The sequence below is a fragment of the Lagenorhynchus albirostris genome, chromosome 20 (assembly GCF_949774975.1).
Source record: "Lagenorhynchus albirostris chromosome 20, mLagAlb1.1, whole genome shotgun sequence".
NCBI lineage: Eukaryota > Metazoa > Chordata > Mammalia > Artiodactyla > Delphinidae > Lagenorhynchus > Lagenorhynchus albirostris.
In genome coordinates this window covers 38,192,925-38,461,345 of record NC_083114.1, presented here as the reverse complement: position 1 = coordinate 38,461,345, position 268,421 = coordinate 38,192,925, and the positions used below count along the sequence as shown (strand labels likewise).

Below are 268,421 nucleotides of genomic sequence, written 5' to 3'. Positions count from 1 at the left end.
GCTCCTTGGAGGTCAGAAAGGGAGTGATGTCAACCCACCCATAGGCCTCTTCACTAGAATCCATCTTGGCTAAGAGGTGCACGCACACATGGGAGGACCCTAAGATAAACCCAATACGGACTCAGAACCAGGCAAAGCAAGGTGATTGGCCGAAGGAAACCCAGAAGAAATGCCCCATACAAATGATTCAAACTACCATGCTGGTGTGCCTCTCTCTGAGTCAGCCCGTGTGTCTGTCTACACGTACTCTTTTTCCTCCTAATAAACACTTTACTTGTTTCACTAATTTTGGTCTTTGTGGGAATTCATTTCTACAAAGTTGAAGGGCCAGGGGCCTTGTCATTGGCCACTGGTCCCCGGTGGTCGAGTGGCTAGGATTCAGCACTCTCACTGCCGTGGCCTGGCTTCAATCTCTGGCCGGGAACCGAGATCAGCCCCATCTCCCTTTTCCTGCCCAGATGTTTGTCCATGTGCAAACCCTGTTCCAAACACCTTTGGGGAAGGAGCAGTGAGGCTGAGAATTCTCACCTTTAGGGCTCTCCCTCATAACCTCGCTCCTGCGGGCTCCCAGGAAAAGGTGAGCAGGATGCGTGGAGTGAGAAGGGCAAGGTGGGTGGCAAGGTAACAATCTGCTGTCCCAATCCCTCAAACAAGCCAGCAGCCCCCTCCCAATCAAGTGCAGTGCCAGAGATACAGGGGAGAAAGGCCAGAGGGAAGTCACTCGTTGAGGAATGAGAGTGGGAGCAGGGTGGCACCTGAGGCATCTCAGGTGGAGACAGCTGACACATTGCTTGTGCCCAGGCACCACGCCAGTTTCCAGAAGCAATTCTGGTCTCTCGGCTGAAGAAATAATACCTGTGTTTCCCTCGCCCTGATCAGAGGAGATGACTTCCTCAGCCTCCTCCCTACACCAGAAGCTTGGCTTTTGAGATCAGGTAGCGGGTGGGTGGGAGGGAGCGAGGCACCTATCTTCCCTGGGACATGGGGCAGAGGATCGAGTGGGGTCAGTGAGGGTGGCTGGTGTCAGGCCATCTGCCCTCTGGCTCAACTTGGGCCTCAGGAGAGGGCCCCAAGCTTCCTGTTCAGGAGCTGTATCCCTTGTCACCCCTCCACGGACCCATGGAGGCCGCTGTCCTGCTTTGAGGAGAGGAGGGGGTCAAGTGAGCTCATAGCTATGAAGATGATCAGAAATGCTTACGCTATGTCTCTAACAAGTGAACTACACAAATAAAAAATGTTACCTGAATCTGATTTAATCTTCTAACTATGGGGGGGGGCATTCATGATGCAGGAGGTCACTGATGTCATATTTGGAATTATTCCCAGTCTCTGGGGGCTAAGTCACAGAGCCTCCCTCCCCAAGTCCCCGAGCCTGTGGCTTCTTGGCATCTAGCGTAAAGGCCAGAAAAACCTCCATGTGACAGGACAAGCATCTTTCCAGCCATCATCCAGGATAATGCCCAGCTCCCTAACCCCGATATTAACTGTGTCTTTACCCTCTTTCTTTACTTTCTGGTCATGAGATGTGTATCAGAGTTAGGCCCCTGCCTCTGGCAGCCCACAGGGTTAGGAGATGGTGGTGGTGATAGAAAAAGAGGCTGGGAGCCTTGGAATCAGGCAAGTCTGGGTTTGAATTTCACCTTTGCTATTCTTAGATTGGGCAAGTGGCTATGCCTCTCTGAGCCTCAACTCCTTTCTCTCTGAAACGGGGCTGAAAACAGCCACTTCCGCAGGGTTGTTGAGAGGATTAAATTAGAGAATATGGGTAAAGCACACGCTGACGCCCTTCCACTTAGGTGGGCACAATGTGGGGAAGGGAGGAGAACTTGTCTCATGGCAGGGGACCTGAGGGGGAGGGGAGGGGCAGCATCCTGCGTGGTTGAGCTGTGGGCCTGGATGGAGGACCAGCAGCGAGAGTCCCCAGCCTCTGGGCTCTGAGAGGCTTGGGAACTGGTGTCCATGCAGCTGAGGGGAAGCCACCCGCCCCCTTGCCGACCCCTCCCCTACACAGGGCCTGCTGCCTCCCATGCCCATCCTGGGCAGGCAGCCAAGCAGGGAGCTGGATGAGTGCCCACAGCACACTCAGAGGCCACAAGATGGGCACCATCCAGTTGGCAGAGGGAGAGGCAGCTGGCCCAGGAGGGAAGAAGTCAGGGTGCCGACTGCTGGGGTCGTGTGCCCAGACGGTGTGTCCAGGACACGGCTCTTGGCTGCCCTCCTTAGCTGTCCGGCTGGAGCTGGGAAGGGCCCCTCCTCTCCTTACCCTGGCCCAGTCACCTAAGTTACTGCAACTGGAGATTAATCTCTAAGGGGCATCAGACTTGCCCCGAGCCAGGCATGTGGCTGGCTCAGGGCAGGCCAGGGGTGGGGGGTGGGGGGGTGGGAAGGAAGGTGGGAGAGCTTGGATTAAGGCTGCAACTGGGTAGACCAGGAAGTGGGGAAACCGGTTTGTCATTTGGGCCACTTGGGGTGGGGTCTCCTCTCCTGCCCCTATGCTTGCCTGCCATTCTACCTAGTGGCCTATAGCGAAGAGATGTGCTGTGCCCCTTTCTTGCCCATCTAAGCTGGCTTTGGGAATGCCGGGAGTAAATAAAAGGGGCAGGGGACCTTCCCTTCTCCAAGAGAAGCTTGGGAGAGAAGGGACAGGACAGAGAACCGGAGAGAGAGAGAGCAAGCAACCAGGACAGGAGGAGGAGGGGACAGAGCGACCCAGAGAAGTCTGTGGAGCCAACAGGTAGGCCAAGGTGGGACAGGGACGGGGTGGGAGTGAGGCAGGGGTGGGGCAGCGCTGGCGCTCTGCAGGCTTCGGTGGAGGTGGCAATGGCGTCGCCAGGTGAGGTGTGAGAAGGGGCAGGAGCTGGAGCACCCTCCTTTGTAGTCCTGCTTAGCCGATTGGCCGACTCCCCTCACTCACAGCACGGGCCGCTGCAGTTCCAGCAGAAGCCTCCAGGAGGGGCCGCCACCCGAGCTGGGGGCAAGGAGACAGCCCAGCAGGGGGCGCCGTGGGACTGGGTCCCCTTGGCTAAGCCGGGTCTAAGGAGACAGCTAGGGGGACGTCCCGGCACAGGCAGAGGAGGGTCCAGACTCTCCCTGCATAGGACGCCTGTGGCTTCCGGAGGTCACCTTGGCTGAAGAGTAGTCCCCCAGTCCCTCCCTGCCCCGTCCGTCCCCGAATGCTTCTCCATCCTAAGGCGCGCACGGACTAGGAGACCGAGAAGTTTCCGCACCCTCGAGGTGCACCCCCTCCTCCGATGCCGGCCCCCACTTTAGGCATTAGTCCCTGTCATGGCTTGAGGATTGCTCTGGGGGGAAGAAGCAGGTGCAGCGGGGAGGGGAGCGTGAGAGCTCCCCGCACCCCAAGCCCGGCCGCGCGCTGCGGGGTCCCGCAGTGCAGCTGGAGGGCGCGAGGCGCCGGCCCCCTCCCGTCCCTGCTCCCCGCCACCCCGGCGGCCCTTTGTACGTTCAGGCCACACGCGCGTGCTCGCGCCGCGCGCGCTCCAGCCCGCAGAGACACACCCGCGCCGGCGCGCGCGCACACACACACACACACACACACACACACACACACACACTCGCTCTCGCACACTCGGTGACACGCCCGCGCGCGCGCGCACCCACACGCCCGGCCGCCGGCGCCCTCCCAGCTGGTCCACCCCGGCGGGGCCCGCGCCCCCGGCCCGCCCGCCTGGCACCGCGCCCCGGGGCTGGGGCCCAGCGAGGAGCCCGCGAGGCGGCGAGAGGGCGAGCGCCAGGCAGGCCGGCCCGGGGCCCCCGCCCCCCGCGCCCCCGCCCGATGGGGAACGCTCCGTCCCAAGGCATGTCCCTGTCTCTCTCCTTCCTAATGTGCCTCCATGCTTAAGTGGAAGGTATTTCTGTTTTCTTTGTGTGTTTTCCCCTCGGCCGGGGGCGGGGGCGGCGGCCGGGCCGGGGAGGCGGCGGCCGACGGGGCGAGGGATGCTCGGGGCGCAGGTGTGTGGGGGGCAGGGGACCGCGGCGCTCCGGGCTTGGGAGAAGGACCGGGGCGAGAGGAGTGCTGGGACCAGAGAGGGGGTCCTGCATTGGCGAGGCTGGAGACCGGGTGGGGAGGGCCTCGTGAGGCCCGGGGAAGGGGGCCCGAAGGGTTAAAATTTAAAGGGGTTTATGTGGAGGGGGGAGGGAGGGAGAAAAGAGGAAGGGGGATGGATGGTGAGGAGAGCGGAGGAGGGGAGTGGTCCATCCGAGGTGGAGGAAGAGGAGGATGCAGGGGGAGGCGAAGGGGATGGAGAAGTGGTGGGAGCATTAAAGGCCTCTTTCCCCCAGGTCCCAGAATGGGGTGCACGCCCTTGGATGGTGGCGCTTTGCGCCCGCCCCCCAGGGAAGGAAGAGGATTAGTGTATTCTGGGGTTGGTTGTGTTGCCAGGATACAAGCCTGTATTCCCCGCACCCCCCTCCCCAGTCACCTCGAGGCCCTAGCCCTGGAGACCTGGGAGCCTAAGCAGCAGTTGCAGGACTGGGGACCCGCTCCCCGCTAGGCTGGCGGGAGGGGGAGGGGCTGGGGAGGGGCCATTTGATCTTAAGCCCTCCCCTTGCAGAGGCCAGAGGGCAGGGGAGGGCGCCCCCAGCTGGGGAGAGCATCTCGGGTGAATGAGGAAGTAGGGACTGCCGGAGGCTGAGCGGCAGAGGGCGGGGCTGGGGAGGGGCCGCGCTAAACCCCCCCCCTCCCACGCACCCCTTTGCTACGTCAGAAGCTCCCTGGCCAGCTCCGAGTCCTGTCGGTGGGGGCAGCAGGATGCTGGTGGAAGCAGAGGGGGCCGGCCGGGTGCCTCCGCAGCTCGGCTGGCAGGGCCCGGCGGGGTGTGTGCAGCTGCTGGTGCGAGCCCCTCCGCCCCACCCCTACCCATGCAGCCCTGGCAGTGCCTCCGGCGCTTTGCCCTGGCCTGGTGGGAGAGGACAGCGGAGGGCAGCGCCCGATCTTCCAGGGAGGAGGCTGGACCGAGGGACCCCGGGGGCCGAGGGGAGCCAGGTGAGCAAGGACAGGGAGTGTGCAAGGAGGAGATCCTGGACTGCCAGTCCCTCTTCCCAAATACGAGGGAACCAGGAGGTCCTTGCAGCCCCCAACTTTAGGAGAAGTGGGTTCCTGACTGGAGCTTTGCAGAAGATGTTGGAGCTACTGTTGTTTGGGGGAGGGGGAAACAGATAAGGGCTGGGAGTCTGGGGCAGATGACCAGACTTCCAGGCTTGTGGGTCTGAATATTCCTTGGTGTTGGGTTTGAGCACTTTGGGGTGGGGATAGGATGCCTTCTTTCCAACTGTGGATATCTTGGTCTGGGTGACCTTGAGCCAACTGCTTTGCTGTCTAACTCTGTGCCTCAGTTTCTCTCGTTCCCTTCCCCATCCTTCTTGCTGGTCTTAAAGAATTGGTGATGCTTTTGATGGAGACTGTCACTGTGAAAACGTGGGGCTTTGTCATCATTGGTGGCAGCTGTGATGGTGGTGGTTTCTGGCGTGGTTGCGCGTGTGTACATATGTGGGGGGCAGTTATGGTTTCCGTGTGAGGTCTTTTGCTGGTTTTAGTTGATGTTGGGCCCACTGTGGGCAAGTGTCAGGGTCCGGCATTCATACAGGAAGGAGGGCTCCAGGCAAGCTGGGAGTTGTTGGGGCAGAGACTTAGCTGGTGGCCTAGCATAGAAGCAAGGGATGGAGCATAACAGGAGGGGGTTCCAAGAATAAGATTCCCCCCTCCACCCAGACTGCCGGGCACCCAGGCACCATTGGCAGCAAGTGCAAAGGCTTTGCCCTGGCTTCCTGCCACTGCGCCTTGGGGACAAGAGGGTCTTTGTCCAGTGCTCCCCCCACCCCTGCTCCTTCCGCCCTTACCATGTTGGCCAGTTCTCTGTGATGACCCTCAGGGCCGGGATGGAGATGCAGGTCCCCCATGTGCTCTGGAGATCTGGAAGAAGCAACTGTGGTCTCAGGCACTGCTGAGTGGAGACGGGGAGCTCTTCTAGGGGAAGGGTCCCTGGGAATGAGCCATTGGGAGGTTTGATCCACCGCATGCTTTCCGCTTGCCTCCTTGCCTAACGCGGAGGGGATGGGGTCTGGGGTCTTCATGGCCTGATTCCTTCTGGGAATCCAGGGTTCCATGTTTCTTACATATGTACAGGGCAGAGTTGGGTGCTGTGATGCAGAGCCCCAGATGATCTCTCTCTTTCTCTCTCTCAGGCTAGGGACCCACCCTGGAGAAAAGGTTTAATTAGAACCATTGATTCCTTCTTTGGCTGTGAGCATCGATCTCACCGGTGTGGTCAGAGCTGGGGGTGATGGTGGCGCGGCTGCCGTCTGCCCAGTTCGAACCTTGGCTTTCTCTGACAAAACCCAAGCTTAGGAGGGAGGGGGCTAGGCTCTTTGAAGTACCAGATCTGTTTTAGCCCCATCTCCACCCCAGGTTAGGTCTTGGGGAAAGAAGGGAGACGAGGTTGAGGGTTTGACCTGAGGGAGCTGTGTTTGGGGTTTGAGGGTCCTGAGTAGTGGGCCTGGGGCTCGGGGATGGAGGGGCGGCTTGGTTGGAAGGGAGATGGGAGGCCACTGGGTGGGCAGGCAGAGATTTCAGGGGAAGGATCTGGAGCTTGCCATTAAAGCTTTGCTTTCGAGGAATCCCAAGCACTTATCTCCTCCAAGCCCTGGCAAGGAGATCCGATTTCTTCCTTAGTTTGTGTCTTCGAGGCCCAGAGAGGGACAGAGACGGTCTCAGAGGCCCAGTGGGCCTGGGTCTAGCCTTTGAGCCTGGCTGCCTGACCGAGCGGCCCCTGCCTAGGCACAGAGAACGAAGGGTGAGGCTCCAGGCAGCCTCCGATCTGGTCTCTGGGTTTGGTGGGAGGTGGGGGACAGATTGTGCCCCCGCCCCAAGCCCCAGCTGCCCATCGTGGGTGGGCTGGTGCAGGTGCAGGCTTCAATGAGCCACTCAGATGCTCTTTGAAGAATCCCTTGTTGGCTTCCTAGGGCCCATTCGAGCAAAGATAATAAAAATCTGGCCGTCAGCGGGTTTGAGGGCTGAACTTGCTTCCCCTTCTTTCATTCCCAGCTCTGAAAAGCAGAGATGAAGGCTTTGGATTTGGCTGGGAAGCAGCGCTTGCCTGGCCCGAGGGAGGGAGGGAAGGAGAGCAGGGAGGGAGGCAGAAGAGGGAGGACTGATTTCCCGGCAGCCGGGGTGTTTGCTGGGGAGGTGGGCAGAGGGTCAGGGACCTGGTCCCCTACTCTTGCCAGGCAGCCTCAGGCCTCGATGGGGCTCCTATGCCCCTCGCCCAGGCTCCAGCCTTGTCCTTCAGTTCCAGAGGCTGGGAGCCCCCCCTTCGGCTCCACTGCTCCCACATTCTCCCCTCTGCTCCTCAGATCCCCCCACTTTCTCCCCCCTGGTGCCCCCCATCCCTGCCCCTCCATTTTTCTCCCTCTGCCCTTCCCGCTGTCTCTCCTCTTTGTCTCCCCCTTCTGCTCCTTAGTCTCCCCTTTTCTGTCTGTCTGCCCCCTCATACCTGTCTCTCTTCTTTCCTTAGCATCTGTCCTGCTTTCTAGGACTGTCTGGAAGGTTAAGAAGCCAAGCTGGTTGGAGGGAGGGAAGGAGCTGCAGCCATGGAAGGGACCAGCCTGAGTTGACTATTATGGTCTGTCAGGAGTCATAGTCATCAGAGTCCAGGCGGAAGGGGGCCTCTGAGCGCTTAGAGATGTGTGTGTAGTGAGGGTGCCACCCCCTCCCCCGCACACAGCGGGCACCTTGCCCTGACATTGGGCTTCAGACACTCAAGTTCTCCTGCCGCCTTCTACTGCTTGGCTGCCGGAAACCAATGCCTCCGGCCTCTGGCCCCTCCACACCTCTGGTCGCCCACTGTCCAGGCATCATCGCCGCCCTTGCCCATGGTTCCCCCACATCCACTACTCAGGCTCACAGGAGGAAGGGAAGGGTCCAAGGGAACCCCTACAGGCCCTGTGACCCCTTCACCATCTTGTAGGCCCCCCCACATGGAAGACAGGACTGTCATGGAAAGAGCACTGGACTGAGTAAAGAGACCTCGTTAGGATCCTGCCTCAGCGCCCAAATGTCCGAGTGACCTTGAGCAAGTCCCTTCCTGGCAAGGGCCTCTTTCCTCACCTGTGAAATGAGGGGGCACAGGCTGGCTCCTCTCCAAGGTCTCTTCTGACATTCCATCGTTGTTGTGTCTCTCTTCTGGGTGATTTGCATATGCTTTGCATATATCAATGATGCCTGCTTGAAGGGGGAGGGTGCCGCCCACGGGGACCAGAGCCCCACCCACCACTCCAATTCCCCTTGCCCATTGGCCCAGGCTCTCACTGCTGGAATCTCCCAGAGGGATGGAAGCCGGGTGAGGCCTGAGAATTCCCTGGGGAGGTGGCTCCTGTGCTCCAGCCGTCCTAGAGGCAGGATGGGGGGATAGCCCTAGTGGAGGGGACCCCTACCCTCATCACTCCGGCTCTAGAAAGTCCAAACAGTGAAACCAAGTGGGTGTGAATTCACTACGGTTGCCTGTGGCTACCACAGGGTGTGTGAAACCCCACTGAGCCTGGCAGAGGGGTCAGGGCCTGAGCACCTCTAGACGCCAGGAGCTTAGCTAGGTGTAAGAGGTGTAAGAGTCCCTCCTCTGGCTTCAGCTGCCAGACAGGCAGCTTCACAGTCCAGGACAAGTCCGGCCGTCTTTTGCCCTGCCCACTTCTGCTCAGGCCCCTGGGCTCTGGATATGTGTGGGTTGGAACTTGGACCTGAGAGGTGGTCACTGAGAACAGGATCATGGCATATCTGGGCCCTGCCTGCCCAGTGCACCACAGGTGAGGCGTGGTGCTCCCTGCAAGGGTCACAGGGAGGGAGAAACTGCTGCTCTCAGTTCTGCACCCACCTCCGTCTACCCCGACTGATCTCACAGGCCTTCTCCCCTGCCACCTGGTATGTGCTCTGTGTCTGGCATGGGGCAGTGCGCTGCATCCCAGCCCCCAACCTGCCTCATTTCCTTTCACCCCCATAATACTCATCACATGGGGCAAGTCTGGGGTAAAGGTTGGCAGCCAGGAGAAGATAAGGTGGGCCACTGAGTAAGGTGAGGAATTCTGAAGACAGGAGCAAAAATCCCCTCCACCGCCATGGTGGGCGGGGCCAGAGGAAACACAGCAAGAGGGATCAAGGTTAGATTTAGTCTCAGGGAGGAACTGACCCGGGGGGCAGTTTAGTTTCTGACCACGGAATTGTTGTGAAACTTAAATAATAGGTGAAAATGTCCAGCACAGTGCCTGACACATGATAAACAGTCAATAAATGGTATGGGGAGGGAATGGATGTCTCTGAACCCAGAGGAGGCCCTCCCCTAACCCTGAGATGCAGGATTTTGCAGGAGATGAAGAGTCAGAAGGACAATTCCCAGAAGAGCTGTTTCTCCCACACAGGCGGCTGCTTCCCCACCGCAGCCCTCGTGCCCCACACACGCACCGGGCTCCCTGGGATACCCTGCCCTCATCCTCTCTGCTGCAGGAGGGCAGACAGGAGGGTTTGGAGGCGGGGAATCCTGTTCTCCCGCTCCCCCTGTTTTTGCACAGGACAGCTTGAGAGGAAACAGGCCCACGCTGCAGCAGGAGGAATCGAGGTTAGATGGGAGGGAAACCCCCAGGTGCACGAAGGGTGGCTGCTCTGAGGCGGTGTTTTTGCATCTCTTACCTCAGTGATAGGTGTCTGTGAGCGCAGGTAAGTCAGTGTTGTACCTAGGGGCAGGGGACTGGTTGGCATGACCTTTGAGATGACCTTTGGGCTATCGGAAGGAACTTGGTAGATCCAGTTTCATCTCTTGTGGCTGTGATGGTTGGCCAGAGTGCAGGGGGCCGTGATGAAGAGGAGTTCAGAGCTGCTGGGGAGGAGGAGGTTACAGCGAAGTCAGTCTTTGATCCCCCAGGGCAGAGAAGTCAAGTGCGGGGTGAAGAGCAAGCCTTGGACTGGTGTCAGGTTGCCTGCCTCCCCTACTGCTGTGTGACATTAGGCAAGTTAGTTGCCCCCTCTGGTTTTCAGTGTCCTCGGTGTGAGAAAAGGGTGGAACTAGAGAATCTCTAAAGTCCCTTCCAACTGTCAGAGGTTCTACCCACCTCCTCTCTCCTGAGATAATACATGCCTCGCCACACAGACGGTGGGAATAATACTTCCCAGCTCCAGCTAAACCAGGAAAAATGGAGATTTGGCCCAAGAGAACACTGGTGCTTTTGTGCGCCTGCATACGCCTTGCAAACAGTCCCTCCTGCTCTGAAGGCACATCTTGCCTAAATCTGTCCTCTCAGCCCAGAAGATGGATAAGCGAGAGGCTATAGGATTCAGCTACCGTCTTGTTTTCCTCCCACCCCAGAAAAAAAAGGCTTTGCAGCACTCCGTTCCAACCAGGGACTATAATCCAGTCCATCTTTTCTTCTGCGGAGGCACTGCCAGCTGGTGGCTCCTCTCCCCCACAACCTTTTCCTGGTTCCTGGTAGCCTCAGCCACCTGGCCCGGTTGCCTGCATATCCCGGAGTGGAGTAGCACTGAGACTGGGAAGGAGCTGGGTTTTCACACGGCCTGCCTTTCTCACTTCTGCCAACCTCCTCATCCCAGCACCCTGCTCTCTGTCCCACCCCAGTCACAGAGCGTGCTGGAGACCCCAGACCCAGGGACCCACAGGGGGCCCCCCAGATCCAGAGACCCCCACAGAGTGGCCCTAAGCTGGAGATGTTTGTGCAGAGCCTAGGAGGCAGAGAGGGTGTGTGTCCTGCTGGCTCCTTCCACCCCAGGGAGGCTGATAATTGCAGACACAGCAGGCATCTGCGGCGTCACCCCAGGCACCAGCAGCTGCCTCATTGAGGAAGAATTAACGATCCCAGTTCATTGGGAAGGCATTCCACGGCTCACTGAAGCCCTTGCAGATACACCCGGGCCTCTATGCCTCCTCTCCGGGGCTGTCCCCTGCCTCGTCCATCCCCTCCCAGTGGCCAGGCTGGCCTGCTGAGTCCCCATTCTTGTCCCAGCCTTCTTCTAAGTTGAAAGTTGGGACTCTGAGGGAAAGCCAGGGCTGTCTGGACTGACAACGACTCTCGCTTTGCTGCCCCTGACTTTTTAGGCCCCCTCTCCCTAGCGTGGGTGCTTGCGGGGGGATTTCTGGATGTTAAAACAAGAAGAGACGTTTGAGGGGCTTCCTGGAGCCTCTTCTGTGACGGAGGCGGGAGAGTAGGAAAGGGACTCCCGGAGAGGCAGAAGTGACTTAAAGATGAAGCTGGGGAGGAGCCAATTCTCCTGAAGCCAGCAGCTCATCCCCCACCCCTGATCCCTGGTCCATTTGCAGCCTACGGTTAGAATTATCTGCTTCCCACTCCTAGGATGAGGCAGAAAGAAACTGAAGTGAGGCCTTCTGCTCCACTCATTGTCCGTAAAAAATAGTTTATGCTGGAGCATGGGATGGAAAGAGGTTAGACTTCAGGCAGAACTTCCCAGCGGGCACTGAATGGGAGCCCGCCAAAGGCTGGGGAGGATGGATGGGAAGCAGTTCAGCTCAGGGGCCAAGCGCTCAGGCTCTGGAGTCGGACAGATCCGGGCTGGCATCCCAGCCCTGTGGCTCACTCGCTGTGTGGTGTGGGGCAAGTCACTTCACGTCTCTGAAGCTCAGTTTCCTCATCTGTAAATTGGGGCTGGTATCCGTGGTTCCCTCACAAGGTGGGTACCAGGATTAAATGAGGCAATTTAGGCGGAGCTCCTGGCACATGGTGAGCTTTCAGTAAACAGTAATGTCTTTGTCTTCATCCTCGTCCTCACTGTCCAGTTGAATGAACGAATGGGTGGCTCTTCTCCCAGGAAAAAGAGACATACATGAGAAAGCCTCTTACCTAAAACCCAGATTCTCACCCCAGCCGGCCTGGGGCTGGGCCCCTGGAGCTGCCACTTAAGGCCAGGGGTGAGCGGGGAGCTAGGCCTCTTGAGTCTTCATGCCCCCACCTGGTGCCCCTCTGTCCACCTGCCCCTTCTGTGCCCCACCCCCACCCCACTGCTTTGTCCAGGAAGCCCTCTGGGGCTACATATGTCAGTGAACATTCTTGATTTCTTCCCCCAGTCAATGTCCCAACATCTGGGTACAGCAGCTGCTTCTCCCCAGGACGCCTGTGTCTTGGGTAATCGGTGGGAAAATTGGAAACATCAGATTGGCAGGGGGCTCTGAGGATGCTTGTAGCCAGACGTGATGTGCGTGTGGATGGGTCCGAGACAGCCAGTGAGGGCTGGGCCCGAGAGGGTGCCCGGCCCACAGTGTCTCCGTGCAGGAAGGGTCCTAACGCCGCGCCCCAGGATGAAAGGCAGCAGACAGGCATTGGGGCATGAGGGAGGTAGAGTACAGTTAGAAGGACTTCCTGCAGAGTGAGAGCGAGGCAGCATGACGGACACCTGAGGGGGGCCCTGCCCTGGGAGTTTGAGGATTGGGGGCGCGTGGGGGTCAGGAGCTGGGCACAGGGCTTCCGGCAAGCCCCTATCACAGCAGGAGTGTGTGCGCGCATGTCGTGTGTGAAGTACCCCTGTTTCCTCTGTTGTGGGCAGAGAAGGGGGGCCTTCCTCAGGGTTAGGGGGTGAGTGGAGCAGATGGGGGTCTCTTGGGCTGGGAGGGGGTGGTCAGCAGAGCAATGAAGGCAGGCCCCTCTGACTCTGAACCCACCCGCCTTCCAGAATGAGGTGACCTTGGCTGGGGGAGGCAGATGGGGGTCTTGTGTGGACCCCAGTAAAGAGCCTGCCCCCGTTTCTGGGAGGAGAACCAGGCCTGGCTTGCTGGCTGTCTATCCTGGGGACCCCACTCTGGGGACCCCCTTGTTTTCTGTGTTGTCCTGCTGTCTGTCCTCCTGTCTGTCTCCCACCCGTGTCTCTGCCCCTTCAGCCCCTGCTCTTCCTCCGACACCCAGTGTCTGTCCTGCCTGCCACCCAACCCTCAGTGACCCCCCAAAGGGACACCTCCTAATGCTCTGCTTTGCTCTGTCCCCGTCCCCTCCTCCCCCAAGGCCCAAGGCCCCTGCAGGGCCCATCCCACTTTGGGAGCCCTGCCCCAGCCCCTTCCTCTCTTCAGCTCCTCTCCTCCAGCTCTGGGCATTCATTCACGACTTTCCTCCTTTCCTGTCCCTCACCCAGGGCTCCAGCGTGCAGCAGGAGGGAAGCCTCCAGGACTCTGTTCCCTCTGTTTAAAGTCTCCAGGTTGGTAAGCCAGGAGGGGGGCCTCTCCCCACCATCCTGCCACCCACTGCTCCCTAGCTGGTGCCTCTCCCCAGCTTCGGGGGCCAGAAACGGGGGAGGGGGCTATCCCTGGGGGGCCCAGGCCTTTGCCAGGGGAGGGGGCAGCAGAGACCTGACTCTGGGGAGGGCACCTTGCCTGGCCGAGAATGTGTCCGTGTGTGCACGTGTGTGCATGTGAGTCAGTGTGCGCGAACAAACACGTGTGCATGTATATGTGTGTGCTGGCTGCAAAGCTCCATGTAGTGGGGCTGGGGAGGGAGGAGGAGGCGGGAGCCCTCTGTCGAGGGGAGAGATGGCCTGGGGAGAGGGGGTCAGGAGCAAGGGGCCCTTCTTATCAGGGGCAGCCCATGTTCTAGCGTTGGCCAGAGGGGGGGGCGATGGGAGAAGATGGGACCACATCGACCTCAGTACAGCTTTGTTTAGTTTATAGGCACTTGAAACCCTGTGATCGCATTTCATTTATTGAATCGTTCATTCATTCTTCCATCCACTCCTTCCTTCTTTCATTCAATACAGATTTATTGAACACCTTCTCTGTGCCAGGCACTGGTCTAGGCTCAGAGGCCAACAATGACCAAGACAGCGAAGTTTCTTTCGTTGCTTATGTGGTGAGCAGATAGAGGTTAAGGGGTTGGCTGAATTCACTGGCTGTGGGGCCTGGGGCTGTGGCCTGGCTGGCTGTCTGGAAAGGGCTGTGACCCTCCGTCCACTGATGCCCCATCCGCCCCTGCTCCCCCTGCTGGCAGCTGCTCTGCACTTCATGTCCCTGCAGAGTGTCCCCTGACCCAATGGCACTCCTCTCCTATAATGTGTCCCTGCCAAGCAGGCAGTGACTGAGGTCCCAAGTGCCCGTGACCCTGGGCCCTGTGGGCAGGGCCAGAGCTGGGGCCACTTCAAGAGGGCCTCTGGGAACCCCCATCTCACTTCCATGCCCAGGACCAGCAGCCTGGAGCACTGGACTTGAGACTCAGTCTGATTTGGGTTCCAAGGCTCACATAAACCATGTCCTAGCTGTGTGGCCTTGGACAAGCCACTCTCCCTCTCTGAGCCTCAGCGTCCTTGCCCGTAAGATGGCAGGCTTGTTGAGAAGAATACGGGAAAAGCAGCAGCAGCTGGACCGGAGCCCAGCCCACAGCAGGGGATGCCCAATTGCTGGCTTCCTTTCTGCGCCTCCCCCAGCCCCTCCCTGGGGCTGGGCAGGCTGTGCCCTGGGTACTGTCTGTGTGCTGCCACTGACCGCCCTTGGGAGAGGGGCTGCAGAGTCCCTGCCTTGGCTGTTCGCAGGCTCCACATCCTCCAGCCCTTCTCCAGCTCTCTGGAGGATGCTTCGGCCCCAATCTCCATCCTCTCTGGAGGATGCTTCGGCCCCAATCCGGGCGGGCGGATGGGGGAGGCAGCCCTCCTCGCCACTGTGGCTGCCGATGCCTTGATGGCCTTTTAATAACTGCTCGGAGACAATCTGTAGAGTGCTCGTTTGTCTGCCTCTTAATTAAAATTACCATTTTCCTAAAAGAGCAACGATGCCGCTCTCCTCCCCCGCCCCCCTCAGTGGCTGCTGCCAGGAGAAGGCAGGAGTGACTGGAAACTGCAGACTTTCCCCTCACCCCGCGTCCTGGTCACACAGGCCACCCCCCCTTCCCCACACAAATGGCAGAGGGGCCGAGGCTCAGGGGCAGGGAACCAGGGAGGGGGCCTGACTGCCCTCCTCTTTCGCTTAACCCTCTTCTGGAATACTCCCAGAGGCGGGGAGCTCAGTCCTTTCCCAGACTTACTTTTTACATCTGTAAAGAGCCAGAGTGGGGCTGTGTTGCTCTCCATGGGGTCAGGGAAGTGACTCAGTGACTTAGTCGGGACAGCAGATGCTGCTTGTGAGGCAAGGGAACGTGGTCTTACATCGTAGCTCCACCAACAAGAACCACCTAGGAAATGTTCTGGAGGAGAGGGAGGCGCTGCAGCCTGGGGCCCGGAGATGCAGCACTAGGAAGGACCCCTTGAGATGCCTCTGTCTCCATCAGCTCCCAGTGGCCCTCCCCTTTCCCTCTGTGACCCTCTGCTTCTGTACCTCCTCTTCCAGGAACACCCTGCCTTTGTCACCTCCCACTTCTGCTTCTCCCTGAAGTGCCCCTCCCTGACCACCTCCGGGCTCGCCCCCTGAGCTCCCAAGGCTCTGTCAAATGTCTCGTGGCATCGGTTCTGGACATAACTGAGCCTACTACTTCATGTTTGCTTTTGGGGCAGCAAACTCAGTGCTTTCAGGGGCTGGAAACGAGTGAAGCAGTGGATGAGGACGATAGGGAATGGTGAGGACTGCGCTGAGTAGAGTACCTGTGTTCCTTAAAGGCATTAAAATTCAAAGACACAAAACAAAGCACCACCAGCTAAACAAAATGCCTGTGCCCCAGTATGGCCCCAGCGTGGTCTTTGCTAAACTGCAATTCATTTATCTTGGCATCCTCATATTGCCCAGTGCATAGTAGGTGTGTACTCATTGTTTGTTGAGTGAATACGTGATCATCCATATGTCAGGCACTGTGCTAGATACTTTACATATTTATTTCTTCCCCTCTTCCCAAGGTAAGCACTATTTTTCCCATTTTGCCATTAGAGAAACTGACATCCAGAAAAGTAAAACGACTTGTTCAAAGTCACACTTATGGGAAGGGGCAATTTTTGATTTGAGCCTTGGCGTGCTGTGTCCTTCTTGCTCTGTGTGGTCACGGGCATGCCTGTGCGTGACACGGGGCGTATGCATTCAGTACCTGGCCTGGCTAACAGGGAGCACTGGTGTGGCTAGTGGCCACCTTGTTGACATGCGTCGTGCACCTGTGGGGAGGTAGGGTTGAAGGAAGTGAGGGCTGCAGAGGCGGGGAGGGAGCAGACGCCCCTCACCCCAGCACACCCCTCCTCCATCAGCTTCCGGTCCCATCCCAGCCGCCTGGGGATGGCGGCGTGGTGACAGGTGCCGAGCTGCCGAGATGACAGCACTGCTGATTCCCCCATAATTACTGTCTGATGAGATGCCAGAATTAGCCACCATGCGAGCATGGGATGCAGATACGGGGCAGAGTGCTGGGAAGCAGCTGTGGGGAAGGGAGCCTCTCCGTCCAGTCCTGGGGCCCTCTGGCAGTAGGGCAGAGTTTGGTGAGGAGGAAGTAGGTTAACAAAGAGGAAGCACTGTGTGGTTAACATGCATCAGATGTTATCGTGTGGGCTGTGGTTTTCCAGTCCTCAGAGTGGCTGGACACACCCCTGAGATGGCTGGCTTCCAGACAGGGTATCAAGGGCCTCAGGCCACTAAGTAGAGAATTATGGGCAGAGCAGGCTGCCCACTCAGACTCCTGGGCAAACGCTTTGGAGCTTGTAGCTGGGATGTGCCTGGCTGGGGCTAGGGCATAGTTGCTAGGAAGGGGCTAAGACCCAGAGCAGACTCCTGGAATCACATTAGCATAGCCAGGCAGCAGAGGGCAGAAGGAAGTGCCTAGAAGGAGCCGGCAGGTTGAGCTAACCTTGCCAGGAGAGTCGTCCATCCCAGGCAGGAGGAGACAAGTTGGCCCTGAGGCCCGAGGTCAGGGGAGGCCTGAGAGTTGAGAGCAGGAGATAAGGAAGGTACGTTCTGGTCCCAGAGCAGGGCTGAGTATGCCCTGGCATTTGTTTCCCCTGGCACACATGCTGGGGGCAGGAGGAGGGCTGGCGAGAGCAGAAGCAGAGAGGGGTCATCTGGGCTGCTCAGACCTTATCTGGACCATTGGAGCAGTTTTGAAGGCCACCAGCTAAAAGCGGTGGTGACAACATGGGGCCGACCCAACAGAGGGCAGTGCACATGGCCCGGGGCTGAAGCCAGGCCACAGAAGGAAGGACTTGAGGTGTTGGGCTCAGGAGAGAAGATACTGGTTCAGGAGCCTTCATTCTGCCCTGAAGGGAGAAGTAATTGTGCCCTGCCCCTGGACCCCTCTGAGGGCCATGGGCACAGACTCTGGCTCTTTTTAAGGAAGGAGGAGTTCCACAAGGTAACTGGTGCCTTAGATGTAATGAGCTGTCTGTTTCTGGAGGAATCCAAGTCCTGGCTGGATGGCGTTCCTGAAATAGGACTTGCAGTTCTGTGTCAGCACAGCCTGTGGCAGGGGTTGGGAGGACTCAGTACCAAACTAAGGTATGAGTGGAGGGCTGTGGAAAGGCAGGACCCCCTTCCCAGCCTGGGCTTCTGTGGCCCTGGGGCAGCTCTGCTCCCTGCCCCTCCTTCTCTCTCAGCCACGCCCTGGGGAAGGGTCCCCACTCTTCCGGTGTGAGGTCTCCCCAAAAAGGATGGGGTTGAGGGTCTCTGCGCTTCTCTGGGGAGGGGCCTGTTCGAGTGTTCCCTTCTTAGGGAGTTGGACAGACTGAGGGGACGTAAGGGGCTCTGGCCCAGTGGCTCAGACGAAGACTCAGGGATGCCTTGGTGGCAGAATCAGCGTCTTCCTCAGGGGTAGCAGGGTGTAAAGGAGAGAAAGGGGATCCGGGCTGAGAACCCCACAGTCGAGACCAGGCTTCTCCACTTGGCAACTCTGACCACGGACAAGTCACCCCTTCTTGAGCCTCTGCTTTCTCACCTGTAAAATGGGGGGAGAGCAACGTCACGAGGTGACTCTGAGAACTGAATGAATAGAGGCTATCAGAGCCCCTTGTGGGCTGTCATGAGAGTGTGCTTGGTTGAGGGCTGGGTATCAAGAGTGCTGTCATTCACGGCTGGTCCGTTTTCCCCACGGCATCCAGCAAGCCTGCTGCTGGGTTTAAACCTCATCACTCCAGATGGATGGATGGATTTAACTGAGACGAGAAGGTTGGAGGCTTCAAGTCTTTTCCAGAGGGAAGGGGAGACTGTTTATTTCTCCCCTGCCTTCCAGCTCGTGCTCCACCTTCCTGGATCCTGCTCTGGTGGGACGGTTCAGGTTAGGCAACAGGGAGAACTGAAAGATGCCCCTGGAATCTGATCAGGCTTCCCAGGTCAGTCTGGACGCAGCAGTCAGGCAGGAAACTCTGAGTCTCCTCCTCCCTTCTCCGGGTTCCCCCATCTTCCATCCTCCAGAGTCTCTCCTGGTGCTAACCTTAGCATCCCTAAGGAGGGAACATACTGGGATGCAGATTTGGCCGTTTGTACCCGGTTGGCTTGCAGGGCAGTAGAGTAATTGACCTGTGAGGTGAGGGCTGAAACTTGCAGCCCAGAAGCCCTGTCCTTCACCCTCCGGCAGCAGGTGGAAGGGTGTCCAGGGCCCGCCGGCCCCTTGTCCTGGTGCGGGAGGCTGAGCACCTGTAGAGGGAGACAAGGGCTGGGGGTGCGAGGTCCAGGAGGGGCATCTCAGTCCTTGGCATCACCTGGTTGGGTAAACATTGGTGAGAGTGGAGTGGCCTGTATTTGTAGACAAAATGTCAATGCTTTTGCAAGGGGACTCTGAACTTGACAAAGCAGGAGAGGAGCCAAGAAGCTGCCTCTCTGAGAAGGGGTAGCTGGACTCAGCATGGGCACGTGGGGTCCCCAGTGTCTTTCGCTCCAAGCTGGAGATGCCTCGAGCTGGCACTTGAGGGAGCCCCCAGATGCACTGCGATCTGTGGAGAGGTTGTAAATGTATATGCTGTGTGCGTGGGCACAGCACCCTGTCTGTCCACGTAGCACCCAAGGTGGCATCTCTGCAGTGACCCAGTCGCAGCTGGGCCCACGTTGATGTCTGTGGTGGGTGCAGGGGAGGCCTTCGTGACTGGGCACACGTTCGTGAGCCTGTGCTGGGCGTGTGGGCATGTGCCATGGGGGCACAGGCGTGACGATAGAAGTGTGAGGAGCAGAAGCGCGGTGACCTGTGCTTGGAGTGTGGAGGCACCAGGGCCCCGATCATCCTGGTGTCTGAGGGAGCTGTCTGGGTGCTGGGTTGTGGGCCTGGGAAGAGCCTCCTCGAGACAGCCTGATCCCATGAAGGGCAGTGTCTCAGCGGAGGATGTGGAGGGGGACAGCAGGGCTGAGGCTCCTGCCCAACATTTGTGAGGCCCTCAATGAATCCTGGGTGCTGACAACACTTCCCTGTGGGGAGGTGGGGTGATGGGTGGGGCTTCCACCCCTCACCTCCGAGAGATTGGGGTCCCTCCCCCTGGGAACACGATGCCTCCCTCGGGGCTTGCTTTCAGCCTGAGGCAGCTATAGGGGCGTGGTGAAGGTCCCTTTGCCCACACCTGCTGCCCTGGCCTTGGCACCCTGAGGCTCGAGTGCCCCCGAGGAGAGGAGGCTCACTGACAGCCGCCCCTGAGCAGTGGCAGAGCTGGGAGGACAGGCATCAGCCTCCCTCCCTTTCCACCGTCTACTTCCCTTCCTCCCAGCCTGTGTTCCTCTCTGCTGCCTCTCCAAGGAGATGTGGGACTGACAGGACACCTTCCCTGGGCACGTGACGGTGGAGACGCCAGGCGGAAGTTAGCTTGTTAGTGAGGGCTGTGTGGGCACACGCCAGGGCTGTTCCCAGCTTTTCCAGCGACAGCTTCAGACTGGGGGTGATGTGCTCCCCTCTGCATCCCTGCCCCTGCCCTTCCTGGGGAAGCCAATTAGCCAGATCTTCATTAGTGGCTAAAAATCCAAACCCTACCGTCCTGGGTTTGAGAAAACTCTGACTGTGGAGTGAAAGGGAATCAGGCGATTGGGCAGATCAGGAAGGAGCTGTCCCCCACCTGTTCCCTAGGCCGGTGCCTTCCTGCAGTGTACAACCCACACGCCTGTTATTAGTTTAAAAAAAACAAATGAAAGGACTGAATCTCAGAGACGCTGCTGACCTGCTCAAGGTTACACAACTAGATAGCAGCAGAGCTGGGGCTGAACAGAGCTTTCTCACCTCCAAGTTGAGTGAGTTTTGGTAATGCCATAGCTTTGCCGGCAGTTGGGGGAGGGTTGCAGGGAGAAGAGGGAGGGTCCTGTATCTGAAATTCTGGGCAAGAGGCTGGCTTGTTGGCCCTTTCGCAGGAGAGGTGGATCTTTGAGGAGTATGGTCCGGACCCCACGTGGGGACCCTGGTTTCTGTGTGGCAAGCAGCCACTGGGCTGGGGCGGGCGCCTGGGGGTACAGCTGGACTGTGATCCACAGCTCTTCTCTCTCTGGGGCCGAGGGTGCTGCAACATCTTCCACCTCTCTGCTGATTCCTCCTAAGGAGATTGTTAGTCTCTGCCTGCCTGGGGCCTGGAGAGGGGCTCCCCTGGTAATTGCTTTCGGGGAAGTGGCAGACAGGTGTGGACAAGTCCTTGTCCCTGGGGGCCAGGGGGCCAGGGTTCCATTTCTGGCTCTGCTTCTAGCTCCCGAATGAATCGGTTCGCTCTCTGGGCCTCCGTTTCCTTCCCCGTTAAAGGCATTTGACTGGAGGGAAAACAGACGCAGGCAAGGCTTAGCTGAACAGTCTTGAGACATCACTCCTCTTTGCCTAAGAGCGAAGAACCGAAGGGAGGGAGGCCTCACCTCGCCGGGGTAGAGGGCTGCTGTGCCCTGTGCCCCGTGGACGTGGGGAGTCGGGGGGGAGAGGGCAGCAGGTAGAAGGAAGCGAGGACTCCAGGGCCACGCAGAGCCAGGGCAGCTGGCAGAGATGGCACTGAGACCAAGCCTGGCATCTTTGACTGTCCCCGGGCCCCCATCCCACTCCTGAGATGGCAAGACCACCCAGTGTGGGCGGAGTGGTATCTCTGCCATCAAGGAGGCCCCAGTCTGAGGGAGGAGACAAGAGCCTTGCCCAGAGGGAGCGTCTGATCCAAAGAGGTAAACAGGGGCCCGCCCCTAGTGCCCCTCAGAGAGGAGGCACAGGTCCTGCCCAGTCTGAGGGGGAGACAAAGTTCTGTCCTAGGCGAACCCCTAGTCTGATAGGGGAAACCGGGGCCCTGCTCTGGGGTGTCCCTAGTCTAAGGGGGGAGACAAAGGCTCCCAATCGGAGGGAGGAGACCTGGGCCCTGCCCTGTGATGTGCCCAGATTCGGGGAAGAGGCCCTGCCCTGCCGGGGCTCCCAGTCTGAGCAAGTGGACAGAAGGTGCAGGACAGAGTCAGCCTGTGGACGGGTGAGAAGCGAGAGCTGGCAGAGGAAGCATCTGGCTGGGGCAGTGCCCGCCCTATCCCCCGGGAGCCCAACACCCTCTCTCTCTCTCAAATTCCCTCTCCCTGGGGAAAGCCCCAGAGGCTCTGCTGGGAGCAGTCAAAACCCAGGCAGGTGAGCTCTCCCTCCCCAGCCCTGCTGAGGTCCTTTAATTGATTCCGACTCGGTTTACCAAGTGGCCTTTGGTGGGTTTTAAATCTGCGCAAATTGGTTCATGTGTCTCTGCCTGCGTGAAGCTGAGGCTGGCAGTGCCCTGCACCCTCCCCTGCCTCCCGGCTCCCTCCGGGTCTCTGTCGTCTCCGTCCCGCTCCCCAGCCGGGTCTAGACGCCCAGCTTCCCTGGGGGCTGGGGGGTAGCAGGGTTCCCTGGACGTGGGGGTAGAGGAGTCCAGGGGGTCACAGGCCACAGTCCTCTTCCCCCTCTTCCCCCCCAGCCCGGGGAAGGGAGTCCACACAGTGACTTGTTAACTCCCTCAGCCTCCCTGAGCCTCAGTTTCCCCGCTGTACTGCCAGGAGAATCGACCCACCCCAGGCTGTCCTCCACCGTGGCTCTGTAGATCAGTGCTGGGGGGTGGGGAGGGGGCCTCGGTGTCACCAGCCAAGGACTATCCTGCCTCTGGCGCCCTCTCGCCTTGCCCACCTTCCCCCACCACTGCGCCGCCCGGGTAGTGGTCCGTCGTGGGATGCGCTCCACCTGGCCTCTCCCCACTTGTGTGTCCTCCCTCTCACACCTCAGGGACAGAGGGAGCTGCCTTCCCCGGGGACTCAGTGATGACTGGCCTTGCCCCTGTGCTCCCAGGTTCCAGGGAGTCACCTTTCTTGACTAACCATCACCCCCATGATTACAAGTCATTTCCCTTTCCTCCCAGGCCTCCCTTCCATGGGATCCCCTCCCCCTTCTTCTCTGTCATCCCTCCCGGACCAGACAGGCTCTCCTGAGGGGGCCTGACCTTCAGGACAGTGGAGCTGGGCTGGGGGGATGGGGAAACACGGGGGCAGGTTTGGAGGCTCGTGCCAGGAGCTGGACTTGAAGCCCTGCCCTTAATCCTCGGTGTGGCCACCTCCTCCCCTCCAGTGCCCCTTCCTCCCACTGCCCACCTCCACCTCTGAGGCTCCGGTTGGAGTGACAGGGAGACTCAACGGGGTGCTGGGCATTAGCAGTTTGGGGGGATACTACACAGCAATGTTTACAGAAAGGCGATTGCCTGGAAAATGATTTCGGTTGCTGTGGTATGGGGCGGAAAAGATGGCTTTACAAAACCGACACAGACGGGCTTCTGCTCCAAGGACCCACGGACAGACAGCGGACTGAGGGCCCCCAGAGCCAGGGGCGCCCAAAGGCCGAGGGGCCAGCTACTTCACGGGGGGAGGCGGGGGTGAAGGGGTGATCCCAAGCTTGACCTTTGTCCTCTGGCCTCTGACCTCCCAGCACAGTGCACTTCCTGACTGCAGCAGCTGCCCAGCAGGATGGACCTGTCAGGCACAGTCAATGGTGGCAGTCGCCTTGGGGCTCCCCCTGGGTGACCTGGGCTCCTCTTGCTTCGGCTGCAGACGGTGGGACTGGGGGAGCCTTGCACCACATGTGTTCAAGTGTGTGTGTGTGTGTATCTGTGGGCAAGGCACTTTGGGTATGAACCAGGCCCTCCACTTTTCCAGCAATCTCCAGGCATCCCTCCCCTTGCCCTGCCTGCGGACCTCACTGCGATCTAGCCCCAAGGTCCTCTGTACTCCCTGAGTTGGTGCTCAGCCACCACCTCTGCCCAGGCAATGGATGGGGGCGCACCTGTGAGGTCTCTCAGGTCCCCAGGGGAGGAGCCTTGTCCAGCCTCCCCGTCTCTGGGGAAAGGGAGCCAGGTCCTGATCTCGGGGTCCTCACAGCAGGCACCCCCGTGAGAGCCCTCTCTTCTCTGTAGCTCGTAGCTCTGTTCTCCCCTCTACTTCCTCCCCTTCCTCTCTCTTCTTCCCTCTCCCTCCCCCTCTCCTCTTCTCCACTCTCTCTTCCTCTGAAGATGATGTCATGGGTGGATGTTGCCCAGTGACAGCCTGAGGGCTGGTGACATCTGGGGTAAAGACGCCAGGTGGGGAGGGTCTGGGTGGCTTATGAGAGAGTGTCACTGAATCCTTGGGATCTTAATTCTCATCTTGAGTTACAATGATCTCATGTAAAAGAATGCAGTGAGGATAAAAATAAATTGGGCTCCTAAATAAACGTGGAATTTGGAGTTGGTGGAACAAATAACAATGTCGCTTTCTTTCCCAAGCACCTGCGCCTTTATCCGCAGCCGGCCACTGGGGGGCGCCCACTGCTCCCTGGTCATCCCAGCCTCTGGCGGGTTCACTTACTGGTTGCCCAGGCCAAAAAGGTTGAGCTGAGGGTGACCCGAGGCCCCCTTTTCCCACTTTCCTTTTCCCTCATTCTGAGCTGGATTTCATCAGTCCTGGGCATCTTCCCTGCAGCTTGAATCTCTGACTCGAAAATTATAGCTGGCCTTGCACACTGAGGATACTTGGGGAGTTGGCAAACCCTCCAGGCCCAAATTATGTCTCTCTGAATCCCCCAAGCCCCCATCCCTCAGGGACCTTCAGTCCCAGTGCCCCTTCCAGCAGCGTACCCCCGCTCTGCTTTCCCCTCCAGGGTCTCCCCACTTTTCCCCTGCCCTCAGAGCCCCCTGCCTCTGCCTCTCCACCACAGAGACAAGACCCCCACCCCCCACCAGCCCCTTACTGGTAAACGGCAAGGATCGATCTGCTCAGAACCACTGCTACCCAGAGCCTACTGCTTGCTAGGTTGGAATGGACCTCCTGGCCTTCTCACTGGGCTGCTCAGTCTGGGGAGGGTCAGGGTCACTCAAGATCTCAGTGGTGGCTGGAGCGGGAACAGGAGTAACGGGAAGGCTGTCCTGCTGTCTCGACAGCCCATGTGCCAGGCGTATCTCTAATTCAAAGCAGGGTGCTTTCTCCTCGTTATCTTGCCGGCTTCTCACCCAGTGCCCAGAAGTGGGGTTTAGAGGTGGACGTCCCCATTTTACAGATTAGTACTGTCAGGCTCCAAGGGGGAAGAGGCTTGTTGATCGAATGGCTAACCCGGGGCCCCTCAGGGAAGGAGCTGACTCTAAACCCAGGGTGTCTCTGGCCTGTGTTTATTTTCTCCCAATGTTCTGACTTCAAGCGCCCAGGGCTGGCTCAGATAAATCCATGCCTGAGCCCTCAGAGCCCCCAAGGGCCTCTTTCTCCCAAGGGCAACAGGATGGGCCCCGCAACCCAGAATCCCAGGCCAGTTGTCCCGGTGCACTGGGGCCCCAGAGTGGAGGGACATCTGCACAGAGCAGGGAGCTAGGACTCATGGGTTACGCAGGCACCTCGCCTCTTTCCGTGAGCCTAGTTTCTCTGTTAAACAAAGCCAAAGATCTTGAAGGTTCTTAAACAGGTTCTAAAGCTTTTCAAATCAAAGCCCCACCTCCCCTTAGAGGTAGCAGGTTGTCTCTCCTACCCCCTCCTGCCTCTCTGCCACCCCCTAGAATCCAGCTCCTGCCTCACCCATGACCCCGGCCTCTGCCGGTGCCCAGGCACCTGAGGGGTGAGCCCTGACTTGGAGGAGGCAGGGAGGAGTTGGTCCTTGCTCCACTCTGTTCGGGCCTGCTCAGCAGCTCTCTCCCCACCGCTGCTGCCCACCTTTGTGAGATTCATGGGGCTGTAGTGATCCACTGTCCGGAGCCTCCGCCTCCCCGCTGCCCGCTCTAGCAGCTGGGACCCCTCCCTGCCAGACCTGCCTCGCCCCTTTAATCCACCTGGGAGAGCCTGGGTGACCCCAGACCTCCCCACAGTGCCTGCTTCTCTCAGGCTCGCATACTGCTTGCCCCACTCCGGATGCACTGAGGCTCCGCCGCACCCCGCCCCAGGAGCCAGGGGAGGAAGTGCTGGCATGGAGGGTGCGAGTCCAGGAGGGTGGAAGGGCAGGAGGGCAGATGTGAATTGGAGACCTTTCCCCGTGCACCTATATGCGTCCAGAGCCCTAGGAGGCACGGCGAGCCTGGCTGGCTGGCACTGGGGCGGGCCCTCTGGCTCAGGCAGGGCTCATGCTGGGCTCTAGAGCTGGGCTTCCAGCAGCCAGGCCTTGGGCAGAGTCTGCCCCAGCCTAGGCAAAGGGAGGACTACGGAGTGTCCAGGGCTCTTGGCCAGCGAGGGTCTCCTCCTGCTTAGTTGTGCCCCATGAGGTTGCAGACCTCCAGCAGGTGGTGAGGGTGAGTGGAAGAGAGAGTTTAAGGGTCATGGGAGGCAGCCCCCTGACTCCGGTTGGGGCTATTTCTCCTGTGCCCAGAGCAACCCCTATTCCAGCTCTTCTTCTTCTAGATGATGATCAGGTCACTCCCTTTCGGCCATATTCACTGGCCACTGTGGGTTACCACCAGCTCCTCAAGGGCAAGGACTGGGTCCCCGCCGAGATGGCCCCAGGGTGCCCAGCCTCAGTCGGGGGCCAGCTTCAGGAATTCCTTCCCTACCAGGGAACCTTCTCACCATCTTAACTCAATATGTTAACTCACTTTGAACTTAATAAATTTACTTTAAAGGAAACCTTATCTCACTACCATCCCAAGGAACAGTACCCATGAAATCAGTGGTTGGGCCTTCTTGTTTTTTTCTTTTTAATCCTTGAAAATAAAGGTATAACTATTAAGCTGTGAAACGATATTCCTCCCCCAGTCATCTCTTGGGTATCTGGACCTCACTTCGGGGAGCATGACAGAGGGTTGTGACTGTGGTGAGAGGGACAGTTGCCTGCGGGAGGGAGGAGGTAAGGACCCCAGACTCAGCGCCAGGGTGAGGAGACAGCAGGCAAACAAGGAGGTGGTACCATTTTTCCATCAATGAACAATTGTCGTCTGGCCAGGAAGGTGTGGTGGGAGGGGGTGAGGCAAACCTAATAAATGTTGGGGTCCAATCTGGCCTCTACCACCGACTGTGGCTTTGGGTGTGTCACTGGCCTTCTCTGAAATAGGGCCACAGGAATACGCCCCCCCCCCCGCCATACACACACACACACACACACAGGAGGTTTGAAGGCTGTGGTAACGGCAATCAGTCAGGACCTTGGAAGCTTTGGAGCTCTGTGTCCACGGAAGCCATTCCCTTGGCTTTGGTGGGCGGTGCTGGGTCATCGAGGGGTCAGTCCCCAAGATCTACATGCCTCTGCCGTAGCCCAGGGAGGAGTGTGCGAGTGTGTTGGGCGAGGGGTGGCTTTTCCTAGAACGTGGCTGAAACTCCTCTTTCCTCCTGTGGCGGACGGGAGGCGACGGAGGCCCGGCAGTGGGCCTGATGAACACTGGATGTGTGGAGGGAGGGGGCTGACGGGGGCTGGGCTGGATGGAACGTGGCTGGGTCACAGAATCCTCAGCGCCTCCTCTTTTGCCCCGGTCGGCCCTGTGAGTTAGCCCCGCATCGGGGTGCCTGTGTCTGCTACGGTGCTTGAGTCCCCCCAGAGCTAGGCTACACCTCGGGGTGCTGCTTTGAGGCTAGTGGATTGTGAGGCTGGGGGTATGCTGGGGAGACCAAGTTTGTCTCTCAAGGGGGGTGACTTCTGGAGATGAGGGAGAGCAAATCTGTTTTACGACCAGGAAGATGACTCAGGTAAGCCCCAGCAATGCCTCCCACCCCTGGTGTGGGTGACACTGTGGAACCACTGTCCCTGCTGGGCTTTGGGAAGGTCAGCGTTGAGGCTGGAGGGTAGGACACAGCAGAGCTGGGCCTAGGGAGGCCAAGGGCTCAAGGCTGATGGGTATGTGGGGATGGGCTTCAGGGTTCTGCATGGAGACCTCAACCCCCGGCCTCTCCTTTTTTGGCTTCTGTACTGTACTTTGTCCCCTGTGCGTCCCTTACAGGTCTTGAACTTGTGTGTGTTTTGGGAAGGCAGCCTGAAGAAAGGGAGGGGGGAGGGGAGGGTCCCGGCAAGAAAGCTTGAGCTGTTCTCTGCTTTCTTTGAGTTTGTCCCCAGTCCATCTCTCACTGTCCTTTCTGTGCCCAGCCTCTCCTGTCTGTCTGTCTGTCTGTCTGTCTCTGGGGAGGGAAGGGAAAGGGGCTCCCATGTCCCAGGCCCTGATCTTTGGCCTCATTTCCCCCCTGTTTCCTAGTCCTGACCCTTTTCCAAGCCAACCCCCAGCCTAAAGACAAGTGTGTCCTGGACATGCTAGTCTGAGGGAGGAAGCTAGCCCCTGCCCCACTCCTTAGAAGATGCTCTTGAGAGAAAGACAGTGCAGGCTCCTTTCCACAGCTTTTAGGAAGCGTCTAAAAGGAAACTCCCCTTCCCTCCCCTGTTCAGCCCAGCGTAAGGAAGGAGGAAGGGGATGTGTGGCTAGAGGGGTGTCCAGGACCCCTGCTTCCAAGCCCTCCTTGGCCTCGAAGGACAGCACCTCAGCCACAGTCATTATCCTTCAAACCACCGGCAGAGGGCAGGAAGCTGGACACTGCCCTTGCTCACCACCCTCCCTGGAGCCACCCCTTCTGCCTCTTCTGTTCCTAGTGGGGGGCAGGCAGCCCCTGCCTCACCCCAGGTGCCTCGTGCCGCCCCCCCTTAGGCCAACCCCTCCTCACAGTGGTCCCAGTGGGAGATGGGCAGTCCCAGGCCCGGCACACGGTGACCCTGCCGTCCCCCCTCTCCCCCCTTGCAGATCCGGAGCGGAGCAGCCCCCCCATGCTCTCTGCAGATGATGCCGAGTACCCTCGGGAGTACCGGACCCTGGGGGGCGGGGGCGGAGGCGGGGGCAGCGGGGGCCGGCGCTTCTCCAACGTGGGGCTGGTGCACACGTCGGAGCGGCGGCACACGGTGATCGCGGCCCAGAGCCTGGAGGCGCTCAGCGGGCTCCAGAAGGCCGATGCTGACCGCAAGCGCGATGCCTTCATGGACCACCTGAAGAGCAAGTACCCCCAGCACGCCCTAGCCCTGCGGAGTCAGCAAGACAGGATGCGGGAGCAGGTGAGTGGGGCCGGGCTCGTCCTGATGCCGAGAGGCGTCTGAGGCAGAGGGGGAAAGCGGATGCCCCGTTGCCGTGCTTGGCCTTTTCTGGAGCCTGGGGAGGAAGGGGGTGGGGGGTCAGCACCCAGACCTCTGCCTGCAGCCCTGGAATTTGGAGCATGGGACTGGACAGAGGGAGCCCAGCCTCTAATCAGGCTGTTGGACTGAGCAGAGGACGGCTGTCTTGGAGAGACAAGAGCGTGGTGGGGAGGGAGAGGGACAGCCTCGTCGTGGACTGAGTGTTCTGAGTCTGAGGGTCCGTCCAGCGGTGGAGTTGAGACCTTGGGGTCGGCACCTCTGTGATATGGCCCCTAAGGGAAGCTTCAGAAGGCTGGGTCTCCTGGGCCCCGGCCCTGCAAGAACAGAGCCCAGAATTCTGGGGTCTTTTACCTCCCCCCCTCCCCCACCCCGTTCCTTCCCCCCAAGACTCGCTGTGTGACTTTGAGCTAGAGGACTCCTCTCTCTGTGCCTTGGTTTCTCTCCTGTCATCAGTAGGGCGTAGACGGGAGTCAGGGCTCCTGCCTCTGGTCCAGGACCTGTCTCCTTCTTTGTGGGGTGCGGAGCTTCCTTTGTAAAGCTCTCCCAGGTCCTTGGGTTCCTGGATCTCTGCATCCACGTATGCCCTTCTTGTTCGTAGGAAAATTCTTTCTTGGGATTGGCCTTCTACTTCCAGTCCCACCTTGGTAGGAGCCTTGACAGCTGCAGCACGTTGGCCGTTGAGACCCAGGCATTGTCCACTCTGGGAGAAAGGGCTGAGGGGAGGGTGGTTAATCCCATCAGCATCCTTTCATTCAAGCCTTGCGGGGGCATCCGTCCCTGCTCTCACACCTGTCTGGCTCTGTCCCCCTTTCCAAGTACTGCTGGGTATGGCTGGGGAGGGGGGAGAGTGTGCCCATCCCCATCCTCACTGTAGGGAACAAGGACACATTGGTGCATTTCTGGTACCTTATCTGCCCCTGATGTCACCTCCAGTTCTGTCCAGCCTTTACCTTTTCTCAGCTCCGGAGTCCTCCCGGGAGCAGAGTTCCAAGTAAAATAAGGGAGAGTTGCAGAAGGAGATCTGGCCCTCCCCTTCAGGGGTCCCTCTCAGTGGATTCCTTCTGTGTGCTCTGGCTTAGGGGGAGGGGACAGGGACCTTTGTGATCTAGATGGGGTGAAAGGATGGTTAAACTTAAGTATAAGGGGCACAGTCAGTTGGAAGAGGGTTTGGAGTAGAGGAGATCAGGTGGACCGGCCTGGTCAGGGAAGGCTTCCTGGAGGAGGAGGTACCTAAACTAGGCTTAGAAGGATGAAGAGGGTCTGAATAGTCATAGAGGAGGAGAACGCTGTTTTAGGAGGTAGGGAGATGGGAGGTGAGCATAGGTCTGTGCTGGTTTGAGGACTGGCATAGAGGTCCAAATGGCTGATGCAGAGGGCTCGGGGTGGGAGGCAGTGAGAGGTGTGGGGGCCAGATGGTGGTGACTAGGGGGGCCGTGGCTGTTTTTGGATGGTGAATAGGAGGGGACAAGAGGGAGTGGCTGGAGGCAGGGAAAGGAGAGGAGGAAGAGAGTGTGTCAGGGAGGATGAAGGGAAATGGATGGGGTGGGAGTGGGGTTGGAGGGAAGATGAACAAGCCTTGTTTGCTGCCTGGATCCAGGAGGCAAAGACAGAAAAACCTGGGTGACAGGGACATGTTGGTGCCTTGGGGGGAAATAAGAGGGATGGGAGGGAAACGTTTGGGGGAGTGGGGGACAGGAATAGGGGAGATGAGTTTGAGGAGGGGGTAGGGGTTTCCCGCAGAAGTCTGTTAAGCACTGAATATACAACTCAAGACTCTGAAGGGACCACGGCTTCAGAAGGGAGGTTGAGCACGATGTGGGCAGAAATGGAAGTGGGACCCAGGGTAAGCCTGGTCACCAAGGCAGAATGGAGTCTCAGAAGGGAGAAGGCCCATGACAGATGGGGAGGGGGAACCAGAAATGTCCTGCATCCCTGAGGAAGAGGACAAAGGCCCAGCAGGAGGGCCCCCTGCACTTCTGAGGTCTGGAGGGATGGGAGAGAGAAACAGCCATTGGGACCGGCCAGGATCTGTGGGTCTGGAGGGTATCAAGAGCTCCTTTCTCGTGCTGTGGTGAGGTAACGTCCAGTGTCAGGGGTCGAGGAGGTTGGAGGTGGTGAGGGAACAGGACCCCAGGGCTGCAGATCCGTCTGGGGAGGTTTGGCCAGAAAAATATGAAGACAGCTGGCGTGGCGGCCTCAAGGGGCGGCAGGCCTGTAAGAGGGCACGTGGGCATGTCTGAGGGCCTCAAGGGGCGGCAGGCCTGTAAGAGGGCACGTGGGCATGTCTGAGGGCCTCAAGGGGCGGCAGGCCTGTAAGAGGGCACGTGGGCATGTCTGAGGGCCTCAAGGGGCGGCAGGCACATTCACTGGCACAGAGTAGGCGCTCAGTCAGTGAGTCAAAGCACGGCCACTCACTCGCAAATCCATTCCTTTATTCATTCACTCATTCATTCCCTGCCTTGGGGAGTCAGCGTGTAGGATCCACGGCTGTTTCACTTACATCGAACGCTCGGTGCCTAAGCCTGGCTCAGTACGTTAGTGGGGTGACCTAATGAGAGACGGATGACTTCGAGGATGCTGAGGTCCCGGAGGAATCAGGAGGGGATGGGTTTCAAGCCTTAGGTGTGGTGTGGGAGAAGAAAGTCACCTCCGCGAGATGGCGGGGAGGAAAGCGGTGCTGTCAGGACAGAGGCGCACTGGGCTGAGGCCCCCTGCGGAATGGTTCCCGACAGCTTCAACGAGGGGGGGCAGTGAAGAGCTGGAAGAAGGGACAGGCGAGGGGCAGCCCCCTTGCAGAGTGTCCAGAGAGGCAGTGAAGAATTGAAGACAAGGACTTCAGCAGTATCCGCTGGGGAAGGCCTTGCCCTGGGCTCAAAGAGCCCCCAGCCTGACTGGAGAGAAAGACGCGGCAACAGGCCCAGGGCCCCCGCATAGAGACCCAGCCTCGTAGGGGACTAGCCAGTGCCGCAGGGTCCCCCTGCGGGGTGAGCTCTGTGCCAGACTTGCCCCAGGAATGCCCTCCCCACCCCGTCACAGTCCCCCAGCGGCTCCTGCCCGCTCCCCCTAATGGGGTGTCCCCCGCTTCGCACACACAGGTCGGCGGCTGGACCGTGGACCCCGTGTGCCTCCTCAGCTCCCTCTGCTCCCACCTCCATGGCGACTCCGCCCCCTCCGGGGCTGGCCAGCCGGCCCAGGTGAGTCACCCGCCTCCACCCCACCCCCCAAACCCATGGCAGACTTGGGCTTTGGGGAGGATAGTTTTTGGAGGGGGGATATCCAGGATTTTAATTTTGCATCCCTCTCTCTTACGTAGGAGCCCGCATTTTCAGGAGACTCCTATGCCCCGTACTCTCCCCGTGATAGTCTAATTCCTACCGCTACCTCCCCAAACCTGTGCCAAAGTTTGGCTTTGGGGAGGGAATTTTTTTGAGGGGGAATAGTCAGGTTAAAAAACCTTTTTTTAAAAAAATCCTTCTCTCCTTAAACAGGGGTACCTCTCCCCTCACCCCACTGGTTTTCAGGAACCTCTTGTGCCCTGCACCCAGTTCCCACCCCCACTGTGGACCATCTCGTTCCTCTATCCCCACCCTATCCTCCATCTCTGAGCAGACCCAACCTTCCCCTGATGTCTCACCAGCAGGCAGTTCTTCATGATATCTCTCTCCCACACTTCTTGCTATGTCCACTGCTTAGTTTCAAAATGTGAAGAGGACCTTGGTCTCTAGCCATTTGTTCTGAACTGATTTCCTGATTCTTCATATGCCTCAGTTTCCCTGATGGGAAGATGGACAGGGGCACCCTGGGACAGGATCCTAAGGGCTCAGGCTCCCAGCTCAGGCCTGGACATTGCTGTGGGAGAAAAACAGTTATCTGAAGCCCCAGAGGGGAGGAGGGGCCAGGGAGTCAGACTTACAGCAGGTCAGGGGCAGCCCTGAGGGGGCCGTGACTTGAGGGTGACAGAGGAGTTGTAGTGGCAGAGACTCCAGTGGGTCGCATGGGCGCCATCTTCTCTCCCTTGCGTACCCTGCTCCCCCTGGAGAGGGGCAGCAAGCCTTGACTTTTTCAAGAAGAATTAGGAGAAGGAAAAACGTGACAGCCTAGGAAAAAACAAGGCTCCGGAGCACGGTACTTTTAGCTGTGTGTAACTCAAGTCTAGCAAGAGATTGGCATGCTTGGCCTCACTCACAGGGCACCCAGCCCACTTCCTTTCCCAGCTCTTGGCCCTGTACTGACCGAACTTAGGGAGCAGAGATGTGTCTGCGCCCAAGGCTAGATGGCAAGTGGGATGGACTCCTCTTGAGTGGCCGCATGTGTGGTGGAGGTCAAAGTGGGGCTAGGACGGGGATGGCGATGAGGCAGAGGACGCGGGCGCTCCCTGGATAGATCAGATGGAGCAACTCGAATTGAGGTGATGGAGGGAAGTGAGGCTGGACTTGGTGAGCTCTGATGTCCCAGGTTATGGGGTCCCAGGCCTGTCCACATCTGGAATCTACTCTGATGGAGGAAAGAGTCGAGAGCTTGAAGGAACCTTCACCCCAGGGCTTTGAAGTACAGAGAAAAGTGGCTGTGCCCAGGATCTTGTCATCACTTTATACTTAGTGCTTATCACACTTCCCGTTCCCCATGGCTGGGTACGAGGCTCCTTTTTGTAAAGTGCAGGACCAGAGACGTTCAGCAAATGCCAGAGTCACACAGCAGAGCAGGATCAGAGGCCACGGAGGAAATTTAGGCATCCTAGGCCTCCCAGACTTGGCTGGGAATTGAGTCACGGGAGAGCTAGAACGGAAACGGTGCACAGCCGAGACTCCGGTAGGGAGAGACTGTAAGCTCAGAGAGTGGCCGGTCGGGAGGTAGGCCACTCTCCTTCCCCACCGCCCACACACACCCTAGGCCAGACCGTTGGGGGCTGGGGCCTGAAGAAGACCCTGAGAGGGGACCGGAGGCCAGACTCCAAGCCACAGCCCTTCCCCCGCTTCCACTAGGCTGTCTAACCTCCCTCCCTCCTGCTGCAACCCGAGTCCCGGGCGGCGGGCCGGCGTATCGGGTGACCGCGGCGACGCAGCCACCAGCCACCGCCGTTCCTTGGCGGGGCTGCGCCGGCGGGGCCGCGCCAGGGAGGGGGCCAGAGAGAGGATGTGCACGGCGGCGCGCCGTGCCGCGCCAGGTGGAGTCGCGGTTACCGGGGCGACCGGGGCCCGGGCCCTCTCGGCGGCGGCGGCGGCGCCTCTCTCATTGCAGCAAAGGGCACCGGCGGCTGGGGCTGCGGAGGCGGCCGGGGGGAGGGGAGAGCCCGGACGGGTGGGAGTAGGGGGCTGCCCTCCCTCCCCCGCCCGACGCGCGACCTGGGGCTGAGAACCCCGCGTATACACCTGTGGCCGCAGGTAAGGGGGAGCGGCTGCGGGGGCCGGGGTAGCCACCTCGGGTTCCGCGGGGCGGGGGCACGGAGATGGGGGCCCTTCCCACGACTCCGAGAACGGTCTGGGGGTGGGGGGCTCGCAGGCCGTTGCGGTTCCGGATCCCTGAGAAACGCCCCCTCCCCTCCCCCATCTCGTTCTCAGCCTTCCGCAGGGGACCGGCCCCCACCCCGAAATATGGCTGGCGTCCCCTCCCCCAGCCTCAGAAAGTCATGACCTTTCCGGGGTGCGCCCTTGCCCCGCCGCAACCCCCCCTCCCCAACACACACACACTGCATTGGGAAGGGGTAGGAGGTGACCGTGTCGACGGGCACACGGGGGAGAGGGCCGGAGTAGTGCACGTGCGTCGCGGTGGGAGGCTGGCGCCCTCGGGGGCCGTTAAGGAGCCCCAGTCTGGCGGGGGCAAGGGAGGGGGGAGGCGAATGTTTACGTGGACGCGTGTTCACAAGAGTTGAAAGGTGGGTGTGTGCGCCGGTGCACGGAGAGCCAGGGGACTAGAGCGAGGGTGCGACCCATAGGTTGCCCTCCCTCTCCGAAGGATGCATCGTCTTCGGGGCTCGAGGTCAGGAAGGGGTCACGCACTCACCTAACCTACAGAGGACGTCTCCCCAGGGGAGGGGAGAGACCTCAGCTGGCTGGGCTAAGGCTCCCAGGGGACACGGCCCCGCCCTCCCAGCGCACTGCGTGGGGGAGAAAGGACCAGCTGCAGGGGGGAGGGAAGAACCCCACCAAGGGCGCCTAGGGTGGAGGAGGGAAGGAGTTAACTCCTTAGCCCCCAGAGGGAAGAAGCTGTTTCCTCTTCTCAGCAGGGAGTTTGAGGAGCCCCTGGCGCTGCTTCCTTGGGTCTCCAGGAAGCTCCCCTTCTCGCATTTCTGAAAGCCTGGTCCCTACAGAGTGGATGGGTTGGCTTCCATCTTATCCTCCTAGAACTCCTCTCATTTTGCCCCAGCTCCTGTAAGACTCTTCCCTACAAGTGATGACCTGGAAGGGCCTCTCCTACTCAGCCCTTTCTTTTTTTCACTGTCTCACTGTCTTCTGGGAAGGTGAGACACCCCTCTCTGAGAATGGGGGAGGGAGACAGCTTTGCCCTAATACTGGAGGTTTTCACTTGGGTTGGCGAGCCAGACCTCTCTTGGGCCCTTCCTGCCCTCTGCCCTCCTTCCGGGGGTTTCTGGTGCTGGGAAATTCCCAGGGAAAAGACATGGAAGGCTGAGCTGTACTCAGTGCCAGGAGATGGAAAGTGGTACCAGACTCTGCAGAGACACCCCCTTCCACCTGTGGCTGGTCCTGTTTTCTTGACACTCATTCATGGCCAAGTAGTTGTTGAGAGCCTTCTCTATACTAGGCACTGTGTGGGGCAGGACGGGAGGAACAGACAACCAGGAAGAGGGTGAGGAGTAAAGGGTGCTGGAGATTGGAGGAGGAGAGTCCTACCTTAGCAAACAGAGGAGCCCTCCGCTCTTAGGCACCCAAGGCTGTCCCATGGGTTTAACACCCTGGAAAGAGACAGAGACGTGGGATAGACGGCATCCCCAAGGACCTCTCCCTACTATGGTTTTTCCCCTCCAAGGACACTGAGTTGCCAGGACACTGTGCCTCACTGCTGGTGGGGCCAGCGTGAAGGGGGAGGTGACGGAGGGGCGGGATTCTGTGCACTCGACCAGCTTGTGGGAGTGTGTGTGAACAGGTCAGTGTCCTGGGCGGGCCGGGGGTGCATGTTTTGTATGAATGGGGTTGGTCCACGTTTGAATAGCTCTGTCTCTGAGTTTCTGTTTCTGGGGTTGTTTCTGACCATGGAGGGCTTTTCTCCAAGTGTTTGTGTCCCTTTGTGGGCGTGTCTTTGTTGCTCTGGGTGTGTTTGTGGCGATGTCATTACTGGAGGATGTCTGCGCGTCTGTACGCAGCTCTCCGTGTGGGGCCTGTCATTGCAGGACGCTGTGGGTGGCCTGTGTGTACACGGTGTGATGGTGGTGGTGGATGAGGGGGTGTGATGGTGGTGGTGGATGAGGGACGGTGGCCTTCTCTGCAGAGCCGTCCGTCACCACTGGGGCTGCAGACATGACTCTCATCGTAAACCTTCCCCTGCCCTCTGCCTGGCTCTGCCTGCCCTGCCCCCCACCCCCTGCCATCACATGCCCACTCGCTCTGCTCTCCTTCCCCTCCCCAAGGCCACAGGCAGCTGTGGCTACAGCCTGGTACTCCAGTCCCCCCCCCTCCCCTCAGCACCTGTGGGCACCCCCTGACACCCAGACTTTGCTGTCCCCTTCCTCTGCCTCTCTTGGAGCAAATGCTGGGGGGAGAGGTGGGGACGGTGGCCCAGAGGGGATGGTCCTGGTGAGTAAACCTCTTCATCCTAGCCCTAGCCTGGCATCACCCCCACCCTAACGATCCGAAGCCTCCAGCCCAGCAGGGCCCCTCCCCACCTCCTTTCTGCCACTAAAGTATTCAGGCGGCACAGGACACCCCGCCGTGGTGTCCTCCCCCCATCAGGGACCCTTGGTGTCAGTCTCCTCTTCCAGTGGCTCTGAGGCCTAGGGAATCTTGTCTGTTGGTGCCAGGCGCCCCAGGGCCAGGCCATCTGCTGCCTCTGTCTTCCTGCTGAGGCTGGCACCGGTCAGCAGGGTGCCCTCGGCTTTGCCAAGAACCAGTCCGGCCTCCGGGCCACTCCTCCCTTGTCCTTAGCCATCTGGAGGGGCCTTCTGGTCTCCAGGGAACGCAGGGTGGCTGTAGGTTATTGTGAATGAGGAGGAACCTGAGGCCCCCGTTCTAGGGGAGCAAGGAGCCCTCCCCTCTCATCTGTTCAACCACAGAACATTGCCGACACTCCCTTGCTGTCCATGGCTCCCCATCCATTGCCCAGTGCTGTGGGGTGATGGGCATCTGTCCACTTTCCCTATAACCCAGGTCCATCGTGTTACACAGGCTTCCCTGCCCTGGGCTTGGCCCCCTGCCTCCCTCTTCCACTCCCTGCCCCATCAGCCCTCCTGGGGTCCAGTCCCATCCCACTCAGTTTCACGCAAATACTTTCTGCTTGTCCAGCCAGTTAAGTCTCAATTCTTTCGCTTGGCATTTAAGGGCGCTCCTCCGGCCCGAGGCCCTTCTTCGCAGCCTAACCTGCTACTTTCCCAGGCCCTGCGCCCCAGCCAAACTGAACTGTTCCCTCAACACCCCCTGCACATGCCTCCCCAGGCCCTCTGCTCAGCAGGCTCTTCCTCCCAACCTCCAGCTGCTCACTTTTTAAAGACCCACCAAAAATGTTCATTTTTTAAAGACTCACCAAAAACGCCACCTCTTCCGGGAAGTTTTCCCTGGCCAGCCACAACCAGATGCCATTTCTCTGACCCTGCAGCTCCAATTCAGCTCTGCCAGTGTCTCACGTGTTCCCTGTATCATGGTCATCTGCGTCTTTTCCTGCCTGTAACTCTCCGAGGACAGTTACTGTGACTAGGTTACGTGGCTTATAAACGTCTGGAATGATGGTTCTCCCCTCCCCCAGCAGCAGGCCTGGAGCCCGCTCAGGGCCATCCCGGGCCTCGGTAGAGAATGGGATGTACCAGGCATGGCTTCCTTCCTGTTCCTGGGAGGGTGGAGGGCCCATGTCCCAGGGCTGAGTCCTGAGCGCCAAGGGTCTCTAACCTGCCCCTGGCCCTACTCTCTCCTCCCAGCGCCCCCGCATAACCATCTCTTCTCTTATTTCCATCAGCAGCCAAACTACTGGAGTTTCAAGGTCAGTGTGTGGTGCTTCTGCGTCCGTGACAACCGCATGTGCTCTCCCGCCCCTGCCCCTCCCTGCACATGCTTTGCACAACGTTGTGCATCTGCAAGGGACCGTCTGGTGTGGGTGGTGGGTGTGGGACTGCAGGCTGGGTCTGCTGCTTTGAGAGAGCCTGGGTTCGCCTGCCAGGGGCTTGTGGATCCAGTGTGGGAGTTTGTGCCACCCGTGCTGGGGATCTGGGCTGGGGACGCTCAGGCTTCCCCAGGACGTAAAGAGCATTTGGGAATGAGAGAGGCATTTTCCCCAGCCTGGAGGGACTGCTGGCTCCAGGGGACGGAAGTGGACCCCGTGATCTTATTGAGGGCCTTGTTCTCTGAACTCAGACTTCATCTTCCAGGGAGGCCCCGTGACTATAATGGGCCCCTCATCCCTTTCTTACTTTCCACTGTGGGGAAGCTGGTCAGTGCCAGGCAAGAGACGCACAGACTTACACCCCCAAACCCATTGCCCAAGTGGAGGGCTGGGCTCAGGGACGGTGTCTTCCTGCCTCCTCTGGAGAGTTTGGACCATCCACAGCTGGAGAGATGTCTGTCCCCTCCAAGGGCATCCTGCTGACCCCCAAGGGAGCACGCTCCTGGACCTCCTCTTCTCTGGCACCAGGCTCAGAACTGAACTGAGTTAGACTGCTGCTTGCGTCCTGGAGTCTCTGGTCCCTCAAATTCTGGGCATCATGACAGGGGGTGGCAGGTATACATTCCAGACTCCCCCAGTGTCATCTTTTTTTTTTTTTTGCGGTACGCGGGCCTCTCACTGTTGTGGCCTCTCCCGTTGCGGAGCACAGGCTCCGGACGCGCAGGCTCAGCGGCCATGGCTCACGGGCCCAGCCGCTCCGCGGCATGTGGGATCTTCCCGGACCGGGGCACGAACCCGTGTCCCCTGCATTGGCAGGCGGACTCTCAACCAGTGTGCCACCATGGAAGCCCACCCCCCAGTGTCTTCTTGCTCCAAGCATCTTGTTTGCATGCATCCTCCCAGAGAAAAGTTCTTGAATCAGAGAATCACGGAATTGTAGAGTCGTGGCATCAGGCGTATAGCCTTTCTGGAGGAAGCAGTAGAGCTGCTGTAGGGGTTCAATGCACGGGGCCAAGGGCCAGGCTGCCTGGTGGTGAATTCCAGTCTGCTACTAACTAGCTGGGTGACCTGGGGCAAGTTACATAATTCTCTGAGCCTTGGTTTCTCCTCCATAAAATGGAACAGTATCTACATCATAGAGTTGTTGTAAAGGTAGAAGAAACACGAGACTGCCTGTCTTGAGCACAGTGCCTGGCTCATGGTGAGCCTTACCTCATTAGCTATTAGCATCCTGGAATCACCTTGGGAACTTGTCAAAAACCTTGAACCCCAGGCTCCAAGCCCCAGAGATTCAGAGTTAGTGAATGTGGGGCACTGGAAAGAGTGTTTTTAAAAGCTCCCAAGTGATTCTGTCCTAGCCTGCGGACAGCTTTTGGGAATCTCAGATCCTAGTCTGACTGCCCCACTCAAGGTTCCGTCTGCCTGATCTCTGACCAGGAGTCATCGGTTCCTCACTGGAGCATCTCCAGGGACCGGTGCTCACTGCGTCCGATCTTTGGGAAGCCCTTTCCTATCTTTGGAGAGCTCCGTTTAAATTACTGTTTTGTTCTCTTGCCATCTCCCTCTAGTCAGGAAGTCCTTCTGGATGTCTCACTGTTTTTCTGCTCTGTTGTCCCAGACCAGGGCTGGAGAGACATGCTAATGGGCTTTCTCTCTTCTCAAGAGGGTTTTCTACAAAGGCTGTGAGAATGGAAAGGCGCCCAGGAGGCCAGGATGGAGACAGGAACCGGTGGGGCAGGGAATGTGGGCATCTCTTCTCGCAGGGTTCCCTGGGCAGCCTTCTCAGTCCCTAGGATCCCTGCCCCTCCTTCATTCTGGCCCTTGTTCCATCTTCTTATTGGCAACTCACTTGTGCCCCCCAGGCACCGTGGCCACCTCCTACTCTTCATCCCTGCTAGCTGCCTCATTTTGCCTGAATTCTGTAGCCCTTCATCCATACTAGCCTGGCAACCACTGACCTTCCAGTTGCCTGGCAACCTCATGACCACCAGACCAGGCCTGGTTCCCCACACTGGGAAGAGAGAAGGGCGTAGGCCAGCACTGGTGATTAGCCTAGAACTGAGCTGCAGGGTCCAAAGTCTGGGCACAGGCATTCCTCCAGTGGGTCCAGTTGCTACGCTGCCTCCCTCCTCCCCAGAACCATGCCCACCCGCTGGTCAAGGCATTGTGCTTGAGGCTGGATGCCCGCTAATGTCCCCAAATCTGACCTGCTATATCTCCAAGCCCTTGAGGACACTTTGGGGACAGCTGGGCACACTGTCCATCAGAGGAAGATGTTCTCTCTTTTCGAGAGTGCTAATCCGACTGGAACATTAAATGGAGTTAATATGAAGATGGAGATTAATTAGGGTTTAATCAGGACTTGGGGATGGAGGGAGCTGAGGAGGAGAATAAATACTTCCTTTTTAGAGACACTTTTACTGTTTTTAAAAAAATTATAAAAATTATACATTCTGCTTGTGCAAAGTTCACCCAGCAGAGAAATGTATAAAGTAGAAAGGGAATGCTCTGTCTCAACCCCAAGATAACCAGTGTTAATGGTTTTGAATGATTTGTTGCTGTTGAAGATAGGCAATGTATTTTATAGAAAAATACAATTGGGCAACATGATTTTTTTCTTGATAACATGTATATGTGTGATACATCTAATATATATATAACATTACATAACAGGGAATGATGTAGGTCTGATTCAGTATCTTTCTCCCTTAAATAGATGGGTTTCTGACAGCAGCCAGGTTTGAGGGGAGGGGCTGGAGCAGACTGGCAGGAGCTGTGGCCCTGAGTGACAGCCCCAGCTTTCGGCCAGAAGTAGGCTCTTGAAGTGCGATTGAAATCAGGGTGTCCCCTCTCCCAAGGAGAGAGTAATCGAGCTGTCCCTGGGGCAGGGAGTGGTCACTGGGTGACAGCCTTCCCTGGCCCCAGCCAGGTATCACCCTCAGCTGTGGCTTCGGGGCAAGGGGCTGCTACGTTGGTACTGGAGGAGGCTTTTCTGGGAGGCTAGCCAGGCAGGTTGGCTATGTGGCAGCGTGTGCCATGCAGGGAGGGGCTGAGGCCTGGCACTTATGCCATGTGCTCGTGTGGGCTGAGCATGTGCACTGCATGTACTAGGCAGGTAGTCTGTGCGAAACTGGGGTCCACCTGGCTTTGGCAGGTTTGGGGTGGTCCTCCCAGTCACTCTAAGTCCAGGACATTGTTCCCAGCTCTGTGAGGGCGCATACCTCCCAGAGCTGGGCTCCTGGGGTCCCTAGCTCTCTGCTTTCTCCCTGCTTCCCGCCCCCACCCCAACCCTCTGAACTCCACGAAGGATAAGTTGTTCATCGCTCGCGAATCCGCCGCTTAATTAATGTCTGGAACTAATGCCCCAATTTGCTCAACGATTCTGCGGCTCACCTCGGTGACACATTTGTGTTCTTGTTGTCCTTTGGAATCTTAAAATAGCAGGTGTGCCCATGGCTCCCGCTCAGGTGGTTTCTTGTCTGGCTTCCCAGGGTGCCTGAGTCCTTTGCCCACTCCTTACCTGCTGGGTGTCCCAGGGAGGCCAAGGCCCCAAGAGGCTGGGGAACTCTCCTGCAGCCACACAGCGAGTCTGGAATCCAGGAGACCCTCCGGGGTGTGTGTGTGTGTGTGTGTGTGTGTCTCACTGGCTGGTTGGCTGGGGCTCCCTGGGCCTGGATGGGGGCAATGGGCAGAGTGAAGGGGTCATTCCTGGTTCCTCTTGCCCCGCCCTGCCCCTGCAGACCCGCAGCTCGCGCCACACTCAGGGAGCCCAGCCTGGGCTGGCAGACCAGGCGGCCAAGCTGTCGTACGCCTCCGCTGAGTCACTGGAGACCATGTCGGAGGCGGAGCTGCCCCTGGGCTTCAGTAGGATGAACCGCTTCCGACAGAGCCTGCCCCTCTCCCGCTCAACCAGCCAGACCAAGCTGCGCTCTCCAGGTACTGCCTGTCCATCTTCCCTCCAGGCTACTGGCTCCTCCCTCTTCTCTGCTCACCCTGGAACCCTCTCCAGCCCCTTTATCACTCCCTCTCTCCTCAACCATCTTTCTAGTAAGCCTCTGGCTCCCTTCCCCCATACCCATCTTCCCCCCTCCCCCCAGCAATCTCCTCCCCACAAGGCCTCTCCCTCCTCTGTGGCTCCCTTTCCAACTTTCCTCCACTTCTCTCTTCCCTCACTTCTCTCTCCCTCAGCACCTCCTGCCCTGTCCCTCTCTCTCCAAGCCTCCTCTCTCCCTTAGGCTTCTCTCTCACCCCCTTCAGCAGCCCCCCTTTCCTTCATCTCCTCCCTTCTCACCTCTCTCCTCCAAAGCAACCACTCACTCTCAGTTTCTGCCCCACCTGCTCCTGCCCCCAATCCCATTTCCTCGTCCAGACTCCAACCTGCCTGGGGTCGAGGAGGTGCCTTAAGGGGCCGGCAGCATGAGGAGTGCCTGGGTGCACCTGCACTCCGGGGCGGCATCCGGCCTCAGACCCTGCCTCTGCGGGACCAGCGCGGCTCCCCAAGGCTCCCCGGGCCGCCGGCGTGGCGGTGATAGCGGCCCTGACAGCGAGGGCGGCGTCTCCTTCGCAGGGGTGCTGTTCCTGCAGTTCGGGGAGGAGACTCGGCGCGTGCACATCACGCACGAGGTCAGCAGCCTGGACACGCTGCACGCACTCATCGCGCACATGTTCCCGCAGAAGCTCACCATGGGCATGCTGAAGTCGCCCAACACAGCCATCCTCATCAAGGACGAGGCTCGCAACGTCTTCTACGAGTTGGAGGACGTCCGGTGGGCGTGGCCCCGGGGGGGGGAATGGGGTGGGCCTCCCCATACTCCTCCTCTGAGGGGGGGTTCGACGCCGCAGGTCATTCCCCAGCCCGCTCCTGACCCAACCTCAGCCGTAACCCCTCTCCTCCCGGAGCCCTACCGCCCCGCCCCCTTCTTCGGTCATCCCGGCCCCACCCCCTCCCTTTAAATCATCCACCCCTGCTGATTGGCCTTGGCTTGAGCTAACCTGAAAATGGCTCGTGAGGCCGAGGAGGTGTACGGGGTGGAAGCTGCTGAGTGTGTGTGTGTTGGTGGCAGGCAGCCCGAGGCACGAGATCCACTGAGCAGGGAGTTAGGAAGGGGTTGGGGCTCGCGGCCCTTCTTGGCCACCCCTCTTCCGTCTGCCTGGAGTAGCTTCCTCTCCTCGTCACAGGGCTGGGGGATGGTGACCCTCTGCACCCCTCCCGCCCCCAGGGACATCCAGGACCGCAGTATTATCAAGATCTATAGGAAGGAGCCACTCTACGCCGCTTTCCCTGGCTCACACCTCACCAACGGGGACCTCCGGGTATGGCTGGGGAGGCCCCGGGCATTGGGGAGGCTGGGCAGATGGGGTCCAGGAGCACAGAGTCTAGTCACTTGTCACCAGGGACAGCTTTGGTGAAGGGAATGTGGAGGCTGAAGCGGAGGGTGGCCTCCATTAATTGTGGAGTCATGGAGGAGTCCTTCCCCTCATCTGCCACTTTCCCCTCTTGTCCGATCAGATTTCTCGAACCCGCCTCTAAATATTCTAGGAGACCTCTCTCAGGAGCCACCCCTTACCTTTTCGCTTCCCATCCCCCACCATAGGGTGGGCTGGGGGTCGCTCCTCTGGTGCCTCTCCCTCCACCACTTCTTCCTCCGTGCTGAGAGCCCTGAAGGGAAAGGGGCCCAAGATGCAGCAGGAGGGTGGGAAGGCAGAGAACAGAAGGGACTTCCTAAGCGTCAGGGGGGAGCTGCTGGCTCAAGTAAGAAGCAAGGGATCCCCCTTTGTGACCAGCCCTGTCCGGTTCGGGGGCTGTGTTCTGCACAGAGAGAGATGGTGTATGCGTCGCGGGAGTCGTCGCCCACGCGGCGCCTCAACAACCTGTCGCCCGCGCCGCACCTGGCCTCCAGTTCGCCGCCGCCGGGGCTACCGTCGGGGCTGCCGTCGGGCTCGCCGTCGCGCTCGCGCCTATCGTACGCCGGGGGGCGCCCGCCCTCCTACGCCGGCAGCCCCGTGCACCACGCGGCCGAGCGGCTGGGAAGCGCCCCCGCCGCCCCGGGCGTTAGCCCGAGCCCCAGCGCCATCCTGGAGCGGCGCGATGTGAAGCCGGATGAGGACCTGGCGGGCAAGGCGGGCGGCATGGTGCTGGTGAAGGGCGAGGGCCTCTACGCCGACCCCTACGGGCTGCTCCACGAGGGCCGCCTGAGCCTGGCCGCGGCCGCCGGCGACCCATTCGCCTACCCGGGCGCCGGTGGCCTGTACAAGCGCGGCTCGGTGCGCTCACTCAGCACTTACTCGGCCGCTGCGCTGCAGTCCGACCTGGAGGACTCACTGTACAAGGCGGCGGCCGGAGGCGGCCCGCTCTACGGCGACGGCTACGGCTTCCGCCTGCCGCCCTCGTCGCCGCAGAAGCTGGCCGACGTGGCTGCGCCCCCCGGGGGCCCCCCACCGCCGCACAGCCCCTACTCGGGGCCGCCCAGCCGCGGCTCGCCGGTGCGCCAGTCCTTCCGCAAGGACTCAGGCTCCTCGTCTGTCTTCGCCGAGAGCCCCGGAGGCAAGACCCGCAGCACCGGGGGCTCCTCGACGGCTGGAGTCCCCCCTCCCGAGCTCTTCCCCGGGCCTGGGGAGCGCCCGCTCGTGGGGTTCGGGCCGCCTGTGCCAGCCAAGGACACGGAGACCAGGTGAGGGACGCTGGCGAGGCCCGGGGCTGCGCGGGTGGGGTGGGGAGAGGGGACACGGCAGAGTCCGTGGCAGGTTGTGTCCTGGACTCTCAGACCCGGGAATCCTTGTAGACCCGGAGTAGCCTTGAGGGGTCGCCAGAGTAACTTGGCCGTGGCAGGGAAGGCACTGGAAAGACGTTTCATCTGCAAAGCCTGAGAGCTGGATGAGAGGGCCCCAGACAAGGACCCTGGAAACCTGGGTTTGCATCCGGTCCCTGAGCCTCAGTTTCCCCAACTGATATTGAGGCTGAAGTAGAACTCTTTATTTAGTGCCTTTCCTGCTCAGACACAGAATGTGCCGCCATGAGAGCTGTCCAGCACAGGGCCGGCTGAAGTCCACTGGGGAGGGGGTGCTGGTAAGAAGTGGGGATGGGGAGAGAGGCACATTTCTTTAAGTAGCCTCCGAGCTGGGGAACTCTTGCCCATCATTCAGCTCCCTGCTAAGGGTGCAAGGCTGGAGGAGGTAACCAGGGCACTGAGCTGCCCCCCTCTGCCCTCAAGCAGCACTGCTAAGAGGTGAGAAGAAACGATTCATTCACACAGCTTTCTTGTGGCCTGTGTGCCAGGCACTGCACTGGCCACTGTCTATGCCAAGCTGAGCAAACACGGTTCCTGCCCTGCCTAGTGAGGGAGACACAGCAAAAAATACTTGTTCTTCCCTTGGGAGGGTGTACTCCTCAAGGCTGTTGGGGACTCTGCGATGGCTTCAGAGGAGAGGGTAGGGAGGAAGGCATGCTGGCAGGGGGAATACATGTGCAGAGACCCAGAGTGACCTGGGTGGGGCCCATTAGGGAGCCAGTGATGAGAGATGAGTCTGGAGAGGGAGGGGGTGACTGTCAGAGAGGGAAGGGCCTTTCCAATGTTGGGGGTGGGCTGTGGACCCTTAGGCAGTGGGACCCTTTGAACTGTCTGTGCGCTGGTGGCTGGGGAGGGAATGGTATTTCCTCTAATTATCCATCTTAGGAATGGGGCGCTGGGCAGGAGGGACCCCATGCCCAGAGATGGGGTTGCTCAAAGCCACCGTCTTCCCCAGGGAGCGCATGGAGGCCATGGAGAAGCAAATTGCTAGCCTCACTGGCCTGGTGCAGAGTGCCCTACTGCGAGGCTCGGAGCCAGAGACCCCCAGGTGAGGTGTTTCTCCCAGCACCACTGCCCAGGCATGTGGGTGGGCAAGAGGGAGGGAAGGCGAGCAGCAGGAGCCCTGGGCTCAGCTCAGCCAAGGTCTCATCATTTTGCCCTGGGTGAATCGCCTCCCTTCTCTGGGACTCCATCCTGAGATCAGGGGGCTGGAGGAGTTTATGTTAAGGTCTCACCCAGCTTTGACAGTCTGGGGCCTGGACCCCCTGATGGCCATCTTTTCCCTGTGCCACAGTGAGAAGATTGAAGGCTCCAATGGAGCAGCCACCCCCTCAGCACGTGAGTGACCCTTCTCCCCTCCCCCACAGGTTCTTGCCCTCTCTGAGCCTCCGATTCCTAATCTGTAAAGTGGCTACATCACCAGGCTTCAGTGGATAAATGAGTAGTCACCTTAGACCAAGATGCCTTCGCTCCGGCGCTTTGCTCCTCGCAGAGGGCTGACCACTAGTTGGGGCAGGGAGCCAGAGCCACGTCTCTCTGTGGCTGCTGTGTGGGGTCAGGAGTGGGGAGGACTTTACCCCAGGCTCACGATTTATTCCCTTTCTCCCGTCCTCGTGGTCCCTGTCTGCAGCCTGCGGGTCAGGCAGCCGGAGCAGCGGGGCCACCCCAGTGTCCGGCCCTCCCCCGCCCTCGGCCAGCAGCACGCCTGCGGGGCAGCCCACTGCCATCAACCGTTTGCAGATGCAGCTACACCTGCGTGGCCTGCAGAACAGCACCAATGACCTGCGCAGCCAGCTTCAGCAATTGCGGAAGCTCCAGGTACCACCCTCTCCGGGGCCTCGCCCTGTATCCCGCTTCCTCAAACCCCGCCCCCTCAAACCCCGCCCCGCCAGAACCCGCCCACGAAACTCCTTCCTGCGAGTCTGCCCCATCCCGAGGACCTCCGCCGCTCACTGGGTTGCTCTCCGAAACCCTCCTCGAACTCTCGCCACCTCGCTGAGTCTCTACTCCCTCACCAAGCCCCCATCCCTCGCCCGGGTCCCCCTCACTGAGCCCTCTTGCCCCTTTCCTTAATCCTCACCGCTCTCCTGAAGCCCCAATGCACCTCACTGAGCCCCCTTCTCCGGTCAGTATCCCTCAGGGCAGTCCCTGTCCCTTCCTGCCCCGCATTCTCTACCCCCTCCCCTCCCTTGGGCGGAAGCCCTTCCCCCAGATCCCCTCAGCTCTCCCTTCCTCAGCCCACACAGTCTTCCCGGGCCCGCCCCGCCTGGCAGATGGTCCCACCAGTCAGGAGCCTGGCATCGCTGTGCCCGCTCCTCGAGAGTATCCCAGGGCCCGTCAGGTGAGAATAATGAGTAGAGACAGGCTGGAGAGGAGGCAGAGAGTTGCCATCTGGGCAATGGGTAAGATCTCGCCCACCCCGACCTTTGCCCCAACTCGGCCTTAGAACTCGGTTTTCCCGGCGCAGCCACGGAAGCTCTATCAAACCCCAGTGCTTGAGTCCTTCATCGAAGCCATAGCCATGCAGCCGCAAGGTGGGCAGGGCCCTACGTAGGGCCACCCCTTGCCCCCCAAATATCCGCTATCCCGTTCTCCTGCCTCAATATTTACCCAGAACGAAACATTTTCCTCCGCCCCCCACCATCTTACCCCCTCGCTGCAGCTAACCGCCACAGCCATGCAGCTGCACCTTCTGCAGGGCCCAACTTGGCACTCCTCCCTCCACTATCCCAGGCCGTTCTCCTCCTGCCTCTATTCTTCCCCAGAACTAAGCCCTCGGCCTGTGCCCCCCCCCCCGCCATCCCACCCTTTCACTGCTGCTCACGGCCACAGCCGAGCATTGGTATCTTCCATGGAGCTTGCCCCGCGTCGGGCTCTCCTCTGCCTGCCTCCTCCTAGCCCTCTCCCGGCTGCGCGCCTCCGTTCCCTCCCACCCGCGTCCATCGGTCCATCTGCGTCCCGCAGCTACAGAACCTGGAGTCTTTGCGCGCGCTGCTGAAGGGCACGGAGGCGGAGCTGAGCATGCGCGTGTCGGAGGCGGCGCGGCGGCAGGAGGACCCGCTGCAGCGGCAGCGCACCCTAGTGGAAGAGGAGCGGCTGCGCTACCTCAACGACGAGGAGCTCATTACCCAGCAGCTCAAGTGAGGCGGGGCCCAGCTTTGGAGGGAGGGCTGGGGGTGCGGCCTGGGTGGCCGGCAACCTGGTTTCACGGGGAGGCGAAGCTCCCTTCCTTCTGAATCACAGGTGACGTTCTGAAGCCTGATTTCCTTCTCCTCTGTGGCCTGATTTCTCTGTGACCCACAAACCTTTGACCATCTGGCACAATTCCTGTTTTCTTTTTTTCTGGCTTGATGCCTGCTTTTGCTAGTCTTGCTTCCTAACGGTCCACAGTCTGGCTTCCCCGTGGCCTGCAGCCTTACCCTCATGCGTCCAGCTGCCCGATGTCACTCTGCCCTCTGCCTGCTTTCATTCTGGCCTGTGACCCGTGCAAACTGACCCTCGAGTATTCAGGTGGAGCTTTCAGGTGTGGCCAGCTTGGCGCTGACCAGTCACGGTCGCCACCACTCCAATTCTCTGATCTCTGAGACCAGGTATAGCCAAGGAGAACCCTCCTCCCGTCCTAGTGCAGCTGAAACAGGGCTCCAGGAATAGAGAACACCCCACCCCCAAATGCTTAGACATGGAAGGGTTAACAGAAGACAGTCCTCTGCTCCAAATTTAACAAATGGCTGTCTGGCCAAGATTCGATTGTCTGGCACCATTGAAGGGAGAAGCTGCCTGCCGCTGTCCATCCACTGAGTGAGCGGCCCCAGCCCACTGCAGCCTTCCCTGGTCAGTCCCTGGGGTCTGAGATAGAGGCCCTGCTCCTCCATCTGGTCTCCCTCTAGGTGGTTCAGGGCACAAGGGGCCTGAGGTCCAGCTCCAACACTGAGAGGCTGTCTGATCACGATAGTTTTTGCCCTTCTCTGCACTTCAGCTTCTTCACCTGTGCCCCATATTAAGATTTTCGCAGTTCTTCCCAGAGAGGACTTGGATTCTACTGGCCAACGACTCGGAGCCAGGGAGGCTGCTCAGAGGAGCCCAGCTTTCTCACCAAGCTCATAAGTGGCTGTATCACTTGCAAGGGGCTACTTGAAAAGGGTCCCTGCTCCTCAGTCTTGGGCGCACAGCCTATAAGTACATGTGCTTCTCAGTGATGCACAGGGCAAAGATTCTCATGACCCCTTGTGGCTGAGATGAAATAAGGGGCCATCCCACTTGGAAATAAGCTGGTGGCAGCCACTGCATCACCCCTAGTGTGACAGCGGAGTGTCAACTCTTGTCAGATCTCCAAGTAGACTGATGGCTGCCAACCCCCTTACCCAGGGAATTCCATTTACTCAACGTTCCTGTCCCCTTTTTGCCCCTTTTTATTCAGCACAGAGGAGCGGGGTTGGAATTTTCAAAAGGAACTTTACTGAGACATTAAAGGAAAATAAAAGGAAATATAAAAGTACAGAGGCAGAAGGGATGAAAGGATGTATTTATGCTCCTGTCATATGAGCGTCTGGTCCTCAGCTTCCTGGGGGCCTCAGTTCTCCAGGAGTACACAGACGCCCTACCCGCTGCCCTGTTATCAAACCCATTGCTCAGACTGCTCACCTGAGAGAGCTTGGGGGCTGATACATGCTTCCGGCAGGATTCTCCATCTGCTTCGAAAGGAGTTCCTGCCCTTTTTTGGGTGGGGCTTGGGCTGCACACCAGCACTGCAGTGGCTTCGGCCTGGCCAGGGGGATGTCCCTGCCCAGCTCCCATAGCCCCCTGGCATTAAGTCAGCCAGCAGGCCCCCTGCTGTGGCTGCAGCCCCTGGACACTCACTCTTGCTCGGCTTCCCTCTGCCCCTTCCTTTTGCCCCCTGGCATCTTGCTGGGAGTAAAGGCTGATTCGGTGCTTACTCCGCTTGGCTCACTCACTTGACCTTCTAGCCAAGCACTTGAGCGCTGTCTGGACGTTGCCCTTAGGGAAAGCCTCTGCTGACTGAGACTTTTTGGCCTCTGGAGCATAATGTGACCCAACCCAGGACCAGCTCTGTAAGCATGTGACCTGTGTAATCGCACAGGGCCCCATGCTTGGGAAGGCCCATGCTTGGTTTAATGCTCTGCTGTCACTGTCTTGAAATTCTTAATTTTTAAACTAGGGGCAAAATCTTCATTTCGCTTTGGGACCCCCAAATTATATAGCTGGCTCTGTCCTGACCCTTACCTCTCAACTCCTCTAGAACTAAACCTGGGTCTGGAAACCCCACTACGTTCTGATCCCAGTGCCTAGACTTGGGCTGGTCTGGACTCACTTGCAGAGCCTGCCCAGGTTATGGGCCCCCAAACTTTGGCAGATGGTAATGATCAGAAGATCGAGGTGCTAATTGAGCCTAAGGCAGGCCTTGTCCCTTCTGCCTGAGAGTTGCAGTGTTATTTCCTCCTGAAGGCTTACCTGAGTGCCCTTCCTCTGCAGAGTGATGTTTGAGAGTGACCATTTTACAAAACTGGCCCACCCTGAGCCAGTCAGGTTATCACACACATCAAAAGAGAGTTGTTCTTTCGCGTGTGGCGGAGGGAAGGCTGGGTGGGACAGTGGGTGGGTGTGGGGTGATGTTAGTCCAGTGTGGGAGGGAGATGCAGCAGAACCCAATGGCTGAAGTCAGACAGGAGTAGATCCTGCTTTGCCACAAAATAGTTGTGTGACCTTGGACAGGTTAGTTAATCTCTCTGAGCCTTTTTTTTTTTTTTAATGCCAAAGCCCATTGTTAGGGTAGCTTAGGGTAGCTAATTAATTAGTTAGGTTAGCTGCTATAACAAGTTGTATAATGGTTCAAAAGTAATCAATATACCTTTCTTTCTCATGGAACAGTATTGGTGGGTTAGCGGAATGGCTTTTCTCCACGCAGTCATTCAGGGACCCAGGCTAATGGAGCTTTTGCCATCTTCAGTATGTGTCTTCCAAGATTATCCACAGGGTCATTGTCTTTCAACCAACAGGAAGGGGAAATGAGCATGGAGGAGCTTACATGGGAGGTTTTTAGGTGCCAGGTCTGGAAGCAGCATGTAACCCTTCCACTCATATTCCATTCACTAGACCTCAGTCGAATGGCCACTTCTACCTGCAAGGGAGGCTGGGAAATGTAGTCTAGTGCCTAAGCTACTGTTTGTCTGTGTGTAAACTGGAGGTAATAATGGTTCCCACTCACAGGATTTGTTGTGAGGATTAAATAAGGTAAAGAAAGTGAAGAGATGAATGTGCGCCTGGCAGGCCATAAGCACTTAGTACAAGATAGCTCTTTAACTGGTACTGCTGACTCACAGGATTTTGTCTTTGGCTCCAGTGTGATCTGTCTTTTCACCCGCTAGTTGGATGAAGATGTATAAAGCATGCTGATAAGATTTGCTGATGACACAGAGCTCTGAGGGGGAGCAAATCTGTTGGATGGTAGAACTGAGATTCAAAAGTTGTTCCTGCATGGATGGTTGAGCTGAAATCCAACAGATGCGATTTGACAGGAATGTATTTAGAATCCCGCATGTGGGTCAGGGACATCAGTGACTCAAGTACAGAACTGAGATGACCTACCTGGGCAGAGTTCCTTCTTTCATTTATTCATTCCTTCCATAATTATTTACCAGGCATTTATCCTGCTCCGGGCACCATGCCAGGTACTGGAAATCAGAGATGAATCAGAAAGACATGGTGTCTGCCTGCCTAGAGTTGCTTAGCCCAGGAAACAGGAGCTCCAGGGAGGAAGCAGACCCCCAACCCCAAGTGTAGGGAAGGGGGGAGAGGTTCCCACTGGAACCTGAGGATGAGTGGGAGTTAGTCACACATGTGCATGCGTGCGTGTGGCGGGGGGATGCTAAACGGAGTGTTCTAGGCAGAGGAGATGGCATTATAGAGGCCCAGGGAGAGCAGCACATACGAGGACCTCAGCAATTCTGGATGGTTCTAAACAGAAGCAAGCCAGACGAGGAGGACAGTGGATGTAGCTGGAGGGAAAAGAAGAGCAGCTCCCAGGGACTGACCCCTTGCATTAGCTCATTTAATCCTCACAGTGGCCCCAGGAGGGAGGAACTCTTACCATCCCCATTTTTTTGGGTGAGGAAGTTGAGACCTGGAGACAGTCAGCAGCTGGGCCCGTGAGCCACGGCCGCTGAGCCTGCGCGTCCGGGGCCTGTGCTCCGCAGCAGGAGAGGCCACAGCGGTGAGAGGCCCGCGTACCGCAAAAAAAAAAAAAAAAAAAAAAAAAATGTTGGGACCCATTTCCTGTTCAAAACAGGGGGTGGTGACTTGGTGGTCTGATTTACATTTTAGAAATATGGAGGGTTTTAAAACGACACAAGGGCTTCCCTGGTGGTGCAGTGGTTAAGAATCCACCTGCCAATGCAGGGGACACAGGTTCCAGCCCCGGTCCGGGAAGATCCCACATGCTGCGGAGCAACTAAGCCCATGTGCCACAACTACTGAACCTGCGCTCTAGAGCCCGTGAGCCGCAACTACTGAGCCCGTGCACCACCACTACTGAAGCCTGCGCACCTAGAGCCTGTGCTCCGCAACAAGAGAGGCCACCTCAGTGAGAAGCCCGTGCACCGCCACTAAGAGTAGCCCCCGCTCGCCGCAACTAGAGAAAGCCTGAGCGCACCAACGAAGACCCAATGCAGCCAAATATAAATAAATAAATACATTTTTTAAAAAAGAAAAAAAACCCCACAAGCTCAGCATAAACCATCTGAAAATTGAAGGCAGCTTTGTCATTGAGGAAAGAGGCTGAGTGTCTGGATCACTTGAGCGAAGGTAGTTGGACGTGGCAGTGCCACCCTGAAAAACAAGAGACTCTTTAGGGGCACATGCAACTGCCTCCAGTTCTCTGAAAAGCTGCCAGTTCCTCTGCTGTGTCCTTGGCATAATGAGAATCATAGGATGCAAATTATCGGGAGGGAGATTTGGATTGATGTTAAGAAAGACCAGAACTTCAAAGAGGGGACCCAGGGCACCTGTTAGGGAGTGCTTCTAAGTCTCATCTCTGAAGTTTGGCTTTCTGATTTCACTTGGGCTTGTGGTCTGGTGAATGGCTTTTAATTTTGATCTGATTGGTGGCCTGATTTCTTTCCAGCTGCCCAATTTCAGGGGGCTGGGCTGGGGCCAGAGGGGCTGAAAGGGTCTTTCTGTGTGGCTGCAGTGACCTGGAGAAGTCGGTGGAGAAGATCCAGAGGGACGTGTCCCACAACCACCGACTGGTGCCTGGGCCCGAGCTGGAAGAGAAGGCGCTGGTGCTGAAGCAGCTCGGGGAGACGCTGACTGAACTCAAGGGTGAGCCTGGGGGCACCCCTACCCCCACCCCACTGCCTGTCCTCCCAATCCTCAGAGCTGCTCCCTCCCCAGCTCACTCCTTCCCTTCCCCTCAGCTCACTTCCCAGGCCTGCAGAGCAAGATGCGGGTAGTGCTGCGTGTGGAGGTGGAGGCAGTGAAGTTCCTGAAAGAGGAGCCACAGCGCCTGGATGGGCTACTCAAGCGCTGCCGTGGGGTCACAGACACGCTGGCCCAGATCCGAAGGTCATACTATCCCTGAGTTCTTACCTCTGACCTCCAGTTTCCCAGTGAGGTCACATACTGAGCTAGATCGATAGGTCAACCTGACCCCTTATCCCAGTTCCCACAAAGCTCACTGGATCTGCACCTCAGCTCTGATCTGTGGCCCCGTGCATGTTGTAGGCTTGGCCCTCCCATTTGCCGGATGCAGTCACTCCTCCCCAGGCCCTTCCACTTGTCCTGCAAGATCCCAGAGCCCTCCTCAAACCCCACCTCCCCCAGGCCAGGCTTCCCTCCCATGGGGCCACCATCCTGCAGGCCTCACAGCTGCTCCCAACTCTCCCACCCCCAGGCAAGTGGACGAAGGTGCGTGGCCACCCCCCAGCAACCTCCTGAATCAGTCCCCCAAGAAGGTTACAGCCGAGACTGACTTCAACAAGAGCTTGGACTTTGAAATGCCACCCCCCAGCCCTCCACTGAAGCTCCACGAGATGAGCGGGCAAACCGAGGGGGCCCCTCCGACCCCGAAGGCGGGCAACCCCACCAAAGGCCTGGACACTCCTGGCAAGAGAAGCGTGGACAAGGCTGTGTCTGTTGAGGTGCTGGGCCCGGCATGGGGGGGCCAGAACTAGGCTCACACGTTCTCACCACCGTCCTAGATTGGCAGGTGCCAACACGTGGGGACTTGTTCCTGGGGGACGAGGAAGTCTGAGAAGCATACTGAGGGTGACATTAGTCCTGCTAGACAGAAAAGCATATTATAAACCTATGATAATCAAGGCAGCGTGGTGTTAGCATAAGAGTAGATTATGTGCTCAGTGAGACAGAATAGAATGTCTAAAAGCAGGTCTAAGTTTATCCCAAGAGTAGTTTGTAATGAAGGTGGTATTCCAGGCTCACAGGGGAAGCATGTAATACTCAAGGAGAAGCCCGAGGCTCGGACCAAATGGGAGGCTTCCTTTCCATTCCCTGCATGTGTGGCCGAGGCCCCAAAGGTCCAGGAGCAGGGCAGCCACTTCAGTCCTGACTGTCGACCCCTCCTCTCAAGGCTGCCGAGCGGGACTGGGAGGAAAAGCGGGCAGCCCTGACCCAGTACAGCGCCAAGGACATCAACCGGCTTCTGGAGGAGACACAGGCAGAGCTGCTGAAGGCCATCCCTGACCTGGACTGTGGGAGCAAGGCCCACCCAGGCCCAGCCCCCACCCCTGACCACAAGCCCCCCAAGCTGCCCCACGGTCAGAAGGCAACCCCCCGAACGGAGCCCAGTGGAAGGAGAGGCTCAGGTATGGGGGCAGGTAGGGGGCTGGCGAAGAGCCCAGAGGAGGGGAGCCCCAGCCTCGGGAGCTCTCAGGTTGATGGGGGAGGCGCTTGGGAGTGAGAATCTTTGTGGTCAGGCTGCCAGAGGAGGGAGGGGCTGGCCTGCCCCTCGTCCACGAAGGGAGACCCAGAAGGACGGGATAGCACTGGACTCCATCCAGGGATTTTTCCCACTGCTCTGACTTCTGCTGAGAGGGCCATGCAGGGAGGATGAGCAAGCCCAGGCAGGGGGTCGTCCCCCTGCACGTTCTGACCCAGTGTGCGTGCCAGAAGCGAGGCTGTGGTGAGACGGGGTGCGGGCGCAGTGCTGAGCCACGCGGACAGGGTTCCTGTGCTCCCTGAGCCTGTGAGAAAGCCGAACCAGAAATGGCAATTGTAATTCACGCGTTTATTCATTCCTGCCGCACGTATTTGTTAAGCACCCACTATCTGCTAGGTGCTGGGGATAAGGAGATAAGGCTGCTTTCAAAGAGCTTCAAATTTCGTGGGAGAGTAATACTAACATCTGTGTTTATCAAGCACTTACTACGCGGCAAGAACTGCTCCAAATGCTTTTCTACGTATCAATCCTTATAATTTTGCAACAATCCCAGGAGGCAGATACAGTCATTATTTCCATTTTACAGATGAGGACACTAAGGCTCAGTGTGGTTAAGTAATCTGTCCCAGGCCATACCTTGTGTGTAAACCGGAAATAGGATTCAGGTGCTAAATGCTGTCCTAGAGGAGGCCCTGGAAGGGCAGGAAGGGCTTCCCATGGAAGGGGACTTTCCATTGGAGCCTTGCGTTTCCCTGGCCAGTGAGAGAGGGCATTCCAGGGAGAAACAGCACATACAAATGCCTGGAGGTCTGTGTTTGGTGTTGCCCTGCTGGGTCCAGACCAAGGATTAGTAAGCAGAGCTGAAGCTGAAAGGTTGGCAGGCTCAGAGGGTGCTGGGCCAAGAAACTTGAACGTGGTTTGAGGTCATGGGGAATCGCTGGGGGATCAAAGGCGGAGGAATGTCAGGCTTGAGGGACTTTTCTGCAGGTTGCCCAGGAAGCAGCCCCCACCCCGGGAAGAACTGGGGGAAAGGAGAGCCTGGTGGGTGGGGTCAGACTCTCAGAATAGTACTCTCTCTTGATGGAGAAAGGATGAAGGTCTGTGCAGGGCAGGGCTGAGGGGTGGGCAGGAAAGGGATGGATTAGAGCAGTGATTCTCAAACTTGAACGTGCACGTGAAATCACCCGGGGATCTGCTAGAACGTGGATTCTGATTCAGCAGCTCTGGGTGGGGCCTGTGCTTCTGCATTTCTAAGAAGCTCCCAGGTGCTGCCAATGCTGTTGTCCCACGGGCCACACTTTGAGTAGCAAGGGATGAGAGTGCTGTAAGGGGAGGAGCAGCAGGGCTTGGGATCGGATTGCACGGGGAGGTAGGAGAGAAGGAGGAGGGAGCCTGTGTCCTTTCCCCTGTGCGTTCCTCTCCCTTCCTCGCTGGAGGAGGAAGCCAGGTTTATCCTAACCCTGGAGTCAGATGTGGTGCACAGACTCCAGGGTTACGAGTCCCCTGACCCCCAGTCCCTTGGCCTCCCACAGATGAGCTGACAGTGCCCCGATACCGCACGGAGAAGCCCTCCAAGTCGCCCCCGCCGCCCCCTCCCCGCCGGAGCTTCCCCTCCTCCCATGGCCTGACCACCACGCGCACTGGAGAGGTCGTGGTCACCAGCAAGAAGGACTCGGCCTTCATCAAGGTACCGCCACCGCTTGGGTAGGGGTCAGGGGGTCGAGTTGGGGGGATGCCTGAGATGACCTCTGGAGACTCTCTGGGGTGGTCCCCTCTCTCAGAGGAAGTGAAAGGAAAGAAAGGAGGCTGGCCAGTGGTGACTCTGCTTCTGGCTTGGGCTTCCTCCATGGCAAGGGGCCATCCTGGCCGTTGAGGAGCTGGGGCAGGTGGGAGATGGTCTGGAAGTGCTAGGGCCTAGGAGGCGAGCGGGAGGTGCCCAGAGCCTGGTCTCCATGGGGACCGGGCCCTTGCAGAAGGCCGAGTCTGAGGAGCTGGAGGTGCAGAAGCCCCAGGTAAAGCTGCGCCGAGCCGTGTCCGAGGTGGTCCGCCCGTCCTCCACGCCCCCCATCATGGCCTCTGCCGTCAAGGATGAGGACGACGAGGACCGCATCATCGCAGAGCTGGAGGTGGGTCAGGGGCGCACCTGGCCCCCCGAGTCATCAGCCAGGCCCCCTCCCTTTGCCTGTCAAGCTGACCCCAGGGTGAGGTGCCCGGACTAGGACAGGGGACTGGATTCTCGGATCCCCACTGAGGCTGCTTCAGGAGCCTCTCCTCCTTGCCTCAGTTTCTTCTCCACTGTAAAATGGGGGAGGGGGTCTGAGGTCCCTCCCCACATGTTTGAGTTTTTTACTGTAGTGTCTGAGACACCCCGCAACTGCCCTGACACCTCCTGTGCTCTGAGACCCCGATCCCCTAGTGTTCTGAGAACAGAAGCTCTCACAGACTCGCCCATATACCTTGACCCCCTCCCAGTGCTGTAAGTCACCCAGACTCGAGTGTTCTCGGCACCCCTCCCCAGAGGCTGAAGACCTGGACCACCAGGGCCTCTGGTGGCCAGTGGCCATGGTGAGGGGCCAAGGAGGGCCAGCCCAGGCCACCCCCTCCCCATGAGTGCCTGGGTCAGAGCCCAGCACCCCCATCCTCCCTGTACCCCCTCCTCCAAACCTGCCCCCACCTTCTGCTCCCCAGGTGTTTGAGAGAAGCTCAGTGTCTCCCCTCCCCCCCACGCCCTGCCGCCAGCCGATCCCCACCTTGCTGTTCCCCCAGGACCCGGGGCCTCCTGGGGGCTCAGCCCCGGGCCCCACGTGGAAGGTAACGGGCTGCCCCCCACCTCTCACGGCGCTCTCTCTGCCTGTGCCTCCACGCTTCCTCTCCTCACTTCTCACACTAACCCGCTAGAACACCCGCTAGAACCTGCCAGTCACGCTAGAACCTGCCAGTCACGTCCCTGAGTCCCGCCACTGCCAGGGCCTCACCCCCTCCCCCGCCCCAAAGACGGATGCATCACCCTTCCTTCCCTCTCCAGACTCCAGCAGCCTGGTACCTGGTGGCCCCCTTGGGGCCTTTCCTTACAGGCCTGATTCCGGGTCTGGCCTGTGGTGGGTGTTTTGTTCGTATCTGCAGCCAGAGTTTAGGTCTGGCCCGAAGCCCACGTTTTGTCTTTGGTCCAAGATTGGAGTTTGGATCGTGCTTGTTACATGACTTTAGGCCCAACTCAAAGTCTGACACTGTCCTGAGCCCTCGCCTGGTCCCTGCCCCCATCTCCCCTACTCCGCTGCCTGTGCCAGGTGGGGGCTCTTTCTCCCACTAGAATCTATGCCTTGCGCTGGGCACCAGGATGCCCAGGAGGAAGGCTCATTTACAGCCTCTCTCCGTCCCATGGCCCCATCTGGGCAGAGAGCTTGGGATGGAAGAAACCCATGCCCTTCCTTGGCTGCCGGTTCTGTCTTTCGGTGTTGGGCATTTCAACTTCAGTCCTTGCTGCTGTCCTGCTGCACTTATTTCCTCTTTATTTTTTCTTGGGAATTTGAGGGTGACCTGCTGTCTGCACCCCAGGGGGCTGTGCTTGGTTGGGGAGGGGGAATTGCGGGGCGGTGGTCTGGGAATCTCTCCCTCTGCCCAGTTAGGTTGTAGCAGGAGGGCCTCTGCTCTGCAGAGGGGAGCCTCCCGTGCACTCACGTGTTCACCTTCCTCATCTGGTTCTCTCGGCCCACAGTGGGTTCTGTGCTGGCCGCCACCTGATTTTTAGCCTGGCTTGAGACCTGGTGGTGCTTTGGCTCCCTGGCGGGGGGAGCAGACAGGCACCAAACAGGTAGACAGTGCTGTCTGCTGGGCAGAGGATGGGCACAGAGCAGTCCAAGGAGCCGTCTGGGGGTGTGGCAGGGCTGCCCCAGGCTGGCTGTGCCTCGGCATCTTGGCCCGCTGCACCCAGCCACTGCACCTTTCTGGCCCTGGAAGCCAGTCCTGGTGGGGTCCAGTGGGCAGAGCCCCTCCACTGGCCCTTTGGGCTGGCTGCCCCTCTGCATCCTGAGGCGCCATTGGGCAGTGGAGCCGGGCGGGCATGGGTCGCCCTCTCTGCCTTCCCAGTCTGCACCTCCCACATCCAGGTAAGCAGGTGGCAGGGCTGGGTGGGTTGCCTGGGGCGGGGGGGTCTGGGGGTCCCTGCTGCCCCCCACGCATCTCCCCATGGCTCCTTTTAGTGGAAAGAGCACTGGACTTGGAGTCAGACTGCCTGGGTTCAAATCCTGGCTCTGCCACTAGCTAGCTGTGGGTAAGTGACCTTGGGTAAATTATATGACACCCCCCACCTCAGTTTCCTCATCTGTAAAGTGATGAGAGCAGTAGCCATTTCACGGGCAACAGAAAGGCTTAAAGATGAAGGCGTTTATGGCAGTTCCTGGTATAAGACTCTGCTCAGAATTAGACCAGAATTCACTCAAGTGGGGTAGGGGTGACTGGGGACCCCTCTCTGTGCCCCCACCAAAGCCAGAGCCCGGGACGCTCACACAGAGGCAGATGCTCTAGCTTTGCCCAAGCCTGTGCAGCAGAGGGACTTAGCTGAGCCCCTCCCGTTGTGACTGTGAAGCCCTCAGAGAAAGCTCCGGAAGTAAGGGGTAGGGACCAGGAATCTCTGGCCTGAGATGAGGATGGCAGACCCACCCTCCGAGGCCAGAGGCCAACACCTGGTCTCCACCCACACGGGGCTGCGGGTCTCGGACATTCAGTTTGAGTCAACAAATAGCTGATACCTATCGAGCACTTACACCGTGCCAGGCCTTGTTCCAAGCACGTGCCCACTTTTGCTCACTTCATCCTCCACCAGCCTCACGTTATTGTTACTCCATCGCACAGATGGGTAAACTCCTGGCAGTAACCATGAGAGCTGCTCTCAGAGTTTAACATGGGTGATGAGATGTAAACATGTGTCTGTGCTTCTAGGTAAACTGGCATCTTTGCCAGAAAGTGGGAGACCGTAGGGTGTGGTGGAAAAAGGCCTGAGTTCTAGTCCCAACTTTGCCTCTAACTTGCTGGGTAAACTCAGTCAGGACCCTCCCCTGCCTCGGTTTCCCTATCTGTGAAAGGAAGGGGCTGGGCTCACCCACATGCGACCCCCCCATCCCAGCTCAGGGCGCTTTGGTTGCAGGGACCACACTCTCCCTCATCTCTCCTCTCTCCGCAGGCTGCCGCAGGCCGCAGGCCCTTCTGCGTCCCCCGGATCATCTTGACAGAGTGTGCCCCCAAACCTCCTTCTCCACCAGAGGCCAGGCTTGAGGAACCCGGCCTCAGGACAACCCCTACCCCACGACCCCGGACCCTGGCTGGCAGCGGGAGGGGCTGGGGTAATCCACGGGTCCCGCCAGGGCTAATGGCTGAGGTTTCCCAGCCCGGGAACAGCTCGATGCTGGAGAAGGAAGGGCCGGCTCTGAAGAGACTGGGGACAGGGAGCTACAGCCCAGAAAAGGGAGGAGCTGGGGTCCCCTGTTCTCGGGGACCTGCCCCAGACAGGACCCAGGAGCCCTCCGCTGCCGAGACCTACCCAGAGGAGACCCTCAAGGACTCTGGACACGACGCCCAACCCTGCAGCGGGGATTGCAGGGGTCAGCGTGCTGCTGGCCTGGGCTGCACGGGGCACGGTGCCACCACCCAGCGGATGGACAGCCTGGAGGAGACGCTCCGGGAGCTGGAAGCCACCCTGAGCCAGATGGGCATGGCCCCTGCCGCGGGATCCCCTGGCAGCCCCCCACCCCCGCCCCCTGGTCCCCAGGTGGCTGCCTCCTGCCCCGTCCTCTCCTCTTATCTTCCTGCTCCAGTCTTCAGAGCTGGAGGGAGTGGGAGGCTGCAGGAGCACCACGCCAGCCCCCTCCTCCCACTGGCCTTCTCTCAGCCCCGCCCCCCTCCTGGGAGCCCGGTGCCAGGCTGGGTTTGCAGGCAGAGCCCCTGGCAGGCTGGGAAGCTGGCCTGCCCAGGGATCAGCCCAACCAGCCATGGTGGGGACCAGGGCCTCTCCCTCTGCTCTGTATCTGTAAACCGACAAATAAAGTTCTTTCCCCCTTCTGCATCCCCACGCTCCCCTCCTCCTCTCCTGTCTGACTCTCTCTGTCTCTGCTGTTTCTCTGCCTGCGCCGCCCTTCTGGGCAGGCCTGGTCCTTGGGGTGGTTCAAGGGGGCTGGACTTGTCCATCTCTAGGGAGACTTCGCCCCCATCCTCCCATTCAGAGGAAGATGTGGGCCTGGGGCTGCCAGTCCTACTTTGTCTGCCATTATAAAGACCCCTCCCCCCAGATCTCAGGCACGTTCTCTCAGGCCAGGAGTGGTGGTGGTGATGCCAGGGACCTTCACCTTAAAAATGGCTCCCCCAGAAGGGCACCAGCTGCCCCCGGGCTACTCAAGGAAGCCACCAGGGTTCTCACCCAGGAGCTGTTGGGAACCTAGCCGGGGGCCCCATCCCCTCTCCTGCAGGGAGGCCTTAAACCTGGCCTGAGAGTGGGCCTGATTCCTGGGGTGGGGAGATGTGGAGCCAGGGAGAGCTCTCCAGGTCTCAGAGGGCCCACTGTGCCTGGGCTGCCTGTGTGACCTCACCTCCAGTCCTGACCCTGTTCCTCTTCCTGCAGAGTGGCGGTGGCAGTGTGCCACCCATGAAGGTGGTGACTCTGGGCACCTCTCGGCTGAAGGCGGCCCAGGGCCAGGCAGGCAGCCCCGACAAAGGCAAGCATGGCAAGCAGAGGGCCGAGTACATGAGGATCCAGGCCCAGCAGCAGGTAAGCCTGGGTACCACGGGGGCGGGGCCTGGCCCCCATCCAGACGCCCTCCCCCTCCCCCTCCCCACTGGCAGTGCTGTGTGCTCTTGCTGCGTACTGGCCATCTCCTGCCAGTATTCCTGTGACCACCTTCCTGCCGGCTGCCCAGAGAGGTCCTCCCCGCCAGGACTGCCCCACCGGTCCCTTAAGCCATCTTCTCCTTCCTCTCTCCAGTCCCAGGGCTCAGGATCTGGTTCTCAGCCAGACGGCTCCTCTCTCAGAAGGCCCCTCACACAGGACCAGAGAGGGCTGTCTCCTCAGCCGCTCCTGGACAAGACCCTGCTAAGGCTGGTGACCCCGGGGTGTGGAAGGGGCCTTTATGCCTGTCTTCCTGCCACTCCACTCCCCTCCTCTGCTTCCTTCCCTCTGCTCTCAAGTCCCACCTGCTCTTTGGGGTCCCCACTCTCATCTCAGCCTCCCTCTTAGGCCACCTCCCAACTAAGGGAGAAACCAATTTTGCATCTGTTTTTCAGTCTCGTGTTTGGGTTGCAGTGTGGTTAATGGGGAGGGGGAGGAAGGGGAGAAGTACTTCGGCCCCCCCGTTGGGTGCTGTAATAGTGGTGGAGGCGCTGCACCCTCTTTCAGATTTAATTAGTGGGCCTGGGACAGTATATAGAGTTGACAGCCTCACCCATGGATGTTTCTGCCCTGTGGCTCACCTGTGGCCCGGTCGGAAGATGCAAATGGTCCTCAGGCCTAGATGTTTAGAGAGACCTTTAGTGCGCTCATTTGGTTCAGTAAATATTTCCGAGCAGTTCCTGTATGCCAGGTCCATTCTGAGTGCTGGCTGGGAGTGGGGGTCATGAAATGTCCAGATGCTGTGACTTGAAGAAGGTTCTAGGCTCAGAAGCAGGAGGTGAGAGATGGGCAAGTCTAGCCACCTCCTTTACAGATGAGGGGACAGCTCAGAGAAGGAAAGGGACTTCCCACGGGCCCACAGCAAGGTGGCATCAAAGCCAGGACTGGGAGCCAGGGATCCCAAAGCCCTTCCCACCACATGGCTCTGCCCAGCCCTGGGCACACAGGCCTGCCTGCTGGTCCTCTGGGGCGTCCAGTGGAGACACCCCTCAGTGGACGTCCAGTGGAGACGCTCCCTGCTGGCCAATCGTCTTCCTCATGGGTCCCCAGACACATCCTGCCAGTCCCACCCCCAGCTCTCTTTCCTGCCACTACCAAGGATGAGTTCCCCTCCTCCTGTCCAGGCTGGTCTCTCTGCGGTGTCTAGAATGGCCGCCGACATTCCTGGGGTATTCACTTGTGCCGGACACACAGATTAATTCATTGCACACTCACTGCTCTGAGGATGGGCCTTATTATCCCCATTTGACAGATGGGGAAACTGAGGCTTTACCCGAGGTCACAGGGCCGGCAAGTGCTGGAGCAGGGTTCAAATCCAGACCGACACCCAGGCCCCCACCCCGCACAGAGTTGCTTCTGCCTCTTCAGCGGGCGCCTCCCTCCTCCGGAATTATGCTCCCCGCCTCTCACCGTGACTCCCAACTCCCCCGGCACCCAGCTCCTCTGCCTATTGCCCTCTCTCCTGCCCCTCCAGTCACCTCCATCGCCTCCACGCCCTCTCCTCCATTCATCCCTCAACCCACCCCCTCCTCCTGCTTCCTTCCAGCCTCACCCCTGGGCTTGGCTAGGTCTCCAGTGGCCTCCAAATGGCCTCTTTGCACCGTGCTCTACCCACCTCTCTGCAGCATGTTGGGCACATACGCTGCCCCCCCACGTGCATTGGGGGGCCGTGGGACCCTCCGCTCCTTGGCATCCTCTCCTCCCTTGTCGGCCCTCACTGACCCTCCTGGGCACCTCCCCTCTGCCCACCTCTTCACTCCCCTGCGTCCATCTTCTTCCACAGCCTCTTTGCTGCTCACACCACGTGCTCCTCTCCTTGGGCACCGGTGCCATCTGTCCCTGCCCAGGTCTCTGTTCTGAGCTCAAGCCTGCCCCTGTTGCTCGCTGCTCGCCACTTGGGAGAGTCACCGGCCCCAGGCATCCACCTACGCTGAGGGGTCCCCTGAGCTCCCCGCCTCCCTCACCTTCCCCAGCTACATGGTGCTTCTCTCTTCCCACATGACTGGTGTGGCTGTATCTCACTTTCACTTTTCTAGAAACCTTTCTTTAAAAAAGCATCTTCTAATGAAGTATTACACGTTCTTTGCAGAAATGTTTTAAAGTAAAGAAATGTTATAAAGCAGCAGGGGAAAAAATTATCCTGTGCCTCGGTACCCCAGTGCGTGCCCTTCTAAAGTTTCCCTGTGACCCCTAACCTATCTTCCCAGACCTGCGGGGTGGGGAGGATTGTTTGTAAAATGCGGATTTGATTTTATCACTCCCCTAGCATACCACCTGTGCCCTCCAGCCCCGGCTGGGTAAGAAAATCAAAACTCCCTCACTGGCCGCCCTGGCTCTTCATGACCAACCTCGGCTCCCTCAGCCCAGTTCTCCCTGCCCGCCCCCCCACCCCAGTCCGTCCATTTGCTCCAGTCACCCGTATCACCTGGCCCTCCATCCTGAGGCCAGGGCACCGTTCCATCCCAGCTCAGTCTGTGACCCTGGTCAAAGTCCTCTGCCTTCTGCAGGCTCTTTCCTCATCTGTACAATGAGGGCAAGAACCCAGAGGCCGGCTTCTGAGTTCATGTAATATAATACCGTGTGTGGGAAAGAACTTCGAAAGCCACAGAGCGCTCTCCAAAGGGACGGAGTCACCACCATGCTTGGCTGCACTGTACCTTTGTCAGGGCCAAGGGCTGGACAGAGGCCTCTCCTTCATCTCGTGGTTCTGACACTAGGAGCTCGAAGCGGCCTTGACAATGATGAGGGGGAGGGGAATAGAAGTGGCAGGACCAGACAGAGAAGTCGGGGTGGAGGAGTGGAGAAAGTTCCTAGAGGGGGCGCAACTGTGCCTGATACCGCAGAGAAATCAGAGGAAATGATTGAGGAAAAGCTCTTGGATGTGCTCAAGATTCAGGGATGGGATGAGAGCCAGATTCCCAGGCGACAAGGATCGAGGGCTTGGCGCGGGCATGATACTGTGGACACCCCCTCTTCTACTAGGGCTAAGCAACTGTTGGACACCTAGTGTATGTCCTCCATTGGTTCCGGTGAAGAGACTGTAATGAAGGGACCAGTGAGAGCAGGAAGCTGGACCTCCCTGGGGAGAGGGGTCTGGGGACCTAGGGTGTAGGGAGTCCTGTGAGAGCTGGACAGTAGGTGCTATAGTTCTGGAGGGCACAGCATGCCAGCGACGTGGCACCACGTGGGGAGGGAGTAAGGAAGAAACTTTACCCCCTCTCTCTTTCCGCCCTGTCATAATCCCCAGTGGGCAAACCCAGCCAAGCCAGCCGGCCACGGCATGGCGGGGTCAGCCAGCCAGGGTGCAGAGCAGGGCAGAAATCAGAGCTGGGGATGGAGAGGCAAACAGAAAATAGCACCCCTCTTCTGTACCAATTTTAAGCATCTTATTTAATCCTCGTAACAACTTTATATCTTTAAAAATCTGTGCATTAATCCCTTTGTCACTGCTACATCCCTACAGCACCTAGAACAGTACTTGGCACACACAGGCACTCAATAAATATTTGTTGGTTAGGTGAACGCATGGATGAATGAATGAATGAATGAATTTGCCACTGATCAGGCCCAATCCCGATGGAACTAGACAATGCAGACTTGAAATGTTAATATACTAATGATGTAATAATAATAATAATAATAGCTACCATTTATTGCCTGCATCCTGAGTGCAGGCACTGGGCCTCGTGCTCTGTGTGCATCGTCTCATGTGATTCTGGTGCTGTAGGTGCTGTTATCCCTGCTTTGCGAGTAACGACATGAAGACCCAGAGAGATACCTGCCTAAGGTCACACGGTTAGGAAGTGGCAGAGCTGGGACTTAAACCCAGGTCTGCCAGTTACAAATTCTGCTTGTCCTAACGCTGGATTCTACTGCTTTGCTGGGAAGCATAACTTCGTGGGTGCCGCCAACCCTTGGGGAGACGGCACTCGTGACGGGAACACTGTTGACAAGAACATTAGGGGAACAATGGTGGGCTCACATGTAGCGGTCTAAGCGGTTTTAGCTGCACATAACAGAAACTCCAAAATGGCTTAAATGACAAGGAAAGGTATTAGCTAACGAAACAAGAAGCAGGGAGGTTCCAGGGATGGGGAATTCAGCAGCTCAAGGACATCAAGACCTGGGCTCCTTCCATAGTTCTGTTCAGGTGGCCCATCATCCCACCCCACCCGAACACATCTGCCTTCATTCCAGGGCTCCTAGGCACACAGATCATTGTAGGAGCAGGAGAACCTTCCCCAGAGGCCCCCAGCTGACCTCCCCTCTCTCCTCATTGCCTGTCTCTAGATCAGTCACTAGCTAGGAGAAGGGAACGGCTTGAATTGCCATAGGTTTTATCGGGACGCATTCCCCTTGGGCTGGGGGAAGCCCCACCTCTTCTGCCAGCCCAGTGCCTGATTCAGGCAAACAGCTAGGAAGAAGGGCGTGTGGGCAGGAGGAGGTGGCCCTGGGAGTGGCCCTGGAGGAGGCGCCAACAGGGTTGGCAGCATCAAGATGACCTACGCTTGTGTGGAAATCTATGCCTCGTAGCCCAGAGGGACAGGTCAGTAGGCTCGGGGCGCAGAGAGGGGGCTAGACTCTGGCCCACAGGAAGAGGAGGGGTGTGGGGTTCAGCCCTTTGGGTGTGGCTAACGGTTCCAGTCTCCCCCGGCTAAAGCTGACCATCTATGAGGTTTCTGCCTGTCACAAAGGTGACAAAGCTCTGTTTCTCTGGACATAATTAAGAACAACAGGGGGAGGGATTGCTGTGCACGTGTGGAAGAAGAAATGTGACCAGCAACCTCAAGGGCGGGTTCACTGTTGGCCAGTCAGGTACATACGGTCTCCTTGGTTCCCTTCCAGGCTGCGGGAGGCACCGTCTGGGTTTCCCCTGCGAAGCATCTGATAGAGGCTGCCCAGCAGCTGGGTGATAATGTAGGTCGGGGAGAAAGGGCATGACCGTGCCCAGACCTGGCCCGCAGGAGGTCTCTGTCAGTGCGCCACAGCAGTCTGCCTCTAGTCCTCATGCCTTGTCTTTTTTCATCAGGATGGGTCGGTAGCTAAGTCAGGCCAGGAGGGACAGTGGCTACAACTACAGAGAGAAAACCTGGTCCATGTTGCCCTAATCGAGGGATCTCAGAGTTCTGTGCAGCAGGATCACGTGGGGCGCCTGGCTAAAATGCAGATTCCTGAGCTCCTGCTAGAGATGGACCCTGGGGTGGGGCCCTGGAGTCTGCATTTGTGACAGGCCATCTCCTCCAGGACCAGTGTAAATGCAAGGGGTCTGCTGGAGGTGAGGAGGGGGCACGGCCGTTTCTGTCAGAGGTGACCTGTGAGTGCCGGACACGTCACGAGGGGGTGACCTCCCATTACCCACAAGGCACAGCTCAGAGCTAGAGGAACACTTGCGGGGCAGGAGGCGGCGGGGGGAGGGTCTTTAAAGAAGCGCCCCCCAGGAGGACAAGCTCATTCCTCAGTTGCCCCTGTGAGACCTGCTGAGGCTGGAAGGGGCCCTGACTGGGCTGCCGGCTGGCTGGGCCCCCCTCCCAGCCTGGGCTGCGCCCCTCCCGCCTCCCCTTTGGCAGCTAACGTTTCCCCTCTTCCTCCCTTCTCCTGCCCTCTCCCTGCTCCCCACCCGCTCTGCTCCTGGTGCCTGTCCTGGCCCTGGGCTGCCCTCCCTTGTGCTTCTCTGGTCTCTCTCTCCCGCCTTCTCTCTTTCCTATCAGTAACCGTGGGCCTACCCTCCCGCCCCAGGCCCTCTGTTCCAACCCCGCGCCCCCTTTCTGCCCCTGCTGTGCCCCCCACCCCGCTCCTCCCCTGTCTCAGGGGACCAGTCACTCTCTCCAGATCCTCCTCTGATTTCTACTGTTTGCAGTTAATTTTCTCTTGGATTTGTGGAGATTTTTCATTTTTTAAAACTGTAACTGGGGCTTCCCTGGTGGTGCAGTGGTTGAGAGTCCGCCTGCCGATGCAGGGGACATGGGTTCGTGCCCCGGTCCGGGAAGATCCCACATGCCGCGGAGCGGCTGGGCCCGTGAGCCATGGCCGCTGGGCCTGCGCGTCCAGAGCCTGTGCTCCGCAACGGGAGAGGCCACAGCAGTGAGAGGCCCGCGTACCGCAAAAAAAAAACCAACAAACTGTAACTGGGGGCCAGCACAAAGGTTCCCCTTCCTCTCTCTGACCCATGACCTCTGTTTTTTGTTCCAGGCCACTAAACCGTCTAAAGAGATGAGCGGGTCGAGTGAGACCTCAAGCCCAGTCTCAGAAAAGCCCTCGGCTTCCAGAACCTCCATCCCCGTATTGACTTCCTTTGGGGCGAGGAATTCTTCCATCTCCTTCTAGAAACTCCCTTACCCCCCACCCCCGCCTGCCCCCTCCCTTATCCCTGCCATTTCTCTCCTCGGCTTCCCTTCATCTCCACCCCACCCTGACACCATTCTCTAGATCCCCTGAAGGTGGCCTGTCCTCAGCTCTCTCTGCCCATCCCCTGTTGGTGTTTTTGGTTTTTTTAATGATTCACTTTTAATTATCTTTTTTTTAAAAAAAAAAAAAAAAAGAAAGAAAGAAAAAGCAAACCAGTAAAACTAAAAACCAAACCGTGACACCTTCCCTTGATTTCCTGTTCCAGAATGGCACACTTCCTGTCATCATGCCTCCTTTTCTCTTTCCCCACTTTCCCTCCCAAGTCCATCCTGAAGTTCCTACCCCCCTGCCCCACCTCCTCGTCTCCCACACACTCCTCCCAAGAGCACTCCAAACAAACGCTACGTGTGGAGACTTGGAGCAGCCAGACACCCCCTCTCCCCTTCCTCGGAAGCCTTCCTGGAGGAAAACCTGGACATTGGACCAATCCCAAAATCAGGCTGGAAAATGGGACGTCGGGAGACTTTGGCCCTGGAGGTGCCGCACCTGTCCAACCTCGGGATGTGACCCAACGCCGCTGCTTCTCTGCTCCCGTCCACTCATGCCTGGGTGGGCCTGGAGTCGAGACAGAGGGGCTGGAGAGGGAGGCCAGAGGTGGAGGGGCCTCAGGGTGGTGTGAGCCCGTGGAATCTGCGTGTCCTTGGAGAGGAGCTGGCTTCCCGGGACCACCTTCCTGTGGTGAGGAGCTGCCTGGCTGGCGCTGATCGGAGGAGGGGGCACCTTTGGACTGCTGGTTATGGATGGTGGGTTGAGCAGACAGCCTGACACTGGGGACACTGCCCTGGGAGAGGGCAGCCCCGAGGAGGGGTATTTGGTACTTTTAGTTTCCTAATTTAGCACTTTAAGTGACATTAACTTATTTAACGGGGGTGGGGTGGGCAAGAATGAAGGGCCTATAGCAAATTAGGTTTTGAGGCCTGGAGGGTGGGGAGGGTCTGGTTGTGAGGGAAGTGGGGGGAATAGAGAGGGGTTTCATGGGGGGCAGTGAGGACAGCTCTGACCCCACAGGTGGGGTGACTTGACCTTCAACCATCCTCTTTGAGATTTGAGGGTTTTCAGGGTAGGGCTGGGGACCCCTGGTGAGATCCTCGAGGGTCCCTGAAGCCTGACCAGCCAGCCAGCACCCCCGAACCTGTGGGCGCCAGCTTTGCAGAGGCTGTGGGCAGTGAGGCTTTCTTTTAGTGGGGTCCTGAGAAGGAGCTGGAGAGACCAGTTTTGGTTCTTAGCCCCGCTCCCCCCAGGGCACAGTGAGGGGCCAGCAGGGAGAGTATGTGGATGGGGGAGGAGGGGGAAGATGGAGTGGGGTCCCCAGGGAGCAGGATTCCTATTTGGAGCACAAAGTGGGGTAAGCACAGGGGTTGGGGGGCGTTGGGATTAGTCTCCCCGAGTAAGCACAGAAAGAAGGAGCCATCGCAGGGGCAGAACCTCCTAGACCTTGGAGCCTGGCGTTTGGGGAGAGCCAGGGGGAGCTGTTGAGGGTTGGGGCGGGAGGGGGAATTGGGTTGTGTTCCTTCATTTCTTTCTTTTTCTGTTGTTGTTTTTGTTGGCTCATCCTTGTTTTCTAGCTTTGGATCATTTTTGTACAAAGGCAAGCAAGCCTTTTTGAAAAATAACAAAAGAAGAGGTTAAAAAAAAAATCCGTCCTGAAAAAAAAATACCCTGGAAAATAGAAAAAAAAAAAAAAAGGACCTCATAAATGATGCAATTACTTTTAATTGCAGGCAACTCTTTACATTTAAGTGAAGTGTCTTAACATTTTATATTGTTTTAAAAATATATTTACATATTATATATATATATAATATACGTAATATAAATATATATAAATATTTAAAAAAGAAAAAAAAAAGAAAACCACGGCACTCTCTCCCTGGCCGCTGTTTTGGCAGGGGAGGGGGCTAGAGGGTGGGTACATTGGCCTGGCTTCTGTGGTCCAGTGAGACGGTTTGGTTTGATTCGGCTGTACAGAGACACCCTGACTTGGGAGGGAGGGGGGGAGTGGTGCCCCCTCCTCCCTCCACTCCATTACTCTCTGCTTGCTACTTTTCCCTTGCCGCACCTCCCACCCTCAACCCTGTGCCCTGAACGTTTGCCCCACCGTCATTGTCCTGAGTTGAATGTCTCTTGGGGGGGGGGAGAGAAGGGCGTGTCCATCCACAAGGGAGCAAATGGAGGGAGTCCTGTGCCCCACCCCATCCACTCACGTGGAGCCCAGTGGAATTTGCATCTTTCATTTTGGTGCCTGCATATTTACAGGAGGAGTTATGCGCAGCCTGTGTGTGTGTGTGTGTGTGTGTGTGTGTGTGTGTGTGTGTCCACTGGCACAAGTCCATTCACCAGTGTGCGGAGGGAAGGAAGCATGAGCGTGCACAGGCATGACCTCCCACACGTGTGCAGGGAGGCGGGCACACAGCGGTGCATGTAACTGGCCTGGGCATTGGCATGTGCCCACCTGCACGTTGACGTGGAGGACCTTGGCATGTGAGAGCACGTGTAATGTGTGACCTGTGTGTGTGTGGACAGAAGGGTGTACGTGGAGGGGTGTGTGAGCTGCGCATGCACGTGCACATGCGTGCAGACCCCGCGTGTGGGAGCGCCCGTGTGTACGGTCCTTGGCCTTGCTCCACTCGCTCTGGCTCCCCTCCCAAGCCTCCAGCCCCTGGGCCCTCCCAAAGCCCCCAGCACGTCAAGGCCCCCCCCAGCTGCATGCGCCTCGCTGCTCTGTCCATCAGTGTGTGCTTGACCAAGAGAAAACCAAGACGTCTGGGGGGACCCCTGTAGCTGGTCTCCCCAGCCCCTGCCCACTGTGCTGTGTTACTCGCATGGGGGTTTCTCTCCCGCCCCTTCCACAATATGCTGTTTCCCCAGGAGCCTCAGGCCCGCGGCTCTGAGCGGGGTCCCGGGTGGGACCCCCAGGGCGAGCCCGGCTCCGCAGCCCGCCCTGTCCACCCTGTGGGGCCCGTGTTGGTGTCGCAGTGATGGCTTCTGTGGATATTCTGTGACCTCTGTCAGTGTAACTTGACAATTTCTAAATGGAAAAGGGTTGCTGTGTTTTCTCTGTCTCTCTTTTTTAATGTCCCTTTTCTTCTCCCACTTTCCTGCTCTCTTTCCTTTTTGGATTTTCTAGCCGAGTGTTTGGGGCTTAAATAAAACTTGTTTCTTTTTCCTCTCCTGAATCTCCTTCCTGGAGGCTGCTGTCTCATTATTTCTCATCTTCATCCTAGAAGGTGCTGGGGTGGGTGGGATGGAGGATGGGGAATCCCTGGCAGCCCCTGCCTCTCAGCTGAGCTGGCAGAGCGCGAAGAGGGAGGGGCCGAAACAGGGGCCCTGGGGCTGCTGCTGCCTGCAAGAGCCCGTGAGAACCGACCTCATCCAGATGCTGGAGAAGAGGACCGCTAACTCACGGGGCGCCAGCTCTCCACCATCAGCGAGGAAGCCACTGGCGTCACTTACACCTGCAAGTGACAAAGCCAGAGGCATTAGACGTCTTGCCCAGAGTCACACAACTAGTTGGGTGCAGAGTCAGGATTGGAGTCCAGCTCTGGCCGACTCCAAACCCAATGCTTTGCCCCAAAGCCGAGTCGGGTCTGCTTACCTCCAGCCGTCCCCTGGATCGGATCTTGGCCTCCTGCCCTTTGGGCGGGATGGCCCTTAATGGTATCCACCCATCCTATCAAGAACATCAGCTTTCAAACCTTGTTAAAACTGTAACTCACAGTAAGAAATCCATTTTAGGGACTTCCCTGTAGGGCCCGTGCTGGTGTAGCAGTCCCTGGTGGTCCAGTAGTTAAGACTCCACACTTCTACTGCAGGGGGCGTGGGTTCGATCCTTGGTCGGGGAACTAATATCCTGCATACCATGTGGCACAGCCAAAAAAAAAGAAGAAATCCATTTTACGTCTCAATGATTTAGATGTGTCCACACACAAACACCCACGTATTTAGTGAAACAGCACCTACTACATACAATGTACTCTGCTATTTTCTGTTATAGTCTAAACATTTGGTGACAACCCACTGAATTGGGTTCAATCATGAATCATGATTTCATGACCCTTCAATGGGTCAGAACCTACGGTTTGAAAAATACTCGCCTGAAGATTTAGCCCCAATCATGCTGCATCTCTGCTTTGTCTTCCGCAAAGGCCTACTGGCTCCACTTACTCCGTGGTCGCCTATGAAATTAGAAGATCCCTGAGAGGAGATTTACCCTTGATTCTGGTTGGGTGGGAGCCTTGGACCCTGGCCCTGTAGCCAGTGAGCTGCCCGGCCCCTTCCAAGGCTACCACATCAGAGTCTAGCCTGCCCCGCCATCGAGTGGGCCAGATGTCCTGCTTGGGTTTTTCAGGTTTGCCTGGAATTCTGAAGGCTGTGCCACTGTCCCAGCATGTTCTAAGGGTCCTTGAGGCTGCCCTTCCAGGCATTCTCCAGCTGGGCTGAGACCTGGGCTATTATTGGGTCTCCTCTACCCCCGCCTCCCGCAAACCATCCCTTCCATCCCATGAGATAACGTCAGTGGCCTACGCCACCCTCTTGCAGGCCTCACTGGAGGCCGGGGGTGAGGATGTGCTCGCTGTCTGCAGGCAATGCCCCACTCCATGGGTCACCCACTTATCAAGCAGCCCTTCAGACTCTCAGCCAGACCTCATCCCTTTTGTCCCTTTGAAATGTCAGCAGATCTTGCCTTCTCTCTCCCACTCTATTCCCAGAAAGCTGGGCCAGTAGCCAAAGACCCCTCATCTTCTAGAACCACCTCAGTCACTGACAGGTCAAGATCAAGTAATAAATGGCACCATCGGTGCATGGCAAGAATTATTCCAGGCACTTCATTCGTCCTTCAAATGCCTCCCGACTGTCTCCTCCTTGCCAGCGCTGCTCGTTGACTCACTGGGACTACGGCTGAGCGCCCAGGAGGGGACTCAGCCAGAACACAAATACCTGAGCAAAATCGAGGCAGACGGTGAGCTGTGCCCAGGCGTGCAACGGCTGTGGCCTTGAGTAATGGGGACCGCTTCAGAGAGTGCGACCAGGCCCTGAGGTCACATTTGAGGGCAGATCTTCAGAATGGACAGCGTGGCTGTATGGGAGCTGGTGGCTGAGTGTCCCACACAGAAGGCCCTGAGGTGGGAAGTCATCTGTGGGTTCTAGAAAATGAATGAAACCCAAGGAAGTTGAGAAGGGGAAAGGGGGCACGACATGACATGGGAGTGTGAGCACAGCCCATCACAGGGGGTCTTGGATGAATGTGGTGAGGAAGGTGGATTTCTTCTCAGAGCCGTTGAACCAATAGGAGGGTTTTAAGTCAGAAAGTGACGTGATTTGATGCTGTTTCAGAAGTTGCCTGTGGCTGTGGCGTGATGAGGTGGGGCGAGGGCAGGGCAGGAGGGAGAGCAGAGCTGTTATTTAGGGGCAGGTACAGATGACGGCTGCCTGGACTCACTCAGAGCAAACAATCTGAGGGCTGAGGGAAGGAAACTGAATCTCAGAGACTTTGTAGCTACAAAGTGATGGAGCTAAGACTTAAACCCACGACTTCTCTCTCCCAATAGCCACGCTTTCTTAGTGCTTTATAATACTCATCACGACACTTATTAAGTGTTCGTTTAATCTTCATCACGTGGGCTCTGGGTATTATTGCCTCCAGTCTACTGATGCGGAGAGTGACTGAGCAAAGGATTTGAGTGACCTCAGGTTAGCCTCAGAGCCGGATCCTAATTCATAGGAGAAAAGGGACTGCTTTACAAATAGAAACCTGGGAAACCCACATCTTTTCTCCCTCACTGCACATCTCTGAGTCCTCTGGGTGTGTTCTTCCTCTTTGACCTCTGAGTGGCTTAAGCGATCCTGGAGCTCACAGGGTAGCTGAGCGCCATCCCCAGTGCTGGGGCCCTGGGCACGAGGCCACCATGCCCATTAGCTGACACAGGCTCCCTTGACACTCCCTGATGCCGAATGATTGACAGCATTCATAATGACACCTGGCAGGGAGCTCCATCCCATACGCCTGGCCACAGTGCCAGAAATTGCACTCAAAATCCATAGACTCTCTGCTTCAGCTCAGGCCTCCATCATGCCCACGTCAGGGAAAAATCCTTATTCCTCTTAGTTCAACCCAAAAAGATTTGGAGTTTTCCAAAGAAATGTTTCCTGTGAAATATATGTCTATCCTTATGCCAGTACCACATGTCTCGATTGGTAGTAAGTTTTGAAACTGGGAACTTTCAACTTTGTTTTCTTTTTCAAGATTGTTCTGGCTGTTCTGGGTCCCTTGCATTTCCATAGGAATTTTAGGATCAGCTTGTCAATGTCTGCCAAAAAGACAAAAAGATGGGATTTTAATGGGGATTGTGCTGAATCTACCATCTTAACAACCCAAGGTCTTCTGAAACATGGAATGTCTTTACATTTATTTAGATCTTTTAAAATTTCTTTCAACAATGTTTTAGTTTTCTTTTTTCTTTCTTTTTTTTTTTTTTTGCGGTACGCAGGCCTCGCACTGCTGCGGCCTCTCCCGTTGCGGAGCACAGGCTCCGGACGCTCAGGCTCAGCGGCCATGGCTCACGGGCCCAGCCGCTTCGCGGCATGTGGGATCTTCCTGGACCAGGACACGAACCCGGGTCCCCTGCATCGGCAGGCGGACTCTCAACCACTGTGCCACCAGGGAAGCCCTTAATTCCATTTTTAAATTGTTCATTGCTTACAGAAATAAAATGGTAGGAGCAATAAAGTTTTTTTCTTGAGGTACAATTGACATACAACATTATATTAGTTTCAGGCATACAACATGATGATTGAGTATTTGTATGTATTGTGAAATGCTCACCACAATGTCTAGTTAACATCTGTCACCATCCCTAGTTACAGAAAAAATTTTCTTGTGATGCGAACTTTTTTTTTTTTAATTTTTATTTATTTATATTTGGCTGTGTTGGTTCTTTGTTGCTGCACATGGTCTTTCTCTAGTTGGGATGAGCAGAGGCTACTCTGTTGGGGTGCACAGGCTTCTCATTGCGGTGGCTTCTCTTGTTGTGGAGCACAGGCTCTAGGAGCGTGGGCTTCAGTAGTTGTGGCTTGCAGGCTCAGTAGTTGTGGCGCATGGGCTTAGTTGCTCCACGGCTTGTGGGATCTTTCCAGACCACGGATCGAACCCGTGTGCTCTGCATTGGCAGGCTGATTCTTATCCACTGCGCCACCCGGGAAGTCCCGTGATGCGAACTTTTAATATTTACTCTCAAGGGGATTCCCTGGTGGCGCAAGTGGTTGAGAGTCCGCCTGCCGATGCAGGGGATACGGGTTCATGCCCTGGTCCGGGAAGATCTCACATGCCGCGGAGCGGCTGGGCCCGTGAGCCATGGCCGCTGAGCCTGCGTGTCCGGAGCCAAAAAAAAAAAAAAATTGATCTTTATACATTATAAGCCTGTCAACACAGTCTTATAATTATCATTTTATGCAATTGTCTTTTAAAGACAAAGAGTTAAAGACAAAAAAAGATTTACAAACAAAAATGTTTATACTGTCTTTTATAATGCCTATGTGTTTCCCTTACTGGTGTTATTTCTTTGTGTGGAGTCAAGTTACCATCTAGCGCAGTGGTCCGCAACATTTTCGGCACCAGGGACCGGTTTCATGGAAGACAATTTTTCCACGGACTGGGGCGGGGTTGGGGGGTGGGGGCGGGGAATGGTTGAGGGTTCAGGCAGTTAACGCGAGCAATGGTTCGGGTGGTCACGTGAGCGATGCTGAGCAGCAGGTGAAACTTCACTTGCTTGCCTGCCGCTCACCTCCTGCTGTGCGGCCTGGTTCCTAACAGGCCACGGACCTGTACCGGGGACTGGGGACCCCAGATCTAATGTATTTCACTTCAGCTTGCAGGACTCCCTTCAGTATTTCTTATACGGCACGTCTGCTAATGACATATTCTGTTTTTCTTTACTGGAGATGTCTTCATTTCTCTTTGTTTTTGAAGAACACAAGGTTTTGATCCATTCTCATCCAAAACCTACTACAGCTTGAAGGTGGCCCAGTTGGCAGTAACCCTGTCTTTATGTCTTTTCTCAGGGCTTAGATTTAGCCTGGCTTCACCACTTAACTAGCTGTGTGACCTTGGACAAGTACGTCACCTCTCCGTGCCTTAGTTTCCTCATATATAAAATGGAGATAACAGCGTTGTCGCCAGAGCCCCAAAGAGTGTTGGAGGATTAGCTTAGGACATAGAAAGCCCTTGGGGCTGGTGTGGGCCCACAATAACACTGGCTCTAGCTCATTTGCCAAACAAAAACAAGCTATGGGGCAGAGGTGGAGGAAGGAAGGGGATTCAGTGAGCCACTAAGCTCTTCCCAGTTCCAGGGCTCTTCCCTAGGTTCTCTGACAACTGTCATCTGTTTTTCCTACCGGTGGCTACTAGGCTCATCACAGGCAGCCTGGAAGCTGGCAGGGGCAACTATAGAGACATGACATGGAAGGAAGCCCATCCCAGGTTGTAAGGCCTACACATGTGAATAAGACGAAGGGCAAAAACCATACTGTCCTCTTGGGATATCGCCTGGATCTGGAGTGCCTATGAGGACGGCTGGCCGGGATGAACCCCATCAGTGGCCTGGGCCTTGCCCGAGCCTCCTCTCTGCTCGGCAGCACCTCTGGACCATTCTGAAGTTCCAGACAGACCTGAGAAGGAAGGTGCCTGTGCACCTTCCTGGTCTCTACAGGAAAAGACAGAACAGGTGCATGAAAATCTCCTGCAGCAATGAGGGTCAGTGCCCTTCCATCTTGCTTCTGTGCCCAAGTCATTGCTCAGGCCAGTCTCCCAGGACACCTATAAGCCACCAGGAAGCAAAGGTTTGTCTCCATTCTGCCACCACCTGGTCCAGCCCCACTGCCCTCCTTCCGTGGGCCACAGGTACTTCACTCTTCCCCCATCCTAGCCCCGTTCTTGCCCTCTCCTCCCTCCCAAACAAGTGAGACAGCTGACTCATGCCTCGAGGAAGGCCATTTATTTCCAAGATATAGACTATACTTTTCAGACAGGACTTTTCAGAAGCAGGAAATCTTAGTTGTCGCCTAGAGAGGTGTGTCGAGGACACAGTGAAAGGAGACATGCGGACGTGGAGCAGAGGCTTATCCAACACTGTTACAGCACTTTTTTAAATGAGCAAAACATCTTTAAAAATCCTTATAAATTCTTTATAATATGTTACACATTTAGAGACAATATTTACAATAAAGGATGAGGGAGGGAGGAGCGAGAAATCTACTTTACAGCAAATCTTTGCATAAAACAAGAGGACTGATAGACGTGGCAGTGGGCTCACAACCCCACCTGGGCTTCCCTGGAATGAGTGAGGGCGTGTGTGGGGAGGCCTGTGATCTGAGGTCTATTTACAACTTGTGGGGAGAAGAGGGGGCTGGGAAGAGGGGCTGGGTCCCACCCACCCTTCCAAAAGGAGCAGCCCGGCTGAGAGCTCATCAATCAGTGTGTCCGCATGCGCGCGCGCGTGCGTGTGTGTTGAGTGGGGGGAGAGAGAGAGAGACAGAGACAGAGACAGAGACAGAGACAGAGACACCAGGGATGTTTTCTACGCCCCCTCCTAAAGGGAAGAAGGTTCGGGCCTGTGTGCCTCAGCTATGGAAGGAGCAGGCACAGCTGGAAGAACAAATAGAGGGGCAAGAGGTCTAGCAGGGGTGACCGTGGACCCTCCCCAAACCGTCTGGGGAACAGGCAGATTCCCGTGGTCAAACCACTTGGGGAGTGTGATTTAGAGATTGGAAAAAGGTGGTGGTGGGGGAATAACCCTGGTGAGTCTCAGTCCTGCCTCTTGAGAAGGTTGAGAAGTCCCAACCCCCTTCTCTGGCGCCGACAAGCAGCAGGGGGGCAGGAGCCCTGTGTGCACCGAAGGCAGGGAGCCCTGGTGGGAGCTGGGTTTGAAGGGGGCAGGAGTGGCAGAAGTTGCTACTGGGAACACTTTGGGACAGTAACTACACACACTCGCACACACCACGCCCCTCCCCCCATGGACACCACCACCCTGCACCTCCTCTCCCCAGACATACATACACAACCGCCCTCCCTTAGCTGGCAGCTAGGAGCTAATTGCGGGGAGGTGGGCAGAGGAAAGGAGTGAAGAGCCAGCATCACCCAGTGTCTTTTCTTTAGTCTGAGGCTTGGGGGGTCCCTATCCACACCCCATGGCCGACAAGGGTCCCTAAGTGCGACACAAAGGCCCAGAAGGGCACACTCTGTCACTTATCCAAGGGACAGAGAACCGCCCCAGGAGCCCTGCCCAGAGCCTCAGCAGCCTAGCCCCTCTCCGTCTCCTCAGCCCCGGAGCCCCCCTCCCTCCCACTCACACTCTGCGTCCAGTCCCGTCTTCTCTGCCCGCCCCCTAGCAATTCCAGCGCACAAACCGGAGACACGGCCTCAGCGCCTCCCACTTGCACCCGGATGCTCCCAGGGGCAACAAGGCGGGGCGGAGGTGCAAGCAGAGGCGATTCCTGGGAAACCAAGGGGCTCCGGGTGGGCCAAAGTGGCGCTCGGCGCGGAGGTGGAGGGAGGGGCGGTCACAGACACTGATGGAGGCGGGAGGCAGCCGAGCGGCGCGGGGGCTGGCTCTGCAGGGCCCCCGGCTCCCCGGGCGCGGGCGGCAACGAGGCGGCGGTCGACGGAACCCGCGCCTTGGTGGACTCCAGGCTGCTGAGGCCCGAGTCCTTGTTGTCACTGTGCGCCCGCGGGCCCACGGGCTCCGGGGGGCCCCCTCCGCCCAGCTCCTTCCACTCGTTGAAGTTGAGGTCGGTCAGCGGGCTCTGCACCACCACCGTGTGGCGGCGCCAGCTGCTCCGGCGCCGCCGCGTCTCGGGAGACAGCGGCCGCCTAAGCCGCACCGGCAGCATGTCGTCCGCGGTGCCGCGGAGGCGCAGCCGCAGCGCCTCGAGGCGCGAGGGCCGCGAGCCCAGCGCCGCCGCCGCCAGGGCCGCAGGGGGACGCAGCGACTCCTGGCTGCTGGACGAGGCGGAGCCCGGCAGCCCGACGGCCGCGCCCGCGCCCTCGCCGTCCGCTCGGCTCCGGGCCAGGCGGCGCCGCGCCAGGGTGTCGCCGGGCATCAGGTGGTGCGAGCTGAACGAGGGCTGGCGCTCCGGGAGCCCCCTGGGCCCTGCGCCGCCCTCCGTGTCCGTCTCCACGTGGCTAAGCTCGCTGCGCTCGTCGTCCGCCTCGTCCCCCGCGCCCGCTCGCCGGCCCCCGGCGCCCGAGCACACGCTGCGGTCCATGGTGGACAGAGTGGAGTAGCCCGAGACGATGGAGCGCGTGTCCGCGGCCGGCCGCTCCTCCAGCGCCGCCGGGGGGCTGAGGCGCCCGGGGGCCTCGGGGGCGGCGGCGCCCGGCCGCTGCCCCTCCGGCCTGTCCTGGGCCCCCGGCGCCGGCGTCCCCGCCCCCGCCTCGGGCTTGTGCGCCTCCTGCTCCGAGTCGTCGTCTGTGCTGCTGCCCAGCCCCCGCGCCTCCCGCCGCTTCTTCCTCTTGCGGTTGACCGCCGAGATGAAGGAGATCGCCAGCATCTCCCGGGAGTACGGCTCCTTCTTGGGGGCCCACGAGCCCTGTGCGGGAGACAGGTCAGTGTGCTGGGGGCGCCCGGAGAGCCTCAGCGCCCTCCAACGTCCCACCCCTACACCCCAACACCACAGCACCCAATCTCAACAGGTCCAAGCCCAGCACTCGCACGTCCGCTGTTCCTCCTGGACGGCTGTCCCAACTGGAGTGTCACTATGCACTCTAGAGACTACTCCTCTGCGCCCCCCTCAATCCTGAAGCCTCCTCGGCACCTCCTCCGGTCTTAATCCAGGCTCTCAGCTCTTTCCTGCGAGCTGGGGGCTGGTTTCTCACCTCGCCCCAACTTTCAATCCATTCTCTACATCCAGTGCTGCATAAATCCTTTTAGACACAGCTCTCCTAATAATAGACTCGCAACAGCGAATGACACTCGACAGTTTGAACCCATTTCACATATACTATTCTGGGTTATAATACCAGAGCCTGCAGGGACCTTTCTCGGACCACAGCTCCTCCCTCCCTCCCTCGCCTGCCACTCACTCACCTGGGAAACCTGACTTTCCACCTACTCAGTAGGTACAGGCCCCTCCAGGGCAACCCGCCCAAGCTCATTTCCTTTCCCACCGCACCCCATGCCATTTCCACCGTCCCATCAGCGCCCCACCCTGACAATCCCCAACCCCAGATCAATCCAACCACCAGCTCTGTTGCCAAAAGTGGCTTAAAAATCCCGCACAATCCGATGATTTGGATTGAAGCCGCTCCCAAACTGTGATTCACAGCCCCACGGTGGGCAACTTTCAGCCACTGCTCATTGCTGAGCCCCGTGGGTGTTTATTGGTCCTGGCCTTCCATGATCCCCCAGCAGAGCCCAAGCTGCCCATCACTGCCTCCTCCGACCTGGTTTTTAATCCTCCCTTTCTGGCCTCTCCTCTCTTGGGAGGCTCTTCTTCCTCCTCTTACTCTTAAGAAGCCGTGTTCCCAGGGCTCTGTTCTCAGCCTCTGTCCTCTCTCCCTGGGGACATCCTGGTCCCGAGGTCTCCCTTGGCCAACACCAAACTCTGTCTCTTGAGCTCCAGAACTCTTCTTCCAACTGAATCTGTCGCTACCAAGGTGTCTGCCAGCACCTGAAACTCACCTATCTGGAAACACATTATGCTCCCTACCCCAAACTACCTCCATTCATGTCCCCAGCTCAGGGTGATTTCTCTGCCTCCTCCCTCTTCCCTCCTCATCATCCTCTGTTCAGACCCTCACTCTGCATTTTCTGGGCCCTTCTGCCCTCTCCTAATAGAACTCCCTGCCTCCACCCTAGCCTCACTCCAGCCCTTCCTCCTCAGGAGCCCTTAGTCCTTCTAAGGCAAGGCAGGAATCTAATCGCCTCCAGACTCTGCAGGACCCCACCCCCACCAGGATAAAGCACAGACACAGGGCCCTTCACAACCTGCCTAGTGCCCCCCCTGCCCCAACACAGCCTTCACTCTGGCGATGCTGCCCTCCGACCCCTCCCTCGATAGGACTAGCATTGGCAGCCCTTAGTCCCACCACCCCCCCCACCCTATTTATGGGATGAGCTCTTACTCCCTCTACGAGGCCCAGCTCAAACACGGCATTCTCTATACAGCAACCTCCCACCCAGCTCTCCCTTTGGCTGATCTGGGAAATCTCTTCTTCTCGTCTCATAGGCCTTTGAAACTACACATACACCAGCTCTTCTCATGTCAGAATAGCTTTGTTTCCATATCATCTATTATCAAACCCTGAGTTCTCTGAGGGCAAGGTCAGTGGCTTATTTGTGTTTGCATCCATGACTCCTAGTACAGTGCCTGTCACATAACAGGCACTTGAGAAATGTTAAGTGAATGGGGTGAATGGGGTCCCCTGAACATAAAAAGCCCTGTGGAAACGGATGCTGGGACTGGTCCCCAGCTGGGCTGAAATGACCTGCCCTTGCATCCCTTCTCACAGGTCACCTCCTGATTCAGCTGCAGCGTAACAGGCACACCTCGGAGATACTGTAGGCTCAGTTCCAGACTACAGGAATAAGGCAAATACTGCAGTAAAGCGAGTCACATGAATTTTTTTGTTTCCCGGAGCATATAAAAGTTATGCGTACACTGTAGTCTGTTCAGCGTGTGCTAGCATTATGGCTAAAAAAAAGTACAGCCTTTAATTTAAAAATACCTTATTGCTGGGCTTCCCTGGTGGTACAGTGGTTGGGAGTCCGCCTGCCAAGGCAGGGGACACGGGTTCAAGCCCTGGTCCAGGAGGATTCCCCCATGCCACGGAGCGACTATGCCTGTGTGCCACAACTACTGAGCCTGCGAGCCACAACTACTGAAGACCACGTGCCTAGAGCCCGTGCTCCACAACAAGAGAAGCCACCGCAATGAGAAGCCCGTGCACAGCAATGAAGAGTAGCCCCTGCTCGCTGCAACTAGAGAAAAGCCAGCACGCGGCATCGAAGATCCAACGCAGCCAAAAATAAAATAAAATAAATTTATAAAAAAAATACTTTATTGCTACAGAATGCCATTATCTGAGCCTTCAGGGAGTCGTAATTTTTTGCAATAGTAACATCAAAGTTCACTCATCACAGATCACCGTAACGAATATAATTATCATGAAAAGGTTGAAATATCGCAAGAATTATCAAAAACGTGACACAGACATGAAGTGAGCAAATACTGTTGGAAAAATGGTGCCAAGAGACTTGCTCAACATAGGGTGGCCACAAACCTTCAATTTGTTTAAAAAAAAATGCGGTATCTGTGAAGCACGATAAAGGAAAGCGCAAGAAAACGCAGTGTGTTTGTAGTGGATGGAGACATAGAGCTGCCTCCCGTGGCCACGGCACTCTCTCACATCAGTTAGTTTTGAGAAAGCCGGAGCCTGTCAGCGATTCAGGATTCACAGGCGTGCAGCTCCTGGGCTGTGTCTGCCCACACAGCACGACTCCAGAAGGCACCACCTGCAGCACTGCTATGACCAGCGTGAGGCACATGGTGGCCAGCACCGCTTTCTGCCTCTGCTCTCTGAGAGACCTGAGAGGCCGCTGGGATCATCTGATCAAATTACCCTCTCATCCTGGCTAGTTACAGAAGCAATGAGGTCAGAATGGTCACTTTCAGGGAATGCAGAGGTCAGCAGGTTCACATAAAGGTTGAGGGGGTCAGTCCAGGAGAGGCTACAGGAAACCAGGGGTCTAGCACGAGCAAGGGGTGGAGGTGATCAGGAGCTAGATTCAGGTCACTATAATGAACTTGCTCCCCACCACAGCAGTCTTGTGATGGAGTGAGCTCCCCATCACCAGAGGTGTGCAGGCAGAGGCTCTATGGAGAGGTTACAGGGGTCCTCTGCACCAGACTAGAGCAGCCTTCTTTCTGTCCAGTGCTTTCATCTGACACATAATGAGCTAATGAGCACCTGCTTGGTGTCAGGCACACTGATCTCACTGGGACTCAGCCAGTGCTTAGAGATCCAGAGAGAAATGAGCCCAGTTTGACCAGCCAACATTTAGTTGACTCCACTACTACGGACAGAACTGTTCCCCCATCAAATTCATATGACGAAGCCCTAACCCCCAATGTGATAGTATTTGGGGTCTTTGGGAGGTTTAGATGAGGTCATGAGGGTGGGGCCCTTATGGTGGAATTAGTGCCCTTACAAGAAGAGACACCAGAGAGCTTGCTGTTTCTCTCGCATGCATGCTCGGTTTCTGCTTGCCATGTGAAGACACAGTGAGAAGGCAGCCGTCTACAAGCCAGGAAGAGTGCTTCCACCAGAAACTGACCATGCTAACATCTTGATCTTGGACTTCTAGCCTCCAGAACTGTGAGAAAATAAATTTCTGTTGTTTTAAGCCACCCAGTCTATAGTATTTTGTTATGGCAGCCTGAGCTGATTAAGACACACTCCTGGCCTTTGGGCTGCCTGGGGCAGGCATCCTGGCCTTACTGGTTCTGTCTCACAGGGCAGGCTCTGGAGCAGGCAACTCACTGCCTGTGAGACCTGGTTCAAAGAACCGGCTTGGGTTTCATTGTTTTCAATTTCATTGATTTCTGTTCTTATCTTTATTATTTCCTTCCTTCTGTTGGCTTTGGGCTCTGCAAAGACCTTAAAAAATAATTATTATATCAGACATATTTGTTGTTAACCCCACATTTGAGGATAACTCTTATCCCCATAAATAGTATGAGCAAGCTGAGGATCAGAAAGAGGTTAAGTAACTTGCCCAATGTCCCAAAGCTACTAAGTAGTGGAGCCAGGGCTCAGGCCCAGGACTGTCTGTGCTTCTAACTGCTGAGCAACACTGCCTCCAGGCCACCTAACTCCCAAGCCGGATCCTCTACTACAGCAGTTACCTCCCCAAGCACTGCCAAGGTGAGCGACTTCTCAGCTTACCTTGGACACTCGGTATTTCCCACCTTCCTTCCCAGTGACTATCAATCTTCTTCAAGGCTCCAATCACAATTCTCCCAACTCCCTTGACCAAAAAGCAAAGTGGGCTGGCTCGTACAGGGATATGACTTTCAGAATTGCCGTGGCACTTACCTTGGACTTGGCTGAACTACAGGTGGTAGAATCTGTTGTTGAGAAAGGAAAGAAAAATGAAAGTTGGATTGAGCAACAGAAGACTGAGTCTTGTAAACACAATTCCCTCTCCTCAGAGGCTTCAGAAACCAGGGAGTTTGGAAACCTGAGCTCTCCCCAGATCCTGGGAGTGTGATGGGCCTCTGATGTCACTTCCTATGGGATAAGGATGGAGCAGAGAAGGATGTCAGTAACCACTTCCTTTTGAGGCAGAAAGTGACATCAGGCTGCCAGCCACTGGACCCTCATTTGCTCAGGGTTAAGAGCAAGGGGGACTTTTCTTTGGCCTAGTTCCTCTCCCCTCCCCTCCTATCCCTGTTACTCTGAAGCACTGGAGAGAAAATGCCAAATATCAGATGCAGTTCACGGAAACCACAACAATGAAACACATCAAATCACAGATGCTCTGGAGAAATGGAGACCACACGGTGCACAGAGAGGTGGATGCCCTAGATCCACCCTCCCCCCAGCCCCACTTCCAGGCATGAGAGGGCAGAGGGACCGTGTGAATGATGCAGGACAGGGCAGACAGGAAGTGGGCGGGGCAGGAAGTAGAGAGGGCTGGTGATTACAGCCTGGAGAGGTTCCACCTCCAGACCTGAGGTCAGTCTGCCCTCGTGGGGCACGGCTGCTGTTAATAATCAGTTATGAAGGGATGCGGGTCCCACTCCCCTAATATCACTGGGGTGGAGAAGGAACCAGAAACAAGTCCTGGCAGTGCTGTCTCCAGGACCAGGGAGGGAGCAGGCCGATCCCAGGATCTCCCGGGGTCCCAGGGGGCAGTGGGCAGGTGCGGTTAATCCACACTCTCCGGCAAGCAAGTTAGATGCCTCCTCCCCAGCCCTCCCCTGCACACAGTGAGAAGAGCAGACGGGCCAACCACACGGCGACACACACGGGGCAGGAGAGTGGCAGCAGGTGATTAGAAGAGACCGGGGGGGGGTCCTCTCTGCCATCCCCACCCCCATGTCCTCTGACCCCCTCCCCAGCCTGCCTCTTGCAACTAGGGGTGCTGTGGTATGCCTCTGTCAGAGACAGACGCAGTCAAAATACTAAGGGCGGGTCACCCACAGGTGGTAGGAGTTAGTGGCTCGAGCCAAGAAGGGACTGGCCGTTCCTTTGGCCCTGGACTTCTCCGCTATGATAAGGCCAGAGGCCTGGAAGCAGGACTTAGGGGCTGAGTAGCCAGGGGCTCTGATTTCGGAAGCAGGAAGAGCCAGCCCTTGGAGGCGGCTGAGGCAGGAGCTATAGATATACAGAGGCTTCCAGGGTAGCATCCCTGGTGTCCGGAGACGCTGGGTCCCACTACCAGCAAGCCTCGCCCACCCAGATAACCAGAAGTGGCCGAACTCGGCAGAGAGAAAGCCACAGAGCGTGGGGGACTGCAGGAGGGCAGCCATGCAGTGCCCAGACTTCCTGGCACGAGGGACCAGACGTGGCTCCAACAAGGGCCTCCTTCCTCCTGAGAAGGGGCTTCTGGATGGGACGTGGGTGGGGGTAAGTTGTTAACAACTGTGGGTAACTGGCATGTCAGGGTGAGGTCCTCATGGCCCCGGACCGTCCTGCCTGCCCCTCGTGCCTGCCCAGCCTTCTTATAATCACCCGCCACTGTTAGTGACCGAGGCCGCGATGCCACACTGTACCCGTTAAATCTCCAACAGGTCCGCTGGAGGAGGGAAGGGGAGGAGGAGAGAAGGGGCAGGATCCAGGGGATAGGGGGAGAGCACAGGGAGAAGAGGGAGGAGGGGTGGAGGGGTGCAAGGAGAAAAGGAAGAAAAATTAAAAAGAGGAACGTGCCCAGGACACAGCCCATGAGAAACAAAAAGCTCAGGAAAGCAATCAGTGAAAACAAAGCCCCTACCCAGCCCGGCGTGGGCACGGCTGAGTCGCGGAGGAGGCAGCACACGGGCAGGCTGGGCCTCCCCAGAGAGGCAGAAGGCCCCACCACAGCCCAGTCCAGCGGCGCGGGCAGGAGCAGGGAAGCTGGGCCCCTGGCCAGCCATCTGGGACCCTCGGGAATGCAGATCCCACCCCCTCTCCACCCCTTCCCAGGCCCCTGCTCTCACCTGAGCCTGGCTCACCAGGGGGCACTGTCCTGCCAATGTTAGGCAGGAGGTACTCGATGTTTGGCACTGACTGAGGCTCCCTGTCGTCCACAGGGGTCTGCAAACAGAAGGAGGGTCAGCCAGCACAGCCTCAGTTGTCTGACTGCAGACCCGACGGAACGGGGAACCCTGAGGACAGGGCGCAGGTCTCCTCCGTCAGACCGGGGCTCACCCGTGCAGGGAACATCTCCTTCATCAGCCAGGCGCTCAAGTGCAGGTCCTACGTGTCCCCCATTAGACTGTTTCGTGCCTCCCCCCCACACCTTGGCTGGACCCTAAAAGCCGGAGCTGTGACTCCCTCATCAGACTGGACCTTCCTAAGCCCTCTATCCTCCTCGTAAGATTGGAGGACAGGGTCTGCCTTTGCTACGGGACTAAGTTCCCTTAGGGCAAGGCCTCTATCTCCCCCTCAGACTGGGGCTCATGAAGGTGAGGAATGTCGTCTCCCATCAGATTGGAGGCTCCGGAGGAGAGGGCTTATGTTCCTTCCATCAGACTGGGATGTCCCAAGGGCAGGGACCTTCCCCTGCTTCAGTCTTGCTGCCCACCCCTCCCACCTGGGACGAGGGCCCACCATCGACCAGACCCCACCCCACGGGCCCTCTGCACCACTCACTCTCTCTCCCTTGTCCTCGTTGTCGCTGAAGAACCAGTCTGACTGCAGAGGAGACAAAAGGAAGTGATGGAATCAGCGTGGGAAGGAGCTGAGGGAAGACAGGGAGACACGGGCTCCCAACCTGCTCAGTTCAGAGGACCCACTCAGACACACCTGATGGAAAAGTCTGGACCCCAGTGTGGAAAGGAAATGCAGCCTGGAGTGGGAGAAGGCCTGAGCACAGATGGATGGCTGGCTCAGGGAGAGCTTCTCTTTGCCTGTTTTTCACTAAACACAGTCTCCTGCACGTCACCTGAAGCGAGGGGGCAGCAGCGCCATCTAGTGCCAGCCAGGTCCACTGCGGGTACAAGGCCAGCCGCGGTGGCTGTAGCTGCATGTACCCGACACCAGCCTAGGCTCCACACTGACAACAGGGGTGGAACCCCCCTACCCCCCCGGAAAAGGCAAGTGCCTAGAGGGAGGTGTTAGGAGGTTCCCTGAGGGGCAGGCAGGCAAGGTTTTCTCCTAAATGCCAAACAGAATAGAAAATAAAGTAATAATCCCACTCAAATATATTTTGTGAAATTTGAGAATCTTGAAGATAAAACTCTAAAAGTTGGGCTTCCCTGGTGGCGCAGTGGTTGAGAGTCCGCCTGCCGATGCAGGGGACACGGGTTCGTGCCCCGGTCCGGGAAGATCCCACATGCTGTGGAGCGGCTGGGCCCGTGAGCCGTGGCCGCTGGGCCTGCGCGTCCGGAGCCTATGCTCCACAGCGGGGGAGGCCGCAGTAGTGAGAGGCCCGCGTACCGCAAAAAAAACCCAAAAAACTCTAACTCTAAAAGTTTTCTGAGGAACAAAAACAGATTGCTCACACGTGAACAAGTATCAGCTTTAACTAGAACTTTCAGCAGCAACAGACACAAGAAGACAAGGAAGTAATATTTTTGATGTGTTTCTGAACTATAAGTGCAGGGATTTTGAACCTAGAACTTTATACCTTGCTAGGCTCTCATTTAAATTTGAGTGTGAAATAAAGCTATTCTAAGACGTCAGAAAGTTTGCTACTCAAAGACTATCTTAACCGAGTACATGAGCAAGTAAAGAAATGAATCCAGAATGGAACAAGAAGTTCTAAGAAGTAAGGATGGATAATAGCGTAGAAAAGTCAACTGTTATCAAACTAAGCAATGATGCACACACACACATACAAACACAGACAAAGTATACCCATGACAATCTGGAATTCAAATTCAGAGGGAGAAACCAGTGACAGGTGAAAGTACACTAAGGTACTTGGCTTTTAGATGTGGTGGAAGGAAGATGTGGATACTGATAAGCTCTAGAAATTGATAGTAAAAATTAAACATAACTACAGGCTTTTGCTTGTATCATTCAACGTAAGTATGGGTTTTATAAATTATGTAAGTTTTATATCAAGAAAATAAAATGAACCCATCCAAAGCAAGGTAGAAAAGACCAAAAAAAGGAAATAAAATGAAAATGTAGTAAACAGAAAATGACATTTAAGATGGCAGAAATAAGCCCTGACAGGGACTTCCCTGGGGGCGCAGTGGTTAAGAATCTGCCTGCCTATGCAGGGGACACGGGTTCGAGCCCTGGTCTGGAAAGAACCCACATGCCTCAGAGCAACTAAGCCCGTGCACCACAACTACTGAGCCTGCACTCTAGAGCCCGTGAGCCACAACTACTGAGCCCATGCGCCACAACTACTGAAGCCCGTGTGCCTAGAGCCCATGCTCCGTAACAAGAGAAGCCACCGCAATGAGAAGTCCATGCACCACAACGAAGAGTAGCCCCCGCTCAACGCAACTAGAGAAAACCTGTGTGCGGCAACAAATGCAATGCAGCCAAAAATTAAATAAATAAGTAAGTCCTGACACTACAGAAATTACAAAAAAGTAAATGAGCTAAGCTCACTAACTGAAAGTTAAAACACACAGAATGTTATATATATTTAAGGATATCCTTATACTTAAAATTAGCATCTAGAAGGTGGATTGAAAATACACACATTAACCTATCAGAGTGGTAATTATTGGGGGGTGGGCAGAGTGGGCTTTGGAATGAGGCAGGGAAACAAGGAGACTTGCAAGGTTGATTATGACCTTGGGCCATGAACCTCAATTATTATTCATCATGATCAGGCATATGATTAACTCAAATAAGACAGAAGAGAAACAAGAGACAGAAGAGAAAAGAGAGATAGAGGATGAGGGAGACATGCAGGATCTGGAGTCAGCTTCGGGCTTAAGTCCACATCGGGTAAATTACCTCTCTATTTACTTATCTTTAAAATGGGCATAATGTATGAGTACTTCTAAAACTGTGGTGAGGATTAAAATAAAATACTGTATGGCTGTTATCTAAAAGACAGGAAATAAATAACAAGTGTTGGCAAGGATGTGGAGAAAAGGGAACCCTCCTACACTGTTGGTGGGAATGTAAATTGGTGCAGCCACTATGGAAAACAGTATGGTGGGTCCTCAAGAAATTAAAAATAGAACTACCATATGACCCAGCGAATCCACTTCTGGGTATTTATCCGAAGGAAACAAAAACACTAACTTGAAAACATACATGCGTCCCCATGTTCGTTGCAGCATTATTCACCACAGCCAAGACATGAATGCAACCTAAGTGTCCATCAATGGATGAATGGATAAAGAAAATGTGCATATACTGTATGTGTGTGTATACACACACACACACACATATGCAGTAGAATATTATTCAACAATTTAAAAAAGGAAATCGGGCTTCCCTGGTGGATGCAGTGGTTGAGAGTCCGCCTGCCGATGCAGGGGACGCGGATTCGTGCCCCGGTCCGGGAGGATCCCACATGCCGCAGAGCGGCAGGCCCCGTGAGCCGTGGCCGCTGAGCCTGTGCATCCGGAGCCTGTGCTCCGCAACGGGAGAGAGGCCACAACACTGAGAGGCCCCCATACCGCAAAAAAAAAAAAGGAAATCTTGCCATTTGCAACAACATGGATGAAACTTGAGGGCATTATGCTAAAGTGAAACGACAGAGAGAGACAAACACTGTATAATCTCACTTATATGTGGCATAAGAAACCCCCAAATTATCCAAGTTCATAGATGCAGACAACAGACTGGTGGTTGCCAGAGGTGAGGGGGTGGAGGGTGGTTGAGATGAGTGAAGGCAGTCAAAGAGTACAAACTCCCAGTTATAAAATGAGCAAGTCCTGGGGATGTAATGTGCATCATGGTGACTGTAGCTAATAACGCTACTGTATATTTGAAAGTTTCAAAGAGAGTAGATCTTGAAAGTTCTCATCACAAGAAAAAAGAACTTGTCACTGTGTGTGGTGATGGATGTTAACGAGACCTATTGTGCTGATCGTTTCACAATCTATACAAATATTGAATCATTATGTTATACACCTGAAACTAATATAATGTATGTCAATTACATCTCAATTTAAAAAACAAAAAAGAAATACCATATGTAAAACATTTAGTACAACACATTAATGTATAATAAATGTTAGCTCTTTTTTTTTTTTGCGGTACGCGGGCCTCTCGCTGCTGTGGCCTCTCCCGCTGTGAAGCACAGGCTCCGGACACTCAGGCTCAGTGGCCATGGCTCACGGGCCCAGCCGCTCCACGGCATGTGGGATCTTCCTGGACCGGGGCACGAACCCGGGTCCCCTGCATCGGCAGGCGGACTCTCAACCACTGCGCCCTCCTGGACCGGGGCACGAACCCGGGTCCCCTGCATCGGCAGGCGGACTCTCAACCACTGCGCCACCAGGGAAGCCCAATGTTAGCTATTATTAATAAAAGGTGCAGTCCCCGGAGACAGGCTGACCAGAGGGAGCCCTAAGAAGCCAGCCTCTAACTCGGGTTTGAGGGAAACTAAAAGTGCTCTGGGAACCTGGAAGTCTACAGGAAGCTTCCGGGTGGCCCATGGTTCTCTGGAAGAATTCATGCTAGCTCATGCCACCCTGCTTTTGCCCATGCTGTTCCCTCTGCCTGGAACATTCTTTCTCCCTTCTCTGCCTGGCTAAATTCTTTGTGTCTTTCAAAAACTCCCTGACTATGGTCCCAGCTCTACGCCCAGGGCTGGGTTGGGTCTTTCCACGGGGCTTCCCTGGACATAGCCCAGAGCATGAAGAAGTGATGTCTTCAGAGCAGGGCCTGAGTTCCATTCATCTCTGTGTTCCCAGCACCTGCGTTTGTATCTGGCATGGAATGACGATGGTGGTGGTGGTGGTGATGATGATAGTTAACTTTTTTTTTGGGGGGGGGGTGGCACGCCGTGCAGCTTGTGGGATCTTAGTTCCCCAACCAGGGATCGAACCTGGGCCCCTGGCAGTGAGAGTGTGGAGTCCTAACCACTGGACCGCCAAGTAATTCCAAGAGCTAACTCTTATATAACACTACCTAACCAGGCACCATTTTAAGTGCCTTACAGATAACGACTCATGCAACCTCAATAACATTGTGGGGTAAATACTATTATTATCTCCACTTTACAGGTGAGGAAATGGAGGCACAAAAAGAATAAGTACTTGTCCAGGGTCCCACAGCATATATGGAGCAGAGCCAGGGTTCAACCTCAGGCAGGCTGGCTCCAGAGGCAGTGCCCTGAACCTCTACACCAGTGCTTCTCAACTGGGGCGACTCTGCCCCCCGAGGGGGCATTTGGCAATGTCCTGAGACACTTTCAATTGTCACAAGTGGAGGGATGCTCCTGGTATCTGGCCAAGAGATGCTGCTAAACGTGCTATAAGCCACAGGACAGCCCCCCACAAAGAAGAATGATCTGGCCCCAAAGGTCACTAGTGCCAGGCTGAAAAATCCCAGGGTACACATGGTAGGAATCAGCACGTGTGCCGAGTGAACAAATGAACAAACGCCTTGGCACGGTCTTCGTTTGGGCTCCAGCTGACTCAGTAAACGTGAGTATGAGCTGGCTGCTGACTTGCTCATGGGCAGCTGAACAGCCGGGTTTGCTCATCTCCATTCTGCCATTATCTTGCCGTGTGACCCCGGGCAAGTCACTGCTCCTCTTTAGGCCTCAGTATCCACCCTCTGTACGAGGCAAGGTCAGCTCTGCTGCCTTAAGGCCCCTTCCAGCTCTGCTGTCCAAGCGTTCCACAGAAACCAGGAGTCCTAGGCAGGGAGGCCAGGTGATGGTTGCAGCCGAAACTCCCAGCAGGCGGTCATGTCGCCCATGAACTCCAACCGTCCACTGAGTGGCCAGGGGTTCAGAGCCAGAGCCAGAGCAGTCTCTGTCACAAGTCCCACCCTGCCTGAGCTCGTGACTACACCGCTCTCTGGCTGCAGAGCCTCTTACGTGGGCGGGCTCAGTGAGCTCAATGTGAATTGAGGGGGTAGCTCATTCCCTCGACAATAGTCCAGGGCCGATTATGTTCTAATGCCAAGGGGGCAGAGAATGGAGGGTTGCACGCTCAGTTAGTTCCCAGGAAGGAATCCCTCAGTGGGAAAGCCCAGACTGGCAATAACCGCCACAGCAATTGATTCATTCATTCATTCATTCATTCATTCAACAAACACTGAGTGTTCGCCATGTGCCAGGCTCTAGGCTTGGTGCTGGGATTACACGTATGAAGGAGACTGATGCGCTCCGTATCCCCCAACCCTGCCCAGAGGAGGAGCTGCCGTTGGCTGGGCACTTCCCCCGGGACCCTAAGGGAGGGTAAGTGGACACACTTTGGGCCTTCCTTCTCCCTGAAGACTGCTGTTCCTGACATCCCAGCTGACCACAGGCCTTGGGCTTCCTGGGGCTTCACTAGGAGCCAGGGCTTCACTCCCAGCTTCACTAGGAGCCTCTCCTCCCCACTGCCCCGCCCCCGCAAAGCATACACTCATGGGGACCCCGACGGCTCCCTGTTCGTTTGGGGAGCTGAACTTTTCCAAGAGAGACAGGCTTCCCCAGACCAAGGCCACATCAGGATCCCTGACATTGCTCACCAGCCCTGGCCTCCCTGACAGCTCTGGAGTGGGCCTCCGGGCTGGTGATCCCAATGTTAGAGTGCGAACAGGCCTCGACATACCCTCTTATGGCTCAGGGCCCTGACACGTGGTGAAGGAAGGAAACAAGCAGACGAGGCCAGCCAGCATGACCAAAGTCCACCCATGGCCTCACTCAGCTAACTCTGACCAATCTCCCTCACTCCAAAGCCCCCAGGAGTCAGACCTCCCAGTTGGTTGGGGAGTAAAGCACAGGCTTTGGTCAAACAGTCCTGGCTTAAAATCCCGGGGCTGCTACTTATTAGCTGTGTGACCTTGAGCAAATCACTTTGCCTCTCTGAGTCCCCCAGTTTCCTCATCTGTAAAATGGGAGTAACATGACCTGGTTTCCCTTCCCTAAAGTGTTTATGAGGTAGGGGAGGCTGAGGTTTCCCTTCCCTTGACCAGCTGCCAATCTTATTTCTCCTGGCAGGAGGGTTCTGGTTCCATTCTTTGTGGACTAGACCACAGGCCACACCAAGATCTGGAAACGGAAAAATCTATGATTCATAAAAACATCCCTGAGGGCCCCAGAAGGGGTGGTGCTGCCCTGGGTTTGGCTCTGGAAAACCAAGGTCTCCTGCGCCCTCTGCTGGCCACTCTGGGTTCTCATCCCGTGGTGGATAACAATAAGAATTCTTAGAAACACCAGGCTCATGGGGCCTCCAGGCAGCCGTGAGAGGAAGGTGACCAGCCCAAGACACACTGAACATGCAGCCAGGATCCTGCCCCAGCCCATCATCCGCCCTGCGACATCCGCCTCCCCCTATCCCGGGCATCACCATTTTCTCCCTGAAGTCTCAAGTGGGCCTGCAGGGAGAGCTCTGTCCCTACCTCTGCACCTGTCTGCCCATTTCTGCCAGGACACCTCTCCTGGGGGCCACCTTCTGAAAGCATCCCTTCTTTCACCCCTTCTGCCCTCCAACCTGGCAGCACCTTTCCCTGACCTTCCTCCTCCCTCCGACCCTCACATGCATCTTGGAAGCTCAGGGCCTCCTGATTCTCCTGCTGGGGATGCAATATCCCGGAAAGACGGGGGTTCAGGACCCATTCCCGTCTGGCCTTAAAATGCAGCCTACTGCCTCTGAAGGGCACCCACCATCTCAGCAGCATTTCATTCAGCTGCCTCATCCTTCCCCGAGCACATCCACCCGGGCAAGCGGGAGTCGGGTGCCCAGGGGGACTTAGGCCAGGGCAGCTGCTTACGTGCTGGATCAGCGTCTCCACAATCTTGTAGCGGTCAGGCATGTGGGTCACCATATCCGCCATGTTGTCCTCGGACGTCCTCACCAGCGTTGGCCCGAAGACTAGGGCCAGGTTCCGGGGCTCCATCTGGGCAGGGGAGGGAAGCGGATGAGCATCAACACCCCTGTGAGCTCTGACTTCCAGCACCCCAGGCCTCCCTCACTCTGGGCCCTCAGGCCCCCAGCCCGACCCCATCCTGGGCTGACCCTGGCTTAGGGGCCAGATGCCTCCTTGCTGGGCATGGAGGTGCCTGGTAAGTAGAGAACAGGCCAGCTTTCAGCCCCACTCACGCCAGTCCCGGCGCTCATGGGCAGTTCCCCACCTGCACACCCACGCTATGCTTGCTCGCAGTGGGAGAAGCCAGAGTGAGGACCCATGGGAAGTTCCAAGGGTGTGTTAGGACCGGGAGGAATCCTATACCTCCTCTCAGTTCCCCCACCCCTCCACCGCAGAATCAGAAGATATAAGGGGTTTGCTTAGGAAAAGGTAACACAAGGGATCTGAGCTAGATCAGAGGATAGATCTCCATCAGACCCAGGGCTCTGAGGCTCTCTGCTTCAGAGGGAAGACCCTCAGAAATTCAGGAGATGGCTCTCCAGGGAGAAGCACGGGCCAGTATGCAGGGAAGGGGTGGGGACAGAACAACCCTTAAGAAGGAGGGCGTGGCCAGAGGGGCTTGAGATGATCTAACCTGGAGGAGCTTAGAATATGCTGAGGAGGGACTTCCCTGGTGGCACAGTGGTTAAGAATCCGCCTGCCAGTGCAGGGGACACGGGTTCGAGCCCTGGTCTGGGAAGATCCCACACGCTGCGGAGCAACTAAGCCCGTGCGCCACAACTACTGAGCCCATGTACCACAACTACTGAAGCCTGCGCACCTAGAGCCCGTGCTCTGCTACAAGAGAAGCCACCGCAAGGAGAAGCCTGCGCACCACAACAAAGAGTAGCCCCGGCTAGATGCAACTAGAGAAAGCCCGCGCGCAGCAACAAAGACCCAACACAGCCAAAAATAAATAAATAAATAAATTTATTAAAAAAAAAAAGAATATGCTGAGGAGACCCTGGTAGGCTTCCCTCCCCAACACTTCACATCAGGGCCTCCACCCACCTTGTTTTTCTCCGAGTGGTCAGCTATGGTCTTCAGATGGCCCACGAGGAATTTGAGTGTTTCATAGTAATGTCCTGGCAGATCCCGGATCTGGGTGGGAGAAAGAAGGGGCGTGGGACCAGGGTGTGATGACCTCCACCTCCCCACCGTACCCCAAAGGGGCTCCGCTGCCATATCTCAGTGGGTCTGGGATCCCCCCTCTAACTGCCCCCCCCTCGCATAGATGGAGAAACTGAGGCCCTGAGGGGAGAAGGGCTTGCTGAGGTGCTCGCCCTGCGCAGTCTGCCCTTTGCCCAGCAGCACCCCTCTCCTCACCAGCTTCCGCAGAGTCTGCATCCGCTCCCTCGAATCTTCAATGCGATTGGCCTCGATGAAGTCATTGTATTTGTCTAGAACACAGTGAGAACTCTTTTGAGAGGTGGGCCTCCAGGCTGAGGAGGCCCTGCCGGGAGGTCAGTGTTTTGTACCAAGGCTGTTCCAGTCTGGGGGGGACTCTGTGGTCTTGTGTTCATGTGACCAAACCTACCACGGCTGCCCTCAGGTGCACAGCTGACCTGGGATAGCCCAGGGGTGTTTGTTTGGGAAGAAATAAGATCTCAGCTGCCTACTGATCCTGGAAAAGGGGTCCCTGCCCCAGCCTCCAGGACAAGGACACCACAAGGTTGGAAGAGAAAAGAGAAGGTTACCTAGAAAGAGGGAGGGGTCTTTCAGCCTCCAAATACCCTTCCCCCTCTGTGTCAACGTTCCCCCAACTCCCTTCAGAAAAAGTCCATGGGAAACTTTAAAAAATGGGATGTGTTAAGTTTATCCTAAAACTCATCTGGAAGAATGATGAGGGAGGATTTGCCCTGTTAGATACTGAAATATACTAAAAAGACAGCACAGCTAAGGCAGGTGATGAAGGATCAGGACAGATAAAGGCAGCACTTCAAGTCAGTTATCTTGTTGGGAAAATAAATCCATTTCTAGCTCACATAATACACAAATAAATTCAACTGCGTGACAGAGCCAAAAACAGAAGTTATTAAAATATTGGGGAAAAATAAGAAAATACTTTTATAATCGTAAGGCATTCTTAAACATGAGATACAGAATCCATTAACGGTTAACAGCTTGACTGTACATAAAATAACTGTTTTCAATTTCCATACTGAAAAGTTAAAAGGCAATGGCAGACCAAGAGCAAATATTTACAAAAACTAATAAAGGGTTAATATCCATAATGTACAAAGAGCTTGTCTCCTACAAATCAATAGGAAAAAAGACCAAGAACCCAGTGGCAAAATGGGCACGTAGTCTGAACGAGCAGCTACAGAGGAAACGGCACAGGCCAATAAACTGGTGAAAAGATAGTTCATCTCTTAGTAACGACAGAAATGAAAATGGTAACAATAGTGAGATGCCGTGTTCTCTCTCCGATCAGCAAACGTTTAAAATATTAATAACATCCAGTGCCGATGGGAATGTTAGGAAGCAAAATCTCTTACGCTGCTACTGGGAGTGTGCACTAGGGCCGCCTCCCCAGAGTCCAACTTGACTTTAGCTTTCAACATGTTTTCCAGGACTTTAACCCAGCAATTCCATGTCTACGAATCCACCTCCAGGACCCTGGTCCAGGTGTGCAGGAACGTAGGCAAGGAAAGTCACTGTAACACGTTTCGAAATAGCAAAAGTGCGAAGACAACCTAAATAGCTAGCAGTAGGGGAGTGATTAGACAAATTACAGTCTATTCAGCCTAGGAAAAACTATGTGGTTGATTTAAAAGAAGAATGAGGTAGAGCTCTTTGTACTGACACGAGTGAATCTCAAAATTATAAGTCTCCTTCTGTTAAGAACTCAAGCAGTGGTGTGCTGGAGCCGCTCGCCCGCATGGGCTTCTGACAACCAGCTGTGTTTGGCTTTCATGTTGGTGACAGCAAATTGGGAGCCTGAAATCAGCCGTGGTGGGAGTATTTATACCATGGAAACTGGAAAATGCTACACATCACGGCTTTTTTCCCTTGAGAGCCAGATGTGAAACGTTTACCAGTGCGCCACTGAACCCGCCCAACTTCAAGCCCTACATATGCGAGTGTGTCTTTGTCACACGTGTAAGAGGGTCTGGAAGGAAACGCAATGCACTGTTAATAAGCAGCTCAGCAAATGGTCAAGAGCTGGGCTCTGGAGCCAGATGCCTGGGGCTGAACCCTGGCTCTGACACTTACAACCTCTGTGACCTTGGGCAAGTCACTTAACTTCTCTGTGCCGTAGTTTCCTCATCTATAGAGGGGAAATAATAGTACCTACCTCATGGAGTTGTAGGGAGTAGTGCCTGGCACACAGTAAATGCTCAGAAAGTGTGAGGATAACCTCTGCGGACAGGGAATGGGAGGATGACAGGGACCCTTGTGTTTACTTGATTCATATCTGTACTACCTATGTTTTTTACAAGCACGTGTTTCTTTTGTATTAAAACAAAAACCCCCAAAGTAAAACCAACACACCCCATTTAAAAAGTGGTCAGGATGCAACCTAGACAGGTATTCCCTCCTCCTCCCATCTTCCACTTCCACCCCCTACTCACCATCGGTGAATAGAGGCTCAGGCAGCTTTCGGAAGAAGGACTTGAGCAGGCTGCTGATCACGTTGAGGTCCTGCCAGCGCTGGGGAGGGGCAACGACATCAGGCCACAGGCAGGGCCCCGCCCAGGTGCCCAAGCCTCCACGCCCCCAGGTTCAGAGCCAGCCAGGCCCCGCCCAGGTGCCCACACCTCCACGCCCCCAGGTTCAGAGCCAGCCAGGCCCCGCCCAGGTGCCCACACCTCCATGCCTGTCCAGCCCTAGAGCCCAGTGCAGCCCGGCTTGGGCCCTCCCTGGGACCCACTCATAGCCAGCTCTCCCCAGACCAGGACTGTCTGGGCTAAGAAGACTCATCACAGTAGAAAAGAGTCCCCAGCTAGGTCCTAGCCCCTCCACCACCTGGCCCCAGCACCCCCCTGCTCCAGCCAGCCCAGTGGGCTCGGACATTTGTCCACGCAGAGAAAGAAGCAGGTCCCTTCCCTGGTGCAGGCACTGTGGGGGACAGAGGTGAGCAAAACCCATCCCCGCACGAGCCTGCCCACTGGACCTCCATTAGGCCTGCTGGTGCCAACTCCTGCTTCCCAGCGCCCCCCGCTTAGGGGAGTCATCCCGGACCCCTCTCCTCATCCATGACACAGCTCACGTTCATGCCTGGTGGCTTCCTGTCTCAGGCCCTTTGCACCGGCTGGTTCCCTCCACTAGAACTCGCCTCCCCCTGCCCTTCACATGACTGGCTCCTCCCGAATCTAAACGTCTTCGGAGAGGCCTCCCCCGACCCGACCATCGCGGCACAGCCGCCATCACCACTGCCTGCCATCTGTAGCACAGCCCTGACTTTTCTTCCTTCTGTGGCACTTAACCGCAGTTGATCATTACTGTATGCATTCGTTTCCTTGTTCCTGCCTGGCCGATCTGTAAGCCACATGAGGGGCAGGGATCCTGTCTGTTTTATTCCCACTGCACCCCTATCACCTAGCCAGCCCTATCAGCCTGGCACTTAAATGGTCTCAATCATGAATTCTCAACCAGGGCGACTCAGCCCCCAGGGACGTTTAGCAGTGTGTGGAACCGTTTGGTTTTCACAAGCGGGGGGTGCCACTGGCATCTAGTGGACAGAGGCCAGGGATACTTCTAAACTTCCTCCAGTGCGCAGGATAACCTCCCACAAAAAAGAATTATTCTGCCCAAAGGGTCAAGGTTGAGAAACTCTGATCTAAATAAATGGTTGTTGAATACAAGAATGAATAAAAGAATGGCCGGCTCAGTGTCTCTCCTGTCCACCAGGGGGCACCATCAGCCTGCACAAAGTCAAGGATAACTCCCTTGAAAGGAACTGTTCAGAATAACTCATGTCCAGAAAGCAACAGAATACCCCCAACAGAGACACACAACTCAACAATATACACACTCATTACCATGGGGCCACAGCTTAATGCCAGACCGTCCACAGGCTCGATGAGAACGCTTAACTTCCAGCACTCCCCGTGACACATGACACAAACTGATGTCTGAGACAAAATCACACACCCAACACACACGGCACGGCCCCACCCTGGTCCCTCTTCTCCCTGGACGAGGCCCAGCTCATGTGCACACCCAGTGTGGGCTCCTGCCCACCTCCCTCCACTGCCTCCTGGCCCTCATGTGTAGGCTCTTCTCATCTCCCAGCTGCCAAACCCAAGGCCTTGCCCTGTCCTTTTTTTTTCTTTCCCCCCATTGGAGAAAAATTTATCAAGGCTAAAGACTGGAAACAACTGAAATGCTTAACTACTAAAGAATACGTAAATTATTTGTGGAATATCCGTATCATGAAATAAAAAGAGCAATAAAAAAATATGAACTCTAGATTTTTCAACAAAGATGAATTTCACAAATTATGGATGGTGATAATGCCATTTTTGTTGTTGTTCTGTTGTTGTTACTCCACCTTTATTGAGGTATAATTAACAGATAAAAATTGTATATATTTACGATATACAATGTGATTGATTTGATAAATCTATACCCTGTGTAATGATTCACGCAATCAAGCTGATTAAAACACTTATCACCTCACATAGTTACCTTTTATTTTGTGCTGAGAATACTTAAGGTCTAATAGCTTAGCAAATTTCAGGTATACAATATTTAATTACCGTCACCATGCTGTACATTAGATCCCAGAATTGCCCTGTCCCTCGTGACCCCTCCTATGCCTAAGCATCTGCCCCCCCATCCCCAGCCTCACCTGAGCTGCCCTCTCCTTCTGTCCCACTCAGAGCCTGGCCCTTGCAGTCCCCACGCCCACCCTCTCCCCAGACGGCAGCTCCCTCCGGCAGCTCCCTCCGTCGTCTCACCTCTGTGCCCCAGCGTGACCCCACGCTCACTCCCCAATTCACCCTCGGTCTAGTGCCTGATTATGCATCACCCCCATGTGGGTGACTTACCACCACTCCAAGTCCAATGCGGTTCCTACCTGACACATCCTCCCTCTCCTGCCCTACTCCCCTGGTCTGCCAGGGACAGACACCACCAGCCTGTAGCTCAAATTTTTAGCTCTTTCCTACCCCTCCTTCCTCCCTCTCATGCAGCCAACTCCTAGAGCTGCTCCCATCCTCCTTACCCCCTCCCCCTGGGACCACCAAGACCTCCTGACCCCTCCCACAATATCGGTAATTTCTTCCCTAGATGCCCTGCTCTGGGCCTCCCTCATTCGTATCCATTAGGCATAAGCTAAAGCACTACTTCCTCAAACCCTACTCTCATCTATGCCTCCCCAGCTGAGGAACCATCAAAGGCTCCCTACTGTCCATTGGCTCAAGGTCAAAGGCTTTAGTGAAGCCATCAAAAGCCCTCTGTCCCCTGCCCTGGGCCTCACCCTCTCCACTGCCAAGCCCAGGAGGTGGGTCCATTCTCTGTCCTGACACTCAGACCCTTCTCTGGGATTTTGGAAAATGCTATCACCCGCTGCCTGGACTGCCTTCCTATTCACCTGCCCCTTCCTATTCATCCTTCAAAGATTTCAAACACCTGCTCCAGTCCCCAGCATCCTCTCCTTCCTCATCAAACAATCTGGTCCTTGATGAGAACCAGCTTTTTCTCTTGTCCACTATTTCACACGTACTCATCTTGTCTCCCTAGCTCCTTCCCAAGGACAGGAAGACTATCTTACATTTTCACATACAGCTTCAGAGTACTGTTGACTCATGGGACTTCACTGTCCAGATCCATGGTTTTCCAAAACATCTTTTCCAGCAGAGCACTTTTTGTCAAGTGAAACGATACATGAAAACCCAATATGAAAAAAACCGACATAAAAAAGCAGACAGAGCAAAGCAGGTTACTCTAGATGGGGGGTCCTGGCCTCCCACAGCACCTCTGGGGAACCTTAGGGTTCTGGGAAACACTGGCCCGGCTGCAAACTCTTTTTTTTGGTTGAAATATTTATTTGGATATTTTCCCCAGTTTTACTGAGACATAATTGACATATAACCTGCTGCAAACTCTTTTTTTTTTTTTTTGGCTTAAATAACAGAAGTTTCTTTTCTCACAACTCTGGAGGCCGGGAAATCTAAGAACAAGGTGCCAGCCCATTCAGTCTTTGATGAGGGTTCCCTTCCTGGTTTGCAGGCAGCCACCTTCTTGCTGTGTCCTTACAAGATGGAGCAGGTGAGGCAGGGAGCTCTCTGGTGTCTCCTTTCACAAGGACACTAATCCTATTGTACCAGGGCCCTGACTTTATGACTTCATTTAACCTTAATTACCTCCTAATCGGCCCTATCTCCAAATACACTCATCTTGGGAGTTAGGGCTTCAACGTATAAATTTTGGGAGGACACGATTCGGTTCACAGCACAAGAGAAAGAGGAGATGATTGTTAGAGCAGAATTCTGGAGGAATCCAGAATTCTCCAAAAGAGGATTGTGAACACTGTTTAGAGATATTAACATTTCTCTCTATAGCAGAAATGACGAGTTGCAGTGAAAGTACGGAAACATTTTTAGACAGGACAGACATCTCGGAAGTCTGCATTAGACGGCCTAGATCTTCTTTGGAATGCTGCACTCTGCCTCCTTGGTCTGCTGTTATCCACTTTTCAGAGTTATCTGATAGTTACTTTATATGTTCTGTCCAGGATTATTAGATGTAATCAGTAGGAAAGACTGGACAGAGTGTGTTTGCTCTATCTTAACTGGATCCAGAGCCCCGGTATGTAATTTTTTATTCCTGCTCTAAACACATCATTTTTTTAAATTGAGGTCTAGTTGATGTACAGTATTATATGTTTCGGGGGTACAGCATAGTGATTCACAATTTTTAAAGGTTATATTCCATTTATAGTTACTATAACCTGCTGCAAACTCTTGTGTGGTTGTCAGATCCCTTCACGAGCTGCTCTCGTCTCATCTGATCAACGACCCCCGTTGCTGGCCGCTCCAGCAAACACCATATACTCCCCTTCTAACCAGGTGTCTGCAAACCTTGGCCCGTAGGTCAAATCCAGCCAACGACCTGATTTTGTGTGGCCCTTGAGCTAAGAATGGGTTTTGCATCTTTAAAAGATTGTGAAGAAAAAGAAGGAAGAGAAGGAAGAGGACAAGGAAGAGAAGGGTTTGCAACAGACCATGTGGTAACCAAAGCCCTGGAATACTTGCTACCTGGCCCTTTACAGAGAAGGTATGGTGACTGCCGGCAAACCTTAGGGGCCCACGCCTTTCCCCAGGCTGTTCCCTCTGCCTGGAGTGCCCTTTCCTGGCTTTCGCTGGCTTTTCGTGGACACTATTCATCCTCAAGGCCCAAAAAACTGTCACCTACCAGCCTCTGTCTCCGGGCTCTCAGGCCATGGCTGCAGCTGGGGTGATGCCCTTCCCCACGGCTGGCCTGCAAAGGCAAGTTGCGTCTTGCCTTGGGGCCCTGACCCAGTGCCAGGCACACCACAGGGTACAATGAACACAACAGACACCACCACATTGGCCCCCCTTCCATAGGCCGACGCCCCCCAGTCACACTCACCTCATCCTGCAGGTTGATGTCCCCGGGGCCACGGTTGAGCTGCTCCTGCAGGCTGGACACCACTGCGTTGTTGCCTGGCACCCGGTAAATGCCTGTGGACTCCAGCCCCCGTGCCTCCACAATGCGACAGCATGCAGCCACGATCAGGGGGACACGCTGGGGACACAGCAGGGCAGGGGTGTTAGGAAGAGTAAGAACAGCATTCTCTGGGAGAAAATACTTGCAAATGATACGACCGACTAATAAGGGATTAATAGCCAACATACATAAACAGCTCATACAACTCAACATCAAAAATACAAACGACCTGGGAATTCGCTGGCGGACCAGTGGTTAGGACTCTGCACTTCCACTGCTGGGGGCCCAGGTTCGATCCCTGGTCAGGGAACTAAGATCCCACAAGCCGCGAGACACGGCCAAAATAATAATAATAATACAAAAACCCGATTTAAAAAATGGGCAGAAGAACTGAATAGACATTTTTCCAAAGAGGAAATGCAGATGGCCAAGAGGCACATGAAAAGATGCTCAACATCGCCAGTCATCAGGGAAATGCAAATCAAAACCACAATGAGATATCAGTTCACACCTTTCAGAATGGCTGTCATCAAAAAGGCCACAAATAACAAATGTTGGCGAGGATGTGGAGAAAAGGGAACCCTCGTACACTGTTGGTGGGAACGTAAACTGGTGTAGCCACTGTGGAAAACAGTATGGAGGTTTCTCAAAAAAACTAACAGTAGAGCTACCATATGACCCAGCAATTCCACTCCTCAGTATATATCCAAAAAAAAAACAAAAACACTAATTCGAAAAGATACATGCACCCCAGTGTTCACAGCAATATTATTTACAATTGCCAAGATATGGAAGAAAACTAAATGTCCATCAAAGATGAATGGATAAAAAAAAAGATGAATGGATAAAGGAGATGTGATGTATATAGATATCTATATATAGATATCTCTCTATATATATACACAATGGAATACTAGTCATAAAAAAGAATGAAATTTTGCCATTTGCAGCAACATGGATGGACCTGGAGGGCACTATGCTATGTGAAATAAGTCAGAGAGAAAAAGACGAATACTGTATGATATCATTTATATGTGGAATCTAAAAAATAAAACAAACTAGTGAATATAACAAAAAAGAAGCAGACTCACAGATACAGAGAACAAACTAGTGGTTACCAGTGGGGAGAGGAAAGAGGGGAGGGGAAGTATAGGGCTAGGGAATTAAGAGGTACAAACTATTAGGTAGAAAATAAGCTACAAGGATATACTATACAACACAGGGAATATAGCCAATATTTTATAATAACTATAAATGGAGTATAACCTTTAAAAACGGAATCACTACATTGTACACCTGTAACATATAATATTGTACAGCAACTACACTTCAACAGAAGAAACAAAGAACAGCATTCTCCACCAGTGGGCCAGAGGTAGGGAGGACAAGATGGGGGCAGTGCAAAGCCGGAGCCCAGAGGTTCTGGTGGTTACTAAGGCTTTCACTGTCTCCGGTCTGGGAGCAGAAATCGCACCAAAGCCTCGCCATGATCTGAGAAAGAGCACCAGCTGGGCGCCAGGGATTCTGGGCTCTGGCTCAACTCTGCTGCTCCCTCGCAGGGCTGCTTCCCCAGCTGTGTCTGTGAGACGCGGTGGAGAGCTGGCTCCAAAGTCCCTTGCAGCTCTGACTCTCTGTGTCTCGGTCTCCCCACTTCCTTGCTGGCTCTGGAGCACGGCGGGAACCCACCTGGTTCTCTGTGGCTGGCTGGCACTCCTCCAGTCGGACCCCAAATGCCCTGGGGGCTGCCTTCTTGTTCTTCTTGATGATGTTGATGCCCCAGGGGGTTTTGGGGGTGGAGACACTGTCATCTGGGGTTGGGGAAGGCAGAGAGAGGCAGGGTGAGCTGGGGGCCCGGGGAGGGGCAGCCACCGCACTAGGTCACACACACTCACACACACCACATTCACACACTGGACGTATGGGGACTCCATCAGAGAAGCAACCGGTATGCTGAGGGCTGATGGCAAATTATAATATCCCAGCAGAGAAGGCCGAAGAGATGAGGGTGTCTACCCTAGAGAAGAGAGGCCTCAGAGTAATATAAGGACTTCTGTATGGCTAAAACAACAAGGTGGGAGCCATAGATTCTGGTACAGCCGAAGGAAGAACTTTCTAATGGCCAAAAGTGTGTGAAGATGGAAAAGGCTGCCTGCAGAGAGGATGGGGCTCCTGCTCCTGGAGGGACACAAGCGGAGACCGGAGGACCACACAGCTGGGATGTCATGGAGGGAAATCAGGCTCCAGGCCCTTCCAGCCCTGAGACCCTGAGGGCCCCCAGACCCTCACAGGCATGCACACATGGGCAGACACACGAGGATAACCGTGGCACACACCTACAGGCACACACACCGCCTGACACACACACACAGGCCCTTCGCTCCCATGCAGACCCACAGGCTGACCCGCCCTCCCCACGCATGGGTGCACACCACCCCCTTAGCAGCCGCCTTCCTACCCTTGCTCCCTGCAGGCTGGTCCTGAGTCCTGAGGCCACGTGCTGTACTCTGTTTGAGGAACTCAGACTTGAGGCCTCCCAGGCCACGAGAGCCTTTGGGGGAGGAATCAGCTTTGGGCCCAGAGCTATGGCTGTGTGGGAAGAGGGGAGAGGTCTTCACTGGGGTGACCCAGCACGCCACCTGCCCTGGCCTCCCACCTCTTCGGACCTCCCCTCCATCCCGTCCATGCCCTTCTGGGGACTGGAGGCCTCAATGCCCCTGCCACCCTCCCTGCCCCCAGCAGAGGGCAATTCAGGGGCCACCCTCAGGTCTGAAGGTGGGTCAGGAGGACGACCTCTGCCCAAGGTGTCTCCCACCCCATGGCCAGGACTGCTCCATGAGGGCTGGGCCTCACCTCACTTTGCGATAATCATTAAGCTTCTTGCTGATCAGAGCTTGGTTGGCACAGCCGGGGTCCTGGAGGAGGCGGAAGAGAAAGCAGACCCCATCAGTGACCATGGCCAGCCCACCCAGGGCTTCCCCGTGGCCCCTGCCTCGGCCTCGCCTCCCCTCTCCTCCACCTGCCAGCTGAAGGGTGCAGACCCTGGAGCGAGGAAGACCAGGGCCGGACTCCCGAGCACCCCCTCACCAGCTGTGTGACCTTGGGCAATCCACTTAGCCTCTCTGAGCCTCAGTCTCCTCAGCAGTAACATGGGGAGACAACGTGGCAACCTCAGGGTTAGGGTGCGGAATTATGCACGTGGCACTCCTCACAGTCCTGGCAAGGCACCGATGAGGTGCCCCACGAGGGGCAGCTATTGCAATAAGGAAGGTGACTTGGGACCCTCAGACAGTGCCTGTCGGGGACAGCCCAGCCAGTCCCCCCAGAAAAGGGCCCCAAATTTCAGGTGCTTTCCTCCTTGCGGTGAGGAACGACAATGTCCTGGGGAGGCAGAGCCTGGTTCAGTGAGATGGTGTCCTCAGCGTGCACTAGCACCCCTCTACCTGTGGCCAGAGCAGTTGCACATCTGGACCAGGGCCCAAGCCACACCATCCTCCTGGCAGAGACCGGCCGCCAAGCCCAGGACCCCCACATAACTCTGCGCAGGTGTCCAGAGGCACCTGGCGGAGGCAGAAAGCCCAGCAGCCCAGGCTCCTAGTGTGCAGCTGCAGCTGCCCAGGAGGGGGCGTCACGTAAAACTGCTCCTGGAGTCCCTGCCAAAGCCCTTGGCTCAGCCCCTGCTGCCTGCTGCCAAGGCCGATCCTCTTGGCCTCCTCCCAAGGTCAATGTGTTTGTGCCCCTGCAGACAGGCCAGCCCTGTCAGAGGGGCCAGCCACAGTTTTGGCCCAGGGGCACCCCTTTCTGTAATAATTCCCTAGGAGACCCCCGCCTCCCAAACCTCCAGCAAGAGGCTGAGGTTGGCCGGGAGCTGACCCCTCTGTGGCAGAGCCTGCCCAAGGCGGTCATAACGATGACGATAATAACAATCACTGTCGTTCCTGCAGCTATTATTGTTCCTGCCAGTCATGGAACACTAAAGACGCCAGGTCCTCTGTGAGCCACTGCCCCAAGCATCGTCTCTTCACACCAAACCCTTGGAGGGCACGGTTGCAAGGGGTACTCCTGTCAGCCCATTTTATGCAGGAGGGGACTGAGGCTCAGAGCGGTGAAGGGAGGATCCCGGCAGGCGAGAGGCGCCCGGGGCCTGCCCTGCCCTCCCTGGCCCGGCTGGGGCCGGGCCGGGCCCTCACCTCGCCCTCGGCCCTGCTGTTCTCTCGGATCGCTCTGATCCAGCCCAGCATGTCATCCCGGTCCTCAGCCTGAAAGAGATATTCACAGAAGTCAGCGGTGGTCAGCCGGAACACGTGCCTCCTCTTGGTCTCGCTGTAGGAGATGTCCACCAGGCAGGAGCCGATGCAGACGGGCGCCGCCTCGTCCTCACCTGCGACGGCCGCCGCCGCCCCCGCCGCCGCCGGCCCGGGCTCCCGCCGCTCCTTGCTCAGCGAGAGCGAGCGCGCCCGCAGCGCGGCGTACACCCGCTTCCACTGGCGCAGGCCGCCGCCAGCTTTCTGCAGGGAGACACGGGGAGAGGGGGAGAGAGGGGAGGGGGAGGGGGTGAGAAGCCAGGCCTGCCCTCCTCCCCGACCCCAGAGCCCAAGGGGGCCCTAGGCGCTGCAGACAGTGGACAGCAGTGGGGACCCCACCCCACTGGCCGCCGGGAGCCCTCTGCTCCACTCCCGCCGGCACCTGGGGCAGCCTCCTGCCCACAGTCCCCCAAGTCTCTCAGCCCCTCACCGGCCTGGACACCCGTACCCATCGTTCTCAGTCCCCGCAGAGGGTCCCCAACCTTCGCTTTACCGCTCCTCTGCCATTGGCAATGCCCCAGAGAACCAGCAGGGGGCTCCAGAGGGCAATCGGGCCCCCCACCAAACATGACCCACCTTACGTAAAATCCTCCTAAGCCATTCCTGGTCCACATACTGCTTCCCTCCGGGCAAAGCTAGTCAAAAGGTGTCAACCACACTTGCTCTCCCCGCTTCTTTGCCTCTCATTCAAGACTCCACTCAGTATCCCCTTCCTGGGAAGCTGCTCGCCAGGTCACCCAGGCGCCACGTTGCCAAAGCCAGTGGCAGCGTCTGGGCACTTCTCAGCCCTTTGCTTAGCCTCTTGGTGGCATATGACCCAGCTGGCGGTCACTTCCTCCCTCTCCAAACTCTCTCTTGGCACCCAGGACCCTACGGTTCGTGGTTTTCCTCCTAACTCCGCTGGCTCCTTCTCTGGTCCCCTCCGCCCAACATCCTCTACACCAGCGGTTCTCAACCAGGGCGAAGAGCCGTCAGGGGACATTTGTCTGAAGACGTTTTCAGTTGTCGCACCTGGGGAAATGCTATGGCATCTAGTGGGTAGAGGCCAAGGATGCTGCTAAACATGTCGGATGCCCAGGACAGCCCCGCAGCAAAGAATCATCTGGTCCAAAATGTCAACAGTGCTGAGGCTGACAGTCCCTGCCCTAAAGGAAGGGGAGCTCCAGAACTTTGTCCTCGGCCCCCCTCCTCCTGCACGCCTCCCCCATGATGCCATCCACACCCATGGCTTTAAATCCTGTCTGTCTGCTGACGGTGATGCCCAGATGTACCCCTGGCCCAGCATCTCCCCGGAGCCACACTCCAGTACCTCCAACTGTGTGCTCAGTGTCTCCATTTGCATCCCACGGGCACTGCAGGTGCCGCTTGCTCACTACGGGGGCCCATCAAACCTGTTCTCCACCCCCACCTCCATCTTTTCCAGCTCAGTAAATCCACCCAGTGGCCCAGAAACTTGGGAGCTGCCCTTGGCTCCTCCTCATTCTTCACCCGACATCCAACCCGTCAGGAAATCACAACTGTTCTGCTTCCAAAATATCACCTGCCTCCATCTTTCCTGCCACCACCTTGCCCACACCATCAACACCTCTTGCCTGGACCACTGCACAAACCATCCCAGGCTCCGCTCTCCTTCCTGCAACCTCTTCTCCACGCAGCAGCTGCAGTGGCCATTTGAAAATGTAAACGAAGTCCTGTCTCTCCCCTGCTTAGTGCCCTCTCATGGCTTCCCATCGCCCTTGGAATCGAATCTAAGCTCTTCTGTGATCTGGTCCCTGCCTCTCCTAGCCCATCCCTCTTTCTTTCTCACGATGTCGAGACACAGGGGGCTTTTCCAGTGAACAAGCCAAGCCCTTCCTTCCCCGGGGCCTCTGCACGTGCTATTCCTTCTGCCCAGGGCCCCTTCTCTTGCTTCTCCACGTGGCTGCTTCCTTCTCGCCCTTAAGGTCTGAGCTCAAGGTCATCAACATGACCTCCTCAGCGAGGCCCCCTCTAAGCATTTTTCCCCTAACGGCAGCTCCCGGCTTCCTCCCAACTTAAAGGCAATCACATCACCCTGTTCATATTCCCTGAGCGCCCACTGTAGTCTCAGGTTACTGGCTGTGGGTGGCTTTCTCCAGTACAGAGAAAGCTCCGGGCGCAGGGAGCTCGTCTGCCCTCTCACCTCCACACTCCTGGGCCTAGAGCCATGCCGGCACAGGGTAAGTGCTCATCAATATTTACCGAATAAATGACCTAATCGGCCTCAGAACACCCTGCAGGCGGGGGTTCCATCTCCCCCATCAGATCAAGGGCTCCTTTCCTCTGGCTCACGGCCCACCTACGACTCCACACCCAGCCCAAGCTTCTATCTTCAGAGCAAACCAGATGAGGAGACTTCATGGCTGGCAGGTGAACATAGCCACATCCAGCCATGAACCCTGCCCATCATCACATACCTGCTGGACCGAGGCAGGGACGTTCAGAGCAGGAGACAGTAGGGCCCTCCAGGAGAAGTTTAGTGTCAGAGTGAGGTGGTGACAAGGGTGCCCCTTTGAGACTGAACCAGCTAGGTGACCTTGGATAAGTCAGGCCCCCTCCCCTAGCATCAGTATGCCCTACTGGTAAAAACGAGAGGTGAGCCAGCTGGTCTGCACGTTGCATCCAGCTCCAATGCTGGGTCTGTGGCTGCAGGGATGGGTCATACCCACCCACGCCCTTCTCCGCCTGACAGTCAGTGGTCTCCAAAAGAGACTGGGAGCTGGGGGCGGGGAGAGGCTGGACTTGCTGAAGCAGACAACATCTGGCTGGCGATCAGGACCCTGGACAGACCGAGAGACCAGATGGGAGTGGAAAGCCCTCTCCTTCAGAACCGACCAGTGAGCAGGAAGGGGCCAGGTCCTCTCCCTGCCCAGGAGACACTGGCGTCTGGGCTGCCAGAGGCCACCCAGAGCTGGGGGCAGGCTATGTGGCAGGCAGAAGTCAGCAGGTGTCACCAGGCCCTCCGAAGGGCTCAAGCCTCGGGCTGGAAGTCTTCGTCCACACCTGGTTCCTCCTCCTTGGCCTCCATCCCCCACTTCCTCCCGAGGCCCGGCCGTCTCTTGCTTTCTCCCTCAGTGTTCCCGCGTCCATGGCCGCAGGTGCTTGTGTCCTCTCTGATGGACAAATGCCCTCCCCAGGTGGACCTCCCTCCCAATGCCACACCCTCAGAGCCTCTGTTGCCAGGACACCTCCGCAGAAGTGTGCGCCAGGGCCCTCGGACTCCAGAGGCCCCAAAGGAACCTCTTGGCTTCCTCTCCCCAAACCTACCCCTCCGGGGCCCTGTGGCTCTGGGAAGGGTCCCACCACTCTCTGACCCCACAGCCCAAGCTGGGACCCCAGGAACCTCCTCCATCCTCCCTCACCTCCCAGCCCTCAGCCCGCCCAGGCTTTCCTTACCCCTGAATCTCTCTAAGGTGTCCCCTCCCCTTGGTCCCACTCCCCTCGCTCACCTGGACAGCAGCAATGGCCTTGTCTCCTCCTGTCACAGGTACAACACTTACCTCCTGGGCTCACACCTCCCACACCCCACCCTTAAATGCCTGCAAAGGCTCGCCCTGAGCGATGTGCCCGCGCCCAGGCGCCCGACACCCCACCCGGCTTCCATCTCTTGCCCTGGCTCCCAGCTGCCCAGCACCCCCTGCCACCCTGCTCCTAGCCGTGCAGGAGGGCATCTCCCCTGTCAGACCACACCCCCACCTCCCTCCTTTGTGTGGACTCCCACACACCCTTCACAGCCTTCCAGACATCCCCTCCCACCCTGCTGAGGTCAGGGTCATACGCTACTATATGCCGCTCCCCTGAACTCCCCCATCACAGTAGTCAAGCATTGGTAACTGGTAAGCAACAAATGCCTTCTCTGCCCAGCAGGAACCCCAGCAGGGCAGGACTGGCCTGGCTCCTTCACCACTGAATCCCCGGAACCTCAACGGAGAACTGGAGCAGGGTAGGCTGTTCATCATTACCTGCGGGCTGGACGAGGGCACAGATGAGTGCCGCTCCTGCCTGGACTACACTTCTCACTTCACCCTCACACTGGCCCTTGGAGTAGAACAACACTGTCCCCATCTTACAGATCAGAAAAGTGAGGCTCAGACGTTAAGGGGGTTGCCCGAAGCCTTATGCTTGATAAGTGGCTGGGCAGGAATTCCAAGGCTGTCTGACTTCAAAGCTTATGTTCTTTTCAGGTACAAGGCCCTTAGAAGGCAGGGTGGAAAATTCAAATAATAGCATTAAGCAGGATAGCTGCTCCCGGGGGCCAGGCACTGGGTGAGCGCTTTTTGCTTAGATCATCTCATTTAATCCTCAGCAAGGGTGTATGAGCTAGTGATTATCATTTGCTCCATTTACATACGAGGAAACTGGTAGGTGAGCCAAACAAGCTCCCCCAGCAGCTCGTGGCACAGTGAGGAGCCAAGCCCAGGCTCATGCTAACCTCTCTGCTCCACTCTGCCTGGGCCACTCGGGTGACAGCAGTCGGGCGGCCTCCTCCTCCCTCTTCTGCTGCCTGGAACCTGGGATTGTACTCCATGGACCCAGGGGCCCCGCCTTCTCCCCTTGGGATCCTGCTTACCTCCCGGCCTCAGGCCCAAGCCCCCTTCATCTCTCACCTGGATCTCTGTGGCGGCCCCAAACTGGCCTTCTTGCCTCCCTCTGGCTCTCTCTTAATTCACTCCCCAGGAAGCCCAGTGGAAGAGGCCCCACGGGCTTTTAGTTGCCCTTAGGATGAAGCCTAGAACCTTGGCTGGCCTTGAAAAGGCTAACCTCTGCTTTCTTTTGGGGCTTCAGCTCCCCTAAAAGAATCACGCTGGCCTTGCTCTCTCATTTTCCATGAGCCCCAGTGGCCATTTTGGGGGTGATCTGCCAACCAAGGATCAACCATGGGATGGTTCTATCAGAATTCCAAGCACAACTGGATCAGATCCACCCCACAGCAAAGACCACCTCTCTGGCTAACTCTTTTTCATGAGTTCTTTAGGACCCCCAGGAAGTTCTTCCTAGCATCTAACCTCTACCCCTCATGCTGCAGCCTCAGCTGGCTCTCCTTAGCTCCAGAGGGTGGGTGTAGGAAAAGCTGGGAGTTCTGCTGGAGCCAGCTTCCATCCACCTCCAGCTCATTCCTCCAGCCATCTTACCTTCCCCTTCTTGGTGAGGACCTGCTTATAATACAACCAGCCTTCTCTCCTGATGTCGCTGAAGGTTGCGTCCGAGAAGTCAGAGGTTGAGTGTCGCTTGGAAGGAGCGTCAGCGTCTTCGGAAGTGCCCCAGCTATCCAAGGACTGCAGAGAGACGACAGAGGGCAATTTAGGGTGGCTCCCCCAGTGCCAGCATCTCAGAAACCCCATGGACCATTTGCAGCCACAAGGGCCTGGCATATGCCTGTGCTACGCTCTGCTGTGCTGTGTGGCCTCATGGGCCTTGCTTACCCTCTCTGACCCATCTGTGTTGAGGTCATGAGACATATGTGATGGGGAAGCCAGAAAGGAGGAAAGGCTATGACCTGCAGGCCACATGCCTCACCACGCTTAAGTTTATAGACTCGAAGGAACTAAGGAAGCAGAGGAAGTGATTGTGTCCACATGGAGTTACATAAACAGAGGAAGTGGGAACATCAACAAAGACCGAGTTAGTGGAGCAGGTAGTCATGTCCACAAGGAGTTAAACAGAGGAAGTGATAGTGTCAGCAGGACTCCAGCATTAGAGGTGACAGGTCAAGGGATAGTTAAGTAAGCAGAGGACATGATAAGGAATAAGCCAGGTGACATTTGAAATCAATATGCCTTTTCCAACCCATCCATAATCAAAAAGATTTAAGGTCATTTCAGAACTGATTCTGTGTCGGGACTTCCCTGGTTGTCCAGTGGTTACGATTCTGCTCTCCCAACGCAGGGGGCCTGAGTCTGATCCCTGGTCGGGGCACTAGATCCCGCATGCTGCAACTGAAGATCCCACACGAGGCAACGAAGATCCCACGGGCCACAATTAAGACTCGGCACAGCCAGGTCCCGAGGCTGGAAATTCCAGCCTCTCCATCACTCTCAACCCTGTGTGTCCCCCCCCTTTCCAGGGTGTCCCCTGTCCCCGGAAGACACCATGCAAATACTGACCCAGTGCCTCCACTGTGTAGGCACTGTTTTAGGTATGCAGAGGAGTCAAACGGTGAATAAGACGAATGAAATCCCTGCCCTCATGGAGCTTACATTCAAGCTGGGGAGACAGGCAAGAAAGGAGATGGACGCACAAATTGTGTAACATGAGAAGTGCTAGGAGAAGAGCAGAGTGGTGAGGGGAGGCATGAAATATCAGGCATAAAGGCTGAAATTTCACAGAAGGCCTAAAAAAATCTACAGAAAGTGAAAAAGTGAGTCATGTGGCATGTGGGCCGTGGAAAGGGCCTTCTAGACGGGAGATGGGGGAGCGGCGGCTGGAAGGACAGTGCAAAGGCCTTGGGAAGGAAGGCTCACGGTGTCTTTAGGTGATGACTGAGCCCACAGAGAGGGTGGGTCACATGGCCGACACGAGGTGAGTGTGGGGACAGCCGAGGCCAGAAGGAGATGGGAGCCGGAGGGGCCCATTTCGGGTTGCAGGAGTCACAGGCCAGGTCCCTCTGCCAAGGATGGACTCCCCAGCTGAGGGGTGGGCCCCTGGGCCCCTCCCCAGACCTCCGACACCCTCACCCACACACACGTGCCACTCACCCCGTCAGTGAAGAAGCTTCGGAGCATCCGCAGGCTGGGCACGCGGTTCGGCAGGCGCCTGGGGGGTGAGGACAGAGGATGAGGGCTGTGGGAGGTACAGCCAGGACCTCCCACAAGCCCCAAGGCTCAAAGGCCCTCTGGGGGTAAGCAGGCTGGCCCGGTGTGTAGACGACCCCAGGGCCAAGAGCCCCCATCCTCACCGCAGAGCCCGGCCCTCGTCCCGGAAGGTGTTGAGCCCGTCGTCGCAGGACTTGGAGCGTTCGGTGGTGATGGCCAGCAGGTAGGAGGAGCGCCGGCCGGCCTTGATGCTGCCTGTGAAGCCGCCCACAGGTGCCCAGGGTCAGCGGAGCAGCAGGCGGGGGCTTCCCCAGATCCCTCCTGTCCGGGCAGGGCCAAGAGGGGACTCTCCCCGTGGGTCCCCAGGAGGAGCAGAAACCAGTCGGAAGAGGCCAGACATCACGCAGCGGGCACCCCTGGGACCAGGCAGCAAGGGAGTGGGTGGGGCTGGGGGTGCGGGCAGCACTCACTGCAGTCCTGGGAGTAATGGCGGCCGAGGGCAAAGGTGAAGGTTGGGGAGGAGGGGCTGGTGCCCAGGACAGGGGCTGAGTTCATGGCGCTGGAGACCACAGCAGAAGCAGGGACGTGCTTGGCTTGGAGGTCAATGCTGGGGCTGGTGGGCTCATCTGCGAGAGCGGAGGGAGCGGTGGGTGAAGCTATCAGAAGGCTGAACCTGTCTGTCCCCCCGGCCCCAGCCTCCCATCCGGGCCGGGACCACATCCCCAAGGCTCCAGAAGCCCTCCAGGGCCCTGCTGGCAGCATGCCCACTGCCGAGGGAGCGGACCCACCATGGGGGCCCCAGAGCCACCCCCCATCTGCAGACCCTCCCACTGTGGTCACGGAGGCTCAGCCTCTGCCTCCTCCATCACACTGAGGGCACCCAGGAGTGGGGTCGAGCCATCGCTCTTAGTCCTGGCCGGGAGGCAGGCCTCTCTGAGGCCATGGCTGGTGTCTCCCCCATCAGACTGGGAGCTTCTTGAGGATAAGGACCATCTCCCCCATCAGCTGGGGGCTCCTTGAAGGTGGCTGCCACGTCCCCCCCCCAAGACTGGAAGGACCCTGAAACTAAAGACTTTACCTCCCGCCCTCAGACTGGGAGCTTACTGAGACAAGAGGCTGCGTCTGCCCTGTTAGACTGAAGGCTGGCTCGGGGGGCCAGGGCTGTGCCTCCTCTCCTGGCCGGGGCTGCTTCTCCGCCACTCCCACGGCTGCCCTAGGGTGAGCTCACCACTCTCAGCCCCAGTTACCATCTCTGGGCTCCTGCACCCCAGTCTTCCTCCCGAGCCCCTAGACCCAGCCCGGTTCATTCTGCTCCCTCCATGAGCACCTCTTATTCAGCCGAAACCTCTTCCTGCCTCGCTCCCTCTCTTTCCCAATATGGAGGTGAAGCTCCACCCTCCCGTAAGGCCAGAAACCTGGGAATCTCTGACCCCTCCACTCTCTTGCCTCTCCCTTACCCAACATCTATTCTAAAGGCAGCAAATTTTCAGTATTCCCTCTGCTCTCAGAATGAAATCCCAACTCCCCAGTGACTGACAAGGCCCCTCCAGACCTGTTCCGATGACCTGGAAGGGGCATCCTACCTCTCACTTCAGGGTCTTTGCATATTCTAGTCTCTCTCCCTGAACATTCTTACCCTGACTAACTCCTTCAAGTCTTAGCCGAAATTTCCTTTTTCTCCAAGATTCTCTCCTTGGCCACCATGCCCCGGTCTATCCCTTCTCTGCCTCCTAGAGCTCCCTGTACTCCTATCACACACCCATTCAACTGGATCGTTCCTGTCTGATCATCTGTTCCCATGGTTGGATCACACACTCCAGGAGAGCACGGAGCCTAGCACAGTGCCTGACACAAATATGTGTTGGAGGGATGGAGGGATGGAGGGTGGACAGAAAGAACAAAGAGTGAAAGGAACAAAGGAAGGATAGAAAAGAAAGAATGAAAGGATGGAAGGACAGGTGAAAGGAAGGAACAATGGAAGGAAGGAGGGAGGAGGAGGGAGGGAAGGAGAGAAGGAAGGGAGGGAGAAGGGAGGGGGAAGTAAAGGTGGATGGAAAGAAGGCTGGAAGGGTCAATGAATGGGAGGAAGGATGACGGGATGATGGAAGGGAGACAGAAGGATGGATGGAGGAATGCAAGAATGGACAGTTGGATGGACAGACAGATGGACGGACACAGAAACGGGCTGACCCCATCAGCACCCAACCCAGAGTTTTGCCCATGGTGGCAGGTGGGTAAAGTCCAACAGGGCACAGAAAACCAAGTCTCCCAAGACAGCCACCTGCACCGTCACTCACCGATGAAGGGAATGGAAGCCAGAGAGTCGTCAGTAGTGGCCAAAGGGGCCACCTTTCTGCCCAGGCGTTCCCCTCGCCCACTGGCCTCTGGCTCTGGGGACTCGTCACCAAACCCAAGGTTCATCTGTCTGGAAGGGGGCAGCTGGACCTTGCGGCCCGTTGGAGGCTTCTGCCTCAGGACCACTTCGTCACGGCGATCCTCGGCGGGAGGCTCCAAGGCCCTGGTGCCGGGTTCTGGTCGGACAACTCTTGGTGGTTCAGAGGCCTCCGGTGGGAATGGTGCAGGGGACTGGGCCAAGTTGAAGGTGGGCAGCCCCCCAAAGGGCGAGTCCCGGAAGGAGAGGGCGTGCAGAAGTCCAGTCCGGCGCTGGAATGATGGGCTATAGCTCCGGTATCCGATATACCCAGCGTCATCCAGGCCCTGCAGGCCGGGCGGGGGTGGGGCCTGGGGCCCGGGCAGGTCCCTGGGTGGGCAGGCGGGGGTGTGGGCAGACGGACGCTGGGAAGCCCAGCCACAGCGCTCGAAGCGGGGTGACAACAGTGCCCCTGGCCCAAGCGCCTCGGCTGAGCGGGTGGCCCGGCTCAGGTAGTCGTCTGAGCGAGCGCGGAGCCGGCCCTCCTGGCCCAGCTGGCTCAAGGCACCCTGGGAGGTGGAGCAGGGCCACGGGCGGTGGGCAGTCACATCCTCCAGCCGGTCCTGGGAGGCACTGCGGGCCCGGGGGGGCATGGCGGGGCACCGTCTCTCCCCCGCCCTGCGGGGTACTTGGTTTGACAGCCAGTGTGACAAGGCCTGCTGGCACTCCAGTCTGCTGGGGGGCGCCCGGCTGCCAGGCTCCGGGAAGGCACGAAGCGTCCGGGGCTCCGAGGGGAGGCGGGGGAAGGCACCAGGGCTGGGGCGGGGCTGGCTCATCCCCAAGGAAGGGTTGTCCGGATGGGAGCGGGCAGTAGACGGGATGCGGGGCCCCGGGTCACTCCAGGCAGCAGGACTCCGGGGGTCACTGGGCAGTGCTGAGAGCGGCTCAGGCACCATAGTGGCCCAGGTAGAGACCCGGGCCGGCGGGGCGTAGGTCTTTCGGGGGTAGCAGATTGGGGGTGGCTCTGGGATGCTCCGGGCCTCTCCAGAATACGGCTTGTTCCCCTTCAGGTAGGCGTCCTGGGAGTAGGCCTGGCCAGGGACACAGAAGCAGGTAAGCAGGTCTGAACAGGCCTCACAGGGGAAGGCTACAGCAGCCCCTGGAGGTCAAGGTCTCCAGAGAAGGGGACTGAAGGGAGGGGACCAAGCAGGGGGAGTCCTGAGTGGGTGGGGGTGAGAGTGCATGCTCCAAAGAGAGTCGGAGGGGGGGGACAAAGAAATAAGAGGCCTTTGAGAGTCTTACACATACACACACACACACACACACACACACACACACGCTCTCTCTCTCTCTCTCACACACTCACTTGAGAAAGAGCCAGGATTTTTCTAAGACTTATGACAAGGACTGCCTTTAGCCACAAACATTCCAACATCTGTTTTCTGGGGTCCTCCCCCGATGCTGGCCTCAGCTGCCTCCCTGCTTTCTTACGTCCAATGGTGCCCACAGACCCTCGGGTGGAGCCGGGAAACCCTACCAGAGACCAGTCAAGGTGGCAGACGACAGGGGAGGAAGCGGCCTAAGGGGTGTGTCCAGGGTGGGGTGGGCTGGGGGTGGGCAGGGGCTGGGAGAGCCCAGCTGTCCCTCCATCCCCTGGATGGGAAGCTGAGGGCCCGGCTCCTGGGCCACTGGGGTGAGGAGGAACTTGCTTCTCTGGGCCAGGCTTGGGGGAGGGGCCAGACTGGCTAAGGGGCCTTGGGCCACCTTCTGGCACCCCAGGCCTGGAATTTGGTGCTGGGAGCTGAGGCTGACGCTGCATTGCTGAGGAGTGACAGGGCCGGGGGCCGGGGGCCGGGGGGCCGGCGCCCAGGCCCAGCCAAAAAAGGAGGCGGCCCCAGGGACAGCAGCCTTTGTGGCCCTGGCCTAGCCTGGCCCATGATGGGCTGCCCGGGGGCCTATCTCAGGGTGAAGTATCAAAGAGGGAGGGTGAAACCAAACACACATACACACACATCACAAGGGGACACAGGAAAATACACACCCAGAGACACACTCACACACACATAGAGAAACACAATGAGACACACACACAGACAAATAACTACACCTCCAGTCCCAGGCACACACATCATGTGATGAGGACGAGCTAAACCACACCCCTACTCAGTCAGCCCCCTTCGGACCCACACGCCGGCCGGCCGGCCGGCCGGGAACACTCACGTACCTCTCCCTCCTGCCATCCTGCCGGCTCCCCGGACTCCCCACATCACGGCAGTGGCGGCAGCATCCCGGCCCGCCTCCACCCTCCCCCCGCCCCCCGCTAAACCCCACTGACCACTGTGCCGGCCCTCGCCTCCGTCCCCCCAGGCTGCCCTCCCCGCGGCTGCCCTCGGGCCCCCACCGGCTCTCTCGCTGGCGGGAGGAGGAGGGAGGGGAAGATGGGTGTGGAGGGGCCTCGCCGCGTCGGCGGTGGCGTCAGCGGCTGCCGCGGCCCCATTGGCCTCCAGCATTGGCTCCCAACCACAGGAATGCCTGGGCCCCACCCTCTGGCCAGCCAGAGAGAGGGGGGCCAGCAGAGGCCCCCAGATGCTGACATCTGGGACTGCCTGCCCACCGAGCCTGGGCAGCAGAGCTCAAGGCTGCTGTCCCACCCTGCCCCCCTCCGGCTGGAGAGAGCAACGCCCCAGGTCCCGCCCTGTCACACCCCATCCCCCCCAGCACACCGCCTGAGGGCGTACGGGCAGGGCCCTGGAGACTTGGGGAGAGCCGCCTACCCCTCTGGGCCCCCACCCCTGCCTCCCCCTCCCCAGGAAGGGCAAGGGGACAATCGAGGTCACGGGCTGGAGGTTCCCAGAGGGGCATGGGGCCAAGCATGGCATTGTGATTACAGAGATTGTGAGAGCACATCCAGGGCAGAAGCCAGCACTGCAGCTCCCAGGACCTCCCAGGCTTGGCCCTAGGCCGTGGGGGGGGGGGCAGTGACCTCGGGGGCAAGCAAGTTGGCATCTGGCTGGCACCCAAGAGACCAGGAAACTGGGCACTGGACAGAGAGGACTGCTCTGGACTTGGGGTCAGAGCTGGGGGCGAAACAGAGAGAGACAGCATGTGTGTGTGAGTGTGCGTGTGTGATGTGCACGGAGCGCGTGGCATAAACGGGTACACGTGTGAGGGCAGGGTCCGCCGCGTGCAGCGTCTGTGGTGCCTGCTCTGTGAGCGGTGGGTGAACGCCGAGTGCTAGCTGTGACGGAAAGGGCTTTTGCACTCGCATCGTGATTGTGGAAGTCCGGGTTGCTGTGACACCGGGGAGCACACGCGCCTGTGCTGGGATGGAGCAGGCTGCGCGATGTCTGTGGGCATACGTGTTGTGACAACAGCAAACATCTGTGATGTCCTAAGTGTTTGTGTTGTGGCGATGAGAAGTCCAGGTGTATGTGGTGGGACACACTGCGGTGTTGTGTTGTGGGGATCTGAGATGCTGAGGAGTGTGTGGTGTGCTGTGACGTTGTGGTCGTGGGTGTGGGGTAGTGGGTGCCTGTGTGTAGCACTGAGGGGTGGTGTGTATCGTGGTAAGTGCCTGGTATGGTGTGTCTGGCAGGTGGTGTACGTTATCACATACTGCAGTGTACGGTGTGCTAGTTGAAGGGTGGGCTGTGTGCGGCTGTGTATCTAGTGTTCTCTGCTTAGGTATTGGGTGGTCCATGGTATGCAGTGTGAATGGGAGCACACGAAAGTGAGGTACTGTGTGTGTGTGTGTGTGTGTGTGTGTGTGGACACATCTATAGGAGACACGCTCACTCGAGGCCAGGCAGGGAGTGGTGTGGGGAACAGGTGTCTCACGGGAGCCACAGGAACGTGCCAGTCTGGCAGGGCCCACTGGGCCACGCTCCTTCCGGACACCCTGGCAGGAATCCTGCCGGCCAAGGCCAGCGCCTCCCCCTCCCCCAGCACAGCCCCGATTGAAGCAACCAGCAGCCCCAGCCCGGGGACGGGCCTGGCATCCCCATTTGGGCAATGCCGGGCTGGTGCTGCCCCCACACTCACTCCTCCGCCTCCCAGAGGGCCCGATGCAGGAGGGAGGCCCAAGGAGAAGGGCTGCATCCTGCCCCCAGCACCCAGGGTCCTCCACCTCAGACAGCAGGGCAGGACTCACCAGCTGGAGGATGTCCTCGTCCTTGGGCATGATGGAGAGCTCCAGGGTATCATCGCTACAGAGACAGGGCAGGGGGTCAGGCCAGGCTGAGGCAACAGGGTCTGGGAGAACAGGGATCCTGGTCGCCAGGGCACCACCAGGGCCAAGGGGGTGGGGTGAGTAGGGACTTGTGAGTGGGCTGGGGGCTCTCGTGGGAGAAGGGAGGCAGGGGCGCTCACCTATTCTGGATCAGAGCTATGACCTGGGAGTAGGTCTTCCCGATGACGCTCTCCCCATTCACCTTCACCAGCCGGTCTCCTGGGGACCAGGGACAGGGCCACAGGTGAGCAGGCCAAAGGGTGTCAATGGCCCTACCTGAGAACCCCTGTACCATGTATGGATGACAGTGGGGGACAGGAGCCTCCCCAACACCTGGATCCCGAAATTCCATCCTAACCAGAGGGTAGAGAGAAGAGACCCAGAGCTGTGCGATGATCCATGTAACTGGGACAGCTCACCTGTTCGAAGCCCCGCCCTATGGGCAGGGCCATCCTCCTTCACATTCTTGACGAAGATGGTGTCCATGGGCTCCAGGCGGTGCCGGGGGGAGGGTCCTGGGGAGCATCAGCCAGGTTAGCTGGGGGTGGCTGCTGAAGGTCACACCCATGCACGCTACACACACAGGGGACACACACTCAGACAGTGATCGCACTCACACGGACACAAACACAGACCCACACATCCACAGGGACACGGATGTACAGGATCAGACAACACACTGCTGGGAAAACGAAAACACACGGAGTCGCTCCCTAAATGGCTCCTGCGTCCCAGCACTGTGCTAGAAAGTAGACTACAGAGGATCGACAGACCTGGCCCTTGCCCTTCCCGAGCTCACGGTCTAGAGGGGCAGACAGACAGACATGCGCACGCGCGCGCACACACACACACACACACACACACACACACAAGTCACAAGACAAAGGAAGGGTGCCATGAAAGCCCTGAAGATACACAGCAGGGAGGAAAACCCACACACGCAGAGTGTCCACACCCAGACCCAAGGAGAGCCAAGCAAGACCCTGAGGCTCACAGAGACCCAGCACCTGCACCTCCCACCCCACTCCCTCCCCCAGGGTCAGGGCACTCCAAGCAGAGGCCTAAGGATCCCGGGACTGGCACTCGGCCCTTCATGACATCATGTTACACCCCAGCAATACTCCTCTGCTGCTAAGTGCTAACTGCTAACTGTTAACTGTCTCCACCAGAGAAACGGGCCTGCTCTAGGTCAGCTGGTTCCTCCCCCAGCACAGGCCTCTGCAATGGGGATTCGGGAAGACAGTGGCCCCATGGTTGCCCAGCAAAGGCCCCAGTGGCAGAGAAGGAAGTCTGCCTGTTCAAGGGGTTCTGTGTTGAATACCCCGGGAAGCCTGGGTTCCAGTAAGGAGCCGTTTGGGAGAGCAAGGGTGACAGCCAGGGGAGTTAGGCTCACATCTGAAAAGAGAAAGACCTCAGGGCCCCCGTCATGCCCCGAGAACCCCAGTGTCTCTATCCCCAAGGATAGCCCTTGATCAGCGGCGCACTACCTCCCGCCCCAAGGGCCCTGCAGGCCCTGCCTCTGCCTCCATCTAGGCTGGGAGTAACTCCAGGGCAGGGGCCAGGGCTTAGAAACCTATCTGCTCCCCAGAACGCCACCCCCAGCGCACAATGGACAGGCCCAGAGGAAGACAACTGTGAGAAAAGAAAGGGAGGACAGAGAGAGTGAGCAGAGGTTTCGAGCGGACACACAGGGAAGAGGCAAGACAGGGGCATCAGGCAAGGGTGGGGGGCGCAGCAGAATCCAGGCTGACCTGGGGGAGAGGGAGAGACACCAGCGGGAGGACCAGTCCCAGCTCAGCCCCAGCCCCTGGAGCCCAGCCCCCTGCCACTCCTCACCTCCTCCTCGGCCTCCATTCTCTTCCTCCTGCAGGGAACAGAGGTGGGTGTGGGCCCTCGGCAGCACAGGGGGAGGCCCAGCTCCACCTGGGAGGGCCCCTTCAAGCTCCCCCACCCAGCTGCCTCCCCTCTTATCATCTTTCAACTAGCCCAGCAGCCAGAGGGGGTGGGAGGGGTGTCCACGGGGAGGTCAAGTCCCAGGCAGCGTCCCCCGGTGACAGGAGCCCCCTCTCACGCCTGCCGATCCTGCTGCATCAACATCTCAGCCGTCCGAAAGGCCCCGATCCAATGGGGGACCCACGACCCCTTCCCTTGGGGAGCTCGAAGCCCAATGGGGGAGGGGCCAAACACACTCACACACAGACAGGACCCAGGCAGACACAGATAAGCAGGCATGACAAGTGCAAACAGTGGCTATCAGCTCTTAGAGCATGGGGAGGGAAGGCCTGATTAGAGCCCCTCTGGGAGGGGGTTTTGAGGCAAGTTTGACGCCGGCTGGGAGAAGGCATTCTGGGTGAGGTGAGTGGAGTGTGCTGGTACTTGGTGGCAGAAACAGGACTGGATCAACTGAGCTGAAGCATAAGGAGTGTCAACACCAGCAAGTGACAGGAGTCAGACTAAAGCTTTCAGCTTTGAAAGGAGAGAAAGAGGGAGCCAGTGAAGGTTCTTGAGTGGGAGAGAGCAGATGTGAAAATACTTCTGGTGTCTAGGTGCAGGGCTAAGAAATGGAGTCGAGGAGACCCACAAGGGAGGTGTCTGGGGTCATCCTGGTGAGTGAGGGGGCGGGGCAGGGCACTGCATCTGGGGAGGAATCAGGAACAAGGGCAGGACAAAGTGAGAGAGACAGGCCAGGCCAGCAGGGTGTGGCATCTTCGAGTTGGACGGGACCTTTGGGGTCGTCTTGTCTAATCCTCTGTACAGATCATCCACTTCACAGATGACAGGGTGTGACTTGTCCAAGGCCACTCAGAGACAACAGAGGAGCCAGTGCTGGAACCCAGGACTCTTGGGCATCCCAGCCAGGACAGGAAGGCTGCTGGGCTCTGCTGGAGAGCAGTCCCTCTGGCCCTGCCCTCCCGTGCGGGGAGTGTGCCCGCTGATGTGAGCTGCCAGCACAGTGAGTGGGTCGCAGAGGCAGATGGGTGCCTTGAGGTGGGTGAGCTCCCTGTGGACTCCCAGCCCTGGGCATGTTCTGGAAAGGGATGGAGCCCGTCCCTGGCTTGCCCTGCCCCAGGGTCTTCCAGCCCCCCATGTGAGCGAGGTCTCTCTGAGACAGGTCCACCACCCAGTCTAGACCACTCAGGCTGTGTCTGCAGGGTCACCCTCAGCAGGGCTCCCTGAGAGAAGGTGGAAGGGCCAGGAAGGAGGGACATTCTGGAGAAGGAGGGCTGGAAGGACTGGAGGGAGGTTCCAGGGAATTGGGAGGCTGGTGTCCTGGGGCATAAGGGGTGAGGCAGGGCCCCTCCCACACACCATCAGCCCCCACTTACAGCCAGTGCAAAGAGTTTATGCAGGGGCCCCAGACTCAGGGACAGGTGTGAGAGCTGCACAGCAACGTGTACACATGAAGCGTATACACAGACACGTGTCTAGATATACACGCGTGCACTAGCATGACTAGCATACCATGCAAGCACGTGTGCATACAAAGAGACACGTGCAGGCGCACAGACACAGGCAGAGAAATCCAATGCCTTGGTTCTCTGGCAGGTGGGACTAAGCTCCCCAAGGGAGAGTCCCCCAACAGCTGTGCAGGCCGGTCCCAGCCCTGGGGGAGGGGAGAAACAGGTTCACGGACTCCAGAATAAATCTTTCTCCCCTCCTGCTGGGAGAGAGGTGGGGGAAGGGAGCCGGCCCCTCCTCGGGAGCCCTAGTTCCTGCCTAGGCCCCCCTCATGTCCTCCTGTCACGGACCCCCACCCCCAGCCCACACGGTGGATTAGGCTGAGTAGCCCTGGTTCCTGGACTCAGAGAACTGGATGTTCATATGAGGGTTGGAAGGGCCCTCAGGGGTCAAATAGATCCATGCCCTCAGGAGATGGCAGGAGAAATGCTGCCCAGAGAGGGTGAGCCCACCCAACATTCACAGTGAGTTAGGAGTTGTGCCAGGACTGGAACCCAGGTCTCCAGCCCATCCCAGGGCTCTTTCCAGGCCCAAATCTGAGGCCAGCAAGGGCCTGGGGCGCTCTGGGAGGGGTCCCGGAGGACAGACTCCCGGAGAGCTCAGGCTAGGTAGAGGCAACTAACCCAGCTCAGAAGTGGCCACTGGACAAGGGGTCCCCGGAAGCCCATCTCTCTGAGAAGCTGTTCACCTCCCAGAGGCTGAGAGTTGGGGGGGGCATCCCGGCTCCCCCACCTCTAGCTCGTTGCCCCAAGCCAGCCACAGCCCCTTCTCCTGCGAAGACTGAGCCCAGAGCGGGAGGCGGCTTGTCTACGATCACCCCACACAGATGACCCAGCCAGGGCTGCCCCTGCCTCTCGGGGACCCTCTTGTCCAGGCCACCAAAGCACCGGAGAAGGGACAGCACAAAGGAATCCCCCCTGAAAGCTCCCTCAGGCCAGGCCGGCGGGGGCACAGGACGTGTACCTTCAGGCTACAGTGCACGGCGGACTCAGGCGGGTACACGATGAAGTGGCGCAGGGTGAAGCCAAAGCCGTCCTGGAGGCTTTTGTGCAGCCGCAGTGTCCTCGGGCCCTGCCAGGGGAGGGGGCGCCCGGGAAAGCACCCATCTCTTGGGCCCAGTGGCAGCTGTGGGAGCACAGGGAGCCAGGGTGAGACGCCAGTCTGCACACTGCCTCCTGCAGCCCAGAGGACCTGGGGGGCTGCCAGGTGCACAGACCCTCTTGTGCCCTGACCAAACCCCTGCTCTCCCCTTCCTCCTTCCCTTCCCCCCTCATCAGCCCAACAGCTTCTTCCTTCTTTCTTTCCTCAATCCCCTCACAACACCTTGTGAGCAGGGAAATAACAGTGCAGCGAGCCACGTGTCCATTCAATTCGGTTCGGCCAACGTTCACTGACTCTGGACACACAGCCTTCCGGCCTGGGAAGTGTCTGCCGCTGTCTGAGCTCATCCCCGCCTGCTGCCCAATCTCACACATGCACACACGCACACCTATGCAGACACAGACCCATCCATACACACTCATGCAGACAGGACACATCCCAAACACCCAGACAAGCACACTCATGTGCAAAGGTGCACAGACACACCGATGAGCACATACATGCTCACTCAGGTAGACACACGCACACAGCACACACAGGCGCAAAGAGACTGACACACACGTGCATCCTTCAGGAGCAGCAGCAGGAACAGGTGGGGGACGACGAACCACAAGGGAGCGGACTGGACATCAGAGAGTCCACTGACGGGACTGAGGCTCGGAGCCCAGCCCAGAGGCCTGGCTGGTTCACCGGAACTGAGTGGAGAACCGGGTGTGGGGGGGGAGGGGAGACACTCCGCTGCCCTCTGGCCACCGCACCGGAATACTTGGGACTCCCCAAGATGACAGGGCAGAGGGTGTCTGAAGACAAGGGTTTGGGGGCACATGGGTCTGTTTCTGAGGCAAGAGGGAGAAGAGGAGGATGGTGCCTGAGAGGGGGCTCCCTTCAAGTGCCCTGCTCGGACACAGAGGGAAAGTGGGTGACAGGAAGGTGTCAGAGAGATGGGTACACAGGGAGGCAGACGGCAGGCTGGAGGACATGGGAGCCACAGACAGGCTGCCTAGTGAAAAGCCAGGAGGGCTCCCTCGGGGGCTCTTTAACCCCTGACCTCGGGCAGCCTAACCTACCTTGTGCCCCTAACCCAAACCCCTCAAAGGGCAAGAAGCCCCTCCCCCACCCTCAACAGTCCTCACCCCCTCATTCCTCCTTGGCACCAGGCAGGAGCCTTCAGCTGCGGGAAGACAGGCGCGGCTGGGTGCAGAGGGAAGAAGACCATCGGTTTCGGGGTGAGGGGCTCCCACTTCACTACGAAGTTCCCCTGGCTTCCCCAGCTCGAATCCGCCACTCAAATGTACTGGTACTGAGAAGTCCCTGCATCCACCCTCCTGCTCACACATCCGGCAGAAAGAGCAGGTCCTGTGCCCAGCCCTAAGCTAGGGATTTCTGCGTGGGGTGGGAGGCTGGGCTGCATGGGGCGGGAGGTTTGGGGAGGGGATATCCTCAAATCTCAGTAGATTAAAGAAAAACGTAACAGAGGCAATAGGCTTACTTGGTACGGTCCCAGAGGACACAGCCAGGTGGAAGATACGAGGAGGCCGGGTGAAGCTCTGGGCCAGGGAGACCACTCTATAATCACACACTTCTGCAAAGCTACCCGGATGAGGCTGTGAGTTCTCTGTCCTCACAAGGGTCCAAGCAAAAGCTGGACAACCCCCACCCAGGAGGCCTTAGGAGGACTTAGCTGGGATTCTGGCATCGGGCAGGAGGCCCAGTGATGGCCCCTTCCACTTGTGGCTCCTTCCACTTGTGGCTATAGTCTGGCTATAGTCCTAGACCCATGGGGGTCTGAGGAGCCCAGAGGAGAAAATTCTCTGGGAATTCTGCTGAGGTCTGAAATCCCCTGGATTTCCTATCTCTACAGACCTGGCAAAGAACTGATCAGGGAGGGAAGAGGGCCTCAGGGGACCCTCCACTGCTCCCTCCTACCAAAACCCCTGCTCTTCCCCAGTGTGGGGTGCCTCCCCTGCATGCCCTCCACCCGGGCTCTGGGCTGAGGCTGTTCACAGGGCCTATTGTTTGCTGGTGTCCTGGATTAAGGTTTAAGCCACCAGCTGCCCCAGTGACGAGAAGTGGCTGGGACAGGTCCCCGCACGTCCCCCACCTTTCCCCCAGCACACATCCTGACTGGAGCTGCCAGCTGCCTGGGGGTGCCACTCCCGGGGGCGGCTGGGGCAGTTAGAGGAGGGGCCTGTAATCCAGCGCAGTGGGCATGCCTTTCTCTCTCAGGTCCTCTCCTCATCCAGGCACCACTGGTGCCCCCTCCCTAAGCTCTACCTCTGCCTTTCCTCTTTTCCTTCCTTCCACTGCTCCTTCCCCCATCCCTGCCAATGAGGTTCCTGAGAATGTCAGTGTGGTAATCCCCCACCACAGCTACCACACCCCTGCCTGAAGAGACACTGAGGCCCCCATCAGTGGCCAGATTTCGCCGCTCTCCTGTGGGAAGCTCTTCCTTAGTTTTAACCTCAGTCCTTCATTCTGTTATACATGCATGTTTCCTCTCCTCTCCTCCCCTCCAACCTGGGACAATACTGGGTCTTGCTCTCGTCTTGAAGGGGAGGGAGGTGACAGGTGCAGAAACAGAGAAGGGAGCAGCAATGGAAGGTGATCAGATTGGGAAGAGGTACAGTTCACACACATCCCCAACTCTGCTGTCTGAGGTAGGCACAGAGACAAGGGGAAGGAGAGCGAGAGGCTCAGAAGACATAGGGAAATCACTGATTAATGCTCCCAGGCCCAGATCTATTTCCAAACACTCCCACTCTCATGTCAGGAAAGAAAGAGACATCTAGAAATACAACTGATGGTGGGAGAAGGGCAGGTGACCCCAGGGCCACAAATTAGACAGAACTGGACACGTGGTGGGTTGGCAACACCAGGAACTAGAACCCAGGAGTCCTGCTCCTCCCCTCCCCCAGAAGCATAAAGAGGTCATTGCAGGGAGTGCAGCTTTCATGCTGGGCATGGCGCCCACTGTGACTCACGCCCTACCAGCCTGGTCGATCCCCAGGTCCCCACCCCCCTCTCCAGCCCTGTCAGTCCTCACCCTGAGAGCACTCATTACCTGCTGGGGCCCATTCTGCCACCTCAGCCTCCTTGGCTCGCTTGAAAACCCTTGTGTGTCTCTGCGCCCAGGTCCCCTACCAGGGAGATGGCAGAGTGATGCCCCTCCTGCTTCATTAGGGTACCCCTGCATGGTTGTGACTCAGGGTCACTGCCAGCCCAAACTCTGCAGGATTCCATGTCCTGGCATCTCTTCAAACAACCCTGGTCCCTTCCATCCTTCCACCGCCTATAAACCAAGAGGCTTGAGCCCACTGGAGGCCACAGGCAGACTGAGGGTTGTAATCCGGCACCCCTGGTAAAGCTCTCAGCCACGAGCCTGCCGCCCTCACCTACATCTCTCCAGCTTCTCACTCACTCTCCACTCCGGAGGGGATCGGTCCCCAAGAGCAGGGCGCACACAGCTCAAGGAACGCAGGGAGTTGGTGGCCCGGTCCCACCCACCGGGGCGAGGCCTGCCCGGACCCCCTGCCCCTGCCTCCGACCCCGCTGGCCCCCGAGGCGCTCACCCTGGCCGGGCGCTGCCCGGGCGCGCGGCGGTCGCTGTGGCTGAGGCAGGGCAGCCAGAGGCAGCGCGGCTCCGGGGCGCTGCAGTCCACGCCGACGGCGCGCTCCCAGCGCCAGCCCCCGGCCCCCGCGCGCTCCACGCGCCACACAGCGCTGCCCACGAGCGCCGCGGCCGGCGGGGGCCCCCGGGCCCGGCCGCCGCCCCGGCCCCAGCGCGCCGTGTGCCGGGCTTCCGGAGACTGGCGCGCTGCGCGGGGGCCGGCGGCCGCTCTTCGGCGCCCGGCGGGCGGCGTCCTCGGCCCCCCGGGCGGCGGCGGCGGCGGCGGCGGCGGCGGCGGCGGCGGGCGGGCCCCGGGGGTCCCCGCCCGCCCCCCGGAGCCACGGGCCCGGAGCCCTGGGGCCCCGAGGGGACGGCCGGCCCGCGCGGACGGCGGCAGGACGGCTGCAGCAGCTCCGCGCCTCCCGCGCCTCCTGGCCGAGGGCGCCTGAGCCCGGACACGCCGGCGAGTCTCGCAGGGCAGACGCCTCCCCCTCCGGGGCGGCCCCTGTGCGCGGCCGCCCCATCCCACACACTCACGCCCCCCACACACGAGAGGGCCTGCACAGAGCCCCCGCAGTCTCTCTCTCTCACACACACACACACACACACACACACACACACACACACACACACTCACTCACTCACTCACTCACTCACTCACTCACTCACTCCACTCACACAAAAACTTACTGTACCTGCCGGCGCACGCTTATACTCCTTCCAGTCCAAAGCTCAACCAGCTGCCGGTGCCCCAGAGAAATACACATTCCCACGCGTACACATGTCAACACACACCCAACCCACCTTTACAGACCCGCACCACACACACATCTAGACAGCCCACACCCTCCCCGACACACACAGTCACTCACTCCCCCTCTGTCCCCATACCCCCCCCCACACACACACGAACACACTATTCCCCTCATAAACACATTGCACGTGGCCATCCTTCTGTGTGCGCACACACTTTGAACACCCTCCCATGGGTACAATGGCCCACACACCCCACAGAGACACATTTGCAAGCATACCCACTGTGCCCCTGAAAGCACACCAGACCCCCACCTGCCCACCCATACATTCCACACACCCCCCCCAGAGAGACCCACAAACCCCACGAAGGCACACACCTAGAGGACGTGCACACACTACCCAGCACACCCACTCCATGCATTGCTGCCGTGCCCCCTCAGGTCTCTCTCACACACACACACACACACACACACACACACACACACACACACACACACACACACACACACACACACACACACACACACACACACTGCCCTGCTCAGACAGCAGCGCTCTCTCATAATCACCCCACCTCAAAGTCACGTTATACCCTTCCCACCACCACCTGTGGGAGCGTGTGACGGACCCTTTTCCCCAGGACTCCCTGCCCATCATGCTCTACCCAGAGGGGCCACCACAAGCCGACAATGGGCTCCAAGCTGGCCCCCACCTCACCCCTAGCATGTGAGTCAGACAGGAAGCCCCAGTCCATGGCAGACCCTGCCCTCCGCCCCTTCCTGGCTCTCTCTCTTCCCAGGCCCCTTCCCCGGGTGGGGCCGACAGAGGCCTTGGCTAGTAGGCGTGTCATGGCCACCCCCATTTCTATCCCACTTGACTGTCCACCGTGTGCTCCCCCCGCACAGCCACTCCCCGGGGCCTGGGGCCACTGCCCTGACCTAGTTTTCAGAAAACAACAGAAGCCCAAGAGCACCCAGCTCGTTAGGGCAGCGCTGGGACTCCAAGTCCGGAGCCCCTCATTCCAACTTCGGGTCTTATACCTAAATTCTAGCCAGCATCCAGGTAAGGGAGGCTGGGGGCGTAGGGGAGCAGATCCAGCCCAACCCTGCTCCCAAATCTAGGAGTTGGGGGGGAGGAAGAGTCATAGGGTTGGGCCCTTGGGGGGGAAGCCACCAGAAGGGAGAACCAGGCATAAGAGTCAGCTCCCCCTTCCCTCCCTCGTCCCGTCACCTGCTGTCCCCAGCAAGGACAGGCCAGGATGGAGGATCCTGTGGGGGGAGGTAGAGGAGAGAGAAAGAGGAGCACAGAGAGGAAGGGAAACCAAGGGGAGAAGGAAGAGAAATAGAGGACCATGGGGGTGGGCAGGAGCGGGGGTGGGGGGTGGAGGAAGGGTGAGGGTGAGGCGTGTGGGGGCCAGGGAGCGGTTTTGTTCTCCTGTTTCCTGTTTGCCGCTTGCTGGGCCCCCTGTGCAGGAGCTGGACCCCCACCCCCACCCTGGCGGAAGCCGGAAGGGAAGAGCGAGGCTGCCACCAGCGCTGAGTCAGGAGGGCTTGGGACAGAGTGGGAAAGGACCGCGGTCAGGGGTAGCAGGACTCCTGGCATCTCCATCAGCACCTCCCCCGCCCCCATCACTAGAAAACCGAGGCTTCTGGGTCAGGATCATTCCTGCCCTTGTCACGCCCTCCAAAGACCAGGGCCTCAGACCAGCTGGAAGCACCACCGAGAACGTCCTCAGCCATGTCAGGCTCTGCCGCCCCGAATGGAGGGCAGTGACCACAGGGATGTCCTGACTCAGAGTCTGACCCGCTTTCCCAGCAGGCAGCCAGTTAGTCCCCCCAGCTGCCTAACTTCCTTTCCTCTTGCTGCAAGGCCAGTCCCTGGTTCTGAGGAAATAAGACTCACTCTCCCGTCTCACGCCCCATGGAGCCTCTCATGGCCAACAGGTGCTGCTGTGTATCTGGATCAAGAATCAAGCTCCCTGGGGCTTCCCTGGTGGCACAGTGTTTAAGAATCTGCCTGTCAATGCAGGGGACACAGGTTCGAGCCCTGGTCAGGGAAGATCCCACATGCCACGGAGCAATTAAGCCCGTGAGCCACAACTACTGAAGCCTGTGCACCTAGAGCCCGTGCTCCGCAACAAGAGAAGCCACCGCAATGAGAAGCCCGCGCACCTCAACGAAGAGTAGCCCCTGCTCACCGCAACTAGAGAAAGCCCACGCGCAGCAAAAATAAAATAAAAAAATTCATTAAAAAAAAAAAAGAATCGACTCCCCCCCCCCTCGAAACTGCTAAGGGTTCTGAGGGCTGGCTCTGAGGGCTGCAGGGAGAGGCGAGGTGGAGAAGCAGCGCGGGGTTTCTGTATTCAGGGCAGCAGAGACCTGGGAAACGAGAAGCCATCTGTGACGCCCATCTCCTGCCCTCTAGTCTGACAGGGGCAACATGGCCCCCAGAAGGAGGCAACAGCCTCCTCCAACACAAACCCACACCTTCCCCACCCCACCCACTCCACCCCGGCTTTCTCCACAGGCATGTCAGGAGCAAGGTACACACCGCAGGGCCTAGAAACTTATACATAGTTTGAATAGATGATCTTCCAGGCCTGGGGAGCCTCTCGGCCCCCGCCCCCATTTTCTTTGGGAAAGGAATGTGGGGTGGGCCCCAGAGTGCAGTGGGGGAGGGGGCCAAGGGCTGGGAAATACCAGGCGTAGCTGAGATTCTATTCCAAGCCTTCCTGCCTGGTGTGAGTCCTCCTCCCCTACACCCTCGCCAGCTTCCTCCCCCCAAATCAGGAATTACCCCGCTGAGCAGTCCCTCCCATCAATCCTCTAGTTTGACCAGCTTGCAAAATCCATTCAACCTTATCTTCCTGAAGGTCCCCTGCGGAGGGCTTGGGGACTACACCCCCAAAGGGAGGGCATCCGGGCTTCCTCTCTCCACGCGAGATCATCATCCTTTGCTGTTTGAAAGCACTTTCACTTTATCTCATTTGACCCTTACCCTAAGAGTTGAATATTTGAGATTGTTTTTATACCCGTTTTTCAGATGCAGAAACTGAGACTCAAAGAGGACAAGTGACTGGTTCAAGGCTTGCTTTTACTAAGGTGGGACCATCCCAGGGTTCTAACCCCTAACTCAGATCTCTTTCCATTATCCTCTCATTTATGTATGCGAGAACCACGACTTGAGTGCCTGCTGTGGGCCAGGAGCTGTGCTGGGGGCTGGGACACCTTAGAAACACAAGATGAGTGTAGACCTTACCCGCAGGGCGCTTACCGTTCTACTAGTGTTGTCCTAGCTCCTGAAGTCTTCAGGGGTCCCCAATTCCAGATCCAGGCCCAAGCCAGCTGCCTTCAGCCCCACCAAGGGAGACCCCCATACACATACCAAAGGAGCCCCTGTGTCAGGGGTTCAGGGCCTCTTCTCTCTGGGAGCGGACAGTTTGTTTGAGAGTGGGGTTAGGGGCCTCCCAGGTAAGCCTTTGAAGCAGAGAGTGGGCTGAGCTGGAGGAGCAGAAGGCTGCAGGCGCCAGCCTGACAACCAGAAACTGGGGAAGAGGGAAGCATCCTGCAGCCCAAGGGTCAGGTGATAGGAGAAGGAGGGAAACTGATACTGCTGAAGGGCGTGTGGCTCAGGAAGTGAGAGAGAGGGGTCCCAGGGTCAATTCGCCTGCATTTCCTTCCTCTGCTTGCTGTGTGCCTCCTCCCAGAATGCAGGCTTCAAACCACAGGACAAACAATGCCCCCAACCCAAGAGAATCATCCGGCATTTCTAAAGCTCCGACTGCTTCCATACACCCATCGCACACCATCAGACTGGGACACCCCACACGCACAACCTCACACACAGACAGAGCAAATCCCCTGCCAGCCCGTTCATCCCAGGCATGTAGGCAATGCGATACCCAAGGCATGCCCGCCCCGCCCATGCCTGGGCCTCTGACCCCTGCCCCAGTCTCTCCTCATTCAAGGGCAGCCGCCCCCTCCTTCCTCCTCCACCCTCCTGCCCCACTCAGATGTCTGCTTCCCAGCACCACTTGTGTGCAGTCCCGACGTGCCCCAACAGGCCAAGCGGATGAGCCGGCCAGGCAGGCCCGGGTCTCCCCAACACCCTCAATGTGCAGATAACCCCGCGTCACCGGGAACCTGGGAACCCCACACTCGGTCTAGCCTGCGGGCAGCGGGTGGTTCAGGGGGTCTCTCCAGACCCCGTGCTTTCCCCATCCGGGGCCAGTCTTGCCCTGAGTGAGGGTGTTGCGACACTCCCACCCTGAAACTGGGCCCAAGCCAAGGAAGGCTGGGGGAGGGGCGGGTGAGAGAAAAGGGAGGAGGAAGCACTCGTGATGCCAGAAATCAAGGAGGGACCAACACAGTCCCAAGCAGCACAGAATCCCCTAGTTCTTCTGGTGGCAGTACGGCTCAGGGGTTAGCACGTGGGCTCCAGGGTCCTCTGGAATCCAGGACTTCTGGGACTGAGTCCTATCCCTACCCCTTTCTGGCTGTGAGACCTTGGGTGAGTTATTTAACCTCTTTGAGCCTCAGTTCCTCACCAATAAAATGGGAATGACACTAAGTTCCACCTCATAGGTTCTTAGGAGAATTAAGTCAATTAAAGAAAGTCCTGAGCATATAATAGGGGTTCAATAAATGCAAACTTTTGTTTGTTTTCTTTTTTAAAAAAATTTTTATTGAGGTATAATTGACATGTAACGTTATATTAGTTTCAGGTGTACAGCGTGATTGGATGTTTATGTATATATTGAAATGATCTCCACAATAAGTCTAGTTAAACATCTGTCACCATACTTAGTTACAGAAATTTTTTCTCGTGATGAGATCTTTTAAGATCTACCCTCTTAGCAACTTTCAAACATGGAATACTCTATTATTAACTATAGCTGCCATGCTGTACATTACAGCCCCAGGACTTATTTATTTTATGACTGGAAGTTTGTACTTTTTGACTCCCTTCACCCATTTCACCCCACATCCCCGCCACTCTGGCAACCACCAGTCTGTTCTCTGTATCTGTGAGCTTGGGGTCTGGGGGGGTTTTGTTTGGGGGGGTTCTTTTTAGATTCACATATAAGTGAGACCATACATAAGGTATTTGTCTTTCTCTGCCTTATTTCACTTAGCATAATGCCCTCAAGGTCAATGCAAGATGTTTTTATTGTCTTTTGAATAGTCACACTCTCACACACCCAACCACACTCACATTCAGACATGCAGACAACTCAGCCACATGTACACAAAGACAGTGACACATGCAGACACTCAAGGAGGTCTGTACAAACTCAGGCGAACCTACTCATGAGGTCATCACCACCACCTCTCACTGCCTACCCCCTACAGGCCCCTATGTGCCCCACCTCCCCCTAATAAGCAGGGAGGAATCATCGGGAGCCCCCCTTCCATAGCAGAACTTCGGCAGGCCCAGAGCCCTGTCAGTAGGCCATCTGGGAGTGAGGAAGGGGCGGGCGACATGAGACCCCAGGATGGAACCTGCTCCCAGCAGACAAGGAGGATGGCAAAGGTGCCAGGCTGGCAGGGCCCCCTCCTAGCAAGAGAACCAGTTCCCTCCTCAGGGACACCAGAGGGAGGAGAAACTAAAGATGAGTAGCTTTCCTCATGGTGGGAAATGAGCACTTGCAGAAAACGGTGAGTCTGGAGCCAGCCACAAAGTAAACAGTGGGGCCATCGCCCAGGCAACCGTGGGCCAGCGTGGGCTAGGGCCCACCACAAGCCCTCTCCAGCCCCTGATTTACGACACTCATCAGCCCCTTGACTGTCTCAAGGCATGCCCTCCACGTATCCATTCTGGTCTCTGGGCCTGTCTGGGGACACCCCAAAAGGAAGAAGTTATGCTTCCTCCATCAGATTGGGCTCCCTGAGAGCAGGATTGTTGTTTTTGTTGTTTTTGCCCCATCTTAGTCCAGAGTCTCCCAGAGGTCATGGCCTGTGTCTTTCCTCCTCAGATTGGAGACTGCTCAAGGGCCTGGCCTGAGTCTCCCACATTAGACTGAGAGCTTCCTAAGGACAATAGCTACTAAATTTTCAGAAATGTATTTGTGGGCTTCCCTGGTGGTGCCGTGGTTAAAAATCCTCCTGCCAATGTAGGGGACACGGGTTCGAACCCTGGCCCGGGAGGATCCCACATGCCATGAAGCAGCTGAGCACATGGGCCACAACTACTGAAGCCCGCACGCCTAGATCCCGTGCTCCGCAACAAGAGAAGCCGCCACAATGAGTAGCCCCTGTCATCGCAACTAGAGAAAGCCCCAACGCAGCAACGAAGACCCAACGCAGCCAAAAATAAATAAATAAGCTTTTTTAAAAAAGTAAAGAAATGGAGGGCTTCCCTGGTGGCGCAGTGGTTGGGAGCCCGCCTGCCGATGCAGGGGACGCGGGTTCGTGCCCCGGTCCGGGTGGATCCCACGTGCCGCGGAGCGGCTGGGCCCGTGGGCCATGGCCGCTGAGCCTGCGCGTCCGGAGCCTGTGCTCCGCAACGGGAGAGGCCACGACAGTGAGAGGCCCGCGTAGCGCAAAAAAAAAAAAAAAAAAAAAAAGTAAAGAAATGTATTTGTACCGCTAGAGTGCTTTGTCCATAGTAGGCTCTCAAAAATTATTTGCTGATGGCGAGAATGTGGAGGAATTGGAACTCTTATGTCTTGCTGGTAGAAATGCAAAATGGTGGAAAACAGTATGGTGGTTACTCAAAAAATTAAACATCGAATTACAATATGATCCAGCAATTCCACATCTGGCCATGTACCCAAAAGAAGAGAAAGCAGGGACTCAGATATTTGTACAATGATGTTCATAGCAGCATTATTCATAAAAGCCAAAAGGTGGAAACAACCCAAATGCCCAACGACAGATGAATTAGATAAACAAAATGTGGCACAAACATACAGTGGAATTTTGTCTTAAAACTCTGACACATGCTACGACATGGATGAACCTTGAAGACATTATGCTAAGTGAAATAAGCCAGACACAAAAAGGCAAGTATTTTATGATTCTACTTATATGTGATACCTAGATTCATAGAGACAGTAAATAGAACGGTGGTTGCCAAAGGCTGCGGGAAAGGGGAATGTAAGTTATGGTTTAGTGGGTACAGAGTTTCAGTTTGGGAAGATGAAAAAAGCTCTGGAGGGGCTTCCCTGGTGGCACAGTGGTTAAGAATCCGCCTGCCAATGCAGGGGACACAGGTTCGAGCCCTGGTCCGGGAGGATCCCACATGCCGCGGAGCAACTGGGCCCATGCGCCACGACTGCTGGGCCTGCGCTCTGGAGCCCGCGAGCCACAACTACTGAAGCCTGCGCGCCTGGAGCCCGTGCTCTGCAGCGAGAGAGGCCACCACAGAGAGAGGCCCGCGCACAGCGGCGGCGGCGGCGGCGGCGGCGGCGGCGAAGAGTGGCTCCCGCTCGCCACAGCTGGAGGGAGCCCGCGCGCAGCAACAAGGACCCAATGCAGCCAGAAATAAATAAATTAAAAAAAAAAAAAAAAGCTTTGGAGGCATGTGATGGTGAGGGTTGCACAACGATGTGAGTGTACTTAATGCCACTGAACTCTACACTTAGAAATGATAAATTCTGAGTTATGTATATTTTGCCACACACCAAAAAAAATGGCAAAGTCAGAATTCAAATGAAAAAAATATATATCGTTGAAAGAAGATGGAACAAATGAATGGGTCTTCCAATGGGGCCCAGGAGCAGGCCCTGCCCACAGAGACTGCCCAGGACAGCTGGGTACCTCCTGCCGGGAGGACCTTTCCCTCCCACCCCGTCCATTGTGCCTTCTCAGAACCCCTGCTGTCATCTTTGAGGCCCTAGTAGACCGAGCACAAGGGGAGCTCTCAGGCCTCCAGGGGAGTCTGAACCTCCCACAGAGTAGGTCCTTGGCATTGACGAGGACCTACCATCTATCGGAGGCTGGACTGATGGACGCACAGCCCCTTGAGAGGCCACGTTCCAAGGTGTCAGAACCTTGGAAGAGTTTTTCTAGCAAAAGCCAGGCTAAGTATGGGGTTCCTGACCCCCTGAGGCCTGACACCCCCCCCCAGCACACACGTCTTTCCCAAGCCTACATACGCTTACACACCACCTGTAACATATACACACATACCAGGGTGTGCACATAGAGGCAAGACCCCGTTCTCGCGTGCTCTCTCGTGCACACGGTCCAAGAAAACCATGCCTGAACGCTGAAGGATGCAGTCTTGTCAGGGACGCAGGCAGGTCCCGTGTGCGGGAGAGCCCCCTGGTGGCCCAGGCCTGGCACAGTTAGCTCCCTCACAGCCCAGAGTGGGCAGGGTGCCCTCATTCCTTCCACCCCACCTCCCCCACTGCACTCTCCAGGCCCCCAACCAGGCCCCAGGGTCACCCTCCCCATCTCGTACAGAGGAGCAGGGTCTTCTGCAGAAGGACAGAGCAACTGTGGGAAGGGTCTCACTTGAGTTGGTCAAGGAGTCCTGGAGAGAGGCCAGAGCCCTTTTTCAGACTAGATCATGTTAGGGACAGTCACTCCTGAAGGCCAGAAAATGCCTGCAATGACTCTTCTCCAAAATCATCATATCCATTCTTTGACTCCACACTGAACAGCTCATTTCAGAGAAGACTGGGGGAGAACTCTGGCCATGGCTCTTCCTATTGTCCCCCACACCTCTCTCTGGAAATGCTTCCTGTTATCTGACCACCTGGGCAGAGGCAACAGATGCACCTACTGGTTTCTTCCAGGGGATCGCTCAGTCCAAGTCAAGCTGAGACGTCATCCCCTCCCAAGGCAGGTCTCAGCAGATCCCAAAAGTCTCCCCAAGGGCACATGGGGCTCCCTGCAGGGAGAGGTTCTCAGCTCCACCCCTGAAACCACCCCCCCCCATCACCCCAGGCCCTGCTCAACCTGCCCAGGTTATCCCTTCACCCTGCCTAAGAGTTGAACCTCTCCCTAATCCAGCCCATGATGCCGCAGAGGCAGCTGGAAGGGTGGAAGGGATGGATGGTGGCTCTGCAGGGACAAACAACCTCCCCCGGCTCCTGCCTATGAGGGAGCTGAGATGATTTCTGTGCTGGGCTCTGTGGTCAGAAGAGGCCAGGCAGCAACACCTTTGGCCCCAGATCCTCCCCCTTACCATGTGCCTGGCTCTGCATTTGGGGACATTGTAACGGCCACAGCAGTAATTAACATTTGTTGAACCCTCACTATATGCCAGGCACACTTCCCATGCACTACCTCATTTAACAGCAGAGCAGCCTCTTGGGATAAGCGTGACACACACCCACACACCACCTTGGCCTCTTGGGTCCCCCACCCAGTCTGGTGCTAACCCACAGGGCGCCTAGGGGTGGGGGATAGAAGGCTGCTGAGAGAGAGACCACTGGCCCAGCATCAAGAAAAGCTGATCTAGAGAAAGGGTCACACTTGCCAATGGTATTGGCCCTAGTCCTTTTCTGGCTGTGTGACCTCAAGGTCACACAGGTTTTCTTATTTCTTCAACTACAAAATGAAGCTAGGGATAGCAGCCTGACAAAGTTGCTAGGAAAGCATTCTGGGAACCAATAAATGGGAGGGGTTATGGCCCCAGCCCTACATCCCACCCATCAGAGTGGACTCTGCTTCCCAAATGTCTCCTGAGTCCACACACTTCACCATGTCCACTCCACCCCAAGTCTCCATCATTCCTCTGGCCCCTTACAGTCCAGACTAATTGTTTTAATACTATGACCACCAGGCCCTGTGGGACGTGCCTCTGGGTTCCATCCATGCCCACCACAGCCCCTTTCTCTGTGCTCCAGTTACCCTGGCCTCCTTCCATTTCCTCTGCGGACCAGGCAGCCTTCCAGCCTCAGGTCCTTTGCACATGCTGTTTCTGGAATGCTGTTCTCTCTTCCCTGGCTCCCTCCCGGCCTCACCAACCCACACCCTAATTAACTCCTACCCACCCTGCAGTTCTCAGCAAAAAAGTCACTCCCCAGAGACACCTCCTCTGGCGCCCAGACCAGGTCAGGTCCCTTTGCACCCTCTCACAGCACTCTCGAGATGGTGCCTGTATATTTATGAGGTTATTTTGACCAACATCTCCCCTCTGGGGCTGTGAGTTCTGGAAGGCTGGAACCATGTCTGCTTTGCTGGCAGTCAAATCCACAGCTCCTAGCATGGCACCTGGCACAGATTGGGTGCTCGGCACACTGCTTCTGAATGTACAGGAATGAATGAGCTTCTCCTCAGAGAAAGCAGATGGTTGGCAAACCCCCTGCCCCCAGGAAAGGTCTACCTGGGGCAGAGGCTGCTTCGCATCTTTGTCCATCTTTCTGTATTCCCCGCTCCTTCCTCAGTAGGAACCAGATCCAGAAAGTGGGGGGTGCTGGAATAAGGGAGTAAGGGGTGGGGAGAAAAGGGAAGCTGCTTCATCTCTTTTGTAGGGTCCGCTGTCCCTTCACCTCAGCTGGCCAAGCCCTTGTCCACTCAGGGCTGGTCCACCACATCCACAGTTCCCTCTCCCTGGAATATAACATTTGTCTCTCTCCCTCCCCCACCTTCCCTTAACTGATCCCTTATCCTCGAGGTCTCAGCTTGACTGTTTCTGAAAAGCTTCCCGGACTGCAAGCTAAGGAACTTGCCGGGGTGCCACAGCTAGCGGCAGCTCAGATTCAAGCTCAGGTCTGTCTGCTGGCAGAGCCCAGGCTCTCAGCCACCTCATTATCCGCCTCATTACTACCAGTTTCTCCCTGGAGGCCCGGCCGAAAGACACTCCCCCTCCCTAGGCCTCAGTTTCCTCCTGTGGGTTCGGCCAACCCTAGATTTCAGGAAAATTGGTGGAGAGCGAAGGTGGGAGAGGAGACAGAGGGAAGAGTGAAGACAGGAGGAAAGAAGAGGGAGGGAGGAGCAAGGAGGGGCGGCAGCCGCGGGCCAGCCAGACGTGAGTAACGCCAAATATGCGAACTACGCCAGCCCCTGAGCTATGAATAGGGCGGCCAGGCTGGCCGCCCAGGTCTGCCCCTCACGCCCCGCAGCCCCCCAGCCCAGCCCTCCCACGCCAGCCCTGCAGAGGGTCCTGAAATGGGGCGGAAGCCCAGGAGGCACTCTTGGAGGCGGAGGCTGAGTGGCAGCAGCGAAGAGGTGTGGTCATGCAGATGACATGCAAATAGAAAGCAGCTGGCTTATCTGATTGGTGGGTCTCTGTCCTTCCGGGAAGGTGGTGCTAAGGGGCACTAGACCCGCGCAGGGCCCCTGCTCACAGCGGCTTCCACCCGGGTAGCCGCGGTTCCCAGGCGGTGCTTCGGGTCACCCCTTGGCTGAAGTCGCACTGATATGTGCAGCCTCTGGAGGCCTCTCACCCTGTTCTGTCAAGGTCCTGGTAAGGCTCTGCTGCTGTGATACCATCCCCGCCCACCCCAGCGCCAGTCAGCCTCTCCTCCTTGGAGCTCACATGTCTGACAGACAGCGGGGCACTTGGGAAATTACAACAGTTCCATCCCTGCCTCTGGACCCCCTTTCTTCATCAGTGACGGAAGTGGGGAGCACTTCCCTGGCCCAGTCCAGCCCCTTGTGTGCCCCCAAACAAGTCAGTCAATGTCAGAGCCCGGCTCCTCTTTCTTTCTTTCTGGCACTATTGATAGGTGTCCCGGAGGGCGAGGCGTCAAAGGGTTGTAAGATCAGGTTCCCAGCTGTGTGACCCCCAGTCAAGTCTCTTTCCTCTCAAGTCTCCTCATTTGTAAATGGGGTCCTTGAGGGGGCTTAGTGTGGAGTGCCTAGCACATAGAAGTTGTTCAACAAATCTTAGTTCAGTAGTCCACAAAGGATTTTTTTTCATTAATAAAAAAAAGATTCTATGAAGAAACAGACATGAGACAAAATTAAAAGGCTGCAGAGCGTAGTGTTTAAACATTCCTAAACAGGATTCAGAGGAATCTGGTTTTGAATCCCAACTTGAATCCCACTTCCTAGCTGTGTATCCTTTTGGACTAGTTACTAACCTCTCTGAGCTTCTGTTTCTGCGTTTATAAAATAGAGATAATCTATTCTCCATGAGGTTGTTGTTGTGCAGATTAAAGAGCTAGTGTGTATAAAGTGCTGAGCACAGCAGTGCCTGGCACTGGAATGTTCAATAAATGTTAGTTGCAACCAATACTCCTATTATTATCATGGGGTTTTCACAAGGCAGTGCGAAGTGCTATGGAAATTTTCAGTTCATCAGTCAACAATATTCATTCAACTTGGCCTGGTCTAGGAGCTGGAGATAGAGCAGTGAACAAGACAAAAGTCCCTACCCTGATGGGGCTTAAAGTCTAGTCCCCAGAGGAGGAAATCCCCGTAATATTCGAGGAATTGGTGGCTGGTGGGGGGAGGGGTGGCAGATTTACGGAGAAGGATATTTGAACTGAGCCTTGAAGGATAAATAGAAGTTTGTGAAATGGAGAAGGCAGGGAAGGCTAAATCAGACAAGGGGAAGAGATGGCACGGAAGCTTCTGGGGAGGGGAGGAGGGTGATGCATCCCACTCCTCTCCTCTCCTCTCCATCTCCAATTCCACGTTTAGCCCTCAGCAACTCTCAGCTGGTCTGCTGCCTCCACTTCCTGACACCTTTCCACGGCTCCACAGTATCTACGGGACCAAGTCAAGTTCCTTAGTATGGCATGAAGGATCCGCCATGATGACGGACGAGAGGGACAGGATCTGGCCCTCATTGGCCTCGACAATCTCATCTCTCTTTACTCTCAGTCTTGCTTTCATTGACCCCACAAGAGGCCAGGCTGTCTCGCACCTCCTTGCCTTTGCTCACGCTGGGTCCTTCTGCCTGGAATGCCCTGCTCTCCCTTCTCCACCACCCCACCGATCCCAGCAGGCATCTTTCGCGCCTTGGCAAGCCTCACCTCCTTGGTAAAGTCTTCTTCCCCTCAGAGCTGGAGCGTCTCTAGAGGAGGCAGGGACTCAGCCCCTGTTTACTGCCAGAGCCATGGGGTCCTCCACACCACTCGTGAGCAAACCCAGACTCCAGGGAGGCATAGGGAAAATCCCTGTGCAAGCAGAGTCACGGAGAAGCAGAACATAATTGTGCTGCCTGCATCCACCACCTTTCCCTCATTAGGCCAACCCCTACTTGGATTTCAAGGCTCAGCTGGGGGCAGGGGGAAGGGTCCACTTTCCCAGGGTGGCAGCTGTGCTCCCAGGCTCTTCCTTGTCAGGGAATGTAGCCGTGACACAGGGCAACCTTAGTTAGGATTCAGAAAGACCCAGATTTAAATTCGGATGCCGGGTGACCTTTGGTGGAGTAATTTAGCCTCTCAGGGTCTTGGCTCTTTTATCAGTAAATGTACAACCACTTCATGATGGTCCTTGAAAATTGATCAAAAGAAGTTTCGATAAAGAATCCTCAGCTTAACTACTGTTAACTATTGTTTGGAAAGGAGATGAGAGAAAGGAGATTAATCATATCACCAACTGGTTTTTAACCGATCCCTATAGCAATTCTCCCCAGTGACACTGTCTCCATCTGTAAACTCCTGTTACCACTTTTGTGACCTCATTCACCCTCAAATGATGTGAAGACAGGGTCTGTCTAACTGGGTCTGTCTCCCCAGTTAGATCAGGCCAATTTTTATGATAATATTTTGGGGGGTGGCAAGGGGTGTTCTGGACCGGCAGATACTGTAGATGCACATCTCAGAACCCCTGAAAAAATCTTAGTGGAGCTTTTGGGTGGTGAGAAAAGGAACCCCTTGAGAGCCGGGCTGTGTCATATCCACCCAGGTCCCAAGACCCACAGAGAGAGCCTGGAACCCAGAAGGCACAGAGGAAATGGTCACCAAATGAACAAAGTATGGTTGGCATGAAAATCTAGCCACTGCCTGATTTTCCCAGGCACTGAGCCTCCAGTTTCTGGAGTCATGGGCCTTCTCCTGCCCCAGGCTATAATTAGGGAGAGGACACTCTCACACAAGCCAGGCCTGGGAATGTCCTCAGAGCCCTGGGCCACACCCAGTCTCAGATAATGCTTTCCCTAGCACTGTGGGGACCATAGCACCTGGGAGCCACTGGAGGAGGAAAAGGTCCCAGTTTGAAAGGAAGAGGGCCCTGTTTCTCATCCCACCAGCAGTCCTGGCCTTGTTGTGTGACCCCCATTTCCTGGCTCCCACTCTCCCCTCTTGCAGACATCCCAACCCCTCCTGGGCTCTGGGTCCAACCTCAGCTGCCCCCTTATCCCCTCACCCACACCAGGTGCTGCAAGGCAGAGATGGGGCACGATGCCAAATGAGGGCTCAGCTCTTCGGATGCCAGCGCAAGATACAGGAAAGTACCAGAACTGCCTGCAGCCCCCAGTCACGGCCTGGGTGCTCAGCTCCCTCCTCCCTCTCTTGGGGAGGAACCAGGGGCCGTACCCTCGGAAGAGGAAAGGGAGATTTGGAAGAATCTTCCCAAGTACAGAGAGTGCCGTGGTGCCAGGGGAAGGTGGGGATGCGGGGCATGAACCAGAAAACAGCCTCAGGGTGGGGTAGGGGTCTCACCTGGGCTGCCAAAGGCTTCACGGTCCGCTGCTCAGCCCAAAAAAACTGCCAACAGAAATTCGCCCCTTCCTTTCCCCCGGTTCATGGAATCACAGCAGGTCAGGGCTGGAGAGACCATGGGCACTTCTCCACTACCCTCGGATTAGAACTCAGCAGCCTGAACCCACTTCTCACCTGGCGTCCAACCTCCCTCTTCCTCCCACTTTTGCCTGTCCCTTCCCCTCTGCTTCTAGTCCCTTGGCCTTGGCCTTTCTCTAGGCCTCAGTTTCCCTTTGAGCCAAGTGGGGAGGCAGGGGAGGGGATGGTCTCCAATATCTGTCCAGCTAAAACTTACAAAGATGTTCCCTTTCTCGGGGGCATCTCTCCCCACTCCCTCGCTCTCTTTTGGAGAATGGTGGAAACTCTGTGGTGGAGGGCAGGGGTCTGCACTGCAGCCTCCCCTTCCTGCCTCTCCGGGCTCTCAGGCTAGCCCAGATCTCCACCCCTCCCTCCTACCGAGGCCTCTAAGTCCTGCGTCTACACCCAATTCTCTCCAAGGAGCTCTCACACTCTTTGAGGAAATTAAAAAGGAAAAAAGCTGTGGATTTAGGAGCCCAGAGTCAGAGATAAGTCAAGCCAGGGACTGTTGGAAACCAGGCCAGAATGAACTCTGTCCTTCCCTAATTAACCCTCACTTGGGGGCCAAGACCCTGGAGTGGTTGTCCTCCCACATGGCTCCCACATGTCCCCCTGTCCCGACCACATTCCTCCGGCCCACACACCTCCCCCCAGCCCTCCCACCAAAGGGGCCAGTCCTGGGTCTGTTTCCATCCTTGGCTTGTGGGTCTCAGTCATCCCCATGCTCCGCCCCAAGTTCTCTCCTCCCAGGGATTCAGGCTGAGCTTTGAAAGGGTCACTTCAAAGAGGACCTGCCTGCCGAGGGCCCAGCCAGACCCAGGGCTGGCTGCTCGGCCAGATTCCCGGTGGCTGGGGACAAAGGCCCCACTGTTCCCCCGACCCCCAGACGCCCCCAAATGCACTGGGCATAAGAAGTCTTTCTTTCCGCAGTTCTGTTCCTTACAGGCCCCAGCTCTTTGCCACAGGGAGTAGCCCTGGCCCCTCGTCCAGGAGAGTCTGGGGGGCGGGGGTCAGGGAGCTACCAGTTCCCCACCCCCACCATACACCCAACCCCTTTGGGCAGCCAGGATGTGGAGGCAGCCTTGGGCTGACTTCAGAGCCAGTGGTCCAGGCATCGCACCGCCCCTCAGCCACCAAGCCCTTCCTGGCCTGCAGTGGCCTCCCCGCTTCTCCCACCCGTCAGAACCATGCCCATCCTTCCAGGCCTCCTCCAGGCAGCCTCTCAGGACTCCCTCTCCTCAGAGGAGCCTCATAGCCCAAACCACAGCAGCCAGCCTCTCACTCCGCTCCCCAGTTCCCAACAGCGGGAACCAGGTCTCACCTGCTCCTCTAATTTCCTACCACACGGTGCTGATCCCAAAGCAGGGTCCTTAAGGTTTTCTATGTCAACCCCTCACCCAATGCCTGAATTCTCTCTAGTCTAGTCTGTGCTTGCTCACCTCCACTGACAGGGGCCTCATTACCTACAGGGACAGCTCTTCAGATTACTCCGACCATAAAGGGTTCTCTTTATTGAGCCCAAATTGTGTTGTTTTCATTGCCATCCAGTTGCTGCTAATAGTTGAGATTACCAAATGTCAGCCAGTTTACCTGTATTACCTCATTTAATCCTCTCAGCAATTTTGAGGGATTATTTCAGGGATAAGAAAATGGAGGCTAAAAACAACTAAGTAACTTGGCCAAGGTCACATAGTTGAATAAGGGGTAAAGCTGAAATTTGAACCCCCTCAGGCTGAAGGCAGGGCCTAGACACCCAATGTGCCTCCCAATGTACCAGGAGCCGTGCCAGGCCTGGGCCTCTCATCTCCCGAGGTTGCTTGCTGATATGAGAAGGCAGACCACACCCACCACACTTCTTTTTTCCTAGTTAGCTCCCACGAGCCTTTGTCAGCAGATGAAGTGTGGCCTGGGGATAGTGACAGACCCAGGCAGTGGGGAGCAGGGGGAGGCAGAGGGGAAGAGGTCACCCGCCTAGGGGTACACGGGTTTGAGAAGGCTGGAGGAGGTGACCTTGGAACTCAGGTTTAGGACTGGAGGTGAGAGATGGAGAATTGATAACTATGACAGGCCCTGTCCCAAACCTGACACTCCGTCCACCCTCCAACTTGAAAGGCACAGGATCTTCCACAAAGGTGATGCACTGGGCTGAACATCTCAGGGCCAGAGAGATGAAAAAGGAACAGACATCGTTAATCCAACCTGTCGTCTTTTCCCACCTGCCCATTGCTCAGCGCCATCCCCTTGGAACTCTGCAGGAGAAAGGGAGGGAGTGGGAGCAAGAGAGAAGTCAGAAAGCTGAGGGGCCCACGCAGCTTGCAGGATCCTAATTCCCCGATCAGGGATGGAACCCGTGCCCCCTGCTGTGAGGGCACAGGGTCCTGACCGCTGGACCGCCAGGGAATTCCCCTGGGTGAGCTTTCCTTTCCTCTCTAGGTTTGGCTCAGGCACTCCTGGCACAGATAACAAAATGATGCTCCTCGAGGCTACTTTCCCAAGACTCCAACCCAGCTACTCCGAAAGGATTACAGGATTCTGTGATTCCTCCATATACTGTCAGTGAGTCAGTCAGTCAGTCAGTCAACAAACATTCTCAGAGTACTGGCTGCATACCAGGCTCTGTGGATACCAAGATAAACATGACTCCTCTGGGGCTGCTTGGAATAAGCACGGCCACCTCCCTAGCTCTGCCACTTACTAGCTGTGTGGCCTCAGGAAGCCACATGGTTCTTCGTGCCAGTTTCTTCACCTGTCAAGTGGACAGGGATCATGTAGCCAGTGGCCAGCACTGTGCAAGTAGCTGCTATGATTATTTCCCCAGTCCGGCAGGGGAGACGGATGTGTAGACCAAGTGTCACAATGCTGGGGCAGAGCTGGGCACGGGGCACCCACGAGGCCAGGGGAGGGGCTGCTCCCGGCCTGCACTTCACAAACATTTATGGAGGGCCGCTCTGTGCCAGGCACTGTGCTGGCCACTGGGGACACAGAGATGAATGGGACACATTGTCCACTTGTCCCTGCTCCTCCCTGCCCTCCTTTTCCCTTCCTGGGGCCTAATCTCAGAACGCTGCACTGGAGGGGGGCACCCGGGACAGAACTGTGTGGGGAAAGGCATGGCCTGGGAGCCCGGGAGGCAGAACCCCTGGGTTCATGTCCACCAGTCCCGGCCTATCTGACCTTGGCCACCCTCTGGCCTCAGATTCCCCACTGTTGGACAAGATGACCCCTCTGGTCCTGACCCACTCTGACAGATGATGAATACACTCCACCCCCATAGAGCTTTAAACTCGCCCCAGAGTCCAGTCCCAAGGCCATCCCAGCCTGTCGTCCCACTGAGGCAGTGAAGAGGAGATGCCTGCCTGGTACTGACAGGCACTGCCCTGCTGACGAGCTGGTGCAATTTCACATGAAAGAGGGAGGCCTGGATCTAAAGGCGGGTTGTTTGAAGGGGATGGAGGGTACTAGGGGAAAGGCAGAGCCAACTCCCACAGGCCCTATTCATGGCTCTCTCTGGGGAGGGAGAGAGAGCAGGATAATTAAAACCAGGCTTTGTCCAAATCCCTGACCAAGCCAATATCTCACCTTTGAACCCCTGCAGCCAATAGAGCAGGGCTGATGCCCCTTTGGAAGGAAAACACCAATGAACCAAGCCACAGCCCAAGTGCGGTGGGCTAGCATAGGGCGGGGTGGGGGGTTGCTGGAGTAAATGAGCTGATTCCCCACCCACCAACCATGGATGGACACCTGAGGCTTTGCCACCCTGAGACCTCTTGTCGCCATCCGTGTCCCAGCTGAAAGCAACCAAGCTCCAATCCAGCAAGAGGTTGACCTTGATCTTGGCCTGTATCCAAGACGGACCCAGATTCAGGGTGGGAGTGACAGCAGACAAGGCAGGTCATGAAAAGCAGGGTAGTGGAGTGAGACCATGAACTTGAGCCAGACTGCTGGGTTCCCACCTTGGCTCTGCCACTAGTTAGCGATGTGATTTTGGCCAAGCTATGGGCTCTCTGTGCCTCAGTGTCCTCAACTGAAAAATGAGGATAATAACGGCACCCACGTCATGGTGGTTTTGTGAGGATTAAATGAGGTAACTTATATAAATCCTGGCCTAGAGTAATTGCTATCTATGTCTTAGCTATCAGCTCTACTATTAGAGCAATTCTCCATCCTTAAAACACATTTTTTTCAGGCACTAATATATATGCTCATTTGAGTATATTTGCATCTCCCATGAATCTCTCCAGATTTCTACACTGGAATCCAACATTACAGGAATCTACCTATCTAACCCGCTATACTGGAGGAAACTTCCCTGCCTGATGCTCCAGGCTCACCTGGGATGCTGCAGCTTGTAAGCCTCTCCCTAGAAGTTCTCCCAAATGGCTAATTGCAGTCCCTCATTCGGTAACTTATTCCATTCGCCTTTGTAGACTCTCTTTTAATTGGATACATCATGAAGTCCTTCTTAAGTATCCCTGCGATAAAGGATGAAGCAAGAAATGCCTCTGCCCACTACTGCACAGCCCTGTTCACCACCCTCCCTCATCCCCCACTCCATGCCCAAAATGCTGCACTCCTGGGGGCCAGACTGGCCTCCTGCTCCCCTTGCCCCTGAGCTCAGGGTTGGCCTGATGCGGGGGCACAGAGGTCCCCATCCAGGCTGCCCAAACACAAGGCCTATTCCCAGCGTCCAGTCCCTCTCTGTTTGAGCTGAGATCCTCAAAAGCCTGCCCCATTCCCCATGGTGTCCCAAAGGCACCTTCCTAATAATGTTCCCCTCCCTAGCGCTTCATCTTGTGCTGTGACCCATCAGAAGACCCAGTTTCTAGACCTGACACTGTCGCTGTGTCGTCTCAGACCCTAATACTTACCACCCTGCCTGCTCCCAGGGCTTTTGAGGCCCTCAAATCCAGCACTGAAGGATTTACTGCCCTCATCATTCCCAAGGGGAGGGAGGGGCTTCAGATGCAGGAACTTGGAGCTCCCAGAAACCTACGGTGGACCCAACCACCTTGTGAGCAAGTGGAAGAAGAGGCTGGGGCTGAGGGCCTTTGGGCTGTGTTTGGAAGCGAAATGACTGGTTATGTAATTGAGATTGAAGTCGCAGGCCAGTGAGCACATCTTAGTGAGAGCAGCCGCTCTGGGGAATGGGGCTGTTGCCCTGGCAAGAGGGGGAGAACCCCAGGGGATCAAACACCTTCCCTGCCCTCCCACAGCTGGGCCACAGGGTGGGGCTGGGGGTGGAGATAGTAGGGGGGGTGGAGATGAAGTAGGTGTTGGTGTGTGTGTGTTGGGGGGTGGGGGGTGGGAATCCAAGGAACTCGATGATAATGACATTCACTTCCATCCCCAGTCCACTCTGAAATTCAAGTTTCTAATTAGGAAACACTTTGGCTGAAAGGTGGAGGGGGAGTCAGGGGATAGAGATGCAGACCAAGGGAGAACTGTGCCTACATCCAGCTCCTGAGATACACACCAGTCTCAGAGTTTGCAAAGCACCAGACCCCAGCTCCAACACTGAGGGGATGGTTGGGGAGGAATGGCCCTAAATCCTCCAGCCCCGTCAAAAGAGGAAGAGACCTTCTCAGCCCAGGTCTTGATCCCAACCTGGACCCCCAGGAAACTTCTTTTTCAAGCTCGGAAAATGACTGGCCTGACAGTGTTCAACCCTTCGACTTGGAAAGGGGTGGACTGCATGTTGGGGCGCTCCAGTGGGACAGGGCAGTCAGGCTCAGAGGCAGGGTGCTGGCCCCAGTGGGACCCGGAGGCCCCTGCTGGCCCTCCCCAGCCTCAGCAGCCGGCAGATGAAAGAACCCAAGCAAAGCAGCCCAGCGCTGAGTAATGCCCCTGGCACCCCGTGCCCAGACCCACCCACAGCCAACCCGAGAGGGCAGAAGCGAGGGCAGCCGCGCCTGCAAGACCAGGGGTCCCCGGCCTGCTTCTCTTCCCCGGGGTGGGGGGCGGTGGACCCGCGCCGGACAGCTCGTCGGGCGGTCCGGCCCGGCAGCGGGGGGAGTGTGGCGCAGGGAGGGGGTGTCCGGCCACAGTGGCCAAGGACATCCCGCTCCGGGAACCCCTCCCCCACTCCCTCTCCCTCCAGCTGTGCCGGGGCCTCGCCAACGGAAAACGAAAACTCGGGCAGAGGAAACGGCGGCAGGCGCCCCGCCTGGAAAACCCGGACAAAAGGCGCGGGCCTCCCGCCCCCGCTGCCCGGCCGCCGGGGGCCTGGCACCGCCGCCCGGGTTGGTGCCCCCGGCCCTGGCAGCCCCGTGCTTGCCCCGGCCCCCTGCCTGCCTTCTTCCTTTCCGCCCCCTGCCCAGGGCAGCTCGCGCTCCGGCCCCCTCCCCGGCCACCAGCCGATGTTCCCTGCAGCCATGCCCGTGGTGCCCGCGCCGTGCGCCCCAGGCTGTGCCCGCCGAGCGGGGGCGCAGCGACCCCGGCCCCAGCTGCCAGCTTCCCGTTAGCGCCTGGATCCGCCCCCTCCCCTGGCTCAGCATCCTCACCTTGGGGGGCCGGGGCTCCGGGCGGGGCGGGATCCCGACCAGGCAGAAGGCGACTCCATTCATCGGGCGGCAGCTGCGGCTCTGCTGCCAGGGCACTGCTGGGGGCGCGGGCAGGGACCAGGGAGGGGCGGGGCCGGAGGGGCGGAGCCGAACGCGGAGGGGTGGAGCGTCTCTTCGCTCCTCCTCCTGCGCTCCTGACGGGGCGCACCCTCTGCCTCTTGTTAGGGTAGCAGACTGGTACAGAGGGCTGAGGCAGGGGTTGCCGCTGGCAGCGGAGCTAGGGGGCAGAACACAGCCAGCGGAAGAGAGATGGGCTTAGAGAGGGTTTGGGCCGGCCTCCAGGGGACCAGCCCATAGACGGTGATCCGGGCCGGCTGAGGAAAGAGGACAACGGCACAGAACACAGAACTAGCACCGAGGAGGGAGGGAGGGAGGGAGGAAGGAAGGGAAAGGAAAGCAGAGAGAAACACAGCCAGACAGAGGTAGTCAGAAACAGAGACGGAGAGACCCAGAAAGCATGAGAGAGGCAGGGACACGACAGAGACAGAGTAGAAAGAGGCAGAGAAAATCAAAGACAAAGATGAAGAGACCCAGGTTGGAAGAGAGGGAGAGACAGAAAAAAGGCTTAGGGAGCCTTCCATCCAGAGACTCACGGAAGCTGAGACAAGGGCAGAGATGGCTATACCCAAGGGGGAGGGCGAGGACGACGAGGGTAACAGGGGAACTTTCAGGGGCTTCATGCCCCTCAATCTGGGACACCCCTCCCAGGCAGCGTCTCAGCCCAGGATCCCATGCAGGCTGTAAGAGAGAGGCAGGTGCCCCAGCCCTTCAGACCCCCACCCAGCCAGCCTGTGGCTCAGGCCTCTAGACAGCCCACAGACCCACTCTGCAGTGGGTGACAGTAAGAGCAGAGACCCTCCAGACCTCCCAATCACAAGGTCCCACAGCCTCCCTTCCCAGCTTCACTCTGAGCTGGACCCAAAGAACCATCGGGGTCCTGAGTCAACTTCTCATTTCCCTGCCCCCACGCAGGGCCCCTGCAGCCCATCCCCTGATGATCCAGGAAGGGGCAGTGTCTCAGTCCTTAGTTTCTGCTGGAAAGTTCTTTCTGCTATCTACCTAACATCCTTCCTACCTCCTATTTTTTACAGGCTATGCTTACCTCTTTCCCTTGCCTTGTTGTAGTTTTTAAGGGCTCCTGCATTCCTTCACCCAGATTGTGAAGAAAGGAAGGCAGAGACCATAGATAAATAGCAATATGATTTGGGCAAGACAGGCAATGAAAGTGGGAAGACCGACTCCGCCTGCTGAAATGGCCCACCCACTCTGGGGCAGTGAGCCTCATAAAAGCTCTTTGCTTCACCACCGCCACCATCCCAACTCCTGAGAGTGGATCAGCCCCAAGTCCTGGACCCCTCAGGATCAGGGAGTCAGGCCCTGCAGGGGGCAGTATGGCCCAGACACCTACCAGAACATCCTTACTCCGGTAAACCTGAGGAAGGAGATATTGACTTGTTTTTAAATCTTATGTTTTATTTAATTTACTTTAAATTCCCTGGAAATCAATGGAAAGGGATGCTTTTGTAATAATGGAAGGGCAGTTAAGGACTCCTTCCTTCCCCATCTCTCTTCATCAAGGTCATGTGCAGCCAGAATTATGCCCCACTTCTGAGAAGTTCTTCCTGCTATCTAACGGTAATCCATCATACTGCCTGTATTTTCTTGCTTAATCTTAAACCAGGTCCCTCTGTCTGACTCTTTCTGCCCTGCGGCTCCAACAGTCCAAGGCTTGCTCCCACCCCGGCTCAGGGGTCCTTTCCTCTCAAAACAAATGTGTAAGGGGGGAGTGGTGGCATCTGAGATCCAGACTGGACTGAGTGGGGAAGGGGAGGAGGGTGGTGGCCTCTGGGGTGCCCCTGGCTCACTTTTTCCAGAGCCTGATGCCCTTAGACACTGCAGGAGGCGGTGAGAGGAAATGAGCTCACACTGGCCGGCAGGCAATTCCTCCCTCCACAATGCACTGCACTCACCTCCCCCATCCTCTCCCACTTCCCAGAAAGTACGCTCTTCCCCCACCCTGCTGCCCTTCCCACCTCTTCCTGCACCTTGACCTGCACCCCCATCCTGTCCCGGCCCTCCCCCATCCACCTTCTCCAGCACCTCTTTCATTCTTCCTTTCCGTCCTGGCTCCCCAACCCCTCTGACATCTGTGTCTCTTTCCCTGCATCCCACCATCCACGCCCCCCAAACCCACTCTATTCCTGGCACACTCCTTCTCTGGGGATTAGGGCAGTGAAGCCCAACATGGGATGGAGGGTGTCCCTCACTGAGGACCCTCTTTATACTCCCCCTCTTTCTAAATTCCTCTCCCAGCCCAATCACCTTCCTTCATTCACAAATGTTTATTGGGAGTCCTGATATACCATGGGTGGGAGAGTGGAGGTTGCCCCTGGGGATAGGAGATAAGGCTTAACTCCTTCCCTTGAGGGGTCCTGAGATCCCAGAAAAGGAGCCATGGGAGGCTGGAGAAGCAGAGGAATTCTTCCAGAAGCAGGTGACCGTGATCTTTTGAGGGCGTCATGGATGGGATGGGGTGAGGTGGGCGATGGGGGGAGAAACACTCTGGGGAGAAAGACTATCATGGACCAAGGCAGGGAGGCAGGAGAGAGCAGACTCTAGCAGTGTGGCTGGAGCCAAGCGGAAGGTCTGTGGGCAGGAAGCATGGAGGGATGAGGAAGGAAATGCGGGTGGGGATGTTACAGTGGAGTGACTGTGCCTGAGGCACTTAGATTCTAGCCTGGCTTGGGGCAGGGATTTAAGCGGAGACGTGCCATGGCCACTGTGGTGAGACGTGGAAGAGAACACGGAGGGCAGCAAGGAGCCAGGGGTGGGCGGCCAGGTGGGGGGGCCCTGCACCTGGGCAGGGGGCACCAATCATCAGAGGCCCCCGGATCTTGTTGACCAAATGGGAGTTGCGGGAAGGAAATGGAAGAGTCTAGAACACCTCCAAGGTTTCTCGCTCAGAATATTAGGTAGACGAGTTGTCTGGAGTGTTCTCAGGGAGAAGGGACATGCCAGGCACTGAGCTAAGTAATCCTTTGTACACATTATTCCAAATTAGCCTTACACAGGAGCTGTGAAACATATTATAATCCTCATTTACGGATAAGGACACTGAGGCCCAGAGGGCTTGAGTATCTTCTTACCCAAGGCCATGCAGGATTTGAACCCACAGCCTTTGGGTTCCAGAGTCCACACACTGAAACCTGCAGGCTGTGTTGCTGGTTGAGTAGTGATTGGCAGCTCGAACCCTGGGTCCACCTCCCTGAAGAGAGGCCTGAGCTAGAGAATGGCTTTGGAAGTCATTGGTGGATCAGGAGTGTGGTTCAGATTCTCCAGGGACAGCGCAGAGCGGAGACCAGATGTAGGGTGGGACCCAAGGGCACTCACCTTTCGGGGCAGGTGAGGAAGGAAGAGGCGGCAAGGAGGACTGAGGAGAGAGAGCCAGAGGAAGCGGCACTGTGTCAGGCAGGGGACGGGTAGAGTGGAGGCCAGACTGTGCAGTGAGGAAGAGCATCAAGGGTGAAGAAATTTAAAAAAAAAAAGGGGGGGTGGTGGTGAAACAGGGAGGGTGGTGAAATGGAATTGGGCCGCTGAGACATTACCGGGAAGGGCCAGCCGGACAGCACAGGTGAGTCGGGGTGAGGCGTGGCTCCATTTGGGTGGGGCACACTTGAGCAGCCTTTTTGGTGGTGGAGGAGAAGCCAAGGGAGAGAGCCTGAGGGGGTGATGAGTGGAGTAGAGGAAAACGAGCCCAGGGTCGTGCCAGAGGAAGAACCCGCCTTCCCCAGAGCCAGGTAGGGTCAGCAGGGGAGCATGGGGGAGGGCAGGGAGTCCCCAGCCCAGAGCAGTCCAGGGTCAGGATCAGGCCTGGGCCGGGAGCCAGCAAGGGGTTGTACAGTGTCATCAAGGAGCCCTGAACCAAGAGTCCAAAGACCGGGGCTCAGGTTCCCATGCTGCCCACCTAGTAGCTGAATGTCTTTGAGGAAAAGTATATTCTCTGAACCTCGGTTTCATTCTCTGTAGATGAAAACAATAGGCCTCCTCTGCCAGTCTCCAACTGAGGGCTCACGTTTGATGATGATAAAGGAATGGGTGGAAGGCGGGTTACAGGGCTGGTGACCATAAACCTGGTAATAGCTGCCTGCCCTTCCATTGAAGGGGAAAGAGCGCCCCCTGGTGGAGAAGGGCAGGAGGGCAGGACTAGAGGGAAGGGCTGAGGAGAGACGGGACTTGTTCTTGTTCCTTTGGCTTTCAGCCCCCAGATCCTCTGCTCGTCCCCTCGAAGCAACCCATGCCCACCTAAACTTTCATTTCCAAAGCATGTGGTAGCCCAGTTCAGTCAAGTCCAAAGACATTTATTGAGTGCTGTCTACATGCAAACTGCTCTCTGTTGGGTAGCAGGGAATGAACCAGGTGATGTGCTTGTCCTCAAAAAGCTCATATTCCAGGGAGGGCAACAAGCACAGCAAAGGATGGCTGGGATGGTGCCATGATGGTGCTACAAGCAGAGCATCGAGCAAAGCAGAAGGGAGCCTTCCATAATGAGAGGAGAAGGCAGGGGCCTTGGGAGGTAGTGTTTGACCTAGACCTTGAAGGCCCTTAACAGGCAGGTGGCAGAGAAAGGAGGCCTGAAGGCTGAGAGCTAGGGAAGGGGTGGGGCCCGGGTCTGGCAGAGCCCCAGGCATCACAGAGAGGGGACCTCAGACCTCATCAAGCTCCTTGAATGGTGTAGGGTGGGGCAACGGTCCACTCGAGATCATGCCAGTCTCTACCCTCATCCCTGCTGCCAGGTCCCTGAGGAATCCTGGATAAGAGGGATCCCACCTGAACACACCTCGAGGAGGGGGGTACAGCCCCCCTGGCCCGAGGGCTGAGAGGCATTGGCAACCTGCCAAACAGCTGGGGCCCCAGCCCAGCAACCTTTGGACAGCTGACTTGGGGTGGAGAGAGAGGCTGCAGCTTCCCTGGGCTGGCGGCAGGGCAAGCAAGCCACACCCAGCGAAACCCTGGTATCAGGACAGGGGGTGGATGAAAGATGCCCCACCTCTGCCGCTTGCAACTGGCAGCCCCTCAGGGGAATCATGTTGGGAAACGTATGTCATGGTTGGGGAAGAGGAAGAGGTTTTGGGCTGGGGTCTCAGCCCCGAGGGCTCTCCACTATGTGACACCGGGCAGTTGAAGAGCTGGTGGTGAGGACTGTGTGTATATGAGCGTGTGTGCAAGACTAAGAGACGACTTATGACGACCGTGACATCACCTAGCAGGGGCTTGAAAACACCAGGATGGAAGGGAAAGGAATTAAAATGTGTTGAGCACCTACTATGTGCCGAGCTCTTTACAAACATTATTTCTTTACAAACATTACTCCCCATGACAACACTGTAAGGTAGGTATTATTGGCCTCATTACATAAATGAGGAAATGGGCTCAGAGAGGTTAAGTAATTTTGCTGAGGTCTGACACTAAGCCCTTACTATTTCTATGAAGCATGACCCCTCTGGGAGGAGCTAGGCCATGTAGTCCCTTCCAGCTCCAGGATGCTAAATTCATGATTCTTTGGGAGGGCTTTTAAATTCTGCCAGCAACTGGCCTGCAGCCCTGCTTCTGCCACAGGCCCTCAGACCCTGCCTCGCTCTACCTGGCCCCTGCAAATCCCTGCACGGAGGAGGGAAGGCTCCACTCTCCTCCCTGTCCCCCTGCTCTTCTGGGAGGGTGGGGGTGGGGAGAGGAAGAGAGAGGAGGGGAACCTAGAAGCAGAGCACAGAAGGAGGGAGGGGAGGAACAGAGGGAAGGGGAGAAAGGAGGAGGGGAGGGGTGGCTCCCACCACCCCCTGGAAGCTCTGGAAATCCCCAGCAGCTGCTCCCCGCTCCTCTGTCTGGCCCTGAGCCAACCCTGGGAGGGAGTGAGGGGAGTTAAATGGAGAGAAAAGAGGGGCAGGGCACTGACCACAGGGGGGCAAGCCCTTCAGTCTTGGCACCCACCCCGCCCAGCAATTCCAGCCCCTGTGAGAGATTCCAGGCGTGCTCCCCTTTAAGGAAACCCTACATGCCAAAATCCACACATACCAAACAGACACATCAGGGCGGTCCTTGCACTATAAAAGGATTCTTTGCTTTACAAGAGGGTTGGGCACAAGGGAAACTTAAAATAGGAGCTTCCCCTGGTGTGGTGAAAGAAGCTCTGATTTCAGAAGCACCCCATACACACCATGCTTCCGGCATATCCAGAAAGCTGGCGACACCCGCGGGGCTGGCAGGGCTGCAGCTGCCTTAAGGCACTGACATCAGCGCGAGCACCTCCAAGGTTGTGCTGATCATCAGAGTCCCCTTGTGGGTTGTGGGGTGTCTCACAGTCCAGGGGACAAGCTGGCTGCTGTGCTTCGCAGCAGAGGTGTCTTAGGACACCTAGAAAGGACTGGAAAGCCACGGCTCAGCACAGCTGGCAGGGATTTCACAGCAGCCCAGAGAGGACAGATGTCCAAGGGCTCCCAGTGTCCCTTTGATGAGGCCACGGCAAGAGCCCCATGTCCTTACTCTCCTCCGTGGTCTGTCCTCCCTTCCACGATGCCAGGGCACAGGAGAGCCAGGCTCTGCCTCTGGAAAAGGGGAAGCACCTGACCCCCAGAAGAAGTATGAAAGGCTGATGGAGGAGCAACTCAGGCCGTGCTGCAGGCCCAGTGAGATGCATTCAGAGTCCTCTAGGCAGAAAGTAATGGTGTCCCCTAGCCCTGCCCCTCCTTTTTTTAAAAAATGGAGGTGAAATTCACATAACATAAATTTAACTATTTTAACGTGAGCAATTCAGTGGATTTTAGTCCTGTCCCCCCAACCCCTGCTTTTTTGTGCTCAGAGTGGAGTTGAGTCAGTAATGACAATAGCAGAGAATGACGAATGGAGTCCCCTTCCCCCTGCCAGGCCTGGTGCTCCAGGGAGCTGCCACTGGCCATTTAAATTAACAGCCAAGATGCCCAGCAGGCCTGGAGACTAGACCAGCCCACAGCCCTCCCCAAACATCACGCCCAGCCCAGGGAAGATGCCCAGAGTGCTTCACGACTCCTCAGAGCCCCTCTTCACGCCCCAGAACTGAAGATCACCCCATCCCCTGACTCCACACCCTCTACCCCTCCCCACACCCCTCCTCACCACCATCACAGGGAACACAAGAACCCCTCTGCCACAGAGGGGAGGGTGTCCCAGGCCACCACTTTAAGCAGAGCCTGGGAGTGTGGACACTTAAAGGCCCACCCAGGAACAGAAAACCCTTCCACACCAGACCCCACCCCAAGACCTCTCACCGAGTCGGGATTAGGAAGGCAGCAAGGAAGCCCTCCCTTCAGCCCACATCAGGATTCTGTCCATCTTAGAACAGGGGGCTGCAAGTCAGGATAGAGGACTCCCCACTTACTTAAGGGGACCAGCCCCTCTTGTCCAGGATTTGCTAAGCTCTGTGAAGGGAGTGAGGTGCTCTGACCTGAGGGGGCCATCACCCTGACCTCCTCTGATGGATACTGGCTGGAGCTGCAGGTCTGTATCTGGGGGGCATGTGAAGAAGCTGCCCAGCCCACCCCATGTTTTCACTGCCATGAAATGGTGGTAGCAGTTGCTGCACCTGCTGTAATTGGGAATGGAGGGGGACGCTGGCTGGGAGAAGCCCCTTGATGTATAGGGGGGAGGGGGACGCTTGTATCTTTAGGTCCCACAGGGTGGGGGCGGCCGGGAGGGTCAGCGGTGGTTTTGCGACCACCTTCTGTCACTCCTTCATTATGCAGAGCCTGCTAGGATCCTGGATGGAGCCGGGACCTTACCGAGTGGGGAGGGGGGCTTCTAAATGCTCTCCTTCTGGAACGGGGATGGGGAGCGAAGCAGCGTGTGAGCCCTCGGTGAGCGCCTCCCTATTTGTCAGTGGTGGGGGAGTACTCGTGTGTGTGTGTGTGTGTGTGTGCGCGCGCGCGCGCGCGCTCACCGGCTCTGTGTCACACCAGCCGTAACCCTTCCCCAGAGCTCCGCCCGGAGCTCCAGAGCCCCAACCCCTCCCAAGGTGGCGGGCCCCCCTCCCTCTCGGCGCACCCACCTTCCTCCAGTCCTCACGCCCCCCGCCCTTCCCTCCCCGACACGCACCCGCGCCCGCTGACCTGCTCCATGCTGCCGCCCGCTACGCAGTCCTCGCCGCGTCAGCCCGGCGGGGCGCAGGGGGCGGTGGCCCCTCCATAGCGCCCAGTCGGTGCAGCACCCGGCCACCGCCGCGCGCAAGGAGCGCCTGCTGTAGGCAGCCCAGACCCCCACCCGGCCCGCCCCGCCCCGCCCCGCTCCGGCCCCGCCCGCAGACCCCGCCCCCGTCCCGCCCCTCCCGCCCCTCCCGCCCCACCCCACCCGCGGGTAGAGGCACAGCGTTCACACACAGACACACAATGCACACACACTGCTCACACATCCAGGGACACACAATGCACACACACTGCTCACACATCCAGGGGCGCATCCCTGCCAACACCCACCGTTCTGCCTGTCCTGGGGGCAGTGTTAGTCCAGAGAAGATCCCCTCCAAGGGCAGCCCCTTCATTTCTGAGGTTATCAGAGTCGGAAGCGCCCCACCCTGCATTTTACAGGGCCACAGAGGGGCTTGCCCAAGGTCACACGGCAGCTTGGTGACAGAGTTGACCCCATGGCCCAGACCACTGTGACTGCCTGAGAGCGGGGCAGAGATACCCACAGCATCTGGACCATAGGGAGACACTGCCCTGGCGAGCAGGGTTCAGAGCCATGTGACCCCATGAGAACAGGAGCTGGTGTGGAGGCCCACTCCCTGTTGCCAGGATTCAGCCTCTCTTCAAATGTGTTCTGAGGCCCTTGGGTGGGTGTGGGGAGCAGGAATGGAGATTCCTGCCGCCCACCGTGTACCATGCCCCAGGCATGTGCCAAGCAGGAGGAGGAACTGAACTGTTTGTCCACTGCCAGAGAAGGGTCATCTGAAGCTCCAGATGCCAGCTGGGGACCTGACTTGTGGGCAGTGGAGCCACCAACTCTGGTGAAAGCCAAGGAGGTGGCAGAAAGACTGCCTCCCCCACTGAGACCCCTCTCCCCCATCAGGGGTGGCTCCTGACGGCCCACTGCCCCTCTATCCTGCCCATGTCAGGGCAGGGCCACACCGAGGGGGCTATCACATGAGCAGGCATGTGAGAGGAGGGCATGCTGCCCAGGGCAGGAGTATGGAGTCCCGGAGTGGACAGGGGTGGGAATTAACCTGCCCTGAGGAGGGCAGTGGGGTTGGGGCATCGGTGCGCAGGCGCTGGCTGCCCAACACCTCTGGGCCAGTGCCCAGGCGGCATGAAGGGGATTTCACACTTCTCACTGAGCCCTGGCCTCTTTGTTAGGCACCAGAGGGTGAGGGAGCAGGGGGCTGGAAGCTGAGATGGGGAGGGTTAAGCTCCTCAGTGGGCCCAGACAAAGGGGGCTTTATAGGCTGGGTGTAGGGGGCATGCTAGGGGGAGGAATTCAGGAATGCAGGCTGGGGAGGCCCTGAGCCCCCCGGGCAGCCCCGTTTGGGGCTGAGGTTGGACTCCCCCAGCCCTCCCATGCTTTGGCCCTGAAGAGTATTTGCTGCTTTGCTCCTGGGACTGCAGCCAGGAGTCCCGGCGGCCCTTCATTCCCAGCCGCCCCTCCTCTCAGGGATCTGGGGGGCACTACCCACGCACTTCCAGTCTTCCCCGCCCAGCTGGCTGCAGCCTCTCTTGGCTTCCCTGCCATGCCCTCTCAGCGGCCTCATAGTCCTGTCTGCTACCAGAGTGAGTGCCCTGCTGGCTGCCAGGGGAAGGGAGGGACAGACTTGGGTAAGGTCACAAGGCTATGGGGTCAATGGGGCCCTTTGTCCCTTCAGACAGGGTCTGTCCTGGGCTAAAGAGATAGGAGACAGAGAAGAGTGCTAGCCAGCAAGCACATGACCCCAACCCTGACCTGGCCTCTCCCAGGCCGTGGTGGAGCTGGACCTTGGGCTGTGGAAGGCAGGCCTGATTCTTCCCAGTTGGTTTCCCTCTGGCTCTCTTTCAGGGCTGAAGCAGCCACTGAAAGTGAAAACAAGGAGGAGGAGGTGGCCCGGCAGCAGCCACCCATGCTGGCCTCTGAAACAGCTGTTGCTTGGCCAGGCCTAAGGTCTGGGCTTGGGCTTTGCAAGGTTGAGAACTGTCTGTCCCCAAAGATGCTGATCTGGCCCTGAAGAGTAAACTCCTACTAGCCAAAGTCAGGGTGGCTAGATTGCTAGACCCTGAAGCTCTTTTATCAAAGCACCCTGAGCACCACAGGAAGCTTCACAAGCAGAGAATCCCAGTGAACGGAAGTGATGGTACTGCCCACCGTCTCTGCCCCAGCCTGCAGGGTCCACATGTGCAACCAGCCCAGGCCTCCCTCTTCCCTGGCAGGCCGGATCTCCGACAAGCTCCTACTCTGATTCCTGTATCTACTGTGCATGGGTCAGAACCTTCGACAACAGCAGTACCTCAGAGGAGCAGCAGTAGGGGTGGGGCAGGGCCCAGCTCAGGTTGTTGGACAGGTGTCTTATTTCATCTCCTTCATAAGATTAAAAAGAGGAAAGTCTTATCTCTTGATGAGCATCTTGGGCAAAAGTCCCCTTTTAGGGGGTAAAGAAAATGTCCAAGTCTGATCAGCATTGTACTTTCCATCTCGTTGAGAAGTTTCAAGTAACGGTGGAGGGAGGCAGACCGAGATCAAAGCCCGGGGTCTGCCGTTTATGGTCTTGGGCAGGTATTCTCACCTCTCTGAGCTCTAGCTTCCTCACTGGTAAACCAGGAATGATAATAGCACCACCTCACAAGGTTGATGAAAGATTAAATGAGATGCGAGTATAAAATGCTTGGTCCAATGAAGTCCCCATAAATGATAAATAAAAGTTAAGTGGGCTTCCCTGGTGGCGCAGTGGTTAAGAATCTGCCTGCCACTGGAGGGGACATGGATTCGAGCCCTAGTTTGGGAAGATCCCACACGCCGCGGAGCAACTAGGCCCGTGAGCCACAACTACTGAGCATGCGCGTCTGGAGCCTGTGCTCTGCAATGGGAGAGACCGCGACAGTGAGAGGCCCGCGCACCGTGATGAAGAGTGGCCCCCGCTCGCTGCAACTGGAGAGAGCCCTCGCACAGAAACGAAGACCCAACACAGCCAAAAATAAATAAATTAATTTTTTTTTTAACAAAAGGTCCACGTCAAAAAAATCTCTAAAAAAAAAAAAGTTAAGTACCTTCTACAAAGAGCTGAATGAATTCATCTTATACTGATTATTATTAGCTTTAGTTCAGCAGGTGAAAATTTCCGACCTTGTGCCTAATCTGGGAGGCCAGACCCTGGCTACAGCCAGGTGTTCCTTTTGAGGGTGGCACCGGCCTTTAGCTGGGTGGGGGAACAGGAAAGAAGGGCAGTTTCCAGCCCGGTGCTGATCCCGCCCCCCCACCCCCACCCCCACCCCCACCCAGCCTCCTTCTCTTTGCCTGTGTAGCCTCCGGGCCTCCCTGGGGAGCCGGAGGAATGGAAAGGGAGCTGAGAGCCACCAGGTAAGGAAGACAGCTCCCCCGGTGCCGGTGCCGTGGGCCTGAGAGGAGAGGAAGGCGGAGGAGTACCCAGGAGGGAGTAAAAGGAATTGAGAGGGAAGCGGGGCGGTGGGCAGCGGGCCTCACTTCTCCACCTGCTGCTCTGCAAACAAAGCCAAGAATGATGCAATCCTGGCCTGGTGCAGCTGAGGCTGCAAAGCCCTGAGAGGGGAAAGTGGGCATTGGGGGTGGGGAGGGCAGGGGCAGCAGGGCAGATGCAAGGGGCCTGTGGATGCCGGACCCTGGAGTCCCAGCCCAACATGTGATTTCTTCCTATGGCTCCTGGCCACCTCCTGAAGCCCCTCACCCTGGGTCAGACCCCTCCCCAAAGAGTCACAGCTGCCTTCGAAGCAGGAGACAGACATGATGCAACTAGGACATCATTCCACAAGGGGCGGGAGATGATGAGAGACCCAGACATCAAGTTGACTCCGAAGTCCCCGTTGGGCCCTTCACCAGCAGGCCTGGGGCTGCAGGCCTCTGTGTTCCCTTCCTCTCGTCCTGGAGACAAAAGGCAATATCCTCCAGAGAAAGTGGGATGGGAAGGCTCAGGAGAACCTCACCAAGGGCTTGCACAAAGTAGTATATATTTATAGAATTAAATAAAAACCCAAGGCAGACACTGCTCCAGGTCTGGGCCCCCAGTGCCAGGAGAACCCGGCATCCCCCGGGGGCAAGTGTACCATTAGCAGCCATCAAGCCAGCAGAGGTGGGGGTGGGGCAGGAAGGTGCCCCCCACCACCACCACCCAGTGCATCTGCCTCAGTTCCCCACTCTGCCTGGGAGCCAAGAGAACAAAGGCTTCCCCCTCCTCCACCTGGAGAAAGGGGGCTCGTCCCACATGCCAGGGCCATGCGGAGGATGTGTCATGGGCCAGGGTCCCCAAGGGGACAGGGCATTAAATGGGGGCAGCAGAAGAGGACTGCAGATACTGTGTTCAGGAATATTGTAGCCCGGCCTCGCCCCACCGCCGCCCAGAGCCGAGGGGACAGCTGGCTGGTGGCCTAGCCCAGAGGAGCCACTAGGTGGCAGGAAAAGCCCAACTCGGCCAGCCCCACCTGCTTCCACCACCGGCCCCAGAGCCCTACCCGCCCGCAACCTCCCCTTCTCCTCCCTCCTCCCTCCAGCCCATCCCTCACTGCGCCTCCAGTGATGGGGCCCCTGAAGTCTTTTCTTTCTTCCTTCCGCCTTTGGGAAGGGAAAAAGCTCTCAATCCTCCTCAAAATGTGTTAATAATGATGATAATAATTAGTGCCCGTGGCTGTTTATTGAGTGCGTAAGAGGTTCCAGGCATCTTACATGCATTATCTCACCTGCTCACACATGAGGTAAGTTTAAAAAAACTCTCCGTTTTTTCAAGAGGAGACAGCGAAAGCATAAATAGATTGCTCTCAAACCCAGTATCCTCGCTTGGGAGTGTTATCAAGTGGGTGTAGGCGTGGGGAGGACGGGAAGGACCCATCAGATGCATCTGAGTTTTGTCCACCATCCTTACCACCCCCTCTCCCCTCCCCCACTCCTTGAGGGTCTAGGAGGGTGTCTTAGTCTTGGGGCGAGTGTGAGGTTTGAAAAAGCTACCCAAGTGATTCAGGCTCACAAAAAACCCCACCCTGACTGAGAGCCACTGCACCCTACCCTGCTGCCTCACCTCCAGGCTCCGCAAGGCATTCTGGGTTCTCCCCTTGCCAGCCTCGCTTCCCCTGTGAATTTCTATTCCAGTAATGGCTGCCCCCCATTCAGGCCCAAAGGTGATTCCAGCCCAGAGGACCTTTCTCCACTGCCAGTTCCTCTTCTGGCCTGGCTGTCCTTGACCTCCTGCACGGTTTTCAGCAAACATTCATGGGGGGTATTTCTGGCACACCACTAGGTTGAGGGGGTGGAAGACAAGCCGAAAACAAACAAGACACAGAACCCACTCGCCAAGTGCAACAAGAGCTTCACATGTCTAAAGCTGGGCCTATAGTCACTCTACATACGGTGTCCCACACAAAGCCCCATATCCAGAAGAAAAAGATAACTATCTCTATAGCTGTTATCTTCACAGTATCAGGGCATTGGAAAAGGTGGGAGCTGTGGGGAAGGGGCACCAGTAGATGACACCCAATGCACACTGAAACCTTTCTTCTTTGTTTTTTGGCCGCGCTGTGGGGCATGCGGAATCTTCATTCCCCGACCAGGGATCAAACCCGGGCCTCCTGCATTGGAAGCATGGAGTCTTAACCACTGGACCGCCAGGGAAGACCCTCAATGAAACTTCTTGAAATCTTCTTTAACTCTGCCAAATCTCTTACCTAAGATAGCTGTTGCCAGACTCTCCCGTCCCATTCCAAATCTTCCAAACTCCCCCCAAGCTCAGCTGTTACCTTCTCACACTTATTTTTCTTTCCCAGGATAAACCTAGCTAGCCTCTCCTATTCTCCTGCCTATCCCATCACCCCTCATGATTTGCAGAAAAAAGGCCCAGAAACAAAGCCATGTTTCTCAGAAGGGGGAAGGGGGAAAGCCAGGGATGAGATGAGAAGGCCATGTGAAGAAGGGCACCTGAGCTGAGCTCTTGAAATGCAGGGTTTCTGTTAGGTGTGAATTCAGCAGGGGAGCAGTGGGTAGTTCAGTGCAACCTCTGGTCACTGGACAAAGCCTGCTGACTCTACCTCGGTGGCGTCTTCCAACTAAAGGGGCAGCATCTTCTCTGTCATTCTCTCTGACACCACTGGCACCAGAAGGAAGCGGTCCACGTGCCCCCCTCGGGAATATCTTGAGTTACAGCTATGTCACTTAGTTCATGCTCTTATTCCAGCCACGAAAAGTCCAATCCCTTAAGAAGATTCTGAAGAATCCTGACATTTAGTGGCTAAAAAAACCCACCCATACCTCCAACCGAGTTGTCCTGTGCAGAAGGTGAAGATCCAGGTTCGAGTCTGGCTGACTAGGAAAACAAGGCAGCACTCCCGGGTGGGGGCTGACCTCATCTTTCCTCCTCCACCACCACCTTGGCACATCCACTCAACTGTGCCAGCCCTGGGGGCAGGGAGAGAGCTGAATAGGACACAGTTTCTGTCCCTCACAGACCAGAGGTTACAGTCGAGTAACCGGCAGACACGTGAACAGCTATTTTAACAGGGGAAGGAGCATCTGTCTGGCTGAGAGTGGCTGGTGAAAATTCCAGAGGTGACCCTGGAGGAAAATCTTGAAGGATGAGCAGTTCTGCAGGTGAAGAAGGTAGGAAGTTAGGGTCCTCCAGGCAGATGGGACAGTATGAGGGAAGGTGGAGTGGCGGGAGAAGGGATGCCATCATCTGGGGACTTCGAGTCAGGCTTTGTGACCAGCGTGCATCCTGTGTGGCAGGGGAAGGAGAAATGGCCTTGAACGTCAAGTTGAGGAGTTAAGGTTTTCTTCTCTAGGTTAAAAGTCATCAATGATTTTAAACTAAGGAAGTGACTTGAGCACATCTTTATTTTGGAAGGACTATTAGAAGGACTGGAGAGGGGAAAGAGGAAGCGGGATGGCCAGTTGGGAAGTTGCTGAAATTGTCCAGGTGAACAAGGGGAGTGCCTAAACTAGGGCATGGCAATGGAGGAGGGATGCGTGATGAGTCGCAGCTTACATGGGGATCCGTGCACAGGATAAAATTGCAGTCAAAATTCCTCTTGAGAATCTCTTGGGAAGGGGCTCCATTAGACATCAACGATAACCCAGTTAGTGCTTCTTCAGAACTGGGGTCAACTCTCGTGCCTTTGGCTGAGCACCAGAGTAACATGGTTGGTTTTCAGAATCCACACGGCACAAACAGGTGCTAGAATCCTTATGCAAAAGATGCTTGTGGGCTTCCCTGGTGGCGCAGTGGTTGAGAGTCCGCCTGCCGATGCAGGGGACGCGGGTTCGTGCCCCGGTCCAGGAAGATCCCACGTGCCGCAGAGCAGCTGGGCCCGTGAGCCATGGCCGCTGAGCCTGCGCGTCCGGAGCCTGTGCTCCGCAACGGGAGAGGCCACGGCAGTGAGAGGCCCGCGTACCGCAAAAAAAAAAAAAAAAAAGATGCTCGCACTCTAAGAGACTGGAAGGGAACCAAGACAGAAAATTCACTTTTCCCATCTCACCCTCAATCGGGGGACACAGATGAAATGGAGGAGGGAATCTCCTGCACAGTTATGATGTCACGTGCTTATAACTGAATTCAAGTTAGATGCATGCATGATAAGACACCACTGAGAGGTGAGATGGAATGAAAAGTGGCAGCTGAGAGTAGACATAGGAGAGGACGGAGGTAGTTTCAGGTTTTGGGGGTGAAGAGTGTGGGAGGGGACCTTTTTACTTATTTTGGGCTCCCTGTTTCCAAAAGAATGCCTTTACTTCTGTGCGCTTTATCATGCCAGCCAGAGGGGACTAGTACCTCTTTCCTAACAAACCTAACACATCATCACTAATATGAAGGATGCTGATTTGAAATGATGAAAACCTATGTCTCTACTTTCAAGAAATGCCTACTACTAACACTCACTCTTGACTGTTGGTGTCGGCAAAGATTCTTTACGATCAACAAGCTGTGTCCAAACAGGGGACATCAGAGCATTTGAATTGCTGATTCCGAGTTAAGCATTTTCCTTTATGTTCTTCACACTTCATGGCTTGGAGCATTTTTTCTTCCAAAAGGGAAGAGAACGTTAATCAGGGGTTCATGCCTTCACCGAATGGCTATCAGAATTGATAAGACACTGTTTCGTCCTCACGTGGACCTGTGACTTGGGAATGAGCTGAATAGGGCAAGTGGGGATCCCGAGACTCCCTCCTGGGGCACTTCTAATCAGTCCTAAGAAAATGCAACTGCTGAGAACTAGGGTTTCATCTCACTCAGCATGCTTTCCACTCTGAGGATGCAGAAAATTCTCCAAAATGTGTCCAGGTGGTACTTTGGCCCTCTAAGTGGGGAACGTGGAGAAGGACTGGGTGGGAAAGTGAAGAGGGAAGATTCGAGCAGCTCCAAGTACACACAATCAGAGAAACATTTCTGGTCCTTTCCTCTCCAAAGAGGACAGCTCAGGAGGGAATGGGCTAGAAAGGCAGGAGGGACACAGGTCAAACTTATGAACAACCTTGACTGCCAGCCTAGGTATATACTAGGAATGACTACTATGGTAAAATAGGAACTCTCCCAAAGCAGAGCAAAAAGGCTCCAGAAAGCTCTCTGGAATTCTCCTGCATTTCCTGGGGAAGGAGAAAGCAGCTCTGAGCAATGGCCACCAGCCTCAGGAATTTTTCAACATCTCTAATTCTGACAAGACCAGTTCTGGATATGCGCTGCTTAGCTGACATCACAGGGATTCTCCAGTTGCCAGGGGTGGGTCATCTGACCCTAAGTGGGTGGTGATGGTGCGAGGAGTCATACGAGATGAGACAGGGAATGAAAAACAATAACCCAAATAACATGAAAGAATTTCTAAACATTTTTATTTCAAATCTCTTTTCACCCCTTCCGCAAAAAGACATTGGTCAGTACAGCAATCATAAAAAGGAGATACAAACACAAGAGTCAAATGTCTCCCGCACTGACACTTACAAAAAACCGGGAATTATACATGGGGTTTCCAAACAGGACCTGCAGCAGCTACTAATGTCCCTTTACAAGAGTCAAACATGCCTATGAATACAGTATATACAGACACCCCATTCTGGAACTAATCTACAGGGACATCCCAACACCCTCCCATCTATCCCCAGAAAAATACCAAAACACACCCAAAGTGCATTTGTTTTGTTTATATCAAAACATCTTTCCCTTTCCCCAACCCACCCTCAGACCCTCCCACCCCATTTAAGATTGGCCTGCAAGTCTATTTTAACCATTTAGTAATTTTTTATAGTTTATGAAAATAAATTATACAGCAACTATTTTAATAAATTAAGCACAAAAAGGTAGAGGAAAGGAGAAAAACTAAATGGGAAGACAAAAGCCAGGCCACGCTTTGGCTGGGAGGAGGGTGGCGCGGCTGAAGAGGACGGAAGTGGTTGCAGGGGCGATGTGGTCCCCCTTCCGGCGAAGGACTGGCAACCACCCCGAGCCCAGAACGACACCCCTCTTCACTGAGTTTCTTAAAAACCACCAAAAACTGTACAGCAGTGGCTGTGGCACGGGCAGCACCAGTTTGGGCCTTCCAACAAGCAGCCTGCCCACGGAGCGGTGCCTGGATTATGCTTCTTGGAAAAGGTTCTGGGCCTAACAGTGAGGGGCAGGTCCCTGTTCAAGCGAGCACCAGAGATGGAGTAGTCAGACCAGCCTTCCTGCTCCACCTGAGCTGGGTAGGGGGCTTAGGACGAAGCTCGGAGCGGGGCTGTGCGGGTTTTTGATCTCCTGGGTTCTGATCAAGAGTGTCGTAAGTTCACCTTACACTCCATCTCCAGGAGCAACTAGATCGCAGTCCAGCTGCGAGCAGACATTCAGGTCTTCCGCTGCCATGACTGGCTGCCTTTTGCCTGCCCCTCTCAGCATTTTGGAAGAGGGAGTGGGAGGGGGAGGGAGCAATTCCAGGTACCCTCTAAGGAGATGAAATGGGCGTGAAGGCATGTCACAGACTCAGCATGCAAGACTGGCTTCCTGGGAGGTGGATGCAAGTGGAAAGGAATGAGGGAAGGGGCAGAGAGGACAGGATGGGAAACAGGAAGAAACTGGGGGCACCTACCAGGAAGGTCAAGAAGCATGAAAAGGACAAAGACAATATGGAATCTGTATGTAAAGAAAGGTCTTTCCCTGGCAGATTAGAGAAATCAATGATTTAAATACAATTCCTTACTCTATTTTTATATCTGCAGCATCTGAGTCCCCAGTGCCTCTGTCTCTATGCTCCAACCCCCATCTCACACCTCCCAAGGCTTCGCTATCTTTTCAAGGCCTCCTGTCATTTTTGTGCTGAGCATGAAGACTCCAATGTCAAAAGAGGATAGATCACGGGGACTGGCAGACTTGACTTTGCTTTCTTGAGCTTTGTGGCCCAATAATCCTATAGCTATCATGGGGGGAGGGGGTCACGATTTTCTTTCTTTCTTTTTTTTTTTTTTCTTTTTTAATAAAAAAGGTTTTACTCCCCAGGAGCAAATAAATCATTTTGAACTACTGATAAACACTGCTGCAGTGAAAAGAAAGATGGCTACATGTATGCAATAGCACAAATTCAGTGTAAGAACAGCTGTGTTGACAATTAGAGATAAAAATCATTTATCCATTTCCCCCTTTCCCATGAACCAAACCAAGAGGATTCCCATAGGGAAAATGTCTAACTCAAAAGCTCCTCCCTTAGGGACAGGGGGCACGTCATTCTCTTAAAAGTGGACAACATATGGCAGGTCTCCCCCCAGTGGAGATGCTCTCAACACCCCCACTGGTGGCAAAACTTCTGCAAATGAACACACACACACACACACACACACACACACACACACTGACTTTCAGACCTCCTTCCAGCAGCCACAGAGCTATATATGCCAATGCCTAGGCCTCCAACTTCAGGGCTCAAAGCCAAGGGAGAGGCAGGAGGTCAGGGGGGAATCTAACCTAGAGGACAAGTTTCTCCTAACCCCATTTCCTGCCAGGGCCAAGGGCTTCAAGCAGGCTGTGCTCTTCCAGTCTTCCAGGGCCCGGGGTGAGGGCTGAAAAGGCTGGCACCCAGGGCATCCGGCTTTACTCCAGTCTCTCACCCCGGATCTGAGAACACTAACCACCCTGTCACTTGCCAGCGCTTCCTGGATGTGCACTGTAGCGGGGGTTGCCGCTATCTCCACATCTCTCCCAGCCTTAATAAGGGGACTGTGTAATCAGCTCCGGTGACAGGTAGGAAAGGAGGAGGAGAAACCATGGCAGCAAGCTCCCCACCACACCTCCCCCCTCAGGAACCTGGGTGCTGCCGCCCAGGGCTGGCCTTCCAGGGTGTCACACTCACTGCACCCAGGCACAGGCAGGCAACCAGGCCAAGGTCATCGCCAACTGTCCCAAACTCCTAGTTTGTCAGCCATTTATCTAGTCCCCGCAGCAGAGCCCCCACCGCCTTGCGCCCTGCAACCGCAGCACACGAATTTCAAGTAATAGCAAGTTGTAGCAGTAGCTGTCACTAACTCACAGTGGTTCACGCCTGTCCTGAGGAAGGTTACAGTAGACCAGTCATAAACAAGCGAGGGTTACACAGGCAGGGCCTGAGGGTATTGACATCACCCATCCACAACTTAGAAACCAATGACGGGTCCCTAGAAGTGAGAACCTTTTCCAGTTTGTGACTTGAAAATACTATGACCAAAAAGCAGAGTTCCCTCTGCAGACTGCATTTCAATTAGCACTACACAGAATCGGCAGGGGGGCAGGGGCCGCAGGCAGGAGAGGTGAAGGGGAGCTGCTGATGAAGGCCAGCTGCCCCTGTCCCTCCCTGTTTACTCTGACCAGGCTGGTGCCCTTCCTCCTCACCTCCTGATGAAGCCTGTTTCCTCCTGCACAACTCTGTCTTATAGCCCACTCTACTAAGGAAGGACCAGGCTACGGCCTGGGCCGTGACTAATGCACAGACAGATCACGGACACAGTAAACACTACCCTTCCCGGGAGCAGAAAGGATGGTGGTGAGGGTGGGTCACGCCTCCTCAGCTGGTTTGGTTTTGTACCTGAGAGTATGGATTCTCCACTGGAAACCCCTGGTACCACAAGGGGTCCAGGGGCTCTGCCTTCCTCACCCAGGCTGTGCTGAGAGCAGTGAGGTCCTTGACCACAGGCAAGAACCTGGCTGACTTCTGGCTTTGGGCTCCACCTCGCCATCATAACCCCTCAGCATTCAGACCTGCCTGATGACTAGGAAGTTTCGGTCTAGACCACAGCACAGAAAAAGGATTCTTTGATGCCACTGCTCTACCTTGGGACTGTGCACTGTTCCGTACACACCCTGCAGATTTCTGCTTCTGTGCTCCTGTTCTTGTGTTTCTCATCTCACTGCCCTGCCCTCACCTAAAAACCAAAGTCTCACAGCACCAGAGCTTTCCTAGACCATCTGATCTACACTGATCTTACCCACTCTGAATTTCTTTAAAGACAGCCCTTGATTCTCTCTGCCATGCTGAGTCATTCTCCAAATGCTTCACGTCTGGCAGCCACCTAAAAGCTCCCTTAGGCCAGAGAATATGTCTCCTGCCTCCTGTGTTTTCCACAGTAGCTAGCCCAGAATCAGGCAAATGAACACTAAAAAGTAGTTAAAAAAAAAAAAAAAAGAGAGACCCCACGTAGCCGCACAACAGCCACTCGAGGATCTCAGTGGATTCCAGACAGCAGGCTTTACAGCTGGGTGGCACTGTCTGCAAGATGGCAAGTTAATTTGTACCTTCAAGAGGCAAGACCCGTAGGTTAAGCCAATTCCCGGGATCACAACCTTAACTGGCTGGTGATACTACCACGGCAGCCAGAGAGAGAAGAGGTACTACACGACAAATCAAAGGTGGGTGGGCCGTGTTTATGCTACAAAGCTCATTTTGTGGGCCACCTCTTCACAGCCAGGTAACAATGCAAGTTTCCTCCCTATTCAGCTATAAGGAGGAAGAATGGTCATTCCATGCAGGACGTAAGGCAGAAGGCCAGTGCTCCCAGATGAGGCAGTCCTATAAATTACAAGACACTGGGGCCTCACCCCAAATGATCAGGAAACCACAAACCTGACAATATTATTTATCTCATGCGATGAGGCAGATATAAGCACAGGGGAACCAAAAGAGGAAGTCTGTTGAAATACTTACTGCAAAAGAGTAATAAAGATCAAACAGCTCAATTTTCACATCTTAATAGCAAACCTCTCCTCAGAGTAACTCTACAGAAAAGCAAACTCACAATGTTATATGATTTGACAATGGCCAAGTTCAGAAAAGCACTGGAGTTTTTCTCCCTCTTCCTCCACTTCCATCTGGAAAACAGGCAACTCTCAAATCAGTATCTGACAGACTTCCCAGTGGAAGGAGGGCAAACAGGATCTAACTCAGGAAAACGTTTGGGTCGCCAGAAAGAACTCAGGAAAATAAAGAAGCCCTTGCTACCTCCTGCTCCAACAAACCTAAGAACATGAGCTGTAATGCTCTCCTCCCTCCTCATTGATCTCAGATGGGCCATTAAGGCTGAGATACCAGGGAGCTTTCTCTAGGAAGAGCACAATAGCTTCGTTTCTCACCTTCCTCCACATTCCCTCTCACTAGCTGACAGACATGTGGAGGTAAGGAACACTGACTAAGTCATGGGTATGGTTTGCCATTAAGAATCTGGAAGCACGCTCCATTAACTTCAGCAGCCGGGATTGGAGCTCTGAACTGTTCCGGTGATGAGAAAAACTATTGCCTCGACAGCCGGCGGAAGCAATAGGAATGATGCTACCATGACCAGAGTGAAAGGTACAGTTATCTCGAGGGAATGGGTTGAGGGCAGAGGAAGAACAGGGCGAACTTGAGGTCACAGAACTTAGGAATTCAGTAAAACAAAACGAACACAGCTGCTTTGAGAGGTGATTCTGAAATCAGGTTCCTAAACCTTAAAAGCAAAGCATGCGAGGAGTCACTGCTTCCCCCGGCAGAGCTATGTGCCAGTTCTGTCCAGTCACCATCTATTCGAGACTAGCCACCCTCCTCTCCTCCCTGCTCCTGCTGAAGCCACCCTACGCCTACAGAGAAGCAGATTCTCGGCCCTCAGAACCTCCCGACTTGATTTGCACTTCTGACTCCTTCTTTTCCCTTCCTCAAGGTCAATGGTGGAGACTCGAATTCTGCCTTTGGCGCCACCTGAATGACCCTCACTGGCAACCCCCTCTCCTCCCCTCCTCTCCTTTGGATCTGCTCACCCTTGGCACCACTTCCAATCCAATGCACACAGACCCCAGCTGCCTTTAGGGTGAGTTTTCCATACTGAGAAATGCAAATATCCAGAACAAAACTTCTGAAAAAGGAACAGTGTTGAGACTTCTTCCAGTTTTCCAAGGAGTTCATCCAGCTCCAGTAGCACAGGGCTGGATGTGACAAGGTGGAGCCCCACTCAGAGAGTCTGGTCGTGGGCTTCATCCAAGCCCCAGGGCGGCGAGGGGAACCGAAGTCTTTGCACAGAGGATCCCAACCCTTCCTACTCCTCTTGTTTCCTTCACTCCCGTTTTCATGGTAGCTTCATTTGGTTCTTCGAAACTGGAGCTTGGCAACCAAATGCCTAGGTAAAAAAGGGGAATAATTAGAGTGGCTCAATAGAGTGGAACCAAAATGGAGTGAAAGAACAGCCTCTGGAGGTGGAGAAGCACAGCTCAAAGGGAGGATGGGGCCTGGAGAGCCAAGTGCTTCCACAAACACTGCAGCCGGCTGGGGATGCAGCAGTGGCCTTTGTCACAGGGACCTGAGCAGCCTACAACCTGGTCGCCGAAAAAAGGTCCTAAAATGACTAATAAAGATGTCCTACACACTGCCTCCCTTCTCTCTTTCCCATTCCCCTTCATTTTCCACACACTTTCCCTAAGGCCCATCTGCTCTAGGCACTGAATAAAGAACTGAGTCCCTGGAGTAACCCCTGGTGAGCCAAGCTAGAAACAGCTGTAGGCCCTGTGGCTTCTGGCTGTTGAAGAGGGCTGACATATAATCACAAAGGCCAGTGCAGCTTCTACCTTCTGATTTAAGAAGGGCACTGTTCCAGCTGTTACCCTGTGCCCTAACTCCAAGTACCCTGGCAAAAAATTCTCCAGGTAAGAGCACACACAGACCAAGTGGCCCACTTGGAACTCTGAAATTAAAACCAGCCTGACCAACAAGAAGTCATAACAGCCGAATTTCACACCTGAAAGTCCTTTCCCTTGGGAAGTGTTACTTCCCTTTTTCAAAGGGTCCTAGGAGCAAGTACAGCATGATGCTTATTCTTTGCTACAAGCAACAATCCCAGTGTCACAACAAAAAGAGGCCCCGGGAGTTCAGTGTAATCCTTTGCCAATACGTGACTGCCCCCCACACTCGTGGCAAATGGTTAGCCCCAGCCTATACCTGATCATATCAGGGCCTTTGTACTTATAGGATCCCCTGCCTAGAATGCCTGCTTCCAAGATCCTCTCATGGTTAACTCTTTGATATTCAAATCTCAGCTGAAATGTCACGTCCTCACAGGAGCCTTCCCTGATCATTCAAACTTGAGTTGTATGCTACCATTAACCACTAAACTTCACCCAGTTTTATTTTCTTCATAACATGTACAGTCAACTGAAATTAACCTATTCACTTACTTACATGTGGCTGTCTGTCTCTCCCTACAAGAACTGCAGCTCTGTGAGAACAGGGCCTTTGACTATCTTGCTCAGCACCCTCTTCCCAATTCACACTGGCTACTTTATAGATGTCTGCTGAATGACTAAACAAGTGATGGGGAACTCACTAACTCCTGTGGAAAACCATTCCATATTTGCACCTGTTAAAAAGCTTCTTCTAAAGTCGGAATGAAATCTGTTTAAAACTTGTACTGTGGTCCTTCTCCTGCCCCCTGGAACCACACAGAATGAGTTTAATCACTCTTCCTTAGGAAAATCCATCAAATACTTCTTTTGGTCACCAAGCCCCTCATACCCTAAAACTTCTCTGGTCCATGATAATCATTTATTCCCCACACGATGAAGTGTGGAGCCCCCCACCATCCTGAATATTTCTCTGAATGTGCCTGTGCTCGTGGGGGCCCCTCCTAAGGCACAGCACCCACAGAAATGGTGCTCTAACTGAAGGGTCCCAATTACTCCTCGACAGCGCAGTTGCGTAGGTGGGCCCCCCTAGTTCCCCACCCTAATCAATGCAAAGCCACCAAGCAGAGAAACCCTCCTAGACATTAGAGCACTAAGATGTTTTAGGAGACACTTCCAAGGGCATACAGCTCGCGGATACAGTCACACCTCGTTTAACTTGTTTTGCTTCACTGCACTTCACAGATACTGCGTTTTTACAAATTGAAGGTTTGTGGCAATCCCACATCATCAGATGATGGTTAGCATTTTTTAGCAATATTTTAAAATTCAGTTATGTAGATTTTTTTAGACATAATGCTAGTGCACACTTAACAGACTACAGTATAGTATAGATAAAACTTTTATATGCTCTGGGAAACCAAAAAAATCATGTGACTTGCTTTATTGCGATATTTGCTCTCTTGCAGTGGTCTGGAAATGAACCCAAGGTATCTCCAAGGTATGCCTGTAACTGAAGACATGACAAAGAAACTGTACATCCAGCCCAGGATCCTTTAAGTTAAAACTCCCGCAGCCGCCTGGAGATACCATTTCTTGATCTCTCTTCTTCATTCCTTCTCTCCTTGCTAAACCTGGCTCACATGCTCTCCCCCGCAGTAGCACAGGATCAGGGACCACCAGAGCCAAGAGGAGACACACAGCTGGGTTCACCTGAGCCACAAAAAAACCCATAGGACAAAAACACCAGTTGTCATTTTCTCCCATTAAGAAGAGAACTGAGAGGGTGGGGAGAATTAAAGCCCACTTTTCACTCTAAGGCTGTCACTCCTGTGGGTTATTCCCCTTAGTTTGTTTTGTATGGGGGATGGGAATGGGAACAGAGGAGGTTAGAAGAGAAGCAGAAGAATTCAGTGCTTAAAAAGGACACTCAGGGGTTTCCCTGGTGGCACAGTGGTTAAGAATCTGCCTGCCAATGCAGGGGACACGGGTTCAAGCGCTGGTCTGGGAAGATCCCACATGACGCGGAGCAACTAAGCCCATGTACCACAACTACTGAGCCTGTGCTCTAGAGTCCATGAGCCACAACTACTGAGCCTGCATGCTGCAGCTAATAAAGCCCGCGTGCCTAGAGCCCGTGCTCCGCAACAAGAGAAACCACAACAATGAGAAGGCCGCGCACCGCAAAGAAGAGCAGCCCCCGCTCGCCGCAACTAGAGAAAGCCCGCACACAGCAGCAAAGACCCAACGCAGCCAAAAATAAATAAAATTTTTTTTTTTTAAAAAAAGGACAGGGCTTCCCTGGTGGCGCAGTGGTTGAGAGTCTGCCTGCCGATGCAGGGGACACGGGTTCGTGCCCCGGTCCGGGAAGATCCCACATGCTGCGGAGCGGCTGGGCCTGTGAGCCATGGCCGCTGAGCCTGTGCGTCCAGAGCCTGTGCTCCACAACGGGAGAGGCCACAACAGTGAGAGGCCCACGTACCGCAAAAAAAAAAAAAAAAAAAAAAGTACATTCGGGACTTCCCTGGTGGTCCAGTGGTTAAGAATTTACCTTCCAATGCAGGGGACACGGGTTCAATCCCTGGTCGGGGAACTAAGATCCCACATGCTGCGGGGAAACTAAGCCTGTGCACTACAGCTAGAGAGCCGGCGTGCTGCAATTAGAGAGAAGCCCATGCACCACAACTAGAGAGAAGCCCGAGTGCCGCAACGAAAGATCTCGCTTGCCACAACTAAGACCTAACACAGCCAAATTAATTAATTATTATTATTATTTTTAAAAAAAGGACACTCCCAGTAAAAGGGGTTGGGGGTGGTCTCCGCATCCCAGCAGTAGATCACTAGAATGTGAGATCTTGCACATAACCCACACTACCAAAATCACCATTCTCTAGCAATTTTGTTCCCTACTCCCCTCTACCTTTCAATGTTCACATTAGTGCAATTTAAGAAGACTTTTTTTTTTTGGCCGAGCCCTGAGGCATGTGGGATCTTAGTTCCCTGACCAGAGATAGAACCCACGCCCTTGGCACCGAAAGCGTGGAGTCCTAACCACTGGACCGCCAGGGAATTCCCAAGAAGACTAATTAAAATTCATATGTGCAAACCAGTATTCCAAGATATTTTATGGGAAAATAAATGAATACTCAGTGTAGCAATGGGAGAAGAGCCTCTTAGATAAATGAATTCCTTAGTTAATTCATTTATTCTTTTCAACAATTTACTTTTCAGTGGCCTAGATGGAATTCTAAATAGAAGAGCAAGCTGTTTTTTCCTCGTCCCCATATTCCAAGCCGTGGGACAGAGTGGAACTCTCAGTGAAGTGCATGCCTATTACAATTAAGGGCATTTTGCGTTCCCTTTGATGAAGTTTTCTTCCCCTTTGCTTTCCTGCTTTATATGTCATTTGTGCGATATCAGGGCGATCAGCCAAAGTAGGAGAGAAGGCTGCACACTTAGCTGCACTTGTGTGTTTTCTTTATACATATTCAGTGATTAACTCGCTTGTTGCTTGGCAAATACTCTTTAAGCCTCTTGTGTCTATCTGCTCTTCTCCCAGTTGGGGTATGTGCCTCCCTGGGACTCCATGATCAAATGTGGCGACTCTCTGGACAGATGCCTGGATCAGGCTATACGCATGGGGTGAGAGGAAGAGGGACGAAGCCCAGTGCATGATAACCGCTCAGGCGGAGACTAGGTTGGACAGTGAGGCAGAGTGGAGGCATACCCTTGGTGGTGACCAGCAGGGGGCCCCTCGCTACGTGGAGGGTTCCAACACCTCTTGCTTCTGTTTGGAAATGAGCTGCGCTTCCTTTAGAGACAGGTATACCTCTTCCTGAGGATCATAGTAGTAGAACTTTCGGATATAAGAGATCAGAGGCCTACGAATAACACAAGAGGGATACACACAAATGTTATACATAGCTTATAAAAGAAATACCACCTTTATTCAACCCTCCCTTCTTTTCAATCCCTGTATGGTTGAGACAACACCAAAGACTCTTTGTTGCCCTGACAAAATTCCCACTTTCTCACTTATTATAGTTCTGTCTCCCTCCCTCTTACCACCTCCACTCTACCCTTCACAGAGTCTGCAGAAGGGAAGCCAACACACACACACACCTGCCTCCTTCCTGGCTGTAATGTGACATTTCTAAGTTAGGTGCTAAGACATAGGAGAAGTGAAAGGACAACGCCTGTGAGTTGCCAGGCTCTGCCTGTACACTCAGCTTGCAGGCCTCACGAACACTGCAACTAACCCTCCATTCCTGCCCCACCTCTAAAGACCCCATTGTACTTAGGCAGTGGGAGATCCGGGATGTGATCTATCCGGACGAGCTGTCGGATTCGGAATCGGCAAAGGTGCTGGAGGGATTTGACATTGCTGAATCGGGACACTGGATAGAGCAGCTGGACTGGAGTTGGTGGCAGTCCTTCAAGAACGAAAACCAAGAGAAATATTCAGATGACACTATACAGCTAACTATAATTTTCCTTATGAAGAGAATCCAGGGAAGGGAAATGGGGCTTCTTTACAGTTCATCTATGTGTTCTGTACAAAAGCTCCCCTCCACAAAGGACTGCTGATTTCCATACCACCACTACCATACTTCATACTCAAGGGAATCTATGCTCCCCTGCGGCAGGCCTCCCCAGCCTCACTCTTAACAGCTAAGAGTCTTGCTCTTCAGAACAGCTCAATGAAAAAATGCCGAGCTACAGACTTTGCTCGGAGCCAAGTGGCCAATCCCAGGCCCAAGGCTCTCAGTGCAGGGCAAGAATCAAAGGTATCCCTATTGGGAATGGGAGACACTTGTTTAGTATCTAGAGTACCCTGAAGGTGAGGACTCAGAAAGGCTGTTCAGAGGGGTCCCCACCAAATTCCACCTGAGAGGCTGGTAAGCAGAAGGCAACAGCTAGGATCAAATTTTATAAGCCTGTCACTCCTGCCATTTACTTCAAGCCGGGACAGTCAGGTTTAGCTACCTCTTACTCCCCACCAACCCTCCACCCCCACCAACCACCCTCCTTGCTTCTGAAATTTTAGGTTGGGTACAGGAACAGAAAAAAAGAGGATGATGCTTTTAAAAGAAAAGCAACTACAGTAGCTTGGGCAAGCTGGAATTGGTACTACTGTGCACACAAGTGCCTGCTGACTAATGCCAGCCACGGCTGATGGGAGCCCCACACTCTTATGTTTCATCGCAATATCAGCAGACTCTGTGCTGGGAAATTCCAACCCCCTCAGGGGTCAACACCACAGAATGGAGACACCCAGAATGGCAGGGACACTGAAACAGATTCAGGGGAACAAAGAATACCCTGGTTTCAATAAACAAAGGGGCTATGGAAAGTAAACAAGAAAAGTGCTCTCAGACAGAATCTGAGTTGCAAAACCTTTGAAAGAATTCTTTTCTCAGCCATTGCCATATCAAAAGAAATTCTGTAGACAACTTGTTGGGAAATAAAATATCTAGTATTTTTGGAGTTTAATTTCAACCAGTTTTTAAATTTTGTTTGAACGCATGAGAAGAAAAAATTAAAGCTTGTAGATTGCCTCCCAAAGCCCTTTCATGGTCGTTAACAACTGACTTTCTAAAAAAAATTGAAATACATGTTATGCTAAACAAGTAAGCTTATCTTAAAATCATTTAACTCATTCAGTCTTCAAAGCCGTATTCAGACAGATAGCACTATTATCCCCATTTTACAATGAAGAAACTGAGGCCTATTGAGCTGAGAGAATGTGCTCACAGCTCAGAACCAACAAAGCTGGCCTTCCTTGAACACCTGCTCTGTCTGAGGAAGAGTTTAGCCCAGGGAACCTCAAAGGAGGGTCCTCCAGGAGTCTCCTCAGAGTGCCTGCCCCTGTGACTGTCTGACAGGGGGGCTGTCCAGATAGTCACAGCTCCTTGATTCAGGACCAGTCTCTCTTGACTTCTCACCTCCATCCCTTCAAATCTAAGGCTTATATTTTGAAGCACTGTAGCCCTCCTCCACCCACACACACCATTAAAAAAAAAAAATTCACACATGGATTTTTCTCTTGAATATATTTAAACTCAAGTGGTTTTAAAATGATTGGGGTTCAAATTCCTCTTTGAATTTTACCCTTTCTCTCATGTTTTAAAAATAGTCTTTAGTAAATTAAACTATGACAAACAGAAAGCTTCCTGGGGGGTTGGTTGTAATATTGCTAAACTCAACATGACGTTTCAGAGATAAAAGTAATTTATGCACCTAATTATTTATTCCCAAAGAAGGACTATAGGACTTGTGCTTAAAGAGGTCAGGATAATAAATAGCATACAATTATCTGACTGTTTGCCTACTTGAATTTTAATGACCATATATACTTGCCTATTTAATTGTGTTACTTTTAGCCTTAAGTTCACAAACAGCAATTTGAAACCTGTTAATTCTCTGATATTCTCTGGTTTTGCCCGCAAACACAGAAAATGATTGAAGCTCTCACATCCAGAGCTTGTTAACAGATGAGGTCAGAAATGGAAATAAATCCAACATAAGACACCAGTGCAGCGAAAGTGAAAGACAAGGTAGAAGAGTGATCATCAAGAACTTTCCTCTGGTCCTCACGCCAGGGTCCTGGGCGCAAATCCAGTTTCCAGCCCCTTGGCTATTTTCTCTTTCCCCAAAAAGGAGCAGGTTAGGAGTGACAAACGTCTTTCAGGTCTGAGCATCCAAACACCCAGGTCTTCCTCCCACAACAAACTGTTCCCTGAAGGCCAGAATTATCCAGCCCCAAACTTGTCAATAGGGCCAAATTGAGAAATTCTAGGATACAAGGAAGACATAGCCCTAAACAAGTAATCATGGCCTAAATGATGGTTACAAAAGAGGAAGCGACCAATTTCCTTAGAGTTATCCAATTCAAAGTGTGATTAAAAAAAAACAAAAAGTGTTTTCTCTTCAGGCACTTCACAGATGATGGAGATTCTCCCAACTAAGAAGGACACATTCACTTTGAGTTCTGGCTCTCACAGCAACAGAAGTTTTGTGCTAATCCAATCACATTCTCTTCCTGAGATTGCTGCTTGGTGTTAGGGGTTTAGTTTACAACTGTGAAATGGACCAGACTGAGGTGTAATCAGCAACCTCAGATTTACCATGACCATGCTCCAACACTGCCATGAGAAGAGATAAGGGGCAAACCAAGCTCAGGTGCCATCATTTTTACCACCGATTCCTCCCCCAGATGCGAACTATTCCACTTATTAAATTCCTTCTGCTCCTTACTTGCCACCATCCAGAACTTTCCCATTAGTCCCAGCTTTAAAATTCCCATAAGCCCTGGCATCCTTTTACACCAGTCTGGATGTGCTGTGACTGCATCCAGCTCTAGATCTGAGCCAGAAAAACCTGACGTTGCATCCTGACTCTGCAACTCACTGCACATCAGTTTCTTAATCTGTATTTTAAAAAAGAAAAAAAAAAGGGAGACTGTAACATCCCTTCAAGGGATTTTGTAAGGGTTAAATGAAATAATACTAGCCCCTTGTAGGCATTCAGTTATCATCATCCCAAAGTCTAAACAAAAGGGCTCCTTTTAGAATGCACCGTGTTATAATCCCTGGTGCAGGCTGACAGAGCTCAACCTACATTCTAATGACTACCACTTCCTCACAGGAATCCTCCCCCCTAATAAAGTCAGCCTCACAGAATGCCTAGACCTCTGTGATAAGCAAAGGAAGGCAGCAAACAATGGTAAAGGAGAACACTGGCCTTGCCTTCTTTGTCCCAATCCTTCAAAGAGAGGTCACTTACAGTCTAGGGGTAAATACTAATTCGCTTTGCCTTGTCAACTTGGTTACCATTTTAAGTGCAAATGGATATCCTACCTGTAGCATTCCTCACAGGTCCTAGAAAGACAGTCTCCACTAATAAACACAATTCTGACTTCTTCATGTCCTCTCCACAAATCCCAGCAAACTCAACCTGCAATTGGCTTACTGCTATTTTCTTCCCATAACAGAGGGTGGGAAATAAAGCACAAGATTTGGAGTTAGTTCGGCCTCAGTTTGAATCCTGGCTTCAGCACTGAGTAACCTTTAGAGTAAGTGGCTTCACTTTTTTTCTTCTAAGAAAGTCTTTATTCCTCCTTTATTTTTAGAAGATAATTTCGCTTGATACAAAATTCTAGGCGAGTGGTTTTTTGTTTCAAAACGTTAAATATTTCAATCCACTCTTTTATTTCTTGCATGGTTTCTGAAAAGAAGTCTGATTTAATTCTAATCTTTTTTTTCTTAATAGATCTTTATTGGGGTATAATTGCTTCACAATACTGTGTTAGTTTCTGTTGCACACCAAAGTGAATCAGCCATATGCATACATATGTCCCCATATCCCCTCCCTCTTGAGCCTCCCTCCCATCCTCCCGATCCCACCCCTCTAGATCATCGTAAAGCACCAAGCTGATCTCCCTGCACTATGCTGCTGCTTCCCACTAGCTACCTAATTTTACATTTGGTAGTGTACATATGTTGATGCCCCAGCTTTCCCTTCCCACCCTGTGTCCTCAAGTCCATTCTCTATGTCTATGTCTTTATTCCTGCCCTGCAACTAGGTTCATCAGTACCATTTTTTAGATTCCATATATATATGTGTTAGCATACGGTATTTGTTTTTCTCTTTCTGACTTACTTCACTCTGTATGACAGACTCTAGGTCCATCCACCTCACTACAAATAACTCAATTTTGTTTCTTTTTATGGCTGAGTAATATTCCATTATATATGTGTGCCACATCTTCTTCATTTTTGGGCCTCACCTTAAGTTTCCTCACTGACAAAATGAAAATAATCTTTTTTTTTTTTAAGTAGACCAATCTATTAGCTAACTGCTGCAAGAAATTACAGCTACTGAAATAAAGAACCTGACAAAGTACCTGGCACATGATAGGCACTCAATAAACAGTAGCAATCACTGCAAGCTCTAACCCTTAACAATGTTAAAAATCTTACTTAAAATTTCTGCAGACAGGGCACATTTGTGGAATGAAACGTGCTATACCTGAGGAGTCCAAGACTCCATGAAGTCTCTCAATACTCTACAAGTAGATACATGCTCCAGACTTCAGAATCCTCTGAGAGGATTTCCCTGGTTCACCGACAAACAGAGCTGATTACCCACCCTGTCCTTGTCAATCACTGTCATGTCTTGTATTGAATTTAACATGTGCTCTTGCCTTTATCTTCCTACCTGTCCCCTTTTTTAAGCTAAGAGCTCTCTGAGCATAGAGAAGTGGCTTATTTTTGATACTGAGTTTAAAAAATAAATGTTTGTTTGTTAAATAAATACCCCAAAAGCCACAAACTCTAAAGATTGCTAAGCAGAGTCAGTTCCTGTAAGAAAGGATTCTAACATTTTCCTTTTAACCAAGTCAACTGCATGAGACCCAACTGTCTTGACAGCACTGAGGCAAATACTAAATGAAGTGAGAATTAATACGGTTCGCACCCTGTTGTGCCTTATTGAAATCACCAAGATTATAAAACACACTCCTGTAACCTGGTTCAATCCTGTTACTAATGTTCTGCTGGAGGCTTCCCTGTAACGTCTTTTTAGAGCAATTTCTTGGCACCCAGTTTGTTTAAGAACCTTAATTTGATTCAATGGCAAAGCATGAAGTTCTCATGTTAAGTTCTGTTTGTATCTTACAAATTCCTCAGTTAATGTGCTTGCCATTTTACTTTTTTCCAACACTATAAAAGCAGATTCTCGCAAACCATCCCTTCTCCCCACCCTTCAATAGAGACTATATAGCTACCTCCCTACTTGGGCAGAAAGACTACATAACCACACCAGCAAGGATGGGAACTGCCCAGTGCTCCCAAATGGAGACTAGTCTCTGTATTCAGTACTGGTAGGGATACGGGACACAACAAAAAGTATCTACTCTTTGGACTTCCCTGGTGGCGCAACGGTTAAGAATCCACCTGCCAATGCAGGGGACATGGGTTTGAGCCCTGGTCCGGGAAGACCCCACATGCCGTGGAGTAACTAAGCCCGAGCGCCACAACTACTGAGCCTGTGCTCTACAGGCCGCAAGCCACGACTACTGAGCCCACATGCCACAACTACAGAAGCCCTTGTGCCTAGAGCCCATGCTCCGCAACAAGAGAAGCCACCGCAATGAGCAGCCTGAGCACCACAACGAAGAGTAGCCTCCGCTCGCCGCAACTAGAGAAAAGCCCGCACGCAGCAAAGAAGATCCAATGCAGCCATAAATAAATAAATAGGTAAATAAAAAGTATCTACTCTTTGACAGAAAGTTTCGTACAAATGGACAGAGCAGACTGCTATTAAATTCAGCCTCCTTGACACTCACCATTTCTAGTGAATACTCTTTTACTTTCCCTGTTCCCCAAGGAGATGACCTAAGAGCTCTCTGTTTCACATGTAAGTGTGAGATGCCTGGATCAGGGACAACGAGATACCTCTGCAAGTTAAATATTCACATGACTCCTGGACATCAGTGGTGGGATCAGTTTTTTCATTCATATGATCAAAGAAGCAAAGATTCCTTCTCAATATGTTGAGGGATCAATTCCTTCTCAATACAAGGGCAGGAGAGGGATCTAGGAAGAGTGGTTGCTACAAGAGCCAGGAAGAAAAGCTTCAGGTAAAAAAGCTTCAAGTGTTTTTGGGTTTGGTTTTTTTTTTTGGGGGGGGGTGCAGGGGAGGGGGTAGAGATCCTACACTGGATCATACCCAAGTCAGTTAAATAATTAATGTAACTATAGCCTTACCTGGAACCCTGGATCTCAAGAAATAGAGAAACTTCCCATTCTTGGAGTGCATGATGGCTCTCTTAATGAACTCCACCACTGATTGACAGCGATCCTCAAACTTGGGATGACACCACAGGCTGAAGGTTCCTGCCATGGAAAGTTAAGGAGAGGTAAAAATGCAAAACTTACTTCGAAAAGATTTGAGAGGCTGGCTTGAACATTTTAATGATTCTCACTTCTGGGAGGGTAGTTTTTAGTCAAGCTGAGTCAGACAAAGGTCCCTGTTCCTGCTTGTTCCACAACTAATGGAAAGATGTTGCCTTTAATAAGACATAAAGTAGGTCTTACAAGGTTTTTGTTAAACAATAATAAATTCAAGTCAGAAAAAGAGATATAAATAGATTTTGTTGGCTATGAACATGAATCTTTAAACCACAGACCATAAAGAAAAGACTGCTATAGCAAAAGCGAGTTTAAATGACATACCCTCAAAAATATCTAAGTCTTCAAGTATGCATGGAATAGTCCAGGAAAGACAAGAACAGCAGTTTTGTGGGTCTCACTCATTCATATGTGTGTTAGGCACACAAATCAAATTCTAAGTCTTTTCTTCTGTAACTTCTAAAATCCCATGCTCCAACATGTTACAAAGATCCCACCCCAAACTTTAGAATCACGAAGGCAAAAGGGAATCTGAACTCCCATGACTTAAAAAAAACAACAACAAAAAAACTCCAACAACTAAAGCACTAAATCCAAAAGAGTCACAAAAGGGATACTAATCACTCAAGAGAACTATAGATGTGAGTCTCCCTAATTACTCTCACAGGATCACTTAAAAAGACGAGGACAAATGTTCCACTGCAAGCTGGCAACTGAAAGGCCCACAGGCTTCTATTAAAAATTCCATTTATTCAAGGAAGAAAAGTCCCTTTGAACAAAAGGTAACTGGAGAACCATTTGAAAACACCCTCCCATTCCTGGCATCTCACCTATCGGGAACCTAGAGGTCAAGCATTCATTCTTCATTTCCATGGCCTAGTCACATCATTTTAATAGGTTTATAAAAGCACTTCACTCTGAAATGCTTTTTCTTTGTTTGTTTGATTTTTGTTTTTAGAAACAGCAGGAAAACAGGCAGCAGTCTACCCCACAGTTCTCTAATTCTCAGGTCTTTGGACTGAAGTTCCTTTCTCTTCATGCATCTCGAAAGCAGAGGTGGAGGGGCTTCCCTGGTGGTGCAGTGGCTAAGAATCCGCCTGCCAATGCAGGAGACACGGGTTTGAGCCCTGGTCCGGGAAGATCCCACATGCCACAGAGCAACTAAGCCCGTGCACCATAACTACTGAGCCTGCGCTCTAGAGCCCACGAGCCACAACTACTGAGCTCGTGTGCCACAACTACTGAAGCCTGTGCACCTAGAGACTGTTTTCCGCAACAAGAGAAGCCACCACAATGAGAAGCCCATGCACCACAATGAAGAGTAGCCCCTGCTCGCTACAACAAGAGAAAAGCCCCGCGCGCGGCAATGAAGACCCAACGCAGGCAAAAATAAATAAATAAGAAAGCAGAGATGGGGGCAGAGGAAACCATGGACAAAGCTATGCTGACCTAAACAGGTACTTCCTGTCTAACAAGAGAAGCAAACCAAATAAATCCCGCAGAACATGGCTGAGAACAGGAGAGAGACAGTGGTGCCTGAGAAGAGCATGAAAGAGCCCCTTACTTGAAATGCAATATCTAATATAGCTCATTTGAAGTTGATCACATGTGGGAAGAGTATGAGGGATAGGGGGGCAAGTCCCTGAAACGCCCCAGAGTTCTTCACACTTTTTAAATTTGTAGCATATTACAAATTTTTGACAAAGGATGTATTAGCCAGCCCTACCACCAATGACCATCACAAGTTTGTGGCCCAAGTCAAATACAGAATGCCCATCCAGACTGCAGTGTTGAACAAGTCAGCTTCTCGACATCACTGGAATATTAAGCACAACCGGACCACAGAGGGGGAAGTACTGCCAGGAAGGAAGACAGACAGTCTAAAGCACGTTGATCCCACAAACTCTCATAGAGTTCTGATGACTATTTCCTATGAGACTACAAAGCTGACCAAAAGAAGACATAATTATCACCCTGCTGCCTGGCAAGAAGAGCTGATGGGACTTCCAGGCAAAGAAATTCAGAACAGAACAGTCACAGGATCAACAAATTCTCCTCTTTGTATATATGATTTAATAGTAAATATCTCTAGATGGTAAGTTTAATTATAAACCAAAGTTTGGAAGAATGTGTCTAATGGTCCTAGGTTATTTCTTCCTTCTACCAAGAGTTTTACTGGCTTTTTTCTGTTCTTCTTCAGACTCTCCAATTTAGTAGACAAGATGCTGAGAATACTTTTAAACGGCACCCTTAGGCTCCTCCCAACCCCCACCAACATTTCTTCCAGTGATCGAAATCAGTGTCCATATCAATATTCAATTGAGTCTACGAGATTTTCCTCCCCATTCACAGTTCCATTTCTATGAATCCTTCCAATGAAAAAGTCAGATAGCAAAGGTAGGAAAAGGCAAAGGGGGAAGAAGCCTTCCTTCAAATGCCAGCACCTCTCACCTCTGTAGTGCTCCATTCTGGTGTGATGGGTGATACCCTGTGATCGGAAACTGAGGCTCAGGATATAACGAGGATCAGAGCTGTCTCGTACCAGGAAAGAACCATCGGGCTTGCCTTTCAGCTTCATCTCTGCATCTTCCCAATTCATCGGCCCCCAATACCAACCACACTATCAAAGAAGAAGTGGTCAAGTAGTTAACAGAACAGAGAAATGTCAAAGTTTTCAGCACAATTTCTCTTACCACAAGAACCCCGTTTCCAAAACACTGCAATAGGTAAAGGCTGCTAGGAGTGTCCCAACCATTAGCAATGAACACCAGGTTCATCACACTTTTAGGTCTCCAAAGTAACAGAAAAATAATTTTACAATTCCATTACCAAGGCCCTACAAAGAAGAGAAGAGCGACCTGGGTTAACTATGTAAACATTTCTCCATCACGGTCAGATTTTTTTTTTCAGATTCAATTTTACAACATCTCTTATAGAACTAATAATAGCAGCATATTGTTTTGTCACTGTAAATACAGAGGCAAGGAAACTACTCTTCCTCTAAAAATAATAAAAGGGGAGCTGGAACAGAATTAGGAGAACGCAAGAGGAGGCACCACTTACCTTCTCCAGCTCTCGAAGGCTGGCTGCAAAGCTGCTTGAGTCGGGCCGGTAGAGGGGACACTGGAGGGGTGGCGGGGGTTGGCTGTGCAGGGATTCGGCTGCTCGGAGGGGAGCGATCCGGGGAAACGCATCTGCAGGGCAAGAGAGTGGCGGTCACTTGTCGACCCTCATTGTTCCCAACCTCAAGAAGACCGTCCCCCCAAAACAAAGAGGCTAACTGAAGAGGGGCAAGGCATTAGAAGATAAGCCGGAAAGGGTGGAAGCCAAAGCAGTGGGGAAGAGCTGGATGGGCTGGGACAAAAAGCTGTGTGGGCTCGTGTAAGCTGTGAAGGATGGGTGGGGGCGTTTAACCCCAGGAAAGGGGTAAGGAGCAGCTCACTAACCTGACTAAGGTGACTACTTCAGGGCCTTCACCAGCCTAGAGCGATTCCAACTTCTCCCACCTCGAGGTGAAGTGCCAGTAAAGCAGCCTTGGAAATAGTGACTCGCTACTTGCCCGGGAAGAGCAATGATTTTGCCAGGCAAGTAGATTTTGCCAGGTGAGTAGAAAATAATTCATTTCATTCATTTTATGCCTTGGGTACTGGAGGCTGGCAAAGCAGGTATGGGCTACTGAATGCTTGGGACTTATTTACAAGGCTGCAGTAAATGCTAAAAGCTTAGAAAACCACAGAACTTTGAAAACCAGCAACATATTAAACCTCCTCCCTCTACTAAAATTAAGGCAGTTTCCTAAATGATACTGACTCAAAGACTGCAAAACAGTTTCAGCAGCAAAGAGACAAAAATATCCAATAGTCTTTTATCTCTACCAAAAATCAGATTCACCTCCATAAAGAAAACGGGTTAGAAAAAACAGTTCTTGGCCTCATTTCCAAGGAGTTCTGGTCCAGCCAAGGGGATACAATTTAAGCTTTCTCATAAATTCTGTTATTTCCATAAATAAATTTCTCCCATCCTTCAGAAGTATATCACTTGGTACTCCCCACTCTTGCAAGTCCTGCGTCTAGGCTAAGCTAACCTGGGGCATGAGGTGGAGGAGGCGGAGGTAGGGGGAAAGACTGCAGGGAAGACCCCATCGGAGCCACAAGGACAGATGTAGGCAGCGTCCCACTGATATCATCTAGAAGAGAGAACAAAAGCAAGAGGTTCAGAAATATGGGCACAGAATGAGCAAGGTAAAGGCAGAGGAGAGGGAGAAGGATCATCAGGCTGCCCTCTGGGGCAAGATGGCCTGACCTTCACCCTGTCTTTTTGCACACAGGGCAACAATCATCTTAATCTGGTTTCCTTGGCTTGAAAGCAGGAAAGTAAGGATATCCCTAAAGCTGCCCACTAGCAGTAGATTCAGAGCAAGATAAATACCCTTTATAAATAAATAAAGATCGAATCCATATATGGACAGTAGATGTTATAGCATGCAGGTAAGAGACCCATTTAACCACTTCGGGAGAGGACAGGGGTGCTGAGAAAGGGACAAGAAATAATTGGGCCATCAATAGAAACCCAGGAGCTTGTTTGACTCCTGGCAAGGAACAACAGGTCCATAGAGCTCACCCTCCCACTAGGGCAAGAAGACAGAGAGGGGAGGAAACTATACCTAGGAGGCTGAGGCTTCTTCTTGGAGGAGGAGGGGGAGTTGGAGGGTGTGGAGAGGTCAGGCCCCGCTGAGAGATGTCCACGTCCACAAGTGACACTGTTTCACCTGAGGGATTCATGGAGCAAGCATGTTACAGTAGCACCTTGCCCAAAGCCGAGGCCAGGAAGCAAAGGGAAACAGAGGGCAAGCAAGGGAGGCTAGAGAGGTCCATGGCTCTCAGAAAGCTCAAAATCTAATGCTCCTTGGCTGGAATCCCACACCCCGCCCAAAAAAACCACCTGAGAAGTCAATTTTAAGTTCCATCATTCCTTAACCCCGTTAAAGATCAAGGATCTTTAAGACAAAAACATGGGATTGACAGTTGAAAAGCCAACTAATCCTGGCTCTGCCACTGAGGATATAACCTTGAATAAGAGGTCTTCTTTATTCAAATAGAACCCACACCACTTATTTTTTACAGATTTGTATACCAATTTTTGCCTCGGAGAGCAAGGCAAGCAGCTTGTTACAAGCCCAAATGCACATGGAGAGCAAGTGCCATTAAAATGTAAGAGCTGTTAAGCTGAATGCAGATAGAGGCCCCAATGCTAGCTCTACCTTCTTCCTAAAGGGCTTTCCACATCTAGGTTTTCCAGGATACTCACTCATAAGAGAACCAACCATTTCAGATATCCATTAATTCCTAATAGTTGAGGCTGCAAAGGCCGAAAAGTGCATTTACAACCCTAATAATTAACTACTTCCTCAGTCAGCCAAAAGTCAGGCACATGGTTTCCTTACTTCCCAGCATGTCACGCAGTTCTGTTCTCTGCCATATACACTCCTTCTTGCCACCCAACCCCGTCTAACCTCTCTCCACTTGAATCACCAGAGAACGAAGGGTATTTTATCGACAAAAGGTTGACAGCCAAGAATAAGTTTGTTTGGTAGGCCTGATCCACAACTCAGAATTTGGGATTTCTGTAATTTGGCCCTTAGGGTGTTATTTCCAACACCTTCTTCTTATTTGGGAAGCTGAATTACCCCTCAGCTAGTATCTCTAAAAGGCCAGAAGCTGGGTTTTCAGAATCTAATATGGTTTTTTTTAACAAAGGTCTTGAACACTAATTAAGATAAGCAGAAAAGCTCTTCCAAAAGTCATCAGTGGAAGTTCAAGGAACTCATCACACAGCTTAATGAGTGAGGGCCTAGCTGCCCGAGCAATGCAATGAGCCCAGGTTTCCTGAAGGGTCAGAGAGGTCTAGATTGTATGCACTTAAAGGATGTAATTCAAGAGAGCTAAGGCTCTTTGAAATAAGAACGTGGAACCTGAAACTACAAATGTGGGTTTCATTACTTTAAAAGGGAAACAACTACTAACTAGAAAGACATTCTGCTACAGGATAAGATCCTTTAATTCGCTGCTTGGGATAAGAACAGAGGGGATATGAACAGAGGACCTCCTTCTCCACCTGTGCCTAGTGCAGGCACCAACTCACCTGTCCTGACAGCTCACAGCAGTCTACCCAGTGATGGGGGTTCCACTAGCTGGCTTAACATTTTCCTGGAAATGTCCAGTCCCAGATCAGAATTCTTGCGATCATCTTTTTTGAGGGACACAGTATCCAAAAGAGTTTGAAATTGGGATTTGGTTTAAAGGCTTCTCAGCCATGCCCAGTGAAGAGCACTCAGTTTCTGAGATTTGAGGCTGTGAGCTCCAGACTTCCTTTTCTACAGCTCATTCAAGCAGGAGCTTCACACCTGACTCACAAAACAAAAGGTCTCCCTCTCAGAAAAAGCCCCCCTTTAAAGGAGAAGGCAAAAGGACATTTGACCGCTTTCCTACTTTAGCAACTGTGTTCCCTGCTGCAAGAGGAGAGACTTAAATTAGATCCAGTGAAGAACCCTTTAACAGCTGCAAGAACTGCTAGCCCCTAAAATGGGTAAGACAAGAGTTCATGTGATCCCCTTAGCCCAAAGTCTTTAAAAATAGACCAGATCATCATGGATCATGTTTATTAGATAATCCATGAACTCCCTTGGAAGCAGGGACAGGAACTGTATCACTTTTGGGGAGTCCTTTATGCGTTATGAGCCTATAAATTTGTAATTTCTACTTTTAATTTATATGTGATGACCCTGAACTAAAGCCTGCATAACTGCCAGGGCCACATAATTACCAGCATGCAGTCTCTACCTCAAACTATAAAACATCCAAAGTCAAGAATACATTTCACACCATAAAAATAGCCTCACCCCAAACCCAGCAGGCACGAAATGAAGAAAATAACTGCAGACATGCTTGAAGCTCCCTCTGAGATGCATCTGCAAGTGTTTCCTGACTCGTCTCAGAACACTCGTGCTTTCAGATGTCAGAAGAAAAAGAAAGAGATCACCCTTACCTGTGAACAGGGGGCTGAAGGAGACTGGAGAAAAGGCACTTTGAGTTCTTGTCAACCTGGGTTTCCTGAGGGGTGAGAAGCACACAGAGAATGAGGTGCGGAATGAACACACATGCATTTAAATCACTGCAACAACAACAACAATAACAAAAAATCACTGCAACACTCAATTCCAGATGCACCAAAAAACAAAGCAAACCCTAGTCGTTGTCAGCCACACTTTTGTAATAAAGCCTAAAATTTAAAGGGGGAGAATAAAACAATTAAGGCAATTCCTAAATAGATTTGGCTACAGAATTCAGCAGCCTACAAAGCAATAAGAAATCTCTTTGGAGCTTTCCATACCCATCACATTAAAAGACTAAAACACCTTGAGTGGTAATTAGTAAGTCCATTTCTAGAAGAAACAAGTCGGACACAGAGTTGATTTTCACATGGGAGCCAAGAAAAAGGTTCTTGACCTGAACAGGTGCCACCTCAGAGCACCAGCTTTCCCTCTGGGCCTGCTCCTAGGAGCAGGAAGTCCCAAAATGAATCAGGCAAGATTTTTGGACTTGAGGACAGCACTATAGGATACACATGCAATCTTCAACCAGTAAGAACTCTGATTTTTGCAAAATGCCTCCAAGCCATAGGTCAAAACCAAAGGGGAGCCTCTTCAAGTTAGGAGCTCTACCTGGCACCCAAAGAAGACGGCCTCTTCCCCTTTGAGAGCTGCCAGTCACAGCTCTCCCCCCAGGACTGCTACTGATACTGCTCCTGATACTGCTCCCAAACCAGCTGGAAAACCCAGATCTCCTGTGAAGACACACCAATTTCAACTGGCTTTTGGGTGAGAAATGAAAGAAATACAAAAGACTCTGACAAAGACTTTCTGGCTAGAAACGTGCTGAGCTCAAAAAACTCACCTCAGAATGAATGAATTGACTAAAAGGGAAAGAAGTTGAGGAGGTGATGAAAATATGCTATACCTTGATTATGGCAGAGGTTATGATGTTGACATCTGCCAAAATTAATAAAACTGAGCAACTTTAAAAAGGTGAATTTTAGGTGGTATATAAATGATATGTCAACAAATCAGGCTTAAAAAAAAAAATTCTACCACCAAATTAAATGCCTGACTCCACACCTTGTAGCTGGCTCACTTTCCAAAATTACTCTCACCCAAAGGTTGAAATAAAACTTCAACTTCACCAACAGACAGGGGCAGAAGCAAAGAAAATCCAAAATGAAATCCTATTTTAAAATATTTGACTTTGGAAGATCTTTATTCATTTATGTTTTAACAGAGATGTCTGCTCTTCTCAGAACTCACTTCAAACAGAATTTCAAAACCATACTGTGAAGACCTTACTCAGAAACAGCCAAGATGCCGGAATCCCTCTCCTGACCTATCTCACACGCCCTCTGCAGCCGCCTCCACGATGAGGCTTGAGAAGTCTAATGATGGTGCCCACTGTCAACGCCCCGCCCACAGCACACACAGGAGAGGTGGCTACATCAGAACAAGACACAAGCACACACAGTCCCTCTATTTATAAAAGTTGCTCATGGCAGTCTGCAGCTTAGTTTCAACACTCCAGAGGGCTGGAATGGAAAGTTAATTCCACTGGACATTAACTTTAAGACTGAAGAGCTTTCAAGCTGATTTTTATTCAGTAACTTGTGGATACAACATTAAACTCAGCAAGCAGAAACCTAAAGCACTGGCCTTTCGAAGGGTTCACACCTCAGCCATTTGGCAGTTTGCCTCTTTTCAAAGGAAGCTGCGTTACTCTGCCATCTGCCCATACTGGGGACGAGCCTCCTCAGTGCCAAGCACTGAAGAACAGCAGTACCCAAACGCACACATCTTGCGGAGGCCTTCTCACTCCAGCTCATCTTCTCCCCGCCCCTGGCATTTTGAAGAAAATCATAGTTTCTAGGATCTAGAAAAAGAAATACATACGACTCTAAACCCAGGCAGAGCCATTTGAGAGCCCTAGGATGGCTTTTTCTGGCAAATAAGGAAGGTTCAAGAAGTAGAAGGTCTAAGAGGCTGAAAGGCTAATAATAGATATGAGTGCTTCCTTCTCTCTTTGGGGAGATATTGTCTAACTGAAAATCCAAAACAGTTTCTGTCTCAAGGATCCTGAGAGCATTCTAATGGCAGTCATTCATGAAAAGACCAATCTAGACAACTATAAAAAACAAAGCAAGGGAATGATGAACATAAAATTGAGGATGGTGGTTGGTTACATGGGGGAGGGCGAGATGTAATCAGGAAGTAACACACAGGGGTCTTCAAAGGTACTGATAACATCTATTTTTTAAGCTTAGTGATGGTTACCCAGGTACACATTTCATTATTATTACTGTACATACACTTTATACATCTCTTCTTATATATATGAAACATTTAAAATGATAACCATTCTAAGCTGGATGTGCTGTTTTTTGGAGAGCAACATGAATGACACAGCTCCAGACAACATTTTTAACTAACCCTTCTATACGACATTCCCATATTATTCTATTCCTCCCCAGACCACCTTGACAAGCATTAGGGTACAAAGTTAAAGCCACTGTAACTCTGCCAGTGGGCCACTTGCATCTTAGCAGCAGAAAAACCTGATGGGTGGTGTGGGGTAGGACTTGGTGGGCTATGCCTCAGATGGCAGAACAAGACAGGGGCAGCAGAAGACCTTAGGTAAAGGTCTTCTCTGAGGCAAGTAGTCCTTTGTGTCAGCTATGCACTGCTTGTGCTGCAGGTAACAGAGATAGGATGCCTCTGTCCATTTCCACTCTGCAAATTACTAACTGTATAGCAACAGATTTGTGGGATAAAAGGAGTTCATTAGACTAGACAGGCTGACAACACACTGATATAACCACTGGCCACTTTTCAAATTCCTTGAAGCCTAAAATATAAACAATGAAATAGTAATGCTTTCCCTCTCTTGTCCATAAATCCCCTCTATGGTGTCCTAAGACTTACACATGGCCTTTTCTAACTTCTAAAGTAGAATGTCCAAATATCAGGTTTTGCGGCCACAATTTACCTCTGCCCCTGCTAAGGCACACAGTGCCGAGTCAGCCAGCCTCTGCCATTTCCAACACATCATAAGCCAGTGTCTGCTCTTGAGCTACAGGCACAAAAACCACATGTTCATTTTGAGTTCCAATACACAGACCTGTGCAACACGGTCAGATCTGAAACTCCACCATAAACCAACTAAAGAACCTATGGAGGGAACTTCCAGAGAAAAGCCCAGAGGCGTAGCCCAAGGTCTAAAACCTTAGGAATGATGTCAGTGGACAAAATGTTAAGAAGTAAAAGACACAAGACTCAAATGGACAGAGATTTCTGAAGCCAGGCTGCTCATTCCAAAAGAGGGCTTGTCAACCACAACCACTTCATGGAAAAATAGTTAAAAAGATCAACAGAATATGGACCCAAAACCGAAACATAAAGTCAGACCCTCCTTGGGACTTCCCTGGTGGCACAGTGGTTAAGAATCTGCCTGCCAATTCAGAGGACACAGGTTCGAGCCCTGGTCCTGGAAGATCCCACATGCTGCCAACTAAGCCCGTGCGCCACAACTGCTGAGCCTGCATGCTGAGCTCTGAGAAGCCCGCACACCACAACAAAGAGTGCCCACTCTCCACACTAGAGAAAGCCTGCACGCAGCAACAAAGACCCAATGCAGCCAATAAATAAATAATTTTAAAAATAAAAACACTTGGAGTTTAAAAAAAAAAATCAGACCCTCCTCACCACACCATAAAATCATTTTGCTCTCAGCATGTCATGCTCTTTCTCAAAAAGACCCCTTAGACCTGAAGACCCAGGAAAACAGAGAAAAGGGTTTCTCATGTCTGCCAGGTCTGTCCACAACAGCAGGGCCCCAAATTGATGCCAAGGGAGCCTGCCTCTCTTTCCAGAATTGAATCTTTCTTCCCAGATAGGAAACCACTACAGAACTGTTCTCCATTTTTCCACCTCACAACTATGATGACTGCCAGTAATATCCTCAACTGGTAAGTAAGAAAAAAACAAACCTTGAGAAATGAACAAGGTACCCATTTCCAACCAAGTATGATGATTCAAAAAAGTAAGATCAAATGCTATTTCTCACCAAACACAAAGGAAGACAATCAGCTAAACATATGTGAAACAGACAAGGGAACTTCACTGGTTTTCCTGAAATAGCAATGGTATATAACACTGAAGCCCACGGGCATCAAGCCCAGCTCTCTGAATCCCAACATATGTGTGTTACACGGCCTAGCCCAGTTCTTCAGAACAGAAACCTGATTAGCTGGTGGGCCCATTTCTTCCTTCACTTCAAAAGAGTTACCTAAGCTAACTCATACTAGACCTAAGGCTCTGTATATCCAGGAAGGTCAACTTAGCAGACTCTAAAGCATCTGAAAGGAACTAAAGTTTGCTTAATGTTAAAATATGTAAACTGTTAAGCCTTATTAATGATTGTAGGGGGACTTCCCTGGAGGTCCAGTGGTTAAGACTCAGCGTTTCGGGCTTCCCTGGTGGCGCAGTGGTTAAGAATCCACCTGCCAATACAGGGGACATGGGCTCGAGCCCTGGTCTGGAAAGATCCCACATGCCGTGGAGCAACTAAGCCTGTGCGCCACAACTACTGAGCCTGTGATCTAGAGCCTGTGAACAACTACTGAACCTGTGCACCACAACTACTGAAGCCCGCACGCCTAGAGCCCACGCTCCGCAACAAGAGAAGCCACCACAATGAGAAGCCCGTGCACCGCAACAAAGAGTAGCCCCCACTTGCCGCAACTAGAGAAAGCCCATGCGCAGCAATGAAGACCCAACACAGCCAAAAAAAGAAAAAAGAATCCTCCTGCCAATGCAGGGGACACGGGTTCGAGCCCTGGTCTGGGAAGATCCCACATGCCACAGAGCAACTAAGCCCATGTGCCACAACTACTGAGCCTGCGTTCTAGAGCCCGTGAGCCACAACTACTGAGCCTGCGTGCCACAACTACTGAAGCCCATGCTCCGCAACAAGAGAAGCCACTGCAATGAGAAGCCAGCACACCACAACGAAGAGCAGCCTCCGCTCGCTGCAACTAAAGAAAGCCCGCACACAGCAACGAAGAGCCAGCGCAGCCATACATACATACGTACATACATAAATAAATAAAAAGACTCTGCGCTTCCGCCACAGTGGGAGCAGGTTCTATCCCTGGTGAGGGAACTAAGATCCCACATGCCGTGCGGCATGGCCAAAAAAATAAATTAATTAAATAAAATTTAAAAATGATTGTAGGAGGTACTTTCTAGTAATAGCTGTGGGGAAGGTAAATGCTGAGAAGAGCAAAGAGAATCATGCCCAGAGGTTACTGTAAAAGCCCCAAATTATACAGCAAAGACTGCAGAGACTCGTAATTAACTCCAACAATAAGAAGGCAGGCATATACCTTCTGGCAAAAGACTGACATTTCTCATGGCTTCCAGGTCCTACCAATCAAAACAAGAGCACAAGCTAAAAATCCAAACTTATCCTTCCTCCCAACAGGGCGGACTTACTAAGGAGGTGCAGATCCATAGAAATCACAACTACCCTGGCCAGACTTATCAAGCTTCTCACAGCTGCGAGGCTGCCAGCAAGACTGGCACATAGTAAGCTGTGGAGAAGCTAACAAGAAAATCTAACAGCACCAAATCCTAAGCACTAAAAAAAAAAAATCACCAGTTCAATCTTACTGCTTCTCCTCCAAAAGCACAAAATATTCCATCTCAATTTCTCTTGTCTTCACTCTATTCCTATAAGGACAGGAACAAGACAGGAATCACTCCCATTTTACAGATTAAAAAACGGGGGAAGTATGAAGAAGACAAAATTGGCCCGCATCCCACAGCTGATGCTGGAGTCCTACATGGAATCTAAATGTTCACATTCTCTGTACAACATGCTGCCTCCTAACAGCAGTCAACCAAACGTTCATACATGAATACCTAGCTCTTCTCCAATTCATCAGAGAAAGCTCTTGGACCAAAAAATGTAATTCTCCAGTGCCCTGAACTAAGCTTCTTTGCAGAGCTACAGCCCAATTTGCTCTGCAGTAGAAATCTGTATTGTGCTTAGTGTGAGGGTTGGTCACAGAGCAGCCAATGACCATTAAATTCTGCTTCCAAATGCAAAAAACCGTATAATGTTATATGCCTTTTCCTCCTCCTAATCTATTAGACGTAGCAGCTAATTTCATGCCACACCTCCTATTTGGCGTCTCTGGAATCTTAGACCAAGTCCTGGTCAATATGGAACAAAGGCAAGACAAACCACAAGAAAACTAGCAATCTATCCTATGTCATTACCCACAGCTTCAATCCTGCCCTCCCCCCAGCTGATGAAAATTTCATCTACACTGGTTACATGGAGCATCGAATGCAGAGCCTACCACGAAATAGCTGCTTCAGCAGCCACACTTTTCCAGACCTGAGCTCCCAGCGTGAGTTCATTGGGAGGCAAATGTGGGAACATACATCTACCTGAAGGGGCAACACGCATCAACCTACTGATTTCCACAGGAAGTCTGGGTTTGGTCTGATCCCCAAGATAAGCCCCCGGCCCAGCTGTTCAGAAAAGGCAACAAAGTCAAACTGACCAAGGGAATTCCCTGGCGGTCCAGGGGTTAGGACTCTGCGCTTCCACTGCAGGGGGCACAGGTTCCATCCCTGGTCAGGGAACTGAGATTCCCCCGTGCCACATGGTAAAAACAAAAAGAAACAAACAAAAAAAACCTGACCCCACACTTTCCTCTTGAAGTACAAGTTCCTTTGAAAGGATGAGTGGTTTCCAGTCCAGATCACACCTTAGGACCGACTAGGGAGCTTTTTAAAAATCCAGTCTTGGCCCTCTGATCATTTCCCAAAGCTCCCCACGTGACTCTGGTGAACAGTAGTTCTCAATGTTTTTCAGCCTTGGGTTGTGGCTGCCAGTGCATCTCATGGATCCATCACATGAGCTGCATCAAAACCAATTCCAATCTTTCTAAGAACCCACTCAACAGTGCAAACCACAATGGCAGTTACCACAAGGGAAGTCTCATTTCATTGACATAAAAGTTGACAGCTTTTCTAAACCGATGTACAAATCTAACACTGGATATCGGAGAGCCGTCCACCCTTCACAAATGCAGGAAAAAAATGTCTAAGTTTGGAATTTTCATCAATTGGCCTAGAACTCATGTACTAATGTACATGAGTATACCTCGTACTTAGACTTCTCATGTGGGTTTGAGAGCAAGGCTATTTTCTATTCTCACAGTGGTCAGCATACAGGCTTGAGATACCAAGTATATCTAAGAAACCAACCAAGAAAACATTAAAACTTTGAACAGAGATGCCCAACTGACTGGTGGCCTACAACTACACAAGTCTGTCACATCATCTGCACGTGTGAGTGTGAAGGGGGTGCTGGTACACAGAAAGAATAAGCAAGGTGGTCAAACACAACACCAACTTTTTGCCCCAAAGGCTACACCTTTCCATCAAGCCCCCTGCCAGGGGTAATGGTAGACAGACACCTTGGAAAAACTTTAAAAGCTGGGACAGGGTGGGCGTGGGGTGGATGGTTTGGAATCATCGCCCAACTAGAGAGATGCTAACCAGCTGACAAGTGTCACCGCGCGAGTGAATTCTTAGAGTGAAGGCTGCTCCCACAATCAGCTCTAACCTAATGGGCAATGTCACCACCTTTCACCCCAAGTCTCCGCCTCCTTATGAAGACCATACCTTAAGAATTGTCAGGATCGTGTTAGCAGTAGAATAAAAGGGAAATGAAACAAGAAAAGGAAGTCGGTCAGCCAGCCCCACCGCCCCCCAGCCGGTCTCACCTCCCCGCGTCCAGCTCCCGGCCCGCAAAGCCTCCCACGTCTGTCAGGCTCGCAGCTGAAGCACCCAACTCTCCGGAAGGCCTCTTGCCGGCCCCATCCCCACCGCCGGAGCCACCGTTGCAGCTCTTCGTGCGGAAGAGGCGACTGAGGCGGACTTTGAGGGAGCTCTTCCGAGAAGGGCCCGCGAGCGGCCGGAGGGGCCCAGGAGGAGGCGGGGGTGGGGGAGGTTGCTGCTGCTCCCCTCTACTCAAGCGCCCTGGAGGGACCAAGTCCTGCACCAGGAAGGGCACCGGGGGTAACTCAGGGCCCGGGGGCTGCAGAAGAAGCCGGCCGCCCCCTCCTCCTCCGCGGCCCGGGCTGCTGAGCTCCTCTTCCGAGCAGCTGTTAGTCTCCAGGCTCTCGGCCTCCGACTCCAAGCCTTCCAGGACCAGCAGCGCGTCGCTCGTTTCCGTGGGGTCCTCCCCGGCCTGCGGGGCGGCAGCAGGCGGCTGGGGCTGCGGAGGGGGCGGCTGCGGGGGGCACGGGCACGGGCAGCAACCCCCGCCGACCGTCTTGACCCCGGGCCCCGCAGGCTGCCCGAGCCCCAGAGCCGCCAACTGCGCCTCTAGTCCAGCCGCCGGGCCCCAGGACCGCTCGAGCGCCAACCCCGGCGGCAGGGCCTTGGGGTCCAGGGCACAGCGGTGCCGAGGACACAGCAGTTCCGAGGGTCCCGGCTCCCGGGCCGCCTCCGTGTCCTCCTCCTCCGGCGGCCGACCCACGTTGCGGAACACCATCAGCTGAGGCGGCCGGGAGCCCCGCGGGCCCGGCCGCGCGAGGAAGGGTGGCGGCGCGGGGCCATGGCCCGGAGGCGGCGGCGGCGGGCCTGGCTCGGGGGCCGCCTCTCCATAGCCGAGCAGGCGGCTCAGGACGCGGTACGAAGCGGCCGCCGCCGCCGCCTCACCATCCCGGAGCTCGGCCCCCTGCATCGGGGAGAGGGAGGGAGGGCGGGCGGCTGGGAGCCGGGCTGGGGTGGGGACTAGGCCGGGCCCCTCCGGAGCCCCGCCCGCCGCGGCCCCCGGAACGACAGTGCTAACGGCCGCTGCGGCCTCTGCCTCATAGAGGGGGCGGGGGGCGCGCGGAGCCCAGCGCGAGCCCACCCTGCGCGGCGCCGCCGAGCACCGCCCCCAATGCGTCACTTCCGGGTGATGGTGGCCGCGCCTTCTCCCCCGGTCGTGCTCGCGCCGGCCTCTCCGAAAAGTGACGTTACGGGGGGCCTGGGCCGCTATTGGCCGTGAGCTGCTTCTCGCCTAGCCCTTAGTCCGGTACCCCGACCCTTGGTTTTTCACTTCCCGGGCCCTCTGGCCGAAGCCACCCTTCGGGATAAGGTGGGGTGGCCCTGGAAAGCTAGGTCTAGACCTGGGAGAGAGCTGCTGGCCTTGGGAGGACAGTACCTTTGGCTCTGGTCCCGCCTATGCCGCTTGCGATGTGTGACAGTGGCCAAGTTGTTTGTTCATTGACTAACTGTATCCCCGCCTTGGCATCCAGTGAATATTTATGGAATGACACATAAATAACATGTTCTAGACCCAGTGCTGTGCTGATAAATGTTGAACAGCCGACTGTCGGGAGAAAAGGGGAATGTATGCACATATATAGGTACATAAGGATGTGTAGCACAGAATTTACAAATAATAGTGTACATTTGCAGATTCCTTATAACTAATTTATTCTAACAGAATGCTTTCACTGATTTTTGCCCAACTGCTGTATGGGTAGCCAACCCGTGGTTTCAGTTGACTGGGGAATGTAATCACAACATGGATGTTGGTTGATGTCCTCTGTGTCAATGTAAGAGGAAAGTGAATAAACAAGACGTCTTACCTGTCAATTATGGGAGTGACTTCTTTGCTGAATAAGAAAACAGTTTTCAAATACTGAAAGAATACTTCCTCAAGTTTTGTGCAATACAGAATGTAATGGCTACAAACATAACACATTCACTTAAAATCTGAATTATTTACATTTTCTCATCACTTTCTTAAATCTAGATTATCGACAAAACAATCAAGTCCCTATTTGTATCGTCTGCCGATTTCTCTGGTGTAAATCCTCCCACAAAGGCTGATTTCAATCTACCATCTTGACTTTACTGAACACAGAGCATACTATTATGCAGTAGTTTCATACTATTATGTAGCAGATACAATAACACAAATAACCTCAAGAGCACAGGTAAATAATAATAGTAAAATTATTAGGAAGTGATGAGTTTTGAGAATGTATTACCTTTGTTTTTAATATATTTAATGTTTGTATAATTTTTAACAGTTGGCTGTGTTTAGCAACTGGCTTGTAGGGAATTCCCTGGCAGTCCAATAGTTAGGACTCTATGCTCTCACTGCTGAAGGCCGGGGTTCAAGCCAAAAAAAAACCCCAAAAACCAACTGGCTTGCAAAATTTATTCCACGCCCCCTGCAGTGGGAGTGCAAAGTCTTAACCACTGGACCACCAGGGAAGTCCCAAAATTTCTGAAATTTTAACAGTTGGCTTTCACAAGCCTGTATGAGCCAGTTCCACAGTACCACTAGACCTCAGTTTTCTCATCTGCAAAATAGGGATAAGGATTGCTGCTTTGCTTACTTGCAGGAATGTTGTGAAGGTCAAGTAAGTTCAAGCTTGTGTAGAGGAGGTGTGACTGGAGGCAGGGAGACCAGTTAGGAAACCATTGCAATCTTCCCATGAAGAGATGTCGAGGAATGCAAAGGATAAGGAGGAAGGATCAGCCAGCAGAATTTAGCAACTTTAGTACCTGAAGGTGCATTTAGGGGAAGATGATCCAGGGTCTGCTATGAGTTCTACAGCCAGAGAGAACTTTTAAAAAAATATTTACTTATTTAGCTGCATCAGGTCTTAGTTGCAGCATGTGGGATCCTTAGCCACAGGCATGTGAACTCCTAGCTGCATCATATGGGATCCAGTTCCCTGAACAAGGATCGAACTCGGGCCCCCTGCATTGGGAGCATGGAGTCTTAGCCACTGGACCACCAGGGAAGTCCCCAGAGAGAACCTTTTAAAATGAATATTCACCAATAGCCTGTGATTATAACCCTTCATGGTTTCCCACTGTTCTTAGGCTAAAGACAAAACTCCTTAAGGAGGCCTATGGGGTCCTGTGTCATCAGACCCCCGCCTCTCTGGTCTCATCTCCCACCAGGTTCCACCTTGTTTTCTCTGCCCTCCTGTTCCACTAGCCCTGTGTCAGGCTCAAAAACATGGCCATTGCATAAGCGATTCCCTTTTCTTTAAAGGCTTTTTCCCTCCCTTTTTGCTTCATAAACTCCTACTCATCCTTCAAATTAAGCTTCTCTCTACCTCAGGGAAATCTCCATGCCTGGGAACTTCCTCCTCACTGAGCTCCAAGACCACTCCTTTGTTGCACTTAATTGCACAGGTGTGATTTGTTCTCTATCTGCGAGGTTATTTGATTAAAGTCTGTCTTCCCTATTAAGCTGTTAGCTCTGTGAGGGCAGGGGCCTCGTCTGCTTTCTGCCCATCATGGACTCTCCAATGCCAAGGACTGCCTGGCACGGAGTAGGCCCTTGATACATAAGCATGGAACGATTGCTCCATCCTTGTAAGAAGCTCCTGATACAAATTCATCTCTAATTCTGCACAACAGAATTAATAACCTCCCTTGCCCATGAAAAAACTGAAGAGTTCCTTACCTAAGGTCATACAGTTCAAAAAGGTGAAGTGGAATTCAAAACAAGCTCTGACTCCAAAGATTATATTTTCTACCCTCTCTCCAATACCTTATAGGTGTTACTTAGGTTTCTGGAGAAAAGAAGAGAAATTGCTATAGGACCATAGCACACCGGAGGCCTAAGAAGACCACCCAAGATCCTGGCTGTCTCTGGAAAACTCTGGCTCCAGAACAGGTTACCCCCGCGAATGCAAGGTCTGTAAGCTCCACAGCGCCCTCTGCTGTCCAGATACTTTCCTGGCCCCAGAGGGAGGCAGACCATGTCGGCCGCCTGGGGTATCTCCACCTGCCCTGAGCACACAGAGCACAGGGGAACACACACAGGCTCTTCCTGAGGCAGGGCAAGGAATGCTGCCTTTCTCCATTTCCTTAAATGTCCAGACCTGTAGTTCCTGGAAAAAATGTTGAAAATTAAGCTCCAAGCAAAGGAAGTGTATCCTTGTATGAGCTGGATTTGTTGGGTAGGTTTTACGTCTACATATACCTGTTTCCTGAGGGCTATATAAGTGGTCCCTGCAGTGGTAGAACCCTAGCTTAAAAGGTTTGCAAAGAACAATTCAGAGAATCTAAACCAGTCTTGAGTTCACTCAATCGTTCAGCAATGGGCTAGGCTTCAGTGATGAATGAGACAGGCATGGTCTCTGCCCCTCTAGAGCTTGCCATCTAGTTTTGAGTCCTAGTCATGCCATTTCCTGGACATATTACCAAGAGCAAATAATTAAACATCTTTGAACCTGTGTTTCATTTGTAAAAATAGGTCAATAATAATCCCCCCTTGATAGAGCTGTTGTAGGGATTAAATGAAAACTTACAGGGCAAATGCTACAGCACTATTCAAACATAAGTTATTATTATGAAAAGCTTCTTGGGGGAAAAAACAACTGACTATTATGTCTTCACCCAAGGTGTTCTGTTGGCCCTGGACTAACAGTAACCAGTAATAATACCAAGAACGTGGAACGGAGCACTTGCTCACCCCACCCCACCCCCTACCATCCCCCTTTCTGTTGGCACACAGGAATCAGAGAGGCAATGGATGTGTGGATGTGTGATAGAGGTCTGACCCCAGACCACTCGCTGGCTTTGTGGCCTTGAGGAGGTCACTTAGCTGACATTTGGTTTTAGTTTTCATTTCCTTCTCTATTAGAGGAAGGTCTGGGATATAGGCACTCTTAGTTCTGACATCATAGGGATTCTGTGGAGGTTTGTCCTCTAGCCCCCATCTCTTCCTCCACCCCTTACGTTCCCAGTGAAGGTTCCAAAGCAGAACTATTGCTTGCAGAGGCCACCAGTAAAGCAAGAGAAGTTTTTAGCCACCACCACCCAGCCCTCCCTACATAAACTCAGAGATCTAGGACATCAGAGGTTTTAGAAGCGGGGATGGGGGCAAAGTGAGAAGGAGAGAAACTAACAGATAGCACATGCACATGGGGCCAAATCACTGGGCGAGCGATCAGCGATGGGAAAGTGGTGGAAGAGGGAGGGAGAGGAAGGCAGGGGCTTTGTTCCGTGGCTGACTTCAAGAATCCATACCCTTCTGGATCCGAGGAGGCTGCCTCAGACAGTGCTAACTCTGAGCTTTCCAGTTATTGTGTCCGACAGAGGGAAGGATGTGAGGGGTAAGAAGACCTGGAAGAGCAAGAGAGGTTAGCCATGGTTTTCATGAAGAAAGGAAGAAGACAGGGCTTAGAATGACAAAATGAAGGTGGAAGAAGCAGAAGCAAAACTGTTCATTCTCTTCCCCCCTCCCCACCATGACCCCCTTACTCCGGGCAGTGGTTAACTCTGTGATGCAGGAGAGGGCGGGCTTCCCTGGCTGGGGAGGTGGAGACCTGGTGGAGGCTCCTGCTCTGTCAAGAGCAACAGTGTGGTCCTAGGGATGTCCCTTTACCTCTCCGGGCTATAGTTAGGTCTTCTTGAGGTCTCTAAGGATGAATAACAGGGTGATGGTGGGGGTTTGATGGGGCAGTGTAGGGGAATCAGAGCTCTGGGTTTGAGTCTCAACTCAAATGAAGCAGCTATGTGATCTTGGGTGAGTCTCTGAGCCTCACTGTCTGCATCTGTGAAATGGGGATAAGAATATTCAGCATAGGTGGGTTGGGGAAGAGTCACTGAGATAACGCACGTGAAAAACACTTTGTAAACTGCCACAGTCTGTACAAATATCAATTATGGTTCTATTGGGCTCTCTTGGGACTTCCCTGGTGGTCCAATGGTTAAGACTCTGCACTCTCCATGCAGGGGTCCTGGGTTCAATCCCTGGTCAGGGAATTTGACCCCACGTGCCGCAACTAAGAGGCCGCATGCCGCAGCTAAGACCTGGCGCAGCCAGATAAATAAATAAATACATATTTTTTAAAAACCTACACTTATTGGGCTCTCTTGCCCACCCCTCGCCAACCCCAATCTCAAATTCCAGTTCAGCAGCATGGTGTCGGGGGTACAGGCAGCTAGAGCAGATTGCCAGGAGCTGCAGCTTGGCCCTTTATCATGGCCGTGGAAATTGCTGCCAGGAGGCTGAGTGGAGCAGAGGGGTGGAGAGAGGGGCACAGGCTCATCTGTGGTTGCTATGGCGTCCCATCCCGGATTTGCCCATCTCTCCTAATGGAGCAAAGGGCAGAGGGAGGGAGGGAGGAAGAGAGAGAACGGCTGGTCCCTTCTATCTCTCCCTGGAGCAGATGTAGGGTGGGGAGCGAGGGGAGGGAGCCTAGATATTGGATAAGAGGGGGAGGGAAGAGTGGTGTGCCAGGATTAAAAGGGTTTGCGATGGGGGGCCACACTGAGAGAGCAGGGAACAGAGCCCTCATGCCTACGTCCAGAAGCCAGCTGATGACGTTAAAGAGAAGAGAAAAACAAGTAAGACAGCCTGAGCATGAGAGAGAGGAAGAGGGGAAGAGAGAAAGCAAGGATCGGAGGCGTGCAAGCAGGCAGCCCCAGACTGCGGCCAGCCTCTGCCTGGGATCTCCTGAACCTCCAATACCCCGGGCAGCCTGGACCCCAGGGTCCCTGAGAGCTGCCCCAAGGATGGGCACCAGGGCAGTGGTCATGCCTCCTCCTGTGTGGGGGCTGCTGAGCTGCTCTTTCCTCTGTGGCTGGGCTCTGGGGGGTCCAAGGCTCCTCCGCTCTCTTCCCGCGCTGTCCTCCCAAGTCAAGCCAGGATCTGTACCCATGTGGGTGCCCCCGGAGGGGGCTGAGGCAGCCCTAGCTTTTCTCTACTCTGGAGATGCCCAACAGCTATCGGGGGCTAATTGCAGTGAGCGCTATGAAGCCCATGGGGCAGGAGCCAGACCAGGGCTCCCCCCAATCCTATGGAGGGCAGCGGGCACCATTACGCAGGCTGCCAATTTCCTCAACATGCTGCTACAAGCCAACGACATCCGGGAGTCCAGCGTGGAGGAGGATGTGGAGTGGTACCAGGCACTGGTCCGCAGCGTGGCCGAGGGGGACCCAAGGGCATACCGGGCTTTGCTGACCTTTAACCCTCCACTGGGGGCCAGCCACCTGCAGCTGGCCCTGCAGGCCACCCGGATGGGGGAGGAGACCATCCTTCAGGACTTGTCCGGGAGCAGGGTGCAGAAGGAGAGCCCAACCGGGGCCCTAGACACCCCTGACCTGCAGAAGCGGGTGCTGACCAACGACCTAGGGAGCCTTGGCAGCCCCAAGTGGCCACAGGGGGATGGATATGTGGGGGACTTGCAGCACGTGAGGCTGTCTCCTCCCTTCCTGGAATGCCAGGAGGGCCGGCTCCGTCCGGGCTGGCTTATCACACTCTCAGCGGCCTTCTATGGACTCAAGCCAGACCTCAGCCCGGAGATCAGGTAAGTGGTTTTTGTGCAGGGTTTGACGCTGTTGTGGATTTGTGGGGTGGGGGGGCCCAAGTCCAGCCAGCTGTGCATAGGCCATTTGGTATGCACATGTGTGGGGGACACAGATGTGTGTACTTGCATTCAGCTGTGTATATCTGCAGTTGACCCTGGGAATCTGTAACTGTGTGTTAACATATACAGGTGTGTGTATGTACTACATATAAATCACTCCATTTACAAGTAGGCATACACGTGTGTGTGTACAGATGTGTGGACATAGCTGGGCATAGGTCCTGGCCTCCAGGTCTGAGTAGTGGGTACAGGGCAGGAGAGGGCTTGGTGCGGGAGACAGTGGCAATCCATGCGCTGGCTTCTCAGAGGAGTCAGATGGGCGCTTCGGGAATGAAATTCGAGGCTCCCTAGCAATATACAGCTGTAGAAGGCGGCTTCTGCAAAGGAAGGGGAACGCTTGCGGGGAGGCTTGGCACCATTGCCTCTTCTGCCCAGGAGCTGGCCAGATCCCCAGGGTCACTCCCAATGGCTGTATTCTTATATCAAGTCCTGACCCCGATAGCCTATGATACTCCTCAAATAACTGACTGCCTCCCTCAGCTGGAGTAAAGAGGTGATTGGGAGCCATGATGGGAAGGAGGGAGCAGATGGATAGTGTACCACAAGGCATTCAACAATCAACGTTGTTTTCCCAGCTCTGTGTCCCCATTCATTGTCCCCGGCAGAGTTCCTCTCCTGGCCACAGGCAGCCTGGCTCCTTGCCAGCTCTCTCCCCATTCAGCCCAGAGCAGGGGTTGAGAGCCCTTGGGCCAGGCAGCTCTGACTCTGGGCCCCTCTATTCCATATCTCCTTTGCTGTGATCAGTTCAGACCTGGTTTGGGCAGAGTGAGGGGGTGGGTAATAGCTGCACTTTGCGCGCGCGCACGTGTGTGTGTGTGTGTGTGTGTGTGTGTGTGTATATACATGCAGTGGGGAAGTGTGAATATCCCTTTCAGAAAGATCATCAGAGCCGCAGCTCCTGTATGTCTCACCACCTCCCTTTCCCATTGATAGAAATCAAGAAATGCTAGGATGTTGAAAACCTGAGGGATGGGGGAGTGGGGGCAGGGAAAAACCTAGGGGGAGGAGGATTGTTGCTGCAGAGACAGCGAGGGTTAATATCACTGGAGAAATGGCGTGCGTGTGTGCCCTCTCTGAAGTTTGTAGAGCTTGCATTGCCTCATAGTCTGAGGTCCAAGGGCACACGTCCACCTTGGCATCCTTCACTGTACCCCTAACTGCCAATTCACTGCCTTAGGGGGCAGGTGCAGATGGACGTAGATCTTCAGAGTGTGGACATCAATCAGTGTGCCAGCGGCCCGGGCTGGTACTCTAACACACACCTGTGTGATCTCAACAGCACCCAGGTAAGGACACAGAGGGTGGGGGTTCTGGTGTCCTGCCTCCCTCCCCTTTCCCATCACTGCCATCAGGAGCAGCTGACAAAGGCACACCACCCTCTCCGGCTTCAAGGAAGTCCCTACTGATAAGATAGATAGAGATGAGATACCAGGCTTTTTAAGAGTGAGGACACATACAGCCTAGCCCCATCCCCCACCCGAGACAGCCACCTTCATTCCTTTGCGTTCTCAGTGTGCTTCCCTGTCTGCTCTCCCTTCTGGTACTGGGTGCTCCAGGATCCCTTCCCAGGACCGCCTCCTGAGCCTCTATTAATTGTCCCCTTTCCTTCTCCTGAATCACATTCTCCATGTCAACAGAGCTCTGGGCTCCTTCTGACCCACAAAGGATGCTCTGTTGGGTGTTTGTTGAAATAAGTAGAATTGCTGGTTGGGGTGTAGGAGGAGACTAACCAGAGAAGGAACTTGAAGAGCTCTGGGACTGGTAAAGGTGATGGAACCCAGGTGAGATGCTGGCAAAATCAAAGCCGTGGATGCAGGAGAATCTGGATAATGGAAAGCAATGGTTGATAACCCTGCAAGCCCAGTACTGGGAAACTGGCAGGTCAGTGAACTAATCCGCTCCACAGTTACACTGACTGCATGCTTGTTCCTCAGCTGAACCAAAGCCAAGGGGAGCCCTGCAGCCTGCTGGGAGGTATGGTGGGTTTGGGCATCTGTTGCTCTTCAGGGCTCATGTGTTTGGAGCTATCCGTCCAGGGATGGATAAGGGCTCCCATTGTCCAGTGCACTTTTCAACACAGCCACATTCGTGTCTCTGGGTATGTATTTGTCTATGGCAGGAACAGAACGTTTTCCAGTGGTCTGAGTAAGAGGGGAAGCTGGGCCACGATTTCAGAAGCACCTTCTAGGGGCTGGATATGTAATCTTCCTTCCTTTGCCCCACTGCGGTCTGTTCCCAGCCACTCCCTACAGTAGGTCTGGCCTCATCCAAGGGCTCATCTTCCCTGCCTGGCTCTGAGGTCTGCTCTGTCCCCTGCTGGGCAAACATCAATGGGTGGAGGTGGAATAAAGAGCTGGCCTTGGCATCCCACCAGCCTGGCATTAGCCTGGCATTAGGGTTGGGGAGAGCAGCCCTGCGCCAAAGCCAGATGGCCCTGATGGAGGAAGCTGCTCCTCCATGGGGGCCTTTTCAACCCACCCGTGTGCCAAAGAGGGAGGCTGATGGGGACCCTTGAAGCAGGATGTAGGCACACAGGTGTGGTTGAGCTCAGATGTCTCCCTGCTCCCACCTCCCCAGCACCTTGCTCTAGCATCAGCTGGGCACTGGGAAACGGGACCTGTGAAGCTCCTGTCAGGGCCAGTCTGAATAAAAGGGTGATCCATCTGCATACTCTTTGCCTGGAGGTCTCTTTGAGAAGAGAGGCAATGGTGGGGGCACAGTAGGGTTTCCAGGGATGGAAGGCTTCCCAAGGGCTGGGGTGGCTTTCTGGTGGGGCTCCCCAGTGTAGACCCAGGGGCCATGGATAGGAAGGTAAATGCGCCCTCCATCTCTTCCCAGGAGGGAAAGCCTCATATAAATACCGAGTGTGTTTGTCATCCCCACAGTGTGTCCCCCTGGAGAGTCAGGGCTTTGTCCTTGGCCACTACCTCTGCCGCTGCCGACCCGGCTTCTATGGGACAAGCAGCTCCGGGGGTATGTAACTATGCGGAATGCCAGGAAGGTGTTTTACAGGCTGGGCTGATTGGAGGGGGGCATCTGGGGAAGAAAGGCAGGTTGGGGTGAGACACTGGGAGAAAACTCATGGAGCAAGGGAAGAACGTCGAGAGAAGCAGGAGAGGCAGGCAGGGTCCAATTTGGGGGTGTCTGTTCCTTCCGAGAATGAGCTTATAACATGGCAGTCCGATGCAAGCTGACCTCGCAGTGAGTCCTAGCCTGGCATCGCCTCTTCCTGTAACCCTGCCTTCCCCTGAAAGTACCCACTTCTTCATTCCTACCCATCCTGACGCTACCCCAAGGGCCACAGACCATAAGAGGGCAGGGAGAGAGCTGTGGGGACCATTGGGAGAGAAGGCTGGGGTCTCAGGTTGTCCCAGCCATGCCCCTCTCCCTGCACACATCCTGTTCTTTATAGGCTCTGAGGAGGGTGCTGCCCAGCCTACCGGGCAATTCGGGTCCCCACAAGGCAGCTCCGGGAGGCTGCTGCGGTGCCAACCATGTGCTGAGGGCTGCTCCAGCTGCCTGGATGCCACGCCGTGCCTGGTGGAGGAAGCCCCCGCGCTGCGGGCAGTGGTGCTGGCCTCTCAGACGTGCTGCATGCTGGCCGTCTTCCTGAGCATGCTGGTCTCCTATCGCTGCCGCCAGACCAAGGCAAGGAAGGCCCCACATCTCTCTTCTACACACGTGTCCTACCCATCCTGAGTCTCTAGCGTCAACCGGAGACCACAGACTACCTAAGACCAGAACTTGAGAGAAATGGGTTCTGGCCCTGATTCTTAATCTAACTCACTATGTGACATGAGGCGAGTGACCTCACCATCTTAGACCTGTTTCCTCACCTGCTCAATGAAGGCATTGGGCTCGATTCAAAACACTGTGTAGGCACTAGGGGAAGTGATCTGCCCCCTCAGACATGTAAATAAAATGACAGCACAGCAAAACAGGGGCCAGGATAGAGGTGTCAGTTGCTGTGGCAGCTCAGAGAGGGGACCCAGTCACCCTGCCCGAGATGGCGTGGGAAGACTTTCTGGAGAACATGACATTTGAGCCAAAGTTGACGGTCAATTGACAGAGAAGCGAGTTTCCAGACAAGGAGGCAGTCTGACCCAAAGCTTGGAGGAAAGCCTGAGATCCCTTCTACCTCCAGCAACCTCTGATTCTAGCCCAGGTCTGCAGCAAGGCCCAGGCTGGGACTGGGAGGGGCATGGGCCTGCGGTGGCAGGAGCTATATGAAAACTTTGCCTTAGCCAGGCTTAGTGCCAGTGGAGCTAAGAGCCTGTGGTGAGAGTGGCTGTGGATGGAGAGGGCAGAGCTAATGTTACAGGGTGAAGCTTTAGCTTCAGGGCCATGGGGTGACCCCTCAAACAGGCCTGAGACCCTCCTGTACCATCCTCCAGGCTCTGTCCTCTTGCTGCCCTGCTTACATACCTCTCTCTTTCCTGGGTTCACAGAGGATCCGGGCATCTGGAGTGGTACTGCTGGAAACCATCCTTTTTGGATCCCTGCTGCTCTACTTCCCTGTGAGTCTGTGGCCAGAGGCTGACCGCACCTCCCAGGATCCCCCATAGTCCCAACCTGGTACCCTCCAAGCCCCAGAATCCTTCCTCTCTGCCCTGTTGGGGGGATTCAGAGACCTCAAAATCCTCCAACTCATACCCACAAATGACAGGCTGGTCTAGTGAGCTCTGGAACCAAACAGCCAGGCTTAAAAGGAGCTCTATGACCTGCTGTGTGACTTAGGACAAGTTACCTAACCTCTCTGATAACAAAGCTACTCCTTTGCAGAATGGAGGTGATGATGCCTCTAGGAAAAGGCGGTTAGGAGGATCAGCAATGTGTTTAGCATAGGCCTGGCACCCAGTGGAAGTGCAGTGGAGAGCAACTGTTTTTGCCCCTTCCCCACCAGGTCTTCATCCTGTACTTCAAGCCCAGTGTATTCCGCTGCATCGCCCTCCGCTGGGTCCGGCTGCTGGGTTTTGCCAGTGTCTACGGCACTATTATACTCAAGCTTTATAGGTAGGGTCTGGGGCAGAGCTTGCTCTCACGCTGCTCACTCCAGGCTACCCCAGCTCATTCATGGAATGAAGTTCTTCACAGCCAGACCCCTACCAGCTCTACTCCTCTGTGCCCCCAAGGCCTGCTCCCATCACTATGGCCCTCCCCTCCATGTAACTTTTTGGGGGGTAAGAGGAGGCGGTGAACCATGGAAGGGATGGGAGGACAGGGATGTGCGGCGGGGAGGGAAGCAATGGCCAGGGGCATCTCCCCTCCCTGCATCCACCAGCCACACTCTGACCCTTGTAGAGTGCTCCAGCTGTTTCTGTCTCGAACGGCCCAGCGGGGCCCCCACCTGAGCAGTGGGCGGCTGCTGCAGCGTCTGGGGCTGCTTCTGCTGCTGGTGCTGGGCTTCCTGGCTGTATGGACAGCGGGGATCCTGGAGCAAGGCAGTCAGCACGCGTCCCTGGTGGCGCGAGGCCACACCCACACAGGCCGCCACTTCTACCTCTGCCACCACGACCGCTGGGACTACATCATGGTTGTGGGTGAGCTGCTTCCACTGAGCCCAGCCTCACTCTGGTCCCCCTCCCTGTACCTCCAGGGGTCCTCCTGCCTTGTACCTGGACCCCTGGACCGGGGTCCCCCCAGCACGGCCTACAGAGAAAGGGGTGCATGGCTGCTGAGGTGGTACCCGGCTCTCCTTATTTCCCCGCAGCTGAGATGCTGCTCCTGTGCTGGGGCAGCTTCCTCTGCTACGCCACCCGGGCTGTTCCCTCAGCCTTGCATGAGCCGCGGTACATGGGCATCGCACTGCACAACGAGCTGCTGCTTTCTGCTGCCTTCCACGCAGCCAGGTGAGGGCGGGCCCTCCTACCCACCACGGCTCCCACCCTAAGAACACTCCTCACCTCTCCCAGGGGAGGGTACCCCCGTCCCACAGCCCTCCTTGCAACACCTACGACGCCTCAGCAAGGAGGAGGAGGGCCCCCACCTGTAGCTCTCTCCCTACCCCACAGATACCCTTCCTGTAACCCATGTCTCACCCAACACCCGAGAAGAGGAAGCGTGCTCCACTCCTAACTCCTCTCCCATTCCACACGCCTCCCCCCCCGACTCTCCTCCACATACAGGCTCCATTCTCACTGCCTTCTTCCCCCTCACACCCCAACCGTCCTTGCAGCGGGCCTGCTATGAGTGTCCACAAGGATCTGGCCCTGTGGTGAAGGTAGAATCAACCCACAGGGTGGTCCATAACAGAGTTAAGTGCTATAAGCAGCCGGAGAAGGCAAGCTGGAGTAGTCCGGGAGGGCTTCTCAGAGGTGGAGATTAACGTGAGCCCTGAGGTGGGAGGGCAGGAAGAAGGAAGAGTGCCCTCCTCACTGCACGGAGCACCTCCAGGAGATCAGGGTGGGGGCTGGGGAGGACAGCCACTGAAACAGGTGAGAGGAAAGAGGCCACTCCCACCTGTAGCTAACCATCTCCTTCCCACCTCACCCTCAGGTTTGTACTGGTTCCCTCCCTGCACCCAGACTGGACGCTCCTCCTCTTCTTCTTTCACACCCACAGCACAGTCACCGCCACACTGGCTCTGATCTTCATCCCTAAGGTGAGGTCTTCCCCTGGTCTCAATGTGAGGGAGACGCAGCCCCTTTGCCAGGGGCACTGTGGAGCTGCTATGCCCATAGCACCCTCTCCAGGCCAGGGTGAGAATGACACCCTGGGCCCTGAGGGATGTGGGCCCTAAGCAAGGAGCCCACTTAGGAGTCACAGAAGGAATCTCCGTCTCCAATCCCTGGGCAAGGGAAATAACAGCTAGAGCTGGGACTTCCCTGGTGGCGCAGTGGTTAAGAACCCGCCTGCCAATGCAGGGGACACGGGTTTGAGCCCTGGTCCCGGAGGATCCCACATGCCGCGGAGCAACTAAGCCCGTGTGCCACAACTACTGAGACTGCGCTCTGAGAAGCCCATGCACCGCAACGGAGAGTAGCACCCGCTCTCCGCAACTAGAGAAAGCCCACACGCAGCAATGAAGACCCAACACAGCCAATAAATAAATCAATAATTAAAAAATAATAATAAAAAACACTTGGAGTTTAAAAAAAAAAGAGCTAGAGCTGAAGGGAGTCCTTGTAATACAACTGGAAGGTTGGGAGACTCTGAAAATCAACTCAGAAGCAGTTACAGAAAGATAGGTGGGGGGGGGTAGCCGAAGGACATGGCTAGGAATTGTGGGGGCAGGGCATTGAGACCCCTGGTCTCTGAGCTAGAGAAAATCAGGAAGGAGAGGGAACAATACTCCTTGGACCCCCAGAGTCAGAGAGGGGGTGAAGATTTATGGAGTAAATACATATGCCACGGGGCAGGGAGCCAAGGTGAGTCTTTTTCCTGATCATGCCCACCACCATGGCCAGTTCCGGAAGCCAGGGGCTCCTCCCCGAGAGGAGATCTTGGATGAGGTGTACGAGGACGAGCTGGACCTGCAGCGCTCAGGCTCCTACCTGAACAGCAGCATCGCCTCAGCCTGGAGCGAGCACAGCCTGGACCCTGGAGACATTCGGGTAGGTGCTGCCCTCCCCACCTCCTCTTGATGCTACTTAGGGACTGGGCAGGGGGCACAGCTGCCCTGCCACCCGGGCTGTGTGCCACTGCAGGTCCCCTCTCCTCCCCATAGCTTTTCCTCTAAGACCCGGCTCCCTCTCTTCTCCACCACTGCCCTAAGCTGCTTCCCCTGACTCTACTCAAAGGAGGCCACACAGTGGATAGACCGCCCCCACCCTGCAAAACCCCAGAACCCAGATTCCTGAGGCCCACTTGGCATGGTAGAGGCAGAACCATGAGTGGAGCTCAAATCCCCTGTGTCTCCTGTGTCCTCCACTCCCACTCAGCAGGGCCACCATGAGGGGCAGCCTAAGAAGCCCCTCAGTCCCCAACATACCAGGTAGTTAGTGACCCTAGGGCCATTGGGGCTGGGTAATTCAGGCAGTGAGTGGCTACCAGGCATTTCCACATCAGGATCCCCTTTCCCTGGCCCCAGCAGTGTTAGAGAAAGGAAGTTCTTCCTGAGTCTTACATCAGGAGAGCATCCTTACCTTATTTTTCTGCTTAAGAATATCATTATAGTCACAGAAACCCTAATGAGAGGCTCAGAGAGTAGGAAATAAAGAGACCTGGCAGTAAAGCCCTTTGTCTTATAGAACCTGCATGTGGGAACAGTCCCAGGAAGCCATTGTGTCCATCCCTCCACCTCCCCTGGGGCCCCCTCCACACCTTACTTGTTTACATCCCCCAATTCCTTCCTTGCCTCAACTGCCTTTGCCTCTCTTTCCCCCGTATCCTCCTCATCCTCTGAGCTCTGCCTGCCCTGCCGCCTGCCCCCTGGGGATAGGCTGAACTGAGACCCCAATCCAGCAGGCAGGCCAAAGAGTGGAGGCACACTGCCACAGAGACACCATCCTTGACCCTCCAGTATGGGGCGCAGCAGCCCATGTACCTCCCCTACGCTGGCTGCGGGGAGAGATCCGAAGTACAAAAGACTTTCAAAGCCCCATCCCGTCACTTACACCTGAATATGGCAGTTTTCACGCCCACTGGTCCCACCACCAATCTCATATAATCCTCTTAAGGAAGTGAACACTAGGCAGCCAGTCTTCCTTACTTTATTGAAGCAGAGGCTCAGAGAGGGCAAGAAAATAGCCTGAAGGCACATGATGGGTCAGCAGCCTCAAACCCAGGTTTCCCGTCTCCCAAGCTGGAGACTTCCCACCAGACCACAGTGCCCAGAGAAGTCAGTGGTGCGCTGAGGCCTCGGAGCTAAGCGGGTCGGGCTCGGGAACTAGGTTGTTGGCCCTGCAGGACGGAGAGGTGAATCCTGAGTTTTAAAAGCTGGGAAGAGACACAGCTTGGTGGGAGAGAGATCCCCCAGAGAAAATGGTCTGAGCAAGGGCTGAGGGGCAGAGCAGCGCCGCCAGGGGATGGAGAGCTTGGCCCTCACCGCCAGCTCTGCACCCCCGGCCCCCCCCACCCCGCCCCCAGGACGAGCTGAAGAAGCTCTACGCCCAGCTCGAGGTCCACAAGACCAAGGAAATGGCCGCTAACAACCCGCACCTGCGCAAAAAGCAAGGCAGCTGGCGCCAGGCCCTGGGCCGCTCCTTCATGAAGTACCTGGCCGAGTTCCCCGAGGCCCTGACCCGCCAGCACTCCCGGGACTCGGGCTCCCCGGCCCGCGGCAGCCTGTCCGGGGGCTCCTCCCGCCGCCGGCTGCTCAGCGCCAGGCTGCCCAGCGCCAGCCTCCGGGAGCCCGCCGCGCCGCCGGGTCTGCGCAAGTCCAGTAGCACCTGCGAGCAGGACCGCGCTCCCCGCGGGGAGCAGTACCCGCCTCTGCTCGACTCGCTGCTGAGGAGGAAGCTGGCCAGGAAGGGCCCGCAATCCGAGAGCCGCGAGTCGGCGGCAGGGCCGCCCGCGCTGAGCTTCAGGTCGGCCAGCGCCCACAATCTGACAGTGGGAGAGCGGCTGCCCTGTGCCCGGCCCGCCTCGCTGCACAAGTCGCTGAGCGTCGTGGCTGACTCCAGGGAAAAGGCCCTGCTCGAGGCCAGCCAGGCCTACCTGGAGGAGACCTACCAGCGGGCGAGGGAGCGCGAGGAGAAAAGGAAGGCAGAGGCCGCCCTGGCCAGCCCGGCGCGGAGGCCCTCGGCCTGGAGGCTGGAGCGAGCCCGAGCGACTACCCTGTCGGCCCCACCTTCCCCGGCCAAGAGGAGCAGCGTGGACAGCTCCCACGCCTCCAGAAAGCTGCGCGAGGAGGCCGCGAGAAGGCTGCCCCACCCGCCCGTCCAGCACCAGATCTCCACACCCATCATGGCCACGTCCGGGGTGGGCCTGGGGGAGCCAGGGATGCTGTCTCCCACCTCCACCTTATCTCTGGCTCTGCTGCCAGCTCCCGTCCCTGCCCTGGCACCCATCCCAGTACCCCCACAAAGCCCCAGCCTGCTCACCTACATCTGCCCCTGGGAGAATGCAGAACTGCCATCAAAGAAAGAAAATGTGGCTCAGGAAGGCCCCCCGGGGCCAGAGCGAGGCCACCACTCTCCCGCCCCAGGTCAGGCCAGGCTCTGGAGGGCCCTCTCTATAGCAGTAGACAAGAGGGGGGCTGGGGAGAATGGGATGGACACGGAGGACAGGTGTCTCCAGGGGGAAGCTGATGAGGATGAGGACAGGCCCAAGGTCTTCTCTAAATCTAAATCCCACAGCCTCAAGACCCCTGTTCAGCAGGGTTCCATGCGTAGCCTGGGACTGGCTATCAAAGCTCTGACCCGTTCTCGGAGCACATACAGAGAGAAGGAGAGCGGGGAAGGATGTCCTGAGAAGGAAGAGAAGGGCCGAGCTTTGGGAGAGGGTGTGGGGGCATGTCCCAGATCTCCCAGGTCAGGCCGCCCCAAGGCGGTGAGTAAGCAGGCCGCGCTTGCCCCCTGTGATGACGAGGAGTCCCTCCAGAACCAACAGAACGCTCACACAAGCAGAATGCTCCAAGTCTGTCACCAGGAGGGCAGCAGGGAACAAGCAGACAGAGGCAGGAGGCCATCCCAGGGTCTAGGGGAGGGGCAGGTTGCAAAAGCAGGTAAAACAGGGCCTGCCACACTGAGGCAAGTCAGGCAGGGCACCGTTAGGGACAAAAATGTTAAGCAAGCAAAAGAAGCCCCTGGGGGGTGGCGGGAACTGCCCAAAGCTGGCCTCCGGCCCCTGGGCAGTGCTGACCAGAGGGTGATAGATGTATGCCCCTGGGAAGTCACCGAGTCAGAAACGTGTCAGCCTGACAGTAGCAACAAGGCCGAAATCTGCCCCTGGGAGGTGAGTGGAGTCCCTGAGGAGGTGGCACTGAGGCAAGATCTAGATGCCTCCCAAGATGAGAGGGGGAAAGCCTCAGAAAAATCAAAACCCAAAGATGTGGTTGCCATTGCTCAGAAAAAGCCAGAGAGACTGGTCAGGGGACAGGAGGCAGTGTGTCCCTGGGAGAGTGCCGATCCTGGGGGTCTGTCCCCTCGGTCAGCACCTCAGGACTCTGACAGAACCAAGGGCAGGTCTGACACAGTGGGCAGTGTGGAGCCTAGACAGGTAGAGACACGACCGTGGGAAGCCGCTGGCCCAGGAGCTTGTACATCTGACATCACCAAGGCAGGGCTCTGTCCCTGGGAGGCAAGTGAAGGAGGAGAGAATGAGAAACCGTCCCCGGAGGGAGTAAAGAAGCTCCCCCAGGCAAAGCAGAAAACTCCCAAGAAAGCAGTCTTCTTGGAAGAACAGAAACTGGGTGAAGGGTTGGAATCTCTTTGTCAGTGGGAAAGGACAGATTTCCGGGGCCCCTCAGCAGTCTCTACTCAGGCCCCGGGAACCTCCGGGTGCTCGGGGAGTCTGGGCAGTAGCGTCACTGAGGCGTGTCCATGGGAGGCAGGAGATGCTCCTGCTATCGGGAAAGCAGAGATTTGTCCCTGGGAGCTGGGTGATGAGGTAGTAGGGAAGGAAATGATGAGTCAGAGGACAGGTGGAGAACCTCTCCAGGAAAAGGGAAAAACCTCCAGAAAAGGGAGCTTTGGAGAGACGTGGGAACAAACTGGGAAAGCAGTGCAGAAATGCAGTCAACAGCAGGAGTCCGTGTGTCCCTGGGAGAGCACAACCCCTGGGCACTCCAGCCCACATCTAGAAAACTCCTCATCCAAAGCTGGTGGCCAACTCCTCAGCAAGGGAGGAAGCAGAGCAGCGCAGGTATGTCCACGGGAAGATCTCAGGTCAGAGGCAAAGGAAGCAACACCTGCCAAGGCAGAAATCTGTCCCTGGGAGGTGAATGAAAGAACGACAGAGGACTGGATGTCGGGACAGGCACCAAAAGGAGAATCTCAAAAGGACAAGGAGAAGATGCCTGGAACATCAGGAATCAAAGATAGCACAACTTGGGAAAAGCCTGAGGGACAGATGCAAAAGCTGGAAGCAGTCTGTCCCTGGGAGAGGGTGGACCCTGGAAGCTTCTCCCCGCAACCTGGTCCTCGAGACACAGATAGACCCAAAGCCACTTTCCAGATGTCAGGCAGTACGGGAAGCAAAACTGCTGAGATCTGTCCCTGGGACGCGGAGGAAATCCTGCCTGCTGAGAAGGCAGAGATCTGTCCCTGGGAGGTGAGTGCTGGAGCAGGGGAGAAAAGGGCTTTGGGAACTGAGGCCATTAGGCAATTTCCAAATGATACAGGAAGGGCTTCTGCAGATTCTGGACCTGAAGAGATAGCTGTTACTGCTCCAAAGAAGCCAGAGAGGCAGGCCTGGGAGCGGGAGGTGGCCTGCCCCTGGGAGAGCTTGGATCCGGGGGGATCCTCTCGGCATTCAGACACTCTGGGCACCGACAGACCAAAAGCTGGGCTCCAGGTATTGGACCGTGTGGGGTGCAGGCCAGCTGAGGTGTGTCCCTGGGAAGCAGAGGGAGCGCCTACCAGTGAAAAAGCCAAGATCTGTCCCTGGGAGGTGGATGAAGGAGCCCCCGGGAAGGAATCGGAACAAGAGATGGGGACTGATTCCATGGGGCAGAGGGAGAAAACTCTAGAAGAGGGGAGACTCACCTCCCTGGGAGAAGACATATCAAAATGGGAGACAAAACTGAGTCAAGAACAGGAAGCTATGTGTCCTTGGGAGAAGGACTTGAGGACACCCTCTGCTCAGGCCGAGGTCTCAGACTCGTCCAGCAGCGGGAGTAGCAGAGTGGCAGAGGGGCACTCCTTGGAAGTGAGTGATGAAGCAGCACAGAAAGGGGACCTGACACAAGACCCAAAGATGGGCTCCTTCCCAGAACAAGCAGAAGTCACTGCTGAACACGGGGAGAAAGCAAGCAATGAGCTACGACCTATCTGTCTACAGGAGAGTGTGGCCCCGGCGGGCTCTTTCTCCCACCCAGACAGTCACGGCCCTGACCAACCGAAAGCCGGTGCTCAGACACTGCTCGGCGTTGGGGGCAGGCTTGCTGAGCTCTGCCCGTGGGATGCTCCTGCCATGGATGCTCCCAAACCTGACAGCGGCGCCAAAGCTGAGACCTGTCCCTGTGAGGTGACTGAAAGAATCCCTGAGGAAGGGGTGTCAAGACAGGATGGAGAAGGGGAGCCTCAAGAGGAGGAGAAAGCCCCAGAAAAACCAGAGCACAAAGTTGTGGCCGTTCAGGCAAACTCAGAGAGTGCAGATGGGAAACAGGAGGCTGTGTGTCCCCAGGAGAGTCAAGATTGTGGGGGTCTGTCTCCACAACCAGCCCCACAAGCTTCTGACAGAAGCAAAGAAAGTTCCGAGGCAGCAGGCAGCATGGGGGCCAGAGTAGCAGAAGTGTGTCCATGGGAAGCAGAAGAGTCTCCCTCTGAAAAGAAAACAGAAATCTGCCCTTGGGAGGTGAGTCAAGGAGCAGCAGAGAAAGGGGGACTGGAACAAGAGTTGGACAGAGAATCTCAAGGGCAAGGAGAGATGTTCCTGCAAAAGGCAGGATCTGGAGGGACTGAAGAACACTTTTCAGAAGAAGTAAAAGTCAACAGAGAGCGAGAGATGGTCTGTCCTTGGGAAGGCACAAGGTCAGAAGGGCTCTCCCCCGAGCCAGATGCTCCAGACACGGACGAACCCAAAGTCGGTCCCCACAGAGCAAGCAGTATGGGGAGCAGGATGGCAGAGCTGTGTCAATGGGAAGTCACAGATCCAGAAGGAAATAAAATAAAGGGGACCATGGCAGACATCGATATATGTCTTTGGGAGGTAACTGGAGCCCCATCTGACGAATCTGGCCTCCTGGCTTTAACAGAAACTCAGACAGAAAAACTCTGCCCCACAGCCCCTGAGAACCCACCATGCCTTTTAGTCCACAGACCTCTGGGTGGCTTCCTTCCAGAAGGCAAAAGCCCCTGCCCCAAAGTGAGCAAGCCAGCCAGTACTTTTACTCCGGAAGGTGTCAGAGAACTCCAAGTACCTTCAGAACTTGGGCCGAGGACCAGCTTAGTCCCAGAGCCAACTCTCCAGGAAGCTAAGGCTCAGGAGTCTTCCTCCTTAACCGAAGACCAAGGAGAAGTAGCTTCTAAAGCTCAACACGAAGAACTCACCCCTCCAGCTGTCTATCCTTGGGACTAGGAGTAACAACTCCATCAGGTGAGGTGAAACATTGGGTGGCTATCTTTTCGAAGCCAAAGTCCTTTCCAAGTCCTAGGTGTTTCCAAAAAATGGAATCAAACACACTTGGCCACTTTCTCTCTCCAAGGTGGACAGAAGTCAACTCATTCCAAGACAAATTGTACAAAAAGGGTTTTGCTCGGACCGCAAAAGTTAATCCCATCCCCTCTTTACTTCCAACTCTTCTTCCTGCTCCAGAGAACAAGGGCTGGACCTTCCACTTCTAATGAATCCTCCCATCCAGCTAGAATACTCAACACAAGCTGTCTGTGACAGGACACTCACTTGTAAAGCCAATGTTAGCGATAAAGGCAAGTCAGCTGTGCCCAGCCCACATTTTCTCAAAAGGAGACCCATTCTTCTGTGAAGTCTACAAAGGACATTTTTTGGGAAGAAACTAAACCACGCAAGGCATTGGCAACATAGGGGCTGAGGAAGGTCACCATAGGAAGCTTAGAAGCCACTTATTCAAGTTCAAAGATAAATCAGGGGGAAAACTTAAATGGCTCAAAAGAGGTGCCTGAAATGCCTCAAAGATCCTGTCATTTTGACTTTGGATCTCCAGGTTCTGCTTTATTCTCTCGTACCTGCCCTGCTTGACTGCTGAAGTACAGAGAATCAAGCACACTTACGTCAACATCTGGCATCTAAAGCAACATCAGAGACAGAGAGCATAAAGGGAAAGGCAATTGCTCCAGTTTAAGCCCAGTTTAAGAAGTATGACTCTTACAAGCCTTTTCAGATGGCCTTCCCTCCTTCCTGCCCCATCTTTTGCCAATCTGCAGAGTTCACCCCACTGCCTCATTCTCCTAGCCTTTCAGTGCTGTCATCAAAGGGACCCCTCTCTGTTGTCAAATGCAACTGGAGCCAGGGGGAATTTCTGGTTCCAATGCAAGAACCACTCCAAATCACTTGCTCAGTAACAGGAGGCCCACATCAGTCTCTTTCCCGAGAAGCCCGAGAAAGAAAGGAGGTCCTGTTTACAGCTAGCACTTTAACTGCCCTCAGAAAGAGTAGTGCTATGAGGCAGGTTAGAGGCCCGAGGGCCAGGGAAAGGGCATCGTGTAAATACAAAGCCTCCTTTCTTAGGGAGCTCTCTCTCGTTCTTAGCTCGGCTCAATTCTCTCAAGTCAATTCAGGCTACCCTTACTTAAGTGGTCCTAGATAACAGAGTGCTGGAATTAAGTGATACTACCAGAGGGGAATGAGGAAGGAGAAAAACGTTGGTCACAGACGTCCCAGGATCGGCAGGGGTGAGGTGGGGGTGGAAATAGGCAGACTAAACATGGCACAAGGGCCCACCCTCTAACTGGACAGATACTGATGCCATTCACCAGGAGGAAAAACACAAAAGAAGGGGACCAAACACCCAATGGGGAAAATACCAGTCTGCATGTAAATACTCTGGGCAGCTACAGGGCTTCACAGAAATAGGAGCAAAGTGCTCCATTTCCAAAAAGAAGAAGGAATGGAGTAACCCACTTTCAGAGACCAGAGGCCCTTGTTCTGTATCTAGGCCTTCCCTCTTACCTAGGTCCCCTGCCCTAGGCCTCCAGAGCAGTAACTAAAGTGTGTTGTTTTTCTGGGCTCTAGCTAGTTAGCCTCACAGCTTGTGAGCCAATGCAAATTCTACACCTCAGAACAATCCCACTGGGTCTGGACTAGCTGGGAACAGAAAAGTTGTCTCTCTAACCACAGTTGTGAAATAAACCATGGGGAAAAAAATAAAGAATGCTTCTTCTTGACTATTACAGTTGTTTCTAGCTTATTCATTATGGTGATTTTATTTTTTCAATGTTTCTAAATATTAATAGTAGATAGATAAGGAAAGAACAATGCCTGCTCTAAAGCCCAAGGTAGCCACATGGCAGCCTTCAGGACAATGGGACTGTCTGGCTAATTCTCAGCCAGTGCCCAGCTACATGGGTGGCACTGCAGATGGCCTCCGCCCGGCCCTTCAAGCTAATCCTGTACATCTGGGCCATTTGCTCAGCTGGATTTGATCCCAAGGGGAAATGAAAATTGCACTTATCCTCTGGCTCCCTGGTGGCTCCCTGGCTTAGCTGCTATTTAGGATTATCTAGAGATCCCTGAGACAGGGGAGTGAGGGGAGTGAGGTGGAGTGAGGTAAAACAGCTTATGTGAAACACTGTGTTTTAATATATTCAGAGAAATCAAGACGTCGTTTAGCCATTAAGTGCGCTTTGTGTCTGCTTCCCTACCCTCCCAGGATTGCCTCCCCTTACTCCATACTCCCCAGCTGTGGATCCTACTCAAAGCACTTCCCTTCTCATTTTGCCTTAATCCAGGGCTCAGGCAAATAGGATATGATCAAACCTCACTTGGGCAACAATGCTGGAAACTGATGTACATTTTAAGCCAAAAGGGTAGAAACTAAGTAGCACGATGAGGGTGGCTGCTGTGGATTAACCTACTAGTGCTGCCTCTTCCCTAAGCATACACATCTTGTGTCTATGGTCAGCACTCAGCAGCTGTTATTAAAACATCAGTTTTCCCCAGGGAGGCCTGGTCTGTTTGCTGCTTTGCTGAAATGGTAGCTTTACAGAGACTGAGGGGTCAGGTTATTCTCAACCTGATTCCAGTTTCTTTGGGCTCTACTCTCAAGACAAGGTCAGAACAGATTAATCCTTAACCCAGGTGATAAACTCCTTAAAAGAAAATACTAGATTTGAAAAACAGAAACACAAGAATTAAGGTCCTGATTTTTAAGGGGAGCCCTCATGGGCTGATCAAAGTAATAGTACTATAAACCGAGCTTGCTGCTGGGACAGTGATTTCCCTTGTCATACCTCAGATGACCCAGGACATGAGCATGAGAAGTCCCACATCCTCCCCCAGCTTGAGCTAAGGAACAAGAAGGGGCTGGGCTGCTTCACTCTACATGGGTCCATATTCTGGTATCTTTGCCTCCAAATTCGGGATGGAAAAAAGGTGCTAGAAATCAGGGAACTAAGTCTTATTGATGGATTTCCCAAATGTATCCACACTACCATGGCCCCTTCCTCCTCTAACGCTTCCTGGGATCACACCAGGATGCAGCTGATAATTAAGAACAAAATCCAAAGGCTGAGGGCTAAATGATTTCTTTGGATTTACATTCATCTATGAAATACAAATATTGATTCAGTGAGTCAGTGTATGCGAAAAGACCCTCTTAAATGACGCCACTTTAATAAACACTAATTATTTTTCCCAAGTCTGGATTTCCTGTAAGTCACATCACTCACAATTAAGATAACTTCCACTTCTGCCCTCTGAAGGCTGGTCTACTTCCATCCTGAACCAGGAGAAATATACAGAACCCACCACATTTGTCCAATACCTGATAGTGTTTTATTTCAAACTCTGATCCTGCCCTGTAATTAGAAAGAAAGTTCTGCCAGTTTGCTCCTGACAGTTCTTGCTGCCGGAAAAGCTGGTATCAGATGTTCTCTGAAACATACTGTTTTTCATCTGGAGTTAGAAGCTAGATATAAGATAAAAAAAAGAAGAAGTAGGTCCATTGCTGTGCACAGGACCAACCCACTAGGGCCCAACCATCAGTAGTGGTTACTGAGGATGAGACTGCTAAAAAGATCCAAGCAGGGCAAGAGAGAACAAAGGTAGCTCTTTCTACAGCATGAAGAAAATGGATGACTTCACAGCTCCCAGACTCCCAGACTTCACAGCTTCCAGCCACATCACCACCCACGCTTCACCCGAGGAGTCACTTTTGCCATCATGCTAGCTGAGGCTTATGGGCCTCTCCTTGTGGCTCTTCATACTCTTCCCAAGGTTTCATCTGGGGGCCAGGGATCATCACCGTCTGAAAGAGCAGGATACTGAGTTATCTACTATCCAAGTCCATGGCTTACCTAAGAGATTCATGCCCGCCTCCATGCCCGCCTCCATGCCCACCTCCTTGCCCACCGCCAACAAGAGGACTCCTCTTCCTGGTGGTGCATCACCCTCTCTGTCCACTAGGTGGAGCCCAACAGGAGTGGCTTAGAATGCCATGTCTTAAACCATGCAAGCTGCTTTACCTTAAGGATAGGCTGCTTAGGGGGTGCCCATGGGGGAATGATCTTGCCATGCATTCTCCAGCTCCCATAGGGATTCACCAGATGCTTTTCAAAGACAACATACTCCAGGACATCCCTGGGCACATCTTCCTGTCCATACATCAACCGGCCAAATCGATCATAGATGGCCAGAGTCTGAAAATGAAAGCACATCTAGTCGGTTAGTCCTCAGAGTTGTTTAATTCTGAATCTAGACTAACAGATCAACCACTGACACTTTACTCTTAGAGGGTTTTTGACTGGGGGGCGGGGGGGCGGGGTGGTGGAAGGAGGTGGGAGGGAGTCCAGGAAGGGTGGGGAAGAATATCCCCACACCTGTTTTAGTACAGCTAACATCCAGCAGTGGGAAGGGTGCAGTGACAAGGTAAGACAGACCTTTCCTTAGAACTCAGAGTCCCGGGCAGCTGTACCCAGAAATCAGAGGGAGGTGCCCAACCTGAGAGTGAAGAAAGCTGGGAGGAAAGCAGACTGGTGCCTCTACCTGCCGGGTGTGCATGCGGATGGTGACCTGGCCATACGCGTTGCCCTGGTTCAGCAGACTTGAACAGCGAACCTGCACCACCTGGGGTGGCTCTAAAGATTCTACAAAGTTCCAGCGGACGGTCTTGTATTTGATGTCCCAGACCATGTCCTGAGGGCAGAGGAGAATAGTTCAACTGGATTTTTCCCTCCCTGTAGGGAAGTTGGAGCTTATTTCCACGCTTGCTCTTCCTGCAATACCACAGTCAACATGCAACGTTTCCCATCAAATGCTCTCTGGTGCTTATTTTCTCTCACCTTAAGCTACTGCTCATGCTCACCTCACAACAACTCTCTTTCCATTTCTAAATCACAACTCAAGACCCACCTACCTCCTTGAGGACCCTTCTCCAAATCAATGAAGGCCACACTCCAACCTGCCAGCTTACCTAATACCCCATTATCCCTCCTACACACGTCCATAATCTGCTCATTATTGCATGCACTTCTGTTGACTGCACATGTTTGGTTTTTTTTCCTCTCACCTTTTGGCAATGAAAGGTGGGATTTTATAGGAATTTTATAGCCTTTTATAAAGACTAACCTGCTAAGACTAGGATAGCGATACTTGTCCCTGGGGAGATGAAGCAAAACTGATAGAAACTGAAGTTCTTATTCCTGAACCTCTAACTGAACCACCAAGTCCTCATTGTTAGGGGTCTCCCAGAGTACCTAGCACCCCTGTTATCACACAATGTAAGCCTCACGAACACTGGTTAAATCCTTTACTGTAGTATAGGTATGTGCAGGGCTGTCTAGGTATGTCTAGACAGGTATGACATATAGGTATGTCTCAGTACTGCTTGCTGAGGGACTTCTTCTTTCTTCACCTGCGTGGCCTTTACCAGAGTCCATATCAAGTCGTCATCATTCAGCCAAAAATAATGGAACTTCAGCTTTTGCCTTAGACTTCCTGTACTCTCAAAACTGATCCTTAAGAAAATCAGAGGGGATAGCTAGAATCTGTCTACTCAGGGGTCCCACAGTTCTAAGGAAGATAAGAACCTACCGGAAAACAGTTTTCAGTTACCAAGGTATGAAGCCGGTCATGGTCTGAGCTAAAAAGGAAAGAGATATTTATCACTGACTCCTCCTGCTTTTATGATACTGTGTATGAAAGCTGAAAATGGCCCTGAAAATAGAAAACAACTCCCTTCATTTTTATAAACATTTTCTGCACACCTACTATAAGCCAGGTAATATACTAAGTCCTGGTCCTAGTCCAAAGATGAAGAACAACATGATTTACCGGAAAACCGTGAGATCTAAGAGCAGTGTAAAGTTATGTTTGAATCTCAGGAGCAGAAAGAAATTTCGCTGAAATTACTGTACCTCCTTGAGATGGGCAAGAAACCCTCACTGGGATGTGGGGACTGATTTTTGTTCTAAGTTGGAACAAAATCCAACACAAATAACAATCAAAAGCTCAATTTATCTCCTCTTACCATGGACACATCATCAATACCGACTGCTTAGCCTTATTTCTTACACATTCATCTTTGAACCTAGCCAAAAGATAACCATCTGTTTTTTCTGGTCTTTTCTACATAAAACTGCCCCCCGCCCCATCTTTGTTGCTGCCAGAGTGATCTAGTTATGCTGATTCTATGCAGTAACAGTAAGAAAATAGTTGGCAAACCCCAGCTCCTGTACATGTAAGATTTTAGGAGGGGTCCTAACTGAAGGGCTTCAAATAAACCTAAGACCACAGATTAGTTTCTTTCAGATACACATTCATGACTTTTCCCCACAATTTAATACTTTCTGAGCAGTTTAAGTCTTTGCCCTTTGAAAAACTGTGTCTCTAATCCCACAGTGGGTAATGGATTAGTTCTGTCTACCTGCTTCCCTTCCACTTCTATTCCAAATACAAAAGATTCCGAGTCATTTCCCCCACTGTAGCTCTAAACTAGACTAGACTGAGGTGTGGTGACAGCTACCACAACCACCATGCTTGCCACCTCAGAATAAATTCTTCCTTGTCACTGTCCTGGCCTAGAAATCTTCAGTAGAAATAAATTCCCCGTTTTATGAGTTCACTCAGTATTTTGCAATAGAACTTACCCTGAAAAATAAAAGGAGGACATCTGCTTTGGGCAACATAATGGACTGAGCTTATGTGAAACTGCTCCCACTATAAACATCCAGAAAGGTTGGAGAGAATATAATACACATAGACACACACACATTTTAAAATCTCTAGCCTAGTTCACAAGAAAGGAAGGTAAGTTCTTAGATGCCAGAAAGGAAGAGTGAGTTAAAAGCAGAATGGAAAGAATACAACCTGATACCACAACAGCACAGAGATGATTTAGGGATCTAGAAATAGGATCTGATGGCTAGAGCTTGACTTTTCCTAAAACCTTGGATGCTGGAAGGACAGGGAGTTGGAACTGAGATCCCTGCATAAAGCTATGACCCTCAAAAAGAGTCCTGTACCTGCAGGAAAGGGAAATTAGAAAATAGTCCACCAACCTAGATATAAAGTTTCCCTCACTCTAGGGCTTGGGGTGGGGGTGGGGGTGTCTAAAAAACAAGTTTTAAAAACTCCCACAAAAAATTAAAGCCTTAAGTCCACATTATACCCAGAGGTGGACACAGAATTTATGGTATCTGTATGATGTAAGAATTCCTAAGCTAAGAAATTAACATAGAAACTGATACCTGGGCTTCCCTGGTGGTGCAGTGGTTGAGAGTCTGCCTGCCAATGCAGGGGACACGGGTTCGTGCCCCGGTCCGGGAGGATCCCACATGCTGCGGAGCGGCTGGGCCCGTGAGCCATGGCCGCTGAGCCTGCGCGTCCGGAGCCTGTGCTCCGCAATGGCAGAGGCCACAACAGTGAGAGGCCCGCGTGCCGCAAAAAAAACCAAAAGAACAAAACAAAAAACCAAACTGACACCTGGCCAAGGATATCCCTAGAGTATCTGGCAGAAACACCCCAAAACCTCTCTGGGATCATATTCATAACTTAGGTTGTTTGGAATTCCCTCAGAAGAAAAACTCTCCATTGCAGATGAGCTCTCAATGAAACATTACAAAACATCTGGAAGCTAGCAAAATCAACAGACACAGACATCAAGCAAAATGACAGAGGAGGAAGCACTAGGGTTGGGTCCCTCCATTGAAACAACTGATAAATTAGAAAAAATAACCAGAACCACAATTTCAGGACTCTGGATGTTGACTGGACACCTATAACAACTAGGGAAGTGCTTGACGAAGGGAGAAGCCAGTGATTGAGTTTAAGAACATGTGCAAACCACCTACCCTCCTCTTTCCCTCAGCCCTGCCATTACTGGTGGGGATAGTAGCCTGTGTTCCTGGAGTGGATGGCTGGCGCAAGGGCAGGCAGTAGGGACCCCTCCCTCCAAATATTTGAGTTGCACATTTTGGTCAGGTTGGTGGATTGCAGAGAGACCAGAGCAAATGATGTCATGGTTTCAGCCCTGCTGGCTGCAGCAGCTTTTCCCACCAACGGATTTAAAGGGATAAAGGACCAAGAACACCTGTTTTGTTTTTATTCAGCCAGACAATTTAGGAAGTCTTTGTCAGGTCACTGGCTGATTGCAGAGATAATGGAACAGAAACTTCAACGACTACCCACAACAAAGAATACACACTTAGCAATACTAGTTTGGAAAAGTCACAAATGGATGGCAGTGGCACTGATGAGCAAAGTCAGCAATTCCTGAGAAGCAGAGGAATCTGATTTCCAGAGTTACCACATAATAATACTCAGAATGTCCAGTTCTCAACAAAAAAATTACAAAGTATACAAAGAAATACAAAAGTATGGCCCAGGAAAAAAATTTTTGACAGAAACCATCCCTGAGAAAGCCCAGACACTGGAATTATTAGCCAAAGACGTTAAATCAACTATCCTACTTACGCTCACTGAGATAAAGGTAAGCATGGACAAAGAACTAAAGGAAATCAGAAAACAATGTATGAAATAAGAACATCAATAGATCCACCAGAGGGCAGACAGCAGAAGCAAGAAGAACTACAATCCTGCAGCCTGTGGAACAAACACCACATTCACAGAAAGATAGACAAGATGGAAAGGCAGAGGGCTACGTAGCAGATGAAGGAACAAGATAAAACCCCAGAAAAACAACTAAATGAAGTGGAGATAGGAAACCTTCCAGAAAAAGAATTCAGAATGATGATAGTGAAGATGATCCAGGACCTCGGAAAATGAATGGAGGCAAAGATCGAGAAGATGCAAGAAATGTTTAACAAAGACCTAGAAGAATTAAAGAACAAACAAACAGACATGAACAATACAATAACTGAAATGAAAAATACACTAGAAGGAATCAATAGCAGAATAAGTGAGGCAGAAGAACGGATAAGTGACCAGGAAGACAGAATGGTGGAATTCACTGCTGCGGAACAGAATATAGAAAAAAGAATGAAAAGAAATGAAGACAGCCTAAGAGACCTGTGGGACAACATTAAACACAACAACATTCACATTACAGGGGTCCCAGAAGGAGAAGAGACAGAGAAAGCACCTGAGAAAGTATCTGAAGAGAGTACAGCCGAAAACTTTCCTAACATGGAAAAGGAAATAGCCACCCAAGTCCAGGAAGCACAGAGAGTCCCATACAGGATAAACCCAAGTAGAAACACGCTGAGACACACAGTAATCAAACTGACAAAAATTAAAGACAAAGAAAAATTATTGAAAGCAGCGAGGGAAAAATGACAAATAACATACAAGGAAACTCCCATAAGGTTAACAGCTGATTTCTCAGCAGAAACTCTACGAGCCAGAAGGGAGTGGCATGACATATTTAAAGGGACGAAAGGGAAGAACCTACAACCAAGATTACTCTACCCGGCAAGGATCTCAATCAGATTTGATGGAGAATTCAAAAGCTTTACAGACAAGCAAAAGCTAAGCGAATTCAGCACCACCAAACCAGCTCTACAACAAATGCTAAAGGAACTTCTCTAAGTGGGAAACACAAGAGAAGAAAAGGACCTACAAAAACAAACCCAAAACAATTAAGAAAATGGTAATAGGAACATATGTATCGATAATTACCTGAAATGTGAATGGATTAAATGCTCCAACCAAAAGACAGAGGCTTGCTGAATGGATACAAAAACAAGATCCATATATATGCTGTCTACAAAAGACCCACTTCAGACCTAGGGACACATACAGACTGAAAGGGAGGGGATGGGAAAAGATATTCCATGCAAATGGAAATCTAAAGAAGGCTGGAGTAGCAATACTCACATCAGATAAAATAGACTTTAAAGAATGTTACAAGAGACAAGGAAGGACACTACCTAATGATCAAGGGATCAATCCAAGAAGAAGATATAACAATTATAAATATATATGCTCCCAACATAGGAGCACCTCAACACATAAGACAACTGCTAACTGCTGTGAAAGAGGAAATCGACAGTAACACAATAATAGTGGGGTAAATTAACACCTCACTTACACCAAAGGACAGATCATCCAAAATGAAAATTAATAAGCAAACACAAGCTTTAAATGACACAACAGACCAGATAGATTTAATTGATATTTATAGGACATCCCATCCAAAAACAGCAGATTACACTTTCTTCTCAAGCGTGCACGAACATTCTCCAGGATAGATCACATCTTGGCTCACAAATCAAGCCTCAGTAAATTTAAGAAAGCTGAAATCATATCAAGCATCTTTTCTAACCACAACACTATGAGATTAGAAATCAATTACAGGGAAAAAAAACATAAAAAACACAAACACATGGAGATTAAACAATACGTTACTAAATAACCAAGAAATCACTAAGGAAATCAAAGAGGAAATCAAAAAATACCTAGAGACAAATGACAATGAAATCACAACGATCCAAAACCTATGGGATGCAGCAAAAGCAGTTCTAAGAGGGAAGTTTACAGCTATACAAGCCTACCTCAAGAAACAAGAAAAATCTCAAATAAACAATCTAACCTTACACCTAAAGGAACTAGAGAAAGAAGAACAAACAAAACCCAAAGTTATCAGAAGGAAAGAAATCATAAAGAACAGAGCAGAAATAAATGAAACAGAAACAAAGAAAACAATAGCAAAGATCAATAAAACTAAAATCTGGTTCTTTGAGAAGATAAACAAAATTGATAAACCATTAGCCAGACTCATCAAGAAAAAGAGGGAGAAGACTCAAATCAATAAAATTAGAAATGAAAAAGGAGAAGTTACAACAGACACCGCAGAAATACAAAGCATCCTAGGAGACTACTACAAGCAACTCTATGCCAATAAAATGGACAACCTGGAAAAAATGGACAACCTGGAAGAAATGGACAAATTCTTAGAAAGGTATAATCTTCCATGACTGAACCAGGAAGAAATCAAAATATGAACAGGCCAATCACAAGTAATGAAATTGAAACTGTGATTAAAAATCTTCCAACAAACAAAAGTCCAGGACCAGATGGCTTCACAGGTGAATTTTATCAAACACTTAGAGAAGAGCTAACATCCATCCTTCTCAAACTCTTCCAAAAATTGCAGAGGAAGGAACACTCCCAAACTCATTCTATGAGGCCACCATCTCTGTGATACCAAAACCAGACAAAGATACTACAAAAAAAAGAAAATTACAGACCAATATCACTGATGAATATAGATGCAAATATCCTCGATAAAATACTAGCAAACAGAATCCAACAGCACACTAAAAGGATCATACACCACGATCAAGTGGGATTTATCCCAGGGATGCAAGGATTCTTCAATATATGCAAATCAGTCAATGTGATAAACCATATTAACAAACTGAAGAATAAAACCCATATGATCAACTCAATCAATGCAGAAAAAGCTTTTGACAAAATTCAATACCCATTTATGATAAAAACTCTCCAGAGAGTGGGCACAGAGGGAACCTACCTCAACATAATAAAGGCCATATATGACAAACCCACAGCAAACATCATTCTCAATGGTGAAAACCTGAAAGCATTTCCTCTAAGATCAGAAACAAGACAAGGATGTCCACTCTCACCACTATTATTCAACATAGTTTTGGAAGTCTTAGCCACAGCAATCAGAGAAAAAAAAGAAATAAAAGGAATACAAATTGGAAAAGAAGAAGTAAAACTGTCACTGTTTGCAGATGACATGATACTATACATAGAGAATCCTAAATATGTCACCAGAAAACTACTAGAGCTAATCAATGAATCTGGTAAAGTTGCAGGATACAAAATTAATGCACAGAAATCTCTTGCATTCCTATACACTAATGATGAAAAATCTGAAAGAGAAATTAAGGAAACACTCCCATTTACCATTGCAACAAAAAGAACAAAATACTTAGGAATAAACCTACCTAGGGAGACAAAAGACCTGTATGCAGAAAACTATAAGGCACTGATGACTCCCTGACCTCACACTATACTACAAAGCTACAGTAATCAAGACAATATGGTACTGGCATAAAAACAGAAATATAGATCAATGGAACAGGATAGAAAGCCCAGAGATAAACCCATGCACCTATGGTCAACTAATCTACGACAAAGGAGGCAAGGATATACAATGGAGAAAAGACTCTTCAATAAGTGGTGCTGGGAAAACTGGACAGCTACATGTAAAAGAATGATATTAGAACACTCCCTAACACCATACACAAAAATAAACTCAAAGTGGATTAAAGACCTAAATGTAAGACCGGACACTATAAAACTCTTAGAGGAAAACATAGGCAGAACACTCTATGACATAAATCACAGCAAGATCCTTTTTGATCCACCTCCTAGAGAAATGGAAATAAAAACAAAAATAAACAAATGGGACCTAATGAAACTTCAAAGCTTTTGCACAGCAAAGGAAACCATAAACAAGACCAAAAGACAACCCTCAGAATGGGAGAAAATATTTGCAAATGAAGCAACTGACAAAGGATTAATTTCGAAAATTTACAAGCAGCTCATGCAGCTCAATAACAAAAAAACAAACAACCCAATCCAAAAATGGGCAGAAGACCTAAACAGACATTTCTCCAAAGAAGATATACAGACTGCCAACAAACACATGAAAGAATGCTCAACATCATTAATCATTAGGGAAATGCAAATCAAAACTACAATGAGGTATCACCTCACACCAGTCAGAATGGCCATCATCAAAAAAATCTAGAAACAATAAATGCTGGAGAGAGTGTGGAGAAAAGGGAACACTCCTGTACTGCTGGTGGGAATGTGAATTGGTACAGCCACTATGGAGAACAGTATGGAGGTTCCTTAAAAAACTACAAATAGAACTACCATATGACCCAGCAATCCCACTACTGGGCATATACCCTGAGAAAACCATAATTCAAAAAGAGTCATGTACCAAAATGTTCACTGCAGCTCTATTTACAATAGCCCCAAGATGGAAACAACCTAAGTGCCCATCATCGGATGAATGGATAAAGAAGATGTGGCACATATATACAATGGAATATTACTCAGCCATAAAAAGAAATGAAATTGAGCTATTTGTAATGAGGTGGATAGACCTAGAGTCTGTCATACAGAGTGAAGTAAGTCAGAAAGAGAAAGACAAATACCGTATGTTAACACATATATATGGAATTTAAGAAAAAAAAAGTCATGAAGAACCTAGGGGTAAGACAGGAATAAAGACACAGACCTACTGGAGAATGGACTTGACGATATGGGGAGGGGGAAGGGTGAGCTGTGACAAAGCGAGAGAGAGGCATGGACATATATACACTACCAAACATAAGGTAGATAGCTAGTGGGAAGCAGCCGCATAGCACAGGGATATCAGCTCGGTGCTTTGTGACCGCCTGGAGGGGTGGGATAGGGAGGGTGGGAGGGAGGGAGATGCAAGAGGGAAGAGATATGGGAACATATGTATATGTATAACTGATTCACTTTGTTATAAAGCAGAAACTAACACACCATTGTAAAGCAATTATACCCCAATAAAGATGTTAAAAAAAAATGCAAGTGAAATAACAACAAGGTAGAACTTAAAAAAACTAAATAACAATAACACAGGAGATGTATGAGGCAGTGACTGAAATTCAAGTGTTTGAAGCTTCTTGTGATATTATCAACAATACATGCTCAACATTTTAATAACTATTTTAAGAACAGAAGTAGAATGTAATAGTTCCAAACAAGTGGAAGGAATAAAAAAGTTAGAAGGAAATTATATCAATACCACAAATGAAAGGAAAAAAAGAAACAAAGAAAAATCATGGTAACTAGAATGCAAAAAATAATGTGGTAGGAAAAAAATATCAAATATAAAAAAAACTACACTGAACAATAAACAGAGCAGGTTTCAGAAAAATACATCATTTATGTAAATTTTCACAACACATTAAACAATACTGTACATTGTTTATACACATGTACATGTGGTGAGTATAAAAATGTGCATGAGAATAATAGGGAAGATAGTGGTTCTTTCTAGGAAGGAAAAGAATGGGGAGATGGGGCTTTAGCTGTATCTATAATGCTTTATCCCTGTCTCTTCCCCCAATTAGGCATTCAGAAGCAAATATGGCAAAATGTAAACATCTATTACCTTGCAAGGTATTTTTTTTACATGTTTGAAATATTTCACAATTAAAAACTTTTTTTAAACAAATAAAAGTAAAAAGAAATAATTAATGGATTTGAGAGTATAGGTTTGGGATCCTACCTGAAGCCTAGCCACAGCAAGCTACAGTTCAAAGAATGTCGGCAACAGTCCAAGGACTAGTACTTAAGGTTATTCCAGGCCCCTCATGTTGATTTTTTAATCTACCTAGCAGCCCTGACTTTTCTCCCTTGGTTGAATCAAGAAAAAGTTGGAAAATTTTTAAAGAAACTTATTCAAAACAATTAAGGAAAGGAAATGTACATATACAAGACAAACACACAAGAAGGGTCAGGATGAATTAGGGATTAGGCGGGTGAAAATAGCAGCCGTTCAGCAGAGTCTCAACACTTGCCAGTGGAGCTGAGCCAGACCAAATGGTGAAAACTCCCAGAAGCAGTGAGAGGAGTCAAGGACAGCTCCAGGCTCCAATTTCCCACAGAGGAACATCTCCCACTCTAGAACTCTTACCTGAAGAAAAAAAAAAAACCTGTGCCTAGAATAATAGCTGCTGAGAACATAATGGGTATAAGACAGGGAGTTCACGTACTTGTTTAGACACAGGTGAGCTTCAATGAAGATATCCTGGGCTTTTTCAGGGAAGTCCTTTATTTTAAAATTAGGATCACTTTCTCTTATCCTCCGGATTCTGTAAAATTAAGCATGAGAATCATTTCTAAAGAAGACTTTTCCATAACTTACAGCTTACTTTACGTCCGTTAATGTCTGTCCATTTATTCAATAATTGATTTTTGAATGTGCCAAGTCCTGTAAATTCAACCTTCTAACTCGCACTTAAATCAATCATTCTAAAGAAAGGCCAAAGCTGGGACTTCCTGGTGGTGTAGTGGTTAAGAATCCACCTGCCGGGCTTCCCTGGTGGCGCAGTGGTTGAGAGTCCGCCTGCCGATGCAGGGGACATGGGTTTGTGCCCCAGTCCGGGAGGATCCCACATGCCGCGGAGCGGCTGGGCCCATGAGCCATGGCCGCTGAGCCTGCGCGTCCGGAGCCTGTGCTCCGCAACGGGAGAGGCCACAACAGTGAGAGGCCCGCATACCGCAAAAAAAAAAAAAAAAAAGAACCCACCTGCCGATGCAGGGGACATAGGTTCGATCCCTAGTCCGGGAAGATCCCACATGCCACGGAACAACTAAGCCCATGCGCCACAACTACTGAAGCCCGCGTGCCCTAGGGCCCACACACCACAACTACCGAAGCCCACGTACTCTAGGGCCCGAGTGCCGCAACTACTGAGCCTGCATGCTGCAACTACTGAAGCCCACACGCCTAGAGCCTGTGCTCCGCAACAAGAGAAGCCACCCCAATGAGAAGCCCGCACACCACAACGAAGAGTAGCCCCCACTCACTGCAACTAGAGAAAGCCAGCGCGCAGCAACAAAGACACAATGCAGCCAAATATTAAAATTTAAATTTAAAAAAATAAAGACCAAAGCTTTTCATAGTGAAATTTCAGAATTTTGGCATCGAAGAAAACATCCTATAAGCACTAAGAAAGAAAAAACAGGTTTCATACAGAGGCTCAGGAGCCAGAAAGACATTGGGCTTCTAACTAGCAACATTAGAAGTTAGAAAGACGGAACTTCCCTGGTGGTCCAGTGGTTAAAACTCTGCGCTCCCAACGCAGGGGGCCTGGGTTCGATCCCTGGTTGGGGAACTAGGTCCTGCATACCACAACTAAGGGCCTGCATAATGCAACTAAAAGAGCCCACATGCCGCAAGTAAAGGTCCTGCACGCTGCAACAAAGATCCCTCGTGCTGCAACTAATACCTGGCACAGCCAAATAAATAAATATTAAAAAAAAAAAAAGGAAGTTAGAAAGACAATGGAGCAGTGCTTTTAATTGAGAAAAAAATGACTCCCAGCCCAGAATTCTATACCTGGGAAAATTATAAATGAAGTGGGAGACTAAAAAAAGACTTTTCCTTAGCCTTGCAAGATCTCATTTATCAACCATCCACCCGTTCTCAGGAAGCTGCTGGGGAATGTGTGCCACCAAAATAACTGAATGAACCATGAGAGAGAGAGGTAAAATCCACGACACAGGGAATACATATAAGAGCAAGGCAAAAGGAGTATCAGGATGATGATAAAAGTGGATCCCACGATGTACAGTGAGCCTAAAGAGGGATCAATCCAGACCGAAATAGGTAAGAAGGCTCCAGGAGGGCTTTCTTCTTGAAGATGGGATTGATAAAATAGTTAACGTTTTCTATGTACTGAGAGAAAATTAACACAACCAGGGGTTCCATAAGCAAATGAGAAAAAAAGACACGACACCAGAAAAAAAAACTATTATGCAGGAAATGTAATAATAATGTGCATGACTGCATGACTCTGCATGACTCTGCTGCATGACTCTGCTGTCAATAGCATTTTCGTAGTTATAATGTAAACAGGGAATTCTGATCTAATCAAAGTGTTACTATAACTATATTAAGAGGATGGGGGACACCATAACCCAGTGGAATTTATCCCAGGAATGTAGGATTGGTTTAACACTAAAAAAATCAATTAATGCAATATACCATATCAATAGAATAAAGAACAAATATCACATGATCATCTCAACAATCAGGGAAAAAGCATGTGATAAAATCCACTCCTTTGCACTTTTCACCTCAGAGCCTTGCTTGTACTGTTTTGTCTCCCTAGAATGCTATTCCTCACTATACCCCTCTACTCAGCTAACTCCAAGCAACCCTTTAGGTCCCAGTTTTAAATGTCATTTCCTTAGGGAAGCTTACCTTTAACTCCCAGACCAAGTTATCTTTCCCTGCCATATGTTCCCACAGCACTCATACTTCACCGTATCTGTAATTATTTGTATACAATCAGTATTTAATAACTGGTTTCCTCTCCTAGATAATAACTCCATAATAAAACCACCTGTGTTCTGTTCATCATCATCATGAACCTTCCACCAAACAGCTCTTAGGCTAGGAGAGAAATACATGAGAGGAAATCATCACAATACAGAGTTATCAGAAGTAGTAAGAATATGCATACTGTTACAATTATAACAAAGGCAGCTCCAAAAAGAGTCAGAGAAGGCTTAAAAGCAGACAGAGATTATCATACTTAGCGAAGTAAGTCAGAAAGAGAAAGACAAATACCATATGATATCACTTATATGTGGAATCTAAAATACAACACAGGGACTTCCCTGGCGGTCCAGTGGTTAAGACTTTGCGCTCCCACTGCAGAGGGCACAGGTTTGATCCCTGGTCAGCAAACTCAGATTCCACATGCTGCGTGGTGTAGCCAAAAAAAAAAAAAAAACACACACACACACAAATGAACATATCTATGAAAGACTCACAGACATAGAGAACAGACTTGTGGTTGCCAAAGGGGCTGGGGGAGGGAAGGATTGGGAGTTTCTTATTAAAAAAAAAAGTGAGACTTCCCTGGTGGCGCAGTGGTTAAGAATCCACCTGCCAATGCAGGGGACACGGGTTCGAGCCCTGGTCCGGGAAGATCCCACATGCCATGGAGCAACTAAGCCCGTGCACCGCCAACCACTGAGCCCACATGCCACAACTACTGAAGCCCGCACGCCTAGAGCCCACGCTCCGCAACAAGAGAAGCAACCACAATGAGAAGCCCCCGCACCGCAACGAAGAGTAGCCCCTGCTCACCAAAACTAGAGAAAGCCCGCGCACAGCAACAAAGACCCAAAACAGCCAAAAATAAAAAATAATTAATTAATTTTTAAAAAAAAAGCAGACACAATACTTGAGAGAAAAAGACATTTTTCAGGCAAAGGAAAGGATGTGCAAAGAGACACAGCACAACATTTGTCAAGGAACTGGCAATTAGTTTGGAAAGGTTAAAGTTTAGGATGAGAAAAATGGAATAAGGAGATGATGGTGGAGAGGAAGGCAAGAGACAAATTATAAAAAGCCCTGAATACCACTGAAGAAATTCGGATTTTATTCTTCAGATAACAGGGAGCCACAAAGGAGTCTGAGACAGAAGAGTTGATGTGATAAGATCTGTATTTAGAGAAATAGGTTATGGCCACATGAAGAATTAACACTGACTCAGTATACTTGTGCATAGAAATCTATATATGACCCTAAGAACCTATCATTTAGATACAGTTAGAGCTAGAGTGACAGATACTGAAAGTCTCTTTAAGAAGAAAGTTTTGGCTCTGCTCCTTAACTAAAGCCCAGTTAGCTCCCCAGAACACGTCTGTCTTTTTAAGCCTTTTTGGCTTTTCTTACTCTCTTAAGTTTAAACTCTAAGGTATTTCTCATAAAAATATGCTCTCTCTTACTATTACTTTAAATTTTAAAATATGTGATCCAGAAAGTGTCCTACAAACTTCAATGTGAACTTCCTAAATGATGTGACAAAAACGAACAATCAAGGTTGAGATGCCCATATTATACATTAGCTCTATTACAGAGAAAGAATATACTGTCAAGTTATCAAAGGAGTTACAGGCAACACAATTAACCCAAGATGACCTCTCTGGATTAAGCAGCAACAAGAAATTTTCATTCTAATACTGACTCCCAGCTGTCTCAGACACCTACGATAATTGTGATGCCACATTCTTCTTCAATCGCTCAGTTCTCTGTGCCAGTCCTTCCTTAGAAAGAGATGACACTCGGGCATCACCCTCAGGAGGAACATAGGCGTCAAAGATACCAGCTGTAAAGAGAGACGGAGAAAACTAAAAAAGTATTGAAAGATTGAGAAAAAGTCATCCTGAGGTCATACAAAATTGGGAGGGCTCCTGGATACAAAATAGACTAACAAAATAGATTTCCATGTAAAGGGAATCGTGTTGCATTAGAAAAAGTAGAATAAGATCATTTCAGCCTTCTCTTAGAGCCTCAGCTTCTTCTTGTACAAAATGGAGAAATTTTACCCTGGTCTTCTAGGAACAGTGTGAAAACAAGATCAAAGATGACCTCATGAAATATAACGTATACAAATTATTGAGACTGAACCGATTTTGTAGTTAATTAAATGCTATCATTCATACTCCAAACCATTCCACTTTCCAAGATCTCTGACAGAAGGGGATTGGGTCAGGGTCTCAGAAATACCATGTCTCACCTGTACAGGCCAGATGTATGGGACGCTCCAAACGTTCTGGAGGAATGACCAGTCCTGCTTTCCGGGCATATTCTACAAACTCCTTTTCTGATTTATATTTGGGTTGATAAGTAGGGGGTGTGAAACGTTTTTTAGTTCTCACTGGAAATACTGCTGTGGACTGAGTCACCAGGACTGGCTGGAGGATGGTAGAAAAAGGTTAGGTAACCTGGAAAAAAATCAATCTTGTACAAACTGTAAGCAAAGATAGAATGGGCACATCCAAAGAATGCCTTAGGAACAATTACAAAGCCACATATCATGGGGGAAAATGCACAACTATCTTAACAATTATGGTGTCTCTTACTAAAAGCCAGTAAGCAACTTTTACTAACACCATTCAACGTTTACTAAAGGCTTTCCTTTATTTAGTACTTTCCATAGTATAGGACTGTGCCAACTCCTAGAGATGCAGAGTTAATGAAAGCAAGGCTTCTGCTTTCAAAGAACGCTCAGTCTGATGGGGAACTTAAACACCAACCCAATACTGAAATGAGCAGAAGAAAAGTCCTCTTCTTGGCATCTCCTCTACATTTACTCAGATTCCATTCTGCTCATTCTATTGGGAGCCTCAAAGTAAACTTTATTCTGTCGTTCTAGCTCCCAACTGATCAATAAGCTCCTCAAAGGCCAGGTCTCTTTCTCTCTGACCACGAGGTTTGTTCAGGCAGGTACGAGACTCCCTTCTTTACAGCTACTGTTCAATTAAGGACATTTATAAAAATCAACGGGAAGCGAACGCACCTTCCAACCATAACTTCTTCCCCTTTAACACCCCCAGGCCAGTCAGACCCAGACCAAACCGGAGAAACTTAATCCCCGAGAACTTGCCCGCTCTCATGGCCCTACCAAGGCTCTCCCCACTCAGCCACATAGTTAAGTAGTTATGTCTCGTCTACCTCAACTCTTCCCTAGCCTAGGTACGACCTGTAACGTCCAAGTTCACCAAGGACAACTGCAAAGCGAGTATTTCCCTCCACTCTGTTCCCCTCCAGCCCCTAGACTCCTATCTACCCCGTCCCTACCCACCTGCCGAGACCACCATCCTAAAGCCCTGGATAAGCGAGACAAATCCCGCGGCACGGGGACTGCCATTTTGCTCACGCAAAGGCAGCCGGGATGGAGACAGTAAAAAGCCTTGGGCCGGAAAGGAGGTGCATAGGGCGGAGCTAGCTCGGGAGTGGAATTTTCCAGGGCACGCGCCCGCCGCCGAAGTGTGAGCGGTGCGAACGCGCACGTACACGTCCGGGGTGGTGGTGGTGGTGTGGGGGGAGTTGGGCTGCACATGCGCAGTAAAACGGCGTTGGGGGTAGGGTGGAAGCACGGTTGTCACGCGCCAGGCGGGGCGTGCAGCCGAAGCTGCGCCTGCGCGCCGGGCTTCCTGGCTGCCAGGAGTTACCGCATTCGAGTAAGAGTGGGACGTTGCTGCACCTTGTGAACGAAAAGATGTTTCCCTTCTGAGATGACTATTTTTCTTCAGTGCCTTCTTGGATCCTAGAAGGGGCAAAAATGACTAGTTTCTGGGTCTGTATCCGACCTCGATATTCTGGGTAACCTTAATCCGGAGGTCTAGTTTTACCAGTCTGTACCGTATGAAGAATTCTTTCTTACTAGCAAATTAAGGAAATTAATGACTACTATGTTTATTGAAGCAAAAGACACGTGGACTGACAAAAGCATTTATCTGTTTGCCATTTTGGGACAGAGGCATAATAATATGAGGCACAATAATATTTTTATTAACAAAAAATAGCTTATACTTAGAAATTGTTTACCGGGTGCCAGGCATCTTTCTAAACTTTTTACATATATTAACTCAGTCTTCACCACAAACGAGCAATATGCTGCTTTTACATATGATGTTGCATAGAAATTAAGTACGTAATTTATTTAAGGTCGCACGGCTAATAACTGGCAGAACTGGGATTCAGGTTCAAGCAAACTCCAGAACCCATGCACTGAATACTACACTGTATTGCTTCACATTAAGTGGTTAAAGGATTCATGTTGTTGGCGTCATCCTGGAAAATCCAGTGCTGTAATCATCGTTGAATGACAAACACTTTTCATACGTACCCTTGGGTTTTTTCTCATTCTGTCAACGTTTATTGAGCATTTACCTGTGGTATTTTGCAGTGAGTTGAGAGCTATGGGCTGTACAGGTTGAAATAGAATAGCTACTAAGGTCCAAATAAAATGCTAAGGACTATCAAGGGAAAGAGAGATTACTTTTGAGTTTAGGGATCTCATGTCTTAAATCTTGACTTTTTAACTATACTGTGTGTGTACACACACACACACATTGATTTTTTTTTCCTTTTTTTTTTTTTGGCTGTGCAGGGCATCATGTGGCATCTCAATTCCCCAACTGAGGATTGAACCTGCACCCCCTGTAGTGGGGGCACAGAGTCTTAACCACTGGACTGCCAGGGAAGTCCCTGTATATTCTTCAAGGGTAAGAATTCCCCCACAAGTCCTAGCCATAGCATAGAATCTATAGCATGATACATTAATAGTGACATGAAACTAGGTGTTATACATATGTGATAATTAAAGAATATATATTAAGCATTTAAATGAGATATATTTAATTATTTCTCTCTTTTTTTTTTTTTGCACTACGCGGGCCTCTCACTGTTGTGCCCTCTCCCGTTGCGGAGCACAGGCTCCGGCAGGCTCAGCGGCCATGGCTCACGGGCCCAGCCGCTCCGCAGCACGTGGGATCTTCCTGGACTGGGGCATGAACCCGTGTCCCCTGCATCGGCAGGCGGACTCTCAACCACTGCGCCATCAGGGAAGCCCTCTCTTTTTTTTACATTTTTACTTTTTTTAACATTTTCTTTGCCACCCTGTGCGACATGTGAGATCTTAGTTCCCCAACCGGGGATTGAACCCCGTGCCCTTTGCATTGCAAGTGCGGAATCTTCACCACTGGACCACCAGGGAAGTCCCAAGATGTATCTAATTATTTCTTAACAGAGTCTTGTCAATCTACTCTATGCCCCAGAAAATAAAACATGAACTTTTTTTTTTACTGGTTTTCCTGACAAAGTGGGGAAACCCCAATCCATGATGAGTGGTTATTAATACAGAACATTGATATAGTCTTTCTGGGATTATCTGCTTCACTGTTGGGTTTTATGTTTGCCTCACATGGTAGCCAACACATCCCAGATCATCTCTGCCTGCCTTCTGGTCAGCTTCTCAGGGAATGCAAACTTGTTCCATATCAACCTGGATGAAATAATAAGGGAAGTCAATCTTGTTTAATTCATTCTGAGATGAATTATAAGTGGGTTTTATTAGCTGCTGTTTTGGAAAATTCGTATTATCTTCCTATCTCATTAACTCCATGGAAAATTGGGAGTTGTCTGCCTGGGGAAGTTAACACGAAAAGGATATTTCGTAATCCTACAACACAAGTAGTTCACATTTCAGAAAAAGCAAAGTAAGAGTAAGAGAAGGAAACTCATTGTGTAACTAGAGGAAGGAATAAGGTGGTTAGGGGCTTAACCTTGCAAAAAAACAGTCTTGCACATAGTAGACACTCAAATATTTATTCAATAAGTGATCATGGGGGGAAAAAAATAAGTGGATCAGTAGAATCCCAGATAAAATATGATGAGGCAGAGGGCAAAGTTGATTTCCTGTTTCCCCAAATACGGGGGGTTCCTGAAATCACTCGTCTTATTGAAATTTCTAAATGGATCCAAAGAAAATGGGATATCCCATGAGCAGTGGGATATGTACTGTATTTGGATTTTTTTCCCTCTCAGTGGCAGATGATATCAAATATTGGAACTTCTGAAATTCTGCCTGGAAGTCTACATTCTAGGAGAAGCACTGTTGATTTGAACACGGAAGATCCTTCTGCAGAATTGGAAGAATCTGATTACAGTATGTTTATTGATTACCATAAACAATATGATACTTCGATTGAAGCTAGTGATAGGCTTGCCATGTGTTTATGTTGTACTTCCCTCCCTTGAGAGAGCACGTGAAGAGCAAAGGAAGTGAAGTGAATTGTCCAAGATAAGGTGACATAGAAGAAACCAAGAATTCTGACTTTCTAAGAAATGTTCTCAACTGATCTTTAGCTAACAATGTTAGCAGAGCTTCTTTGTCACTAGGAGAGTTGACTATCTATGACTCTCACATAGTGGTGCCTGAGTGTACATCTTAGCTCCACTTCTTTTCCTCACCATAGAGAAGGGGTAACTGAGTACCTAACTCATAGAATTGTTACTAAGTCATTAAATGAATTAATACATGTTCCCACTCTGGTTAGTTATGGTAACTGCTTCCAAGCCCCATGATAGCCGTGGAAGGGATATATGGAGCCTAGCAGAGTCCTAGTAAGTGTCTGCTCTTTATGCCGGATACAGGTAACATTGGCAGTCCCAGAGTCCACCCCAGTGCAGTGTTCCCAAAGCACAAGAGCCCATAACCTGGATATGAATTGGAGATCCTCAGGAAGCCCTATGTGTGTTAGCTCTTTTCCTCTAGGGAGCAGTTCTCAGCTCTGTTAAAGTTAAAACCATTGAAATGAAGGTTGTTTCCATGCCCAAAAATGATTCCTTATTTCTGTGCTGCATCACTTTCTTCTAGCTGCTCTTCTGTCTCATCCATCCTTGCATTCATCCCTGCTGATGAAGACAAAGGCTTTTTCCTTTATCCTTTGCTGCCTGCTTCAGCCCCTTTATTTCTAAAGGTATGTTAAGGAAGAGATATTGCTCATCCTGGCTCAGCCAGAAAAGAAGCCCATGCACCCCGCTGTTCAAGCTAGGTCTAGAACTAATCCCTCCCCGCTTCTTGCTCCGCTTTCGCCCCAGCTAGCTAAATCAAGTGACAATCCTAAAAGGGAATTTCAGGCTATTTGTGACTTCCCCTCTCCCTCACCCCGGGCCCTCCCCCACCCCACCACGTTCAGGGAGGAGAAAACAAAGCCCCTGGATCAGAGTAATCTGTTTCTAACCCACTTCCATTCCCAGGGATTACCTCTGCGGGAGGAGGGAGACAGAAATAAATCTGACATCTTGGCACTGGGAACTTGGGGAAGAAGCTCCAGGAATGCCTGCAGGGTTGTAGGCATGAGATTCAGGAGCCTGGGAGCTTGTTCTTATAGGCTGGGTTCCCAAAAAATGGGAAGTGTGATACAATGGGAAGAACTCTGGTTTGGGAGGCAGGAGACATGGGTTCTAGTCTCACCATTGCTGACATTGACTTCCTTGTGGCCTTGGGAGTCACTTTGCATCTCTGATCACTAATTTCCCCCATTAAAAAAAAAATCACTTTCTTGAGCCCTAAAAACCTACAGCCCCCATTGATGTGTATTGAGCTCCTATTAATAATGCACAAAGGCCTAACAAGGACTCCCTTTGGGGACCCTTGTGAACCAATGGCTCAGCACACCTTCCCTCTGGTCTGTATTCTTTCCTCTACCCTCCATGGGCCCTGACATACAAACATGTATCTTCCAGTTGGCCATTCTTTGGGGATGCTCTCCAGTGGCTGGGTGAGGGCTTCCTTTCCAGCTCTTCGCAGTTGAAGCCAGAAAAGCCGTGTGAATGCAGGAAGCTTCCACTAGAGGGTACCAAGGTTTCACTGGGATCTCAGATTGCATAGACGCCTGTGCAAACCCAGCAATTCCAGGGTTTTTAAGTACCTACGTTCAGAGATTTAGGGGTCTCCAATTATTGTTCCTTACCTGGTCTGCTTCTTACTGGTCCTGGCAGGCTTAAGAAGTCTCTACTATTTTGACATTATTTTGATTTGATTTGACTTCAAATCAAAGGCAGCTTGGTATAGGGGAATCCAACTGGCCAGGTCCAAACTCTATGGGCAAATTCCTTAAGTCTTCTGAGGCCCAGTCTACCCATCTGTGAAATGGGGATAATAAAACTTACCTTGTAGGACTGTTCTAAGCACTAAGTGAAATCCTATGTGAAAACATATGACTGGTACACGGTAGGTGCCTCAAATTGTTTTTTCACTAGGGGAGACTTCTCAAAATTGCCACAAACTGGGAATGGTTTTGACGGATTTGTGAGAACTGAGTACCTCCACACAAGAAATGTGACTTTTTGCCATTTTGCTCTTGAGTCTTACAGGATTCCAGGCTAGTGCTGCTTGGTCCTGCTCAGCCTGTTCTCTGTGTCAGCCCAGCCATGGCACTCTTCTGCCCTTCCCTTATCCTGGTTTCCTCAGTGGTAAGTTCAGTTTCTACTTCCTCGTCACCTCCTTGACAAAAAGTCCTTTGTATTTTGCCCTGCGTTTTCTTTTTTATTTTTGAATTTAATTTTTTTGTACAGCAGGTTCTTATTAGTTATCCATTTTATACATATTAGTGTATACATGTCAATCCCAATCTCCTGATTCATCCCACCCCCACCCCCCTGGCTTTTCCCCCTTGGTGTCCATACGTTAGTTCTCTGCATCTGTGTCTGTATTTCTGCCTTGCAAACCAGTTCATCTGTACCATTTTTCTAGATTCAACATATACGTGTTAATATACGATATTTGTTTTTCTCCTTCTGACTTACTTCACTCTGTATGACAGTTCTGAGACTGAGCAGAAGTTTGGGAAAGGGGGAGGACGAGCATGTCAGGGCTTGCGTGTCAGCAGACACGTTACAGCTGCAGGGCAAACCAGGGTGAAACCACGAGTCAGAGGCCCCAGGGCAGGCTGCTGTGAGGCCCGCCCCTCGGCTCCTCTCTCATCTCTGTCTCACCCCAGAGGTTTCCTGGCAGGAGTGGGAGAGGTTGGTATCGAGTCCTTGAGCCCTGACTCATTCCCTGACTTAGTTGGGTGTTACCCAGTTATCTCCCAGATCTCTCTCCAGAGGGCTTTACTACACAACAGTGTCATCCCAAAAGACAGAAGAGGCAGAAGAGGCAAGCAGACCACTTATTTATTCCATGCCCATGTGAGAATCTCAACAACAAATAAGACGTTTGCCACCTTCATGGCTTTATATACCACCCAGGAGGTTACACTGGTTATAAAATGAACAAAATCATCTCATAATGCTGCCCTAAGAGATCGGCTATTTTCCAGATAGCTTTATAGAAACAATCATGGTTAACTTTCTCAAGAAAGAATAAAGTTGTGGTTTTATTTCTCTCGGGCAGGGAAAGGGCCCCGGGAAAGGGTGGACGGGGACTGGAACACTGAGCCAGGAAGTGACCAGCCATTATCACATAGTGAGTCAGGGGCCTATCTAGGGACTAACTCAGGTTACCTAACCCCACCCCAAATTCCATTCTCTTTACCTCAGTCTAGTTGTGGACTATAGTAATGTTCCGAGTTTTCTGGACCTCACAAAAGTTCTTTTTTTTTGCGGTACACGGGCCTCTCACTGTTGTGGCCTCTCCCGTTGCGGAGCACAGGCTCCGGACGCACAGGCTCAGTGGCCATGGCTCACGGGCCCAGCCGCTCCGCGGCATGTGGGATCTTCCCGAACCGGGGCACGAACCCTCGTCCCCTGCATCGGCAGACAGACTCTCAACCACTGCGCCACCAGGGAAGCCCTGGACCTCACAAAAGTTCTTAAAATCTCCAGATTCCTGAGGGCTCCATAAGAAGTCAATTGTATTATGCTTCTAGACCTCATACATGTCCCTTTCACTGTTTGTCCTGTGAAAATGTGAGCTGCATGTCTGTTGCCTCCCTGACAGATTGTTGAAAACACTTTAGAGTTATTTAAGATTCAAAGAAGCCCAATGGAGTAGTCTGTGTGAGCTTAGATCTTAGAGACAGGAGATTCCATTTTTAAATCATTTGTTGGTGGTCACATCCTACTATCCTTGTGTGTCACCATACTAGTGGATGCTGAAAATTATTTTCTTATCTCCCCTTTACGCAAAGGTCCCAGTTGCTCCCTAACTAGGGTCATGCTTCCTAAAGACATGAGCTGGTTTCCAAGAAAGCAGATTTCAGCTTTATCCCTTGGCAGAGAGAATGGAGTCATTGCACACAGGCCAAAACATTCTTTCTGCCAGAGCTTCCCATCTGGAAGAAAAGAGAAAAAGAGTTTCAGAGTTTCCATAAGGGCTGCCTAAAAATGGGAGGGAGGAATAGTGAGCCATAGGGAGGGGAGAAGAAAGCTACAGGGCTGGAACCCCAAGCTCCATTGTCTGGAAAGAATGTCAGATTCCACAGGCCTAAAACCCTGGCCTAGCAGCACCTACCTTTCCCTTCCTCCTAACCCTTAGCCAGGATTTATTTTGTACCCCATTCCTTTACCTTTCACATGTATTTATCTGTCTTGCCTATCCCATCTCAGAATTTTCCCTCTATTCTTTGTTCTTTATGTACCTCCCTTCCAATTTTTTGCTTTCTGTATGGACAACTCCGAAATGTTCCTAGACTACTTTAATGCGTCTCACAAAAATAAGATTGCAGCGTTAGAAGGAACTTTCTCATAACCTGTGATGTACAGAAGGACTTCAGTGGGTCCAGGAAGCCTCTGAAATTGAATGTCAGTTTAGTCCATATATGCATCTTTCTGGCAAGAAGGCCTGTAGCTTCTATCAAGTTCTCATATCTTCTGTTCAAATCCCTGCTGTTGACCCTGTAGTTCAGTGTGTTTCGGTGTAAGGCTGGGAACCCAAGTTAATTTTGGAACCTAGATCATGGCTTCCATTTTTTAAAATGAATAAAATAGAAAATATCAATGTGGGACTTTCCTGGTGGTGCAGTGGTTAAGAATCCACCAGCCAGTGCAGGGGACATGGGTTTGAGCCCTGGTCCGGGGAGATCCCACATGCCGCAGAGCAACTAAGCCCGTGCGCCACAACTACTGAGACAGCGCTCTAGAGCCCACGAGCCACAACTACTGAGCCCGTGTGCCACAACTACTGAAGCCCGTGCGCCTAGAGCCTGTGCTCTGCAACAGGAGAAGCCACCACAATGAGAAGCCTGCGCACCGCAACAAAGAGTAGCCCCCGCTAGCTGCAACTAGAGAAAGCCCGCGTGCAACAATGAAGACCCAATGAAGCCAAAAATAATAACTGAATAAATAAATTTATTAAAAATAAAATATCAATGTGTATTACACATAGTAAGGATGTTAGTTTTGATTAACATTTGATTCAAAATGCATATGTGTAATAATTTTTATTTTATGTATACATATATGTAAAATCAAAACATCCAGCCTCATTCATTTAGTGAATATTGAGCATCCAAAGGCATTGCTCTAATCACTGGGAACATGGAAAATGAAAGAGACATGTTTCTGGCCCACAAGCAGCTCACATTCAGTAGGAAAGAGAGACGTTCACAAAACATTTGCAAAAGAACAAGTCCCATTGTAGAAGTAAGCACAAGGTACAAGGTATAAAAGAGAGTATGACACACCATTTAGAGTTCAGGTGGAGCCACACTTGAGTTGCATCTGGAGAGATGAGTAGGAATTTGCAGGGTACATAGCAAGGAGATGTGCAGTTCTAGGCAAGGGACTGACATGCACAAAGACACAGCAATGTGAGAACACAGGATGGCCGGGGTGGCTGTCACAGTGGTCTCATGTGTTGTCTCTGTACTGTAGAGCGGTTGGATGCTCAGGCCAGATCATGGAGAGTCTCCCACTTGAATGCAGAAAATGCTAAATATTCCTAACAGACTGTCACCCAGCCCTGCTTGGGCTCTCTCAATGAGACAGAACCTAGAACTCTGTGAGGCTGCTCATTCTGTTCTTGAGCATCTGATTGTGACAGATTCCTTCCTGTGCTGATGTAATATTTGCTTCCCTCTTTCAACCATTGATTCTCATTTGCCCTCTGCAGCATTACGAAAGGAGTTGACATCATCTTCTATTCAGTTGACCCAAATTAAATTGCATTTTTTTTTTTTTTTTTTTTTTTTTGCGGTACGCGGGCTTCTCACTGTTGTGGTCTCTCCCGTTGCGGAGCACAGGCTCCGGACGGACGTGCAGGCTCAGCGGCCATGGCTCACGGGCCCAGCCGCTCTGCGGCATGTGGGATCCTCCCGGACCGGGGCACTAACCCGTGTCCCCTACATCGGCAGGCGGACTCTCAACCACTGCGCCACCAGAGAAGCCCGAAATTGCATTTTTATAGATCAAGATGGTTGGATACTGACAATTTCGTGTTGTTGGCCCGTACTTAAAAAAACAAAAACACAGCTAATTGAGGATATCAATTCTTTATCCACCTTAGTCTTTTCTTCCCAATATTTAATATCTTTTTTTTTTTTTTTTTTTTTTTGCAGTACGCAGGCCTCTCACTGTTGCGGCCTCTCCCGCTGCGGAGCACAGGCTCCGGACGCGCAGGCTCAGCAGGCTCAGCGGCCATGGCTCACGGGCCCAGCCGCTCCGCGGCATGTGGGATCTTCCTGGACTGGGGCACGAACCCGTGTCCCCTGCATCGGCAGGCGGACTCCCAACCACTGCGCCACCAGGGAAGCCCCTAAGCTACTGATTTTAAAAATATCTAATACAACAGTGAGTCCCCTCTCTTTATTGATATCAACTTTTTAAATCAATATCCTTTGAGGTCAGTTGAAAAGCTAGTTAAAAATCTACATAACTGTGATTATCCACCCACAACTCCCAGGCTCATTTTCTTAGCCCCATCTACCTGCTCCTTTACTACCTTGCTCTGATCTGTCCCTGGTCCATTAAGCAAACCAGACCCAGGCATCACACAACTACCGATTTCTGTATGGGACCTACAAACACCAGCTGCTTTTAAAGGAATCATCAACGACCTGCCCACTTGCTAATTCCCCACCTGCTCTCATGCTGCTCTTCCCTCCGTGCAACTCTGCAGAGCCTTTGTGATTCCCAACTCTCATTACTCCCACCAGCCGCTCCAGGCATGATGTCCCTATTCTTCTAGGATGTAGACTCCAGCTTGGACTTGGGCATTGCTCCTCCAGTTGGCTCTTGGTGCTCTCCCTCTGCCTACAATAGAACTCTCTTCTTTTGAGCTTGGCTATTAACCATAAATAATATGTATAACTTTGCCTCAATCTTTTTAATGGCTACATAGTATTCCATTGCATAGATAGACTATGCTGATGGACACTTAGGTGGTTCCCCAAATTTTGGCATTACAAAGAGGCCATGAGTCTGTTTGCAAGTACCAAGGTAGGATAAATTCCTGGAAATAGAATTGAAGGATCAAAAGATATGTACCTTTTTATTTTGATAGTGCCAAACTGCTCTCCAAGTTGCACCATTTTACTTATGGTGGTTTAGAGCTCAGCAACATAAATAATTTTGAATTAAATATACCTGTTCTTAAAAGATATCTTGCTGTTATACTATTGGAAACTTGAAATGGCTTTTAATTTTTCTCTTCTCCCTCATTTCTTCTCCTTACTGTCTCCTCTGATTTCTATCCCACCCTGAACTCCAAATTCTTCTCATTCATTTGTACAAAGTAATTCCACTGTCTCCAGACCATAATGATTAACTCTCCCCATCCCTGCATTTGCACATACAAACCTCAGCATATTAAACCTGCTGCCATCCAAAGCCACCCTCTTTAGTAATAACAATGTTGAGCACGAACATGTATTAACTGATTTAATTCTTTTAACAACCTTGTCATGCAGGTACTATTACTATCCCTACTTCATGGGTGAGGAAATTGAGGTACAGAGAGGTTAAGTAGCTTGTCCAAGGTCACACAGTTTAAAAACTGCACTAATACTATTTGAACCTAGATTGCAGGTCTCTAGAGATCATACTCTTAACCCCTACAGACAGATATGTCTCTTCAGAGATTAGTCTACTTAGGTTCTTATCAAATTCTAACCTAACTTTCCTAGTGCTTCCTATGATATAATTCAGGCTATGGTCTCTACCCTGATCCCTATCTAGCCCACAGCATGTTCTATTAGTAGCTCTGCCCCACAAACGTGTCTGGAAAAAACAAGTTTCAGGATGGCCATATTTACAGAGGAAAAAGTGTGGGGTGGGATCACAGGCAGAGGGGGACATCAGTCAAGCCCTCTCTCTCCCTCTGCAGAGGTGCGGCCTCCTGTTCTGGTCTCTGGGTGGGTCTCCCCAGACAGGAAGGGAGCAGTTGGCTTAGTCAGTCTAATTTTCCCTAGAGCTCGGCACACTGTGAAATTCAGGAGGTGCCTGAGGCTAATTTAGGCAAATTCTATTCAACCAACATTCATTGAGTCCCAACAATGGGCCAGGCACTGTGCTGTGTAAGGGTGCAACATGAATAAGTCACAAGCTCTAGAGTGAGGATAAGCACTTCCATTACCAGTTACCTACAGTGTGATAAGTGTCTTAATAGTTAGAACCTTGACTGCATTGTTTGGAGTGGGGGAGGGCAAGAGGAGAAAGGGAAAAGGGAAAGTATGGATAAAGTCCATATCCCTGGGTGTTTTAATTTTAAGGAAACGATCCAGATTAGGGAAAGAAATCATAACTCAGTCTCGGTAAGGATTTCTGACGGAAGGGCAGTAACTTCTCAAGTACTGAGGTCTTCAAATGCAGGTGAGGTCAAATACCTTGCCTGTTTATCTGGACTGGTGTGGGAAGGAAGGTATGAGGGCAAAGAGTAGTCAGGAAAAGTTCCAAGATCCATAATGGTGGGGGGAGGGCGATCTGTGAAATGCTAATTCCTACTTTTTCCTGGCAGCTTTCCTGGAAATTGTGATGACAGCTGGTGGTAGGAAAAATGATGGAAATCACCAGTGACCACAACAATTTCCCTGCCCCTAAGTGGCTGGCTATCACCTGAGCCATTCCAGATGATGGCAGGCTGCTACGGATCCTTTCTTTTCTTCCTTCCTTTCTTTATTCCTTCCTTTCTCCCTCTCTCCTTTCTTTCTTTCTCTTTCTTTCTTCCTTTCCTTTCCTTTCCCTTCCTTTCTTTCCTTTTTTTTTTTTTTTCCCTGCAGTGCAGCTGACAGGATCTTAGTTCCCTGACCAGGGATCGAACCCAGGCCCTGGCAGTGAAAGCGCCGAGTCCTAACCACTGGACTGCCAGAGAACTCCTCTTTCTTCTTTTCTCCCTCCCCCTCCTTCCTTCCTTTCTTCCGTTCTTTCTTTCTTTCTTTCTTTCAGGGAGGAACAGAAAAAGAGGTTCATTTTCCAAGAGCAATGAATAAGCAAGCCACATCTTCTACATTAACTAGACAGCTTCTTGTAGGATAAAAAGGCCTGGTCAAGAGACTCAATCAGCAGAGAGACCCAGTCTTTGGCTTCAGATCTGGTCCAACTTAATGAGAACTTTGGAAATTCACGACCTATCTGTACCTCCATTTCTCATTTGTGCTGTGGGAATAATAAGTTCTTGTCTCTCAATGATATTGCAAAATAAGGAAAGAAAGGAATAATAGATAAACATTTAAAGGCCTCAGGAAGAGCTTCCCTGGTGGTGCAGTGGTTAAAAATCTGCCTGCCAATGCAGGAGACACGGATTCAAGCCCTGGTCTGGGAAGATCCCACATGCCGCGGATCACCTAAGCCAGTGGGCCACAACTGCTGAGCCTGCACTCTAGAGCCCATGAGCCACAACTACTGAAGCTTGTGTGCCTAGAGCCCATGCTCCACAACAAGAGAAGTCACAGCAATAAGCCCATGCACCACAAGGAAGAGTAGCCCCCGTTCGCTGCATCTAGAGAAAAGCCTGCGTGCAGCAATGAAGACCCAATGCAGCCAAAAATAAATTAAATAAATAAATAAATAAATTTCTTAAAAAATAAAATAAAATAAAAAAGGCCTCAGGAAATAATACTCAACAGGGATATTTTTTTATTGTTTTTAATAATTTCACAGATTGTTTCAGTAAAGTCAAAAGGCCATGGTTGATGTGCTGTTTTATTAAATGGGTGCTGAGAGTTGCTAAGGGGCCTCTCTTGAGTAACTTCCTCTTCCTAATTGGGACAGAAATTCTGGCTGTGGATAGAAACATAGAAGGGCCAAAATAAAACTCAACTGTTCTACAACTTCTGGTTCTCAATAGACTCCACTTAAGCATTTTGTTCTATTTCAAAGCTAAGTCATTAAAACAGGGGCCAGTTCTAATGAAGAGCATACTTATGAAGAAATATGGATAACACAAAGAGAAAGGAAAGGAAAGAAAAAAAATTCACTAATGAACTACAAGTGGCCATAAATCTGGAAACGTGAGTGAATATACTTAAAAGATTTGTGAATATTACAATACGAAACATGCTATGTTCAGTAACGTTACACAATACGTTCCTCACTAGGGATGCCTTGTTCGATGCGATGGGCCAACGACCCACAGCACATGCAGTGCTAATGCATAGTTTCTACCATTCCTTGCAAATGAGTCTGTGATACCTTGTCTCATATAATTTATCTTTGATTTTCATTTTCACTGTATAAACATACATACCCCAGAAGAAGTAAACAAGGGGGTTCAATCTGTAAAAATATAAACTGTTATCTATGTTTCCAGACGTTATGGCTATCTTGTAACTTCTACAGAGATGAACACAGAAAATAGATGCAAAGAGAATGGTAAAGAGTCTAGAGAAAAAGAGTCTAGGGTAAAAGTAGAAACATACAGAGTGTGACCATGGAAACAAAACTGGGCGGGGGGAGGTGAAATATCCAAATCCAAGCAGGGAGAGACAGAGACAGAGAAGAGAGACATAGAGATCCTTTGGAAAATAGGCAACATATCAAGGGGACAGGACAGTGAGAAGGACAGAAAAGCAGGTCAAAAAGGAAAAAAGCATTCTTAAAAGAATTTCCTAAACTTCACAAACTGTCAAATGCAGCTTTCATTAGCCATAGCTGATGTATGGAAGCATACTTTTTACACAGAAAATTAGAAAACTATAATTTAAGAACTAGAAAGAAATTAAAAGTTTATCTAGTCCAACACCTAATTTTACAAATGAAGAAATTAAGGCACTGAGAGGTTCTAGAGACAGATTTGGGTGGCCCTGTTGGAAAGGTGGGAGAGTCTGATGACCATCAAGAGAAAATAATGGGGCTTCCCCGATGGCGCAATGGTTAAGAATCTGCCTGCCAACGCAGGGGACACGGGTTCAAGCCCTGGTCCGGGAAAATCCCACATGCCACGGAGCAACTAAGCCCGTGCACCACAACTACTGAGCCTGCGTTCTAGAGCCCGCGAGCCACAACTACTGAGCCCGTGCCACAACTACTGAAGCCTGCGCGCCTAGAGCCCGTGCTCCGCAACAAGAGAAGCCACTGCAATGAGAAGCCCGCGTGCCACAACGAAGAGTAGCCCCTGCTTGCTGCAACTAGAGAAAGCCTGTGCACAGCAACGAAGACCCAAAGCAGCCCAAAATAAATAAATTAAATAAAATAAAACAGAGAAAATAATGTCTTTTCACAGTTCTCAATATTCATTCATTTATTTATTTATTTTATTGCAATATAGTTGATTTACAATGTTGTGGCAATCTCTGCTGTATAGCAAAGTGACTTAGTTTTACACATATACACATTCTTATTTAAATATTCTTTTCCATTATGGTTTATCACAGGAGATTGTGTATAGTTCCCTGTGCTATACAGTAGGACCTTGGTGTTTATCCATTCTAAGTGTAATAGTTTGCATCTACCAACACCAAATTCCCAGTCCATCCCTCTCCTCCCCCCACCCCCTGGCAACCATAAATCTGATCTCTATGTCTGTTTTGTAGATAGGTTCATTTGTGCCATATTTTAGATTCCACATGAGAGTGATATCATATGGTATTTGTCTTTCTCTTTCTGACTTACTTCACTTAGTATGATAATCTCTAGTTGCATCCATGTTACTGCAAATGTTATTATTTTGTTCTTTTTTATGGCTGAGTAGTATTCCATTGTATATATGCACCACATCTTCTTTATCCATTCATCTGTCGCTGGACATTTAGGTTGTTTCCATGTTTTGGCTATTGTGAATATTGCTGCTATGCACAGTTCTCAATATTTAAATGAAACAGGTGATGGAAACTCATCTACTCTTTTTTTAAAATTAATTAATTAATTTATTATTTGGTTGCGCCGGGTCTTAGTTGTGGCCGGCAGCCTCCTTAGTTGTGGCTCGTGGGCTCCTTAGTTGCGGCAGGTGAACTCTTAGTTGCAGCGTGCATGCAGGATCTAGTTCCCTGGCCAGGGATCAAACCCGGGTCTCCTGCATTGGGAGTGTGGAGTCTTAACCACTGTGCCACCTGGGAAGTCCCCTCATCTGCTCTTGAGTGGGCCAATTTATGCACCATCTGTTAGGGAAGAACTAAATGGGAACTCAAGCTCTAGACTTGTCTTGTTCCAGCCATTCTTTAGGTTAAATTACATCAGCCCTGGAGTTTATGGAAAGAGATCATGGGAAGACTGAGTGTTGAGGTGGAAAGAGTGCCTGTCCTGTGTCAGGTTAACCTGGGTTCTTGCACTGGCTCTGCCAGTTACTAGCCACTGAGATCCCAGGCAAGTCAATTAATCCATGCATTTCTCAGTTTTCCAAAATGAGAATAATACCATGTGCTTCATGTGGTACTTGAGGAGATAAGTGAAGGAATACATAGTATAAAGTGCATAGCAATTCACCAAAGCAATAAAAGTGGCCAATGTTAAAAAAAAAAAGCTCTTCCTAACTAGGAATCAAAGAAATGCAAATAAAGAGCAACGGGATACCACTTTCGCCTACCAAACTGACAGATTAAAAGAAAACAAAGCTAATAACATGATGCTGGAGGGTGTGGAAGCAGATATTCTCATATTTTGCTCAAAATAATGTAAATTTGTACATTTCTGGAGATCAGTTTGGCAACATTTTTAAGAGCCTTAAAAATGTTCGTGCTGGGACTTCCTCGTGGCGCAGTGGTTAAGAATCTGCCTGCCAATGCAGGGGACATGGGTTCGATCCCTAGTCCAGGAAGATCCCACATGTCGCTGAGCAACAAAGCCTGTGAGCCACAGCTACTGAGTCTGTGCTCTAGAGCCTGCGAGCCATAACTACTGAGCCCGCTACCGAAGCCCTCGCGCCTAGAATAGCCTAGAGCTACTGAAGTCCTCACGCCTAGAGCTCGTGCTCCACAACAAGAGAAGCCACCGCGATGAGAAGCCCACGCACTGCAAGGAAGAGTAGCCCCCGCTCGCTGCAACTAGAGAAAGCCTGCATGCAGTAACGAAGACACAATGCAGCCAAAAATAAATAAATAAACAAATTTAAATGTGGCATGTTTAAAAAACAAAAAAAGAGTACATAACTGGCGGGATTATATTTGCAGAAGAGAAAGTAAATATTATAAAAAAATAATGTTCATGCTCTTTGATCCCTGATTTTACTTCTAGATATTGAGCCTAAGGAAATAATCACATGTAGGAGGAAAAAGATATTGTATATCTATATCTATAAATTTGTTCATATAAGTTCTTTGTATCAGGGGTCCCCAACCCTGGGGCCACGGTCCGTGTCCTATTAGGAACCGGGCTGCACAGCAGGAGATGAGCGCAGGTGAGCAAAACTTCATCTGCCGCTCCCCATCACTTGCATTACCACCTGAACCATCCCCACCCACCTTCTCTGTGGAAAAATTGTCTTCCATGAAACCGGTCCCTGGTGCCAATAGGGTTGGGGACCACTCCTTTATATGACAGAAAATAATATGGTAAGTATGAATTTTCACAACCTTCCTCTCCCACAAGGCAAAAAGAATGTTTTGCTGCTCGATTGGTAAAGTGAGGGTATTGGGTCCTGGAGAAAATGCAATAGAGCTTCAATTTAATTAACATTGAAAAAGGCAGATATTTATAGGAGAGTGGGAAGAATTTTATCAGACTGTTTGGCGTCAGGGACCAAAGAGATGATGGGAAAAGGAAGGAAGGAAATGGAGAAACCAGGAAAAGCCGAGCTAGTTGGGAGGAAGTTTCAAACAACTGTCCTCTGCATGAAGTATTAAGAGAAAGAGGGAGAAGAGAAGAGAGGATTTTGAGAAGCTTTGCTATGTCTTATTAATGGAATCTCCCTTTGGTTTTGTTTTTTTAATATATTTATTTATTTTATTTATTTATTTTTGGCTGCATTGGGTCTTCGTTGCTGCGTGCGGGCTTTCTCTAGTTACGGCGAGTGGGGGCTACTCTTCATTGTGGTGCGCAGGCTTCTCATTGCAGTGGCTTCTCGTGGTGGAGCACAGGCTATAGGCACGCGGGCTTCAGTAGTTGTGGCACGCAGTGTCAGTAGTTGTGGCGCATGGACTCCGTAGTTGTGACACACGGGCTTAGTTGCTCCGCGGCATGTGGGATCTTCCCGGACCAGGGCTCGAACCCTTATCCCCTGCATTGGCAGGCAGATTCTCAACCACTGCACCACCAGGGAGGCCCCTCCCTTTGGTTTTATCTTGAGAAAGTGAAGATTTACTTTTCTTTTTCTTTTTATTCTCATTCTCCTCCTTTTTCCTTGATTCTTTCTTTTATTTTTAAATGCTGGAATGATGTTTCTGTAAAATCTTAGCTTGAGCTACCCATCAGCTTGGTTTTATAGGGGTTATATTTAAAACAGTAAACATAATTAGACACACTCTGAATATCCAAGAATAGGAAATTAGTTAAGTAAGTTAACTAGTTTATAAGTTAAATAAGTTAGCGCATGTCTATAGCCATTGACATACTGAAGAATATTTAATAACATGAATACTTGAATAATATATTAAGTGAAATAGGTTATGATCCCAACATGGTGTGTGTGTGTGTGTGTGTGTGTGTATTGTTATGTATCATCAAAAAAGATGGGAGGTCAGTATACTAATTATTAACAGTGATATGTTTAGAATTACTGATTATTTTTATTTTCTTAATGCTCATCTAAATTTTCTGAATTCCCTACATTGATCAAGTAATACTTTTATAATCAGAAACCTCCTTACCTTAAACCTTATTTTTTAAAGTGAGTAGCACAAGAACCATACAGCTTCCAGATAAAGTACAGAAGAGTATCTTTGTGACCTTGAAGGAAGCAAAGATTTCTCAGCAGGACACAAAAAGCACTAGCCATAAAAGAAAAAATTGAAAACTTGGACTTCATCCAAATTATAAATATTTACTCATCACAAGACATCACTGGGACTTCCCTGGTGGCACAGTGGTTAAGAGTCTGCCTGCCGATGCAGGGGACACGGGTTTAATCCCTGCTCTGGGAAGATCCCACATGCTGTGGAGCAACTAAGCCTGTGTGCCACAACTACTGAGCCTGTGCTCTAGAGCCCGCGAGCCACAACTACTGAAGCCCGTGCACCCTAAAGCTATGCTCCACAACAAGAGAAGCCACCGCAATGAGAAGGCCGTGTACCACAATGAAGAGTAGCCCCCACTTGCCACAACTAGAGAAAGCCCAGGCGCAGCAGTAAAGACCCAACGCAGCCAAAAAAAAAAAAGACATCACTAAGAAAATGAGTAGACAAATGATAGACTGGGAAAACAGTTTTCATTTTACATATACATGACCAAGGATTCATATCCAGATAATTTAAGGAGTGCCTATAAATTAACAACAAAAAGTTGAGCTACCCAATTAAAAAATGGGCGAAAGACTTGAAAAGATGCCTCACAAAAAAAGAGATATAAATGGCCAATAAGCCATGAAAAGTGCTTGTAGTAAATGCTATGATGTGCCACTCTGATTCTTCTTTTGGAATGAAGGACTTACTCCTCAGCTGTTGGAAAGGCTGCCAGCAGACAGCTTTCAATCAGTCCACTTCAGTGATTGCCTCTGCTGAAGAGCCCTGACTTTCCCAAGGTCAAAGCTTATACACACATACACACACAATGAATTGCTCTAGGCACTAAGTAAATGTTTAATAAACAAGAGCCTCTTCTCGCAGTGGTCTACATCCAGTGACTAATCAACATGGGGGTACAAAAGCCCAGCCACTTGTCCAAACTCAGAACATTTTTGACGGCTCATCCCAGTTTCAGCGCTTTCTGTAAGGTCAGCTGAGGCCTCTGACACTACATTGTATAATAGCTCAACTTCTTCCCTTGCTCAATCATGCTCTGTCTCTTCTCTTCCACAGATGTTGAGCCCAAGTGCACTCCCTAAAAAACCTCCTGCCAACTAATCTCCCAGTGAGTCTGCTTCCAAGGGAATTCAACCTGTGACAATGCTCAACATCAGTAATCATCAGAAAAATGCAAATTAAAACCATAAGGAGATGCCATTTTACATCCACTAGGAGGGCTAAAAAAAGACAACACCAAATGTTGGTGAAGATGTGGAAAAACTGGAACCCTCATATAGTGCTGGTGGGAGAGTAAAAAGGTACCACCATGTTGGAGAATTGTTTGGCTATTTCTTATAAAATTAAATATATATTTAACCCGTGACACAGCAATTCCATTCTTAAGTATGTAGCCAAGAGAAATGAAGACATATTTATATAAAATTGAACAAGAATACTCATAGGTAGCCTTAGTTATAGTAGCCCCAAACTGGAAATAATACAAATGTCTATCTATAAGAGAAGGAATAAATAAATTACAGTATAGTCCTACCATACTACTCAGCACTATAAAGGAATGGAGTACTGATACACACAACATGTGTAGATTAAAAACATTATGTTGGGGCTTCCCTGGTAGAGCAGTGGTTAAGAATCTGCCTGCCAATGCAGGGCACATGGGTTCAAGCCCTGGTCTGGGAAAATCCCACATGCCGCGGAGCAACTAAGCCCGTGCACCACAACTACTGAGTCTGTGCTCTAGAGCCCACGAGCCACAACTACTGAAGCCCGCGTGCCTAGAGCCCGTGCTCCACAACAAGAGAAGCCACTGCAATGAGAAACCCACGCACCGCAACAAACAGTAGCCCCTGCTCGCTGCAACTAGAGGAAAGCCCGCGTGCAGCAACGAAGACCCAACACAGCCAAAAATAAAAACAAATAAAATAAATAAATTTAAAAACAAACAAAATTATGTTGTATAAAGCCACACACGTACACACACATACACCCCCACCCCCACACACACACAACACATACTAAAAGATTCCATTGACATGAAGTACAGGAACAGGCGAAACAAATCTACAGTGACAGAAATCAGAAAGTAGTTGGGTTGCTCGGGTGAAGTGGGGGCAGGAATGGGGATTGACTGAAAAGGCCATGAGGAAACTTTCTGGGGTGATGAAAATATTCAATATCTTGTTTTGACTAGTAGTTACACAGTGGTTACAATTGTCAATATGCATTGACCTGAACATTTAAGATTTCTCCATTTTCATTGTATGAAAATTATATTTCAGTCAAAGCTTATACACACATACACACACAATGAATTGCTTTAGGCACTAAGTAAATGTTTAATAAACAAGTGAAGAGGAGATGACTTTTCTAAAGAACCAAATTATTAATAATTATGGAAAAGATTTCCCTTTCCTGGGTTATAGTAAAATGTGATTCTCTTGGGATATTCTTTGATTAAAACTCTGAATATTTACTCTTCACAGTGGTGTTTTTCCCTTCTGCATTAAAATGGTTAAGCTTGATCTCTCCCAAAATGGCAGAATCAGGTCTATAATGTCTGGCTGCATCATTTGCAGGTGAGTGGAAATGCTAAGAGGATATTAAGATAGTAACAGTTGTGAGAGAAAGAAATAAAAAACCATCATTGGTTTCCCAGTGCGGTAGATCAGCATTTGGCTACGATTCCACATAATCGGGCCAACATCACTCTCAAAGCAATTTCTCTTATAAAATATGGCACAATCGCCACCCTATTTTGAACATGGGTATTTAATCTCAGAAAAACTATTTAAAGTATTTGAAATATTTGAAGAGACAAGTTGATTTTTATGGAGCTGGTTGATATCAACCTATGCTGTTTTCCGCTAAAGTTAATACCCTGGGGAATATGAAAATTAGAAAAAGAGAGTCAGAGAATCCTTTTAGGGGTTTCATAACCTAAAAAACTAAACATGACAGAATGCCAATGACTCTCAAGAGAAAGATTTTTGTAAACACACAAAGCTACTTTAAAATTCCCTTTAATAAAATCAAACAGTTCAAAAACCATTGTCTGCCATCTTCAAAATCTGAAAGACTACTGGTGGAGTTGCCAGATTTAACAGAATCTTCAATTAAATTTGAATTTCAGATAAACAATGAATAGTTTTTAGTATAAGTATCCCCCCCAAATATTGCATATTTTAGTATTAGCAGGTCCCATGAAATATTTGAAACATATTTATACTAATAAACAATTTATTAAAAAAAATTTGTTGTTTATCTGGAAATCAAATTTAACTAGGCATCCTGTACTTTATCTGGCAACCCTAGTACTGGGGAGAGTTATTTGGCCTCCTCTGCAGAACATGAGGCCCCACCTGGCTGATGAGAATGTGCCTTTAGGGTTACTACATGGAATTACAAGGTTAGCAATGGTCATGGTTAAAGGAAAAGAACTGAACCTTTCTTCTGCTCCATGGATTTCTACTCTCTCTTTCACACTGAAGAAATACTGTGAAAAGCATTTCAATGTATTTCTAATTATTTAGAGTGGTAATGGATTAGTTGTACTAAATAAAGAGTATACTTCATTTGGATCTCTAGGGTTTGTTTGCGTAGGGGCTAAGAGCCTAGGATTAACCGTATGGATTTATGAAACTAGAGAACTTGTTTCTCTTGCTAGGTTTGCTAGTCCTAGTGAGGAATGAACAGACCTGGTTTTGTAAAGCAGTTGGAAGACTTCGAAGTTGCTGCATGCAAATATTTTCTAATGAAGTTATTCCCACCACCTCTTTCACTAAAGGATTACCCACATTGTTCTGGTTTTATAGGAATTGTTACTGTGGCAGATCTCCCTATTTGACAGATCTCATCCTCTTTAATGGAGGCTGGAGTACTAGTACTCCAGAGGTAGGTTGAAAACAGCAACATTGCTCTGAGTCTGTTTTGAACGCTCATGGAGGGAGCATTCTTTCTAGCAGCAGCTGATGCTCTGCAGCGTGGGATTCTATTACCTTCATTTGAGCTGCCTGGTTATTCTAGCAATCAGATCTTTCTGTCTCCTTCCTGTTACCTGGCCTTGACACCAGCTATCATGTGCCCACTTTGCCCTGACTCCGAGGCCCACAATTCTTCTTTCATTTTCTTTAAACTCATATGCCAGAATATTGGAATTTCTAGGACATTTACATGGCTATGACAACAGTGGAGAATATTTGAAATCAGGACTGTCCAGTAAAATCTAGGGCATGTAGTCCCCCTAATATTTCAACACTTGTCCTCTGACAGTTACTTAGGACAGCATGGGTATTTGGAAAGGAGACAGGACTGGGAATCAGAAATTCTTCTCTTCATGGCTTTTGTCACTGCTTTGCAGTTAATTTTAGGCAAATTACTGCGTCTATCTCTGTCACTTTCTGATCCTTTTTATTTGAAACCCCTTATAAAAATAATAAAAAAGAACAAAGCAAAAGGAACTCATTTTCAACTTACTCTGCCTATCCTTAAAATTTAAGTTTGAATCCTAGTGTTTGTAATACAGCATATTGGGCTTCTCTGTCCATTTACCATGAGGGTGGGGAAAGTTAGGGAAAACTAAGGCCTTAAAGACTTTACCATTTAATTTTAACTTCTTGTTTAGGAGTGTCTGCTTTCAGGAGTGCAATTTGTAAATTTCAAGTCTGAACCCAAGCTGGATAGAACCATAGTATTCTAATTCCCGGAAAAAATAAAAGGGGCTTGTAAACTAAAGAAAGTGATTTACTCTGTCAGACAGTAAGAATAGCACAATCTGTAGAACAATGTCTCCTTTTTCTCTTTTCTGCCTTTTCAATTCCTTTGATCCTGTCAGCCTCCCCTCCACATATGATATCCTCTTAAATTGAGATAAGATAGTGATGAATCATGTTAGTAAAAGTACATAGGGCCAAACAAAGATGTCATATTTTGGCATCACTTGGCACTGAGACACATCAGGACAGGGCAGAAAGAGTTCAGGATTTCCTGATGCAAAGTTCCTAAAACTGTGGTTCCCACTAAGTGGTTAATGTAGGTTTGGGGCAAGAAAAATACAAATTTCTCCTGAATGTTGGAATTATGCCTTTTTGCCTAAAGAGTTCTGTCTTTTTTTTTTTTTTGGCCTGCCCTAATTCCTGATGTCAGGTCCCCAGGGTATCTGTGCTCTGCCTCATTCTCAGTGAATGTATATTTTATACAGTGTGATCACACTTTGAACTAAAATAGACCATATCTAGAAATCTGCTGGTACAGCTTCCCAAGGACTAAAGAATATGAACAGTTTGAATTGTTTTTTGTGTCTGTGGCTTCTTCTTGAGTCAATTCACAATACAGAGATGTTACCCTCTAGATTTTATTTTGGAAAAAAACTGCATCAGATCCCAAAGGCTAGCCTCCATACCAAGACTATTTTCCTAGTAAATGCAGAATATCTGCAAAGGAAAGGGGCCTAGATGCCTACTTTTCAGTCTCTCTTCAGCTCTGGCATTTTTTTTATTGAGGACAAGATAACTTTCAGTTCAGTCCTGTGCGTAAGCAGGCCACAAGCCAATTTCTAGTTCCCCCTACGCTTTTCAAGTGTTTATTAATCTTGACTCCAATGCAAATCCTGTAGGGAGGCTGGCAGCAGCAGATTTTCATCCTCAGTTATTTAAGATGTGGCTAAAACTTCAAAGGCAAATTGCTCTCATAAAATCACATCCTGTAAGATGTGATTTCACCAGGTTGGCAGGCCTTAGTGTTTTGAGTATCTTTTCTTCACCCCACCCTTAACCTAGGGTTGGACAGAGGTGAGATTATTCTCTTTGCTAGGTATGGGGTCAGGTCTTGAAGGAAGACTAATTCTCATGTAAATTCTTTCTTGTCAGGGATTTAAAAAACAAATAGAAATAGAGCCAAGGGTGGAGAAACTGAGGCTATCTGACTGTTGCCAAGTTGCTGAGACTAATCCTTTTGGCTACTTCACTGGTCTGGTTCAACCTAAGCCCTCACTATTTTTTTTTGGATTTGAAGTCAAGGCAACACCATTGCTAAGTCAATTCCAGCATGCCAGCTCCAGAACACTGTAACCTTTAAAGTCTTGGGATTCCGTGGGAAATATTGCAGCATTCCAGAGACCCACGCATCAGACACAGACATATGCATTCTTCCCTGCAGCAGGGGGCGTTGGCCTTACTCCCTAAGTGATGTGCTCAGGAGTCCAGCCGCTGATCCTTCATAAGAGGACAGGGTCAAACAGGCTCATCTCAACTTGAAGATCACCAGCAAAGGGCCTGGGTTTACTCATGTAGTTGCCCAGTCACTTGGGATTGGTAAATAATCCTGGAGTAGTAGTAGTAAAAAAGGAAGCAGAAGTACTGAAAAAAGGGGCGGGGGGAGGGTCTAGAAAGGAAGCAAGACAGGTGGAAATGCATGACTTTTTCAACTTCCTGATGGAAAGATCCAAGAGAAATAAAATTCTTTCCGACTCTGAGGACCTTTCTTTGGCTATATTTGGATGTATATAATGTCATATCGCCACTCTCAAATAAATAAATGAACACATACAGATATATACACACATACATATATCACCTGTTACATCAAATATAGTTATTATCCATCAGTATAGTATACATTTTATTTTATTTTATTATTATAATTATTTTTTGCGGTACGCAGGCCTCTCACTGCTGTGGCCTCTCCCGTTGCGGAGCACGGGCTCCGTACGCGCAGGCTCAGCGGCCATGGCTCACGGGCAGCCGCTCCGCGGCACGTGGGATCTTTCCGTACCGGGGCACGAACCCGTGTCCCCTGCATCGGCAGGCAGACTCGCAACCACTGCGCCACCAGGGAAGCCCAGTATACATTTTAAATAAAGCATATGGAATTAATCTACTCTCTTTCATGAAGAACACAGGCTGGGTAGGCAACATTCCATCTACTCCCCACATTTCCAACGGTCATTCCAACAGCCATTTTAAGTTAGAGAAAAGAGTGAAGCTGGGATCTCATGGCATCAGCTTCCTATGGATTACTCTCCAACTTTTTGTCTCCCTGGTTTTTGGAACTCCTTCACCATCTTCCACAGGTAAGACTTATGTTAGTGGAACTGGAGTTACACGCTTGAAACTGATGTTGAAGGCTATAATTTCTAAGTGAGGCTAAATAGTAACAGTAATGCTTTGTTTTCATCTAATGTGGTGGGTTTTATAATGGCCTCCCAAACTCTTCGACCTGTTTCTCTTCCCCTTTCAATGTTCCATGGCCAGTGTGTCTCGCCCTTCTGCCTGAATATTTTGGCTTCCTAACCCGATTCCTTTATATTCTCTTTGCTTTGAAACATCTTCAATTTCTTACATTTGCTCTATACAGTTGACCCTTGAACAGCATGGAGGTTAGGGGCACTGACCACTCCCTCCAGTCAAAAAAAAAATCCATGTATAACTTTACAGTCAGTCTCTGCATCTGAGGATTCAATCAACCACAGATCATGTAGTCCTATAGTTTGTATTTTATTGAAAAAAACCCATGTATAAATGGACTCGTGCAGTCCAAACCTGTGTTGTTCAAGGACCAACTGTATATCCTTTACTCCAACTTTTTATCTACAACTCATGCTGTGAAGATCATTCTGATATTAAGCACATGACAGGACTTCCCTGGTGGCACAGTGAGAATTTGCCTGCTAATGCAGTGGACACGGGTTCGATCCCTGGTCTGGGAAGATCCCACATGCCGCGGAGCAAATAAGCCTGTGCACCACAACTATTGAGCCTGCGAACCACAACTACTGAGCCTGCGCACCACAACTGCTGAAGCCCACGCACCTAGAGCCCGTGCTCTGCAACAAGAGAAGCCACTGCAATAGGCCCGCACGCCGCAACGAAGAGTAGCCCCCGCTCGCCACAACTAGAGAAAGCCTGCGCACAGCAATGAAGACCCAACGCGGCAAAAACAAAAAAGAACATGACATACTTCTTTTTTTTAAAAGAAATTTCCAAGCCACAAGTAAAATAATAATACTTTTCTTTAAGAAGAGTATGTATTATGCACTTATCTGCTTTACAAATGTGGAAACTGAAGCAGGGAAATTATAAAACTTGCTCTAGGTCATATATAAAAATTGGGACTATGTCCTCAGACTCTCAGACTAGTGCTTTAAAACTAAAGACAAAAGGGACTAAGATCAAAATGAATTTGATTAGTTTTTTTTCTTTCTTTTTATTGAAGGATACAACTTGCATAGGTTTTTTTCATTTGCAGATTTTCAAGGGCTTTGTTAAACAGAGAAGCCGAGAAATCTGTTAGAAGTACTGCTAATGACCTTGAGATATTGCTGACTTCCTTACTCTTTCTGAAGCCCTATTGGAGGGAAATTAATTTCCAAGAGCCTTAAACTTCATTTAAACTATGCCAGAGAAGACTGCCTGGAGCAAATGTTAGCTCCTTAGTCTTCTTAATGGGAACTATATGCTACCTTCCATTCCTCTATCCCAAGTAGGCCTGGGTTCAATCTTGACTTGCTGCATTGGAACCTCGTGGGTCATGGGACTAGGGATGTGGCCAAGTAAGATTCTCCTCTTTATTACTGTTGCCATGAAGTCTATGGCCCTGGTAGGTTTTTTGTTTTGTTTTTTAAAACATTTCTGTGATTTTATGAAAGAGCTTGCTTCTAGCCTTAGGTTCATATAGGTTCTCTGTGGAGCACACAGCTTGTATACAAAGGAAAGGCTATAGACTGGGTAAAATACTCTCTCTTGGTCAGTTGGTTAGTTGGGTCAATAAAAATTGAGATGTACTTTGTGCAGGGCTCAGTACTGACAGTTACAAAAGAATAAGAAGTCAAGCTTTTGCTAGTAGTACATCTTAAAAAGATATCCATATAAGACAAATTAAAAATACAATTACAGAAAAACAGAACAAGTCCAAATAAGTCAGCAAAAGCCAGTACTTGAGAGCTGATGGGAAATGGGTTACAGTTGGGTGGAGTTAGT

General features: G+C 52.8%; 5 protein-coding genes and 2 long non-coding RNA genes across 13 annotated transcripts; 3 read left to right on the top strand and 4 right to left on the bottom strand.

Moving 5' to 3' along the window:
* The first annotated feature begins 4,865 nt into the window (after positions 1 to 4,865).
* On the top strand, positions 4,866 to 68,470 carry SRCIN1 (SRC kinase signaling inhibitor 1). Its single transcript, XM_060134639.1, has 22 exons — positions 4,866 to 5,002; positions 27,989 to 28,293; positions 31,467 to 31,565; positions 37,489 to 37,512; positions 41,373 to 41,568; positions 42,200 to 42,398; positions 42,852 to 42,945; positions 43,450 to 44,303; positions 45,376 to 45,468; positions 45,715 to 45,758; positions 46,051 to 46,238; positions 47,385 to 47,560; positions 52,624 to 52,754; positions 52,850 to 52,997; positions 53,326 to 53,572; positions 54,022 to 54,256; positions 55,863 to 56,017; positions 56,304 to 56,456; positions 57,019 to 57,141; positions 60,941 to 61,087; positions 61,301 to 61,413; positions 67,394 to 68,470. The coding sequence occupies exons 1-22, from the start codon at positions 4,879 to 4,881 to the stop codon at positions 67,416 to 67,418; spliced, it is 3,873 nt and encodes a 1,290-aa protein (XP_059990622.1). The 5' UTR covers positions 4,866 to 4,878; the 3' UTR covers positions 67,419 to 68,470.
* An 8,686-nt stretch (positions 68,471 to 77,156) lies between these two features.
* On the bottom strand, positions 77,157 to 158,426 carry ARHGAP23 (Rho GTPase activating protein 23). 3 transcript variants are annotated; one of them, XM_060135962.1, is made up of 24 exons: positions 158,352 to 158,426; positions 124,530 to 124,691; positions 121,944 to 121,971; positions 120,527 to 120,622; positions 120,248 to 120,326; positions 120,030 to 120,084; positions 115,806 to 116,970; positions 113,979 to 114,134; positions 113,652 to 113,763; positions 113,452 to 113,509; positions 111,889 to 112,032; positions 106,625 to 106,942; positions 105,288 to 105,349; positions 104,893 to 105,023; positions 104,124 to 104,245; positions 102,360 to 102,515; positions 97,373 to 97,451; positions 95,124 to 95,197; positions 94,809 to 94,898; positions 93,663 to 93,788; positions 86,460 to 86,501; positions 85,805 to 85,901; positions 83,700 to 83,731; positions 77,157 to 79,192 (listed from the first exon to the last, which is right to left on the bottom strand). In XM_060135962.1, the coding sequence occupies exons 1-24, from the start codon at positions 158,358 to 158,360 to the stop codon at positions 78,164 to 78,166; spliced, it is 4,422 nt and encodes a 1,473-aa protein (XP_059991945.1). In that variant the 5' UTR covers positions 158,361 to 158,426; the 3' UTR covers positions 77,157 to 78,163. The 3 variants fall into 3 exon arrangements, with proteins under 3 accessions (XP_059991945.1, XP_059991944.1, XP_059991946.1); XM_060135961.1 differs by lacking the exon at positions 158,352 to 158,426 and adding an exon at positions 150,157 to 150,237; XM_060135963.1 differs by lacking the exon at positions 158,352 to 158,426 and adding an exon at positions 150,157 to 150,237 and having other exon boundaries at positions 106,625 to 106,693.
* Positions 158,427 to 167,236: 8,810 nt separating this feature from the next.
* On the bottom strand, positions 167,237 to 200,287 carry SOCS7 (suppressor of cytokine signaling 7). Of its 3 annotated transcripts, XM_060134033.1 has the most exons (10): positions 199,312 to 200,287; positions 191,455 to 191,519; positions 189,074 to 189,178; positions 188,495 to 188,596; positions 187,474 to 187,604; positions 186,862 to 187,030; positions 184,267 to 184,395; positions 177,795 to 177,930; positions 177,225 to 177,378; positions 172,869 to 173,001 (listed from the first exon to the last, which is right to left on the bottom strand). In XM_060134033.1, the coding sequence occupies exons 1-9, from the start codon at positions 200,274 to 200,276 to the stop codon at positions 177,255 to 177,257; spliced, it is 1,926 nt and encodes a 641-aa protein (XP_059990016.1). In that variant the 5' UTR covers positions 200,277 to 200,287; the 3' UTR covers positions 172,869 to 173,001; positions 177,225 to 177,254. The 3 variants fall into 3 exon arrangements, with proteins under 3 accessions (XP_059990018.1, XP_059990016.1, XP_059990017.1); XM_060134034.1 differs by lacking the exon at positions 188,495 to 188,596; XM_060134035.1 differs by lacking the exons at positions 177,225 to 177,378; positions 177,795 to 177,930 and having other exon boundaries at positions 167,237 to 173,001.
* Positions 200,288 to 206,077: 5,790 nt separating this feature from the next.
* GPR179 (G protein-coupled receptor 179) lies at positions 206,078 to 221,112 on the top strand. The gene is made up of 11 exons (XM_060134807.1): positions 206,078 to 206,871; positions 208,169 to 208,277; positions 209,877 to 209,964; positions 210,404 to 210,639; positions 211,440 to 211,508; positions 211,895 to 212,004; positions 212,293 to 212,531; positions 212,702 to 212,840; positions 213,487 to 213,592; positions 214,398 to 214,544; positions 216,019 to 221,112. Exons 1-11 carry the CDS (start codon positions 206,078 to 206,080, stop codon positions 221,110 to 221,112), a joined length of 7,131 nt encoding a protein of 2,376 aa, XP_059990790.1.
* LOC132511564 (uncharacterized) lies at positions 215,627 to 216,287 on the bottom strand. The gene is made up of 2 exons (XR_009537644.1): positions 216,148 to 216,287; positions 215,627 to 215,832 (listed from the first exon to the last, which is right to left on the bottom strand). It is a non-coding gene; the product is annotated as an uncharacterized LOC132511564 (long non-coding RNA).
* A 3,127-nt stretch (positions 221,113 to 224,239) lies between the features above and the next one.
* On the bottom strand, positions 224,240 to 241,641 carry MRPL45 (mitochondrial ribosomal protein L45). 2 transcript variants are annotated; one of them, XM_060134520.1, is made up of 8 exons: positions 241,536 to 241,641; positions 240,468 to 240,645; positions 239,939 to 240,056; positions 235,923 to 236,021; positions 226,762 to 226,810; positions 225,715 to 225,864; positions 225,195 to 225,368; positions 224,240 to 224,977 (listed from the first exon to the last, which is right to left on the bottom strand). In XM_060134520.1, the coding sequence occupies exons 1-8, from the start codon at positions 241,599 to 241,601 to the stop codon at positions 224,891 to 224,893; spliced, it is 921 nt and encodes a 306-aa protein (XP_059990503.1). In that variant the 5' UTR covers positions 241,602 to 241,641; the 3' UTR covers positions 224,240 to 224,890. The 2 variants fall into 2 exon arrangements, with proteins under 2 accessions (XP_059990503.1, XP_059990504.1); XM_060134521.1 differs by lacking the exon at positions 225,715 to 225,864.
* A 256-nt stretch (positions 241,642 to 241,897) lies between these two features.
* On the top strand, positions 241,898 to 244,403 carry LOC132511675 (uncharacterized). 2 transcript variants are annotated; one of them, XR_009537686.1, is made up of 3 exons: positions 241,898 to 242,030; positions 242,847 to 242,961; positions 244,283 to 244,403. It is a non-coding gene; the product is annotated as an uncharacterized LOC132511675 (long non-coding RNA). The 2 variants fall into 2 exon arrangements; XR_009537687.1 differs by lacking the exon at positions 244,283 to 244,403 and adding an exon at positions 243,167 to 243,523.
* The last annotated feature ends 24,018 nt before the right edge of the window (positions 244,404 to 268,421 follow it).

Excerpts from the sequence above, each read along its gene's own strand:
- MRPL45 (XM_060134520.1), bottom strand. The coding sequence starts at position 241,601 with ATGGCAGTCCCCGTGCCGCGGGATTTGTCTCGCTTATCCAGGGCTTTA. Across the intron at positions 236,022-239,938 it reads AATGTGGCATCACAATTATC|AATCCGGAGGATAAGAGAAA; the intron begins GTAGGTGTCTGA and ends TTAATTTTACAG. Across the intron at positions 225,369-225,714 it reads TCCGCATGCACACCCGGCAG|ACTCTGGCCATCTATGATCG; the intron begins GTAGAGGCACCA and ends TTTCATTTTCAG.
- SOCS7 (XM_060134033.1), bottom strand. The coding sequence starts at position 200,276 with ATGCAGGGGGCCGAGCTCCGGGATGGTGAGGCGGCGGCGGCGGCCGCT. Across the intron at positions 188,597-189,073 it reads AAGAAGCCTCAGCCTCCTAG|ATGATATCAGTGGGACGCTG; the intron begins GTATAGTTTCCT and ends TCTCTCTTCTAG. Across the intron at positions 177,931-184,266 it reads CTTGAGATCCAGGGTTCCAG|GACTGCCACCAACTCCAGTC; the intron begins GTAAGGCTATAG and ends TCGTTCTTGAAG.
- SRCIN1 (XM_060134639.1), top strand. The coding sequence starts at position 4,879 with ATGCAGCCCTGGCAGTGCCTCCGGCGCTTTGCCCTGGCCTGGTGGGAG. Across the intron at positions 28,294-31,466 it reads AAGACAGGATGCGGGAGCAG|GTCGGCGGCTGGACCGTGGA; the intron begins GTGAGTGGGGCC and ends TCGCACACACAG. Across the intron at positions 42,399-42,851 it reads TACGAGTTGGAGGACGTCCG|GGACATCCAGGACCGCAGTA; the intron begins GTGGGCGTGGCC and ends TCCCGCCCCCAG.
- ARHGAP23 (XM_060135961.1), bottom strand. The coding sequence starts at position 150,219 with ATGAATGGAGTCGCCTTCTGCCTGGTCGGGATCCCGCCCCGCCCGGAG. Across the intron at positions 120,085-120,247 it reads ATAGCTCTGATCCAGAATAG|CGATGATACCCTGGAGCTCT; the intron begins GTGAGCGCCCCT and ends CTGTCTCTGTAG. Across the intron at positions 116,971-120,029 it reads ACGAGGACATCCTCCAGCTG|GCCTACTCCCAGGACGCCTA; the intron begins GTGAGTCCTGCC and ends GTCCCTGGCCAG.
- GPR179 (XM_060134807.1), top strand. The coding sequence starts at position 206,078 with ATGGGCACCAGGGCAGTGGTCATGCCTCCTCCTGTGTGGGGGCTGCTG. Across the intron at positions 210,640-211,439 it reads ATCGCTGCCGCCAGACCAAG|AGGATCCGGGCATCTGGAGT; the intron begins GCAAGGAAGGCC and ends CTGGGTTCACAG. Across the intron at positions 213,593-214,397 it reads CTCTGATCTTCATCCCTAAG|TTCCGGAAGCCAGGGGCTCC; the intron begins GTGAGGTCTTCC and ends CACCATGGCCAG.